Source organism: Lynx canadensis, chromosome D1 (assembly GCF_007474595.2).
Source record: "Lynx canadensis isolate LIC74 chromosome D1, mLynCan4.pri.v2, whole genome shotgun sequence".
Lineage (NCBI taxonomy): Eukaryota > Metazoa > Chordata > Mammalia > Carnivora > Felidae > Lynx > Lynx canadensis.
Window position 1 is genome coordinate 114,545,448 of NC_044312.2, and position 275,160 is coordinate 114,820,607.

The following is a 275,160-nucleotide window of genomic DNA, read 5'->3' on the forward strand; positions in this document are numbered from 1 at the left end:
CAGGACGGCCCCAGAGCCCGGGCCGGGGGTTGGGGGGGGGGCGGCTGAAATCACTGGAGGGGCCCGGTCTCCAGCTCTGCTGCACCTGACATCTATAGGGGGCTTGTAGGGGTCACTACCAGAGGCTTGGCTCCGGTTTGGTGGCGGGGGTGGGGGGTGGGGGGTGAGTCCTGTGGGGTTTACTTGAGGAATCGCAGTCAAGTCTGGTAAGTCTGCACCTGTCCAGAGATCCCCCTTTGTGCAGGACGTTCCTGGTGGAAACGCAGCCCCCCTCCCCTCAGCTTAGGCCATGTCACCCAGAGAGCGAGAGCAAGGGAGGCTAGAGATGATAGAGATGAGCCTTTGGAGAGATGCTGCAGACCTTGCCCTCCTGGGGTGGGGGCACCTCATCCAGCAGGAACATCCAGGGGCCCCTGGCTCTGAAGGGTGAACAGGAGCCCTCCCCCAGAACCCGGGCCAGCTTTCACCTGTGAGCTGTGTTGTCACTGGTGCTGACGGTCACCCACTTCTCACTGTCCGGCCAGCAGGCTCGCGGGGACGGGACAGCTCCTCCAAGGCTCGTGCCTGCACCCCCCCCCAGCCTGGGGGCCCCCCATCACCATGCCCCCCCCCCCCAGTCAATCCTTCGCTGGGGTCACAGGGAACACACATGGCAGGCACTCTGGTCCGAGGTTTGTACAAACTGGCCACTGATCTGGGCTACGGGTGAAGGCCAAGGGCACCAGGCATCTCTGTCCTGGGAAATCAGCCAGAGCTCCCTCACCGGCTGTTGCTGCAGACCCGGAAAGAGCACGGGGGTCTCTTGGCCTGCGAACTCCCCTCACTCCGCGGCCTCCTCCAGAGCAGTGAGGTAGAGCGCGGTCCAGTTGAATTCTGAAATGGACCAGTCCACGGAGAGCAGAGAACGTCCACAGGGCTTGTGTCCCCGTAAGTGTGGTTAGCCCCAGGGTGCAGTCTCACGCCGTCCCGCCAAGTGCTGGCGATCACACCGGGTGTGGGCAGGTGTGTTCTCAGTGTTTCTTCGCAGTCATTGTCTCCTCTGAGCTTCACAGCTACGCCATGTGGCAGGCAGGGTGCGGAAGCAGGCCAGAGGCGGAGAGAGCTCTGCCCGCGGTCACTCACGGACTCAGAGACATACTCGGGAGGCCCCCTCGGGTCTTTCAGGCCAGCGGAGGGGCTCGTTCCACTGACCTGCGGCCTGGGGCTTAGATGTGCAGGGAAGGAGGCAGGGCACATGCCAGCCACGTGCAGAACGTGGGCCCGCTTGCGTGCCCTGCTTGCGCACAGCCCCTGGGCTTCCCAGCTCTCAGCCCGGCCTCTGGTGCTGCCTTCTGGGCAGAACGGAGCCCTAACTAGAGCACAGATGCCCCACGGGCTGTGCCGATTCCAGTAGGTGATGTCATGCCCAGGGGGAGGAGGGCCCCTCAGAAGCCCTTGCCTCCTGGTCCTGGCACCCAAGCTTGGTCTGGGGCTCCCGGCCAACTAGAGCCAGGGAGGGATTGCATCAGCCCAGGGGGAGAGGCGGGAAGGCCGGGGCTGGCCCCAGGCCACGGGTACGAAGGAACCACACCCTCAGCAGGAGCCTTCCGTGGCATCTGAACGCACCCCTGCCTGGGTCCTGCACGTGCTAGACTGGCTCACCACCCAGACCCCACATTTACGGGCATCACAGCGGCGTCCTCAGTGCGCCAGCTGCTAATTAGCCTGAGGAGGAATGTGGGCGTAGGGGCGGGCTGTATATGTGCGGAGCACACACCTCGACCTGGTGAGAGCGGCCCTCCAGCACCCAGCACGGAGGCCGGGTGCTCAGGCCAGAGGCCCACCCAGGGGCCTCCCTCTGGGCGGGGGAGTCCAGGCTGGGGGAGGCTGAGAGGTAGTGGTGCTCCGGTGCCCCGGCCAGCCGACCGCCTGACCCACGTCTCCTCCGCTCCTCCTCCTGCAGGGGGCTTTGCCACCTTCTCCTCCTGCTTCCCCGGCCTCTGTGAGGGCAAGCCTGCTGCCCTGCTGCCCATGAGCCTCTCCCAGCCCTGCCTGCCGGTGCCCAGTGTGGGCCTGACCCGCATCCTGCCTCACCTCTACCTGGGCTCTCAGAAAGATGTCCTGAACAAGGTGTGTGCACAGCTGGGGCTTTGGCCGTTGGCCGGGGGACGAGGCAGGAGCTCAGAAGCGGCTCCGGGGCTGGTCTGGGGGAGGAAGGGAGCCGCCAGGCCACGCGGGGATGGATGCCCAGGTGCGGGAGAAGCACGGGTTGGGGGCGCGAAGACCCAAGGGGGCTGTGGCAGGACCAGAGCAGAGAGGTGGAGAAGCAGCTCCCAGCCCCTCGGGCGGGCGGCGGAGCCCACATGCCAAACTGCTGATGTCACTGGGCCCCCGGCCAGCACTGAAAGAGTCTCGTGTTTTAAAACTGTGACGAGGGAAGAGGGTAAAGCCACCGCCCGGGCAACCCACCTCAGGCCGTGGGCGGGGCTTGCAGAGGCTCCCCTCTCGGGGACGTGCCAGGACCCGGAAGTCCGGTCCAGCGGCACCCCCGTGGTCTGACCTGCCCTCCTGTCCCTCCAGGATCTGATGACCCAGAACGGAATAAGCTATGTCCTCAACGCCAGCAACTCCTGCCCCAAGCCGGACTTCATCTGTGAGAGCCGCTTCATGCGCATTCCCATCAATGACAACTACTGCGAAAAGCTGCTGCCCTGGCTGGACAAGTGCATCGAGTTCATCGGTGAGGGGCGGCCGGTCCGCTGCCTGTGCTCGTTGGGGGGGGCGGGGGAGCAGGGGGCGGGGCCATCGAGTGCACTGTGAGGGGCGGGCGCACTCCTGCCTGTGCTTGTAGGGGGGGGCCGGGGCGGGGCCGGGGGGGGGGCCATCGAGTGCACTGTGAGGGGCGGGCACTCCGCTGCCTGCGCTAGTGGAGGGGTGACAGGGGGCGGGGCCATCGAGTGCACCGTGAGGGGCGGGCGCACTCCTGCCTGTGCTTGTAGGGGGGACAGGGGGCGGGGCCGGGGGCGGGGCCATCGAGTGCATCGGTGAGGGGCGGGCACTCCGCTACCTGCGCTAGTGGAGGGGGGACAGGGGGCGGGGCCATCGAGTGCACCGTGAGGGGCGGGCACTCCGCTACCTGCGCTAGTGGAGGGGGGACAGGGGGCGGGGCCATCGAGTGCACCGTGAGGGGCGGGCGCGCCGCTACCTGCGCTAGTGGAGGGGGGACAGGGGGCGGGGCCATCGAGTGCACCGTGAGGGGCGGGCACTCCGCTACCTGCGCTAGTGGAGGGGGGACAGGGGGCGGGGCCACCGAGTGCATCGTGAGGGGCGGGCACTCCGCTACCTGCGCTAGTGGAGCGGGGACAGGGGGCGGGGCCATCGAGTGCATCGGTGAGGGGCGGGCGCACTCCTGCCTGTGCTTGTAGGGGGGCAGGGGCGGGGACAGGGGGCGGGGCCATCGAGTGCATCGGTGAGGGGCGGGCGCACTCCTGCCTGTGCTCGTGGTGGGGGGGGGCCAGGGGGGTAGGAGTCTCCAAGAGGAGGGAGGAGCGGGCGCTCTCCTGCCTATTCTCGTGGTGGGGGCGCGGCGGGTGGGCAGTGGGGGCAGGAGTCCCGCAGAGAACAGCATGCAGGAGGCGGGAGGGAAGAGCTGCGGTCACCGGTCACCGGCCTGAGGTGGGGCTGGGGCTGTTGGCGGCGGGAGGGGGGGTGGATAGGGCCGGTGAGGCCCACCCCCCCCCAACCTGGGTTGGGGACCCCAGGCCTGACCCCGCCCCCACGGCTCCGCCTCCAGATAGAGCTAAGCTGTCCAGCTGCCAAGTAATCGTCCACTGTCTGGCCGGCATCTCCCGCTCTGCCACCATCGCCATCGCTTACATCATGAAGACCATGGGCATGTCCTCCGATGACGCCTACAGGTAGCCCCGTCTTTCTTCCCTCCCGTCTCCCCCCGCCAGCAACGGAAAGGCCCTGGCCCGGAGGGAGGGAGAGGCCCGAGCGAGGGGGGGAGGGGGCGGGGGGCTCCAGCACTCTCGGCCGGGCGCCTCGGCCGCGCCGCGCGCCCCAGCGTGGGGGAGGGGGAGCGGAGGGAAACAGGGAGGCCGTCCGGGTTGGCAGGGAGCCCCGAGCCAACACAGCCGCCCTCCTTCCCGCAGGTTCGTGAAGGACCGGCGCCCGTCCATTTCGCCCAACTTCAACTTCCTGGGCCAGCTGCTGGAGTATGAGCGCAGCCTGAAGCTGCTGGCCGCCCTGCAGGGTGACGGGGCGTCCCACCCAGGGACCCCCGAGCCCCTCCCGGGCCCTGCGGCCCCACTGCCGCCGCTGCCACCACCTACCTCAGAGAGCGCTGCCACCGGGAGCGCGGCGGCCAGCACAGTCCGGGAGGGCGCGCCCGGCGCGGGCGGGGAGCTCCCCGCGCCTTCCTCCAACCCCGCCACCAGCGCGCTGCAACAGGGCCTTCGTGGCCTGCACCTGTCCTCCGACCGCCTCCAGGACACCAACCGCCTGAAGCGCTCCTTCTCGCTGGACATCAAGTCGGCGTATGCCCCGAGCCGGCGGCCCGACGACCCCGGGCCCCCCGACCCTGGGGAGGCCCCCAAGCTCTGCAAGCTGGACAGCCCGTCGGGGGGCGCGCTGGGCCTGCCCTCGCCGGGCCCCGACAGCCCGGACGCGGCGCCGGAGTCGCGCCCGCGCCTCCGCCGGCGACCGCGGCCTCCAGCCGGCTCCCCAGCGCGCTCCCCCCGCGCACTGTCCTCGTCCTGAACTTCGGCGATGCCATCCCGCCAGACTCCGCGGCTCGGCCTCTCGGCCCTGTCGGCACCCGGGCTGCCCGGCCCCGGCCAGCCGGTGGGCCCCGGGAGCTGGGCGCCGCCGCTCGACTCTCCGGGCACGCCGTCGCCCGACGGGCCCTGGTGCTTCAGCCCGGAGGGGGCGCAGGGCGCCGGCGGCGCGCGGTTCGCACCGTTTGGCCGGGCGGGGCGCGCAGGGCGCGGGGGGCGGCGACCTGCGGCGGCGAGAGGCGGGCGCGGGCCGAGGTCCGGGACGCGCGGACCGGCTGGCCAGAGGAGCCGGCCCCGTAGACGCAATTCAAGCGCCGAAGCTGCCAGATGGAGTTCGAGGAGGGCATGGTGGAGGGGCGCGCGCGCGGCGAGAGCTGCCGCCCTGGGGCAAGCAGGCCAGCTTCTCGGGCAGCGTGGAGGTCATCGAGGTGTCCTGACGGCGGCCGGGGACCCGGCGCCCGGCGCTCCCCGCTGCCCTCCGCCCCCTGGTCTGGGCCGCCAGCATCCGGGCCCACTATAAATATATATTATATATAATGCAAAGAAAGGTAAATGGTTTTACTGCGATTTTTATCGAGAAGTAAATATTTCGATTTTTTTATTTATTTAAGCTGTTCATTCTGGCAATGATTTGGCAACAGTGCGGGCGGTCCTCGGAGCTCTATTTTTACTGTCTGGTATTTAAACTGAAACACCCGTTTCTAAGCAATATGAGGCCACCTTCAGTCCCGAGCTGGGGTGCCAGGCCTGGGGTCCCCTCCCTGCCCCCTCCCTCCCCCAGGAAACACTGCTGACCGTTGCAAAGAGGCTGCCGAGCTTTTGTGCACTTTTTACATAAGAAAAAGGGGGAAAAAGGAGAAAAAAAACTTTGCCACAAACTGAGCCTCAGAACCTCCCTGTCCCTCCCCGCCCCCTCCTCTCCACTCCTTCTCTTCTGCTCCTGTCTCAGGCTCTGCACCAAAGCCTAGGTGGGGGAAGTGTGCCAGGAGCTGGGGTGTGGCGGAGGAGGCTCTGCCGGCTGGAGGCTCCCCCTCACCTGCCCTCCTATTGCCCCCTCTCCCCCGCCCCGTTGCCTGGTTGGTGTTACAGGCATTGGGCCTGCAGAGGCTAGGGTGTTCAGAGGGGCTGGGGATAGAACAGGGTAGGGGCGCAGTGAAGGGGGCTCTTGAGTGTCAGATGCTGTGGGTCCCCAGGGCAGGGATGGAGGTAGAGTGCCCCCCCCCTTGCCTGAGCCCAGGTCCAGTTTCATGGGTTCAGCAAGGCTGTTGGGTAGACGCTGCTCCCCTCTCCTCCACTTTGCAGGTTGGGTAGACGCTGCTCCCCTCTCCTCCACTTTGCAGGTGCCCTCAGCGCCACCTGCCAGGTTGGGGAAACAGCTGGAGTACAGGAGCTTGGCCCCTGGGGCAATCAGGCGGGAGGAGCTGGGCTAGCCAGTGCTGGCTCCATCGGTCAGAGGACAGATGGATTTACAGTCTTGTTCTGGGCTCCTCCTGCACCCAGCCCCAGGCCCCAGGTCAGACTTGGAATTCAGGTATGTTCTTGCAGGTGGGGCGGTGGGGGGGGTTCTCCACGAGGAGCTGGCTGCCTCGCAGCGGGAGGAGGCAGTTAAGCACCAGTCAGACCCTTGTGCTTCTGGGGGCGGGGGTCCTCAGCTTTGATAAGGACCCCTGACTCAGGCAGGTGCAAGAGGTCGCCCCCAGTCCTGCCCCTGCCCCTTGGGGTCCTTGGAGAAGAGCAGCTCCCATACTCCCCTTCCTGGGGAGCACTCACCTCTGTAGCCTCCCTGGGGTCTTCCAGGTGGTGTGCCGGGGGCTTTTTGGCCCGAGTGGCCAGCCTGGTGGGAAAGGCAGGGAAAAAACTCCAGCCACCCCCTGCCCACACCCTCTCAGGTCACAGGGACCCACGGCTTTTGGAGGGCAGGAGTAGATGACCCCCAATCTTCAGATGTCCTAGAGTCTAGGGGTGGGGGCTGGTCACCTTGGGAAGAGGCCAGGGGCTTGGTAGGAGGGGGTGGCCGGGGGGGGATGGAGCCCTCAGGCAGCGGGCCTCTGTGGCTGTTTCTTCTTTTGTTCTTCTGTTGACCTGCAGCTCTGTGCACCTGCCATTCCCCCTTTAAGCAAAAGTCCTTTCCGGTTCCCTCCGTCCCCACCCCATTCCCCAAGAAAATAAGCTATCATTGTTGTGTTTGCAATCTATGGCTTAGAGGTTAAGTATTTATTATTATTGGTTTATTATTATTATTATTGATTATGTAATTTGCCTTCTGTCTGTCTATCGCGTTGGGTTTCTGAGGTGACCCTGGTGTGGAGGATGCACTGGTCCCCGCCTCCGCGCCCCCACCCCCGTGCTGTCCAGGAGACAGTGGTCTGGGGCCACTGGTTGGGCCCAAAACTCTGGAGGCAGGTCCCGCAGTCCCGGTCCTTTCCTCCCTCTGCCCTTTCTCAGGGCGGCCAGCATCTCTTGTGACTTCTGTCCTGAGGTGTGGGGGGCTCTTGCCCTTGAGGCACGGGTCACCCCAAAGCAAGCAGCTGCACTGGGGGGAGGTCTTGTCTCGGCCACCCCCTCTCCTGTCCTGGGGGGACCGGGCCCTGGCACAAGCCCCTCCCTGGCCACTTCCACGCACTGCCCAAGGCGGGGCGGGGGCCGGGCCCCAGCCCTCTCCCAAGTCTCTCGGCCCTCCTCCCCTCCCCCATACCTCCCCACCCCCCCCCACTCCCCCGGCCCTGGCATTGGGGGTTGCCCCACATTGGATCCGCCCCCTCCTAATATTGCTGGAAAGTCCAGCGGAGGAGAGGTGGCAGGTCCCCCGCATGGCTCCTGGTCTCTCTGGACTGGGCGGCCCGCCCCTGCCTCAGAGCCCGTCCCCCAGCGCGGCCACACTCTGCTCCCCGACCTGTCCCCTTCTTTTGTATTTGGAAACGACGTGTTGTAATAAATCCTGAGATGGATGTTTTCTCCATGCCTCTGGTTGCCTCTTTCTTCGCGCTGGTGGAGGGTGGAGTAGAGTTGGGGCAGCGGCCCCTGGAGGCGTCCGACACCACGGTGCTGGGGATGGGCCCACAAAACCCACTTCCCGGGACCCAGAGGGCAGCCTGGGCCCGGTGGGGGAGCCGTGCCGGAGGAGCGCCCCCTTGTTTGCGGTCACATCCCAGGGAAAATCTAAATACCTCAGAACTACGTCCAGTAAAAACTCAACCCCTTCCCATCCCACTCCCCAGGCATAACCCCTGGAGTAGCTCACCGCTTCCCTGCAGCCCTCGTGTGCATGCCAGCGGGCGCACCATGGACACACCACACGATGGCTTTCCTTCCCAACAGAAATGGGGGTCTAGCTCTAGAGCGTGACGCAGCTGGCTTTTTAATTATTATTCAAATAATTTGTTGAAGGAATACACACGCGTGCTACAAGGACCAAAGGCCCCCAAGGGTATCTGGTGGAAGGCACCGGTGCGACTCACCCACGTTTGTCCCCAACCACTGGGTTCCCACCAGGGCGGCCGGGCTGCTGCGGCTTACTTGTGTCTGCACTGACTGCAGCGGGAGGAGTGCCGGCTGTGGGCTCCGTCAGCCGCTGCAGCCCGGGCTGAGGTTACCCCACCACGTGTGGTCACAGCCACAGCTCCGACCGTTCAGACAGGGCTCTCCTGGGACAGATTTTTAGACAGGACTCCTCTGGGTCACTCCAATGCTCGCTTGGCCATTACTATAACAGCGGCCCCTGGGTACTGAGCTCACTCTGCCAAGCGTCGCTCCAGGTTATTTCCCGGGAACGTATCTCCCCATGTCCAGGTGAGCGGTCGGACCGATCGGTGACCTCACAGGGCATCGGACCCTTCTCGCAGGCCTGGCCTGCTTATTCCTAGGGACGCTTCCCAATTTCCAAGCAGCAGAGAGCCCAAGCCGGGGACACAGGCCCGACCCGCGTGGGTGCGTGTGAGCACGTGTGCGCGTGAGTGCATGCAGGATGCGTGTGTTTCAGGAGCCGGAGAGAAGAGGAAGCAGGAGGTGGGGGGTGCTGAGCCGGCCCCTCTCTGGGGGCTGCCAGAGGAGGCAGGGTCCTTGAGTCCAGCATCCTAGGAGCCCTCAAGAGGCTGAAAGCTAGAAGCCTTGGGCTGCCGCTAAAGCAAGGCTATTTTTAGCTCAAGAACATCTATTTATAAGTCTGGCAGCCCCTTGGAGTCAATAAAACCAGGACTGGAAGAAAGCTGTCTCAAGCACCGCGTGGTCTCTCCCACTCTCCTTAAGGCAGGAGAGCACCTGCAGGTACAGGAGGCAGGGTGATGGGGCCTCTCCCAGGCTGGCCGGCTGGGGCACAGAAGGCCAGAGGACACTGGGGGGGGGGGGGGGGTGCATAAGAATTCAAGCGGGGTGGGGGACGCCTTTTGCCAAGTTGACCAGGCAAGGGGAGGTCAACTTGCCCAAGAGCTGAGCCAAGCAGGTAGTGAGGCCAGACTGGAACACCGGTGGGCTGGCCTCCACCTGCTCTTGGCCACACGGCCCAGTGCCCATCACAAGGGGTCTTTTGTAAACACTGGGCGTCCTGCCGGCTTCTGCCTCTTGCTCCCCTGCCTCCCTAGGTCAAGAGCTTCAGGCTCTTGATGGGTCTTGGGTGGGTAAGTAGACTGGTCAGTAAAGGGTTGCTTTGTGTGGGTCTGGGACCGTGGGTTGTGATGCTTTCGGCCAGGGGTACCCGGGGCCGTCACCTGGCCCACACTGCTTGGTGGCCCCCACACACCTTTCCCCCACGGGGCCAGGGCTGTGGCCACACCGGCCCTGCCAGTCCTTACGATGACCACAGGACACACCTCAGCAGCAGCCATAGGGGCCCTTGGAGGAACACTTACTGCCCACAGGTCCTGGCAGGTGCACACACACACCTGGGGCCACACGGCAAGGTCACGGGGAGAGAGGGAGGCAGCGTCTCTAACTTTTTGGGGTTGAGGGTGGCGGCTGGGGTTTCTGGAGTGGTCAGTTATCAAGGTCACCCAGGGCTTTCTAGAGGGAACTTCACGGGTGGGGCGGCCTGGCTCTGGCTCTTTATCGAGTTGTGTAGCTGGCAATGTGCTTATGTGAGATGGGTGTCTCTGAAGTGAATGCCTCGGCAGTGAAAGGCTTAATGCCAGGCACTTAGATTAACAATCAGAAAAGCTACTCATCGGGCACTTATGCTACAGGGGTGGATGGGTGGGTGGGTTAAATGGTTGGGCAGATGGGTGAATAGGGGTATACGGGTGGATGGATAGATGGATAGATGAGTGGATGGATAGATGGATAGATGGATAGATGTACGGATGTACGGATGGATGGGTAAAAGGGAAGACGGATGGGTGGACGGGTGGACAGCAGGTTGACGGATGGGTAAACGGGAGGCAGCAAGAAGGAGGGAAAGAAGGTAGGTGAGTAGTAACATGACATGGTGCACTTCTGCTGGTCTACCTGATATTAGAGCTGGGTGCTAACCTTCATTCTACCTCCAGATTGTATGCAGGCTTCTAGTCCTTGCTTATAGAAGATGGGCAGTAAGTGTCCAATGTAAAACCCACAGCTCAGAGCCGGAGACTACTGTATAGACCCAGTTCAACCCTCCCCGAGGCCCAAGGAGGCGTTAGAAGAGAGACAACCGGCCCAAAATGGAGTCACCTGTGCTAAGCTCCCAACCAGCAAACAAGACTTAACATCTAACCCGACTGCACTTTCAGCCCCTCCCAGGAGTGAACTCAGTCTGGAATTTCCTGGTCAGCGCCAGTGAGGTCATCTGCCGGATCAGACCCCTCCCTTCCTGAAACAATCCACTCGTTCAACCTCCTTGTCCCCTCCAGCCCTTCTGCCCAGAAAAACCTTCCATTCTATACAACTCCTCAGAGCTTCTTTCTACCTGCTAGGTGGGGTGTTGCCCAATTCATGAATCTTTGTATGAAGCTGATTCCACCTTCAAATTTATCCAGTCGAATTTTGTGTTTTAGCAAAGGGAACTGACATTCCGACGTCCCCAGAGTTGGGCCAGAGTTGGGGTAGGCTGTTTCCTGATCTCTGGGTGCCACTCATCCCAGCTAGCAGTCCCTGGAGGTGTCCTGAATGGGGCCAGCCTCAGTGGCCCCTCAGGCCCCTTCCAGCTCAGACCCTGCTTCTGAGGCTCAGACCTGAGGGTCTTAGAGGAGGGGAAGCTTGAAGCTGGTTCTCAGGAAGGTGGGGGGCTGGCCTCTGAAAGCCAGGTTGGATTTGGAGCTGTGTGTAGAGGGGACAATGCAGCCAGACCACAGAGAAAGGGTGGGGTGGGGCTGCATGCTTCAGCGGGGCGGAAGCTGACTGCCTCTGGCCAATGGGTCCAATGGGAGGTGCAGTGCGAGGCTCAGAATACCGGTGGGAGGGGGTGTTGGGAGGTTGACCTGTTCTCCAGAAAAGTGGTCCTTCCTGAGAAGCCATGGGGCCTCCAAGGGTCAGAAAAAATGGAAACTGTCAGGGGCGCCTGGATGACTCAGTCGGTTAAGCGTCCGACTTCAGCTCGGGTCGTGATCTCACGGTTTGTGGGTTCAAGCCCCATCCAGCTCTGCGGTTCAGAGCCTGCTTGGGATTCTCTCTCTCTCTCTCTCTCTCTCTCTCTCTCTCTCTCTCTCTCCCCCCCTCCGTCTCTCTGCCCCCCCAATCGAGCTTTCTGTCTCTCTCAAAATAAATAAACTCTTAAAAAAATGGAAACTGGCAGTTGGGTCCCATTCTCCAGAAAGGGTGCTGGACAGACAGGCCGACTGCCAGTGGAACTTCACAGGGTGTGTCTTGTGCACCTAGCATGAGCACTCGGGAAACAGTTCTCCCTCTGTGGAGGGGCTCCTTCAGCCAACCCCCCAGAGTAATCTCAGCCTTCGGTGGTGGGGGGGGGGGCGGTGGCTAGGCTGACAAGACAGTCCCAGGGCCTCCTCCCGGCCCTGGGGTTGGGGTGTCTCCAGATAGAAGGTCATCCCTGAAGGAGTGGCCAGGCTTTGACAAGGGTGCTGATAGCTTGATGAAGGCAAGGGGACGGGAGTGGTTCCCCAGAGGACAGACCCGAGGCAGGCAGGCAGGAGGGCACCAGGCTGAGATGCAGGGGCCAGTGCCCAGAACCTGAGGAAGCCTTGGTGGGCTGGGGAAGGACAGTGCCCCATGCCAGAAAACCACACAGGCCACAGGGCAGGGTGATGCCAGGGGCAGGCCTTTGCCAACCGGGCAGGTGCCTGGAGAGCCCCTCTAGCCTTCCAAACCGAGCAAATCTTCCAAGGACCATGTTCCTGGGGAGCACCAGGGGAAGGAAGGGCTGGGGCGGGGCCTCAGGAAGAAGAGCGGTGGGCGGCGCGGGACCCCGGGACCCCGTACATCGGACGGGACTAGAACACACTGGCCTTCGGAGGAGGGGCCTTCATTCCGGAGGGAAGAGGCAGAGGCCATGGCGGGCTGCCCTGTGCAGCCCGGTGGGAGGCTGCACCCCTTTTCTTTGCAAACACCAAAGGTGAAACCAGAGAGGCAAAGGCCTTTCCTCAGGGCAGCCCAGCGGGGTAGTTCTGGGACCGAAGTTAAAGTTGCCCCCTTGCCGCGCCACCCCTGCCCCCATCTCGAATGAGGGGGCTGTCTCCCCCAAGCCTCTGCCTCGGGTGCTGCCGCGCCCAAGGTGGGATCCGCCACACCCGGGGCACTCACGCACACCTGGGACAGCCCGGGGCCCAGCAGGCCAGGTAGCTGCCCAGGCGGGGGTGGTGGCACCCTTGGCTTGGGGCCGGCGGAGCCACTCAGCCTGACGCAATTGGCGGACGTAGCTATAAATAGCCAAGGAGAGCTTGAAATAGAAGTGGGGAAGAGAAGGGGGAGGGGGCCGGACTCCTGGAGCCGGTGGAGGGGAGAAAAGGCCACAGCGCCGGAAGCCCGGAGGAGGAAGACAAAGCCGGGTCCTAGAGCGCCCCCCCCCACCCAGCCCGTCTCAGGGGGTTTTGCGCACAGAAGCAGCTGGGGAAGAAGGGTGGAGTCAAGAACCCCGCCGGCCCAGGGCAGGGGGTGGCGACCGAGGGCCACAGCCCCCGCTGCCTGTCCCAGGTGGAGATTGGACCCTCTTGATGCCTAACGGGACGGGATCCGTGCCCCTCCTTCCTCTCCCCCTCCCCAGTTTAGCCCCTGACCCAGGAGCCCCTTCCAGCACCCCTCACACAGCTCCAGGGACTGAACTAGTCTGCCCAGGAGGGGGCTCCACTAGGCGTCCCGTGCTTGCAACGTGGACCCCCAACGTGCTCTGGGCTCAGAGGCAGGAGGACCTGTCCAAGGTCACGCTGGGCTGATGCCGAGCGGGGATCTTTTCTCTCTTCCACCTGTTTATTTGGGGGGTCGGGGGACTTAGTCCAAGACGGGGAACCACAGGCCTGCAGGGCTGAACCCCCACATGAGGCCCAGAGGTGGAAGGGAGAAACCCAGGGCCTGCTCTCTGCACTCCCGCCCCTCCCCGTGCTCTCTGCCCAGGTTCCTGCCCCAGGACACCCCCCGCCACGCGCCCGCCCCTCTCTCTCCGATCTGTTGGTCAGCCTTGGGGAGGAGCGTGGGCAGGCTGGCGGCCGGGTGGCAGGCGTTAGGGCTGATAAAGAACGAGGGGACGTCGCAGGCGCAGCAGATCAGGCCTCTCCGCGAGTGGGCCCTAACGGGAAACTGCAGGAGGGGCAGGCTGGGGTGGGCGAGGCGGCGCTCGGCCCTCACCTCTCCGGCAGGTGGTTGGCTGCCCACCCCTCCCCGAAGCCGAGGACCCAGTTGGAGAAGGGGGCAGCCGCTCCGCCAGGGGGAGGACGGGAGCGGTCCCGGCGGCGCGGGCGGGGCCGCTGGGATGAACGGTGACGTCAGCCCAGGTGAAGGGCCGCTCGGGGCCTGGCAGCTGGCGCGGAAGCAGCCGGCCTCTGGTCCTGGGCTCCCAGGGAGCGCCCCCACCGCACTCCGGCCCCCGGTCCTCTTCCCTAGAGGCCCGATCCCACCCCCCCCTCCCCGCGCCCGCACTGCCCCCCCGCAGCCCGGGCTCCGAGGGTCGAGAGGTTGGGCGCGGTGGGGGCCCGCACCGCCCGCGATGAGCTCACACGGGAAGGGCCGCGCCCACTCCTGGACGCCCGCCCGCCAGGCCGGCCGCGGCGCCCTTCATCCTCAAAGAGTCGCGCGGGTGCTCCCAGGGCTCCCCCCCCCCCCGCCCCCGCCTCCGCCTCCGCCTCCGCCTCCGCCTCCGCGCGCCCTCGTCGGCCCCGCTAAGAGCGCAGGGCGGGCGCGCAGAGCACCTGCTCGGCGTGGGAGCCCGAGGCCCGCGCGCCCCCACCCCGCGCTCCAGTCCTGGCCCCGGGGGGCCGAGCACCTGCTGGGCAGGGCGGCGAGCGTCCCCCCAGAGGGTGCCTTTCAGACCCGGGGTCGCAGCGTGCGTTCCTCGGATCTGGCCCCGCGGGCCACCCTCCTCGCGCTCCCGGAGCCGGGAGGGCCGACGGCAGCCCGGCAGCGCCATCTGCTGCCTGCGCCCGCCAAGAGGGGGCGGCCGGGCTGCCAGCCGAGTAGCCCCCAGCCTGTGCACATCCCACCTGTGTGGGGGGCGGGGGGTTGGGTCTCCAGCGGCCTTGAGCCCCGAGGCTCCCACCCGCCCTCTTCTGAGGGCCTCGCCTCGTCCCAGCCTCAACTGCCCTTGAGCGGCTCTGGGGCTCCGGGCCCCACAGGAAGGTCAGCCACACCCGTGGCTCCCGGGACACTCGTGCAGTCGACTGCCCCAGCTGTATCACCAGTCAGATTTCATCCTCGACCTTCAGACCAGGAAATGCCAACACCGGCTGGATCTCAACACCTCCAACTCTCTTCCCTGCCCCAGCCCTCACCCCTGCAGCTCTAGTAAGCAGTACTGGCTATTGTTCTTGACTCTTACCTGCCTCACCACCACCCCCCCAGCCTCTGCACCTCTCACTGTGGTTCCACCTGCCGCCACCCCCACCCACCCATCCTCCAGGGCTGTCTACAAAGCACCCTCCTTTTCTCTTCCTAGAAGGTGCCCCTGCCCTGGTCTGCCAGCATATTCCATGCCCTCAGCGGCCTCACCCGGTCCTAGATGCGTGGCCTTGCTAGGGTCCCCTCCTTGGTGAGGGGACACACAGTGCCCCCCTCCGTTGGGGGCTTGCCTCTGTCCCCCACTGTCCAGCAGAGTCGCCAACTCTGCCCCCACTCTCCATGGGATTCTCCCTATGTCTATGTCCAAATGTCCCCTTTCTGTAAGGACACCAGTCATGAGATTAGGATGCACTGTAATCTTATCTTAACTAATTTCATCTGTAAAGGCCCTAGTTCCCAGTCAGTTCACATTCTGGGGTCCTGGGGGTCAGGCTCACGCATATCTTTTGTGGGAGGGACACAAACCAGCTTATAACAAGGGTCAGTGGAGGGAGGGAGTTACCCACGTGCACTTCAGGACCACCAGGGTGAGGCCACTCAGCCCTCTCTCGCGGCCCTGCCCAGCAGCCTGCCCTGGGCACAAGGCTCTGTAGCAGCGGGTCTGCAGAGCGGCCTCCAGGGCTGACTGGTGACTTTGCAGACCAGAGCAGGAGAGACGTTGATCAGGAAAGCCATCAGGGGCCATCTGGCTCAGGGCTTCTCACCCGGACCCTTTCAGGGTCACCTGGCAGCATCTTTGCATGTCGATCCCTGGGCCCCACCCTGACCCCTAAAGTCAGACTCTAGGTGGGGGGGCAGGCATCTGTGTTCCCAAAGTTCCTCCAGGGAGTTTGCTGTGCTAATTGACGGGGGGACCTAGCATTGGGACCCCTAATCTAGTGGTTCTCACCCATCTGATGGAGGGGATGAGGGGTGAACCCGAGCTGGTTAATGGCAGGCCCAGGAGGAAGGCCATCTCTTGCTCCCTCCCAGGCCTGATCCTTCCACTACCACTTGCCCAGGGCCATCATCTAGGGACCCTCAGCCTGCCCTGCCCCAACCAACCCTTGGACTGGAGCTCGGGAGGGCGTGGAATAGATGATGAGGGGGAGGAGCCTTGGGAATGGAGCGGCCCCTACCTCTGGCCTCAGGCACCTGCACATTCTGCTTGCTGGTCGGAGCCCAAAGCCACCCAGTAAGGGAGGGTTAGGGAGCGGTCGCGTGGGAACCCCTGAAAGGGGTGGGTGAGAGGCAGTGAGACCCTCTGTGGTCCCTGTCAGCTTGTTCACCCTCTTCCTCCCCCTCGGGAGGAAGCCCCAACCGGAGAGGGGCTGAGGGGCGGCTTTTAAGGCCCCGCTGAGGTCTTTGAGCAGGAGGCCCAGCCATCCCCGCAGTGGCCAAAGCTGCAGCCCCAAACTGGGGACAGAGCTAGCACCCTGCTGTTCCAGCTCCCTCCAAGGCACCCCCCCCCCCCAGGCCTCCCGGGGCACAAGGCTCCCACCAGGACGGCCTCTGCCACACCGGGCCCGGCTCCTAGCTCTTGGCTGCTGCCAGTGGGGTCCGCATCGGCCCCAGGCCTCCTGAAGAACTCAGCTGGCCCGGCCAGCGCCCAGCCCTGTCCATGGGCCTCAGGGGCCCAGTGGGAAAGGCAGTGGAGCAGAGCTGGTGGCCTCCTCTACGACTGTGAGTGAGAATCCATGTCCGGCCTGGCTCCACCAACTCCTCACCGAGCCACCCGGGCAAGTGCCCCCTCGCCGGGCCTCTTGTGTCAGCCCACGAGATGGGAGTGGGGGCAGGGAGAGATTTCGCTGCCTTACTTTTCTGCTCCCACCTTGTGTGCATTTTTTGGGTTTACTAACAAGTACTGGGCCCACTGCATAAAAGAGACCCTTCAGCCCCCCAAGTTCCCCCGCCCCCCCCAAGTCCCCCACCCCTGCCCTCATACAAATGGCAGATGAGTGGCAGGGGCCATGTGGCATGCCACCGCAGTGAATCCACGGTTCCTGTGACAGGGAACGTGCAAAGATGCCGCCACTTGAAGGAAATAGTGCCTGGAGAAGGGGCATCTGACAGAGGCCTTGAGGGATGAGCAGGAGTTCTCTAGAAGGAAGGCATTGCAGAGAGATGGAACAGCATGTGCAAACTTCTATAATGTGACAGAGCATACTGGTTCGGCCACACAGGTCTTTATTGACCTGGCATCTGCCCTGGGTCAGGTGCTCTTTGGGCTACAAAGCGGGGTTAGTGTGGGGAGAAGAATGGGGCTGGGTCAGCCCCTGAGGGTGAAGAGAGCCGACCAGGCCGACACCTCAGAAGGGTTGCTGGTGAGGCTGGCACCGCAGATCCAGGAAGGAGTGGCGGTTCTCCCACTGGGTAGAGGTGGCAGGCTGGGTGGCGGGCACAGACCAAAGGGCAGTTCCTAACCCAGCAGGCCAGAGGCCGCCCTGCTCCCAGGTATGGCCTGCAGGTGACCCTGTGGGGTTGGGTCCTCAAGGGGCAAACCTGAGTGGTCTCCACCTGCTGCCTGCCAGGTACTCTGTCCACGTGAGGTGGGGCGGGAGCTGGCAGAAGGGCCTCACCTGTATCTGGAAAGACAGTTCTGAGGATGGCTGGGGATGCTGAGAGAGAATGGGCATGATGGTGTGCGTGGGGGGTGACACTTCCTACCAGGCATTGGGGACAGCGGGTCACGGCTTGGCCTGGGGAAATCCTGCCACCCTTCCACTCTTGCCGCCTGCTCTTGCGGGGGCTCCCCTGGGCCCTGTCTTCCAACCCCGGCCCCTCTTGAGCCTGCTCTGGTGGCTGGAGAAGATCCTGCTGGGGTCAGGGCACCCCCAGCCCCTGGACTGCCTCCTCCCCTTTCCTGGAAATAGAGGAAGATGGGGTTCCTCCCAGCACTTCGCCCCACCCTGGCCTCTGGCAGGGGCGGGAGGGGGGGGGACCCCAGGAGGCGGGGCCGGATGGGGACCTCTCCAAAGGCCAAAGCGGGGCAGGGGCAGGACCCGCCAGGAGGAGAGGCGGAGGCCGGCCAGGGCCAGGACCTGCTGGGACCTCCGGGCCAGCGCTGGGGGAAGGCTGAAGATCAGCGCTGGGGCAAGTCGGACAGGCAAAAACACTGCAGATTCGTCTTCTTTTGAAAAACTGGGAGACCTGGCGAGGCTCGGCCTGGGGTCCTTGGCAGCAATAGCCAGTGGGAGATCATCTGGATCTTGGGGGCCTTTGCTGATGGGACAGGGGAGCCAGGAGAAACTCACCTTCTTGAGGTCATTTCTTGCCGTCCTGAGCTGGACGGCAGAACAAACAATAAAATGGAAAACGTCCCCGTCTGCGGGAGAAAGTCTACCCGATATTCAGGCCTGTGAAGGCAGGACACGTTCTCCGTGCTTAGTCTTCTGCCGCGGAGGGTCCAGGAAGAGGGAGGTCTTCTAGGAGTGAAGGTCCAGGGAGAGCCGAGGTTAGCAGCACCTTTGAAAATCCCAACAGGTGGGGCACCTGGGTGGCTCAGTCGGTTAAGTGGTTAAGCGGTTAAGCGGCCGACTCCAGCTCAGGTCACGATCTCACAGCTCGTGATTTCGAGCCCCGCGTCGGGCTCTGTGCTGACAGCTCGGAGCCTGGGGCTGCTTCGGATTCTGTGTCTCCCTCTCTCTCTGTCCCTCCTCCGCTCATGCTCTGTCTCTCTCTGTCTCAAAAATAAATAAACATTAAAAAAAATTAAAGAAAATCCCGACGGGAGATTCAAGCGAGTGGAATTCAAGTGATTCACCATTTGGGTGGGGAAAGTTCCAAGTCCCGCCTTAACGATTCATTCCTTAAAAAAAGAAGCTTGCCTGTCACCTCAGAAGTTGGTGGTTAGTTAATGACAAGTCACATCTAGATTAATGACACTCGGCAAATCTATAAGTCTTTGGGGACTTCCAGAGTCCCATCTAAATCCCAGGGCAAGCATGTCATATGTGACGAAGGAACCACCCTTGTTACGGGCTGAACTGTGTACCCCAGAAGAGGCATGTGGGTGTCCCAACCCCCGGACCCTGTGAATATGACTTTATTTGGAAATAGGGTCTTTGCAAGATAAGACACGGTCATTAGGGTGGCCCTGACCCGATGGCCGGTGTCCATATGCAAAGAGGGAAGTTTGGACTCAGACACAGAACCCACGCAGGAGGAAGGCGGTGTGGAGAGGGCGGCAGAGAGAGGAGCGGGTGGTCCGCAAGCCAGGGGGTGCTGGCAGTCACCAGACATGCAAGGAAGATCCTGCTGGCACCTCGATTCCGACTCCCGGGCCCCAGGACTGTGGAGCCATGCACTCCCATGGTTTTAAGCCACCCAGTCTGTGGCCGTTTATTACAGCAGCCATAGGAAACTGACACAGCCTCCCACCAAAATCCGAATTTGTTTTTTTCCTAAAGGTTGGATCTCCAGCCAGAAGTCCCAAAGTGACAGCCAGTATCCTGGGGGGAGGGGGTGGCTGGCACATCATCTGAACTCAAGCATAACGATGAGACTTCGGACGGTGAAGAAAACACGAGAAGTCCTTCATTCGAAAGGTCCCACCCTTCTTTAGGTGCCGGATGCCCTCAGGTGAATAAGCAAGGTGGATTCCGGGAGGGAGCGGAGGCACCGGCTGGCGCTGGTTCTCCGTGGGTGCCCGCTGGCCGAAGCTGTGAGCAGGGACGTTGCAGTCACCTGCACGTTCCAGGATGGAGGAGGAGGAAGGAGACCTGGGAATGCCAGGGGGGAGGGGGGAGGGGGACAGACCCGCCTGGGACCTCAGGCGTCCCAGGGTGTCACCTGGGCCAGCGTGCTGAGCCACACCTGTAAGAGAGGTCCCTGAGGGCCCCCGCCTGGGGGGGTAGCGACGGGGTACACGGAGCACGAGCCTGGTGCCTGGCTGGTGGCGAGCACCCCGGAAGCGATCCCAGGTGATATCGGTTATTGGCGTCCCTGTCGCTACCTTGGCCCTGAGCCCTGGCCGCCCCACGGGCCCCAAGTCCTCTCCCTTGGCACCTAAGCCAAGTGCACCACCAAGGGGCTTCCTGCTTTCTGCAGGGGGAGGGCGCTGAAGCCACTGTCGCCCAACACCCAGGGAGGAGAGCCCCGCTGGGAAGCAGGGCACAGTGGGAAGATGGGGGGCTTGGGAGCAGAAGGTTCTGGGATCCCATCCCCCTTGGGCCGTCCCCGCCCCTCGAGGAGCCTCAGTCTCCTGCCTGACGACCACCGCCCAGACGCCGTGGGGTTTAAGCGAAGGAGCGCGTACAGGGCAAGCTGGCCCGCTGTGGGTCTGCAGGAGGGCGTCTCGGTGTTTGCTGAGGGCTTAGGAGGGTTGATGCCGCAGGAAAGACACAGCGGCCACCCACCACGGAAGCGCTCATGGGACTGGCTTCCTGAGTACCCTTCCCAAAGTGTCCCCCCCCCCCCCAGGCCAGCTCTCAGACAAGCAAACGCTGACCCTCTGGGATGGTGGGAACGGAAGGGGCTGCCGCAACCAGCCTGCCACCCACCGCCCCGGCCCCCGCTGCCCCTGCACTGCCGTCGCGCACCCTCAGCCTTACTTGGGACTGTACCCGGCACAGGAACCCGCTCAGGAGGCAAGAGGGAGCCATTGTTCTCCGGCCTCCAGAGTGGAGGAGAATGTGTGTCACGAGGCGCGCCCCGTGCCAAGGCCTCCTGGCGGGGCGGCCAAGCACAGGGAGGGGGTGCCTGGACCGACCCAGGCTGTGGGCAGGGGCCCGGTGGAGGGCAGTGAGTGAGCCCGAGGGACAGACAGGGTCAGTCCAGACAGAGGCAGTGAAAGAGGAGGGAGGGACCACGGGTCAGCCGTTGAGCAGAGACCCCGCTTTCCTCTGAGACTAGGCCGCGCGTTCACGCTTCTGCTACAGGTGTCAGCCTCCACCCGCAACAGGACCATTTCCCTGGGGGGGGGGGGAGGAGTTCCTGCCGGTCCTCATCTAGAGCAAAGCAGAATTGGGCAAATTCTGTCTCCCAGCCCAGGAGCTCCCGGCTGGCACGGCCCCTTGGAATCTGGGCAGAAGGTGGGTGCCTGGTGGAAAAGGTGAGGTTGTGGACTGGAGCCTGTATGAGTAAGAAAGGAACACAAACTGGGCAGCTTAACATGACAGAAATTCATTGTCCCACAGTTCTGGAAATCGGAGCCCCCGAGTCTTTCGGGCGGGCAGGGCTGGTTCCTCCCAAGGCTGTGAACGAGGGTCCGGCCCGGGCTTCCCCCGCCTCGTCCTCCCCTGTGTCCTCACGCTGCCTTCCTAACCCTCTGCTCCCGCTTCCTCCCTTTTTATAAGGACACCTGTCATACTGGATTAGGTGCCCACCCTCGTCTCTGTGTCCTCATCTGAACTAATTTAATCTGCAATTACTCTCTCTACAGGGAAGGTCCCATCCTGTGGTCGTGGGGGCAGGGGACACCCAGCATTCTTTGTCCCTATCATCGGTGTTATTGTGTCTGACGTATTATATGTCTCATTTGTTCCCATTGACTGTCGGCTCTCAATAGCCTGTAAGCTCCATGGGGGTAGATTCTTGTCTGCTTTGTCTGCCCACCGTATTCTGAGCACCTTACGAGCGCCCGGCATATACTTGGCACTCAGTACTTATTTGCCAAATGAATGAAGGAATGAATGGAAAGAAGGAAGAACAGATTGAAAATCCTACAAGTCCGGGGTGCCTGGGTGGCTCAGTCGGTTAAGCGTCCGACTTCAGCTCAGGTCACGATCTCGCAGTTCATGGCTTCGAGCCCCGCGTCGGGCTCTGTGCTGACAACTGGGAGCCTGGAGCCTGCTTCGGATTCTGTGTCTCCCTCTCTCTCTGCCCCTCCTCTGTTCACAGCTGTCTCTCTCTCTCTCTCTCTCTCAAAAATAAATACACATTAAAAAAAAAAAGAAAGAAAATCCTACAGGTCCACCTCCTGCTTAAATAGACCGCAAGCAGGGCTTTGTGGCCAGAGAAGTCACAGAGGGGCATGCCACCGCCCAAGACCTGAAGGACACAGACAGCGAGGTTCCTGTCATTCTCATCCTCTCCCCGCCCGCGCAGGAGGTGGAGGGGTGTCGGTGATGGACAGTGTGCTTGCAAGTTTAAAAGACACGACTCCAACCGCGGCTGTCCTTCGAGGTGTGGTGTCCTTCCCGGAGCAGGTCGGCACATTTGTTACGCAGCTACGGGTCTCACGGACGCGACGCGCCCCGCCTCAGAGCAGCGCGCTGTCCTGTGGCCAGACCAGCAGTGTGCCCCTGCCTTCATGCCGCGGGGTCAGATCGTCTCCTGTTTTCCATCCCAGTTTGGTCCGCGCAGATTCTGACCGTCTCGGCACGCCTCAGGGTCTCACACCATTCCACCGGATGATGGCTTCATGCCAATAGGCCGTGGAGCCCAGGACTTGGTGACATTTCGGGGGTTCAGTGGTCTGGGAATGTCAAGATATCCCCTGCAAAGTGGAGGACAAATCTTTACGCCTTGATCACCGTAACGACAGGAAGAAGACGGACATCCGGACGAGGGTATCAATTAGGTAATTGCCTTTTACTTCAAGTAACGGCAACAGGGAAGAACAGTGACGTAATCAAGAGTTTTTCCATTAAAAGGAGTCCAGAGGCAAGAAGTTCGGGACTGCTGTGGGGGTCCCAGAGCGGAAGTGGGAACCCCATTCCGTCCCGCTCCTCTGCCGCCTGGTCCTGGCAAGCGCTAATGGAAGAGAGAGATGGGGGGGTCCGGGTTTTGGAGCAAAGCCATGTCACCTGAAAAAATAAATGGCGATTCTTTGAGATGCAAGTTTTGGCTTGCCACCGGGCACAATTCAAAGTGTACATCAGACGGTGGGGGGGGGGGGTGTCACACGACCATGCGATCTGAGCTGCCCATTAGGGACTGGGTGACACGGGCCGTAAAGTGGGGTGTGCCTAGCCATGCGCCATCATCAAGGGAAAGGGGATTGACCTTGAGCCCAGGTAAATTGCCAGGAGCAGGTAGGCCACACTCCCCATAGGCCTGGTCACACCTGCCCGCTTCCGCACCTCCAGCCTGCACCGGTGAGCTCGCGAAGTTTCCTATGACACATGTGGCAAGGGTTACTCCCATTTCTCCAGCAAAGACGCTGAGTCCCGGGGACATTAAGCAACGTGTCCAAGTCACCCGGCGGGTTCGAGGAAGAGCCGGGGTCTGACTTCCGGACTACCGAGGGGACGAGGGGAGGTAGACGGCCGGTACACGGCGGGGGCGGGAAGGAAGACGATGTGACCGCAGCCCCTCCCAGGACTCCCATGCCCGGGAGGGGGGGAGCCGGTGGGCGGAAGACGGCGGTGGCGCGAGGCCGGCGGGGTCAGCGGGAGCGCGGAGTCCTCGGGGATGGCGGTCTAGGTCGTCGCACCAGGCGGAGGTGCAGCCTGACGAGGGGCTGGCGGAGGGCAGGGTCGTGAGAGTGGGCCACGGCCACCCGTCGGGTCGCAGAGATGAGGTCCCCGCGCGGGGCTGCGTGTCCTTCCTTTCCGAGATATGACGGGCTCGGCGACTCTCCTCTTCTGCCATCTGTCTCCTCCCTACTTCAGTGGTTGTCGGTGGCCAGGGTTGCACACGACGCAGGGGCGTTACGGCCGCAGAGCGCGCCTTTCTCCCCCTGTCAGCAGCCTGGGCGCGGGGACAACGCGGTTAGGGCGAAGCCTCGGGCCTCCCCTCCGGGGTCCTCCCTCGGCAGGCGGGGCGCGCCCCCCATCCAGAAGCGTCCGGCCCTTGGCTCAGCCGAGGCGCGGGAGCGGGAGCGGGAGCGGGGCGACCCCGGCCGGCCGCCCCTGGGCCCCGTGCGGCCACCCCGCCGTCCCCGCCGGCCCTTCCTTCGCAGGGGGGGGGGGAGGCAGCCGTGCCAGGCGGGGGTCCCGCGGGCCGTCGGCCACTGTCACCCCCACAACGGCGGAGGACGGCGGCTCGCCCGAGTCGCCCGCGACCCGACCCCGTCTTCTGGCTCCGCGTTCTTAGCGGCAGCCGCCCCCGCCCCCCGACGTGGCCCCGGCTGGCTCCGGTGCCTCGGGCATCGCGCCCCTGCACAAGCCCCGGGCGCCCCGGCACCTCTCTTCGGAGCCTTCTGGAAGGGAAGCCCGCGGCCTCCCGGGTTTCCCCGTCACGGTGACCTCAACACGACCCTGGCCTCCCGCTGCCGCAAGGGACGCTGGGAGGACACGGGGTCGCCGGCGGCCCGCGGCTCTGGGGACGGCGGGACAGCGGGGGCTCACCAGGCCGGTCGCCTGGTCCCAGAAGCCGCCCCCCACCCCGCCCCCGCGCCCGCCCCCGCCCCCGGCCGCGCCGCGAGCTGCCCCTGTCCCCCCACCCCCACCCCCCGGGGCTCCCCTTTCCCTCAGACCCCCCTGCGGGCGACGGCGGGGGGGGGGGTGGGGACCCGTCTGACGCGTGAACCGTCGCGTCCGCAGGGACCGCAAGGTGGCATCAGGGGACCTGAGGGGAAGGGACTTGGGGGGGCGGGTCCTCTGACAGTGGGAGGGGCTGCTTCCCTCGGGCCTGGAGGAGGTCGGTCCCAGTGCAGGGGGACATCCGGGGTTGTGAGGGGACATCCGGGTGTGAGGGGACATCCATGGTGTGAGGGGACATCCAGGTGTGAGGGGACACCCGGGTGTGAGGGGACATCCGGGGGTGTGAGGGGACACCCGGGTGTGAGGGGACATCCGGGTGTGAGGGGACATCCGGGGTTGTGAGGGGACAGCCGGGGTTGTGAGAGGACAGCCGGGGTTGTGAGGGGACATCTGTGGTGTGAGGGGACATCCGGGGGTGTGAGGGGACATCCGGGGGTGAGGGGACATCCGGGGTTGTGAGGGGACATCCGGGGGTGAGGGGACATCTGTGGTGTGAGGGGACATCCGGGGGTGTGAGGGGACATCCGGGGGTGAGGGGACATCCATGGTGTGAGGGGACATCCGGGTGTGAGGGGACATCCGGGTGTGAGGGGACATCCGGGGTTGTGAGGGGACAGCCGGGGTTGTGAGAGGACAGCCGGGGTGTGAGGGGACATCTGGGGTTGTGAGGGGACATCCGGGGTTGTGAGGGGACATCCGGGGTTGTGAGGGGATATCTGGGTGTGTGAGGGGACATCCGGGGGTTAGGGGACATCCCGGGTTGTGAGGGGACATCCGGGTGCGAGGGGACATCCGGGTGCGAGGGGACATCCGGGGTGTGAGGGGACAGCCGGGGTTGTGAGGGGACATCTGGGAGTATGAGGGGACATCCGGTGTGAGGACATCTGGGGGTGTGAGGGGACATCCGGGGGTGAGGGGACATCCGGGGGTGCGGGGACACCCCGGGTTGTGAGGGGACATCTGTGGTGTGAGGGGACATCTGTGATGTGGGGGAACATCCAGGCCTGTGAGGTGATATCCGGGGTGTGAGGGGACAGCCGGGGTGTGAGGGGACAGCCGGGTGTGAGGGGACATCCGGGTGTGGGGGACATCCGGGGTTGTGAGGGGACAGCCGGGGTTGTGAGGGGACATCCGGGTGTGGGGGACATCCGGGGTTGTGAGGGGACAGCCGGGGTTGTGAGGGGACATCTGGGAGTATGAGGGGACATCCGGTGTGAGGGGACATCTGGGTGTGTGAGGGGACATCCGGGGGTGAGGGACACCTGAGATGTGAGGGGACATCTGGGGTGTGAACGGACCGTCCGTGGCGTGAGGGGACGGTCTGTGATGTGGGGGAACATCCGGGCCTGTGAGGTGATATCCGAGGTGTGAGGGGACATCCGGGGTGTGACAGGACATCCTGGGGCGTGTGATTAACTGTCCCGCAGTAGGGAGCGGGGCGTCGAGGCCGCCCTCCGCCCCCATCCCCCGCCACGCCCCGCGCCGGCTCCCTGGCTGGGCGGGCCTGGCCTAGAAGCCGCCGGGACTACGCGTCCCAGCAGGCGGCGCGCGGCGCGTCACTTCCGGCGGCGCCCGCGGCGCGCGTGTGGGAGTGTGCGAGCGAGTGTTTACTTCCGGCCGCCGCCGCCGCCGCGGGCTGAGGGCCGAGCGTGTCGGGCGGCGGGCCCCGAGCAGCCATGGACTGGCTCATGGGGTGAGTGGGGCGGCGGGGCAGGCGGGCCGGGGCGGCGGGGCGCGCTGCGGGCGGCACGGGGTCGGGGCGGCGGGCCCGGGCGCGGCGGGCCGGCCGGGCGAGGGGCGTCTCCTCGGGGACGGGGCGGCGGACGGGAGCTGCCGGCCGCGGGGCTGCGGCGGCGGCGGCGGCCGGCCCGGGCGGGACGGACAGGCGCCCGCCCCCGGTGACCAGCGCAGGTCCGGCGGCCGCGGCTCGCCGCTGGGCGGGGGAGGGGGGGTTGGGGGAGCGGCCGGGGCTGCTCTCGCCGGCCGCCGCGGGGAGCCGGCCGTGGAAGAAAGAAGTGTGTCGCCGGTCGGGGACGCTCCGCGGGGGAGGGGGCGGCGGGCACAGCGGGCCCACCCCCCCCCCCGTGCTGGCGCGTCCGCCGGCGGCGGGGCCCGGGCGGCGGGGGCCGGAGGGCGGGGTGCGGAGCAGGGCGGTCCGGGCGGTGGCGGCGGCGGCACGCTGGCCTTCCGTCCCGCCGGCCCTGCGCGCGGCTGGAAACCCGGGAAGCACAGCGTGGCGTCGTGTCCAGAAGTTGCTCTCCCCGAAGCGAGCTCGGGTGAAAACTTTTTTGTTTTTGAGGAACGAGAGGGGCGGGTACTTCTCACCCGGTGGCGCGGCCCTCGTGCGTCCCCGCCCGACGCTCCTAGCGCCCCCGCCCCCGCCCCGCCGCCCCCGGGGGCTGGGCTGGCAGCGCGCAGGTGGAGGTGCCCGGCCGACCCCGCAGACCCGGCAGGGGGGCGAATGGTCTTCGTGTCCGAGTCCGCGCAGGGCCGGGGGTGGCGGGGTGGGGCGGGGGCCGGCGTGCCCCTGCCCGGCCCGCAGGTTGGCCGCGCGGGCCAGTGACGGGGAGACCGGCGGAGGTGGGCACGGGAGGGATGGATCCAGAGGCCAAAGAGAAGTTCGAGCTCGGCAGGGGAAGGCCTGGGCCCAGAGGGCAGGGCTCGGGCCGCGTGGGGGCGGCGCAGGGGGGGGGGCGCTCCACTGGCCGCCTGGACAGGCCGGCCTCCGTCCTGCGCCTGCTGCTTGGCGGCGGTGTGCCTTCACGCCGTCAGGTCACGTCTCCAGACCTGCTTTTCTAACGCCGCCCGGGACCTGGAAACGGCAGCGCTCGCGGGCCAGGTCCGGGGAGGTAGACCGAGGCGGCGGAGAAGAGCGCTTGGCGCGGGGCTGGGCACTGGCGACCGTGGGCTGCCGGCAGGACGGGGATGCGTTTTGTGGGGGGCCTTTGTACCCCACAGGCGCGGAGGGTCGAGGGCAGGCGGCCGCGTTTGCTTATTTGGACCCTCGGACGCTCTCTGCGTGGATAGGCCGCCCCGCGGCGCTTCAGGGAGTGGACGGTTGATGGGCCGAGTTGACTTCCCGGCGCCGCGGCCGCAGGGCCGGTCCGAGCGTGGGGTTGTTGAGGGAGCGGCCGACTGTCTCGTCGTCTGCGTGGGATCGCTCGGCGCGCCGGCCCACACGGAGCGGGTCCTCCGTGCTGAACACCTGCCGGCAGGCGGTCTTTTAAACCGAGTTCCGTGCTTTGTGCCCCTTCAGTCGTCGCGGCCAACGTCCAGAAGCTGACCACAGTGAGGCTAACCGGGCACTGTTCTCGAGGCCCTGGGCGAGACTGCAGCCGGGGCGGGGGCGCAGCGAGGTCAGCGGAGCCCTCGCCTGCTGGGTCCACGTGCTGCAGGAAGAGCGCGCTGAAAGGGACGGGGCCTTAGGAAGGGCAGGAGCGTTTCCTGCCGCCTGGCTGTGAGACCGGCGGTTCCGAGAGGACCCTAGAGGTCTCGGCAGAGGGACTCGGACGGGGTCTGGTTATCTGTGCGTGTGCGTTTTCAGTTTAGTGGACTGTGTATCGGAGGTGGTGAATCAGAAGTTCTTCAGCAGTTCCTTAACCGCGGACCTCCCGCCCCTTTAAAGAAAAGTGGCGCGGTTTCAGTTGTCACGCAGTGACGTCCCTCCAGAGCTGGTCATCCTAGGACGTGAGAGCTGGGAGGGCCCGGTGCCCTCTGCCCCTCCCGCACGTTTACTGAGCACCTGCTGTGGAAAAGGAGGATGCCGAGGCCTTGGCTTTCCAGCTGCAGAGGGAGTGAGCAGCCCGGACCCCAGGTGGCCCTCCCGCTGGTCTCTCCTGGAGGTGAGCCCGCCCACGGCAGGTGAAGAAGCTTGTCCTGCCAGGCACCTTCTGCGTGCTCAGTGCCGCGGCTTTAGTTGCCCATTAGGCCTTTCTCTGGTTTTCAACCTGGAAGAATTGAGGAACTGTGTTATTTTTTACCGTTCCTTGATATTTTTCTTAATTCACACCATTATCAACCAGCTAGTCTGAACTGCAGTTCTCTTCTTATGTTTTAAACAGTTTTTCTTCCTTTTTAAGAAAGTTTCTTTGCGATGGTTCATCTCGGGTGACAAAGCGTGGACTCAACTGTAGTGGCAAGCACCGCTCCCGCCCTCTGTGCTGGCAGCTGTCACGGGCGGAGCAGCCAACGGACGTACTTGTCTGTCACAGAAAGCGCGCTGCTGAGTAACACCGGCGGCCTTATCTGAGGAAAGGGAGGTCTTGCCGGAAACCTGCCGCGGGAAGTTGAGAACAACGCCAGCGTGTCACGACTTGCCGTCGGAGTTCGCTGGGACTCAACTTGGAGAAGAGTTTTGCGACGCGTAGCTTGCCTCCGTGTGTTTTACTGCACGTTTCCTCTGCTCGGCGTGGAGCTGGCTCGTGAGCTAGGCGTAGAGTAACTTTTCTTTCTTTTTTTAAAGAGTAATTTCTGACTTGAGAAGGGTCACCGCTTCTCGTGTGGCTGCCTCTTAAGTCCTTGGCGATCTCCGTCCTGGACAGTTGATGACGGGGAAGGAAGCGAGCTCCAGAAGAGACGCTGCGTGAGCTATGTCAGATTCCGCATGGTCCCAGACAGTGAGGAGCCCTACACATAGTGGGGAGTGGTTTGGGGGAAAACTTTTGTCTTAACTGGCAGTGACGGGCATTTGTGAGTGGACAGTAAGAGTGCAGTTTAGTTTTTACCCGACAGAAAGCACAGTCCAGAAGCTTCTGAGTATCTGGGAATGTAGAAGAGGAAATGCACTTCCTCCCACTTCTGAGTGGGGGGAGCACCTCAGCCCTCCCGCTGGTCGTGGGCGAGGCCGACGGGGTGAAGTTTGCAGGGACATGCCCGCCCTCCACCCTGCAGACTGGGCCCGGAGCCAGGGCAGGGGCAGGCGCACACCAGCCCCCTTCCTGGGGCTGTGGCCGCCCTGTTGTTCTTCGAGCGGCGGATGAGGTGGGTGACGTCCGTAGCTCAGAGCTCTCCGGCTCTGGCAGGAGATCCGCCTCTGGTGTTGGCAGTTTAACGCAGACCACGATGGAAGTTGGCGCTCCTGGTCAGCCAGCAGGCATTTCTAGATGGCCACGGGGCTTTCTGGCCTGTCTGGCTTGGCCTTCGGAATCTTGTGCTCAGTTGGAGGAGATAATTCCTGTGTACGTGTACCTATGCAGGATTTGAATGGGGTGTTGATGACTTTTTCTTTGCACTTTGGCTCATGGGACGACTGGCCTGGGACTGACCACCAGATCTGATCGTGTGGACACCCAGACTGGACTTGCCTGAGTCGCCAGGCTTTTTTTTTGTTTTAACAGCCTCATCGAGGTATAATTTACACGGCGTAGAGTTTCCTTGTTTTAAGTGCACAATTGGGTGACTTTCAGTGAAAGCACAGAGCAGTGTAGCCATCAGCACAGCTCGGTATGCCAGTGTTGCCATCGCCCCGAAGGAGCCTCGTGACCATCGGCGGTCACTCCCCTTTCCCAGCCCTGGGTAGTCACTGACTGACTTCCTCTAGATCCGCCTGTTCTGAGCGTCTCCCGTAAGTGGAATCACAACACGTGGTCTTTTGTGGCTCTTCACTTAAGCGTAACGTTTAAAAGTTTGCTCACGCTGTGCGTGGATCAACCATCAGTCCTTTTCACGGCCAGGTGACATTCTGGGGTACGGAGATACGCACACTTTGCTTCTCTGTCGGTGGTCTGGGTTGTTCCCACTGTTGGTCGATCGTGAGTGATGCTGCGGTGACCCAGCCTTTTCTGACAGTGAGTTGGGCCACTTCCTCAGCTGAGGTTACCTTCGGGTCCTGACGGCATCCACTGTCCGCTGTGGGCCGGGCCCTGTGCTTCCGAGATCAAGGAGACAGTCTTTGCTTTGTCAGGCTGGGAGAGGAGGGCCGCGGACACTGGTGACCCAGCGTGGAGGGGTGAAAGAAGTAGAGCTGGGGTGGGGGGCCAGGCCGGGAGGGTGGCTCAGAGCAGGGGAGCTCATATGGGGAGATGCGTAGGAATTTTCCAAGCAGAAAGGAAGGACTGTGGCCCGGGCGTGTGCAAAGGCACGGAGGCATCGACGGAAAAGCTGTCTTCCAGCTGGTGACCCCCTCGGAAGCTGTGGTCGTGGAGCTTCCAGGAACGGCCGCGGTACAGACGGCTCCACCTGGGCGGCTGTTTGGGCCCGGGCTTGCCGAACTTCTTGGCTGCGGCCGCTGGTGCGTTCAGATTCCCGTTAACACGAACCCCTTTGTGGGGTGAGCCCGTGCACCTGGGTGCTCTCAGCGGCGCCTCGTTTCTCATTTGTCCTCCCGCTTGGGGTATCCCCTGGGAGCTTTGCAGGGAGCGTCCCAGCAGCTGTGCCTCTGCGGGGAGACGGGACGCGCACTCACCAGTGGCGCTGCAGACAGGCTCTGCCGGCGACGGGGGTTGTGGCCTGGGAGGGCCCCGGGCCACCCTGGTGGACGCTGCTCTTCCCACTAGGTGCCACCGCCTGGTGCTTGCTCACCAAGGCCTCTTCCCCAGAACCCAGAAAAGCCAGACAGCACTGGGGGCGGGGGAAGGGGGGGCTGGCTGCCAGGCCTTGTCAGGAGCTGGCGGTGGCTTGGGAGGGGCTCACTTGGTACAACGGGGCTGTTGTTCGCTCTAAGGCCTGCCGTGGGAGGGAGCTGTGTGGTTCGGGAAGGTGGGTGCCGGGGGCCTCGGCGGGGGTGCCTGTGCCGGTGTTCCTGTGGTCGCGGTGTCTCCTGCTTCGTCCTGGGAACCGACAGGCTCTTGGCTTTGTCGTGAATGTGCTCGTGTGCCCTGTGAGGTGCTCGGTGAGGCGCTCTCTGCACTTTTTGGGCACATGGATGCTGGGAGCTAGTCAGGGAGCTGGTCTCGGGCCCCGCCCGTGACTTGTGTGTGTGCCTTTCCTCCCGTCAGTGTCAGCCTGTCCGGAAAAGGAGGTGGCGCATGCTGTTCCTGTCCGACTTGGCAGGAGTGCCGCCCTTCTTTGTCTCCCGTGTTTGTTTTTCTTCCAGGACAGGACTGCTCCTGGCTGGGCACGCCCACCGGCGCCGGGAGCTGCTCTGTAGAACAGTGCGTGGAGACGTGGACGTAGGAAGAGGTGAAACCAAGGAGTGAACTGTGGAGGCCTAAAGAGGAGAGAGGGAGGTGCTGGGTGGGGTGTCCAGGCCACGTATGAGCTGTGGCACTGTTCCTGTGTAGAGCCATGTGGCTTTGGGCGGTGACCGCATTCACGTTGTCACCTTCTGGTTCCTTTCTCTTTGAAGACGGTTTCCTTTGCTAGCTCGAGAGAGCTGACAGTGCATGGCTGCTGGGGTGGGACATACTCTCCTCCTTCCTGCAGCTGTTCCTGGGCACATCCCTGGGAGAGCGGGGTGCGTAGTTACAACCTGTCGCACCTTTTTGTTTGTTTGTTTGCTTGTTGGGGATGTCGTTGCTGAGTTGGGTCATGGTGGTGACTTTTGGTGTTAGTTGAGCATTTCTGTGTAGGGTGAGGGCAGGGAGCTCCCGCAGGGGCACGCACCTTCTCCCCCAAAAGGCAGGCTGACCGTTGGCAAGCAGGGAGGTGTGCCCTCGTTCCCCTTAGGGTCAGGGGACCTCTCCCCTCCAGCCTTTGCACCAGGCTGGCCCTGGGCTGGCAGACTGTTCTCTCCCAGAGAGTGGCGCCTCTGGAGTCCCGTGGTCTCGGGGCTCGGCCTGCACTGCCCGTGCTCACCAAAGTGGCCAGCCCCCCCACTTCACTGGCTGTGTCCTTCAAGGCCAGCAGGGAGACCCTCCCCAACCCCAAATGGCTTACTGGTCTGACCCCCAGCAGTAATGTGGGTGGCTTAGCCAGGTTGTGGATGTGTGGCCCACATCCAGTCCTGGGGTCCAGTGGACTTGGCCCCATCGTGCCAGGTAAATGTGTCTCTTTTCTTGGGCTTTGGGTGGTGTCTGTTGCTGTGAAATCAACCCCAGAACTTAGTGGCTCCGAACAAGGACCACCATTTCTCTCAACTCTGGGTTGATGGGTGGGGCCTCAGTTTCCCCATGTGGCCTCTCTGCACGTGGACTCTGGAGCAGCATTCTCAAACTTTTTGGTCTCAGGCTCCCCTTACATTCTTAAAAATTATTGGGTTTAGGGGTGCCTCAGCCGGTTAAGTGTCTGACTTTGGCTCAGGTCACGATCTCACGGTTTGTGAGTTCAAGCCCCGTGTCGGGCTCAGTGCTGACAGCTCGGAGCCTGGAGCCTGCTTCGGATTTGGTGCCTCCCTCTGTCTCTGTCCCTCCCCTGCTCGTGCTCTGTCTCTCAAAAATAAATAAACCTTGGAAAAAAATGATTGGAGTTATATGGGCTGTAGCTAACAATATTTACGTATTAGCAAATAAAATAAATTTACGATATTCTTTAATTCACTTAAAGAGACTAGTAAACCCAGTGTATGTCAACGTAACTTGTTTTCAATTAAAAAGTAACTACAGGGGCGCCTGGGTGGCGCAGTCGGTTAAGCGTCCGACTTCAGCCAGGTCACGATCTCGCGGTCCGTGAGTTCGAGCCCCGCGTCGGGCTCTGGGCTGATGGCTCGGAGCCTGGAGCCTGTTTCCGATTCTGTGTCTCCCTCTCTCTCTGCCCCTTGCCCGTTCATGCTCTGTCTCTCTCTGTCCCAAAAATAAATAAACGTTGAAAAAAAAAAAAAAAAGTAACTACATTTTGCAGAATACAAAGCACGAGAAGAATGATCCAACTTTTTGCAAATCTCATGAGCTGGATCCCTATATCTCCTTTTGGGTTCGTTCCGTTATAATCTTACAAGTCACGTAGCTTCTGGAAAGCTCCGCTGTACACGGGTGAGAGAATGGGACTGAGAGGCAAGTACCGTCTTCAGGTTGTCATGAGAAGAGCTTTAACCGTGGCCCCCCAGGTCACACTTCAAGCGCCGTGACAGGGGCTCTCTACGTGGCCTTGCTGCAGCAGGAGAGCCACGGTGGGAGCCGTCAGAAGACGAGTGTCGGCTCTGCTGTGTCGGTCAGACAAGTCACAGGGCCACCCAGATAGGGTGGGAGGGGACAGACTCTCCCTCCCGAAGGGGGAGGGGGGCCACGTGTGGGGAAGGGGAGGGCTGCCGGCAGCCCCATCTGCAGACCAGGGGGCATGGGAACGTTGGGCCGGTTATTGCTGGAAGTCCGGGTGTCCGGGTGCACGGGCCGCTGTCCTGCAGAGGTGCTGAGCCCGTGTGGCCCCGGGGCAGCTGCTTCAGGTGTGAGTCCTGGCGCCACAGCTTGTTTAGGGCCCCGGAGCCTCTGTTTCTTCATCTGCGACACGGCCCGAGTCGTCACCTTCCTGGCAGCGCTCGGGGGGTTTTGTGAGGCGTCCGCGTGTGGTGTGGGTGCACCTCAGGCAGCTGTTGTAGGGAACCCCCCTCCCCCAGCTGAGACGGGGCTTAGCACCGGCCGGGTCTGAGAACTCATTTCCGGGCCTGCACTTTCTTCCTGGAGACCTGGGGGTGGGCTGGTGTGCGAGCGGTCCCTGCCCTGCCCGCCCCCGGCCTTGGTGCCAGCTATGGTGGCCAGTGTGGGAGCGGTCCTGTCCTGCCCCCCCACCCCCCCACCCCCAACCCCGGGTGCTGGCTGCGGTGGCCGGCATACGTGCTCAGCGCCCCAGGGGGGCCGGGTACACGTGAGGTGCACACGGCTCGGCTCGCCTTCCTGGCTGCTTCCCTCCCAGCTTGTCTGCCCCGAGAACCTCACCGCACCGCAGCCTCTAGAGCTCCGCTGTCACCTTGCACGTCACCTTGTCCCTATCACCTCTGTCCTGTTCTCGGAGAGCTGCTGTTATGTGTGGTTAGGCCCCGTGTCCCGGTCCCTAGGGAGAGCCCGGTCGGATGAGCACACCATCCTGCGGGTACGGCTGCTCTTGGGACTGCAAGGTCGGCACCTGGAGCGTGACCCCGGGGTCCTGTGGCGGGTCTGGCTCTCAGGGCGACCGTGGGCAGAGGGCGAGGGTTCGGGGGCTCGGTGCTCTCTGGAGACTGCCTGACCCCATCCCCGAGCAGAGAGTGCCTTCCGCCTGTGACCTGCCGGTTCCCGGTCCCACAGGGCCTGAGCGGGGGGATGTCATCCCGCCACGCTTGCCTTCCCTGCCAGATGCCAGCGCCTCTGCTGACACAACCCCAGCGTCGTCAGAAGGGCGCCGGCATACCCCGTTTGCCGTCTCCTGCCTCCACCTTTGTGCCGTGGGGGTTGCCGGCTCATCCCTCTCATTCCGTGCCCCATGCCTGTCCTGACACCGTCACACGCTGGCCCGCACAGGATGCCGTGGCACCGGGTGGCGACGGCGGACCGTGGCCTTTGTGATCGATGACGCGGGTGCTGTGGCCGCTTCTTCCCTGTGCTCTGCCGCTTTCTTGGTTGTGAGCATGTTCCTGCTGCCAAAGAGGGGAGGCTGAGAGGGCGCTGGCCTCACCGAGAGCGGCCCTTCATCACCCTGCCGTTTGAGAGGAGCACGCCTGCCCCCCGCTTGTTCACGTTTCCCTCCGTCCGGGCTCCCCACAGCCATTGTGCCCACTATTTTTCCCATAGCGGACTCCTCATTTCCTTCTCCTGCTGCCCCCCTCTGGGGGCAGCCGCCCTCCGCCCTCCGGGCCCTCCACAGGTGGACTCTTGTCACACTTCCCTCCTGGGCTGGGGGGGCCGTGCCAGGTCCTCCCCACCTCCTGTGCCGCCCCAGCGCCGAGACCCTGCCTCTTGCCCTCACTCAGCTCTCCCCCTGTGCCTTTCGTTCGCCACCCTCTGTCCCCACCCCCCCCGCCTTCCTCCCCATCCCCCACCACCACTTCCCTTCTTTCCCTTCATGTCTGGGCCTGGTGGGGGGCAGTCCCAGGGCAAGGCAGTAAGGTTCAGCAGCAGAGGCCGTGGCCCGTGGCCCTGCCTATCCACGGGCAGCCCCTAAAAGGAGACGCCTGCTTTAGCATGAGCGACCTGCCTGCGTGACGTGTCTGGTCCTGAGTGAGCAGCCCGTGGTCCGTGGCTGGGCTCCATCAGCTGGGCTCCATCTGGGGGAGCACTTGAACTGAGCCTGCTTCGGGATGCACGAGGGGTATACATGACCTGAGGTTAGGCTTATCTCTAAACCCGGGTGGCCACTTCTCCAGCCGTGGAACAAAGGAGCAGGCCCAGCCCCGCGAGGCTAGCAGCACAGAAGTAGCCGCCGTATTCCTGGCAGTTTGTGAAAAGGTGGTGGCTTTCACAGTGCTTGTTCCTTCTTCCTGTCTGCCCCTCCCTGGGCAGGCCTTTGAGGGGGCCATGGGGACACTGGCCTCAGCTTGGTGCTTTAGTTGCTGTCAGTCAGGTGATTTGGCGAGACCTGGGGCCACCCCAGCTACACTCCACGGGACGGAGGCCGTCTCCCTCGTAGAACACACGTGGCCCGTCAGCATAGGACGCAGAGCCAACGGCAAGTTCCACGGCTGTAGGGCCCCGGATCCCATGCTCAGAGCCTGTCGGCTTGGTCCAGCCTACCAGGTGGGCTCTGGCTTCTATACATGAATGTGGCCCCTTTGGCCCGTCCTGTGCATCCCTCGGGAACGGCGCTGTCGTGGAGGATAGAGGATAACCAGGCATTATCACCAGCCCCAGCTACTCATTAAGTAGACGCTTCCAAAACAAATACGCCTCCGGGCTGCGGCTGTTTTTAAGGCTGTTCTCTACCTGTTCTCTACCTGTCTCCCCCTTACTGTGAGCCTGAGGTGCTAGGACAGCTGGGGGGAGAAGGGGGCTGACTGGGAGTCGCTTCCTGTGGTGTAGGTGGGCTGCTCGTGGCCCGTGTCCTTGAGGGCACGCAGCCTGGTGTCTCTCTGGAGGCAGAGCTAGATTCTCGAATGTGAGCAGCACCTGCCTGGCACAGCATTGGCCCAGTGTGTTGCCACTGCTAGGGTGCTCTGGCCCAGGGATGCCTTTGGGGAGGGGCTGCTCTCTGAACGTCTCATTTAGGAAAAGCGCCTGGGAGGCTTGGGGGTTCCCAGCCTGCCCCCAGCCTGTTCCATTCAGCAGGATGTGAGTGCCCTGGCCTCAACCCCAGGCCACCAGCCAGCCTCAACGGAGGCCTCAGAGTGAAAGGGAAGGGAGACCCTGAACTGCAGAGGACACACAGTTGGTCACCAGAGGGGAGGGACGGGATGGGGATCAGGGAGGGCACTTGTGATGAGCGCAGGGCCACGTGTGGAAGTGCGGAATCACTCGATTGTACACCTGAAACTAACATTACACGGTGTGTTAACTGGGATTTAAATAAAAACTTTAAAAAAGGGAAAGGGGGAAACGCCAGGCAGCAGGCTTCAGAGGGCGCAGCCTTCCCTTCCGACCTTCAGACTGCCCAGCCTTCCCTTCTGACCTTCAGAGCGTGCAGCCTTCCCCCCGACCTTCAGTACGCCCAGCCTTCCCCCCGACCTCCAGAGTGCATAGCCTTCCCCTCTGACCTCCAGAGTGCATAGCCTTCCCCTCTGACCTTCAGAGGGCGCAGCCTTCCCCCCTGACCTTCAGAGGGCGCAGCCTTCCCCCCGACCTTCAGAGGGCGCAGCCTTCCCCTCTGACCTTCAGAGGGAGCAGCCTTACCCCCTGACCTTCAGTATGTCCAGCCTTCCCCTCTGACCTTCAGAGAGCGTAGCCTTCCCCCCTGACCTTCAGAGTGCGCAGCCTTCCCCCCCTGACCTTCAGAGCGCATAGCCTTCCCCTCTGACCTTCAGTACGTGCAGCCTTCCCCCCCCGACCTCCAGAGCACCTAGCCTTCCCCCCTGACAGTTGTACAGCGGCTTTAGAAGCCTCAACCAGCCCCTGTGGCAGGCCTCCCCTTGGGGTGGTTCACCCATTGAGTCACACTGTCTGCTTAGCCCTGGCTCATCAAAGCAGACCCCTTTGATAGGTTCACAAGGACTGTCTCTAGTTCAGAGAACGGGGGCCCCAGCATAATGTTCCTCAGTAGGGGAGGAGGGATGGGGTGCATGGGAGGTGATGTTTACTGAATGGGCCCCCTGGGTCTAGCCACATGGAGGGCACTGCAGGCTGATGGGAGACAGTTGGGTACCCCTGTCACTGCAGCTTTATCTTGGTGGTGCCTTCCTAACAGCTGCTGGGGGCTGGGTGTGCAGGTGTGGGGAGTAGGGGTGGTCCTTACTAAGGTCCCTTATCCTCCTGGGCCTGTTACATTCTTTAGAAGTGGGAGTGATCAGGGCACCTGGGTGGCTCAGTCAGTTAAGCGTCTGACTCTCGGTTTCAGCTCAGGTCATGATCTCACAGTTTCATGGGTTTGAGCCCGACATTGGGCCATGTGCTGATGGTATGGAGCCTGCTTGGGATCCTCTCTCCCTCCCTCTCTCCCCCCCTCTCTCCCCCCTCTCTCCCTCTCTCTCTCTCTCCCTCCCTCTCTCTCTCCCTCTCTCTCTCCCTCCCTCTCTTTCCCTCTCTCTCCCTCTCTCCCTACCCGTCTCCTACTCACGCTGTCCCTGTCTCTCTCAAAATAAATAAACTTGAAAAAAAATGAAAAAAAAATAGTGGGAGTGAGCCATTTTCCTGTCCTTTCTGAGTGGCGGCTGTGGTTATAAATGATGGAGAGTGCCCATGTGGAGTGCCTGGCACTGGGGTGGCCAGCGAGGGCGGGTGAGGGTGGCATTTTTACAAATGTCATTAGTTGTACTGGGAGGAGGGGTGGGACGCTCTGTGTTGGAAGCTCCTGAGACATCCTCAGTCCCTCTGGCTGCCCAGAAGGATGGGCGTGTGCTGTTGGTCCTTTCTCAGACTAATTGCATGTGGTGGCCCAGCGTGGACACTGCAGACACGAGCTGACCGCACCAACTTGGTTTCTGAGCCCGCCAGAAACCTCTGAAGCGTGGGGACTGACTCGCACTCACTTTTGGCCCTCAGAGCCTGGTACACTGGCACATTGAGCACCTGGTCCCTGCGGGAAGCGAGGGCCCATCCTGTCACCCCATCAGCATCCCACAGAGCCGGCCGCCGGTGGTCTCACCTGCTGGGGATGTTTTGGTTGGAGACATTGCAAGGCTTGGGTGGGGGCTTCTGGCCCCTACATCCTGTGGTGCAGGACAGCCTCACAGTAGGAAGGACTCCTCTCCAGGGGCCTTGTATGGTGGAACCAGCCTGGGCCAGGCCAACACCGCATGGCTGTAGGGCATGAATCACAGGAGGTGCCCTGAGCAGTTGCGGCCCTGGTCCAGGGCTGCCCCTGTCCTTGACTGCTGTCTCCAGGTGCTGGTGATTGTCAGCCCTGCACGTGGGTCGGCAGAAAGGCCTCAGAGCCAGGCCCGAGGGGGCCTGTCATCCCAGAGTGGCTGTGCTTCCTGGGCGGTTGGGTTGGGATGCACTGGGGAAATGTGGGATGCATAAAAAGGATTTTGGGTGCCGTGGGGGCCGTCTTGGGGAGCCACCAGAGTAGACACGCGTGCGTTTGTGGTTTCTGGTGGTTGCGCCCTTTTGAGCTAATATCGTGTCACCTGCGGAGAGTGCTCTTGAGGCCCAAGGAGGAGAAGGAGTAGTGGGTTCCAGGTGCAGAGGGGCACTGGGGTGCCGGGCCACTGTGTGGAAGCACGCAGGAAGGTGGAGGTCCACTTGGATCTAGGGGTCTAAGGAATTCCAAAATCTCAGTTAAGAACACTCCTGAAGGGTTTCCCGGGGAGAGAGGCAACAGCACCCACTTGCTCACTCACTGCCTTGCGAGCACCACTGTGTGTTCCTTTGTGTTTCCTGCTGGTGTGCGAGGGAGCAGAGTGCCTGCTCCCGCGGAACTTGATTTCACAAGTCTGTTGTAGAAATATGAAAACACGGGAAACGTAGAAAACAAAAAGTGAGTGATCCTGCCGCCCAGAGACCGCAGTTAATGCTGGCGTCCTGCTGGGCCGGACTCTCCTGCAGCAGTCAGCAGTCGCCGGCAGGAGATCCTGGTGGCTGCCTGGGGACACTCCATAACTCACGTGGTTCTCTGTGGTTGCGTCTTGAGGATGTCTCCTCCGGGTTGAGTGGTGTTCTGCACACCCTTGCACATCACTCACTGTGCCCGATGTTGGCATTTCCTTGGGTAGAATTCCGGAAGGGGACTGGCGGGCTCCAAGAGCAGGGCCCACGAGGGTCTCCCTGGAGAGGTTCTGCCCACCCACGTTCCCGACAGCATTAGCAGGCACTCGCCTCTGCTTTGTGGCCAGCTGCCTGTGTTATTCTTTTGTGAGAAATACCTTTGCCGCGTTGACAAGTAGGAAAGGGTGTTTCGTTGGAGCCCAGTTCCTTGAGGGGAGCTGGGGCTGACATTCTCGTGCGCTGGGCCCATGTGTTCTTGGTGAATCCTCGGTGTGCTCTTTGTGTGCTGAGTGGTCTAGCTTTCTTGTGACCGGCCTGGGTTCTGTACCTTCTGAGGGTATTAATCCCAAGTATAAAGATTTTAGAATTCTTAAAGAAACAAGAGCAAAGACAGAGCGGGGGAGGTGCTGCAGCCGGCGGGAGTGGGACCACCCCCCGGCCCCCAGTGCCCCATTTCTTGCCATTTCCCAGGGACATTCATTCTCCAGCAGAGCAGAGAGTGTGTGTGGCCGTGCTGCCCAGACCAGAGAACCCACAGGGGGTCAGGGTGTGCCAGGAGACCAGAATGGTAGCCGTGGGACAGCGGACACAGCAGTGTGTGAGCGAGTTTGGGCTGTGAGACTGAGCCCCACACCCTCTGCTAGGCAGTTCTGGGGTATAGCCTGGGGAGGGCCATAGGCACAGACCAGAGCTTGGCCCTGTGCCCTGCCCTTTTCCTTCCTGGCTGATGCGTGGGGGGTGATCTCAGCATTCCGTTTTCTTGTGCAGCCTTTATCACCACCACCCCTCCTCATATGCACACGTGCATGCGTTACTGGAACTGTGTGTACCATTTGGTTTGTTCTCCTGGGAAGACGTTCAGTTCATGTTGGTATCGGGAGCTGTTCAGGAGCCCCTTGCTTGCCGACTGCCTCCTTGGGGCTGAGCTACAGGGGTTATTGAGAAAGCATTGGGGCCAGAGGACAACGTGGAGAGTCCGGAACAGGGCTTTTCAAGATGCCCCTCGAGGAGCACTCATCGTCTGAGATGCTGGATGAGTTTGGGACGCCCTGGCTGAAGTCTGGGGTCCTCTGGGAAGCTCAGTGGTCAGCAGTAGTTTGGGCTGTGAGCAGTCCTAAGGAAGATCACCATATGAGCTGTCTGTACAGCTTGTGGGTCACACTCCCCCCGCCATAGCCCTCTCCCAGTCCCTCTGCCCTCTTGGCTGTTGGGGTGAATGAACAAAGAAGGGCTGAGAAGGAATCCAGGCCGCTGCTGTCCTCACCACCCCCTGCCCTCCCACCAGCTGATGATGGGCCGCAGAGAGGAGTCCTCCTGGGAGGCCTGGTGTCCTCGGGGCGATGCTCCCAAAGTGTGTTTACTTCTTGCTGTGGACTGTGTCATATTCCCTCCTGTGCTGGGTGAACTGTGTGGTGGCCCACAGGGCAGAAGGTGGGCAGGGCCTAAGGCCGCATGAGCTTGTCTGAGAGTCACCGACACGGGCTGTGCAGCTGAGCACCGTGGCTTCAGCAGGAGAACAGAGTGGGCACCTTTGTTGGTCCGGGACAGGGTTCCCTCCCTTCCCTGAGAGGGGCGTTTTGTGCTGCACTGGCTTTCCGCACCTGTGATAAAATACATTACAAGAGCTCCCCTTTCGGGTGGGCTTCATCTTCTCTCCCCAGGCCCCTGGGGAGCCTCTGCCGTACATGGTGTGGTCAGGGAGGAGGCAGCACCGAGGTGTTCTGAGCCTGCCAGTGTGCAGCTGGCAAGGTGAGTGCTGGCGGCAGGCGTGTGTCCCGTAGGCCCTGGCCTCGGTTGGGGGGAGGTGCTGGCACGGAGGCCTGGGTGCTCCTTCGGCGTAACGCCTGCAGCTTGGGATCTCGGGCACCGTGACTGCTCCCTGAGCCTCAGCACCCAGGTCACAGCCCCTGCCCTGCAGGACGGTTTGGGCTGGGATGTAGTTTGTAGCAGGTGCCTGGTGGTGGTAGGCATCCGCCTCGTCGTAATCAAGTTTACTGGTTTCAGAGAGATGGATGTGCGAAGCCCCAGAGGGTGCAGGGGCACCAGGGGCACACGGGAGTGCATCTTATGGGTCACTTTGTAATCACACAGGCTGTCCCTGCTGCCTGCCTCCTGGAAGCAGGGCATCCAGGCTGAGCTCTCTGCTCTGATGTACAGAGGGGACTTGTTTCTGGCTTGCACTGTGGTCTGGGGATGCACGTTTGCTCCTATGCTGTCAGAATGGAGACCCAGGCCTCAGCCAGCTGGGGTTTCAAAATGCTTTGTAATTAAAATCCTTGTTTTCAAGTACATTCTATTGTTCCTGCTGGGAAGGCCTCCTACCTTTTTGGCTGAAGAAGTGCTGGGCTCAGCTGAGTTCTGTTGAGAGTTCCTGGCATTTGTAATTCGTGTAAAAATAAACGTGTTGTCTTGCTGTGACCTTGTGGGCTTTAGTGTACTTCCTCCAAGGCCGGCCGAGTGCACCTGTTGTTCAGTGAGGTGGACTGTCGGCCCTGAGGCGTCGCACTCTGACCCTCTTTACAGGGCTCTGTGAGGAGCAAGGCTGTGGCCCGTGGGCAGTGCTTTCTCCTGGGGGGCCTCTGCACCCTGGACCATTTTCTCTCATCTGCTGCCTCCTCACTAGGCTCGTGTCTTTGGGGAGTAGCCTTAGTGGTTTGCAGGCCCCTGAGGTCCGAGCTGTCACCAGGATGGTGACAGGGCCCTTGGTTTGCCCGAAGAGCTTCCTGTCTCCTGACGTCTGAGCGAGAGTGAGGGCACAGCCCACTGCCCTCTGGTGGAGCTGGGGCCCAAGGTGGCCTCTGTGGGACTCACATTCCGCTCACCCGGGTTCTAGGGCCCCACCGAGCCCCTCACCCAGAGTTCCGGCCTGGACCTCTGAGGCCCGGGATGGAGGAGGGGGGATGGGAGGCCTCAGAAGAGGGTCTGTGCCAGGCGGTGCTGTGGCCCAGACCACTCCCTGCCCCGCTGACCCTTTCCTGCGGTGTGCCGGGGCCCTGGGCAGTCCCAGGGCGGCCCCCAGGTAGAGACCTCAGGGGTGCTGCAGTGCTTTTTTGGGATGGAGCGGCTCAGCTTTGTGCTTGCTGTCCTTGCACCTGGCATCTGGCTGTGCCCGGGAGAATTGTTGGCAGCAGCATACCGGCTGAGGGGCCTGAGGGGTCCCGCTGTCCTGTCCCCTGAAGCCTCCCGTTGTGTGCGGCAGGCTCCCTGCTTGTGTGAGCACGGCAGGGACTAATGGGTCAGGGCTGACCAAGAGCTAGTGCCGGTGGCCAGAGGTGCCACCTTCGCTGTCCCGTAGACTCGCTGCGGCCCCTTCCCACCGCCAGCGTGTGCCTGGGGGCTGGTGTTCAGGTCCTAAGCTGTAGGCGCCCTGCCTGCCCGTGAGGGCTGTGCTGCCTTGCCGGCCAGGGCGCTGTCCTGGCATCTGGCTCCCGGTGGCACGCGGTCCCGCTGCACCTGCGGTGGTGGCCGCATTGTAGGAGCAGGTGCTGCTGTGCGGGACTCGGTGGCTGGGGTTTTCAGTGTCCTGGCCCTGTGCTGACCTGGCAGGGCGGGGACGTCGGCTGTACTTTCTTGGCCTCTGGTAGTCGGCACCTGTAGTGCTAGAGGTGACGAAGGTGCTGGGCTTGGGCTGGCTACCCCCTGGGGGAGCAGGGATGGGACTAGGCAGTGGGAGTGGGGTGTGGTGTAGGGGCCGGAGCCAGGGCCCACAGAGCTGTGGCCTCTGAGTCTCTTCTGATGGCTTGTTTTTAGCCAGATGGTTCAGATGCAGGATCAACATGCAGTACCTGTACGTGTCGCCAGTTGTCCCATTGGTTTTTTTAAGCTAATTCTGCTGTAACTGGAGTCACAAAGTGCTCCTGGTAACACAGCAGCTGGGAGAACAGTAATCATGGGGCCGTTCTTGCTCTCCGGAGCCAGGTACCCCTGCCAGGAGCCGCCCACAGGGACCCACGGTTTTCCATTTCTTTCACAGAAGTCCGGGTCCTTTGATCTCTAATACAAACAATATAATGTCCCCTCAAATGACATTTGCAGGAGTCTAGGGTGAAGATTGCACCCTTTGGCCTGTATGCCTGGGCCTAGGGCCTGTGCCGGGGAGGCCGTGTCCTGGCTGCTCACACACCCTGTGGTTCTGGCTCTAGGCTCGGTCCGGGGGCCAATCTAGACGCCAGGACCTCATCAGGGCCATGGCTTTGCTGGGCTCCCTCCAGGCAGGCCCCAGGGCCCTGGGCTCTCTCAGATACAGGCACCCAGGTGTGGGGTTGGGGGCCGTATGTCCTTACCTTTGACTCCAATCTTCCAAGACCACCAGAGAGCAGATCGTGTCCTACTCCTGCTTAAAAGATCCTTTGTCAAATTTCCCATCTCCCTCCAGCTCCCACCCCATGCCCACCCCACAGGTACCTGTTGTATTGCAGCCTGGTCAGCCCCCCATGTGCCCTCTTCCACTGAGACCCCTGGCCCACGCTCACGCTGTCTCCGTGGCCTGGCGAGTCTCTCGCTGCCTGTTTTCTGAAGAACACGTACACATGGCCAACAGATACAGAAAAAGAAGCACCACGTCACTCATCGTCAGGGAGGTGCACATCAAAACTGCCCTGAGCTGTGACCTCACACCTGCCAGAATGATGATCATATCATAAAAGAGGAGATGACAAGCGTGGGTGAGGAGGCAGGGAGAGGAGCACTGTTGGTGGGGGTGCACGCTGGTGCAGTCGCTGCGGAAAACAGTATGGAGGGTCCTCAAGACGTTAAAAATGGAGCTACCATTTGACCCAGCAGTTTCTCTTCTGGGTATTTAGCCAAACAAAACCATGACCTTGAAGCCACGCGTGTATCCCCGTCGTCGCTGCAGAGTTATTCCCAGCAGTCCAGGTGTGGAAGCAGCCTGTGCAGCTGGCGACAGAGAAATGGGTAAAGAGCGTGTGGTAAACAGACACAATGGAATGCCACTCGGCCTTAAAAAAGGAGGAAATCCTGTCATTTGCAACAACATGGATGACCCTGGGGGGTATTACGCTAAGTGAAATAAAAGCCTGATGAAGAAAGACAAATACCGCATGGTTTCACTCATCCGGGGAATCTAAAAAAAGAAAGGAAAAATCAAACTCAGGAGCAGAGTGGTAGAGTAGTGCCAGGGGCTGGGGGAAATAGGGAGAAGTCAGTAGAAGGACACAGTCTCAGGGAAGAAGGATGCTTGTCCTGGCTCCGCCCCTCCTCTTGTTTCTACCTCCCCGGGGTCCTTGGACAGCGCCCCGGGAGTCTCTGGAGCTACCCTGCTGGCCCAGGGCCTTAGGAAGGTGTTGGGAGGCCGAGTCCACCCGCTGGCCCTGCTCTAGGGATGCCGGGGAAGGGGATCCTGTCACAGCAGCTCAGCTTGGCAGTACTCTAACCAGACATGCCAGCTAGCGTGAATATTTGAAAACCACGACTCACACATTTGAGCCAATAGAGAGAATAGTGAACCCAACAACGGGGGGCCACACACCCTCTTTAAGCCCTCATCGAACATTCGCAAACTGACTGAAACCTCGACGGATTTCCGCCAACTGCGGCCATCCGGTGTATCCTTGGCCTAAGTGGAATCCAATCAGACGTCAGCAACAAAGGGAAGCTAACTCCCTCTATTTAAAAATTAGGAGACACACTTCTAAGTAACCAGTGGGACAAATAATGATTCAGAATGGAAATTAGGAAATATTATTAGCTGGAAGATAACAGAACCCCACCTGTCAACACCTGTGCACTGCAGTGAGACGGGAGAGTAGTTCAGAGCCTTGGATGCACGGATCACACATGAAGGAATCACCCAAGGAGTGGCATCCAAGCCCAGAGGAGGCAGTGGAGGGAAGGAAGGCCGCGGCACAGACTGGATCTCCAGCAGAGTCATCAGGGCCAGAGTTTGATGCATCGAACGTATGGATAAAGTGAAAATCTCTGGCAAGACTAATCAAGACAGAAGAAAGAGAAGGTCCAGAGAGTCTTTTAGTAATGCACGCCGGGTCAACTGGGTGTCCGTGTGTTAAAAAAAAAAAAAAAAAGGGAAATCTTGGTCCATACTTCACAGCATACAAAGGAGTTGAGCCCGGAAGAATGTCGGTCTAAAACTCGGAGAGCCTCACATGCTCACCGAGAGCTTCAGCTGTGCTGAAGTGCACAACACCTAGATTTTGAAAAAAATAACGTGAAGTGTGGTTTTTGTGTCTCTTGCATGTTGAAATGATGATCCTCTGGGCTAAACAAAATATATTAAAATTAATTTCACCTGTTTCCCTTTACCCTTTGTGGTGGCTCCTAGAAAATCTGAAATTTCAGACGTGGCTGGCATTTGTGGCTTGTGGTATGTTTCTCTTGGACAGTGTTGTTCTAGAAGATAACACAGAAGATGCTATTCTTGGCCTTTGGGTGCATAACGGTTTTCCAGAACAGGACCAGGAAGTGCAGATCATGAGGGGGAAGAGAATTTGGTTTACGCTGAACCTAAGGCACTCTGTTCACCAAAGGATACCCCTCGAAGAGTGAAAAGGCCGGTACCCTGGGGAAGTGCGGCACACGTCCCTGACGGAAGGGGCACAGCCAGACCTCGTGGAGTAGCAAGAAACAGGCCGGAGACTCGTGGAGGAGGGGGGCACGCCTGGCCCCCGGACAGAGGCAGAAGTGGGCCGCCCCGGGGCTCTGGGCTGCACGCTGCAGTCCCCGCGGCTCTGGCGACTGTCACATAACCGGGCTGCACGTGAACCATCTTTCTTCTTAGCCCGTTTGCCCTCGATGCTTGCGGTGGTGGCCGGGTCGTGTAGGTCAGACCTGCCAACACTGCCTGTCCGCCTTTCTTTGAATGTGTTTGTTACTGCTCTTTCAAACCCTCCTTCCTCCTAGCCCCCCCTGCTTTGGGAGCTGTGCACTCACGTCCCTTTCTTTCAGAGGTGAATTGTGGCACAGAACCAGAGCTTACCAGCGTCTGATGCTGCGAGTCGCCCTCTCCGCCTCCCTGCAGCGCCCGGACCTCAGGCCCGCATGCAGTTGCCCTCCCCGGGGGCTTCTGCATGCTGCTGACGTGGCTCTTCACGCAGCACGTGTTAACCCCCGGTGTCAGCAGTATTTTATACGCTTGGCGTTTGTTTAGGTGCACACTTTCTTTCCATCCCATGTCGGGATTTGCTGTTCTCTTTGTGCCTTAGTCCTCCTGGCGTTTGACTTCCTTCCACGGCTGGTTCTTTTCTGCCTGAAAGACGTCCTTTTCATCTGCTTTCTTCAGTGTCGGTACATGGGTGGGTGGCTCCCCATCTTTGTCGGCCTGAAAATGCCTCCAATTTGCCTTGTGTTCTCACTGCACAGAGCAGTTTTGCTCGGCTTTCTTTCAGCCCGTTTAGGTGTCTGGCCACTGGCTTCTGGCTTCTAGAAGCCACCTGTCAGGTAAACTCTTCTCCTTTGGAAGTGATCTGCTCCCCCTACCACCCTCCCCCCCCCCCACCCCCAATACTGTTTACTTTTTATTTGCAGTAATTTCAAAGTTAGAGGAGTTGCAGAAAATAGTTTCAGTAATTCCTGTATACTCCACCCACATTCCCTAGTGTTAAACTTCTCATGTTTGCTCTGTCATTCTCTCCTCCCCCCACGTATATATTTTTTTCTTAACGGTTTGCGAGTGACCTGCCCCTTTAACCCAAAATAGGACAGAACATATTTTTGTGGGAAGGTGCTCGGCTGCACTGCGCTAGAAGACGCAGCGAAGGAGTCCGCTGCCTCTGCCCTGCTCTGTATAGCTTAGAAATAGGATCCGAAGTCACTGGACGAGAGCCACAGGGAAGGGAGAAGGCAGAGGTGAGGACGATGTGGTATCAGGGTAGGAAACAGAACATCGGGCTTGCCAGCTTCTGAGGCCCATGCAGCAGAGGCAGGGCAGGGGTGAAGCCTGGAGGGCCAGGTCTCCAGGGGTCGCCGGGCTGGTGTGCCCTCCGGAAGCCCCACTTCCGCGGAGGCGCATGTCTGCCCTCCAGCTCCCAAGGCCACGGAGAGCAGCCCTTCCCTGGCGGCAGGGAAAACAGAATGGATGGGACATGTAGGGGAAGTCTGGCGACTGACAGGTTAGAGGCAGAGTAAGACACAAAGCAGTCAGTGTTCCCCAAATACATACATTTGTTGTATTTTGTAAGATTTTGTGTCCAGCTTCTCGGAAAGAACGTCAGGTCTTCTCTGCTCCTCATCTGCAGCCATCATTCTTGCTTTTGCGTTGGTGACACCCCTCCCCTAATTGTGAGGTTGGAGATGCCCCATCTGCGGAGAGCAAAGTCTGTGGAAGGAGTTGGTTGGTATTTTCTAGAGCCTGTCTGTGCTCCAGTGAGCTAGCTTCCTTTTCCAGCACGACCTCAGGTGAACCTGGGCTCTGGCATACCTTGGTAAAACAGATCTGCTCTTTTGTCACGAGGCCCATGCTAATCCCTGCGGTGTCCCCCGGCAGGTTCCGGAACTCTAGCTGGGCCCTACCAGTAGCCTCTCCCCTCTCCTGGTGCAGCCTCTCAGTCAGTGCCACAGCCTGACTTTTCACTTCTCCACCGAGGTGGCAGATGCTGCCCGGGACAGAAATGTGCCAGCTCCCAGCCCCAGTCTCTTGCTCCGGTCCCTCGGTGTGCGGAGTTCTCTCCAGCCTCTGTTCCCTTCTGTTGGCTCTACTCGCTGACCATCCCCTTGGAGGCAGGGCAGTGAATCCTTGGGTGCTGTGTCCCGGGGTCTCCGGGGGCTGGCCTGGGCAGGTGCCCGGTGATGTGTGTTTGGTGGGTGCAGAGAGCCCCTGTGGCAGGGCCATCTCAGCCTCCTCCACTGCCTTTGCCCAGCCTCTTGCCAGCACCCCAGAGAGGACAGGCCTGGCCATCTCGGTCTCAGAGGGACTCCCGCAAGGACGCAGGGCTCCTGGGGCTGGCATCAGCGAGAGAGTCCTGAGGCTGCTTTCTTTGTGCCTCCTGTGTGGGTGGGCGTAAGCCATCCAGTCCACTGCAGTGGTGTTTGAGAGGGTGGAATCGGGGACATCAAAGCAGCCACTTGGTGTAGGGAGCTGTGGTTTGTAGTGAGGCACTTTGGCCTTGCCGCCTCCAGCTCGCTCATCCACCCCAGGTGACTGGAGGCGCGGCCCCAAGGTCACGATGCCGGGGGAGGGAAAAAGACCTGAGCCCCGTTGGAGTGGCTGGACCAGGCCCTGTCTGGCTGCTGACCACCTCCTCCTCCCTGGTGCTGGCCCGACAGAGGGGATGTCTTCCCGGGCCATCCTGGCACGGCGCCTGGTCTCCGTCCACAAAGGCTGATAGGTTCTGGCGGTGGCCATGGGCAGGGAAGGAGTGTGATTCGGAACACATCTGGCATCACAAGTCTGTCTTTGTGCTGGCCAGAAACCCCTCACCCACCCCTTTCAGAGCTCACGGCTTTCGTGTGGTCCCCACTGGCCACGGAAGTTGGAGTTGAGCACATAGTGTCATTTACTTGGTGCCTCATTTCTCCTTGTTGGGTGAGAGGGAGAGAGCAGGTGCAAGCCTCACCTTCCTGGGTGTGTGGACACGTTGCTGAAGGCCACATGCCAGTGTCAGGGCAGCCTGGAGTGCAGCACTCTGACCAAAGACCTGTCAACTGCTTGGTTCCCCCAAGATACCCTGAGTCGATGTAGGAAATTCAGGATAAATGCTTGATTTTTTCCCTCTTTTTACCAGCTCTCACAATTAAGGAGTTGATACCCTGACATCTTCCCAAAGTGACCAGGAGGGTTTAAAATATACATGTTTCAAGAAGAACTCATAGATTAAAACAGTCTTGGTCTTTGAGTCTCTTGTGGTTGTCCTCCTCAGCAGTGGTCATACCGTCCTGTCTCTCGCCCCCAGGAGCTCATTCAGGCTGGGTCTGAGTTCTGATGACCCGGGCTCTAGTGACCTTGGATAGTGTCGCTCCTCTGCTGTGATAGCAAGGTCCAGACCTGGAATCTGCCTGTTCTCTAAGAGCCCCTGGTTTCTTGTGGTGGGAAATGCTTTTCCAAGACCACGTTCCGGGTGCCAGGGTTGACCCTGTTGCCTTGAGTTGACCACGGTCTCAAGGCCTTTTTGGTGAACAGACCACGCATGGATGGACAAAGGTGCTGTGGAGTCATGCTCACCCTTCCCGTTCCGTGTGGGCCTGGGGCTTTTAATTAATTGAATCCGTTTGATAGCCATCTCCCACTGTGCTGGAAATCAAGATTCTCAACCTTAACCCGCATAGTTTCCCTTTTGATTCATCCCCTATCTGTACGCAAGACTCTCGGAATATAACGGCAGGATGAGCCTCGCCCCCGGACAGAGTTTGGGCTGGGCGCAGCCCCGAGCTCCTTGGGTCTGCCCCCCCCCCCCCAAGCTGCTCAGTCCTCCCATCCGGGCGCACCAGGCACTCGTGCGCCGTTCTCTCTGGAGGGAACGCTACGGACTGGTTCTGTGAGGTCAGGTTCTTTTGTCACGTGCTCTGAGTGTTTCTGATTCTGATGTGGCATCACGGTCCTCTCATGGCTTCTTGTATTTTCCTCATTGTTAAAACAGTTTTGAAATTGTGGGTTATGGTTTTTATCTTGAGGGGTGGGCCCCTTTGGAGGGTGTTCATTGCATGGAGGGTACTTGTAGTCCTGGGCTTTTCGGTCGGTCCTTCAGCGACCAAGTCAGATTCACCCATCACCCTTTTCTGTCAGTCTCTTTCTAATTAAGTAAAACGAGTTTTATTTTTTGGTTGGGTTTTATTTTATTCTGTTTTCGGTGGGGAGAGCGGGGGAGCATCTAAAACGTCTTTTTAGTTTTGTGCGCTAGGTGGCCCTCTCCTGTTGTCTTCAGAGGGTTGCATCAGCCTCCTCCCTGCCTGTGTCCGAGCTGTGTCTCCTGTCCTCTGCCCAGGCTCCAACTTGGGAAGGAGCCGTCGTTAGTGTTTGCTAGATGGCTCTGCACCATCAGACCGTGCCGCGTCGGGTTCTGTGTGCCCCAGGCCTGCCTCGCTTCCCAGGGGCACCTGTGGTCGCCGGTAGACCGACTCGCTGCTGTTCAGGGAGGCCAGTTTGCCTCCCCTTGCTTCCTCCTGTGGCACAGTGTCGCCCCATCGTGTGATGATAGTCCAGACGGCTGGCCTGCTGGCTGTGCCCACTAGCAGCCTGCTCACGGCCGATCGCTGGTTCGCCCCCCTCCTCGGTAAGGTTGAGTGGGCTGCCCTGCCTTAACCCCAGTCCAGGGGGCTGCGTGGTGGTGCGCCGTGCCCGAGGCCTCGTCACTACCCCCTGGGCCCGGGCCTGCCTCTGGGGAGGAGGATCCGGTGCCGTTGCTCCCAGGAGCGAGGAGTGGACTCCGAGTGCCTGTCTCCTGGGTGTGGCAGGGTAACCATCGGTCATAGTATGCTCAGCCAGTCACTTGTTAAATTATACAATGAAATGTGCAGAACGAGCCATCGTATGTCTGCCCTGTGGTATTCCTCCTTTGTTTCTGCATGAGCTGAGGACAGCAGGAAGGCAGGGTCCTTCTCTGTCCCATAGAGGCATTGTGGGAGGGCCCCTTGCCCCTATGGAGCCCTGGCTGGGTGTCCCCTTGCTGCCCTACTTTTGGGTTTTGGCTCGCCCCTCGCTTCTCAGCTTCTTCCTTTCTCTGCACGAACAGTGGTCTAGTTACCCCCCCTCTTGCTCTGCTTGGTACAGCCATTGGTGACAAAGCTTTCTAACTTGATGGAGGGGCCCTAGGTTTGGGCCACCAGGATTTGCAATCAGTCTATGTTGGGGAAAGACTCCAGCAGGCTCACCTGGGTCAGGGGCCAGATTTGGTTATCGGAAGGGATTCAGATCCAAGAGGCCAGGAGCTGGGTGCTGGGCTCAGGGCAGAAAGGGCAGCGAGTGCTCAAGTACAGAGTGGCGGACCCCAGACTCTTGCTGAGCTGAGGCCACCGGAACGAAAGAGTGCTGTGCTTCTTAGTAACCACTTAGGGAGTGGGGACACGGGAGGAAGGTGTCTGGGCCTTGGGTGGTGTCCAGTCCCTGAGCACATGATGCTGGAGCTTCAAGGCTCCCCATCAGTGTGGCTTCCCTTAACCACCACAGCCCCCTGGATTGGGAGCGTCCCAGGGGGTGGGGAACGCTGCCCTTTCGTGATGTTGGCGGGCCGTGGCGGAAGCAGGAAGGAAACTCGCAGGTACTTTGCAGAGCTGGCTAGGAGTTAGGGGGTGTTGGGGTGTCCGTTCTGTAAGAGATATTTTGGAAGAACTTCTATTAAGTGACATTTTGAATAACTGTCTGGAACAGAATCTGAAAAGCAGCTCCAAAAATAGCAGACCTCACTTAAAGTTTATGGCTAGCTCGTAAAAACACTGACGCAGTGAACACACTTAACTACATTGCATTTGGAAAGCATTCTCCGTTGATTCTGTTTGCGAGCATGGTTTTGTTTTTGTCAACCCAGCAATCCTTCTCCTTAGGACTGTTGCAGACCCACGTGTGTTTGTAGCTCTTTCTCCCTGGAACAGACTCTTCAGCAGAGAGGATGTTTCAGTTGTTTCCAGAATGTGTAATGTGTGAATTTGTGCCCCTGTTGGTAGGTAGGACCTTCCAGTAGACACATCTCAATGGGTGCACTTTCCAAGGCCCTGTGTCCACACAGGTCGTCCCAGATAATAGGCCAGATATGGCCACCATTTGTTCCAGAACAGTCTTCTGAAACTTTGTGGTCATGAAATTAATTCATTTTGTGATGTGACTTAGAATAATATAGTGTGCAAGTCTGTGTATATGTGGTGTGTGTGCGCACGTGTGTGTGGTCTTTATGTATAACTGAAACGCACTGGTCTGGGGCACGTGCCCTACACCGATCGTTTCTGTTCTGGGCTACTTCTTTTTTTATTTTGTTAAAACCGGCCAGGTGGGGCAGACCTTTTTTATAAGCCATATTAGTGGGTCCGGCCTGTAGTTTGAGAAACTGTAGGTCCAGGATAGTTTCCATTTTGAAATAAGAAAAATCACACATATAAGGAGATCTGTTTAAAATGGGCCAAAATCCAGGCTTACAGTCAGAGTTGTTTGAGAGGCTGTTGTACTTTAAAGGAGGAGACGGATGACGGGGACGATCCTGCGAGTGGAGTGTGAGCGCTGGCCAGAGCTCCTGCACAGGCCCTCATGTTTCGCCACGCAGGGCGTGCGTTGTTTGCAGGCACGTGCTGGGGGGCTGTGCACCTGCCATACGCGGTGGGCGCCTCCTCTTGGGAGAGGTGCCGAGTTAGTGATCTGTGCCATGCAGCTGGTTGGGGTGGGCCGAGGTTCCCCACCCCTCTGGGGCAGGGGAGTGGTCCTAAAGCTAGTGCTGTAGGGAGGGGCGCACAGCAAGCACGGCCCCACCCCTGGGCTGGGGCCCCTGGCTCTTGAAACACCAGGACCTGGGCTTTTCACCGAAGTGCCTGGTGGCAGAGGGCAGATGTGGGTCCCCGTGTCCCCTGCTCTCTCTGTCCCTTGCCCTCTGCACCCCTTCCCGGGGCTTGGCTGCAGCTCACCAGCCAGGAACCTCAGTAGGCCCAGCACGTACTGCCTTTCCTTTCCTCTGCTCAAGGCAACAGAGTGACGAGTCAGAATTAAGACTCCTTTGAGAAGATGAGGCCCCCAGGTTGTCTGGCAGGTGTGATTCTGTACCACGAACACCAAGTTTAAATGAACGAGCGAAGGCTTTTCCCAAGTGGGACAGTCTTGCCCGGCACCCTTCCTCGGGCCAAGCCTTTCTGCTGACCGCGTGCGGTGCCTGCCTGGAAGCTGAGGGCCACTCGCTGCCTGTGTGTCTGGCCCTCGGGGCAGAGAAGTCCCTGCAGGCAGCAGCAGGGGCTGCGGCGCCAGGGCCACATCTTTTTGTGCAGTGGTGGGAGCTCTCCTTCTTCTCGGGTGTGCTGAGGCTGCAGACGCCTTGCTGGGAAGGCCTCTGGGCAGCGGGGCACAGCCCCAGGCCTCCGCTCCGGCGCTGTGTGCAGGGGCCAGGCGGCAGGAAGGGTTGGATGGGAGCTATTCTCATTTCCGCTCTGGTGGACGACCTTCCAGTGAGGCGTAGGTGTTACTCTCAGAGCTGTCTGAGAACAGAAGCGTCGGGCTCCTCCCTGTCTCTGCTAAGCATTCGGCGGCGAATTGCTGGGGGATTATTTCTAGAAGTGTCGCTGTGGGCTCTTGGGAGTCCTTTGGAGGACTTTTGCAGGCCGCCTCTCTTCCCATGACTGTGAGTCTTGGACTCTAATCTGGCTGTGCCCGTGCCCCTGCTGGACCCAGCTTACCGCCACCTCCCACACATCCTGAGTTCCCGTCCTGTGCCTGCTGCCCACCTGTGTCTCCACCCCGTCTCTACCCACGTGGCATGTCTTCAGTTCAGACTCCCTGTGTCTCAGAGTTTCCCTGGTTGCTCCTTCTTTCCCCTCTGGCCCTTCTCTTAGTGGGTCTGGCTCATTGGCCGGCTCTGCCACAGCCACGCGTCTCTGGTTCCTTTGTCTCCTTCAGGCCCTGGGAGGTCAGCTCCGCCGTCAAGCACACCCCAAACCTGCTGGGTTCTGGCCATGCACATGAGCCTTGTGGGCACCCCGGCTTCTTACTCCCGGGCCGCCTCCGTGGCATCCCAGCGGGTGCCCTGCTGCTTCTCTGCCTCTAGCGGCAGCACGTCGGCCTTGTCACTCCGCCCCTAGGGCCCCGGTGGGTTTCCACTGCACTGGACTCCCACGTCAGCTTGTGCCCCACGGGGCCCAGCTGCAGCCTGCCGGCCTCCTGCCTGTCTGCATGGCAGGCTCCTTTGTGTCCCACGATCTTTGCACTTGCTGTTTCCTCAATACCTTTGCTTGGCTGTCCCTTTGCATCACTCAGGTCTCGATGAAAGTACCTGAGTTCTCTGTGGCTTGTCTCCATCCTTGGAAACAAACGACAGTGTCCCGGAGGCAGGGGTTTGGGCTGCACAGTGTAGCGTAATGTCACGTAACTGACTTTGCCACGTTCCTGACGCCAGAGCAGGCCAGGCGCGGCGTCTGTGTGCCTGCTACAGTGTGGGCTGAGCGAACCACGACCCTGCCCAGGCTCACTGCTGCAGCACATCAGCCTGTGGGTGGCCGGCCTGGCAGAGTCCTCTCCTCACTGCCAGGGCCACTGGTCTGTATGCCAGGGCTGGGACTCGGCGTCGAGTCTTGCCGGCTGACCCGCCCTTGGCACTCCCACGGGGGGGAGGCAGACGTCGCTCACGTGCATTGTGAGTGGAAGGTGAGAGGCCATCTCATCAGGGCCCCCGGGGCCAGGGCTCTGTCCCGGCTGTAGCTGGTACCAGGTGAGACCCCACTGTGGACAGGGCCTCCCCATGGTGGGCGGGGTCTCTCTAGCGCACTGGCTGCCACAGGGTCCTGAGGAGGCATGCTGAAGCCAGGGAAGCTTAGGCACCGGGGGAGACAAGTTCTGTAGGATGCACGAGGCCTGGGGCGAGGCGGGCAAGAAGGGCACGAGTGAGCACATCCCGTGAGGCCAGAGGGACAGGCTTCACGCGGCCTCACAGACTTGAGGTGTGTTTCAAGCACATCAGGAAGCCTTTAGAGGGGCTTAGCGTGGCCTGGTTGTGTTTTGCCACGACCCCTCTGGGTGTTGCATGGAGAGGGGGATGTTGCCAGGACCCCGTGAAGGAGGCCAGTTAGGACACCTGTCAGGGTCCCAGCAGGTGGCAGTGCCTGGTGGAGGTGGAGATGACAGGGTGGTAGGCGCACTTGTTCCCTCCTTCCTCAGCTCATGCCTTCGGGGGTTCTCATACTCCTGGTGACCCCATTTTAGAGGCGATAAAGACAGGCACAGAGGGGGTAGGACAGTGCCTGAGTTACTAGGAAGTCCCGGTGCTGGAGTTCAGCCTGACCCCGCCATGCCAGGGTCTGTTCCAGGGTCCTCTGGTGGGTTTGAGAACTAGGTGAGGGAATTGGTGGTGGACTTTGGGTTGCAGAGGGAGATGGTGGCCCGGCCCTGTGTGGACATGAGTGGGCAGGGGGCAGCTCTGTTACTGAGACGCAGGCGTCCGTGTCCTGTTTGTACTTCAGGGCATGGTGAGTTTGATGAGCAATGGTGCCCTCTGCCTGGTGGAGCAGAGGTGCCGGGGGGCCGTGAGTATGCAGACGGGCCTGGCCGAGCCTGGGCAGAGGGAGAGGAAGGGAGGGCCAAGAGAGAAGGGCGGGTGCGAGGCTGGGCCCCGAGGAGCTGGGCCCCAGGTTGGGAGGAGCTGTGGGGAGCACGGAGTCTGCAGGGAGGCCAGCGTGGGCAGCTGCGGCAGGTGGACAGGTGCCCTGCGCTCACTGGCCTGGACCGAAGGGTATGGGACTGAGGGCGACCTTAGCCAGGGCGGTTTTGGTGTACGGATGGGGGGCAGGGGGCAGGCGCGGGCCAGTGTCAACCTCGGGGAGGGTAAGGAGGTGGAGCCAGGGAGCGACTTTCAGGAGCTTGGCTGTGAAGGGCACAAGACAGTGGGGCTTGTCGGGTCGGCCTCCGTGCCGGCCACTTTTCTCCTTGCACTTCTTGGCGTTTTTTTCTCGTGACACGGAGGACCGCACAAGAGAATAAGCCTCGAGAGGTGTTCGCGCCCTGCCCGCCTCGTAGAAGGTCGTCTGGATGCTCTGCTGCGAGCTTTGTCTCGCGCAGTTCTTTCTTCCGTAAGGAGACTCAAGGTAAAGCCACACAGGCTCCACCTTCCGGCAGAAGGGAGGGAAGATCACACCCCCCCACCCCGCCCCTCCCCCACCCACTTCCCTCTTAGGGGCATACGAACCCCTAGATCTGGAGATACAGAGTATTCTCTCCCGTTCTCGTCTGTTTGAAACAAAAGTGGGGCGACCGTATTCTGGACTTTGCTTAAACCCGCTGTGGACCTCTTCCCCCCGGCTCGTGTGACTGCGACGTGTTTATCTCGGGTCGGCTGTTGTTGCCATCGTGGGTGGTGGTGAGAGTGGTTATAGTGGTAATTGTAAACAGCGTCACAGGGACAGTCTCACAGGGACCGTCTTGGCCCATCTGTCCTTGCTACTTATTTTTTTTTTTTTTTTACCAAGGGAATCACTGCTGTCCCTTCCCTTGATGATACACTGTCACATTCTTCCTGTGCCCTCCTGCCTGCTGGGTGGCCAGAGGCCTGCTCTGGTCAGGGGTTGCCAGTCTGGTGGAACACAGTCGCACTGTCCTCTGTGTTTCTTTGTTAGTGGGGCCAAGCCTATTTTTATGTCTTTATTACCTAAGTTTTCCTCTGGATTGCTCATTCTAGTCTCAGAATGCTGTGTTGATTGGTGTGGTCACTACCAAAAAAGAGATTTATCCTATTTATTCCTTTACCTATGTTCACCACGCAGAGGTGCTTCCCTCCAGGTGACTGGAGGGGAGCATCAAGTCAGAGGAAGCAAGACCGTGGAAGCAGCTAGTGCTTGGTGCCTTCTGTTTGCATAGCTCTGCACACTGCATGACAGGAAGATTCAAGTTTCAAGATTCCACACCTGCCAGAGGTGGCCCTTTCCCTTATCACCTCAGTTCTGTTAGTTTTAAAGACCACTCCTCACGTTGTAAGTTCAGAGGCCCAGGCACCCTCCTCTCTGGCGGCCAGCTTTCTTATACCCAGGGACATCTGGGAGCTGGGGTCAGACGCCACACGAGGCTGCGTCTGCTTGCTCAGGATACACTGGACTGGACTGGACTGGACTGGAGGCCAGCATTCCCACTTTATAGACTGGAAAAGAAGGCCCAGAGAGGTCGAGCGGCTGCCGGGGTCCTGAGTCTGGGTACCGTGCTGCCGGGGATCGATGTGCCCGCTTTCTAGTCTGGAGCCCACCGAGCCTGCTCACTAAAGCCTCTGGGGTACGCTCAGGTGCTCCCCAAGAAGCAGGCTGACCCCACCTCGACCACTGCCTTCAGACCTCCCGACACAGGCTTGAGCTGCACACCTGCCACGGTTCTGAGCTGAGGAGGCAGGTGAAGTGGAGACAGCCAGTGCAGACCATGCGGCCTGCGGTGGGACTTAACGTGGAGGGGGACTTACCTGGTCTCCTGGCAGGAGGAGGGTTCGAAGGAGCTGCTATGAGCAGAAGGAGCCTGTGTCCACCAGAGGGCGCAGGTGACCACGCAAGTAGGCTGGACAGCGGAATGGAGATTCTGGGGCTGGATGATCACCCGGAAAATGAGTGCGTGCCGGCGAGGGCCGCTGTGGAGCCTGCGTGTGTGTTTGTGTCTGCTACTGGTCCTTGCCCTGCTGCCCCACATGCTGTGGCTGCCAGGACCCTGAGGGGTCCTGCTGGGTGTGCGCCGGCTCAGCGTCCTGCCGACCAGACGCCTGGTGGAGGTGGCCCTGTGGAACAGCCGGCCTGCCTACGAAGTGCACGCCGTGTCCCCAGGACGGGAGGCCTCAGGGCGTGCCATCACCAGCAGGACGCCCTGCCAGGCTGGCTTGCCTGCTCCTCCCCCACAGCCACGGAAATGCCACGCACTCTCACATCTGCCAGTGCCGGGTGGCCTTAGCGTCTCAGTCTTTGACCGTCTGCTAGGTTATTGTCATCACTGGTCCACTTTTGGTCTCATTTGTTTTAGTGCTGCCCCCCACCCCCCGTCCCTCACCTGCCCCTGAATTTTGTTTGGAAGACTCTAGGCAGCCCGCGGCCATCCCCTGCCTTGTAGCACCTGTCAGGGTGGTGGTCTTGGGGGGAACATGTCCATTTGGCGCCTGTATTGGGTTCCCTGCTAAGCTCTGAGCTCTGGAGAGCAGGTGTGTGTTTGTCCCCGGTGAACACGAGTGGCCGTGTCTGGCTCATAATAAATAGGTGCCAGTGTTTGAGCAGCTTCCTAAGGGGTCACCAAGAGGAGGTGTCTGCATTTTGCCGCTTGGTTGACCTTGCCCTAAGTATTTGCTTTTCAGGGTTCCTCACAAAGATAGTAACCCTAGTGAAAGCCTGCTGTCCACTTGTGCCCACTCCCCACCACGAGGGCCGAGGACCAGGGGCCAGGTGACTGCCAGGATCAGGGACTCTGCCTGAGGCTGCAACAGGGAGATGGCGTGGGGACCTCTCCAAGTCACGCGAGCCTTCTCCAAGTGGTTTCAGGGTTCCAGTAGGGTTGGGACGTGGGTAGTGGCAGCTGAAGCTAGTTGGAGGGGAGGGGACCCCCTTTTCTGAGCAGACATGCATGCGCCTTCCCTTGCCTGCCACACCCCTGCCGTGCAGACATGAGCCTGAGTTAGCAGCCTCAGCCAGGCTCTGGGATGAGAGTCCAACACGTTTGACAGATTTGTGCTTTGTCTTTGGTCTCTGAGCACACCTCCATGGAGACAGTGGTGTGTGTTTGGAAGCCTTGGGCCACGGCTGGGGCTGGGGTCTATCGCCTATGGCCTTCGGGTACAACCCACTGACCCTCAAGGTTGGATCAAGTCCATGGCTTTCTGACTCTTTGGGGATAGGGGACAAAGGGACAGGTGATCCTGAAATGCTGGCTAGGAAGTAGGGCCGGGGCTGGGCTGCACAGGAAGGGGCAGGGGCTGTCAGGATGCATTTCCTCTAAGGCTGGCCAGCCCTGCAGTCGAGCTCCATCCTGGTGGGGCAGGATCCTCCTCTGTGAGTGGGCTTGACTGGGTGGGAAGTGCGCCAGCAGATGAGTAGAACTGACATCTCCAGCGGCTCCTTGGTGAGCCAGAGACCCTGGGCCCCGCCTGGGACCGAGTGATGGGCGTGGGGCCCGCACCTCACCACTCACCTCTCATACACAGAGACAAGTGGGCGTGGGCCTCAGTTGGTAGGTGGGATGCGGAGCCCGGGGCCGCCTGCCTGCATCCGTGCACTTGGCCCCGATGCCTGAAGGAGGTGGAGTGGGCTTCTGTGTGGAAGTTAGAAATGTAAGAGCAAATTAAAAGCCCAAAGGATAGGAGATAAGATTGGGTGTACTTCCCATCAGGTAGAACAGAAAGTCAGGTTTCGACCCCAGGAGCACAAGAGCAAGGGTGTCCGAGCATCTGTGCAGGGAGCGCACAGACTCCACGAAGGAGTTCCAGAAAGAGCAGGAAACAGAAGGAGGGAATTATTAAGCCAAGTCACCATTCTCCCAGAACCACAGGCAGTGGGTTCACATTGAATGGGCTCAGCGCCTCACACAGGGAGTGTCCTCTGTTCCCACAACATTTCAGGATGCCAGGGATAAAGAAAGGATTCTAAAAACTTCCAGAGAGAGGAACAAAGCAAAACAAAAAACAAAGGAATCCAAACACAAATTCTAGCCCAGAAAAGAAAAAAATAGTCTTCAAGGAACTGTCAGAAAAGGATTTCCAACACGGACTTCATATCAGCCGAACCATCAGTCACATGTGAGGTTAGAATAAAAAATCTCTTCTCAAAAAAAAAAAAAAATCTCTTCTCACTCATAAGTTCTACAAGAAAGGATTACTTTCATGCACCTCCTTTCAGGGAGTTTCTGAGGAGACCTGGTGCTGAAGGGGGAGGAGGGCAGCCCTGTGGAGTGCTGGGGAGCAGGCCTGGTCAGAACTGAGGGACAGGGTCACTGGCAGGAAACCCAGGGAAGACCCTGGGGGGCGCTTTACCAAAGCGCTTTCTCAGGGGTCCATCCAGTCACATGTCTTGGTTGGGCCCTGTCCTACTCTGAATTTTCCTAATTAATAATTCCTGGCTTCGGGTTCTAGAAAGCCACATTAACCTAAATCTAGGTGAGTGGTGTCAACATGCTATTGCTCCGTGAGTGCCTGTCCCCTCTTCCTCACCGTACGCATCACCTAGTTTCTGGGAGGGAGGCGGGAACAGTGGAGGCCCCGCTGTCACCGGGAAGTAAGCGGTAATGGAAGTCCCCTGGATGCTTGCTGGTGGCCACCCTGTCTTCTTGGCCGTGGGCCCCACCCTCGGCTCGTCGGTCCCAGGTCGACCTGGGGCAGTGCTGCTGTGTGTGTGTGTGTGTGTGTGTGTGTGTGTGGTCAGCGTTGTGGGGTGGGGGGGACGGCATCCACCCCAACCCAGTTCTCAGGTCAGCAGTGCTGTTGGAGGAGTTTTGACAAAGGTGTGGGTTCGTGTGTTTCTCCCTGCAGATGGATGGCTCCCTCCTCTAGCCCTCCCACAGTCATGCCTGCCTGCCACCTGTCTCAGGCTTTTCCTGGGCCTCGAGGTCACCCACCGTGTGTGTGGCAGCGGTCGGCTCCTCTCCCACTGTGGCCAGAGCTCCTTCCAGCGCTTTTGAGGTCCTCGTGTGGCCGTGTGGCCTGTGCCCTAGGGGTTAGGAGGGGCATCGTCATGGGGTGCCCACTGTGTATTTCACGTTTTGGGAAATGCCAAATATTTAGCTGCACCTAATTTTTAAAAATCTTTGTTAGGATGTATGTAGTAACTTTTTTTTTTTTTTTTCCAATTATAAAACTTGGAGACCTGGGGACAAAGCCTCCCTTTATTAGCATTTGTTTCTTGGTGTTTTCATGTTTGACTTTCTCCAAAATTACAATAGCTTTCTTCCCCTTTCTGATTGTATGGGAAATTCCAATAATTCATAGAATTATAAAGAAAATGAAGGGGCGCCTGGGTGGCTCAGTCAGTTGAGCGTCCGACTTCAGCTCAGGTCATGATCTCGTGGTCCGTGAGTTCAAGCCCCGTGTTGGGCTCTGTGCTGACAGCTCGGAGCCTGGAGCCTATTTCAGATTCTGTGTCTCTTTCTCTCTCTGACCGTCCCCCCCATTCATGCTCTGTCTCTCTCTGTCCCAAAAATAAATAAACTTCAAAAAAAAAAAGAAATCCACATCAAATCTCACCCCCAAGCAGCCGTTCAGGGTGGCCCCTTCCAGCTTCCCAGTGCTGTGGCCCATCCGTGCCAGCGTGCGCTCCAGCAGGGACAGAGACTGCCCCTCTGATGGGGACACACCACGGCTTGTTGACCAGGCCCCTGTGCATACAGGCTTAGACGGTTTCCAATATCTTCATTTCAAGCAATTAAGTCCTTATTCGTAAGTCATTCTGAGTTTGAGTATTTGTGATAAATTCCTAAAAGTAGACTTTCTGGCCCAAAGGGTCTTCACGTTGTGCATTATGGAACATTTTGTGGGGCAGTCTTTGGGCAGGGAGTGTGGGCGAGTCTCCCCAGCACTGGCTGTCCTTGTGCTACATCAGAAGCAGGAAAAAATTGTCTTGTCTTCAGTGGGGTTGCTTCTGAGTTAGGGAAATTGGCCTCCTCTTCTTATGTTTATTGACCATTGACCATTTGTCTTTTTTTTTCCCCTCTCTCTTATGGATGTTTTTTTTTTCTTGCCCTTTATTGCATATTTCTGAGGGGAGGGGGGTCGTGTTTTCCTTACTGATTTGCACATGTTCTGATTTGTACATCAGTAGTTAATTCATTCAGAAGCACAAGCATTTCAGTGCTGCTGCTGCTGTTGCTGGACCGTGTCCTCAACGCCGAGGTGGCAGCAGAAAATGACAGGCCTGGTTCCCGCTCCCGTTTAACTCCTAGACACAGTGGAGTGGGGGGGGGGTGGGGGGTGCTGCAGGGTGCTGTTTTTTGGAGGGCGAGGGTCTCAGGTGACATTTGTGCCAAGACTTGTAGGAGCAAGGGAGGATCTGAGGCTTACTGGGGCTGAGAACACAGCAAGACAAGGTTCTGTCCCTGGGGCCAGGCTGGCCTGCTGGGCGTTGGGCAGGGGCACACATCTCATGGGGCCTCCAAGACCCTTGAGAGCCCATGAGCCTTCACAGCCAATGGGGGCCCTGGGCAGATTTGAGCTAAGAAGTGAGATGAACAGGTCTGGCTTTTAGAAGGAGCCCTCTGAGGACTGTGGCCATGGGGGCCTCGAGCAGTTTCCGTGCCCTGGAGGCACCAGGGTGGGAGGCCAGGTTCCTGTCTGGACCCTCTGTCCCCAGGCCAGAGTGCTGTGCTGAGTGTCTGCTCCCCGCGGCTTCTCTGGGCCTCCCCCCCGAGGAATCTGAAGTATGGGCCTCGGCATGTCAGATTCTGGCTTCTTCACACTGTGCTGAACTCCCATACCTGCTGCCCTCCTCCTCATGTCAGAGAAGAAAACAGCACTTCCAATTAGAGGGGAATGTGCTGTGGGGGAGCAGCGTGTGGGGGAGGGGACCCGGGACCCTTCTGCCAGCACGGCCTCAGCCTTCCCTTAATGCTGCCACCAGGGACCGGCTCCCCAGGGCCCCACAGCCGCGGCACGAAGTGGACGGTGCCCAGCCACAGGCCTGCTGCTGGCAGAGCTCTCATGTGGATGGAGTTCTGGGGGTTTCTGACCCTCATGCCCTTTTTAACAGGGTAACTCGGGTGCTCCTGGCTTTGGTGCACGGAGCTGCTGGGCCAGCGTGGTGCTTCCTGGCACCCCACACCCTCCCCAGACCTGCGATGCTCCTGGGCTGTATTGCGCGGGGCTGCGAGGGACAGCCTGGTCCCGTGGCTGAGCGGACTAACAGGGGCAACCGGGGAGGTGCTATGGGGGACAGGTTGTCTCCACCCCCCTTGGGCTCCCTGATCTATGCCTCTCTCAGGAGTACAGCCTTCTCTGGAAGCTTCCCTCCACCCTTCCATGACATAGAGACATTCATCTATTTCCCTTTGGCATTTTTCTAATGAAAGGCTGTTTCTTGCTTCGAGTTCAGTGTTTTGGGGGGAAAAAGAAAGCTCGCCAGTGTTTGTGCTGAAGTATCTGCCCGTGGTGGGGTCATACAGGAAGTAAGGGCACTGGGAGGGGCTGGGCACAGGCGGCGTCTCACTGGGCTGTGCTCCCCTCCTTCCTGGTCTGAGTCTGGGCTAAATTTTGCAGCCTAGGCTTTTATACCAGCGGGGAGGGCGGGGCAGCTTGGCGGGACCCACATCGCCCTATTAGGCGTTGTGGGCTCCTTGCCTGCTGGGCTTCTGAAGCCTGGCGGGGCTGGGGGGGGGGGTGAAGAGAGGCGGTCACCCGTCCCCTGCCTTGAGCAGACTGGCCTTCCTGACCACGACCTCGCCCGGAGGAGTTAGCGCCGGTGCACCCGCCCCTTGTTTGTAACTGCCACGGCTGGCACTCACCTGGGCCCCGAGATGGGCAAGGGAGGGCTGGGGCACATGGGCTTTGCTGCACTAAACAAAGGGGTGCTGTGGAGTCAGTGAGTCTCAGCCAGCCTGCCACAAGCAGGCCACCTTGCTTCTGCCCAGGCCAGTGGGCGCTTGTCTTGGCCGATGCCAGCGTGGGGGTCAGGAGGGAAGACTGGCCAGAGGGGGCTGCCGTGTGGCCTGGACGCCCCTGCCCTCTGTGGTCAGCGGTGGCCGGGGGCCAGGCGGGATGACTAGGCAGGCTTCAACAGCCACTTCCATTGTTTGGAGTTTGGCTTGACTTGAAGTTGGAACGGAACGATTTTGGTGGCGTGGTGGTGCATTTCTCTGCTTTCTGCATGTGTGCTAATATCCTGGCGCCCGGCCCTGTGTGGCATACAGCCTGCCTCCTCTCCCATTGAGGCGGCTCTTTCGGCCTGACCTCAGACCTGCTCCCTGGGACCCATGGCTTCTCTGGTGCTAAGGCTCCAGGAAGGCACTTGACCGCCTGCCTCATCCCTGCAGGCCTTCCTCGCCCGCCACCTAGGGGTTCTCCCCTGACCGCCTGGTTCACAGAGGTGCTGGGCAAGTGTCACGGACCCGGGCCCAGCCCTAGCTCTCCTCCAACCCCCGTGTCTACATTCTTGCCTTGTCATAGCAGACTTGGCCCCCACTCGGATGCTAGTACCAGGGTGAGCCTCGGAAGGGGGCCGGGCTGTCACTGCTCCTGCTTTCCCTGGGCCAGGGTGCAAAGGAAACGGTATGGTGTGTTTGGCGTGACGTGCTGGTGCAGTGGTGGGCTTGGGGCTCTCTTTCTCTCTCTCTGGTTCCTGCCTCTGCTGCCAGGGCGGAGAGAGAAGCAGAGATGCTCGCCCTGGGAAGTTGGAGCCGACTTGCCTCCTGAGTCAGCTGCATGGCTGCTTGTGACCAGGCTGCCCGGGGCCTGCTTTCTGCTCAGGACAGCTGAGCTCTGGACCAGCATGGAAACAAGCTGCTTTCCTTTCTAGAGGTGCCCGTCCCCTCTTGGCGGGTGGGGTGTTTAAGAACAAAGGCTCTGGAGCAGACTTCCAGTATCGTATCTGGGCTTCTCTCCCTGTCTGCCTCGGTGTCGACCTCTGTAGAATGATGTCCAGACACCTGGAGGGCAATCGCAGTGTTCTGAGGGGTCTGCCAGCACTGGGCTTGCACGCAGGTGTCACCCCTGGTGGCACAGGCAAGGGGAATGGGGTGGGGGCGCCGAGCCCCAGAACTCAGAGGTTCTAGTGACTTGTTCTTTTGTGTCCTTCCCCTCTTGTGTGTACAAGGCTGTTGGCCCCGCAAGGTCTCAGGGAAGCATATGAAGGCTCCTTCCACCCAGTTCAGGGTGCACCAACTTTGGGCCTCTTGGGCTGGTGCGTGCAGAGCCACGTCACAGGTCCTGGCCGCTTGTGTGCAGGGGCACCTGCGCACTGGACGGGATTGTGCCTCTCTCCTCTGTGCCCTAGACAGAGTGGAGTGGGGACCTCTGGCCATAGGGGACTGTGTCAGCCCCACTCCAGTGGCTGTCACCACAGAAAACCTGCACCGAAGTCAGCTGCCACCTCCCCGCCCAAACCTCACCTCCTCTCTCGTCTCTGTCCTCTGACTCCTGCTGCTGCTGAGGGTTCCCTGCGTGCTCTCTGCTCGGCTCCAGCCTGGTTTTAGTTGTGGGATGACTCTAGCATTCTCTCTCTCTCTCTGACCCCATGTGGGTGGTGACCGCTGCGGCATTGGCTGTCCCAAATAACAGAAGTGGCATCCCTCAGGTCCCTCCCAGGATGTTTCCACTAATGTGGCAACCTCACTGCAATGGAAGGTTTCTTTACATTCCAGGGGACAGGCCTGGTGCATTGGCTCTAGCTGGCCACGCGTGCTCTTTTGGGGTGCTGGGCCCCTGGATGTGGCCTGGAAGGGGGTGGGGGTCGCTGGGGGATGGGGCTGAGGAGCCATAGGGGACGGAGCAGATGCTGTGGGCTGGTGGCTTCTCCCCATATGTCCCGGGTAGCTGGGTGGGTGGGACCTTCCCTTCCTTCCTTTCATCTTTGACAGCGTGGGCGATGCCACTCGTCCTGTGTGGTCGTCTTGCAGAAAGGGACGGAGAAGGCTGGTGAACATGCTGTAGCCACCGCCCGGTGTACAGACAAGGTGTCCCAAACACGTGTCATCTTTGTGTTTCTGCATCTTAAGTAAACAGTTCATCACGACATCCCGTATGGGGAGAGCACGGATGCACGGGCTTCCGTGCGTGAGACCGTTTGCTTAACCTCCCGCCGTGGTTGGGCATTCGGGCTGCTTCCGAGGGTTGGCGGTTGTGAGCAGTGCTGCCGTGCACCGCCCCGGCCCCGTCTTGGTCTCTCCTGCAGACGCGGTACACTCTGGGTCGCACGGGAGGTGCACGTGTGACCTCAGAGGACGGCTTTCTCGTGAAGCGCCAGCCCCTTCCTTTTCCGCCAGCAGCTCTCGGTTTCTCCGTGTCCTCTTCAGCCCTTGTTGTCACCATGGACCCCACCAGCCTGGGGGGGTGGGGTGCTGACTTGTGGTTTCCCTGCCGACTGACGCTGAGCGGCTGCTCACAGCTTCGTAGCCCTCCTTTCCTCCTTTGGGGACATGTCTTTTCAAAGCTCTTGCCCACTTTTTATTGTCTTATTATTGTTGAGTTTTGAGAGTGCTTCATCTGTTGTGGATGGAAGCCCTGTGTCACTAAGTGACTTGCAAATATCTCTTCCAGTCTGTGGCTTGTCTTTTCTGAGACGCACCCCTCTTTCCTTTTGATGATGTGCCGCTCATCCGTCGTCGTGTTCTACGGGCCATGCCCTCGGCAGATGGCGTGTTTATGTACCACACTGAGGTCTTGCTCGTGCTGTTTCCTGGAAGAATTTCCAGTCCGGTGCAGGCCCCTTTCTGTGTATCATGCGAGCTCCTGGGGGGCCAGGGTCAGGCGGGCAGGGTGCCAGGTTGGGCGTGAGCACCTGTCTCTGTGTGCTTTCCTGGGGCCAGCAGGTGTGCAAGCCGCAAAGCTGGGAAGCGAGGAGAGAGGAGTTCTGACACCAGCTGTGCGCCCACATCCCTGGAAACTCGGAATGTCCGGCTCTCGCTGGCCGTGCCTTTGGGCTTTATGGATCTGTGGTCCGAAAGTGTTCTTTGCACCCTCTTGGGACCTGGATAATCACTGGTGGAAACACTTTAGCTGTTGCGTGGCGGTGCTGCCTTCCAGCCAGGAGCCTGTTCACCAGGTCCCTTGTCTTTGCCCGGACATTGGAGCTCATCCAGCGTCCTGAAAATTTGATTGCTTCTTGTGCCAGTTTGACAGAAGTGCCAGGAAAGCAGACGAGGGTTGGATGAAGTTAGCGCCGTAGTGACCCTTCACCTCAGCTGGAAGGCTGTCAGGAGCATGTCCTAGCGCCAGTGGCATGTCATTGAACTCTGAAAGTTGCGTTAAGAGCTCCCCGGGAAGGTGCCGAGGTGAGGGCACAGTCGATGAAACGGTTCGTGTGAGAAGTCAGCAAGTGCGCGGGCCCTCAGCGCGTTCTGAGGGAGGGACACGGCCGTTAACAGGTCTGGCGATGCCCTGCACGCCTGATGCTAATCCCTGGCGTGGCAACGGGGGACATAACAAGCCGTGTGCCGGGCGCTGTGCGCTAGCAGAGAGTGAGGGAACGGGGGGGGGGGGTCGACCATGGATGGGGGGGCATCTCTGGGAACTGGTGAGGGAGCGGCACGTGAACAGTTGGGAGAGAGAATTGAGGGAGAGCAGGAGCACAGCAGCCCCCAGGCGGGCCTGAGCTCCCGTACTCGGCGTGGTCAGGGGCCAGCACGGCCCAGCAGCGTCGGGGGTCACGGGCTGGGGTGGGTGGGGGGAGAGCCTCAGGAAGAAAGGAGCACGGTTGCCTGGAGGTCATGTGCGTGCACACACATGTACTCATATACGTGTACACACACAACTCATACGTGCATACATACAGCTCACACACACGCAACCCACGTCCACATAAACACACAAATACACATACACACCCCACATATAATCACACACACACACATACACATGGTCGCAAACACACACACCCATGCACACAATACGCAGATAGATACACACTCTCTGCTTTGCAGTGTGTGGCTCCTGGAAGAGTCCGTGTGCGGCCTGGCCAGTCCAGACGCTTGTCTTATGTAGAGAAAAGCAATAGATGAGGGTGGATCAGCTGCTGGAAAGCTTTCTTTGCCCGCTCGATTGGAAGTTTGCACGTGGCACGCGGAATCCGCCGTGTGTGATGTAACGGAAGGGTTTGTGCGGATCTTCTTTATTGCTGGTTTTCCTGGGTGTAAAATGGATATGGAAGTATCTGGTCGCCTCGCTGGGCTAGGAGGACGTGTTGAGGTCATGCCCATGGGGCACTGCCCGTAGGGCTTTGGCATGCAGATGCTCCTTCTGGGAGCCGGCATCGCGCCAGCTGTCATAGATTAAAAAGTACTGATTCTGTCTCCTGCCTGCCAGGCCTCTGTGGGTGTTTGGGGCTCTCCAGCTTCTCTTCAGTGCTCTAAAGGTTCTGTGTTTTCTTCTGAAAGAGGGTGCCAGTGTGCCCTGAACAGACCATCGTGTCATGCCTTCTTTACCAATAAGGCAGGCAGGGTCACAGGTCTGGAGCACCAGAAGAGGATGTCAGAGAGGACGTGAGAGGGGCTGCTCTCGGGGGCCAATTCTTCTCAGAACTCTGCTCCCTCCTTCCAGCAGGCCTAGGCCAGTTGGTGCTCCAGGAGACGCTGGGGATGAGCCCCCACTGTTTACCTTCTCACAAGCCCCTTTCTGTGTCCTGGTCTATATGCCTCCAGCCCTTGACGTTGGGATCTGCCTGCTCAGAGGCTCTTGGGGGGCATAGAACCAAGGTCCAAGGCAGAAACGTTTTCTGAAATACCCAGCCCCTGTCTCTGCCTGGGAGGCGCCTCCTTTCCTGCAAGGTTCTTAGATAACCAGGAAGGAGGCAGAACCTCCTGTCCAAAAGGTCTGGTAAGCAGGTGCTTCCTTCTTGTGGAGCTGAAGTCGGCAGCAGCTATTCTGGGTTCTTCCAGAAAATGCTCCCTCCAGGCACGAGGCTTATGAGGAACGGCTCCTCCATGCTGGCCAGGTCCTCACCGGCCAGGCCCGTCAGACGCTGCCTCCTCCCCCTGGGTGCAGAGAGCGGCGGGACGGTGGGGAGGCGGCTCTGGTGTGCTCCGTGCCCCACAGGCTGGCTGGGAGTTCGAGCCAGCCGTGCGATCATCTGTGTATGAGGAGGTACGAGGGGCACCTGTGGTCTGGAGACAGGTCCTGCACTGTGGTGTGAGGCTCGCCCGCCTTTGGGCCGTGTCCAGGCCCTGCTGGCTGCAAGCACCCTCATGCTTGGGGACCTTGCCCAGCTGGCCGGCGTCCGGGGGAGCTTTGGGACGGGGCTCCTGTCAGGGTCGTTGGGCCGAGGCGAGGGTTTGATGCCTCTGCTCAGTGATGAGCAGATGTCACCTGCGGTGGCGGTGCCAGCACAGGTGCTCATCCAGGACATCTGGGCGACTCTGTGGCAGCCGGGTGCAGCCCTGTTAGCCTCTGCCTCTCTCGTCCTGGCGCCATGACCCCGGCCCAGTCGTGCCACTCCAGCCCAGACTGGCCCTCCCGCCTTCTCCACACAAGTTAGGCCTTCTGATCACCACTCTCCCACTCACATCCTTCAGGGGTTCCCACACGCCTCAGGCACAGTCCAGATCTCAGCCCCGCTGCCCTGTGTCTTTAGCCACCCTGCACGGCTCTCCTGGTGGCTGGAGCTCTCCTTCCCAGGGGTCTGCGTGTGCCGTTCCCTGCACAGACCCTTCTTTTCCTCATCCCTCGGGCCTCACTCGTCTGGACCCTCCCTCACAGCCTGTCGGGGTCGGACGCTCGTGTGTGCTCAGGGCTGGCTGAGCTCGCTCCCTGTCCCACCCAGAGTGTCGAGTGAAGGGCAGGGATGTGCAGAGCCTGTGAGTGTGGGCAGAGCGCCTCTCTCTTTCACAACACACACACGCCACCTGTAAGCCACGCACGCTCCTTGCGCAGGCTCCCTGCAGAGGCGATCCCGTTCTCCGGAGCAACACTCTGCCTGAGGCTGCATAGCGGGTGTGGGGGAGTCGGGGGGACCCCAGCAAGCCCAAGGCCACCATGCCGTCACGCTCTGCTCGGCACTCAGGGCACCCTCGGCCTGGCCACGTGTCCGCTGCCCGTGATAGGTGTTGGCTTCTGGAGAGAGTGCCAGGAGGGCAGGATTACCGGTGTTCACTTTTCAAAGTCAGATGCGCCCAGGAGCCAGCGGGTCAGTTGGGGGTGAAGGGTGAAGCCATCTTCCCCACATTGGCAAGGAGCGCACATGCTTTCCTGTCCAGGTCACTCTGCAGTTGAAGGGATCCACGGAGCCCCCGGTGGCCGCCGCTTACCCCTGGACTCTCCCAGGGCTGGATGTCAGACCTTCTCCCTGTGGCAGTCCAGTGGAGGACCGGTGTCCGTGGTGGCCTGCGGGGCCTCAGCTTGGTGGCAGGCAGAACGTGTGTGCACGTGTCTGTGTGCCAGGGGGGCGGGGATTGGGGTTTTCCGCGGCCAGACGGCAGAGCCCTGAGGGCGTGCGGGGCTTCTCCAGAACGACCGCACCAGAAAGACATTTTTCCGTCCTCTCTTCCTCGTTTAACTCCTGGCTGGCCTACGCACCTGTCAACGCTCTTTTTGTGCCCTCAGTTTGCCAGGTGCGCTCCAAGTACAGAGTGTACCGCCGAGGAAGTGGCACACAGCCTGGCCCCCTGAGCTGGCGGTTCCCGGGGGTGGGGGTGGGGTAGAGTCACAACGCAGTTCTGTGCAGCCCGGCCGGATGGGTGCTCCGTCCACAGCTGTGTGTTGTCGGGGGAGTGGCACCCGCCCAGCACCCTCACTCCCTCCTGGCGTCTGCCATGCTAGTAGACAGAGTCACTGTTCTGTCCCGGCCCTGGGCCTCCCACGGAGGAGAGAGCGGTAAGCGTGCGCAGGTGCCTGGCTGGGGTCCGACTGCTGTGGCGGGAGACACTGGGATGACGTTGGCTCAGTGTGGTGGGTACTTGGGGTGCCAGGGCCCTGTCGCTCCAGTCCTGTAAGGCACTGGGGTCAGAAGCAACATGCAGGAGGTGGGAGAGGAGGAGGCAGGCTCCTGGCAGAGCACCTGGAGGAGGCGGGAGCAGCTGTGTGCCGGCTGGATGCAGGGGTGGGGGGGCCGGGTCCGCGTCACGGTGCTTGACCCACAGCAGGAGACGCGGGCACTTACACTGCCCGGCCCTGGGCCTGCTGCTGCCTTCAGCTGGAGTCCGCTTACTTTAGATGGACAGTGCATTTTTCTCCTGAGAAACCCGGCCCCGGGCAGGCGCCGTGGCCCGCGGACGCCCTTCTGCCGCAGCAGCCCTTCCCTGGGGCGACACGGTTGCTTCGGGACGTGCCGGTGAGCGAGCACGCAGGCAGCATCCCGGGACAGGGGAACGGACTGAGGGCGGGCACAGGCGGGAGGAGGGAGACTTGTCAACCACCACGGTCCCGCAGTGAGAGGGACGGGGGGCTTCGGCCAGGGTGGACCCGCCGACCGTAGATAGAGCCTCGAGGACACGCTGGTGGACGGGTGTGGGTAGGGGCTGGGAGGATGCCAGAGGGGCCGTGCCGGAAGGGGGAACTTAAGGCGACCTCAGGACGGGTGGAGCAAGGACGCGTGACGGGAGCCGTTCTCGACACACGCCGCGCCTGTTGAGAGGGTCCAGCCCTGTGGGTGTTAGCGTGCGCGTGCGCGAGCCTCGGAGCCCTCTCCCCAGTCGGGGAAGTGAGCCCACCCGTCACCTCCAAAAGGTACCACGTGACTTCTTTCCCACTCCCTTCCAGGTGACCGCTGGCACGCCTCTGTCGTCACGGGTTAGTGAAATTGTCCGGCCATTTACGGGAGGGAGTCTGACAGCAGAGTGTGAGGCCCCCGCACGCTGCGTGCGTCCGGTGTCTTCCGTCTGCAGTCGGGCAGGGCCCCGTGGTGCCGACCGGCCCCAGCTTAGTGGTCCGCTTTCCTGCTGGCGGCCACGGGGGCTGTTTTCACATGTCGGCCGACACGGATGAAGCCGCTCTGGACGCACGTGCAGGTCTTCGTACAGACACGCGCGTTCCCTTCGGTGGGTCGCCTGGGTCGTACGACACACGTGCGTTCAACATCTTCAGAAACCGTCAGACCGTGTTCTGCAGCCACCACGCCACTTGTCTTTGTGCCAGCCGCGCGTGACAGCCCCAGAGCGTGCCCGTCACCGGCACTGGGTGCCGGCAGTGTCGGTCAGAGAGCCCTTGTGAGGGAGGGAGGCGGGGTCTCGCGGTTGCGGTCCGCGCTTCCTCATGACCTCATGACCTCATGACCTCCAGGTCTTCTCAGTGCCGACTGTTCAGACCTTTTGCCCGTTTTCTACGGAGTCTGTGTTCGTGTTGAGTCATAGCGGGCGATTAAGCATTCTGGATGCAAGCCCTTAGTCAGACACGTGTTTTAAGAGGGGTCCGTAAGCAGCTGCCTGGGGGGTGGGGGGGGGTTGCGTGGGCTCACAGGAGGCCCGCTGCTCGGGTCATCGTCTGTTTCCCATGTTTCATTTCGGATAGCCTCCGTGGTCGCAGCTTCAAGTTCATGCATCTTTGCTTCTTTGCTCTGGCCGTGTTCGGTTGGCCGTTAATCCTACCCAGAGTACTTGTCATCGCCCGTGTTATCCTTTCTGTGTCCAGAAATTCAATTGGGATCTTAAAAGAAACCTTCCCTGTCTCTCCGTGACGTGCTCAGTGTTTCCTCCAGCTTCTGCAGCAGGCGGGACTCCGTTGTGACAACCTTCTAACGTTTTCTCATTCTGTCATCTGGCCATTTCGGGGTCCTTTTCCATCAGTTATTTGACTCTTAACAATGACTTGCATTTTCCTCCTTCCTCGAAGGCTTCCAACTAGACACAAGACGACATGTGCCTTTTTTGGTGCTGGATGTCTTTGTATGTTTCTAGCTATTCTTGAGCTGTGTTTCTTGGACTCTGTTGGGAAGTGATTGAACCTTTTTAGTTCTTGTGTATGTTCTTTGTTTGCTGGGATTCTGGCAGGGTCTCACGTGGAGCTGGTTCTCCTCCCGCTGATGCTGAAGTCCTCGAGTATCGCATCTGATGCCATGAGTCGTTTCTCCACTCTGGCCAGGGTGCCCCTTTTCCCTGCATGAGCCCCAAGGATGGTCCCTGTAACCTTCCCAGGTGGCTCGCCCCACCCTCGGTAGTTAGTTCCCTCGCACCACCCATCCCGGCCGGTGGGGCCCTCGGCAGATCTGTGCAGTGCTGTCCTTGTGGGTCCCCTGCCCCCAGCCCCCCGGCGGAGACTCCTCAACCCAGGGTCTGCTGGGCCCCTCCCTGCATGCAGACTTACCTTGTCTGCTCCCATCCCGGGGTCACTGTGCCGTGTTGTCTGGTGTCCAGGATCTTGAAAGCTGTCACATATTTTATCCAGTGTCCTGTTGTTTGAAGCAGCAGGTAAAATCCGGTCCCCGTTACCCCACCTTGACCAGAGTGGACGCCCCAACTGGAAGTTTTGTTTTGAGGACGTTCCGGGTTAGAGGTCGTGCTCAGACCGGCCGCCGATGGTTGCTCTGTAACGCCGTCTCCCTCCTTACGTGCCTGTGAAGTTCAGTCTGCGCACACGTAGCAAAACTGAGTGAGGTTTGAAATCACTTTTATCTCCCCAGACTTGCTTTCTTCAGCGTATGAAAGCGACGGGCCGTTTGATGGCAGAGAAAGGCAGCCCTTGGCCTTACGTTTTCGTCTGCTCCTTCCGTGGCAAGCCCGGTGCAGTGTGTTTAGGGGTGCATGCCAGCTGCTCCTGACTGGTCCTGCTGAGTTTGCAGCCACATCCCGGCCAGCCACCCCGTGACCACTGGGCCAGGCAGGGCAGCCGGGGTCCCACCCTGCCCCCCGGCACAGGATCACCCACAGAGCCCCTGAGCAAGTCGGGAACGGTGGGTTTCCAGAAGCTCCTGGCTGCACACGAGAAGAGCAAGACTTGAGCTGCCACCCATGCAGGTTAGAGGGGCAGCTTGGGAGGAGTGCACATCCCCACCCAGGCCGAGCGGAGGTGGGCCTGGGTGTGAGGAAATGCGCCGTGGTCTCGGCGGCAGAGCGCCGGCTCCCTCCTTGCCTGGCGGTTCCGGAGGAGGCACACCAGTCACCACTAGCTGCGCTAACTCAGACTTTGCTTTCCAAGTACGCACGGGCCCCGCACAGTTCTCACTTCCGTTTGTTGTGAAAGCTGATGGTGCCCCTGGCTGAGTGTGGACCATGCCCGAAGAGCCCGGTGAACGCCCTCACCCCTGCCACGCGCCTGTGTGCCCCCGGTCCGCCCTGCTCCCCACCTGACGAAGTGGGCTGCTGCCGTTGGTTTTTCCGGGGACGTCGCCGTGGACCTGACTTCTCAGAGTGCCAGTTTACACGCACGTGGGCCATGCATAACGTCAGTGTGTGTCGTGTTATAACGCCCTGCTGCCCGGGGCTTGACCAGGCATGACCACGCCTGGGCCATGCTGGCCGTTCCGAGGGAGCCTCAGCGCACTGAAAGAGGGGAGCTGCCACCAGGTGTTCACGGGGAGGCCCGTCTCTTGGCTGGGGGCCAGATTCATGGCCGGATTTTATAGGAGTGTGTTGTTAAGGGTGAGGTTTCAGCAGGCACGTGAGTCTGAAGCTCCGTTTCTCAACTTACATCCAGTGTGACCCTAATCTTGCCATTCTCTTTTCTTCACCCCATTGCCCAAGCTGTTCTGAAACAAATTCTGGACGTCGTGACATTTGATCTGTAAATGTCTTCGTGTGCGCACGAAGGGTAGGGCCGCTTTTCCTTGCACAGAGGACATTTCGTTACCATGTCAGAGCAGCAATCCGTAGTAACGTCAAACATCCGATCTGTGTTCATGTTTTCTCCAGTTTCTTACAACTGTTTTTTTAGTGTTTGGATTCAAAGAAAGTCCATGCATCGTGGTTGGTTGACAGGTTTTATAACTTTCTCTTTTTTTAACTTTATATCTCGAAATAAAAACTCACAAAAAATTGCAAAAACATCACAGAGAATCCAGTGTCCACTTCAGCCAGCCCCGAGTGGTGACACTGCACACCACTGGGGTGTAAGGGGGTGACGTTGGCACGGTGCTGTTCACCAGGCCACAGACTTTATTCAGCGAGTCCTCAGTCCACAGGCGCTGCTCCTTCTTCTTCCCCCTGCGGTCACACTGATGAAACCAGGCAGCTTCTCCTGTGGTGTCACCCAGCCGTCCTTGTGGTCCAGCCTAGCGTGTTCCTCTGTGTGTCCCGTGAGCTGTCGGCTCTCCTGAGACACTAGTTGGGTCGTGTTCTTCTTATGTGGGGGCAAGACTCGCTGTCGGTGGTGGTGGGCTTCCAGTAGGAGGCTTGCACTGCGGCTGTTGCGACTGGTGTGTGGCGCTCGTGACCACCGGCCGCCCAGAATCGCTGCTTTGTTAGGCGTTGCGCAAAGGCTGTATCTCTGCATCCTTCCTGGTCGGTTAGACGGAATACTTCCGTAAAGAAAACCTTCTCCTCTTCGAACTAACTGGGCAGCTTGAGAAGCAGGATAAATACTCAATCCTTCCTTTTATTGACTGTCTTTCAACATGCAGATTTGTGTTTTTGCCATTTCCGAAGGTAAACAACCAGGTGTTTTGGTAAAAAGTATCGTTAGATGAAGGTTTAAACACTTTTGCGTTTCAGACCATTGGGTTTTCGTCCTGTACGCTTAAATTGCCCCATCCTCGGCCAGGGAATCTCTTCAGGCTTGTCCACAGTCACAGTGACAGTGACCCTACCAACCTCAGCTGCAGCCCCTTGCCATGACAGAAAGGTGCAGCCCTGGAGTCCGTGTGCAGGAGCCCACCTGGCCACCGCAGGGGCACGCACGTGCAGAGGCCACGGTCTGGACATCAGGCGTGCTTTCCGCTTCTGAGCCGGTTACGTTCTCTTGGCCTTTTCAGTGGACAGAGGCAGAAAAGGTGGGAGTGTGGAGCACACGAGTTCTTACGGCTACTTCAGGTCCAGGTTCGGGGCCTCACCTCCGCCTGTGTCCCCACACCACGAGGCCCTTTCTCTGCCATACCACACCCTTGTGCCCGTCCCATGCCAACCACACCAACAAGAGGAACACAGAAAACAGGGACCGCACGTGTGCCGAGGAAGCGGAGGACGGACCCTCGGGCCCTGTCGGCATGAGCCGGTGCAGCTGCCGCGGAGGACAGCGTGGCGGTTCCTCCAAATACTGCAGCTAGAACGAGCGTGTGACCCCTAGCTCCTCTTCCAGGTATTTACCCAAAGAACTGAGAGCAGGGACTCGAGTGGGTATTTGCACACCCACGTTCACAACAGCTGAAACACGGAAGTGACCCCGTGTCCACCGACGGACGAGTGGGCGGACGTAGTCCGTCCGCTCCCTGGACTGTCGCTCGGCCCTGATGAGGACGGATGTTCTGCCACCTGCCACCACGTGGATGGACCCGGGGAACGTGATGCTCACGTGTGATCTTCTCACACGAGGTCCCTGGAGTCTCCAGATTCCCGGAGACAGAGAGTGGACGGTAGGCGTGGGGGCTGGGGGAGAGGCTGGGGGTCCGTGTTTCACAGGGACAGAGCTTCCGTTTGGGAAGATGGAAAGTTCTGGAGATGGGGGGGTGGGGACGGCCACACAACTGTATGAACGTGCTTAGTGCCCCTGAGCTGCACGCTTAAGAGTCGGTGGAGATGGTACTTTTTAATGTGTATTTTGTCACAGTAAAAAAGAAGATTGTTTAGAAATATTGATGTTTTTCTAGCAGTTACTTTATAAAGCCTCCAGTCCTATCCTATCATCTTTTGGCTGTTGCCCTTTGGTCCCCTCACGTGAGAAGTGAGAAACGTCATATTAGCTAGAAGCTTCTGCCCACTCCGCTTCCTCCTATACCCCGTGATTTGGAGCGATGTCTGCTGTTCAGTTGTTGGCTCAGTGTTGGTTCTCAAGATAGAATACCCTTGGTGCTCACAGGGCCGCCCCACGGACGTCCTTGTTAGCACTTCGCTTGCGTCCCAGTCTCCCGGAGAGCATGTTCACACCCACGTGCTGGCTTCACAGCAGAGCGTCCAGGCTGGTTGGGCTGCGTGGGCCTGAGAACTGGCATTTCGGGCAGGCTCCCAGGTGATGCTGCTGATGCCGGTCTGGGAGCCGCTTGAGAAGCAGTGACATTAAGTGCAGAGAGGCCTCGTGGGTGCCGTGGGGCGTGAGCTCGTTTGCAGCTTGTCTGGAGCCTTCACCCAGGTTCGTCCACCTCCACACTGTTGACGTGTGTGGCCGGGTGATTCTCGGGGGACAGAGGGGCGGCCCTGTTGGCTGTGGGGTGTGGAGCCGCAGCCCTGTCCTCTACCCACATCTTCAGATATTGCCAGATGCTCCGCAGGGCAGTATTGCCCCTAGTTGAGAACTCACACTTGAAAGACTGGATGGATGGATATAAAGTCTCTGGCTCACGTTTTCTCACCTTGTGCATCTTTGAGCACACCGTAGCTGTCTTCACTCCGGCAGCCAGAACAGAACACCACAGGCGGGCGGCTCAGACAGCAGACCTTTAGTCTCACGCTTCTGGAGTCTGACATCAAGGTCCCGGGTGATTTGGGTGTTGGGAGGCTGGGGGAGGAGATGTCTTTCTCTCCTTCTAAGGGCACTAGTCCCATCGTGGAGCCCACCCTCACCATCTCATCTACCCCTGATCACCTCCCAGAGGCCGCATGTCCAGACATCATCCCATCAGCAGGTAGGGCCTCAGTGTAGGGATTTGGGGGCGACACCAACATTCCGTCTGTAACAGTGGCCTTCTGATGTAAAGCGTTGTTGTTGGAGTCTGAAGCAAATACAGTTTCCCCTGCACGTAAGCTGGTCTTTCTGTGGAAGGAGCCTTTCCACGTTGTAAGTCTGGTGATGGGGCCATGACACCTTGGTGCAGGTGGCTCTGGTTTGACATGTGCCTCTTCACTGTGTGGATCCAGGTCTTTGTTCTTTTAAGTTTACCCACTGCTTTCACTAAAATGCTTTTTCTGTCTTCCTTTGTAACAGTTTTTAGTTTTTTAAAAAATTGGTGTCTAAATTATAGACAGTATCATGCACAGGTCTTAAGCGTGCAGTTAAGTGAGTCTTGACAGATGTGAATACCCCTGTAGCTTACCCCCTCAAACCCAGAAGGTTCCGTCCTGTACTTCCCAGCCACTTCTCACCATTTCCCTGCTACGTCCCCTCCCAAGACGCGACTGCTATCCTGATTTATTTGCATCAAAGATTAACTTCACCGTTTCCAGAACTTCATATAAATGGAACTGTAGGGTACCTATGTTTTCTTCCTGGCATTTTTTTCCCAGTGTGATGCCTGTGAGGTTTAGCATGTGGATGTGTTTGGTTGCTGAGTGGTATTCATTATGTGCATTTACCATAATCAATCTGTTCTCCTGTTGATGGACTTTGGGGTTGTTCCCGGTGTTTGGCTATTGCGAGCAATGCCGCTGTGAACATTCTGTGTGCCTTTATGTAGATAGATGTGTGTTTTGTTTCTCCTGGAGAAATACTTGGGCACGGACTTACCGGTTCATAGCATAGATGACACATTTCACTTTATGATGAACTGCCGACTGTTTTCTCGAGGAGCTGTGCTGTGTCCCGTTCTCACCGGCAGGGAATCAGAGTTGTGGTCGCTCTGCCTTCATATCGACCCTTGGTGTTGTTCGTGTGTTTAATTTTAGCCAGCCTGGTGGGGGTCTCGTTGGGAATGGACCTAACGTGCCTTTCCCTACTGACCAGTGATGCTGAGCACTTTCTTCTGCGTTTGCTACTCAGACAGCTTCCTTTGTTAAGTGTGCTGGTCTTTTGCCCTTTTTAAGCCCTGGGTTGTCTTGTTATTGAGTTGTAGCACTGCTGTGTATGGTCCGGATGGCAGTGTTTTGCCAGATCCACGTTTGCGAATGTTTTCTCCCAATCTGTGGCTTGCCTGTTCTTAACGGTGTTGTGAGTGGAAGGAGTGTGTTTGGCGGTGGGAGGTGGGGGGGTAATTAAATTTTGATGAAATGTGATCAACTTTTTCTTTTATCATTAATGCTTCATGTGTCCTGACTCATTTTTGCCTGCTCTGAGTGTGGTACAGAACCCCTCCTGAGCTCTCTGTTAGAAGTGCGGTCACTCTGCTTTCGTACTTGAGTCTTCAGCTCGTGCTGAGTTGCCTGTTGTTCGTGGTGTGAGGTAGGGGTTGAGGATTTTTGTTTTTGTTTTTTAATAGGTGTTTACTTTTTGCAGCAATGTTTATTGAAAAGACTTTCCTTTTCCGTAGAATTGCCTTGACATCTTTGTTAAAGTCCAATTGACCACGTTTATTCTTTTTTTTAATATCTGTTTGTGTTGTTAGTAACACAGTTTCTTGAATACTATAGCTTTAAAGTAAGTCTTGAAATTAGTGAGTCCCCCAACTTGATTCCTTTTCTTGCAAGAATGATTTCATTATTGTAAGCCATTTTACATTTCCATATACGTTTCAGAATCACCCTGTCAATTTCTACAAACACATTCTGCTGGGATGGTAATAGGCTTGTGCTGAATCTGTGTTCAGGTGGGAAAATTGACATCCTAACAGCATCGAGGCTTCTAATCTAGGTTGAGGATAGATGTTCTCGTTTGTTTATGTGTTTAATTTTTCTCAGCAACGCTTTGTGCTTGGTAGCAAGAGGCTCTGTACACTTTAGTTAAATCTGTTTCTAAACTTTACAGATTCTGTTGTAAATAACAGTTTTCTAACTTGCATTTTCCATTTGTGTGGTCTTAGTATATCGGAATAAAGTGAATTTTTTTTTTTCAACGTTTATTTATTTTTGGGACAGAGAGAGACAGAGCATGAACGGGGGAGGGGCAGAGAGAGAGGGAGACACAGAATCGGAAACAGGCTCCAGGCTCTGAGCCGTCAGCCCAGAGCCCGACGCGGGGCTCGAACTCGCGGACCGCGAGATCGTGACCTGGCTGAAGTCGGATGCTTAACCGACTGTGCCACCCAGGTGCCCCTAAAGTGAATTTTTATATGTTGACCTTGTATCGTGTGATGTTGCTAAATTTATTTTTCAGCTGTGGCAGACTTTTTTTGCAGGTTCCTAGAACTTTGTGTATATACAACCGTCTTATTTCCCAAGCAAGATGTTCTTTTCCATTCTAATATTTATACCTTTCATTTCTCGTTTGGCCTCATTGCACCAGCTGAGACCATCCACGCAGTGCTGAGTAGCAGTGCTGAGTGAACTTCACTGCCTGGGTCTCAATCTTACCCGCAAGATGTTTAGACTTTTTCAGCTGAATATTTGATCTTCGTATTTAGGTATTTCTGTAGGCGCCCTTTTCCAGTTGAAAACATCCCCTTCTAGTCCTGGTTTGCTGAGGGTTTATGTGAACATTTTGCCGTGTACGGTTTCTGCCTGTACGTGAGAATGATCATGTAATTGAGATGATCGCTTTTTCCCCTTTAATCTGTTAATGTGGTGAATCACATTGATTTTCAGATGTCGGCTAAGCTTGGATGATGAACCTCTCTTGGTTATGCTCTGTTACTCCTGTTACGTATCGCTGGGTTCATTTTGCTACTATTTTCTTCGGGAGTTTTGCATCTGTGTTCAAAGAGGATACTGCTCTGTAATTTTTCTGGTGATGTTTGCATTTTGGCCTCGCTGAATTAGCTGGGAGGCGTTTCCTCAGCTATCTTCTGAGAAAGTGTGTGTAAGAATGGTGTTATTTCTTCTGTGGATTTAGTTGAATTCACTCGTAGCCGTCTGCTTTTGGCATTTCCTTGTAGAAAGGTTTTTTGAATTTTTTAATCGAATTTTTAATCATCAAGTCGAATCTTATATTTGTTCTTCTGTCAGTTTGGGCAACTTGTGTTTGTAAAGAACTTGCCTGTTTCATTTCTGTTGGCACACAATTGTTCCCTGCGGTCCCTGGTCCTCGCAGTGTCTGGGATCTTTAACAACACCTATTTCACCTCTAACATTGGCAGTTTGCACCCTCACGCCCTCCCTCACGCTCTCTCCCCTTTTTGGATCAGTCTGGCCGAGGAATTGATCCATTTTCTTAAGCTTCTGAAAGTTACCTTTGTGGGTTTTTTTTTCCTTGTTTTCTGTTTCATAGACTTCTATTATTGTTATGTCCTTCTTTCTACTTGCTTTGGGTTTAATATGTACCTCTTTACATATTATAACTTATTAAAACTTACAAGTTTTCCCTAAGCCTGGCTTTTTACCTGTATTCTACAAACGTTAATAAGTTATATTTTTATTGTAATCTTTTCTTTTTCACTGTTTAATTTGTTGTTAAGTCTATCCCATAAAAAAGCTTTTTTAAGATTTTTTATTTTATTTTATTTTTGAGAGAGAGGGAGCATCAACATGAGTGGGGGAGGAGTGGAGAGAGCAGGAGAGAGAGAGAATCCCAGAATTCCATTCTGCCAGCGCAGAGCCCAACGCAGGGCTTGATCTCACAACTGACCCTGAGATCACAACTTGAGCCGAAATCAAGAGGATGCTTAACTGAGCCACCCAGGCACCCCCCCCCCCATAAAATTTCATTCTGGATGTTCTATTTTTCAGTTCTAGAAATTTCTGTTTGTTCTTTTTTTAAATTTATAATATTAGAGTCCTAATATTTGTGCTCATTATGTCCATCCTTTTCTGTAAATCCTCGAATCATCGAATGTATGCTGCATCTTTGTTGTGTCTGGGTCTGTTTCTGTTGACTGTTATTTTTCCTGGTTATGGGTTACATTTTTTACTTCCTCACCTGTCTCTGCGTGTGTGTGTGTGTGTGTGTGTTAGACATTGTGGTGGCTAGTGTTATTAGAGCTGGGTTTTGTTGTTCTTCCTTAAAGAATGCCGTGCGTATTCCAGTATGCGGTTCATGTGCTGTTGGTTCAACAGGAGCCTTTTGAGGCTTGGTGAAGCTTTATTAGGGCAGGTCTAGAGAAACCTCCTTCTGAGGCTACTCTAACCTTGCTCCTGGCATGGTTTTGGGTGGAGGCCCCATGGAGCCTCACTGGAGCATCCTCCGTCTCCACTTGGGAGCAGGATGCCTGTTTTCTGCCCTTGCAGCCTTCCAGAACACCCCTTTGGCTTGCGGCTCCCCGTAGCTGCTCTTTGCCAGGCCCCGCGTGCCCTCAGCCGAGTGCTTGGCCAAAGGCTTGCCTGGCTCTGTCCTTCTGTCTGGAGTCCCTTCTCTGGGCAGCCCAGCCCCTCTGGTACCCTACCCTGCACGTTCCAGCAGCCCAACAGCCCCACCTTCAAGCCTTGCCTCCGTCCAAGACTGTGGGGCCTGCGTGGGCTTAGCCTTTCCGCACCCCAGCCTCCAGCAGGTAACTGATGTCTGCTCACCCGTGGGTCCCCTGCTCTCAGGGGCACCGTCCTGAGCTGCCGGCTGCCAGCATGGCATGTTGTCCAGCATCCGAACAGTTGCTTCGTGTATTTCACCCAGTTTGTGGCTGGTGGCCGTCGAGGAGGCCAGCCCAGCACCTGGCCAGCCCTGCTGCCATGGAAGTGAGAGTGTCTTCACTCGTCTTTTGTTTAAAAAACTTTCCGCCCTGCACTTCCAGCCTTGTCGGCTTTGTGCTCCTTCTGGTTTACACTGCATGTCAGAAGCTCTGATTTCTGGTTCTTATTCTGAGTTCTTTTGCCTCTCTCATCTTCCCTTTTTTTGAGTCACTTTGTTTCTGAGATTGTCTAATTTGTTGGGTTACAGTTTTCAGCTGTTTTGTGCGTGTGTGTTTCTGGGGTGTTCTGGTTGTCATCGGGGGGCTTCTTATTCTCTCTTATTTTCTTGTTCTCATTGGACTCAACCATGAAGCTTTTCCCATTTGCATTTATTTATTTATTTATTTATTTATTTATTTATTTATTTATTTATTTATTTAATTTTGAGAGAGAGACCATGCGAGTCAGGCAGGGGCAGAGACAGGGAGAGAGAATCCCAAGCAGTCTCCATGCTGCCAGCGTAGAGCTGATGTGGGACTCGAACCTACGAACCGTGAGATCATGACCTGAGCCGAAACCAAGAGCCAGATGCTCAACCAGCTGAGCCTCCCCCGCGCCCCGGAGCTTTCTTGCACCTTCAGCAGGGGTGCTGGGCTGTTCCCTTTGCTGCCTTCACAGCACGGAGCTCCTTCTGCTGTGGTTTTGACAGAGTGATTCATGACCTGTGGCTGCTCAGAGTTGTCTCACTGTTGCAGGGGGAGCTTATAGACAAGCCAGGGAGGAGGCTGGAGTAATGCACGGGTGACAGACGAGAGTTGGAGGCATCGGGATGAACGCGTGTGTAGCATAATACGCACGCAGACGTGTGTAGGTGAGCACACGCACTTTGCTCTGTCAGCAGAGAGGACCTAGGATAGGAAAGGGCCACCCAAGAGCCAGATCTCGGGTTTTTGTTTTCTCCATTGGAAGGGACCAAGGCTTCTTGGAGAAATGACCAGTTCTAACACAGGGCAGGGAATAGAGAAAGATGAGCTGGTTTCAGCTGCCCAGCCTGCTGGGGCCCCGACCGAGCAGGTGGTGTCATCCCTTCGCGGGGGCTCCACACCTCACCTGCCCGGGGCTGCGTGGCCATCCTGTCGGCATCCCTACCCTGGACAGACAGCAAACGAGTGTGGTGCCTGAGGTCATGCTGACTCCCAGGGTGGCAGTGGGGACGCCATCCTGCCAGGGCAGGAGAGGCTTTTTTTGCCCTGCCTCACTGGTGACTGGAGCTCTGCTGGAGGTGTCCTCAGCTGTGCCCGGGCAGAGGTTGCCTTTCGCTGTCACTGAGCTGTCCTCTTGGTGGTTTTGGAGTTGCCGCTGGGTTGAACTTGGACAGATGAGAAGGTCGGCAGGGCCCTTTGTGGGATGTGGCCTTGGTGGGCGGAGGGCAGAGCTGAGCCTGGGCATACAGGTGCAGGGGCCTGGCAGACCTGTGGCTGTGCTCCATGCTGGCTGGGGCTTGTCCGCGGGCACGGGGAAGGGCTGTCACTGTCACTGTGGTTGGAACTGAAACCAGGGTTGAGCAGATGTTTGATTTGTCAGTACTTTGTGGCCTCCTGCGTATACAACAGCTACAGAGAAGTTCTTGGGCACACAGCTTCTCTCACCCTCCTAGGAAGGTGTTCTGGATGTTTCCATCCAGGTCTGCCCTCCAGGAGCAGCCTCTGCCCAGTGCGAGCTCGGTGCCTGCCCCGGATGCCCTGGAAGCCAGCCAGCTTTATCTTTCCAAGGCTGTATGAGTGTCGGTGCGCCACAGGCTTGTGCCCATGCTCTGCAGGTGTGCGGTCAGCCTGTCCCCCCACCCCCACCCCCACCCCTGCCCCAAGCCATGCCTCCACCGGTTTCTTGTCTCAGCTGGGCTGGGGTCAGGCAGGGGCTGTGTGTTGGCCCCAGGAGCACATGGGGCAGACCTTCTGCCTGCTCTCTGTCTGAAGGGCCATGTGGTGCCACCCTGGGGCCTCGCTGATGGGTCCTCCCAAGGGCTGTGCCCCTCCCCGCAGCAGTGGCCTTGCCCCACACAGCGCCCGCAAGGCGCCACTTTGAAAAGGCCATCGAGACACTCCCTCACTTAACCAGACTTGGCCAGCCTTCGCCTGTAAAAGGAGCAGCTGTTCCTTTCTACCAGGCCAGAGTCCTCCTTTCTCTCCCTGCGTGTCCTCATTGGCTGGTCTCCGGGAGGGAGGGAGGGAGGGAGGGAGGGAGGGAGGGAGGGAGGGAGGAGAGAGCAAGGAGGGCGCGGCTGTCCCGTGCCAGTGCCGCGGCTCCTGCTTTCCCTCCCCGTGTCTGCACTGCCCCATCATGCTTGGAGACCACAGCAGTCTCCCCGCAGACCGAGCTCTGCTCAGCCAGCCCCCCAAAACTGGACTCAGCTGCAAAATGGTGCTTCAGGCAGTCGGCAAAGTGCTCAGGTGAACGGGACGGGCCAGTGGGGGTGGTCTGACCGTCCCCAGTCCATATCCCAGGGTTCAGCCTGCGGAGCAGTGGCGGTAATCGTCCACTAAAGTGCCGGTGGCAGGCAGCCGCTGGCAGGGCGTGGGGCGGCCAGCTGGATCTGGTCGGGAACTTTGTTTGGAGTCCAGTCTTCCCTAAATGCCTGCACTTCCTGCTGCTTGTGGGAGGCAGCTCGCTCACTTGACAGAGTGGCCCCGGAGGATGTGGATGAGGACAGGGGGCCCACCAGTGACCCACCTCCCTCTCGGTGGTTAACCACATTTGTGACCATGGAAGTCCTGCCTTGCCCCCTCCCGAGCCTGCCGGACGGGTGCTTCACCCCCGGTAGGGTGTCCTGCCTGTTGGCCGTAGGCAGGATGACCGGATCCTGTCCATGAGTGGCCTTGTCCAGAGACCTGACGTGGGCCACGGCTCTCCGCTGTGTGTGTGTTGGGGGGGGGGGGTGTTGCCAGAAAAGCCATTTTTGCGAGCTGTTTAAATTTATTTTTCTGACCTGCAGAAGGGTTTAGAGAAAGCCAGTGCAGTGCATGTCTGCGTCAGAGTAGGTCTGTTTCGGGCGTTGGGTAGAGCAGGTGCGGCCTGCCGTGTGAGAGAGCCTGGGGCCGGGAGCGGGCGGAGCGGCCAGGAGGGCCAGTGAGCAGCAGTGGCCTTCCTGACCCCCAGAGATGGGCTGTTCTGCGCTCTCAGGGGTTAGGAGCACAGCCAGAGTCCGTGCCCAGAACGTGTCACAGTCGAGACTCAAATCCAGTTTTCTTCAGTGTAATCATCTTGCCTTTGCCTGAGACTTCAGTGGGTCATAACTTTTAAAACTCAAAGCGAGTGCCTCTTGCTTTTCTGTTCTGTCTTTAGCTGTAACTAAACTAAGCAGGCCTCTTGGGTGAGGGTGTGACTGCTGGTGGTCATCGCGGAGTGACCGATCCGACCTTCCGTGGGCACCTCTGCTTTCCACCCCCCTCTTCCACAGCGGGTCACGAGTGTGCCGCACAGGGAGGACCCCGGCGAGTTACAAGTAGAAACCAGAGATCCAGCCCGTTAGCTGCCCGAAGCTGTCCTTCTGTCACATTAAGGTGTGAGATCTGGAAACGTGGCCAGGTTGTGGGTGCTCTCCTCCAGAAGTTTGGCTCCGATCCGGAGCAGCGCCCGTCCCTGGCCTTGTGCAGGGACCACGCGGGTGCCCACGTGCGTGCCATGGTGAGGGCCGAATGCTGAGGTGGGCTCCACAGAAGACAAGAGGCAAGACCGACCCTGCTGAGTCTCTGCGTGCACTTGCGGCAGACTGGAGGCCGACCCATTCTCACGGCGGGGGGAGGTGGGTCTGGGAAGACCTCACAGTAGAGGTGACGACTCAGCCAGATTAGAGGAAGAGCACTTACTTCACAGAGTAGCAAGAGTTAACGTTGAACTCTGAGCAGCGGCCACACCGTGGCTCAGACAGCACTCGGGCACCTGGCGCACGTGGACGCTGGGTCCGGGGTGTCTGCGTGCTTTTCTCAGTCTGCCGTGGCTTTTCCCCTCTCAGTGGGTCTCTTGTTCTATAGGGGATACGAAGGCTCGTGAAAGCTTGCTCTGTTCGGGGGTGCGGACCGCCGGGCAGTTAAACCGAGGAGGGAGACACCCTGCGGGTCCCTCTCGGCAGCCTCAGGCTGGCCGTGGCCTGTGGGGACTCGGGGGTCCCATCCCAAGCTGGGTCTTCCCAGCTTTTGGTTTCCAAGGCTCGGTGACAGGAAGGGGGTTACAGGGGCCCCAGGGCCAGTGAAGATCAGCAAGGACACGATTCAGGAGGGGCGTCTCCACACGTCACGGTGGTTTTCGGGCCCCACGCCAGGCCCGCCACGTCACAGTCTTGAGGGTAGGCAGTGCTGCTGAGCCCCAGTGCTTTCACTGTCCCGGGGTTGAGGGGCTTGTGGGAGGAAGGTCCCCTGTGTGTCTGGCCCTGGTCGCAGGCCCGTGTGTGCCCTGGCCGTGTGGGGTGACAGGGCTGTCAGTGACGTCCCTGCCGAGCCTGCGCCCTTACCGCCGTCCCAGGAAGGAGGTCGGTGCGTTCCTGTGCCCTCGGCCCGGAGGCCGCCCTTGCTTCCCCCAGCATGCCACCCCAGGTGGCGGCGTCTGTCAAGCCTGCGCCCGGGAGCTGAGCCTCTGAGCCCGTGTGCCTCCCTCCTGCACGAGGCTGCCGTGGGGGGCGGCGGGCTGGGCCCAGGGCGGTCAGCACCCACTTGTGCTGCTCTCTCCATGCGCCCCTGCTTTCCCAGACCGCCGTCAGCACCGTCTGTGTCCGTGCAGCACTTCCTGGGGGCCTCTACATGCCGCAGGTCCACCGTTCACACACCCGCAGGTTCCTCGTGATCCTGCTCCCCCACCCCCAGACCTTTGGCCTGCATCCCGGGAGGCTGCCTCTAGACGGGGCTGCCTCGGTCATCGTGTCCCCTCCTCCGGGGTCTCCATGCTTCCCTTGACTTCCCACGGGGGTCCCTTCCTACACCTGCCCTGCCTCCTCCCAGCCACATCCTTAGCCGTCTCCGGGTACCAGCGTCCAGTGAGCACTTCGGGGGCCAGACTGGGGCACAGTAGGCTGAGCAGGACTCTGAGGAAAGAAGGGGTCTCCCTCTGTCCTGCCCTTCTTCCCCTGGCTCTCTCCCCTCGCCAGGCGCTGCTCTGTGCCCGGGGACCACCAGCCCCTTGCCCCAGCATGGCTGAGGGCTTGAGGACGCCTCCCGTGTTCAAACCTCACAGCTGCTTGTGGCTCCTTTCGGGTGTGGCCGGGCAGCCAGGGCATTACCGCGTCTGCCCGTGGGGTCCAGCCCTGTGCGTTGTTGAGCTGACTGCTGGTCGCATTGGCATGGGACACCCAGTGTCCCCTCAAATCCAGCCCCAGGTGTTCTTGGGCAGCTGGGGCTTCCTCACGATGTGTCTGTGTCCCTAGGGCAGACTCCTCTCCTGTGGCTGACAGATGCCTCCCAGCCTGTTGGGCAGGCATCACCACATGGATGGATTACATGTCATTGCCAGGCTACACACAACAACCTCGGGAGCCTTCCTGGTGGCACCAGTGGTGTGACATTGGAAAGGAAGTGTGTTAGGCCAAGCATGTGGGCAGAGGGACATGTGTGGAGTATGGGGACTCCTGCAGAGGTGGGACAGGTCATCCCAGGACACTCCACAGGTGCCAGGAGTAGTGGAGGGTGCACGGTGAGGCTGGCGGGCAGGCACCCACTGGGGTGAGGAGACACCGGGAAGACGTGCTCCATAGGGCCTGGGCCCCTCCCAAATGGATGACCAGCCTCGGAGCGCAGCCGCTGGACCCGGAGCAACGTGCAGGGTTCCGTCGGGGGCTCTCTGCCTGTGCCTGTGGCCATACTCTTCCCGAGGTCCCGGCAGGCCCTGTGGCGAGCCGAAGCCTGTGTCCGCCTTCTGGTCCCTTCAGTGCAGCTCCGTGCCAGGGCCTCAGACTTTCACTGTAGTTGTGGGCGTCCCAGCGAGCAGTAGGGGGGAGAGCCAGAGAGGAGGAACCCAGCCGTGTGGTCCCTGGGCAGACCCCTGGGCCTTGGCCAGACAGAGCCGGCTCCAGAGCCCAGTGCCCGTGGGGTGGGGAGCACAGGGTCTCGTTTTCTCCACCGATGTGGCCATAGGGACAGAGGACAGGTACCAGCACGGTGTCCCATGTAGCAGCCTGTTCTACCTCGAAGGCCACGAGGTGTTTTCTGAAATCTTGCGCCTGCTGCTGTTGGCGGCAGAGGAGTGGGGCTGGGTCAGGGCCACTTGTTGGCCAGAGGGGCCAAGTGTCTTGGCAGTGGGCGGGACACAACTTGGGGCGGGAGGGACCTGTCGTGGCTGGGCTTGTGGGCCCCTCCTGCACAGGCCCTGCCGGCACAGAGGCCCTGCGGGTCCCCAGACGAGCCCCAGACACGCTTGTGCCTTCGTGCTGCGCCCTTTGGGTCACAGCCCATTGTCTGCTGTCTGCTCGTGGGACTGAGGGGAAGAGGACTCGGTCCAGGGGTCCCAGGCCAGCCCTGGGTGGCGATGACAGTGAAACCAGGGGGAACCGGCTTGGAGAGGTGGAGCTTGGCGGGCCTGCTCTGCGTCTGCCTGTTTGTTGCAGGGGAACAGGTTCAGACAGCAGCAGGTGAGAAGGGCGAGGAGGCCGAGGCCTTCTGACCACGCGGGTCACAGCCCACATCCTCCCGGGGCTGCCTGCCTGGCCCTCCGCGACTCGGCCCACAGGGGCTCCCAGGCTCCCCTAGAAATGGACTCGCCAGCATGAGGGCGCCACGCCCTTCCTAAGGCAGTGTCCGCGAGCGGGCCTGTGTGTGACCCCAACGACTTCCTGCACCACACCGGTTCCTGCTGCTCCTCCCATGTCTGCTTCTGATGCGTGGTCCTCGAGTCACTTGGTGACATGGCTCCTAAATGGCAGGGCAGGGAGGTGCTCAGACAACTGGCTCTTGCCCCATCCCTACACGTGTGATCATAGGACCCTCTAGACCCGGGGATCGAGGCCCGGCATCTGTGGTCGTAGCCGGGTGAGTCCGCGTGAGGCGCGGGCAGGTGTGCGCGTAGAGCACAGGTGAGGGGTTGGGGTCAGGTGGGGCCTAGACGCAGGGTGGAGAACGTGCCCAGCAGGTGGATGTTCGGTGGTGGGGGTGGGGGTGGCCGGAGCAGAGCTGCACGGGTTGAAGTGCCTCCCGTGGGCCGGGCCCTCGTGCCTGGCGCTCTGGGCACAGGAGATCTTCCAGGTGACGCAAGGCTTCCTGACAGGGTGGCATGTGACTCAGTAGCAGAGACTAGGGTCAGGAGAAGGGCAGGGGGCAGGGAGTGAAACGGCCCTTCCCACGCCCTGCTGGGGCATCTGAGGGCAGCAGCAGAGCTCCTGGGCTCCCTGAACCCTCCAGGACCCGGTCTCCCTCGACACATTCTGGGGAAGGGTGGGAGCCTCGCTCTCCCAGGCCAGGGGACCACAGGGCCCTGTGAAGCGCATGTCCACACTTGTCCCCAGTGAACAGCCCCACCCCACAGTCCCCTGGGCAGGGACCCCTGAAGTGCTCACTGCAAGTGTGTGTGTGGGAGAGAGACAGAGACCTTCACGCCTCTGCTCCAGCCTTGGCCTGCTCAGGCAGGGCTCGGAGCTCCGGTCGGGGGGGGTCTGTCCCGCCCTGTCCCCAGGACGCTGTGGCCCTGCGTGGCATTGGCCACTCCCAGTGGTGCACCAGGAGGCTGAACACACGTCGCCTTTTAAGGAGAAGATTTGCTGAGAAGCTGAGGGAAAACATCTCCCTGGCATTCGGGGAACATATTTCCTTCCTGTTTCTCTTAAATAAACCACCAGCGACTTTTCAAAACAAGAAGAAAAGGACAAGGTCAGGGAGCTGCAGAGACCTTTCACCCCTGCTCCTAGCAGGGCTGGCAGGGGGAGGGATGCACAGGGAGCTGAGTGCCCCGAGCCGTCGGGACGGCAGTGTTCAGCTCCGCCACCACGAGGCCATGCCCCCGCCGAGGCCCACGGCGCAGTGAGCCGGTCTGCCGCTCCTTCCGCAGGCACCACAGCCCTTGAGGGTGTGAGCGGGTGCGGCCTGGGCGCGCGTATGCTGGGCCCCAAGTCCAGGTCCTGCCCGCCTGCCCCCCCACCTCTGCGGCCCAGCCAGCACGGCGACCACAGCCCCCCAGAGTTTGCAGGGGGCCAGGTGGAGGAGGGTGGCCCTTGGTGCAGTGGGCTCATGGCCATCCTGACGGGAGTGCCTGCTGGTTTGCCAGGGCGGGCACGTGCCCACTCCGGCCCCTCACCCCCACAGAGCAGGAGGTGGATGGGCTTGCGTCCCCTGGGGTTCTGGCCCTCAGGCCCGTGGCCGCTCCGGGGACGGGGATGATCCCTCCTTGAGAGTTGATGGCCACGGTGGCCTTTTCTGGTCAATAAGACTTCATGACGAGCAGTCTGTCTTCCGTGGGTCACAGTGTTTGCCGTTAAAGAATTCAGTTCAATTAAGAGTCAAGCGACTCATTCGTGCTTTTAAGCATTTCCCTTCAGTTTCTCAAACTTTCCCCCAGGAGCCCAATTCAAAAATTGGGGATTTCCTACAGGTGCAGGAGGATTGCAGCGTCGCTCTGAGCTGACCGCTAGATGGCGGGAGGCCCCCCTGCCCCCTCCACATTGGGTGGTTGCTGCCCGGAAGGGGGAAGGGCCGTGTCTGCACGTGGCCCTCCCCGGGGTCCCCTGCCCTGAGGCGTGTTTGCCCAGTGTGGGCTCCGGTGTGACAGATTCAGTGACTTCTGACAAACCCACCCTGGGCCACTGTGTTGGTCACGTGTCTCTCGTGAGGACGTCCTGTCTTATTTGTGTACCCAGTTCGCACACACCATGACCCTGGCTCCGGCCTCTGGGGCAGCTGGTGGGAGGCTGGTTCTGAGGCTAAGGACTCCCCCACCAAGGAGGGGCCCCCTCAGCACCAAGAACTTTTGGTTCATGGGGCTTAGCTACTGATGCTCATTGGATTTGAATAAAAACAAAGACATTTCAAAAAAATGTATTTAGTCCTATAAAAATAGCTATAATAAACCTATTCTGTTTTGTATGACAGCATATTGTTTTGGAAAAGAACTATTTTCAAAAGAAAAAAAACCTTTTGGTGCAAAGCGGTAGTTTGAGCAGATTTCCCTCTGCCCCTGCCTGGAACCTGCACCGTGTGCTTGGGACGGAGCCCAGGGTTGTGCAGGGGGGAGCCTCATTTGTGTCAGTCAGCGCTCTGTAACGGTGGGCCGCTGGACCATCTGCACAAAAGGACCGGGGCCCAGGCCAGGGACGCTCTTCCCTGGGTCCCACCCGGTGGCCCTGGGGGCCAAGATGGCTGCAGTGTCACCCATGGCAGGTGGAGCCTGACTAGCCTGGCCGGCGCACCTCCTTCAGTGGGCCCAGAGCGGCCTGTGTCCCCTCTCGTGTCTCTGGGCCAGCTCGTGGCTTCCATGCCAGCATTTGTCTGCAGTGACCCTCTGCTCCCTTGTCTCTGGCAGGAAGTGACCCTCTGCTCTCTCTTCTCTGGCAGGAAGTCTAAAGCAAAGCCCAATGGAAAGAAACCTGCCGCGGAGGAGAAGAAGATGTACCTGGAGCCGGAGTACGCCAAGTCCAGAATCACTGACGTTGGGTTCAAGGAGCTGGTGGTGCTGCCCCGGGAGATCGACCTCAACGAGTGGCTGGCCAGCAACAGTGCGTGTGGGCACAGGGTGGGGAAGGGCGCCATGGCGGCTGCAGGTGGTCGCCTCCTCCAGGCCTCCCCACAGCTGGTGGCCGGCCCTGCAGTGCGCTTGGGGTCTCCTCCACCCAGCGCAGGTCCTGGCCGTGCCGGGGAGTGTCCGTGGGGTGGGAGTGCGGCCGCGAGGCCAGCAGTGCCCAGGTCATGGGAAGGCCGTGGCCCACGGGACAGGGGGGTGGCTTTCACCTCCACCTGCTGGGCAGGCCTGGGGCTCAGGGCTCAGGGCTCACAAATTGTGTGCCTGCCCCACCCCTTGCGGAGGGGACTCAGCTCGATGGCCCCTGCCTGTCTGCCCAGCTTGGCACCGTCCAAGCAGACGCCCAAGCCCGCACAGCAGTGGCTGGTGGCCGGCTTCCAGGGCTGGTGCTGTGCGCTGGGACATGTGTCTCTGGTCTGCGGTAGGTGCTGGCTGCCCCAGGGTCCAAGGAAAGGAGGCTGTTCCTCGTGGACGCAGTGGTGGGTTTCACGCCTGCCCCTTCTCTTCTCTTCTCTTACAGCCACCACGTTTTTCCACCACGTCAACCTGCAGTACAGCACCATCTCTGAGTTTTGCACAGGAGAGGCATGCCAGACGATGGCCGTGTGCAACACGTGAGTCGCTGCCTGGCTGCAGCTCAGACCCTGGACCCTCTCACTGCACCCGTGCAGGGTCTCCTGATGGCGTGGGGTCCTCCTCAACGGCATCCTGGCCGGGGCCGCGCCTCCTGTCGCTGTGGGGCAGGGACACCAGAAGCAGAGCCCAGCCAGGGCAGGGCACTCGGCAGTGTGTGGTAGGGGGGTGTCCGCAGTACATGCCTGGCTTGGTTTCCTGAAATGTCAGAGCGTCATGAAGCTGCAGGCACTTCTCTGCTTTACTTAGTGGTCCAGTTGAAGGATGGCTCTTTTCTTTTTTGAGAGAGAGAAAGAGAGAGATCGTGCGCGCAAGTGAGATGGGGATGAGAGAAGCTTAAGCAGGCTGCGTGCTCGGTGCAGAGCCTGATGGGGGGCTCGCCCCGTGAGATCATGACCTGAGCTGAAATCAAGAGCCAGCCGCCCAACCAGTGGCCGCCCAGGCCCCCGAAGGACAGCTTCTCCTGAGAGCCCCTGCTCTGTGTGGAGGGGGTGACGGGGGATGGCGAGGGACTGGGCGCCTTCCTCACTGGCAGGTTTTGTGGGGCTGGGACGGCTTCTCCGTGAGTTTTCGGTGGGCCTGGGTGCTGGTCACTCTCTTCCGGAAGTGCGTGCACATTCGCGCCCTCAGCAGGGAGGCACCCCGCTGGACTTGCAGCAGCTCTGGCTGGGGTGTGGGCGGGAGGGTCCCTGCACAGTGCGGGCTGGCCCCCTGACGGCAGAAGGGATGGAAGGGGCTTTGAACAAGAGGCGGGGTGTGCTGGGGCTCAGCCTAGGGCCGTTGGGACTGAGGACGAGCGCGGAAGCTCCTTTCTAACGCCTCCTTTTTGTTACCGGGGCTGCAGGTCGGGGGCTGATGGCAAGCGTACGTGAGCCGCTAGCCCCTGCTGGCGAACACACATTTGCTGTGCTGTCCTGAGCCCATCCTGCCGGCAGAGCTGCTGGCCAGGCTGCTGGGCACAGACCCAGCTCAGTCGTAGGCAGGCTGAGCTGGCTCCTAGCCCTGCCAGGCCCTGCTCTCGTGGCCCCAGCAGGTCACAGCTCAGGGCTGGGTCACATGGGAGCAAACGTACACAATGTACACTCTCCACTCTGTCACCCAGAAAGAGCCACCGACGGGAGCCCAGGCATTACATGTGTCCCGCCTGGCCACAGGCAAGGGTATCTCGGGGCAGGTGGGGCAGGAGGACATCGATGTGGGAGGGAAGCGCCCTCGCTAGAGTGACGCCAGCGGCAGGTGCTGGAGGCGGGCGAGGACACTGCTTGAGAGCCGTGTGTGTGGTGTGCTCAGTAGGATGCTTGCTGGCTCGGCCTGACCAGGCAGCGTCAGAGGTGACCGGTAGGGTGGGCGGGTGGGGAAGCCGTTCCCCCCTGCCCCCGTGCGCCCTTTGGCATCACCGTGTTTGAGAAGAGACTCCTTGAGACGGCGTAGGGCTTGGTGTCGGGCAGACCTGCGCCCGGATGTTGGCGCTGCTGTGTGAGACTGGGGATCTGGGGAATGTTGAGCCCACTTCTCTTCATTCTTCTCGACCTTCTGTGGCTCCTTCACAGGGTTTTTACAGACTCACAGGACCTGGTGTGCTCTAGTGCCTTCCTAGCGGTTGTTTGATACCAAATTAGTTTCAGAGAAAAAGGCAGGTTTGCCAAAGGTCACCCCACAGAGCTGCTTGCTCCCTCGGGACCGATCAGCACATCCACCTGGGTCCCGAGTGGGGCCGCGGCCTGTCTGCACCCTGCTGCTGCCCTAGGGATGGAGACCAGAGGGTAGCGTTGGAGTCCCAGAAGGCGAAGAGAAAGGGCCGGGCGGAGGGTGTATTTGAGGAGATAACGGCTGGGAGCTTTCCAAGCGTGGCCGACACAAACCTACAAGTTCCGGAAGCTGAATGAAGTCCAAGTAGGACAAAAGAACCCACAGGCAGATGCATCATAACAAAATGGCCGAGAAGAGAAGGCCTTCACAGAGCAGAGCCCGCGGCACAGCGCCTGCGGGGACATTGGCGGGTGCCTGTGCCTCTTGTCAGAAGCCTTGGGCCACAAGGAGGCTCCGCCACGTTTTTAAAGTGAGGAAAGGAGGTGAGAAAAAGAAAAGTGAGAAAAAGCAGGTGTCCCAGAGTCCTTCGGGCAACCCGTCCTTCGGGAGTTCGGGTGAGGTACAGACCTTCCCCACACGGAGGAAGACCAACCCGCACACAGCCGGCGCACCTGCTCCACGGGAGTTTCTGCGGGGGGTCCCAGGGCAAGGGGGCTGCGGCTGGGGACCAGCCCTCCGAGCCCCTGAAGCCACACCTGCCTGATGGGCCAGATGGAGGGGCCCGCGGGGGGCTGTGCTCTCAGCACAGCGCAGAAAGCATAACTGAGTATGTAGTTTATACTCCTGTGAGCAGCCTCTATAAAAGTTGTGTAGATGACCTAGCCAGATTCGTAACAGATGAATTGAAAGGAAATACTAAAACATAACCCAAAAGAAGGCAGGAAAGAGGAAACAAGGGCGATGAGAAGCAAAGGGAGTAAGTAGTAGACAAAAGACAGCAGACTTAAATTCAGACTCAGCAGAAATTATGGTGAGTGTCCGTGGTGCAGACATGCTGATCACTAGGCAGAGATTGTGCCCAAGGGCCGTGCCCCTGGGCCCCCATCGGGGGCCTCAAATTACAGACCAGCCTGACCCCTGCGTGTGCACACATGCCTGTGACAAAATGTAATTTATGCGTGAGGCACAGAGCGTAACGACAGTACCTGATAATAAAATAGGACCGTCATGACAGTATCTTACAATAAAAGCTACGTGAACGTGCTCGCTCTGTCTCTCAGCTTGTACCCACATTCTTCTTGTGACGGTGCGAGACGAAAAAGTGGCTGCGTAGGGAGAGGAAGTGAGGGGCCGGCGCGGGCATCGTGACGTGGCCTTGGATCGCTTCTCTGCCTTCTGCCGCTGCGTGGGGAGCAGCAGTGTCTGCCTCTGGATGGTGGGTCCCTGCGAGGGACTGACCCCACGGAAGGCGAAACCGCACACCCCACTGTGTGAGAATGAGCCAACTGAGCAGCGTTCACAGGAAGCTCACTTTACTTCCAGTGACATCAGCAGATCACAACTAAAAGCACAGGGAAGATGTATCAGCAAAACACTAATGAGAGGAAAGCCGGAGTGTCTGTTAATCCCAGACACAGTAGGCCTCAGAGCAGAGTCAATGATGAGGTGTGAAGAAGTCTGCATATTTACAAAAGAGTCAATTCATCAAGGAGTATCGATCTTGAATGTGTATGCACCAGACAGCAGCGTTTCCCTAGAGGACGTGGACAGAACTGAGAGAAACGGACAAAAATCAGAGTAGGGGACTTCAGTGCTCCTGTCTTGGAGGCAGAGGGCTGGTAGACAGTAAGCCAACGAGGTCACAGACTCACTGGCATTGCCAGCCAGCTGGACTGGATGGACTGGAGAGCATTTCACCCTCGGCAGCGCATTCTTCCCAAGCGCACACAGAATAGTCCCCAAAATAGATCACATCCTGGCTCACAAAACAACCCTTCGCAAACTTGAAAGAATCAGAATCGTGCTGAGTCGGTCATGTGATGTCATGGGGTTAAACTAGAATGAGTCACACTTGGAAATTAGCATGTTTCTAAATAATCCGTGATCGGAGAGGAAGTCTCAGAATTAGAAATGTATTAAACGGAACACAAATGAAAGCGCACCGGACTTGAGGGGACACAGCTACAGCCGTGCCTAGAGGGACAGTTGTGGGTACGCGCTTACTTTAGAAGGATCTCAAGTCAGTACCCTAAGCTTCCATATTAAGAAACTAGAAAAAGAAGAGCAAAATAAACCCCAATTGAGCAGAAGAAAGGAAGTAACAGAAACGATCAAAAGTGATTTCTGAAAACAGGAAAATCGATGAAACCAGAAGCCAGTTTCTTAAAAAGATCAATAAAATTGATAAACCTTTAGCAAGATTGACAAAGAGAAAGGTGCAGATTATCACTATAAGCAGTGAAGGGGGTGTCAGCATAAACTCAGCAGATATTAAACATCACAAATTCTTATGGACATAAATATGATAGTTTTCCGGACGGCTCCGGAAACAGCCAAGTGCTTCGGGGTACACTCGGCTGTGCACGCTGCAAAGTGCCAGGTGCTGGTGAGCGCGGTCAGAGGCCTGTGCCAGTGGCAGGCGTGCCGCGCTTGTGGGCTGGGAGGCTTGACAAGCTCCAACGGGGAGCTCTCTCAGCCCACCCTGTTCGTTCGTCATCGGAGCCCCAGCAGAGCCGTCGTGGGTGCCAATGAGCTGGCTGAGACACATGGAGGGGCGCAGTGACAACGGTTTTGGGGAAAGAGCAGGAAGGCTGGAAGGATCCCACCACCCAGTTGTAATCGCTGTAAGGCCACGGCACCGAAGACACACGGTGTGGCAGAGGAGCAGACGCACAGGTCAAGGGGACAGCCGAGTCCAGACATAGACCCACACAGATGTGGGCCTTTGATTTTTGACAAAGATGCAAAAGAAATTTGGTGCAGAAGGATTAGTCTTTTCAACCAAAGCTGTTGGAAAAAACAGTCATCTGTGGGGGGTGGGGGAGTGAATCTTGACCCAAACCCGGCACTCCATGCCAAAAGCAACTCCAAATGATTCTAAATTGTAAAACTGTGAAACTTTTGAAAGAGAGTGAGGAAATCTTCATGACGTACCATCAGGTGAAGAGCTCTTGGCTGTGACACAAGGCATGATTGTTAACGAAACAGAATCAGTAAATTGAGCATAATCAACATGTAGAGCTTTTGCTCAGAGAAGGACACTATCACAAGGAAGAAAAGACAAACCACAGACTACGTACCCAAGAAGGGACTCGGCCCAGAACGTGTGAAGAAGCCTCACAACTCGTCTGTGGGAAAACAGCCTGGGCACCGGTGGGCCCGGGCCTGGACACACAAGCCAGCAGAGAAGACACAGGAGAGCAGATGAGCCCCTCAAGCAGCAGGTGGATGGGGATTCAGAAGTCACAGCCCGCGTTGGCGGGCCCAGCGCCGGCGACGCTGTGTGCGGCAGGGCCGCGGAGGGACACGGAAGCCAGTCCGGGAGTGGTTTCGCGGCTTCTTCGGAAGGGGCGCTCTCCCCTTGCCTGGGCCCGGCAGTTCCGGTCCCGAGTGTCCGCCTTAGACAAGTGAGAGCTTGTGCTCCCATAGGAACCTGTCCTGGAGTGCGTGTCGCAGCCTGAACCGTCATCGCCCCGAGCCGGGGACAAGCCGGTGCCTGAGCGGGTGAGTGGCTGGACACACCAGCACTTCCACACAGGAGCACGTCTCAGCGTAAGAAGGAAGGGGCTGCAGATGTGCGCACGGACATGGCCGGGTCACCCCCCAGCTCAGGATGCCACGTGGCGTCCCCGGGGGACATCGCTGGTGTGCGGGGGGGACTGACCAGGGGCCGTGGCAGGAGGGCAGCATGAGCTGTGTCCGGCTGTGGGAGGCACCCAGCCGTCCGCATGGGTGAGGAGCACGGGACCACATGCCACCAGGTCATCTTTCCTGCGTGGTGATTTAAAATGAAAACAAACAAGAGGAACGTCAGAAACGGAGCATCTCATCTTCCTTGGTTCCAGACGGGGCGGTCCTCGTCATCCCTCAGGAGCCAGTGTCTTGGGGCTGCATGTTGTGGGGACCTGTTTCCCAGTTTCTGGGGTCAGCTGTGTTCTCCGATGCCGGCACCTGTGGCCAGGTGCATCTGCCATCACGTGGGGGACGGGGGGGGGGGGTGGGGGCGTGGGGAATGGGTGGAGCAGGTGTCTGTGCTGCTGCCCACGCACTTGGGCCTTGTCGTCCGGATCTCACTGCAGACCTGGGCCTCAGCCTGGCCGCTAGAGGCCGTGCTCCTCTTCCTGGCACAGGGACCCCACAGGCTGTCCAGAGTGACACAGAAAAGGGCTTTGTGTGGGTGTCCTCAGGTGCTCCGATGCACCCGCACTGACGCCTGGGCAGGCAGGATAGGGGTGAGGCAGAGCCACCTTGTGGTGAGGAGGGCGCCAGGGCGGGCGTTCTAACCGACGGCAGGGCCTTGCAGGAGTTTCCCTTCCTGGGGGAAAACAGGGAGCTTTTCCAGCTTCCGAGGGCTTCGTCTTGACCAGCTCCCCTGCCTGTTCACGTTCTTGGGCCTTGTGGGGCACACGGCACCAGGCGCTCATGCAGCCTGGCCTCCCTGCAGGTACCGGGGAGTGCCACCTTACACCCCGGTCACAGCCCAGACCTTCCACCTCCGAGTGGGTGGCTCTCGTGCCAAGTGGCAGCCGGGGCCGAGTCCCCTTCCCCATCGAGGGCTGGCCTCCTCCCAGGGCCTGTCCATTAGCAAGGAGGCTGTGGCCGGGGGTGGGGCCTGCGTGTCTGTGGTGATGCCGTGACTGGCTTTCTCTGTCCCCACAGACAGTACTACTGGTACGATGAGCGGGGGAAGAAGGTCAAGTGCACTGCTCCCCAGTACGTCGACTTTGTCATGAGCTCTGTGCAGAAGCTGGTGACTGATGAGGACGTGTTCCCCACGAAATACGGTACGTCCCTCCCCTGGTGCTGGGTGCCCCTCCCTGCTAGGCAGGCGTGGCTGCGGAGGACACAGAGCCAGACCTGTCGGGAGGGGGCAGCCGTGTGGCTGGGGCTGTAAAGCCAGGCAGGTGCCCTCTGGCAGGGTCAGCTCGGCCTGGGTCGAGACCCCCATCCCCACCCCAGGCTCTGGGACCCGTGGCTTCTGCCACCCCCTCCACCCGCCGTGTGCTGGGGCCATGGCAGTCCCCCTTACCTGCGGCCTGCCAGCCGAGGAGCGGTGGTGGTGGCGGGGGCTCCAGGCCAGTACAGAGCTGCCAGAGGGTCCCGTGCATCTTGGTTCCCGTCATCCTCCGTGGCCCCGGCCCCATCGAGGGCCCCGAGAGCATCCATCACGGAAGCACACGTAATCCCAGGGCCAGGGCCAGGCTGAGGGTGGCCTGAGGCAGGCCCCTCGATGCAGAGGCAGCCAGTACGGAGCAGTAGGCACCTGCCGGGTCAGTAGGCACGCAGCTCCGGGAGCCAGGCCCGGGGCGACAGGTCACTGGAGCGCCTGCCGATGGGGGGAAGGTGGGGAGGTAGAGGGGGCCCGGCCCTCCAGAAGGCTCCTGCACAGCCGGCCCCCCCCCCCCCGCTCCCCCCCCCAGCCAGCTCCTTCCAGACTGGTGGGAGCTCGGCGGGACGTGGCCCACCGAGCGGAGTGCCGGTGACCCGACGTGGTGGGCTCTCTCCCCAGGCAGGGAATTCCCCAGCTCCTTCGAGTCTCTGGTGAAGAAGATCTGCAAGTACCTGTTCCACGTGCTGGCGCACATCTACTGGTCCCACTTCAAGGAGACCCTGGCCCTTGAGCTGCACGGACACTTGAACACACTCTACGTCCACTTCATCCTCTTTGCCAGGGAGTTCAACCTGCTCGACCCCAAAGACACCGCCGTCATGGACGACCTCACGGAGGTGCTGTGCAGCGGGGGCGGCGGGGGCCGCGGCGGGGGCGGGGCCGGCGGCGGGGGCGGGGCCAGCGGCGGGGGCGCGGGGGCACAGAACCACGTGAAGGAGAGGTGAGCCCCCGGCCGGACAGGCGTGCACGTGTGCAGAGAGACGGTGGTCCGTGTGCCTGCGTGTGCGCGCACACGTCCCGGGCGCGCTCGGCGGGAGGTCTGAGAGGCTGACGCCGCCCCCCCTGCCCGGCCCCGGGCGCGCCGAGCGCGGGCTCCCCGGACGCCGGCAGGCCGCGCGTCGGACTGGCCCCCCGCCGGGGCTGTCCTGTTGGATGGATGAGTGCCGCTTGTCAAGAAGGACCCTCGGATTTCATTCGTTCGCTCGACAGCGTTTATGGGACTGCCGGTCTGAGTTTCCTTCTCCTGTGGGGCTTTCCTTTCCTTGGTCTTCCGTGTGGCGCCTGCCCCCGCCTCCCCTGAGGGCTCTGCTGTTTTGAGAGACACACACCAGTGAGAGCCGGGGCTCCTTCCCAGGAGGGACTCTGGCTCGCTTTGGTTTGGCATCAGGGTGGGGTTATTCTAGAGATTCCGCCCCATCCCCCCCTCAGACCTCCCTCTTCTGGCCTTGCTTGGATCTTGGCTGTTGGCGGCTCAGAGCAGGTGGGGTAGGGTGGGCGTGGCCGGGGGTGCCCCACAGGGGCCCTGACCCTGTGGCCATGTCCCCCTCTCTCCTGCCCCTGCTGCCCACGAGGGCCCCTGGACTAGCTGGGCCTAGGACCGAGGTGCCTGGGCGGACGGACGGCCTGTGTGGAGAAGCGGCTGTTGGCGGAAGGCTGGGTGTCCCTGCTCCGCTCACCTGTTCGGTCGGTCGTAATAAAAAGAATTCTCTCAGGTCAGCGCCTGTGTGTATCCTCGGCGTCTCGATGACCCTTGCTGAGAGTGCCAGGGCTGGTGCCAGACTGAAGGTGGCCTGCCTCCCGCCCCCTCGTGTGGTCTCTGCCCACCCCAGGCTGGGCTCTTCCTGCCAGGGCCAACCACAGGCTCCCCTGCTGACCCGTGTCCACAGCCTGGGCCTGCAGGACCTCGGGAAGCTGGGGGTGTGGGGGTCATGCCTTGTCTCCTGAGTGTCCGGGGCGGGGGGGCGTGATCTCTCGTGCTATGCCTTCCTGTGCAGGTGGCAGGGACCCCAGAGTGTGCTCTGGAGTCGGGGGGGGGGGGGGGGCTTCCTGGCCAGCCTGGCCCCGGGGGCTCTGCTGCAAGCGCTAGCGCTGGCCTGGCAGTGTGGTCCGAGGGGTGAGCTTAGGGGAGAGCTCTGGAGAGCAAGGCCGGGCTTGGGGAGCAGAAGGGGAGGGGGTACCTGAACCCTGGAGTCGGTCTAGGTACTGTGTGGGCAGAGGAGAGAGAAGAGGGCGCCGTGCCCTGACATCTGGCCTGGGGACTGCCTTCTCTGGCTGTTGACGGCTGTCCTGTTCCTTCCGCCAACACCCCGTACACGGTGGGAGTCGTGGTCTCTGCGTGTGAGTGTACGTGTGTGACACCTGCATCTGCAGAAAGCTGTCCAGGACACACATGGTCCGTGTAGCTCTGACTCGGGAAAGAGCTGTGGGATCCGTGGGCACAGCACTGGCACAGGGCCTCAGAAAGTCTGCCCAGGAAGGGACAGGCAGCCAGGATGAGGAGCAGTCTGCACACCTCCTGAGGGCGAGGGCAGTGCCCTGTGCTCTCCTCCAGCTGGCTGGCTCTTTGCTGCAAGAGCCAGAACATCCTGGCCCGCTTAAGCCTCGGGAAGCTTCTCGCCTCTGCATTGGTTCCTTGGCCCGCACGGCAAGTGGCTGCATGCGGCGCTCCCGGGGCAGCTGGGCTCCGTGCTGAGGACTCAGCTTTCGGTGGGCGCACCCGGAGTGGAGTCCCCGCTCTGCCCCGACAAGCCGTTCGCTTACCCGCCCACACCCCGTCGTTAGCTCTTCCCGGAAAGCGAGAAAGCACACAGGACTCCGTATCAGTGGAGGGAGAGGCTCGATGAAGGGGAGAGAAAGGGCCCTGAGTCAGAGTGCAGCACCTCGAGAAGCTGGAAGAGGAAGAAAATGTTTTCTCCCCCCTGAGCCTCAGGAAGAAGCAGCTGTGCTGACATCGGATTGTCGCCTGGTAGGGACCATCTTGGACTTCTGTCTTCCAGAGCTGCGACGTAAGCCACTAGGTTTGTGGTAAGCAGCCACAGCGGGGACAGGAAATAAATGCAGATTTCGGTCCCGGGGTGGGGTGCTACTGCAGCAAACACATAAAATTTAGAAGCGGCCTTGGGGTGCGGCAGTGGCAGAGGCTGGAAGGATTTTGAGGGGCACAGTAGAAAAAGCCTCGGTTTTCTGAAGCAAGACGATTGGTAGGAGGGGGCCCGGACATTGATGTGTCCCCTGCCAAAGACCCAGGAGTAAATGAGGGGCGCCATGGAGGAACCCTGGTGAGTTACCTTGAGGACTGCCCGGAGCCAGCGCGAGCGTCTGTCGGCAGAAGCAGGGATGTGGGGCGCTGCCGGTGAGGGCCCAGAACAGCGGGGCCCATGTCAGCGGGAACGGAGGCTCGATGTGCAGCATTACCTCGTGGAAAGCTCCGCCGAGTTCTGCCCCTCGGTTGTAGGAAAGCAGGACTTGGGAGCAGTCCGTGTGGATGTTTAGCCGAGAAGGTTTCCAAGCAAAGTGTAGCTGCGCAGCGTCGTTTCCTGCTGCTCTGCTGCTCGTGGCGACACGGGGGAGGAGAGTCAGACGGAAGGCCGAGCTCTTGAACCAAAAGGACCTGGCACTTGACGGTTTGGGAACTTAGCCAAGCCAAAGGACGGCAGGTTCATGGTCAGAGACAATGTGCTCTAGAGAACAAGTGGAGGGCGCAGCTGGACAGCCTTTGGTTAATACCTGGGCAAGATGAGTAAGGTCAGAGCGTTCAGTCCTGCGGAGGGCACTCGGAGGAGATTGTACGCATGACTGACAGACGCCTCCTTCCTCTCGGCAAAAGCCAAAACAGAAGAAAAGATTTTTTTGGAAGGATCTGGAGGCGCCTCTCGTCTTGTGGAGCAAATCCCCATGGCGTACACAGGAGACCCATGCCGTGCTTGAGAATCTCACGCACCAGAAACCCTGCCAGATGGGATGAGGGCGCATAGGGAGGAGGGAATCAGGCCCCGTGGGCAGGAGACCCGGGGGAACGGGGAACCGGCAGCTGCTGGGCTGCCTTTCTTGAAAGAAAGCGTGGCCTGCAGGGGGAGCTGCGAGCCCAGAGGGGAGAGCCTTGAGCCACAAAGTTATTCCCAGGCCTTGCCAGCACCTCGTGGGGTTTGCCTGGCTGGGCCCAGTGACGCCCACTTCCTTCCGCTGTCTCCCCTTCCACTTGTCTTCCCCCTTGGGGATGGAAACGTCCTGTGCCTGCCCCACCTTTGTATTCTGGAAGCAGGTAGCATTTCCTGTGTCAAAGATGGCACGTGGAAAGGGGTTTTGCACTGGGATGGATCATGCAAGTGTCACCCATACCTGACGGAGTGACTTAGGTGACGTTTGGGGCTTGACTTGATGCTGTTGAGAGTTTGGGGGACCTCAAAGTTTGGGGTAATTTTCCATGTGAGGTGGTTGTGCTAGAGGGTCGTCTGCAGGGGGCAGAAGGAGGTCTCCTCCAAACGTCCACACCCTAGTCCCTGGGATCTGTGAGCATGTTACCTGCGCAGCAAAAGGTTTAAAGTTGCAGACGGAGTGAAGTTGCTAATAAGCTTGAGATGTGGAGATTGTCTGGGCCCAGTGTAATCACAGGATTCCTTAAAACTGGGGGAGGGGGCAGAAGAAGGGGAACCAGAGCCGGAGGGCGGGACGAGGGCTTGGCCTGGTGCCCCTGCCTTGAGGGTGGAGGAGGGCGCTACGCAAGGGATGCAGGTGCCTCCGGAAGCCGCGAAGGACCAGGAAACAGATTCTCCTGCAGAACCTCCAGAAGGAGCCAGCCCTGGCAAGGCCGTGATTGTAGCCCAGTGAGACCCACTTCTTGACCTGCAGAACTTGGTAACGATCGGCGTTGTAAGTTTGTGCTCACTTGTTCCGGCAGGTGGGAAACTAGTACATCTTGAAGGTGGGCCATGGAGCTCTTGGAGGGTCATTTTGAGGGCGCACAGAGATGGCCTCTGAAGGCACTTAGTCCAGGGCCCGACACCCAGGATGAGCTGGACAGACAGCAGCATAGACTGCCATCCCACCTGAGCCCCAGGCGGGCTCACTGCCCGGGTCAGAGGTGCTGCCTCCCTCGCTTCCGTCCGTCCCAGCTGCCTTTCTCCTCCGGCCGGCATCACTGCCCTGATGCTCCCCACCGGTTCTTTCTCTTCCTGTCACTGGTCATCTCCTCCGCTCCCTGCTAACCTCCAGCCCTTGATGAATCACACCGGCAGAAATTCGACTCGATGGTGGGGAGTGGGGTGGATCCAGGAAGGGGAAGCATGGGGGTGGGGGGAGGGGAGAAGCCACAGGGTGGGGCTGGTAGCCTGGGGTGAGGGCAGAGGGGAGTGGGCACTGAGCTGCAGGGCGAGGGAGAGGCGGAGCCACTGGCGAGGGCTGGGCCGCTGCTGGTAGTGAGCTCCCTGGCGTGGGAGAAGTGTGAGCTGGGATGCTGTAGCACCCTTCCCTGAAGCTGGGTTGCGGGACTTTGAGGGTGCGCCCCCCTCTCCAAGCTCTGAGGCCTCAGGGCACCAGCAGTCGCTTGGTCTCACAGCTTAGGAGCCTGTGGGGCCCTCTGCCTCCACTGTCAGCTGACAGCACGCACGGTCTAGGGCAGGCTCTGAGCAGAGCAGAGCACATCCTCCTCGCGGGCCTCCACCCTGCCTCTGCCACCTGCTGGCACTCAGAGCTCCTGGGGGGGGGGGGGGGGCGGGGCATGTGTCTGTTCACTGGGGCCGCAGGCCAGCAATGGCTGGCCCCCAACGTGTGTCGGTGCCTGAGAACTGACAGTCCTGAGAGACCGTCCTCTTACCGGGTGCCAGGTCCACCACCGTCTCCCTTCCGGTGTAAGTCCCCGTTTCAGATTGTACCTTACAGAAATAGCATGGGGACCGTCTGGCTTACTGCTCAGTGTAAGTGCTCAGGGCAGTGTCTGTTGCATAGCAAGTTCCTTATATACACTTTATATTAGTAAATATTAATACTAACAGTCTTTGGCTTCGCTTGCCTTGGTTTCTGTTTCTTACAACCAAGAGGGAGCTTGGCGTCAGAAGGGGGGTGGCACGACGAAGGGGTGCGGTGGGCAGGCGGCAGGCGTGCTGTGATACTCGGGATTCCCGTCACGTGGCCCGCTACGGCTGACACTTTGCAGTGTTCAGAGGGCCAAGTAGAGGAGGATGAGGTCTGTGCGTCGCCGCTCATTGGGTAAAGCGGATGCAGAGCCACCGGTCAGGGAAACTGCTGCCGCGGCCGGCAGCCCAGGCCCCCGGGAGCTCTGTGGTCATGCCCAGCTGACCTGGAGCAACTGAGGCCCCTCCTTCAGCCTGTTTCTGAGCTGCGGCTAACGGGACACCGTGCAGCTCAGTGACTGCAGTGGAGCCTGTCCCTCAGCCCTTCGGAAGTACCTTCTGGGCGCCCACCCCCCTCAGAGGCACGGTGCTGTTCCAGGGCCAGCACGGGAGGAGCCCACCCAGCTCCGCAACCCCAGGTTCTTTCTCACGTCCAGGGCCTTGAGCCGAGCTGGAGGCCGTCGTTCTGGCAGAGGCGCCCGGGGCCTCGGCAGCACTCTGCTCCAGCAACATGGCACAGGGCATAGGAGCGTGGGCTCCGGGGCTGGCCCCGCTCACCAGGGGCCACGTGGCCACCTCGGGGAGTGGTTTTGTCACACGGAGGTAGGGGGCGGCTACAGGCATCTAGCAGGGGGAGAGCAGAGACGGTGTTGATGTTCTGTAGAATGCAGGTCAGCCCCCGCCGCCACAGAGGACCACCCGGCCCCAAATGTCAGTGCCGTGGCGGCCGGATCCTGCTGTGGAGACAGCTGGGTGTAGTCAGGCCCTGCCACGAAGCCACGTGCCCACGCGGTCACGCTGTGCCTGATCTTCACATACAGGGAGAGGGTGCCTGTGTGGGAGGCCTGGGAGGGCTCCGTGGGCGTCGTGGTCTCTGTTCGGACCGCTCGTCGGGGACCACTCCTCGCCCATCCTCAGGGCTCTGTGGTAGACTCCCAAGTGCTCCTGCACGACCTGGGGCTGGGCAGCCCTGGAGCTGGTGGGGGATGGATGGCCGGTGCGTGGTCATGGTGCCCGTGTGGCTGACAGGCGTGGTGGGCACGGCTCGGGCCACTCCCCTCCGCGGAAGAGGCCAGCCCAGGTTTTCCTGGGGCTGCCAGCCAGCAGCCTTCGCCCATCACTTCCAGGGCCGTGGGGCATGGCACTCCATCTGCCCCTTACCAAGAGAGGAGCGAAAAGAAGGTCCATCCTCCAGGTGCCAGGGTGACCCCATGGGGTCAGGGGTTGGCACTAGAGCGGCAGCGGCAGGGCAGGGCGGCGCTCCACGTCAGCCGCAGGCGTGCTCCCCTGTGCCCCTGGGCCTCCCCTGCCCCCAGCCCAGCACGTGATCCCTGCTCGGTCTGGGGCAGCCTGGGGGGGGCAGTCCCCAACTCCGCCCAGGAGGCTGGCCTCTTTGTCTGGAGCGTCCACACCCGGCAGAGCCCAGAGGAATGCACGTGGGGGACAAGAGCTGGACCCGGTTGTCCCACATCCCTGCCCCACCCCCGCCTGGACGGAGACTGGCGTCGGGTATTTTTACTGAAGGAATTTATTGTTCCAGAACTAAGGTTGCTCACAGTTATTTGACAGGGGATACACGGGGTGGGGCTTGTTCGTTTCCGTGACGTCTGCGTGTGTCCCGAGTACAAAAGAGGAAGGCTAACAAGAGGTATTGCTTTCGGTGTCTTCTGTCTCTGGAGAAGCCCCTCCCGCTTGTACCGCGTGGCTTATGCTGTTATAGGTGTTTAATTGTTTCTTATGTATTGAAATCCCAGCCTGTGGTGGGGGGGGGGGGGTCAATGTAACAGAAGCATTAAAAGCTGTCCACGATGGGAGGGGGGCAGGGCGGGCGGGGAGGCGGAAGACACACCAAAAGCAAAGTGGACTCGTTACAGCGAAGGCATGCAATCACAACCTGCCATCCTGGCCCGCCGCTGGCCTGGTGCCTCCCAACAGCGGCCAGGCCCCCCGCGCACTCTCAACACCACGGGGGCCTGTGCCAGCCTGGAGGGACCGGGCCCACCAACAGAAACAAGCAGAAGCTGGGGACAGGGACGGAGTGAGGCGGCCACACCCCGTGACCTTGCTGTGTACAGAGAACACACACTGCGGAGGATGCCGCCAACTTTTTTCTTTTCTTTTTTTTTTTTTTACTTTTTGTCATTTTAGTAAAAAACCCTGCGGTGCCTCTGCTGTCCCGTGTGTGGGAGCCAGCCCAGGGCCTTCCTCCGATCCCCACTCTCAGACAAAACCAAGATGGTCCCCAGCCTGGGCCTGACAGAGGGGCCCTGGGCAGGGCCATCCTGCTAGGAGACAGCGCCCTGCCCCGTCCCTACCCCCCCACCCCGTGGGACTGGAGTTGCGTCTACACAGTAACCGGACAGAACATGGGACAGAGCGAACCGCGCTGTTCTTTAAATATATATATGTGTATGTATATAGAAAGAACCAAGAGCAAAGACCTGAACACAAAACCTAGCCCTGCCCCAGCGGCTCCCCCCACCCCCACACCCTTTTCCAAAAACAACCAAGAAAAAAAAGTTTATAAAAATATCTTGCAGGAATTCTTTAAAGTTTACAGTAGCTTGCCGGCGCTGCATCCACCGGCCTGCCCCCCGCCGCCCCCCAGCGCTCCGACGGCTCCCTCCTCAGGGCGCCTCCTCGGTCCCAGACCCCGCCCTGCCCAAGACACACAGATGGCAGGAGGACGCTGCTGCTGCCCCTTCCCTGAACAGAGAAGTGAAAGAAACTCAATAAGTTAAAACAGCAAATAAATAATACTGATCTCGGCCAGCCGTGGAGCAGGCAGGCGGCTCCGGTGCCTGCAGGGTCAGGGTCCACCCGGGCCAGGCAGGGTCGCCAAGCGCGAGAGCACGCTGCAGCCCCAGGCGAGCGGGGAAGGGGGGGGGGGGGGGGAGGGGGCGGGTGGACGCGAGCGAGCGGCGGGGCGGGCGGGCGGCTGCAGGCAGGGGCCGTGCCGGGGGAGGCCGCGTGCAGGCTGGCCGGCGGGCCGGCTGACTTCGTCTGTCCCGCCCGCCGCGGCCCGGCCGGGGAGGTCGCCGCGAGTCCGGAGCCCGGCCGGCCGGCCGGCCGGCGCGGAGCCGCCGCGCGGGTGGGCGGGGCCTCGCCGCGGGCGGGGCGGGCGGGGCGGGCGGGGCGGAGCCGCCGCGCGGGTGGGCGGGGCCTCGCCGCGGGCGGGGCGGGCGGGGCGGGGCGGCGCGGCGCGCGGGTGGGCGGGGCCTCGCCGCGGGCGGCAGCAGCAGGAGACGAGAGAGGGCGGGTCCGCGGCAGCTGCCTTCGGTCAGCCGGTGTCCGGCGCGGAGCACAGAGGACGGCCTCGTGGAGGTGACATGTTAACTTTTCGGGATAATTCCTGGTATCAGAGCGGAAACAGTGGCGTTGTCAGAGGCAGGCAGAGAGAGAGACAGTGAGAGAAAGAGCGAGCACGGGCGGGCCCCGCCGCAGGCGCTGGCCCCCGGTGCCCCCTTTCCTTTCCTCCCCGGCTCCGCAACAGTCTAGCCGGGCGGACGGGCGCGGCCCCGGGTCCACGCGGGCGGGCGGGCGGCGGCGGGCGGGCGGGCGGCGGGGCGGCCTTGGGGGCCACTGTCAGGGCCGTGCTGGGGGAGGGGGCTATGTGTCTAAGGCTGCTCGCGGCGGGCGGCGGGCGGCCCCGTCTTGGCCGTGTCCTTGCCCGTTGGGTACTCGGCGTCCCCTCCAGGGCCGGGGCCAGCGGCCGCGGAGTCACCGAGTGGGCCGTGGGCACTCCGCTTGGCGGGCGTGCTGGGGGCCTGGGCCGCCTGCCCGTTCTTCTCGTCTGAAAAAAGTTGTTTAATTACGTCAAAGAAGTTACTCAATGGGCTGCCTGGGTACACAGAACAGAAGACAAAAGAGAAAAAAGAAAAAAGAAAAAAAAAGAGAAAGAGGAAGGGGGGTAAGGAGAGAGAAAGAGAACAAACAAACAAATGAACGAAGGGGTCTCCACGAGAGAAAGAAAACCCAACGAGATGAGGTCTGAGCCGGGCGTGGCAGGCGGGGGGGGGGGGGGGGGCAGGTGGGCAGCAAGCGAGGGTGGGGGCAGCAGGTGGAGAGACCCCTCCTCCCTCACCGCGCCTGGCCCTGAGGCCCTGGCCCCCCTGCACCTCAGCCGCCCCATGGCCTGGCCACCCGGCCAGCCCCACTCTGGAGACCGAGGCAGAAAAGCCACCACTGCCACAAGCCCCAGGGCTGAGCAGGACCCTGGGGCCCCCGGCTGCCCCCTCGCACGGGACCAGGGAGCCTTCTCTGGGCTGGGGAGGCTGGAGCCAGTGTGCCCGCCACGCTCCTCCCGGGAGGCTTGGAGCCCGGCCCCCGGCCAGCCCAGGCAGCACCGCATGGACACAGAGGTCAGCAGCAGACACACAGATGGACGGATGGGTGAACAGGCATGGAGAGCTTGGGTATGGGAGGGCTGGGGGCAGGCAGCCAGAGTGGGGGCCCTGATCCCAGAGGAAGAAGGCAGAGATGGTTTGACCACCCCCACCGGGGGGCCTTGTCCTACTGTCCAGGTGCCTCCGCTCTACCTCTTAAACCTGACTCCCCCAGCCCGGAGCAGTGGGCAGGGGAGTGCGTGCACGGCACCCTCCCCCACCCCACCCTCCAGTGGACAGAAAGCTTTTACAGCAGCCTCCTGCCCAAGGTCTGGAGTCCACCCAGACCCCAGACCAGAGCCCACACAGACCCTTGCTGGCCCTGGGGCGTGGAGACCCTTGACTGATCTGAGTCTCGGGTTCCCTTCCTGGCCTGCCTGGATCCTAGGGCTGGGCCAGTGGCTGCCCTAGGGGGTGGGTGACCGAGGCTGCTCCTGGCAGAGGTGGGGGGGCTGGGGGGGCCCGAGTGTGCGTGTCTGGGCCCCACGTGTATACAGGGACCCCAGGGTGGCCCTAAGGGTGGCAGGGGTAGCACCCAGCCAGGAGCGGGCTGCAGGTGGGGGTGACAGGCTGGGGGATCCCAGGTGAGCGTGAGGGGTTCTTACCACATTTGGAAAGCCTCCCCGTCATCATTTCCATACAGTTAGTGGTGTCTGGAGCACAGAATGGAGAAAGGAGGGAGGGAGACGTGTGAAAAAGTCTTCCCACTCGGAGCCCAGGCCAGGCACTGCCCTCAGCCTCTGGCCGGGCCCTCGGGGAGGGGCAGAGCCCGGGTTGGGGGCGGGGCCACGGGGGGGAGGGGCCGGTGCTGCGGGGGCTTGGCACGCTGGAGAAGGAGGCTAGGAGGCTGGGAGGGGAGGAGCCCAGAGCAGGGGGGTTGGGGCAGGTAGGGTGGGTTCCAGCTGGAGTTGGGTGGGACTTGGGGGGGGGGGTGGTGTGGAGCCTGGGGTGTGGCCGGCTCAGACTGTGGGCAGTGAGGGGGGGTGGGGCAGTATCCCGGTCAGAGGAGGGTCCTGCTGCAACCAGCGCCTGAGGGCAGGACGGGGCCCTGCCCATCGGGTGCCCCGCACCCACCTGGCCCTCCGTCTCCTCTGTCCTGCCCTGGGCCCGAGACATGTGCTCTGGAACCGAGAAGCTCAGGGCTCTGGTTGTGGCCTACTCTGGACAGGTGAGTGTCCTCATCCTGCCACTCTGCAGCTCAGGCAGCTGTATCTGCCCCTCAGCCCGCGCTCGCACCCCGTTCCCTTCTGCCGGGCCTGGGAGTGTTGGTGCTCCAGAGGCCTAGAGTGTAGGGCTCCTCAAGGCTCTCACAGGGGCCTCTGCTGGGTGGGATGTGAGCTCTTGGCCTCCTTTCCCTAATTGGAGTGACCACCGGGTCTCTTGCCCTATAGCTAAGGGGCCCCCACTTCTGCCTCCTGCTCACAGTGGCTCTAGAACTGAGCTCGACAGACAAGAGCGTCCAGACCGGGAGGGAGGGTGCTGGGAAAGGCCAGAGCGTACAGGAGGCCTAGGGATGGGGCCAGGGCATGGGCTAGGATCCTGGATTAGGCTCCCCAGGTCCCAGACCCCCTGAAGGAGGTCAGGGGAGACGGGCCTGGAGCCCAGAGGGGGTACCCGAGAGTTTGCAGGGACACAGCTTTGGACGCAAGGCTGAGTGGGGTCAGGACTAACAGCGGCCCCCGCTTTGGGGCGGGGGCAGGACTGCGGTGGGGTGTGGAGCCCAGGGGAAGAGTAGCGCCCACCTTGCTCACTGCTGTGCCTGGTACTTGGCAAGAGGGACGCCGGCTGATGGGCAGAATGACCCAGCCAGGAGCAGGCCTGGGTACCCTCTGGGCAACACACCGGGCCCTGGCCTTCGCTCACCTCCCTCAACAAGCTCTGTCCTTCCCTGGCCTCAGTTTCCCTCTGTCAGCCCTGCTCTGCTCTGATGTGGAGGCCTTGCAGGCTCCCAGGGAGCCAGAGGCACCTGACGCCTGTCCCCCCCGCTCCCTGCCTCCAGTGCCAGCCTGGCTCCCAGAGCCCACTCCGTGGGCTTAGGGCTAGCATGCTGGGGGCACCCCAGCCCTGACCTGCCAGTGGGGTGAGGAGGCACACGTTGGGGGTGAAAAGGGTGAAACACATACAATGGAATGAGGATGGCAGGGGCAGGGTGGATGAGCGGGGCTGGTCTGGCCTCTGGGACCCCACCAGGCTGGAAAAGGGGCCCCCTGAGGGGTTGCTCAGAGAGGCAGGGCTCTTGCTGGTCGCCGTGCTCCCCAGACCCTAAACCCAGACTGGGCCGTCACGGCAACAAGTGCCTCACCACCATCCTGACAGGACCCGCACACCCTCGCTAACGGACAGCTGCGTGTGCACATGCCCGCCCGGCCCTACACAGGCTCACCCACCCCTGCAGCGGGCACGTAGCCCACTCCCCACCAGGTGCTGAGCAGCGAGGACCCTCGGGCTCTCGGACCCCCAGCACCTCCAGGCCTGGGCAGCCCCTTCTCCCTGTGTGACCACCGCCCCCCCGCCCCCCCCCCCCCCCCCCCCCGCCGTAGGCCCAGCTGGGGAGTTCTTCCTTTGGGCACTCAGCCCACCCCCTGTCTTGCTCAAGGCCAGACGATCACGGGCCTGTCACGGGGAAGTCAGGTGGCAGGTAGCCCCACCGTGTGTCAGCCAGCGTGGGCGCTAGGCCCACAGCCTCGCAGGGTACGGCTGGGGGAGCCCGGAGGGTGGCACGCTCCCCGCAGGACCTTGGCCACTGCTCTTCTGGAGCCTGCTCTCACCGGCCTGGGGCCAGGCTGCCCGTGTCCGGCTGCTCAGCCTGGGTGCTGGGCCTAGACGGTCTGTCCAGGGCCGGGAGCTGGCCGCTGGATGTGTGAGCGGGCACGGGGTGCCCTTCTTGGGGCCAGTCTGGCTCTCGCCAGAGGCTCTGCCCGCAGCCCCCTCCCTGCCCCTGCGGCGGGGCCGGACACCTTACCTGCCAGCGTCAGAGGCTACTCTCGTAGCTGGTGGCCACCTTCTGGCCCTTAAGCCCAGCACCCCAGCTTAGTCCTGGCGCTGGCGGGGGGGGTTCTACAGTGGACAAGAGGCGCCTTTCAGTGTGGTGTGCTGGGCCCTACCTCCCTGGGTGTGCAGAGACGGGCCGGCCCACTGCGCCGGGGAGGGCCCTGCCCCCTGGGGGGCAGCGAGGTGGGCACGTCGGAGGGGGCCACACCCCTGCTCACCAGCCCGCAGGGCAGCCCAAGCTGAGCCCCCGCCTCACCTGACAAATGCTGGGCGGAGGGCTGGTCGTGTGTGCTCAGTAGCTGGGTCTGAATGGTCTCCACGACCCTCTTGAAGCGGCGGCTCGGGCCTGGGGGAGATAGGGGGTCATGCCCAGGCCCAGGGTTAGCCCGGAGCCCGTACCCTGGGCCAGCGGCTCACCTGACAGGAGCGTGAATGTGACAGAATAGATGCCATTCTCCTTCTGCGCTGCCCCGCCCTCGGTGTAGGTGATGTCCACCTGGAACTTGACCGGCTTCTGGAACACCGCCGGGCCCCCTGTCGCCTTATACTCAGCCCGGAAGCTGGTCTGGGAGATGACGCTGTGGCTGAGGCTGGGGATCTGCAGGGCGGCAGGGTGGTGTGAGCGTGCAGTGCCCGAAGCCGGTCCTCCACACCACCCTGTGGACCAGGCCGGAGCCCCTAACCCTGAACTTCCGTGCAGGCTGGGACACGAGAGCCGAGTGGAAGAGCAGAGGGTGGGGGGGAACAGGGAGGCAGGAACAAGGAGGGCGGCGCAGGCCCCTGAGAGGAGCGGCGGTGGCGGCCAGGATCAGGGCTAAAGCCTGTGCTGTGCTTTGCGAAGGTGCCTCCGGAGGCTGAGGCCACTTGGCCATCGCTGAGCTCGGGCAGAGGGGCCCCTGTGCACCTGAGTCACGGGCAGCAAGGGGGCATGCCCCTGAAGACGGACTCAGGAGGTGGTTTTGCCTTGGGGGGGGGGGGGTTACCCCTAGGACGGCGCTCTGCTGCTCAGGAGAGCAGCCGTGCCAGGAGGCTGAACGGGGTGTCGGCCGAATCCCCATCACACTTGGGAGGAGCACTTGGGAGGGCTTGAGGGAGAGGGAGACCCAGACTGGGGGCACTGAGGAGGCGAGCAGGCAGGCTGCCCCCCACCCCCCACCCCGGGCCTGCTGCTGGCTCCTCCTGGCCCCCGGAGACTTCTCGTCAGAGCTCTAAGCTGTCCCCTCGCCCAAAGGGAACTTTGGCCGCAGCCGGGACGGCAGGGCCGAGGCCGCACTGAGCCCAGGGAACCACACTGGCGGGTCCTGCCCACCCTGGTTGGGGTGGCCCAGCTTGAGCTGCAGGAGTGCCGTGGTCCTGGGGCACCCAGCCCCAGGCGAGGCCCCCTGACAGGACCCGGAAGAAAACATTCAGGGCTTTCTGCTTCACACACTCAAAGGTCTCGCAAAGACAAAAGGAGCACGCCCAGGGCCCGAGGGCAGCCCACCCTATGAGCCACCAGGCCTCCCTCAGAGACACGTGGGGGTGGGCGGAGAGCACACAGGGGACAGGCCTCTGGGACGGTTCCCGAGGCCACGGTATGTCCACCAGACCCAGCAGAGGGCCTTCTGTGTCCAGACCCCACGTCCCCTCCCTGGGGAGCTGCTACCATGGTTGCTGGTCTCAGTGAGGTGTCACCCCCCGGGGCTCAACCCCAGCCCCCAGCACTCCCGGCCCTCGGCCCTGGAGGCCCAGCCCCACTCTGAGCCCCAGCTCAGCACGACTTGTTTCGTGCACACCTGTCTCCCGCCCCCGACACACCAGTGCCTCCTCAGGAGCCCGCGGCCTGCCCCAGGCCAGGGGCCCACGTGGTGACCCTCAGGCGCCAGCCAGGGCAGTGGGAGCCAGTGGCTGTGTGGCATGCGCATCGCAGGTGGGTGGGGTCGTGGGGGCTCACCGACAGGAAGGCGTGAACAATGTCGGCTTTGATGGAGCTCAAGGGCTTGTCCTTGATAACCACGAAGATCTGTTCCTCCTTCTCCAGGTTGATGAAGTTCCCAAACCACGACTTCTTGGCGAGCCTGGGCAGGGGGGCGGGGGCGGGGGCAGGGTCTGCTCACTGTCGGCAGAGATTCTGGGGACAGGCCCGCGCTCCCCTCCAGGCCGAGGCCGGCTCACTGCCCTGCTGCCCCCTCCCCATCCCCCACTCTTGCTCTGCCTCCCGACTCCTCCCCCCCCCCTGCCCCGCTCCCGTGCCCGCCTGGGTCTGGGCAGTGCCCAGCAGAACCCACCACAAAGGAAGGTAGAGCCCAGCCTCACTCCTGCTTCAGCCACCGAGTTTTGGGGAAATTGGCTCTACGCCATCCCTGAGGGAGGTGCCCCTGCCCTGGGGCTGCACGGGGAGCGGGCGCAGCGCGGGAGGCCAGGGTAGGGGGTCGCGGCTGGCCGGGGAACTCTGCACCCACACGTGCACCCACGTGGACACATGGATGGGGGGGGGGACGCTGCGTGGAGAATGGGGGCTGGGGGCCCAGGAGGCTGTGTGCCCCTCCCACCTGACGGGGCAGCCTTGGCTCCCCGGGGGCCACCCTCTGTCCTGGAGGACCAGGGGCCGCCTGGCCGTCCACATTCCTGCTGCCCAGCCCGCTCACCCCGTGGAACACGGAGGCTGCTTCCAACCCAGCTGCTCTACTGGGCAGGGCAGGGGCCGCATCCTCCCGCACACGCTGAGCCCCTCACCTCACTGGCGCCCAGGGCTTCCCTTACTGTCCTCTGTCTTCCGTCCGGCCTTGTTATTCTGCCCTGCGTCTGGGGCCACCACGTGCTCAGAGCACACCAGCGCGGAGACCCTCGGTTGGCCCCACCGTCCTGCCTCCCGCATTCACACGCCCGTGCCGGCCCCTCCCTTGGGAGCCCCGAGAGTGACAGATGTCGCCTCCAAGAACACGTTGCACAGGCCGCGACTCCTGCTTGCCAGCAGGTCCCCACGGCACTGTGACAGAGCCAGCTAACACGACGGAGAGGCCCGTAGCCGAGGAACCCGCGTCCTGCCCACAACCACACGAGCTTGGCGCAGGCCCTGCTCCTGCTGAGCCTTGAGAGGACCACAGCTCGCCGACCGCCTGCAGCAGGGGGCCCACGGGGCCGCCCAGGGTCCTGACCCACAGAGCCCGAGAGGAGGAACGCGTGTCGTTGAAGCCGCTAAGCTTTGGAGCGGTCTTCCAGGCCGCCGTCTCGCCGTCTCTCACCGCATCAGTGACACCGGACCCGAGTTCCGCCCGTCAAGCCATCAAACACGCCCATTCAGACCTCGAGGCAGCCAGCGAGGCACAGGCAGGGCCCCGCCGGGCACGTTGCTGCAGGCCCAAGCGGCCTCTGCTCAGCTCGGGGACCCTGACCCCACAGTGCACATCCCCCCACCCCCATTCCTGCGTCCCCGCCAGCCCTCTGCTCTGCTTCCTGGCCCTGGAGCGCAGGCTTCTGCCCCAGCACCCGTCCCCAGGGCCTGCAGCCCGAGAGGTACTCAGGAGTCCGTCTGGAACCCGCCGCGGGTTCTCTTTCCCCTGCTTTGACAGAGATGACAGAAGAGTCACTGAAAACGTCATTTGTTTGTACCCTGGGAGCCCAGCTGCTGGGCAGCTGGCACAAACAGTCCCGTGCCTGAGGGAGCCAGAGAGGCTCTTGCCGGTCGACTCCACAAGTCAGCTCGGCCACCCGGGCGGCTGCCAGGTGCTGCTGCTTAGACGTGCGGTAGCCAGGCGTCTCTGAGTAAAGCAGACCACTCTCCAGGATGTGGTGGGCCTCATCCAACCAGGTGAAGGCTTTGAGAGGGAAGGCTGCAGTTTCCCTAAGGAGTTCCGCTCGACAGAGCACCACGGGGTTCCCCACCTGCACATTTCACACTCGGGGCTGCAACATCACCCAGACCTGCTTATTTCCACCTGCCGAACCCACGGCCTGAGGCCTGCCGGCCCCCACGAGCACGTGAGCCAGTTCCGAGAAACAGCCCCACGTGTACACACTGGTGCGCTCGCACCCCACCGGGCGGGGGGACCCTGACCGACACGCTGCCGGCGAGGATGTCCCCTGTAGGAGGCGGGGCTGGGGATTAGCTGCACCGAGCTCCCTGGGCGGCTGCGCACCGGCCGGGTCCCATCGGGACCCCCAGGAGGGGCGAGGCCCCCAAAGGGACTCAAGAACGGGAAGGCCTCAGGGCATCAGGTGCTGTGGGACCTAACTTGTCCGCCAGCACAGCAGTCCTGTTACAGGGCTGTCTGTGAGTGGTGACAGCAGCAGGAAGGGTCGACCGACGAGGCCCTAACCCAGCACGTGGGGCCCGCCCGCCGCACCTGCCGCGGCCCGGGTGTCCGCCCTGCCTGCAGGCGCCGCGTCCCCAGGCCCCGCATGAAGCCTGCCCCATGGCGGCACCTTCTGCTCAGTCAGCAAGACCGTGGCCTTCGAATAGGCTGCCCGTGTGAGGCCATGGCGGCTTCCTGCTCCCCTCGCTGGCCCTGTTCCACACCCACGCCTCGCTTCCTGTTTGCGCCATGCTGCCAGAGCCGCAGGCCAAGGCCACCACGAGGGCCAGGAGGGTGGGGGCGGGGGGCCTCTCCAGGGTCTCTGCCACAGTTGAGGCCAGCTGCGGGGTGGCCGTGGCTCCGCTCGCCCATCGCCTCCCTCGGGACCTGCTCCTCCTCAATGGCGATGGTTAGCTGAGGGCACCCTCCCGCAGTGCCACCCTCCGCAGCCCGCTTCCTCCTCCGCCTCCTCGGCCAGCGCCATGTTTTCGCCTTGAGACCCTCCATCCTGACGAGCCCCCAAATTCCTGGACGCGTCCTGGGCTCCACTCCGCCCTTGGGAAGCCCGTGTCAGCACGGCCCAGCGCTCCTCTCCCCGGAGGCTGCCTGCCGCAAGCACCACAGTCCAGCCCTTCGCCTGCCCCCTGTGCCCCGCGCGTCCAGGGCTGAGCCTGCGCCCAGAGAGTCGTGAGCACGCCTGGCCACCAGGGCTCGGGCTCAGGGTCCACACGCTTCCCCCAGTGTGGAGCCCGGGCTTTCAGGCTGGTGTGCGGCAGTCCGTCTCCAAGGCACGGCCGTGCCCTCCCTGGTCTCCAGCCAGGCTCCCTACCCCAGACCCAGTTCCCTGACCTGGCGTTCACAGCACAGGACACAGAGCTGTGAGTGCCGGAGAGGAGGTGTCCCAGAGGCAGGAGGTGGAGGGGGCACCTGGGGCAAGCACAGGGTCACAGGGAGAAGGAATAAGCACCCGGAGGGGCTGGGGTGCTTTACCCCAAAGCCCTCGCGGGTCCCCAGCCCGCCATTGTGGGAGGACCCAGCACCAGCCTCCCCACGCACTCGGTGTCTGGGCACCAGGAGGGAGGCCAGTGGCTCACAGTGGACGTTGGGCAGTGGCCACTTACTCTGGGGACGACTCCGGGGTCAGGTTGGACATCTCCTCGGGTGTTGGAACTGTGCACACGGGAAGGACAGGAAGGGAAGGCGTGGTGACCCTCTGCCCTTCCCTCACCAGGGATCCCCCTGCACTGCGGGCAGGGTCTTAGGGAGCCACCCCCCAGGCTCTTGGGGGCTCACCACCAGAGCCTAGGGCCGCGGGGCAGTCCCACGGTGCTATAATCGGGCTGTGCTTTCTCTAGCCTCCAGCCAGCCCTGCTGTCACCAACAGCCAGCCATGGTCCCCCCACACCCGCCCATCCGCTGTGCTGTAGGCTCCAACAGCCAGTGGAGCTGCCAACCGACCCTCGGCACTCAGCGTGCAGGAGGAGGCTGGCCACCGCTGCCCCGGTCCCACGGGCTTCTGACTGTCCTCGCCCACACCCGCCCCTCGGCTGGCTCCCCTCCCTGGGCTCAGGTAGCCCGGCCGGGCCACACCCACCAGGCCCGCAGGCTGGGGAGTAAGCAGGCATCGGAGCTGCTGCCTGGGCCCTTGCTGGCCTAGACGACTCAGGCCACTGCCGGGTGCTTGTGATGGGGGGAACCAGGAAAGTGGGGAGGGGGCGGCCCCTGCCACCCCGCCTGCCCCACCGGCCCCCCTCCCCTCCGCTTACCCTGCAATTTCCGGCGGTGGAAGCGAGGTGACCCCAGGAAACTGTTCTTGATGGAGTTAAGCCGTGTCCTCCAGGGCACCCCTCCGACGCTGGGGCTGGACGGTGGCGTGGGGTTGGGTGTGCCTGCCGGGCTCTCCTTGGGCGTGTGCACGGGCGTCCCCTTAGGGGTGGGGAGGGGACTACCCCTTGGAGAGGGGTGAGGGGTCACCTGTATGGTGGGGACAGATTTGGTGTTCGGTTCAGTCCCAACGGGTGGGAGCCGGGTGGGGGCCGGCACGGTCGGCGGGCCCGGGGGCAGGGCCAGCTGGGGGCCTAGGCCCCCCGGGACAGGGGGTCGGGCCTGGGTGCCGGCCGGGAGTGGGTTGGACTTGGTGCCCTGCAGCGGCTTGTCGGTCAGCTTGGCCTTGCTCGGCAAGGTCTGGGTCTTGGGGTTGGGCCGCGAGGTGGCCTGTGGAGGGAGGGTGTGTCCGGGCCGAGAGGCGCTCCGACAAGCTTCAGGCTCCACGGAGGTGGCCAGGGGGCAGGCCACAAAGGGGCTCTCGGGGGGCGGGGGGGGCAGGGCAAACTTTCTAACAGGCTACAGGGCAGGCGCGGAGGGCAGGGATCAGAGCGCGAGGGGTCCCCGAGAGCCACCGTGCATGCGCCCACCCCCGCCCCGCATGCACACACGGCACCAGGAGAACCAGAAAAGCAACGTTCAAGCAGGACCCCAAGGCAGGACCAGCGGGGGCAGGCAGGCGTGGGGGTGGGAGCGGGTGCCATAAAAGTACACAAATAACACAGGAGAAAAACAAACAAAACGAAACAAAACAAAGACGTGCAGTTAGCGAGGGCAGCGGCAACCGCGGGCGGCCCCAGCAGCTGGCGAAGGGGGCCTGCTTCCCCGGCTCTGGGAGCCTCCCCTGCCCCCCGTGCACGCCGGGCCCGTCGGGGCGGGGGGCTCACCCGGGGGCTGCTCAGCGGGCTGGTGGAGAGGCCCGAGGAGGCGCCGCTGATAGACCTGGACCTGCAGACACAGGGGCGGGCAGGTCAGCTGGGAGGGGCCGTGCTCTCCACTTCTGTCCCCCAGGCGGACCCTCCACGAGGACGGGAGCCCTGGCCGAGAGCCTCGAGGCGGCCCAGGGCTGTCCAGCGGTGCCCCCCCACCCCCGTCTCTCCCCAGGCCCGGGAGGGCCCCGCAGCCCCATCGGGGTCCCCGTCAGAGCCCCAGTGGGGTGGCTGGCTGCCTGCCCCCCCCCAGGGGCTCTGCCTCTTCTCTACGTGGGAGCTGCCCCGGGTCCAAGGCCCAGGCCCAGGCCCAGGACGGCACAGGGGAGCCCTCGGCAAGGGTCTGTCGGGGGCTCAGGTGGCTAGAGGGACGGAGGGAGACGGGTGCCTCCGGTGAGCTGAATCCAGCCCGTGCCTGGTCCATTCTCCAGGCCCCGGGGGCCCTGAGCCCGGCCAGAACCCCCAAGGCTGAACTGTCACAGGCCCCGAGTCCTGCGCTTTGCTGAGCACCTCCCATCCTGCCACGTGGGCCACCAGCTGGGCACCAGCCCAACCCTTCCATGCCCATGGCCCACCTGCCCAGCCCAGAGCCACCCACAGCACACCAGCCTGCGGCCCTCTCCTCCTGGCACAGGAGGGCCTGGGCAAGGCAAGGCCGGGGTAAGTGTTGGCTGAAGCCACGAGCCTAGTCCACCACTGGCCCCGCTCGGCCCACAGACCTGGCCGGGCAGGCACCCGGCACCCCAAGAGGCCTCGCTCCACCACACCACACGGCCTCAAGGGAGGGCACACCACGCCCGCTCAGCCCTGGGTACTGGCACCTGCCCCCTTTCGAAGAAGGAAATGGGGGGGGGGGGTGTGGTGCCGAGGCAGCCACGGGAGAGAAAAGGAAATGAGTGAAGGCCCACCCCCACCAGCCAGCCTGGCCCTGAGAGGGCTCCCGCCCACCCGCCGGCCTGCCTGCCCGCACCTTGGCCCAGCCCTTGGGCCTCAGGGAGGAGCTGAGCCCACTCTGACCAGGGCCCCGGCACCTGTGGGCTGGGACCCCATGGCAGCGACCCTCCGACTCCCCCACCTAACACAGCCACGGAGCCAGGGGGTGGCGCTGACCTTGCTTCCGGCCCCCCGGCCCAGCATGCCCGTGGCCAGGACAGGGCCCAGAGCCAGGCCTGGGTCCAAAGCTTCCGGATGCTGGGAAAGGAGTGGGGGCCGTCGGTCCCAGCTGGCGCCCACCCCAGCAGCTGCAGGCCAGCAGGGCAGCAGCCGAGAGCGAGGGCCAGCGCCCAGGGCCTGCCTGCCACTGGGCCAGCCATGCGCTTATCACTTGGCACAAGGGAACCAGAAAAGCAGCAGTGGGAGGAACAGGGGTGGGGGCTGCCTCCATACCCTCCTGTCTAAGCAGGCGGCCCCGGAAACCAGGCTGCACCTGCCCGAGACAGAAAGGATGGGGCCGGCACAGAGAACAGCCAGGGCCGGGCGACAGGTAGGCGGCAAGAGGCCAGCGGTGAGCAGGCGGGGACACGGGCAGGTGTGGAGGCAGGGGGAGGGCAACAGGGGTGAGGCCCAGCCACCGTTGCCCACAGGCAGCAGGCCCTGCAAGGTTGGGGGGGGGGGGGCTGCTCAGGAACACCAGGCCCCATGCAGAGACCCCTAAGACTGTCATGCCTCCTGCCCCCTCCTGGGGAGCCTGCGGCCGCCTTGGGCTGTCACCTCCACTCTGGCCCCTGTGGGCAGCAGGGTGACCCCAGGACCCAAGGCCAGCACAGAACAGAGGAGGGGAGGTTTACCAGGGCTACACAGAGGGGGGCCTCACAGCCTGCAAACACTCGGGGGGGGTCCCAGGGCAGGGAGAGCGCAGTGGGTCTCCCAGCCCTTCTCAGGCCGGCCATCGGCCTTGCCCCAGCAGCCCACACCTCCTCGGGGCCTCAGCCCCGTCTGGCCCAGGCCCGTCCCCAGCTCGCTGGAGGGTTCCCTCGCCAGAGCCGAGAGGGCCGGATGCGCCTCGGGCCCAGCCCTGCCACCAGGCCCACCGTCGTCTTCGGGGCTGGGGGGCGGGGGATGGGTGGGCAGGGTGTATACCTGTCTTCTTTGCTGAATTGGGGGTGGGCTTCAGCGATATCCAGGCTTTTACTGAACATTGCTTTACTACAGCAGGAACAAAGCGAGAAAACAGAGTTACTGACGCAGCCCCAGCAGGCGGCCTGGGAGGCCGGACCTCCACACAGCTCCACACGGGCCGGGCACGTGGGCGCGAGGGGAGGCCAGGCAGGAGGGTGCCAGGGCCACAGCGCACCCCAGCCTGATGACCTGCCGGGCAGGGTGGCCTGGCCGGGCCTTGGAGGATACGCCCAGCACCCACCAGCAGCCCTAGGGCCCCTCCAGCCCCGGTGCGGAGCGGCCAAGCCAGAAGAAGCAAAGTCTGGAGCACCAGCGGCAAGTTGGGAGGTGCCGGGAGGAAGGGGCTTTTCCAGTGACCACTGGGATGGCCCACGGCTGACCCGGTCCCAGCACCTCCCACCCCAAGGTGGCCAGGCCTGGAAGGCAGAACGGGAGACTCGGCCCGGTGGCCTCCCACGCCTGGCCCCTGTTCTAAACGGGTGAGGAGGGAGGGACGTGGGGTGGCTGGGATGAGGTGGGCCCCACGTCAGCAGTCGGCCTGCCCCGGGCAGGCCGAACGGGAGGCCAGGAGCAAGGCTCAGGAAAGGTGGGCTGGGGAGAGGTGGCCTCTCACCCTGGGGGCCTCCTGGGGAGAGGGGTGCCCACAACCAGCAGGACGCGAGGCAGTCAGGGCAGGAGCTCAGCCAGCAGACACCTTTCTCCCCACCACCCTAGCCAGCCTCCCAGTGCCAGAGCCCACGGGCAGCGGGCCGTGGTTGTCCGGAGCCAGCCTGTTGCCCCGGGGAAGGCCTGGGACCACCGAGGGAGCCGTGCCCACTTTAATCCTGACAGTGATCCTGTTTCCTGGCAAATTCCTTGGGAGGCCCGGCTGGCCCCAGCACCTAGCCCCCAGCTGACCGGAGAGCTGGGACCTCCCATGGTGGTCTCCATGCCCCAGAGCTCTGGCTAAAGCCCCTGCCTGGGCAGGAACGTTGGGCCTCACCCCAAAAAGACCCCGCCCAGTGCCAGGGTGAGGATTTGATTTGCCAAGGGCCTCTCCCAGCCAGCCAGAGTCCGCGGAGGCTCTGCAGGACCAGGACGCCCTTCCTTCCTCCAGGGGGCGCTGCTGGTTCAGCCCACACCTGCTCGCCGCCCCCCCTGCCCCCCCCCCGCCCCGCGTCCCCTCCCCCTGCCCACCCCATCCCCACCACAGAATTCCATGCCCTTGATCCCAACACTACCACAGGTGACCCAAACACGGGGCCAGCATCAAGTGGGGACAGGCCTCCTAGGTAGCTCTGAACGTGGCTTGACCACCCCCAGTGTAGCCAAGTCCAGGCCACTCCAGTCCAGCCCAACCCCTGACTAGCCTGGTTCAACACAGGCCAACAGAGCAGAGCTCTGCTCAGCTCAGCCCAGCCCAGCTCAATCCAGTCCAACCTAATCCATCCCGATCCAGTCTAACCCAGCTCAGTCCACCCCAGTCCACCCCAATCCCACTCGGTTCAGCCCAGCCCAGCTCAGTCCGGTCCAGCCCAGTCTAGCCAAGCCCAGTGTAGCTCAGCCCAGCCCAGCCCAGCCTAACCCAGTCCAGCTCAGTCCAGCCCAGCACAGCCAAGTCCGGCACAGCCAAATCCAACTCAGTCCAGTCCAGTCTAGCCCGGTTCAGTCCAGTCCAGTTCAGTCTGGCCAAGCCCAGCCCAGTCTAGCCCAGCCCAGCCCAGTCTAGCCCAGTCTAGCCCAGCCCAGCTCAGCCAAGCCCAGCTCAGTCCAGTCCAGCCCAAGCAGCCCAAGCAGCCCCACCGAGCCCCCCCCCCGCCCCCCCCCGGCACAGCGCGTGGTCCAGCCCCACCCGGTGGCCTTGGCCCAGCCCCAGGACTAGGGGGCAGAGGCGAGCCACGCCAGGCCCAGCACAGCCCGTGAGGAAGGAGCGCCAATGCCGACCAGGCCGGGCCACCAGGAGGCAGAGTGCTGGGTCCTCCTGGAAGGCACGCACCTCTGGCCATGCTGGGCCATCTCGATGGCCCGCCGCGCGGGCACCGGGGAGCCGCCGTCTGTCACGCTGAGCACCTCCATGGACTTGCGTTCCGGCCGCCGCTTGCCATGCCGGTTCAGCATTGGGGAGTCCACACGCTTCCGAGGAGGGTCTGTGTGCAGACAGGGGTCAGGGCCAGGCAGCCCGCTGGGCCTGGAGGGGGCAGCATGGGACCAGGCCACCCTGGGACCTTATACCTATTTCGTTTCTGGGGGGCAGGTCCTCGTCCTCATGGCTCGGGTACCTTTCTTTCCGGTCCAGGAGAAGGAAATAGATCATTTTCTCCTGGTTTTCCCTGCAGTGGGTGAGAGGCAGGGAGAAGGGTCGGCAAGTCCATTCCCCCGAGGGTCCCGCCCCCCGGCCACAGCGCAGCCCCCGCCAACGTACTCCTCGGACAGCAGGTCCTGCAACAGCTTGTTGCGGTCCCGGAAGCAGCCCAGCGAGTGCATGCTGTCCAGCACGTCGGGGTCGATGTCCTCCAGGCTGGGCAGCGAGCGGATCTGCACCTTGCGGGGGATGGGCTGCTCCGGCTCCGGCTCGTTCTTGCCCCCTCTGTGGATGACAGGCACCGTGGGGTCACTCACCCCCACCTCTGCAGCCTGGGGCTTGTCCGCCCCCACCCTGAGGTGCTGGGAGGGCGGGGCCCACCCCTTCCTGGGGCCCTGCAACTTGCTGCTCTCCCTGCACCCGGCCCCTGCACACCTCCTGCGTCCGGCCTGTGCCCAGCGCAGGCCGGCCCGGGGGCCTTGAGAGCCAGGAGCGGCTGAGGCTGGGAGCCGGCCTGCGCTGGGCTGGGTCGCCCCCCGCCTTCCCTAGCAGGCCCTCCAGGCCACGGTGACGGGTGACAGGCAAAGCAGGTGATGTGGGAGGAAAAGCTACTTACATATACCATATGTGTTTCTGAATGTGCTCTAGCTACAAGGAAAGAGAAACAGGGAGTTAGTACGAGCAGGGAGGGAGGAGCCCACGTTAGGAGGCCAGAGGGGGGCGGGAGCACGGGGAGGGAGGACCACAGGAGTGTGCAGAGAGCAGCACAGGAGGGGTGGGGAGGGGAGGAGAGAAGGGACGGGGTGGGGCAATGTGGGGGGAGCATGGAGAGGGGCCGCACCCCTGACCTAGTACCCCTGACCCTGCGTATCCCAAGTGGAAGAGGAAATGCTGGCCTAGAGAAAGAAGGAAGGTGGGCAGGGCTGGGGGCTGCAGGCAGGGCTGGGGGCAGAGGGAGTGAGCAGGGAAGCAGAGTGGCCTCCTGGGTCTGGCGGCTCCAGGCCGAGGCCAGGGGAGGAGAGCAGGGGAAGCGGCCAGGGCGGCCCTCCTTGTGCACAGGGAGGGGCTGGGTGCAGGTGTGAGCGGGAGGCTTGGGGGCCAGCCCTGCTCTCCCCCCAGCTCCACCCAGGACAGCTTGGCTGGGAGGAGGGGAGAGGGTGGCCCCTTGGGCACCGGGCCGCCCCTGTCCTGCAGAGGACAGTCAGGGGAGTCCTGCTGCCCTCGCTCTGGGGACCTGCCATCCCGGCACTAGCTGAGCCCCAGGGAGGCTGGAGACGGCCAGCTGGGGGCCTCTTGCAGAAGTGGGAGCTTACCCCCCGCCACCCTCTCTGGTCCCCAGCTGTCCTGGGGGGCGGTGGTGAGGAACTATTCACACCGACCTAGCCCTGGACAGCCCGGGAGGCAGGGGCCTGCCAGGCACACCAGCACTCCCAAACCACGTGTGCATCCCTGTGTACCCGCCTGTGCTTGTGCACACACGCCCGCGCAGCTGTGCACACGTGTACGTGCACACGGTTCCAACCCTTGTGCTCCCTCTCACACACGCCGTACGCACCCAGAGCCCCCCATACCACACTCAGGCACGGGCCGGCCCTTCCCTCTGGGAGGAGGCTCCGGAGACGGGAGCCCGGCCCTAACAGGGTGGCCCCTGGCAGGGATCTCGCAGGCTCCGGGGGGGGGGGGGGGGGGGGGGGCCCTCCACGACGCCTGGGACCCACCGTGAGGCGCCGGGCCGCGTCCACCTCGATCATGCCGCGCAGCAGGCTCTGGCAGTCGGGCGGGATGAAGTGCGGCATGTGGAAAACACCCCGCTTCACCTTCTCCAGCAGCTGCCTCAGGTTGTCGTCGTCAAAGGGCAGAGCCCCCTGCCGGCAGGGACCGGGGTCACTTCAGGCGGGGCGGAGGGGGGGACGGGCAGCACCACGGGAGGGAGGGAGGACGGGCAGGGGGCTCACCACCAACAGGGCGAACAGGATCACGCCGCAGCTCCACACGTCCGCCTTGCGGCCGTCATACTTCTCCCCCTGCAGGCGGCAGTGGGGTGGGCGGGGTGAGCGCCCGGGGTGGGGGGCTTCGCCCAGACCCAGGGTCGGGGAGGGAGCCAGCCGGGGCCTGGGGGTCCGCACAGCTGACGTGGGGAAGGCCCTTGGTCAGGCAGGGACTAGGGTGGGGGTGTGGGGGCAACGGCCACTTACCCGGATCACCTCGGGGCAGGCGTAGTGGGGGGACCTGCAGGCAAAAGCGGCGGTCAGGTCCGAGGCCCCGGGCCCTGCTGCCTGCCCTGGCTGTCCCACCCCACCCGGACCTCCGGGCTGCCCCCAGGACCACAGCAGCGCAGACACCCTGAGGCACGCTCTGCCCGCAGCAGATGCCCCGCTGTGGGGCCCTCAGGCCCAGCAGGAAGCTCAGGGGACTTTGATGGCAACCCCCTTACAACCTAATCCCCGCTGGGTACACTGTGTGCTTCTGGGGGAGACAGGGGCTGTGGAGCCTCTGGGCTCTGCCACGCTCGAGGCCATCTGCCTGCCGTCCGGGTCCCAGGAGAGCACAGTCAGAAGAAGGACCTTGGGGCGCTGCCGAATGGGCTCCGCAGAGAGATGGCCCGCCCGGGATGCCCCTGAGCGAGCAGGTGGCCGCTGGGACTGGACCAGCCTTCCAGGACGCGGCCAGAGAGCGGAAGGAGGGCCTGGGCCTGGCGGGTCACTCACTGCACGGCACTTGGGAGCAGAATCAGGGAGCGGAGCCAGAGGTCCTGGGGCTGTGGCCGCCCCACCCCCACCCTGCCCCCCCCCCCCCCCCCCGCCCCTGGCCGCAGCAGAGACCACTGGCGGCCTGTATGGGGGGGCGGGGCTGGGGGCTGTGCCCGAGCGCAGGGCCTTCAGGGGCAGCGGCCCGGCCCCCTCCTGGCCCTGCGGCTCCGCTCACCCGCAGCTGGTCTCCAGCAGGCTGTCGCCAACCTGCAGCGACGCCATGCCGAAATCCGCGATTCGGATGTTGTTCTTCTCATCCAGTAGAAGGTTTTCTGGCTTCAGATCCCTGTGGCTGGGAAGGAAGGCGGGAATGAGGCTGACCGGTCCCCTAGCTGCCTCCCCCTCCCCCAAAGCCCACCCACACAGCACGGGGCCAATGGCAGCCCAGCCTGGTGATGTCACAGGCAGCCAATCAGAAGTCGCCTGCCTGGCTGCTGGGATGGAGCAACGGGGACCCTCTGGGGTCACACCACGTGCTCCCACCCATCCTGGGCAGGCTCTGCCTTACTCTATGGGGTCTCCCCACCATAAGAGCTCTGGGCTGAGGCCATCCCGAGCCCCTCCAGTCCAGGGTGACCTGGCCCCAGGAGCCCTAAAAAGGCTGAGGAAGGGGCTCCCAGAGCCTTGGGTGGACACCTGGCAGAAGCTTCCTGATGTTCATGAAAGGGGTCAAAAGAGAATGTGCTGTCTGCCCCAGGGGCAAGGGGCGGGGTGGGGGGAGTGCAAGGGTGGGGAGGGGGTACCTGGTGGGGGATGGGCACCTGGTGGGAGACGGGGGGGTGGAGTGGGGGGGGTACCTGGTGGGGTGGGGGGCACCTGGTGGGATGGGGGGCACCTGGTGGGAGATGGGGAGGGGCACCTGGTGGGATGGGGGGCACCTGGTGGGATGGGAGGGCACCTGGTGGGGTGGGGGGCACCTGGTAGGGGATGGCACCTGATGGGATAGGGGGTACCTGGTAGGGGATGGGGGCACCTGATGGGATGGGGGGCACCTGGTGGGATTAGGGGGCACCTGGGGGGATGGGAGGGCACCTGGTGGGGGATGGGCACCAGGTGGGAGACAGGGGGGATATGTGGTAGGAGACGGGGGGGTACCTGGTGGGGTGGGGGGCACCTGGTGGGGTGGGGGGTACCTGGTGGGATTAGGGGGCACCTGGGGGAATGGGGGGCACCTGGTGGGGTGGGGGCACCTGGTGGGGAATGGGCACCTGGTGGGAGATGGGGGGGCACCTGGGGGGATGGGAGGGTACCTGGTGGGGGATGGGCACCTGGTGGGAGACGGGGGGTACCTGGTGGGAGATGGGGGGGGGTACCTGGTGGGGTGGGGGGCACCTGATGGGATGGGGGGCACCTGGTGGGATGGGAGGGCACCTGGTGGGATTAGGGGGCACCTGGGGGAATGGGGGGGCACCTGGTGGGGTGGGGGAACCTGGTGGGAGACGGAGGGGGTACCTGGTGGGAGATGGGGGGGTACCTGGTGGGATGGGGGGCACCTGATGGGATGGGAGGCACCGGTGGGATGGGGGGCACCTGGTGGGGTGGGGGGTACCTGGTGGGATTAGGGGGCACCTGGGGGAATGGGGGGCACCTGGTGGGGTGGGGGCACCTGGTGGGGAATGGGCACCTGGTGGGAGATGGGGGGCACCTGGGGGGATGGGAGGGTACCTGGTGGGGGATGGGCACCTGGTGGGAGACGGGGGGTACCTGGTGGGAGAGGGGGGGGGGGGACCTGGTGGGGTGGGGGGCACCTGATGGGATGGGGGGCACCTGGTGGGATGGGAGGGCACCTGGTGGGATTAGGGGGCACCTGGGGGAATGGGGGGGCACCTGGTGGGGTGGGGGAACCTGGTGGGAGACGGAGGGGGTACCTGGTGGGAGATGGGGGGGTACCTGGTGGGATGGGGGGCACCTGATGGGATGGGAGGCACCGGTGGGATGGGGGGCACCTGGTGGGATGGGGGGGCACCTGGTGGGGTGGGGAGCACCTGGGGGGATGGGGGGGCACCCGGTGGGGTGAGGGAACCTGGTGGGGGATGGGCACCTGGTAGGAGACAGGGGGGTACCTGGTGGGGTGGGGGGCACCTGATGGGATGGGGGGCACCTGGTGGGGTGGGGGGAACCTGGTGGGATTAGGGGGCACCTGGGGGAATGGGGGGGTACCTGGTGGGGTGGGGGGCACCTGATGGGATGGGGGGCACCTGGTGGGGTGGGGGGCACCTGGGGGGATGGGGGGCACCCGGTGGGGTGAGGGAACCCGGTGGGGGATGGGCACCTGATAGGAGACAGGGGGGTACCTGGTGGGGTGGGGGGCACCTGGGGGGATGGGAGGGCACCTGGTGGGGTGGGGGGCACCTGGGGGGATGGGAGGGCACCTGGGGGGATGGGAGGGCACCCGGTGGGGGATGGGCACCAGGTGGGAGACAGGGGGGGTACGTGGTAGGAGACAGGGGGGTACCTGGTGGGGTGGGGGGCACCTGATGGGATGGGGGGCACCTGGTGGGGTGGGGGGCACCTGGGGGGATGGGGGGGCACCGGGTGGGGTGAGGGAACCCGGTGGGGGATGGGCACCTGGTAGGAGACAGGGGGGTACCTGGTGGGGTGGGGGGCACCTGGTGGGATGGGGGGCACCTGGTGGGGTGGGGGGCACCTGGGGGGATGGGGGGCACCTGGTGGGGTGAGGGAACCTGGTGGGGGATGGGCACCTGGTAGGAGACAGGGGGGTACCTGGTGGGGTGGGGGGCACCTGGGGGGATGGGGGGCACCTGGTGGGGTGGGGGGCACCTGGGGGGGGGGGGGATGGGCACCTGGTAGGAGACAGGGGGGTACCTGGTGGGGTGGGGGGCACCTGGTGGGATGGGGGGCACCTGATGGGATGGGGGGCACCTGGTGGGGTGGGGGGCACCTGGGGGGATGGGGGGCACCTGATGGGATGGGGGGCACCTGGTGGGGTGGGGGGCACCGGGGGGGAGGGGGGGCACCTGATGGGATGGGGGGCACCTGGTGGGGTGGGGGGCACCTGGGGGGATGGGGGGCACCTGATGGGATGGGGGGCACCTGGTGGGGTGGGGGGCACCTGGGGGGATGGGGGGCACCTGGGGGGATGGGAGGGCACCAGGTGGGAGACAGGGGGGGACCTGGTAGGGTGGGGGGCACCTGACGGTATAGGGGGTACCCAGTGGGGGATGGGGCCACCTGATGGGATGGGGGCATCTGACAGGGTCGGGGCACACACCATATGGAGTGGCTGTGGCAAAAGTCTAGCGCAGAGATGATCTGTCGGAAGAACTTCCGAGCCTCTTTGGGGGTCAGCCTGCCCTTCTTGACAAGGTAGTCGAAGAGCTCTCCACCAGACACGTGTTCTAGCACCAGGTATCTGCAGGGGACAGGTGGGCGTCAGCTGGCTGTGCACCATGTGGTCAGCCTGCCCCGGTGCCAACCTCTGCCTCGTCCCAGCCTCCGGCACCCTCAGCACGGTGGGCCTCCTGGCAGGCCTGCCTCCAGCGCAGCCTCGGGAGGCCTCTGAGGCAGGGAAGCTGGGAGCAGGCCCCGCCCGACCCCCTGGCTGAGGGGCCGCTGGGCCTCAAGGCAAGAGGGGCGCTGTGGCCGCTGACCCCCATGCAAGCCGGGCTGTGACCCTTCTAGGCCCTCCCCTGCCAGTCCAGGTTGGGCTCCCAGAGCAGGGGAATGAATCAGACGCTTAGGCCTGCGGGGCGCCCAGGCCAACAGGGGAGACCCCAAAACAGGGTGGGCCAAGGGGCTGGGGCAGGGTATGGCCGGGGGGTCCCCCGGGGCTGGCCCTCAAACGGGGTCTTGGAAGACAGCGTAAACAGGGTGGCCCCCCAGCAGGATAGTAACTGCCCCCACGGGCTCAGGGGGCCCTGGGGGCCTGGCTGGGGCTGGGGCCAGGGGCTGGGCCACTAGGGGGTTCTGACAGGGGCCTGGGCTCCCTGGTTCTGCGGGCCAGAGCAGAGCACCTGCCCCAAGGCCAGTGGTCCCCAGCCCAGCACTCCCCTAGGCTAGCCTGCTTCCTGGTCTGCAGAGCAGGTGGCTGGCAGGGGTCCAGGGACGAAGGGCCCTCTGGGCTCCTGTGCAGGGCAGGATGGGGACAGCTGGAGGGGGCAAGTACAGCCTCTGGCCTGGTGACAGTGGCTGCAGGCCCCCCTCTGTGTCCAAGCTCGGCCTCACTGATGCCCACGGGAACCCCCGAGGACTTGCTGGAGGAGGCCAAGGGCACGGGCAGAGGGCCAGGAGGTAGGGAACCAGCCGTCTCAAAAGCGTGTCTTGCAGGAACGGAGGGCTCAGCAGGGGTGGGGGCATAGGGGGCCCGAGGAGAGAAGGGGCAGGGAGGGGGCACAGGTGGGATTCTGGCAGGAGGGGCCATCCCAGGGGTCCTGCCCTGCTCCTGAGTGGGAGGCCCAAACACGGCACCTCGGTGAAGGGGTCCCCTGCCTGCTCCTCCACCTGCATGCTCCCAGGGCTGCCTTGGGGAGGGTGCTGGGCCCAGCGGGACCCAGCCTGGCCGCCTGGTCGCTCTCCTGCTGGCCGTGGTGTCCCTGTCATTGGGCCTGCGCCCGGCCGTGCCTCCGCCGGGCCTTGCCGTCCCAGGCCCCTCCCTGGCTTCCTGACCCCCACCCCAGGTCCATCCCTGCAAGTATCTCAACATAAATGAGACACGATGGGTCCCCTGCATGTTGTGTGTGAAGGTGGCCAACAATGCCGGCCCCCCACTCACGGGATGTCGCTGGACACTGACCGCAAGGTGGGCCCCAGTCAGGCCGATGGTGGCGGGTCGTGCAGGTGTCTCAGGGAGACAGAGTTCCTCGTACTCACTGGTGTCAGGGGCCCCAGGACCACAACCCGCCTCCTGGTGCCCCTACAGCTATACTGACCCATCTCCGGCCCCCACGTGGGCGACTCTGGTCACCCTACCCTCAAACACTTGGAGTTGGCCACTCATGCCACTGGGCCTCCAGCTGCCACGGCAAGGGGGGTGGGCGGGGGTGCCACAGCTATGAGGAAACTGAGGCCCAAAGAGGGACAAACTTGTCAGGGGTCGGATTAGGACCATCCTCAATCCATGTGCCCAAGCCTTCCTGCTCTCCCAGAGCAGCCCTCGCTGTCTGGCTTCGTGCCCCAACCCCCATGGCCCGGGACAGTATGGGCGGGCTGTGGATGGCCACCTGGCACCAGCCGGCCTGGCCCACGAGGTGCCCACGTCTTTTCCGGGGACCCCAAGTCGGGCCTGGGGCTTGGGGCTTGGAGTTGAGACCTCGAGGTCCCCTGGGCCAGACCCCTGCATGCATTTCCTCACTCAATCTGAATGCCCCCAAGAAAAGTGCCACTGGAGCCCCTCCCTGAGGGACAGGGCATCACAGGATGGGGCCCTCCTACAGCCACACAGGCAGTAGTGACAGGGCTGAGCGCCCCCTTGCAGTGACCCAGTGACCACCGCCCACACCCCGGGTGAGCTCACTGAGGCCACACGGCGGGCGACCTGGGGCCAGGGGGGGCGGGGGGGCAGTCTCCAATTTGCAACCCAGGTGCACCCAAGATAGTGAGATTTCCGCTGGCCTCTGACTCGGCAGCACGGGGGTGGGTGACCAGGGAGGGTGAGGGGCCTGGTGTGGCCATCGAGCCGTCGGCCAACCTGGGGTCCCAGTCCCGTGAGGGAGCAGATGGGGGCCTCAGTGGGAATGGGGAGGGTCCCTGGGGGCCCTGGCAGAGTGACTGGGCCAAGTGGTTCCTGTGGCTTGACCCCGGCCCCCAGCCCCTGCCTCCAGAGAAGCCCTACGCCCTCGGCGGTTCAAGCTGGTGGCTCTGCCGTGGTCTGGGCCAGGAGCACTGACCGTGGACACCCTCTTGAGTTGGCTCCCTCCCCGGGGCCCCACGGCCTCGCCTCTGCCCCCTCCCCAGCTCTCCAGACCCGGCAATACCTACAAATATTTTTTGTTTTCATAAACATCGTGCAGCTTTAGAACGTGAGGGTGTTCGATGAGCTTCAGGATGGCAATCTCCCGCTCCACCTGCACGGGGAGAGAGGTCCAGCTGGGGGCGGGAGCGTCCCCTGCCACCTGCATCCACCCACCCCGTCCCCTCCTACACGCAGCCCTGGGGCCAGGTAGACGCCACGCTGCCCTGACCTCGAGGGGGTCTCTGGCTGGTGGGGAGACAGTAGGATCTGAGTGGGCTGTGCCCCCCGCCCGACACCTCGGTCAGGCTCACGGGGGCGGTGGAGGCTTTGGAGCAGGGCCAGCCTAGATGGGGTCTCCGCCCCTGTGGGCTGGCCCATCCCGTCCCAGGGGCATCACACAAGGGGGGCCGCCCCTCCGCGCCTCCACCCTGGCCCTGCCAGGCCTTGTGGGCTCCTGCCACTGAGCTCGTCTCTGTTCAGATAGCTTATGTGCATCTTGAACTCAGGGTCCCCAACTGAACACGGTCCCAGGAGCTGTCCAAGGCAAAGTCGGGATCTGCCCCCACCCGTCCAAGCCACGGTTGCCTTCTCTTAAAACTGCCCCACCTTTGGTCCCTGGGGTTCCTCAGTGGGGCCCACCCCAGTCCCTCCCTGCCCTCCTGGCATACTGGCCACACATGCCCGCCTCGGGAGATGTCTGGGGAAATGAGGGAGGCACAGTCCCCAGGGCAGGGGGCAGCCACGGTGATGCGGAGCCCCCAGCATGCCACCCACGCGCAGAGGTGTAAGTGCCACACCCCCCAGTGAGCAGGCAGGTGGGGGAACCTGAGGCCTGGGCAACCCCTTCCCACCAAGCACCAGTCCATGCGGGGCCCGGTCCGGTCCCAAAGGGGGTCCAGATTCCACCCCAGGACGGGCTCCCGGGATGGGGGGAGGGAGGGGGGTGGGAAGCGGGAGGAGCTGTTGTGGTCCCTGGGGAACTGTCACTTCCTCAGAGGAAGGGGCCTCCTCCTGGGTCTAACTGGGGAAACTGAGGCCCAGCCAGCTATCCCGGCAGGTTGGTACGGCACCCCGACTGTGCCCCAGGATGCGGCCTGTCCCTCCTGGGCCCCCGGCTGAGGCGAGGAGAAAGGGCGGGCAGGGCTGAGGAGGGAAGCCAGGTGCGAGGTGGTCACTGGACGCCAGCACAGGGAGGCTGCTCCGTAGCCAGGAGCTGCCCGCCCTGGGCTCCAGCAGGAGCGAGTGGGACCCACCTGGGCTGGCTTCTCTGTAACCCCACCCATGGGACTCTCACCACGGGGACCCGCCGCCAGGCTGTCCCCCCCAGACCCCCCCAAAGGGCCCCCTCAGGCCCCTCCGCCTGAGCTCACCTTCATCAACACAGACTCGCTGAGCTTCTCCCGGTTGACAATTTTGATGGCCACCTTCTGGCATGTGACACAGTGAATCCCCAGCTTCACGAGGCCTGTGGGGTACAGAAGCCCCCTCAGACCCCATCCAGGGCCCCAATCGGCAGGGACCCCACCCACTCCCCACACAGGCCCCTCACTCAGGGTCTGGTTCCTGTCCCCCACCTCTCTCTGCTAAGTACGCCTCAGGATACCCACAGCCACCGCCCGCCCTCCCATGTCCCTTGGTCACTGCCCAGAACAGCTCTGTCTTGGAGCAGCAGCCCTGCCCCACACCATGTCCCCCTCCCGGGGACCAGCCCTCTGACCCCCTGCACCCCTCCCCCAGGCCTGGAGGCCATAACACCGAGAGCCCCCGCCCCAGGCCTTCAGCCACTGCCCAGGCACCTCCAGCAGGGGAGCCAGGGTGCCCTCGGGTTCAGGGCCGCCCCTCCCCACACAACAGGGTCCAGCTCACTGGTGTCTCAGGGACAGCAGGACGGGCCTAAGGCCACTCCCTGGGCAGCACCACCCCAGCCTGCCATGCCCATGGCCCCCCGTCCTGGGTTCCCCACAGGACAGAATCCACCTCTGCTCTCATGACCATGACTCTAGGGCTCACAGTCCTGGTTGCTGCCCCCTTGTCATGTGGCCACAGCCAGGCATCCCCTTCCCCTCCCTGGCTGGGACAGGCCACCGGGGCCGCCAGCAGCCTCACCCCTGCTGCAGCCCAGCCACGGCCAGCCGCCCTCCTAACCTCTGGCTGGACCCTGCTGTGGCCTTGGGACCAGGACATCCCCACCTGTCCGTTCCTGAGCCCGGACCCCCAACTGTGACATCCTCCGAGGTGACTGTCATTCTCAGACAGGCGTGTGAAGGCTATCGTGATGGCCCCTACCTCCAGCATTTGGGGACAAGGGGGCAGGACCCTTGACCTTAGCATCGCAGCCCGACCCTGACTTGCGCTCTGCCGGGGGTGCCCCTCCTACGGGGATTGAGGGATGCCCGCACTGCTTCACCCAGACCTGGTCAAAGTCAGGGCCCGGAGCACATGCCTGCCCCATGTCCGGGGTGACGCAGGCCCCGTTGCTGCTGCTTCGGCCGTGACCTTGAACTCCTCATGCTCACCAGCCGTTGGGGTGCCCTTCCCCCACTTTTACGCCGGGCCTAGGTAGGGGAGATTCTTACCAACTTGCAAGAGCCCTTCAACTTTATGGGAAATGGATCCCTCGCCACATGATGGAAAACACGGTCCCTTAATGGACCGCGCATCTGTAACTCTGCGTGGCCTCCGTGTCCTCCCGTGGAGCGTGGTCACCCCTGACCCTCCAGGCCCAGCCTCTCACTCTCCCCTTGAGTCAGGATGGGCGGGCCTGCCAGCCACAGCCTCTCGGGTGCACAGGGAGCTCTGGGAGGGCACCTTCGTGGGTGGGGCCCGTGGGCCAGAGCTGCGGTGCTCAGCGAAGACAGATGAGCTCCTGGGCTCGGCGTCGTGGCCGCTGAGGCCGCTGAGGCCGCTGAGGCCCCCGGCTCCCACCCCAGGAAGGGCTGCAGACCCCTGGGGCCTCTTGGGGCTGCCTTTGCTCTGGCCCTGGGCCCTGTGATTCCGGGTCCGCGGGAGGGGCAGGGAGTGCACAGCAGGAAGAGGAGACGGCAGGTGCGTTGCTGTCACCCATCTGTAACCCATGGCTGGAGGCCCGGGGGGCTCACGGCCTCCAGGACAGAACCGGCCCCACCGCCCGTCCTATCTCCAGACAGCAGGCACAAGCCAGAGTTCGAAGCAGGACTCTGCCTGGCAAGTCCCCAGAACAAGGCTGAAGGGCCAAGGGGACCTGGGGAAACAGGCAGCAAAGGCCACCACCCCAAAGGGGACAGGCTCCCGCGACCCCCACAGGCTCAGGACAGACGCCTCCCGTGAAGAGACACCCGTGGTCCAGACACGCGACCCCCACAGGGCAGACAGCCATCGCCGCATCTGGGAGAGCACTCCCGAAACCGGACGGCGTGACCTGGGGCCAGCTGTGCCAGACTGTTCGCGCAGCAAAGACCAGGCAGGGACAGGTGTCCTCAAGCGGGAAGGAGCGAAGTGCTTCTGGCTCAGCCACCAGGGTACCCAGCAGACTTGAAAACGCAACACAGCTGGACGGCACGGCGGGGACGACGCGCTTGGGCCGATGGGCGGGGCCCACACGAGGACACACGCACACACGCCGCACACACCAGTGCACGCGCGTCCTTAGAAGGCGGGAACCACAGACGTGCGGGGGGAAAAACATCCTCCTGCTTCGAGAAAAGGAAAACAAACGGGTGTCAAAGTGACAGGGCGCTTGACAAACACGCCAGCCGACGGCAGGAGCAGGACACGACCCAGCCGGTGCCACCGCCGTGACCGGAACAGCCATCCTGGCGAGTGCCCCGTGCCGGGCGCTGTGTGAGAAGAGGGACTCCCACTTCGTACACAAGGAAACTCGGTGGTCCCACCGCCAGCCGCTGCACGGCTGCACAGGAAGGCCAAGGGACGAAGGGCCCAGAGGACAGCGGATGCCAGACAAGCCCCACGCCATGGGCCCGGCCCCCCAGCAGCAGCTCATGGGCCTGTGGGGCGAGGCCAGCCAGGAGGCACGGCCAGGTGCGGGGGGGTTGCGCTGGGCAGTGACCTGAACTCTGGCAGCTCCCTCCCTGCCTTCGTCGTCTTCCACTTGCTGCCCCTGCCGAGAAAGTCTTCAGGCCCGCAGACTCCTACACACCCCTCAAAACCCAGCGTGGAGGTGCCCCTCCTTAGTGAAGCTTCCCTGCCACCCTGGGAGGTGACCTAGCCCTGGGGGCCTCTGGGGTGGGGTGTCTGGGTTCCTAGCAGGCCTGCCATTTCCCCAGAGACAGAGAGTGGAGAGTGTGCACCGGGGAGCCCTCCTAAGCAGGCTCGGGATGGTGGGAGGACAGCGTCTGCAGGGAAGCCTGCGATCAGACTAATTCCCCAACCCTGCGGCTGCGCAGGCAGAGCTCCCCATTGTGATGTACGATTGTGTTTGCAGCAAACACGGGCGCACGCCAACGCAGGGAAAGTCTGCCGCGTCACAAATGATCGCCGGAGCAGCGGACGTGGTCCCGCCCAGGCGGCGGGCGCTTGAGGGTGCTGGACCGCCTGTGTCCGCGCTGCGGGAAGACTCCAGGCATCGAGGAGCCCCAGGGGCATCCCGGGGAGGGCTCAGGCGAAAGGCCAAGGAAGAGCCCCGAGCCCCCCAGGGCTGTCGCGCCCACTGGCTCCCCACTGCACCCCAGACTTGGGCACAAACACGCCTGTGCCTTAATGGGGGTGCCCACCCCCTGGGGCCCCAAGCCTGGCCAGGAGAGTCCAGAGGCCTGTAGGCCGCCATCTGAGAGCAGAGCCTGCACCCAGGGCCCAGGGCCCCAGACAGTGCGGGGCCCTCCCCGCGCCAGGCTGGGGACAGGGCTCCAGGGGTGCACTCCTGCGCTCCCACTCAGCTATTGGGGCCCCTGGGGCCCAGAGGGGGCCAGAGAGCGGGTGGGCGGGGAGCTGCTGGACTGGCTGTGCTCTCCAGGGTGGCCCAGCAGCTCTCTGCGGGCAGTGCCCGGCCCTCCTGCCCTGGTGGCTCTGACCGGCCCTCACACCGGCTGCGGTGGTCTGGAGGGGGAAGGAGGTTGGCCCTGCGTGTGCTGGGCCCCGAGTGGCTGTGAGGGGGCCAGGGCAGCCCCAGAGCCGTGGGGAGCAGACAGGCGGGGCTGGCAAGGGCCAGACCCTCCGGGGCCCCAGCACGGAGGTGGCCTACGGGGCCTTGGAGGGCCGGGGGCAGTCCTGAGCAGATGCCTCACCCTCTGGCTCCTGGGGCTTGACCTTGCCCTCCCTTCTCTTCGTGGTCATGGTCCTTTGGAATAAAACCACGCTGGGGTGCCCCGAGCCCCGGGAGCCCCCAGAGGAGGACCCGGACATCACTGCCCAGACACCGCCCTTCGGTTTGGGCGGAGGTCGGGGAGCAAGTGACGGTGCTGCATCTGGGAGGGAGGGGAACCCTCTGTGCCCCAAGCGCCAGCCCCGTCGCCAAGGAGGGTGGTCAGGGCTGATGGGCGGTGGGACAGCCTGGGGATGGCCCTCCCTACGTGGACAGGTGGGGCTTTCGATGAGCCCCCCACGCTTTCCAGCCTCCGGTGCCATTTCCACCACAAGGGCCAAAGGCGCCCACCTGGGGAAAGCCCTGGTCTGACGTGGCCCCAGGCCTGCCTCTCGGTCTCTCAGGGTGGCCTGGCCACAGCCTGCTGCCCTGAGCCTGACCCTCAGGAGTCCTGGTCACTCCATCCACTATCTGCTTCGAGCCCTGCAGACCCCACGGACGTGCAGCTCAGCACCCCTGGGGCCCATCCAGTCTGTCCTTCCTTAACGGGGCCAAGAACCGTCCCTGAAGCCCTCGGCCGTCCACTCTTCTCCCTCCAGGCACTGGGGCCCCACGGCATGGCCTCCTCCAAGTGCTTGGGAACACGTCACACAAGCACCCTGCCCCCATTTCTCCACCTGTGGCCGCCAGGTCCAGCGCTCCCCGGGCTGGCTCCACGGCGTCCTGAGCTGAGCACCCTTTTCCAGCCACCCTGCGTGGCTGCTGCAGGGAGGCGGGGACCAAACAGAGGCCTGACTCCTTCTGGTAACATTCCTGTGTGACGTCCATCTCTGATGTCCCCGTGTGCTGCCCCCCTGCCTGAGCCCCTGGACGGGCAGAAGAGCATGGTGGCCCAATCCCTCCAACCCCCTGCCTCTGTGCATCCCCCCCTCCCTGGCAGGCCCCTGTCCCGTCCCCCGTGGGGGAGCCTGAGAGGAGTCAGGTGACGACGGCAGACCGACCTCGAAGTCTCCCCGCGGAGCCACGTGAGGTCATTAACCGCCAGCGCCACGGCAGGCACCCACTGGCCGCCCTCTCTGCGTGTCCGCCACGTGCCGGGGTGGAGGGCCCCACGCAGAGAGGAACCCGGAGCACGGGAGGCGTGTGCACATGCAGCACAGGCCCCGTGGCGTGATCTGCCACGCCTGCACCCCCCGCACTGCCGACTGGCCGCGGGCCGGGGCCACGTGAGTCCCGAGGGCTCTGCAGGCACCTGGAAACGCCACCGGCCCTGCCTGCAGAGCCCCGTGAAGCGATGCGCACGGGTCCACAAGCAAAGGCAGAAATGACTGCCTCAGCCGCTTCTCATTCCAGTCACCACGTCCAGATCCTGCCATCACCACGGGCGCCCACCCCTGGGGAGTGGAGCCCCTTGGGGCTGGGGCTTCTCTGAACGTGGTGGAGACTTGGGCACCCCCCACCCCCACACCGTCTGCAGGGGCTCCGTGGGCGCCCACGGAGCCCCCGCGCCCCCCTCAGCCACAGGCCGTGGTCCTGCCTCAGGAGTTTGCCAGAAGGCCCTTCTTGGTGTCTGGCAGCCTGAAGACCGGGGAGGAAGGTGAGAGTTCAGGGAGAGGGTGGGGGCAGCTGAGCTCCGGAAAAGCCTGCGGAGGAGAGCACGTGGGCCGAGGGGCAGGACACAGCAGTCCCTCTGGGGAGGAGGGTGGCTCTCTGAAACCTGGCCCTGAAGAGGAAGGCCACTGTCCGCGGTGCTGACCAAGCCGCTGCCTGCCCACGGAACCCGCAGTGTGCTCACGCTGGGGGCCTGCGCTGTGTCGGCGGGTCCCTGGGCACGGGGGACAAGGGACAGCAGCTCCTGCCGTGGGTTCTGGGGAGGGAGGCTCATGGGGGCCGGGGCAGGAAGCTTCTGCTGACCCAGGCACAGCGCCTGCCCAACCTCGTAGGGTTCCCATCTGCGTCTCGGGAGAGACCAGTGTCCGGCCACCAGTGTTCACAGGGCCACCCGAGGGTCACTAACACCTGAGACCATCACTAGCCGCTGCACCTCTGGGACCATGCAGCCAGCTCCCCTGGGGCCGCAAAGCATAGCTAAGAGTGACCCATTTTCTGCCGCCTCAACATGCCTCACTCTGGGGCTCTGCTCGCGGGGGTGTGAGGGAGCCCGGCACAGCAGACACGCCTGCCTTCCTGGGGGTGGACAGCCCCGTCACCCCTCCTGCCTGGGCTCTCCTTGGAGGAGGCAGGGAGGTGGCACCACACTGGCTGTTGGAAAAATGAGTCAGCAGGGCTGGTGGCCCTGAGCCAGCCCCCTCCCCCAAGCCGCCCACGGCAGGCAGGGCAGAGGCACACCGCCTCGCTGGGGGAAGCTCTGGACATCATAGGTGGTCTCAGCTGCCCCCAGCAGCCTCGTGGTCCTGCCCTGGCCACTGTCCCCACACATACAACCACCCCACGCCAAGGCCAGGACCCACATGCCTGGATCTGGAGGCAGAACCAAAGGGGCAGAGGCCAGGCGTGGCGTTCCCCATAGGCCAAGGGTCCCAGATGGGAGCTCGGTGCAGTCAGACGTGCCTGGGGCATGCAGCCAGAGGCAGTGGGCCGCAGAACCAGCCGGCCGGGGGGCTTCCCAAAGAAGCGGAGCACCGAGCCGAGCCCAGAATAGAGCTGGTTTGGGGGCTGCAGAGGCCCCTCCCCCAGCTCCCGGGAGCAGCTCGTGCGCAGAGGCCATGAGGAAGGAGGCACAGGCCCCTCTTGCTGGAAGCCAGCCTCCCGGCCCTGCGGCCCCTCCCACACTGCACCGCGCTGGCCCGTGTGGCCAATGAACGGTGGCAGAAAAGAACCCTGCGTCCTTCGAGGAGAGGTGACAGCTACAGCTTCCTTCTGGCGTCCACTCCCCAGGGTCCCCGCGCTGAGGAGCCCACTGCCTTGTCTTGAGGCAAAGAACAGAGGCCTCCAGCCAACGCAGCCCGCTCCAGCCATGCCGCTGGTCAGGAAGGAGACTCCTAATTATTTTCCACTTGAACCCCCCCCCCCCACCGGTCCTCACAGCAGGGGGCCCATTCTCCTGCCACTGCCCAAGGGGTCAGGGTGAAGCCTGCCCATGCCTGGGCCTGGGGGCAGCGCTTCCCCAGCTGGGTCAGGCACAAGCCCCAGCACCCCTTTGAACAGGCTCAGGGAGTCAGCTGGGTGGGGCGGAAGTCCAGAGACGCTGAAGGGAATGAGTTCAGGTTCCCGCCACAGTGGGGAGGGGGGTCCTTTCAGCACCGTGGACAGGGACCAGTGCAGCCCCACCCCCCTCCCCGCAGCCCTCCGGCTTGGGGGACTTGCTCAGGGCTACACAGCTGGGTGACACCAGAGCCAGGGTGCCCTGGGAAGCCGGTGGTCAGCACTCCCTGGGCACCTCCTCTGACCACACCCCTGCTCCTTCCCGAGCCTGGCTGCCCACGTTCTGGGGCACCCAGGGGCCTGCCACAACAGGACATTGGGCGGGGCCTCCAGCTGCTTGCCGCCCACTCCCCCCTGCCTCCAGCTCCTTGGGGGTGAGGGGCTTGGGGTCAGGCCCCAGGCCTGGTGTCTATTCTGATGAATAAATGGGCACAGGCCCCACTGTCCAGCAGCCCACTGAGCTCTTACCCCGCACCCTGACCAGGCGCCCAGACACCAGATGGGCAACGAGGAAGCCGTTTGGGAGGCTGCCCGCCCCACCCACCCCCAGCCCTCAGCATCGCCCTCTCCTCTCTGCTCTCCCGGGCCGGGACCCAGGGCCGCCGGCGCGGCGCTCACGTCTGGCTTCCGAGGAGGGGGCTCTGCCGCTGCAGCAGCCGCCGCCGCCGCCGCAGGCGGAGGATCGATTGTGTGCCCTTGGGGGGGTGGGGCGCCCGGTGGGCGCGTTTGGCTCCCAGGTTCCAGGAGCACCCTTGCCCACGTGGGACGCACAGACCCAGCAGATTCGCTTCAGACGCACCGCACCTCTGCAGAAAGGCCGGCTGTGAGCCCGAGCCCCACCTCCCAGCCGCCCTGGGCTCGTAGACTCCGACTGACTACTGATATGGGGGTGGGGGCGGCCGCTTTGAAGTTGCCCAGACTTCAAAGCGCCTTCGTTGCCCAAAGCATCGCCTGGGCCTGCGTTCCTCCGGCGCCCATGCCCACCAGACCCGACCTCCTTTCCCCGCCTGCAGGCCCTTGCCCCAGCGCTGGGGGAGGGGGAGGAGGGGTGCTAGGTTGGCACCCTGGTTCTCCTGGCCTCCTCCTGGGGCTCCGTGCTCCCCAAACCCTTCTTCCTTCACTTTGGGGGCGGGGAGGTGCGGATCCCCACCCTCAGCTTGCGCGGTGGATCCATAAGCCCCGTGCACCCACGTTTCTGGGCTCCGTGGAGGCCCCGCAGGCCGGCGACACCCCCACGCCCCACCGTCACGCGGCCGGCTCCTGGTTCACACCCACGCATGCCCCTCCCAGGCTGGGAAGGAGGACCCGACGGGGGGGCCCAGAGAGGGGACAGGGAGGAAGGGGACACTGGCCCCAGCAGGCTCAGTCTCAATATAGATCCCGCCGTTTCCTTCGCCCACCAGGCGCCAGGGGGGAGGCGGTGGCGCGCGTCTCTTGGGAGACAACTGTTCACGCTCTGAAAAGGAACCTCTCAAATTAAATTAATTAAGCCCTGAAATATTTCACACCCGCTGCAGCCGCTGGGCCCCTCTGCCAAGCTCCCCGCCCTCCCCACCCACAGCACCCAAACACCACGTGGGGGCCTGCCACCCCCTCTGCAGGATGCAGGGGAGCCCCTCCTCCTGTCACCTTGACCCCGGGGGGGGGAAAGGGACATGGGGGAGGGGAGAGGCCGGCTCCATACCCACCCCGTCTGCCTCTTCCTGCCTCCCTGGTCATTCGAGAGCTCCTTGCATCACAGGGGGCTCTTCTGGGGCCCAAAGGCCCTTCCCAGGTACAGCGGGCCATCTCTGCCTCTGTGTGGCCCTACCATAGGCAAGGACCAGGCTTGGAAGCTTGGCTCCCCCTCCTCTCCTGGGGCGGGGGCTTCAGTGGCTCCATCAACCTTGGGGTATCCTAACACCGTCTCCACCTGTGTAAAGATGGAATGAGACCCGCCCCCATGCACACACGCCCGCCACCTGAAGCACCCTATACTTGACCCCTTCCCCTCCCAGAGGCAGCCTGGGATTGCGCCCATAAAGAGGCTCAGCTGTGTGTGTGGAGGGGGACTAACCCTGGGCAGAGCCAGGGGGTCTCCGCAGGGGGTCAGTCAGGGAGCAGGTAATGAGGGACAGGACAAGGACTGGGCCTGCCAGTCTCCAGGAGACCCAAGGGAAGCTCCAGGTGTCAGTGTCAGCCAGGGAGCACGCGGCAGGCCTGAGGGCAGGGCTGCAAAGACAGATGTGGCACTTACTGAGGGTGTAGAGACGGGAACAGCCCAGGTTGGCACGCCCCTCTCCATGCCAAGAAGGACAGACAGCCTGGGACAAAATCCAGCACTATAGGGGCCAGGAGGCTGCCCCGAGCAAGTCTTCTTGTTCCGACAGGCCTGATGGCCAGTCCCTGCCCGTGCGCACCTCCCCCGCCCCGACATCCCACACTCTGAGCAGGGGATCCCCCCACCCCCTCCAGAGAGACCCACTTCCCACACAGGAGGAGCCGTGCCACCGTGTGGGCCTCCTCAGTTCGGGAAACAGCCAACTACGCGTTACCAGAGGGAGTCCAGGACAGAGAGACAGAACCGAGCTGGCGGAAACAAGTGTTCAGAAGTTCTCTTCCTGATTAGCGCAATGACTCGCTCAGATTTAGTAAGCTGCTACATCTGTAAAACAAGAAGCCTGCAGAAAGGATGAGATGTGAGGAAGGAGCTCTGGGAAGTCAAGACTAGCCTTCGGGGGGAAGGGACAGCGGAACTCAGCACCACAGCGTGAGCAGTGCGGCGCGACTGAGCACAGAGACAAGACATGAACCAAGAGGAGCTGAGAGTGGACCGATGTTCCTAAGGTCCAAGGCCCGGTGGGGATGGACACGTCACAGCAAAAGGCCCCGCAGACTCAACATACTTAGCGCTGAACAGAAACTCACTGAAGTGGCCACTCGGTCCTGACCCGGCTGAAGTCCCACGTAGATCAAACTGACCGGCCCCACCCTAAATGCCTGACAGGGAGGGATGCGCCCATTCTGGAAAAACCTTACCTGGTGCAGTTGAACTGTTCTTTTTTTTTTTTTTTAAATAAACAATATCCAGCATACAATAAAAATGACGCCGGACACAAAGGAGTGGGAAAATGTGACCCTACTCTCAAGACAAAAAATAGCCAATAGAAGCAGGCCACAGCTAACCCACATATTAAAATTTTCAGAAAAGGACTTTAAGATAACATTATAAATATATACACCTTTTCTCTGTCCTCTCCCTCTTCTTCCCTCATAAATATGCTTTTTAATTACAGAAAAGGAAAGACAAAAAAAAAAAAAATCCATTGGATGGGCTTAACAGCAGAGCAGACACACACAAAAGGATTAGTGAACTCTATAACAGGTCAATAGAAACTGCCCAAACTGAAATACAGAAAGCAAAAGAATGAAAAACAAACAAACCAACGTAACAGCACATCAGAGACCCATGTGACAATTCCAAAAAGTCTAACATAACTGTAATAGGAGTCCCAGAAAAAGAGGAGAGAAAGAGAGAACAAAGCAAAAGACATATTTTAAGAGATAATGGGCAAGATTTTCTCCTAAATGTATTATATACATCAGCCCACAGATCCCTGAGGCTCACTGAACCAAAAGCAGGGCAGAAACGTAGAAAACCGCACCATGGCATATCACTGCTAACCTGACACAATTGAAAGAAAGTGAGAAAATCCTAAAACTAGCCAAAGAAAAAGATGCACTTCACTGGGGGAGTACCAGTAGTGCCTGACTTCTCTCCAGGAAGAGTATGACCAGGAGGCAGTGGCATACCACCTCCTCAGTGCAGGAAGAAATCCTAGAATTCTATACCCAGCAAAAATATCCTTCAATAAAAAAACAAAATAGACACTTGTAGGGATTTCCCCAAGGGGGCCCCTGGCCTAAGACTCTGGGAACAGCTGCTCTACAGGAACCCCTAAAGAGATAATAAGGGGAAAGCAGTGTAGCAGAAACATTAATACAGTAAAGAAAGTGAAATAAATTTTTTTAAAAAACACCTGGCTGATGCAAAATAAGACAGAAAAAGAGGAACGAGTGTACAAAGAACAAACGGAATAAATAGAAAGATGGCAGATTGAAATCAAACCATAAAAAATTTAAAAAGATTGTCAGAGGGAAAAGGAAGTCTAAGACCTAATTGTGTGTTGTTTACAAGAGACATGCTTTAGGGGCGCCTGGGTGGCGCAGTCGGTTAAGCGTCCGACTTCAGCCAGGTCACGATCTCGCGGTCCGTGAGTTCGAGCCCCGCGTCGGGCTCTGTGCTGACTGCTCAGAGCCTGGAGCCTGTTTCCGATTCTGTGTCTCCCTCTCTCTCTGCCCCTCCCCCGTTCATGCTCTGTCTCTCTCTGTCCCAAAAATAAATAAACGTTGAAAAAAAAAATTTAAAAAAAAAAAGAGACATGCTTTAAATACAAGGACACATACGTTGGAAGTATAAGGATGATAAAGATGGGACCATGCTGAAGGGTCTCAGCACATGGGAATGGATGGGATCACCCAGAGTGACCCTGGGGTACTCCCGGATGAGGAAGAGCCAGCAAAACAGACTGGGGGAAAATGGATGGTGTGTAGGAAAATAAGGACAAATGTGGAATTTCATAAGCAGAGTGAAAAGAAGAATAGAGGAGAATGTTCCACTGTGTCAAATGCTGCTGGCTAACTAAGGACTGAGAGAGGACCATTGGCTTGCCACCATTCAGGTCACTTCAGTAGGGTAGCAGGGTCAAGAGATAAAGAGAAAAGATGTGGGTTCAACAAGACTAACACTTTTCAGGAGCTTTGATATAAATGGAGGCAAGGAAAAAGGCAGGTGAATCAGACTGGCATCTTTGCTCTGTCCACTGAGGTCAGGAGCTAATGGAACCAAATCTCCCAAGTGCTTGGGGCAAAGGACTCCCTGTGGGGACATGTGTGCACAGAGAAGATAATTTCAGTTCTGGGACTTAGAAATGCTTCTCTTCCACGTAACTTTTCCTAGGAAGTGACTTGACAAAATGAGGTGGTAGTCCAGAAGGAAGCAGCAGATCCCATCCAGGGGGTGTCCTGGGAAACCCCCTGAAGGTGGCTTTTTTAGAAAAACACAGCAGTTTGAAGAAGGACAAAGGGCTCCCAGAATGAGGTTACCAGGAAAAAAAGAAAACTAGGTAGAATGGATGATCAATCTGTCTCCCTCCCCAGCCTCCACCCCTTTCCCTTTCCCTCTCTTTCTCTCCCTCTACACACACACACACACACACACACACACACACACACACACACACAAGTTTATGACAAATAGTGCAATGGGGAAAAAAAAAGGCAACTGGAAACTCCAGAAAAATCAAAGGACTCCCAAGAAAGTTGTGGCGATGCAAAAGGAATGCATCACAAATGTAAACATTCACGGGATGTCAGAAAAGACAATCCGTCAAAGGACTTTGAAGCCTCTGATTTTCCCAAATCCATAGCAACCAGGTCCCAGAGCAGAACCACCAGGCGCACACACACAGCTTCCTTCTAGTGGGTTACAGAACTCCAGCCTGGCAAGGGCAGATAATCTGGGCACACCACTGAGCCCAGCACCGAACAGAACTTCCACACTGACAATTATGGAAACCCTCTTTATGACTTCATTTTTGAAGGTCAACCAACAGTCAAACCCCAGAAAACATGGTGTGGCTGACACACACACAGCAATGCTATTTTGCCGGGCGGTGGGGTGGGGGAAGGTGAAAGTATCTTTTAGGAGGATGGGACGGAAGAGAAGAGATGCCACCCCATCTTGATGGAGCCAGATTAGTGTGGTATTTACAAACTGAGCGCAGGAGTACCCGAGAAGAGCTGTGCTGTCTAGCACCAGCGACAGGGAGGTGCAGGGGCCACTGGGCACTGCCTTAAATGTCAGTCGAGACTCAGGTGCAAGCTCCCCACCAGGGGGCTGCGCGTGCTGAGCCCCCCACACCCAGACCACTCAGAGTGCAGCCTGCGGACCAGGACAAGATGGGTGGACGTGTGGGCTCGTATCGCACGGACTCTGGGTGTCCTTCCTGCCACTTCACTGTCACATCACGCTAACATACTGGGCTGAGAATTACTCAAGGTCGGCCGTCCCGTCACATCTCAGGGAAAGGCTACAGAACCCCATTCCGGACCACGTGTGGTCTGCTATATGTGCGCCACCTTGGTACAAAATAAAGACAAAACCCGCCTCGCAGGGTCTACAGGGCTCGAGAGACCAGCAGCAACCCCTCGGGGCAGCTGGCTCGCCTCCCGGACATCCTGCCAGAAAGCCTTCCCGGCACTCTGCGCAGGCAGCCACCCCGTCCACACCGAGACACAGCTCTGGGCTGGCCAGCCCAGCCAGGAAGCAGCCGGCCAACCAGGTGCCCCACTCCCCCACTTGCAGCCTCGCTTCCCAGCTGCCCCCTCCCCCGGGGCCACACTGCCCCGGCCACTGGGAAGCACCCCATGTGCCAGAGGAGGCCCGGGGTTGCCACAGGAGCCAGTAATGAACTCTATCCATCTTGTTTTGGGTCCCCGCTGGACTTCAAAACTCTTGAGTTGCACAAACCTGTACAAACTAAGCACAGAAGTACTGAGAGTGCTGGGGGCCCCAGGCCAGCTGCTCCGGGGCTCCCGCGGCTGCCTTCTCAGGGTGGTGGCCTCGGTGCAGCAGGAGGACAGCCACAGAGTCCCCCTGGAAGCTGGCGGGCCCCACCCTCTCGTCGGAGCAAGCCCACTGCACGGGACAGAGCGTGAACCCGAGGGCCAGCAGGGTGAGGCCACTGCACCCGACCCCGGGAGCTTCTGTTCAAATCACACTGGGTGACCTCCGGGGGGCGACTTTTTTTGGCAAGTGCAAATCTTAGTTCCTACACAAAATATTTTACTTTGCTATCCTTGAAAATGAAAGAAAATTCTTTCTAAACGAAGTTATTTGATGATCGTTTTAGAACTAAAGCACAGATCAAGAAATAGCAGTCATCACTGATTAGCCCATGACAATTGCCAAAGATTCGTTGTATAAAGAAGGGCAGCCAAGAAACAGCCATCTGGGCCTCAGGGTGAGATGCAAGAACCTGTCCTGGGGGGGCCATCGTCCAAGGGGGTCCCACGGTTTGGGGCAGGTTCACCACGCGGACCCACAGGCATCCAGACACAGCTGCTGCGGGCAGCCCCACTCACGTGCCAGGGGCTGTGGATGAGCCTCGGCCCCAGGGGTGGCCCCAGTCCCGAGCCCTGCAGTGCTGGCCGTGGCTGCCCTTGGCCTTGGTCTTGGAGCCCACCCAGGGGCCACATCCATCTCGCTGCATGCAGCCAAGGTCAGGGTCAGCAGTCAGCACATCCGGCACAGCATTCCTGCACTGTCCCGGCGTGGGGGAGGGGGGTCACGGCCACTGCAAGTTCACCCGCCCCTCAACCACCAGTGTCCCTGAAGATGGCATGAGGGGCTGGCAGAGCGGGGGTGGGGGGTGGTAGCGGGTCCCGCTGACTGCAGGGCTGAGGTCAGGACCCCTTCTCCTGGCCCTCACAGCTCTTGGATTAGAGGGGTCAGGGGACAGCAATGGCAGGACAGTGTGGGAAGAGCCCCAGTTCCACAGGCCCAGATGCTTCATGTCTACTCCCCTCCTGAGTTAGGGGGCTCTGTCGGGGAGCAGGGGACCCCGAGGGCGGGGTGTGGCTGGCAGGAAGACAGCCTCAGCATCATGGCCCCACATACCCCTGGCCCCAGCCCGGCTGCCCCCCATGTCTCCCCACTCGGTGGCCTCACCCCAAACTTCTGCTGGCTCTGGCCTGCCCCTCCCCGCCTTCCAGAAATAGTTTTCTTAGATCGAAAACAGTCGATCGAAGTCCTACCAGAAAAAAAGCAAGCACTTTACCAAACCAGCCATGAAATTCATTTTTCTCCACCAGCAGGTGCGACAGCCAGCCCGCCCTTTGCCTACAACTTCTCCAAGGGTGGGAGCATGGCAGGTGCCGCCCCAACTCCGAAAAGGACCCCTAGGAAAAGGGACAGGAAGCGGCCCCCACCCCAGAGCCTGGCTGCTCCCCACCTCCTCCAGAGGCCCGTGGGGCGGGGTGGCAGGGGCACACTCCCATCCCAGTCCCCCAGCCTTGGGAGCAGGCAGAGACCTCCCCCAGTGGCACAGGGCAGAGGAGCGGGGAGTTCCCACCACAGCCACGGCTTCCCTGGTGAACTCCCCACCCGGGGGGATAGGTCAGCTGTCTGCTCTGAGGTCACGTGCCCAGACTTCGAGAAGCAGGTTGCAGAGACTAGAGACCGGAGGCGGAGGACCGGCCCTCGTCACCCCAAAGGGGAGGGCAGCTGCAGGGGCGGGGCGCCGTGGGGGGCGGTGCCAAGCCCACCCCTCCCCCTCTGGTTAGTGCCGGGCAGGGGCGGGGCCTGGAGGCCCCGCCCTCACAGCAAGACGTGTACACGCACGCACGCACACTAACGGTGCAAGTTTGACGTGCTTCCGTCACCACGCACCTTTCCTAACGAAAGATCAAGGCAGCCCGCAGCCCGGGCCCTCTGGGGACCTTCTGCCGCACAGGGACCTCACCAGGCCCCGCGCCTCCCACAGCGGTCAGTCTCCCTGAGCTCCAGCTCGAGGCCCCTGACGGGGAGATCCAGTCCCGGAAAAGCATCTTTGGGGGGGCCTCAGCACTGGGCCCGGGGCCAGGTCCTCCCCAGTAGCCGCTGACAGGGGCTGCAGGGAGATAGCAGGTGGGGCAGAGGAGGGGTCTCCCGGGCTGATGAGAGACGGTGGTGGGGCCGAGGCACAGACCCAGGTGAACGAATGGGTCAGCCCTCGGGGGTCTCGGGGAAGCCTTTGGGAGGCATCGGGCTGAAGGCTGCAGGGAGGGCATTGCCAGGGCCTTGGTGATGGGGCAGATGCCCCCAGAGTGCTGACAGCAGAGCAACTCGGGATAGGCCCTGGGCTGCCCCGCTCCCTCCGACCCTGGCTTATGTCTGAGCCCCGAGGTCCCCAAGATGCCACAGAGGCACCGGCCCCGTGGCACCGGCTCCTTCCCAACAGGCCTGCAGGGCAGACAGCGCACAAGGCCTAACACCAGCCCAAGAGCAGCAGTCGTGGGGCGGCAGGAGGAGAGGCCCCCGGGGTGAGCCTTGAGTGCCTGGAGCTGCCTCTGGGGCTGGGGCCAGGCAGCCCCTGCCCGGCCGTGTTGCTGGTCTGGGAGGGTAGCACATGGGAGACGGGCAACAGCGGGGCCTCAGGGGCCAGACCTGGTGGGAGAGCCCACCCGAGGTGGCCTGGTCAGAGGTCCCCCAGCCTTGGCCGGTGGCCCGCGGCCTCCTCTGCCAGGGCGTGGGTGGTGGCGGGCCAAGGACTCCTGTCAGGTGCACGCATTCCCACCTGGGAACCTCACAGCTGGGCCTCACCTGGGGCCGGTGAACGCGGAGAGCCCTTCCCCCGGGTGGCGCTCTCGCACACTCACATACACACGTGCACACACGGACTCACACCCACGCAGGGAGATAACCCGGCAGTCGGGGCTGAGCCTGCAGGGTGGAAATTATCTCTGCAGCGGGAGCCACACTGGCTTTGAGGAGGGGGCGCGGGCTCCGTGCGCCCAGGTGATCACCCTGGACAGCCTGGGCCCTCCCACCAGCTACAGAGGAGCAGAGAGGGGACAGGGTGTGTCCCCAGGCCTCACTGGGACACGACCATCCTGGGGTGGCAGGCGCCCCTGTGGTCGGAAGCCAGTGCAGGGCCATGCCTGCTGTTCAGCTGCAGTGCCCCCGACGCTGCCCGCTGACCCAGGCTCGTGGGGGTGTCCGGGTGGGGGCTCTGGCCCAGGAGAGGAGGAAAGAGGGAGGGGAGGGGGCGAGAGGGCGCCACTGTGAGCAGGTGTGAGGCTGGAGCTCCCGGGAAAGGAAGCCCTGAGTGGCTTTGCGCTTTGCCCCTGGGGGCCGGGGCCCGGGGAGCCTGCTCAGCCTGGTGGCCAGAGCTCCCACCCCACCCCTGAAGGACCCCAGCTGGTCTCCAAACCCTGAGCAGCCTCGTACAAAGCCCTCCCCCCTCCTCTCTGCTGCCAAACCGCCATCTGTTGCCATGGCAACGAGAGCAGAAAAGGCAGGCGCACTAAGCGCTCTCCCCCAACCCCCTGCTTTCCCTGCTCCTTGAGCTGGGCGGGCTCCAGGGGCCGCAGCCCACAGTGGCCTCGGGGCCTCCCTGCCCCCAGCAGTGGGCCTGGTCTCAGCTCCGGAAACATCTGCCTCCCGCACAAAAGGCCAGATCCCCAACCTAGCCCCCCCACCCCCGCCCACCGGGGTCGGACCCCTCCTGCGTCAGGGAATGGCTGGAGGCCTGTCTGGTCCCTGACCCACCACCCCCACAGTGCTCCCGGCCACCCACCCGGGCCCCGCCCTGAGGCATGGGTAGACAGCACGGTCCTGGCTACTGCGTGGCAGGGGACCAACCCGTGGAGACACAGCCGCAGCTCCGCCACCACATGCCGCCTCAAATCACCTGCAGGTGGGCCAAGGAGCCCTCGAGAATAAAGCAAGCGCCGGCCCTACTGTCCGCGTCTGGCTGAGGATGCCTGGAGGTCAGGGGTGGGTGCAGTGACAAGAACACACAGGGCAGCAGGCGCCACTGGGCGCCCGGTCCCAGCACGGCGCCACTACCCTGGTGCGCGGGTCCCACGCCCTGTGAGGCAGACGCTGCCAGGGCCCCTTCTGTGGCGAGGCCCAGGGGCTCAAGGCAGAGTTGGGGGGACCGCAGGAGCCGGAGGATGCCAGCCTCCCCAGTGTGGCCTGACTTTCCTGCCCAGAGGCCCCCATTCCCTGGCCACCTCCCTGGTGAGTCCAGGAGGCAAGGGCAGGGCAGGCCATCTCGAGTCCCCTTGAGCCTGGGGCTGTGGCGTGAAGGCCCCCGTGATGCCGCACCTGCCCCAGTTCCTTCCGAGGACACCACTGCCCTGGGACCCAGCCAGCATTTGTGTCTGGGACACCCTACTCCATCCCACCCCAAGCAGGGGCTCGCTCCGGGCTGTAGGAGGAGCCAGGTGGAGGTGGGCCGGGGAGAGCCCACCCCTCCTCCCAGGACTGTGGAGTCCTGCGTGGGGCGGGGAGGGAGCCAGGGGACTCCCTGGCAAGGCACCGTGAGCTCCATGGAGCGGGAGGCCAGAGGAGGCCGGGGCTGCCCACGTCCCCAGGAGGCTGCAGCCTCCTCCCTGAGCTGAAGGACCCAGCCCACAGGGGGCAGGGCTGGCTGGAGGAGGGAGCGGATTCCCCTCTCCTCCAGAGTCACAGGCTGGGCGCTGGGTGGTTGCCATGGCGACCAGAGGCGGCGGACTGACAGGGTGGGGGGTGGCGTGTGTGATGCAATGGGACACCCCTCCCTCTCCCCCCCCACCCCCGGGACAACTCCCCCAGGACCAGGAGCCCCCAGATGGCCACTCGCCCTGGAGCCAGACAGGAGGGCAGGTGCTCCTCCCCCCGCTGTGCTCCCCTGGCCGCCGTCCAGAGCGGGGCATCACCGTCCCTGCCTCCAGGCCGGGCTCCTCCAGGCTCAGCAGGGTCTCCCTCGGCCTGGGCAGCCCACGCACCCAGCCAGCATCCCCAAGGGGCGTCCACCTACTGTGTGCTCAGGTCTGCATCCTATGAGCACCAGGCCCAGGCGCTACGAGACCCGATGGCCTGACCTGAGAATGACAGGGGGTCCCTCTGCCTGGGGGAGAGGCAGGGGGGAAGGGGAAGGTGCCCACCACCTCCGACACAGCTGGGCCCCAACACCCCTCTGGCCACGGCCCCGTGGGCGGGGAAGGCCGGGCCAGCCGCACGCAGGCACGGGGCAGGACACCCAAGGGGACACCGCGGCCGTGTCTTGGGGGCAGAATGCTGTGAAACCATCAGTTCCGGGGGTACACTGGGTGCAGCGATGGCAAGCAGCTGGCCCGGCCCCCGCGTGCCCCTTTCCGCCCCAACCTCCGCCCACTCCGTACTGGGAAATCCGGAGGAACATGCCTTCAGAGGGGCAGGCGAGCGGGGACCAACCACGTCTCCAGTTCCAACGGTGGCAGACGACCACGTTAGATTTTTACCAACTGGTTTTCAATTCAATGCTGTAAAATCAGCCCAGTGAAATATTTTGATTAAACCCCATAACTATTCAGAAATTCAGTCTGGTAAATTGTGGTTTTTATAAGCTGGTGTTCTAGTTTCAGGAGCCTCAGGACTGAAGGCTAATGACAGGGTCACCTGCCAGTGCCCACAGGCTGGAGGCAGGAAGGTGGTGGGGCTGGGGGCCCGAGGAAGGGTCTGACGCTTGCGGGGAGCAGGCGGCAGAAGACGAGGGCTTGGGGGCTGCCGCGAAGGGAAGGGGGAGGGTCTAGCACACAAGGAACCCTGTGCGCAAGAAGGCGAGGCTGCAGGGGCTGGGGTCACACCTGCAGTGTGGACGCTGTGGCGTGGCCAGAGGTAGCACTGCTGATGGCCCACACTGCCCAGTCCCCCAGGGAGGTGTGGGGCTGTGGGGGTGGGGTGGGGCAGTGCAGGGGCAGCTGGCAGAGCACCCGAGTCAGTGACTGAGTTTCGTGCAGGGGTTAGAGGAGGGGCCGCCAGGAGAGGTGGGCAGCGAGCAGGTCCCAGCAGCAGACACATACCTCAGTCTACCTGCCCAGCAAAGCACAGGTGCGCCTCCCTCCCTTCTCCACACCTGCCACCCCCCTCCCGCCAGGCCCAGGGACAGCAGTGGGATCACCGGCCACTGCACACACACACCTGTCACCGCGCACACGCCTGCCCCTGAGCACACGCCTGCCCCTGCACACGCCTGTCACTGAGCACACACCTGCCCCCGTGTGCACACCTGTCACCATACACACACACCTGTCACTAGGCACACACACCTGCCCCCATGTGCATACCTGCCCCCACGCACACGTCACATCTGTCACCGCACACACCTGCCCCCGCGTGCACACCTGCGCACACCTGCCCCTGCACACGCATCTGTCACTGTGTATATACATCTGTCACTGGGCACACCTGTCACTATGCGCACACACCTGTCCTTGCACACACCTGCAAGGTGTGGGGGACCCTCGGGCACAGAGCCAGGCCCAGGGGCACTCACAAGCTAAGGCAGGGGTGGAAATACTTTCTAGAAGCTTCCTGGCCTCCCCACAGTCCCTGCCCTGTAAAGTGGGAGCTGCAGGTGACCAGACACCGGAGGTCGGCCACCCTCCACCCCTGACTGCTTCCCAGCTCCCACGAGCACCCTGGCTGTCCCCAGCCCCCTGACATAGGACACAGTGAAGCCACAGGCAGGTGAGGCCCCCTGCATCCGCTGGCCAGCCCGTGGTCAAGCAGATGAAGTCACAGCCCACCCACCTGTGGTCACCAGGCACCCCTGGTGGCCCCTTTGCCAGAAGCCCTGGGGCGGCTACCCGGGGTGGCCCTGGAGGCCCAGCAGGCTGGAAGAGGAACATGAGGGCGGGTGTACCCCTGTGGCACAGCGAGGCCTCCTGTCCCCCAAGTAGGGTTTCTGTGGGAATGTCACAAGAAACAGAGACTCTGCAGGGGAGCAGAGACCATGGGGGCCACTCTGCACTGTCAATTTTGGGTTTAGCATTGAAAAAAAGACCTGATCTACACTTAAAAAACTACCTGGGGGTGCCTGGGTGGCTCAGTCGGTTAAGCATTTAAGCATCCGACTTCAGCTCAGGTCATGATCTCATAGTTCACGGGTTCAAGCCCCGTGTCGGGCTCTGCGCTGACAGCTCAGAGCCTGGAGCCTGCTTCGGATTCTGTGTTTCCCTCTCTCTTTGCCCGGGAGAGCATCACGCTCTGTTTCTGTCTGTCTCTGAAAAATGAATAAACCTTAAAAAAAATAAAATAAAAAAACAACTATCTGACTTGGATTCCCCAGTCACTACAGCAGTCTCGAGTCCCACCCTCCCAGGGGCCAGTGAGCTTGTGTCCCCTCCCTGCTTATGGGGTGGGGGCACATTGAGTCATGCCCTCTTCCTAGAGCCCTGGGAGAGCAGCCCTGGCTCGGGGGTCCTGGGCAGGACAGGGTGGCACTACCTAGAAAAGGAGGCCAGGCCTGGAGCCCACTGCCCAGAACCTGCTGGGTGCTAGCTGTGGGCGGGCCCTGGGCCTCACTTTGCTCCTCCATACCAAGGCACAGAGACCCCGACTGTGGGGAGCACCTGACCCAGAGGGGCTGGGGGCGGAGGCAGATGCTGGGGCAGGGTGGCTGGGCCCAGGGACCCTGGCTGGTGCCTCACATGACACAGATGCCAAGGTGCCAAGGCTGGGGGGGGTGGCCATTCCCCGCCTGGCCAAGGTGGACCCTGGAGCCTGGGACCGGGCTTGGGTGAAGCACAGAGGTCTGGGGGTACTCCCAAGCCCCTCTGCCAGGAGTGCAACCTCCCTGGGGGCAAATCCAGACGTGCTTGGGTCCCTCAGGGGGATGTGCTCCCGAGACAGACAGACCGCTGGCCGCAAGGCCCACCTGCAACACCGGCAGGAAGTAGGAGAGCAGCCCTGCGGCCCTTTGCCGCCCCCGCGCAGCGGAGGTTGGGAGCCAGGACAACCCGCCCACCCCCGTCCCCGGAAGGACGCGGGAGGGTGTAATCTCCCGCTAGGGGTAATCATAGAATGTGCTTAGCAGGCAGCTTGCTCCAAAGGACAGAGAGAGAGGACACAGTCAAAGACCTGCCTGTCACACATGTCACCCTCATCCTGCCAAACACCCTCACGGGTCTGAGGACCACTTCCGGGAGGGCCCCCTGCCCACAGCTGTCCACGGTCTCGGAGCCCGGGGCGAGGGGGACGTGTACCCCTGCGACCTCTTCCCTGCTGGGGCTGGCACTCGGGTGGTGGCATCTGCCCCCCAGACGGCGAGAAGGGGCACAAGGTCCCTGCGGTCCTCGATGTGCCCACCACTCCCTGCCCCAAGGGCCCCTGCTCGGCGCCCCCAGACCACTGCCCTGTCCCACGAGCCTCCCCACCCCCACCAGCACCCACTGCCCAGGGACTGGGGCAGGCCAGGTGCTCGCTACACACACGTGTCCTCTGCCCTGGGAAACCTGCAGGTTAGTCTCAGCTCAGGCCCGCTGTACACAGGCCTGGTTTATGAAGGCCTTGGGGCGCCTGGGTGGCTCAGCGGGTTAAGCGTCTGACTTGGGCTCAGGTCATGATCTCACAGCTCATGGGTTTGAGCTGACAGCTCGGAGCCTGGAGCCTGCTTCCGATTCTGTGTCTCCCTCTCTCTCTGCTCCTCCCCCACTCGTGCGGTCTCTCTCAAAACTAAATAAACATTTTAAAAAATGTTAAAAAATAAATAAATAAACATCAAAAAAACGAAGGCCTGCACCCAAGTGCAGGCCACCCATCCAGAGGCCGTACACGCCAGAGAACCCGACGTGATCCTGCCAGCGTGGGGTTCCCAGCCTCTGTCTCTGCTGACCCGCTGACAGGCCCAGCCCCCTCCTGCCCAGGGCTCCAGAGCAGGCAGAGGAGGAGAGGCACAGGGCACCACCCAGGCAACACCTGTCCTGTGCCTGCTCAGAGCTGACAGCCTCCCTCTGCTTGCCCGTGCCATTTCTGGGAGTTGCCAGGCCCCAGGGTAGAGGCACCCAGCGTCCAGAGAAGGAGCACCTCCGTGGGGAGGGCGCCGGCCTGCAGCCCTCCCTGTACACGGGACTCACTGCACTGGTGAGCCCCCCAGCCAGGGCCTGGGGAGCGTGCCCGCAGCTGCCAGCCCCTCACAGGGGGCCTGGCTCCCCCAGGGGCCCTCACAGAGAGAGACCAGCCACACAGAGGCTAAGGAGAAGGCTGTCCCTCAGTAGAGAGACCAACTGTTACACCTTAAAGTCCTGCCGCAGAGACAGATGGGCAGGACAGGACCCTGCTCGAGTCACCTGGGGTGTGGTGGCACTGTCACCTAGAGGCCGCCCAGCTGGGGTGACTCAGGATGCTGCAGATCCCTGGACAGAAGGAGCAGTGAGTGAGAACCACAGGGCTGGCCAGCTAGCTCAGGTGGTGCCCCAGCCCTCGCCTGGATGTGCCCTTCGCTCCAACACCCCCCGCGGGTCATCTGGCCCCCCCCCACAGGGGCATCTGCAGCACCAACCTGACCAGGAAGTGATTCTTCCTCATACTGACCCACGGACCGAGGAGGACACGGCCTGGGGTAGGGAGTGGCCACCTTTCCGGGTCTCTGGATGTAGGGACAACCGTGACTGGCCCCCCACTGGCCCCGCTGAGTTCCAGGTCCCACGGCTGCAGACACCAGGGCGGTGCACTGTGGAGGGGGTGGTGTGGTATTTAGCCCGCGGCCAGCTGACCCCGAGCTGTGGACTGTGGGTCTGAGCCGCCCGCAGGCAGAGGGACCCGAGAGGTGGAGGCCTGGATGTGGGCCTGTCCCCACCTCACAGGGCAACAGCCCTCTGGGGACAACGGCATGCATGCCCCCCCACCCCTGCCCCTGGTCAGCAGCAAAGCTAGAAGGAATCTGATGGGACCCACTCTGAAACCCTGGGCCGCTGGGCGTCACCTGGGGGCTCCCCTGTAGCCCCTGCCGAGCCCTCCATATGTCTGTTCTGCCGCCTAGGACAACACAGCCCACGTGTACACATGCCCCCCCCTCCCCGTGGCTCCGTGGCGTCTGCTGGAGGATGTTCTATCTGTGCCACTTTATGATTAGTTATAAATCCCTTGGGATTTGGGGTTTAGAATCAGCAAACCTCCAATCTGTGACAAGCCCTCTGCCTCTTTAGAGATAAGCCAGCATCAACCCTTCACTATCCGCCAAGCCCACAGCCCTCCAACAACAGGACACACTCCCTCCTCTGCCTCGTTCTCAGACACACACCCCCTCCCTCCCCAGCAAGCCCAGGATGCGGGTTTGGGGCTGAGAGCCTGGCTTCCTGAATTCTACCCAGTTCCCAGTAATGCCCGGGCCCAAGGAGGGGGCTGCGGGAGGGTGACACCCAGTGCCTTCACACCCCCACATCTCTGTCCCCCCAGGTGAGGGGCTCGAGCAGCCACACCTGTGACCCAGAACCCAGCCCCCTCAGACACCCCAAGGCCGTCCACCCATGGCCCAGTGTTCTGTAGACACTTTCACACTTCATCCACCCCCAGGTCACGACCCCCAAAACAAGGGGAGCTGGCAGCAAGGCAGGGCAAAAACTGGACGGTGGGGACCAGACCTCCCCTTCAAGGAGCCCTGACGGTGCAGGGCACCCACAGCCTCTAGGGCATTGGGCCAGGGGACCGGCCGAGAACTCCCAGGTTGTCCTGCGCCCTCACAGCACCCACACACATCTCCAAGGGAACCAGACGGAAGGTTCCTGCCCCAGAGATACAAGGTAAATATCAGAGGGGGGTGGGGGGGCTGCTCTGGGAAGTCACCTCAAATCAACCCCAGAGCCAGAGAAGGTCCCCTCATGCCCACAGCCTCTGTGAGGCCTGGCTCTCTCCTTGCCCCCAGGAGACTGGGCCAGTGGCTCCTCCTGCAAGAGGAGGGAGAGCCTGGGGGCCGGGGTCTCCCCTGGGAGCACGACAGAAGGCTTGCCACCACTAAGTACATTTAGCACCCAGGCAGCTCCCACCTCCTGCCCCTTGTTAGCACAGAACCGGTCCCACAGCCAGGCGACAGGCACAGGAGCCTGCCAGACACCTGGACCTTCCCACGGCAGCAGAGATTTGAGGACACGCTGCCAGCTGCGGCCTCCCTCACAGGGAACGGAAGCTGCCGACTTCAGCACGGCCCTGCTGGACAGCTCCCCAGCCGCGGGCAGGCCTTTCCAGGGAGAGGGACTGGCCCCTCGCACCCCCACACCCAGGACTGGGCACAGGGCGGTCTTCTCCCAGTCTGAAGGCCCCAGAGTCAGAGCGTGGCCAGCAAGCTGCCCCAGCCTTGTCCCCACAGCCCCCTCCCCGCAAGGATGGCGCAGCAGAGATGGGGGCACGACCCAGAGCTTGTGACTGCTCCCCCTGGAGACCCAGGAAGAGGGGACCGGGTGGGGGCACCACAGGCTGCTGGCAAGGACCAATGAGGGGCGCTCCCAGGAGCACTGCCTGCCTGCCCCCACCCCACTCCCATTCCAGCCCTGATGGCCCTGCTCCAGGGACAAGGCTCACAGGGAGCTGGCCCCTGGCCACAGGGGCTCCTGGCAGCCCAGGCCATGCCCACAGTTGAGGGGCTTAAGGGAGACCCCTCCAGGCCACCACAGCCCTGGTCAGATGGCCCACCACAAAATGCACCCACACTCGAGGAATACATTTGCACATACAACATGAGCCCTGACTGCAGGGCAAGGAGTGGGCACGACTCCCTCAAGCAGCACCCTAACACTAGGCAGAAAACCCAAAAACACGGACACCACAAGGGCGGGGGGGCTCAGCTGCTCCAGTGAAGTCACATGTTGAAGCCACAGGCCAGGTGGGCTGGCAGGGCGGGAACACGGGCCCAGGGTGGGCAGGGCCGTGGCCAACCCCGGCTGAGCTCCGGTCGCTGCACACACTGCTGTCCGTCCGCCCTTCCAGGGAGCCCAAAGCACCCGAGGACAGGGTCCCCGCGCCCAGGAGGACCAGGCAGCCCGCACTGGGAGGGCGCCTCTCTCATCGACGCTCCTACAGCAGCAGGGGGCACGGGAGGGGGGACCCAGGGAGGAGCACGACCCTGCATGACACGTGCTCCCCACTGGGCCTGGACCTCCGTGTGCACAACGGGCAGTGATGCGTCCGGACCCGGCAGGTCTGGGGCCCCAGGAAGGGCTGAGCCCCTGCCCTGCCGTGCCCCGCAACCGGCACCAAGCATAGAGGACTGTGGACTAAAGAACAGAGGCCACACCGCTACCACACAGGGGGCGGGGGTTGCGAGTGAGGGGCCCCACCCGCATGTGCATCGCCAGGGTGTTAGGGACACGGACCCCCGAAGTCCCGGCCTCCAGGCAGCGAGGGCAGAGGCCTGGCTGGGGGTGGACACTGGGCCTCCGGGAAACAGCCACTTCAAGTGAAAAACCTAGCATCTGACTGAATTTCTGCCGGTTTGGGGAATCCAGCTACCTTCGCAGGGTGACCTGGTACTGTGCTCTTTCAGGGTCTGTCAGACACACACCGAAATACTGAAGCTGCTCTAGGACTCACCTCCCGTTAACGCCGGGTGTGGGGGAGGGAGTGAAACTGGCCTCATGCTGCCGAGGGTGGGCTGGGCTCTGCGGTCGACACCCCAGGAGCAGGGCCACGTCCCAGGGCACCGTGGCACCGTGCGGCAGAGGGAAGGGCAGGATAAGCCCCTTACCGGCTCGGAGCCTGCGGCTGGGGCAGCCACCACTCTGCGGCCCCGACTGTGCTCCCTGCCCCCCGCCCCCGACCCGGCCCTGCAGCCCAGCACGGCTGCTCAGCCGGGCCTTGCGACAGCCCCCACCCACTGTCCCCACAGTGCATCTGCCCTCCTTTCTCCCCACGGCCCCCCTCCCCAGCCAGGGCCCCCCTCAGGCAGCATGTCCAGCACACGGCCCGAGCAGGACACACCGGTCCCCTGCGGGTTCGGTCCCGCACGTCCCGCATCACACACGAGAGCAAAGACACAACCATGGAGGTGTGAGACCGTCCAAGCGGTCGCACAGGTATCAACAGTCTGGGCCGTTCACGGAACAGAGGGTGGGGGCCCTGCGCATGGGCATGACCCCGAGACCCCGGACGGTCACGGCATCCCACACCCGGCCGCTCCTTCCAGGCCCCGAGCGCCCCATGCCAGGGGTGGGCACAGGAGGGATGGGTGAGAGAGAGGCCTCGGGGTCGCGCCAACCCCACACACCTGAACGATCCCAAGGGACCCGAGCTCCTCACACACACCAAGCCGCACACCCTGAAGAACAAAGGGGCTGGAAAGTTCCAGGGTGCTCCTCCCCACAGGCATCGGGGACTCGCCCCCTCGTGCTCCCCGTGCCCAGGAGGAGGCCAGCTCCGTGAGTCCCCTGGGGCTACACCCAGGCTCTCGGACAGGCGGGCGGGGTTGGGGGAGGGTCTGAAAGGAGCGTCTAACAGAGCCTGCAGCTGCCCACCCAGGAAGGGGGCTCCGCCGGCCTCCGCAGACCTGGGCTCCCAACTGCCCCTGCCCAGCTGGGCCCTGGCCGAGAGCCTGAGGCCGGCGTCACCGCCCGGGAAGCTGGACACGTGAGCCCGGTCTGCCGTCGGACCCACGTCTCAGACAGAACCAGGTGAGTTAAGTACCCTGCCTTGGAGCTGCCTCCCACCACAGCCCCGCTTCACCCAGGGGCCACCTCCGTCCATCGCCTTTCTCATCTCGGCTTGGCCCCTGGGGGAGGCCCCCTACCCAGGGAAACAGCCAGCCAGGACTCAGGTGAGCTCCCAACCCGGCCGGGCCAGCCCAGGCAGTGGCTCCCCACATCACCTCCACTCTGGCCTCCCGGCCTGCAGTTCAGGCTGAAGTTGGCCACGGGAGTCAGTCACCCAGGGGCACTCGGGCCAAACCACGCCTCACAGATGCCACATTCCCGGCCAGGCGGCCTCCCGCCGCCCCCGCAAACTGCCCACGGCAGTGATGTGGAGCCGCAGCCTGACGTGTCCCCGGCTCCTGCTGCGTCACTCAGGCCACACAGGCCCTGTTTGGGCTGCCCTCCCACCTCTGCCCTGGGGCCAGGGAGGCCAGCCCTGCCCTCCAGGGCCCACCCTCGGGCCCCGCCTAAGCCCACAGTGGGTGGCTATGGTGTGGGTGCCCCGGGGTGCCTCCATTACCAGTGGCAGGCCATGAGCCCCCGCTCCCAGGGACCCCCAGTCCCTCCACTAGTGCCCAGTCCAGAACCACAAGGCCCGGGGAGCCTTCTGTCCCCCTCGGCCAGGCTCGCGGGGTGAGCCTGTAGGAGGCCTGTGTGTGAGGATGTGGCGACAACCTGGGGAAGTGGCTCTGTCCTCACAAAATGACCCCCCCCAGGATATCATGTGGTGCTCCTTATCTTTCTGACTCTCAGAGTCCACCTAGAGGCCCTGTCAGCCCAGGTTCCAGCAAGGAAACCACCCTGGAAGAAAAGCTCTGCTCCCTTAAGCCCTGGGGCCTCTGGGAGCACTGCTCTGGGGGCTGAGGGGGGGGCGCTGCTGCCCAGCTCCAGAACACTGGACCCTCAGAGACTGCAGAGCAAGGCCGGGGCCACCTCTCAGGGTGGGGCCCGACACAATCCCCGCTTTGTCCCTGCAGCCTCTGTCCCAGCCCAGCCTCCATCCTGTCCAGTGCCCGTGGCAGTCCCGCTCGGCCAGCCGGCACGGCTGGGACAAGGCCTCAGGCAGGGCGCGGGCAGCTCGGCCGTCCTCGGCCAGGACCCGGGGCTCCGGGCCAGGCTCGTGGAGGCCCATCTCAGGCCCGGGGCTGACCTGGCCAGGCACCCGGAATGGCTCCAACAGAGAGCGGCTGTAGGAGACACCAGCTCTCCCCACTTCCTGCAGAGTCCAGAGGAACCCGGGGGCGGGCGGGGGGGGGGGTTCCCCCATCCCCTGAGACCCTGGATGGGACCTGACAGATGTGGACCCACTGTCCTGCCACCAGACACTGCCCACAACAGATGTGCCCCCCCCCAACTGACATCATTCCCAGCATGAGCTTCACAAAAGCCGCAGGAAACCCTGCTCTGGGGGGTGGGGGCTGGGGCTCAAAAGCCACCAGCTACTAAGCGCCAGAGTCCATGCTGCCCCTGCTCTGTGCCTCCAGCACAGGACCACCCCGTTAAGTTCCAAGGTGTCCACGAAGGCCGGTGGGCCCCACCCTGCACGGCTGGAGGGACCAGCCAACGTGGGGAGCATGTGGGGCCACGGGCAGGCAGCAAGCTCCTCTCTGAGACGCGTGTGGCCCCCGCACTCACTGTGTGGCGACAGGCCTCCAGAAAGCGCGAGCGCTCCCCGGCCACAAGGACGCCGTCCACCGGAGGTGGGCACGGGCAGGAGGGAGCTCTGGGGTCCGGGGAGCCCCAGGCACACCCACACCCCAGTGGGCAAAGGCAGGGTGGCCACAGCGGTCAGATGGCTCCTCCCCCCACCCCTGGCACTGCCACCTGGCTGGGGCACTGATCTCAAAGCAGCCTTACCCTCCCAAGGTCCCCCCAGAAACCCGCTCTGAGTCCAGTGGCTTTGAAGGCACAGGTGTTCTCCAAGCCAGAGCACCAGGTAACCACGAAGGTGCCCTGCCTCCGTCGTGTCAACACCAGTCACAGACGCTCCGTGGTGTCCGCAGACAGGCAGCATGGCCAAGGCGCCACCCACAGCGTCCAGCCTCTGACGCCGGAAGGACCCGTCTGCTCCAGAGACACCGAAGGTGCCAAGCACGGAGCGGGGCTTATGCTCAGGCAGAGGATACGGACGGTGCACATTCAGGCCCTGAGGTCATCCCACAACACCTGGGTAAACCAGGACAGGAAACAGCCAGAGAAACGTGCCCCCGGGCGGGGCCCAGGCCAGTGCTGGCTTCCTGCAGCAACCCACTTGCTGGCCCCACACAGTCCTTGAGGAGGTGAGTCGGGGAGGGGCCGCGGGGTGGTGGGGGCGGGGGGGGGTGCATAGCCAGCCAGCCCTGGAGGCCCCGTCCAACACGCATGCTTCACCAAGCGTGGTCAAGCCTGTCGGCAACCAGAGAGGATCCGGATGGCCCTGGCCACCTTCAGGCGGGCTGGGAATGGGGCAGGACCCGGAGCCCCTCACCCCATGGCTTCTGTTGCCCAAGCCCAGTCCTGGGCAGCTGTCACCCCTACAGCCTTCTGTGAGGATCCGTTAGAAACAGAGCCCCTCCTTGGGGCTGTGGGCAATGCTGTCCAAGCATCTTAGAGGAAGTGAGAGCCAGCCTCTGCACGTGCAGCTGGGGGCACCCCATTCCCAGACGGTCCTAGAGACATCTCTGCACCCTGGGCACATGGCCTCTGCCCACCCCAGGACTCGTCCACCCCAGAAACCTCCATGCCGAGCTGCCCTCCCTCGACAGGGACAGCCCACCCAGGGACAGCCCTTCAGTCCAGGCGGGGGGCTTCCTGGCAGAGAGCCTGCACTGTGGAAGGGGGGCTGGAGCGCTATCTGTCCCACTCAGTCATGGGCGGGACACCGACCGACACTGCACAGGCCTCTCCGACAGCTCCCGAGGGGCCAGGGGAGACAGGCGTGGGGGGGGGGGGGCTCCCCACAAGCTCTGTCCGTGACCATCTGAGAACAGGGTCCTGCTACTCTGAACTTTTAAACCGAGCCTGTGCCTTGAGCAGACTGGAACTGCTCCCCTTGGCCAAAGCACCGAGTTCTGAGCCGGCTTCCTCACTTACAGACAGACGGACTGCACCGTGCCTGCTGCACAGAGGGCGGAGGCTCACGGGGGCAGGGGGAGACCTTCAGACACAACAGGTGGTCCACACGTGGCCAGCGGAGGCTGACCGCACTCCCTGCCCTGTCCACCTTTGTGGCCGTGGCCACGCCCCTTCTCCCGGCCTCAGCCCCCTAAAGCACCCCAGGGCCCACTCCAGCCAATGCCCCACCCCCAGCCCCGTGTGCAGGGCCCATGACCTGCAGCCTCTCTGGCTCTCAAGCCGCCTTCTTCTACACAGCTTTCCAAAATCAACTGTGTCCTTCAGGTCGAAGGCACCTTCCCTGACTCCTGCCTCTGGCTCTGCTCCCCCATCTGCTCTGCCCTGGGCCATGGTCACCCCCAGGTCTATCAGACTCTCTCCTTCACCTGTCTCTTCTCCCAGCTCACCTGTGTCTCTCCCTCCCTCCCTCAGTCTCATCTTCACTGGCTTCCCCCACCCCAGGACTTCTCCTCAGCCTGCCTGACAACACCCCACACGAATTCTCCTAAAGGTCCCCGGAGACCCTGAAGGGGACGCCCCAGTGCCCTCAGCGTGGCAGTCTAGATCCTTCCCCCGGCGCACGCTCCAGCCTTCAAGCCCAGCCAGGTGAGCTGCGGGCAGCCGCCTCACCCGCGTCTTCTCTCGTGAGCTGCCCTGGCCATCATCTGAAAGCCCCGCCCCTGCCACCTTGTCCTCAGCTCCCACCTACCAAAGGGTCCCTGAGGGCAGGCTCCACATCCTACCGTGGGCCCAGCTCTGAGAGCCCACCACCTTCCTCCTCCTCCCACAGGGTCCTCCTGGCTTATGGGAGCTGAACCCCATCGACACCTGCTGTGCTCTAGTTTGGGCAGCCCTGCCCTGCTCCATTTCCTGGTGGGGCTGGAAGGGTGAAGGCCAGGGGGCCACATGGCTTACACAATACACACCCCTCCCCGGACCTGCTCGGGCCCCACCTGGACCCTCTGGAGGTGCCCCCCGCTCCCCAGCTGAAGAAGCCTTTCCTGGATCAGGGCTGAGTCAGACAGAGCCTCGGCAGCGGACTCCGGCCCGCACAGGGACAGCCGCCCCCCACCGGAGGGTGGGTAGGTGCCGAAGACCCACCCGTCCACCGGAGAACACGACGCCTCCCCAGGGCGGCCTCCACAGGCGACCCCAGGACACCGAGGACAGCCATGTAGGGGAGATGCCCTGGCAGAAGGAAGACGACCTCTCAGTCACACCCGCGCTGCCCGGAGGCAGAGGCCTAACGCCCACACAAGTGACAGAACCCGCTTGCTGAGCCAAGAGCACACAAGCGAGACAGAACCACCGAAAAGATGCTACAGAAGGGACAAGCGGGATCCCACCAGCCACCAGAGGGGCGTCCAGCCAGGCAGAGGGGCAGTCTGCCCACACCTGCGCTCGGCAGCCGGCAGTGTCCACCCGACTCCCGCATCTGGAGGCAGAGCAGCAGGTCCCCTGGCTCGGGGCTGCCGGCCGGGGTACCCGCAGCGGGTGGGCAGCACGAAGCTCGCCGCCGCCTGGGTGACTCCCTCCCTTTCCAGGGCCCCAGGCAGAGCGCACGTGAGGACCGGGGAGGACCCGGGCACAGGCAGTCCGGGGACGGAGGCAGCGCTCGGAAGCTTCGGTCACACAGTCTTCCACTGAGGTCTCCTGGCAGCAAGCCTACCCCGGATAAGGTCAGACGTTTATCTCCCGGGCAAAAGGACAGGCCTGGGAAACTGCAACTCCCTTGGCACTTGATGCCCAAGACCAGCCAGCAAACCGAGTGGCCAGGCCCAGTGCACCCACACCCCCGGGGCCCCACGTCCACCGAAGTCCCGATAACCCTTCCGCAAAAGGGACAGGGAGACAGCCCTCCCGGGAAGCAGGCACTCCCAGGGCCCTGGACGAAGCCACAAGGAACGCAGGATCAACAGATCCCTGGGGAGGGGGCCTCAGCCACAGGGAGAGCCCACTCCCCTCAGAGGGGAGAGGGACCCGAGGAGAAGGCCCGCCGCTTTGTGTCCCTCTTGCAGCTGTTTCCTAAACATCACATGGCAACGCGGTGTTGACACACGCGCGCGGCTTATCCTTTTGTATTCGTTACTGTTAATTACGGTGGAAACGTCCCGTAATGAACTGTACGACACTGTAACTCGATGAGGAGTACGGAGACCGGCCCCCACCCGTGGCGACCGGCGAGCGCGGCACACGTAGAATTCACCGCTGTCACCACTCACACGATGATGTTTCCTTATAATCACATTTTACCGGTGCGATAATTAGATTATTTCACTGCTCCCACGTTGTGCTGCCCCAGGCCCCTCCCCCACTGAGGAGTTCACCAACTCCAGCGGTTCCTTGCAGGAAACATGCGTATTTTGAACTCAGAGGGACACCGGCTGTCTCCCACCTTGAACCCGGGCCACACCACCTCCACTCCCAACAGCGCTGCCCTACTGCCGGGGATCCCTTGGGGCCACAGCGGTTGGCACAGCGGCTGTCTACCCACAGTGGGGGGGGGCAGCTTCCCCCCCCCCCCCCCCGTCCCTTCATACACGCTCTGCCTTAGTTACATCACAACCACTGCCCTCCTGGGAGAGCCCAGGGCCTGGCCCACTTTCCTCCCTAACACCACCTCTTGGCTCCTCCTCCGTGCCGCCCAGAGGGGCTTGGGAAGGGCCTGCATGCAGCCTCCCTGGCGGGAGCAGCTCCCTCCTGCCCCCACCCCCACCCCCGCCGTGCACCAGCCGAGTGGGATCAGCACTGCTGCACCCTTGTCTTCCCTTCCTCCTCTCCCCTACCGGCCCTAGGTCCCAGGAACTTCCCAGAGACAGGGAGAAGCAGTCAGTGCCAATCGGACCTCTGGGCTGCCAGGAGAGGCCCATCCTGGGAGAAGAAAGAAAATGGCTGAGCCCAGCCTCCCACAAAGCGACTCTGTGAACGCCTGGCCAGCTGGATGAGACCATGGCCGCTGGGCTAGGACCTAGCCTGATCACCAGAAAGCCAGCCAGGACCGGCCAAGAAGCCCCCTCCTCCCACAGACTGGGGTTTGGGGATCCATGGCCTGGGATCTGGCAGAGGGTCCAGCACCAGCCTCCCTCTCCCTCCCATGGGAGAGCGCAGTGTCGCAGACATTCGAACAGAGGCTAGGAGGAGCGAGAAAGGCGCTGTCCAGCCCTCACGCCCGCCGCGGTACTCTCCCAGTCCCACCGTGGAGGAAGGTCCCAGCCTGGCTAAGGTGGCCCGGTGGGCCCGCAGGACGCCGTAGGGCCGCCTCCCTGCCTGCCGCCGGGAGTTGGGGGTCGCGGCCGGGGGCGCGCGGCTCGGGGCGCAGCTGCTCGGGCAGCACGCCTATTAGCGCGGCCGCGGCAGACGGCAGATGGGCGCCCGCTCGGCCCCCTCCTCCCGCGGCACAATGGGCCCGGTCGCTCCGGCGCACAATGCGGCCGGGGCCGCGCACCTGCAGCCGGAGCCGAGGGGCGCTGGCCCGGCCCGGCCCGGCCCGTGCGCCCCCGTCCGCGCCGCGTGTCCTTGGGCCGCGCCCGGCCGACCGCAGCGGCGCGGCCTACGGGCTCCGCGGCGGGACCCGGTGCCCGGGCGCCCATTGTTCGCGGCCGCCGGCCAGAGCCACGGGCCGGGCCTACGGCTCCCCGCTCGGGACGACCTCCTTCCGCCGCCACCCCCCGCCCCCCCCGCCCGCCCGCCCGCCCGATCGGCGCACAGTCAGCACGGCCTTCTCGGCGGCCGGCCTGTGCGCCCCGGCGCCCCAGCGCCCCTGGTCCTCCCCAGCGCCCGGCCCGCATCCATGTCCCCAGTCCCCTTCGGTGTCCCCGGTCCCCTGGTACCCCTCCAACCGTGTTCCTGGGCCCCTCGGTACTCCCGCTCCCCCCGGACGCCTGGTCTCCCCGAAACCCCTTGTCCCCTCGGCGCCCTGGTCCCTCAGGCCCCCGTTCTCCATCGGTGTCCCCCGTCCTCTGCCCCCCCCCACCGTGTCCGAGTCCCCAGACTCCCCACCCCCGTGTCCCCGGGCCCCCTCGGTGTTCCCGCCCCCCCCCCGCACCCCTGGTCTCCCCGCACCCCTTGTCCCGCGGGTCCCCGGGCCCGGCCCAGCACGCACCTGTCTGCCCCTTGCCCAGCGTCTTCTCCAGCCGGTAGGGCCCCACATACTGCGCGTGCTGCGCCCCGCCGCCGTCCTTCCCCGTCGATGTCATCGCTCCCGGGCCCGGCGCCGGCGAGGTGGGAGCCCCGGGCGGGCGGCGGCGGCAGGGAGGGGCCGCGTCCGTCCGCGTCCGTCCGACCGTCCGTCCGTCCGCGCGTCCGTGCGCTGGGCCGGGTCGGCGGCGCCCGGGCGGGCCGCGCTCGCTCCGCGCCCCCCGCGCCTCCCCGCGCCGCCGCCCCCCGCGCCCGCGGCGCTGCCTCTGCTCTCAGAGAGGACCAGGCGGGCGGGGGCACCAGGCTTCCGCCGCCGCCGCCGCCGCCGCCGAGGCCCGCGCCCCGCGCCCTGCGCCCCCCGCGCACGCCCGTCCGTCAGTCCGCGGCCGCGCAGCCCAGCCGAGCCGAGCCGCCGGGCCGAGCCGAGCCGAGCCGAGCCGAGCCGAGCCGAGCCGAGCCGAGCCGAGCTGAGCCGAACGGCCGGGTCGAGCCGAGCCGAGCCGAGCTTAGCGGCCGAGCCGAGCCGAGCCCGAACGAGCGCATAGGGCTGCAGCGGTGGCGGCGAGTGGCTGCTATGCCCGCCAATCATTAGCATTAGCCAATCATTGACGCCCTAGCCTGTAGCTCCGCCTTTCTGCCCGCCCGGCTACTGAGAGTTCTCCTTGGAGCCCTACTCTGTGAGGCGAGGCGAGGCGGGGCGGGGCGGGGCGGGGCGGGGCGGGGCGGAGCCGGGGCCGGGGCGGGGGCCGGGTCCCGGGGGCGGGGCCGCGCCGGCTGCCTGGGCGTCTCCAGCCCTCCGCCCCAGCCCTCGTCCGGCCCGGACCCCTCCCCGGCCCCCGCGCGCCAGCAGCCCCGCTAGCGGCGGTGGAGGCTCATCCCGGGACGCTGCTGCGGCGGGGCCGCCCGGGCAGGGGGCAGCGCACGGCCTGCGGCCACTCCCGGCCCACCCGCGCCGTCGCTGCTGGCCGCGACCACCGCGGTCGGAAGGACTTTCTCGCCCCCTCCCCTGCCCCGGGCGGGGCGGGGCGGCGCCGCGGAGGCGAGTGGCCGGCCGGGCGGAGACCTTGCGAGGTCTCCGGGACGCCGTGCTCCGCTCGGTTTTCCCGGGTGTCCACGATGACCAGCACAGCGGGGTCAAGGAACTCACCCAAGGTCACACAGCAGCGGCCTCCCTCCGGAGGCGGCTCTCGGGCCTTTGAGCGGACGGGCTTCCGTCGGGTCGGCGGCTGGGGCCGGGCGCGCAGGCCCCGACGGCTCTGGAGAGGCGGCTGCAGAGGTCGCCACACGTGCGGGGCCCCTGTTGCTCCGCAGGAAGACGCCAGCGCTGCAGACGGTGGGGGCGGGGAGGCGAGGGCCGGGGGCAGGGAGCCCAGAACCCCGCGTGTGCCGGGTCCCGCGGCCTCATAGCCGCCGGTGCCCAGGCGCCGCACACCTGCAGGGGTTTGTGCTGCGCGCTCCCCGCTGTTCACCGCCGGCTGCCCTCACTCCCATCAGGACCACCCTTGGGGGGGAGGGCTGTGTGAACTGCAAACTCCCAGATCCTTCCAGCCCCCCTCCCGGGGTGGGAGGCGGCCCTAGACTGGGCCCTGCCCGTGTAGGGGTCCCCGCGATGAACACACGGCCAGAGGCTCCGCTCCAGGCCTGGGATTGGGGGCTGGCTGGATGTAAGGAGCATCTGGGACCTTGCACTGAAGTTACCCAGTGGCCAGCTAGAGGCAGAGCAATCAAGGGAGCGTGATGGGTGAGGCCCCCGTAGGCACAGGTGCCCGAACAAGGGCCAGCGGCTGCCTGCACAACCCCCTGCGCCGGAGTGCTGCCACCACAGTCACCTGGGCCCCCAGCCTGCAGGACTTGTCAGGACCCATCTTCCGTGTAACCCCAGTAGCACCCGGCCCTGTTGAAAGCTCTCATCTGGGCGCTCCTGGCTTTCCAGACTCCCACTTTGCATTGCCACCCCATCCCTTGGCTCCTGGGGTCTCCCCTCTGTGGCCATTTCTCAGTCTTCTCTGTGGGGCCCCCTCACATCGACATCTCTCAGGGCTCCGTGGGGGACCCCTTTCCTTGCCCCTCCATGTCCTCCAGGTGACTGCCTCAGCCTGTTCCTGAGTTGCCAGCCTCACCCCAGCTCCAGGCCGTGGGGCCAGGTCCCTCCTGAACCTCTCCTTGCGTCTGTTGTACAAGTTCTCACACTCAACACTTCCATGGCAGAACACCTCATCTCCCCGTCATGGTGGGGGTCAAGAGCACGACCGCCCACGGTCAGGCTTCTGTTAGCCCAGTCCAGTGCTGGCCTCAGTGCCGGTGGGAGGCCTGGCTGGAGCAGTACGCCAGACACTCAAGAGAGAAATAACACGGATACTGCATAAGCACTTCCAGGGCCCTTCCAGCCGCTTCCAGGAGACCACCGTAACCCTACCAGGTCCAGACAAGAATAAAGCAAGGAAAGAAGATCCAAGCCCAATATCCCTCAGGAGCCCAGACACAAAACTCCTTAACAGAATATTAGCAAACCAATTTCAACAACGTTGATAAAGAAGAAAGCCTATGACCAAGCGGGGCAGATTCCAGGAATGTAAAGTGACTTTAACATTTCAGAATTGACTGATGTTCTCACCATGCTAGCAGTCAAATAGGAAAACCATACAATCATTTCAATAGGTGTATATTAAAAAAAAAAAAAGCATTTGACAAAATTGAATACCGATCTATGATTTCAAAAACAAAAATCTTGGAAAACTAGGACCAGAAGAGATTCTTTCAATCTGATAAAGAAAGGGAATCTGCAAAGCCCCCCAGTGGCTTCTCCCTGGATGGTGGAAGACAGTTGGGATGAGGCAGGAGCGGGTCCCTGCACTATATCTTGAACTGGAGGGGCTTGGCCAACGGAGTAGGATAAAGAAAACAAACCAAAAAACAAACACCTGTGTTTCTGCTCTTACATGATCGGAAAGGAAAAATTAAAGCTATCTCAATTCACAGATGACATTATTGTCTGTAGAAAACCCTAAGCTACAAAATGCTACCAGAACTAACAAGTGAGTTTGGTGAAATCACAAGATACAAGACCTATATATAAAAATTCTATTTCTGTATCCTAACAATGGACAATTAGACATTGAAGTTATAAAAACAATACCACCCACAAACAGAATCAAAACCTTGGGATACTTAGAGGTAAATTTAACAAAATGTGTGTGAAATATGCACGCAGGAAACTATAAAATACCACTGAGAGACTAAAAAAGACCTGAATAAATGGAGTCATGCCATGCTCATTGGCATGGCTCATTCTAAGACTTGTTAAGATATCAAATCTCAGGGGCGCCTGGGTGGCGCAGTCGGTTAAGCGTCCGACTTCAGTCAGGTCACGATCTCGCGGTCCGTGAGTTCGAGCCCCGCGTCGGGCTCTGGGCTGATGGCTCAGAGCCTGGAGCCTGTTTCCGATGCTGTGTCTCCCTCTCTCTCTGCCCCTCCCCCGTTCATGCTCTGTATCTCTCTGTCCCAAAAATAAATAAACGTTGAAAAAAAAAATTTTAATAAAAAAAAAAAAAAAAAAGATATCAAATCTCAGGGCCCCTGGATGGCTCAGTCGGTTAAGCATCCAACTTTAGCTCAGGTCACCATCTCTCGTTCTGTGGATTCAAGCCCCACGTCAGGCTCTGTGCTGACAGCTTGGAACCTGGAGCCTGCTTCGGATTCTGTGTCTCCCTCTCTCTCAGCCCCTCCCCCACTCACGCTCTGTCTCTCAAAAATGAATAGACATTAAAACTTTTTTTAAAAAAAGATATCAATTCTTGGGGCACCTGGGTGGCTCAGTCAGTTGAGCGTCCCACTTCAGCTCAGGTCATGATCTCACAGTTTGTGAGCTCGAGCCCCACGGTCGGGTTCTATGCTGACAGCTCAGAGCCTGGAGCCCGCTTCTGGTTCTGTGTCTCCCTCTCTCTCTGTTCTTCCCCCACTCGTGCTGTCTCTCTCTCTTTCAAAAATAAATAAATATTTAAAAAGATATCAATTCTCCCCAAATTGAACTATATTTTCAATGCAATTTCAAGCAAAACCATAGTGACTTACTTTATTTATTTATTTATTTATTTATTTATTTATTTAATTTTAGAAATTAATAAGCTGACCCTAAAATGCAAAAAGTAATATAAAAGACCAAGGAAATCCCAAACAGTGTTGAAGAACAATAAAGTTGGGAGATTCACTCTACCTGATTTCAAGTCTCACTGTAAAGCTGCATCAGTCAAAACACAATGTTGTTGGCTTAAAGATAGACCTATAAATCAAAATACAACACTAGAGTCCAGAAATCAATAATGATGTTCGTGCCAGTGGGCTTTCAACAAAGGAGCAAAGGTAGTCCAATGAAGAAATGATAATCTTTTCAAAAAAAGGTGCTTAAATAAACATCCATATGCAGATAAGGAGCCTCAACCCTTACCTCACACCATCTACAAATACTGACTAGATTAACTGGCTGATATTAACAAGCACTGAGTAGAAACAGTCCACAGACCTAAACAGAAGAGCTTTAACTATAAAAATTCAAGAAGAAAACACAGGAGAAAATCTTTGTGTCCTCGGGTTAAGCAAAGATTTCTTAGATAAGATGCAAAAAGCACCAAGCCGAACAATTTTTACATAAAAGTTGGACCTCACCAAATTAAAAACCTTTGTGCTGCTTCTGTAAAGAAAATGAAAAGCCACAGATTGGGAGGAAATATTTTCGAAACTTCTCTCTAGTAGAAGATTTGTGTCTAGTATACATAGCTTACTAGTCGCTAAGATACAAACGGGATTGAAAGATTGGACAAAACACTTCACCCAGGAAGACGCACGGATGGCACATAAGCACATGAGAAAGGGATTAGTCATCCGATACAGGAATGGTAAAACTACATTGGGGCCCACTGTACGCCTGTTAAGTAAGGACTGACATTCAGAACACAGACAACACCACCCGTGGCGGGAACTCAGAGCACCTGGAACCCTTGGATGTGGCTGATGGGGGATGAGAAATGGTCTGGCCGCTTTGGAAACCAGCTTGGCAATGTCTCAAAATCCAACACACACTTGGCACACAATCCAACAGTTCTATTCATGGGTATTTTCCCGAGAAAACGAAAACTTCCGTCCACACAAGGGTTGGACACTGGTGTTTACAGCAGCTTTATCTGTAATCGCCAGAAGTCAGAAGTGCCCCAAATGTCCTTCAGTGGGCCACCGCTGGATGAGCAGTGCATTGCTACGATAAAGAGGGACGCACTGTATGGGCGGATCTCAGGGACATCCTGCCTTGGGAAAGACTCTGGTAACCTATCCTCTGATTTCATTCGTACGACGTTACAGAAAAGGCAAGACTGTGGTTATAAGGCTAAAGTCTGAAGCAGGAAGCAGGGCCCTGAAGCCAGGGGTTGGGGGACAGGGCACCTCGGGCATCCTCATGGGGAGAAGTTACAGTTATTCAGATGGGCAGCTGACCTGACAGGTGGGCAGCTACCTGGCTGTTATTGGCATTCCCAGGGCACAAAGGTGCCTCCTAGCCCCTCTCCTCACCCCTTCACCCACAGGGAAATGGGCTTCCCATGCCCATTTGCCAGGGGCGGTGTGTCCAGAAGGGAAGGACAGCGGCCTTCTTTTCCTAGCATTGTTTAAGGACATGAGGATCCTCTCTGACCCCAACTGCCTTAGGAACTGTCTGTCTTGCCTCTCAGTCTTCCTCTCCTGCTCACGGACCACCCTAGCTATCCCTCCATCCTGTTCATAAACCCCTAGTTCCCTCAGGGCTATACTAGGCCACCTGGCCCACATCTGGCCAGACTCCACCTATCCCTCAACTTCTGCTCTGCCTCTGGGTCTTGGGGGAGCGAGAAGGAGCCCCTGGCCTCCCACCTTCCTCTGCCCCTCTTGTTCTTAGTGTCTCCGAGGAGGATGGCTCTGGGTCCTCCTGCTAGCCACCCAGCCTCTCTGCTGTCCTCCCTTCCACTTCCTGCCCCCAGTGGCTTATCTTGGATGAGGGCCACGTCTGACCCACACATGCCACTCTGGAATGGAATGGTGCAGTCCTGGACATGAGAGGCCTCTGCCCGGTTTATAATCTCCCCTTTGTTGAGAGTAGTCAGGACAGAGAAACAAAAGAGGAGTATCTCTGTACAGCAGTATCAAGCCTCCTGTTCATGAACATGGTCTGTCTCCTCATTACTTACGTCTGCGATGCTTTGTAGCTTCCAGAATACAGATTGAACAGACCTGTTAAATTTATTCCTTCCTATTATACTTTCTTTTTTTTAAATTATTTTTAACGTTTATTCATATTTTGAGAGACAGAGTGTGAGTGGGGGAGGGGCAGAGAGAGAGGGAGGGATACTGATCCGAAGAAGGCTCCAGGCTCTGACCTGAGAGCACAGAGCCACACGTGGGGCTCTAACTCACAGACTGTGAGATCATGACCTGAGCTGAAGTAGGACGCTTAACCAACTGAGCCACCCAGGCACACCTATAATTACTTTCTTAATTTCATTTTCAGGTCACTCTTGCTAGTGTATAGAAACACAAATGTTTGCACTGCATCCTACACGTTTGCCAACCTCACTCATTCCGATAGTTTTTAGCAGAGTCCTCAGGTTTTCTGTATTCAAACTCATGCCACCTGCAAATGTAGTTTCGCTTCTCCCCCCGCCGCCATCTGGATGTCTTTATTTCTTTTTCTTGCCTTATTATCCTGTCCAGAATCTCCAATACAACGTTGGATAAAATCAGCAAGGCCACACGTCCTTTTCTTGTTCCTGATGTCATAAGGAGCATATCCAGTCTTTCACTATTAAGCGTGATGTTAGCTGCAGTGTTTTTTGTAAATGCCCTTTATTAGGTGGAAGAAGTTCACTTCTATCCCCAGTTTGTCAAATGTTTTGTTTTGTCTTTTTCCGATCATGATAGGGGGTTGGATTTTGTCAAATGCTCGTTCCACATCTATTGAGATGACGATGTGGTGCTTTTTTTGTAAGCTATTGATATGCTGTATTATATTAACTGATTTTCAAACACCAAACCAGTCTTGCATTGGTGGGTTACACACCACTCGGTCATGGTCTATATTTCTTCTTTTATATGCTGCTAGATTCAGTCTGATAATATTTTGTTGGGGATTTTTGTGTCTATATTCATAGGGTATACTGGTGTGTAGTTCACTTGTAATGTCTTTGTCTCGTTTGGTATCAGGGTTGTTCTAGCCACACAGAACGAGTGGGGAAGTGCTCCCTCCTCTTCTTGGAGCAGTCCATAAAGGACTGGTGTGAATTCTTCATTAGCATTGGGTACAATTTACCAGAGAAGCCATCAGGCCAAGGGTTTGTCCTCATGGGAAGTTTTTAAATTACGGATTCAATCTCTTTACTTGTTATAGGTCTATCCAGGCTTTCTGCTTCTTCTAGAGTCAGCTTTGACGGTTTGTGTCTCTCTAGGACTTCGCCCATCTCCCCGAGTTATCTGATGTGCTGGTGAACATGTATATTCATGTTTCAGAGTCCTTGGGGGGTCTTTGACTTTACCCTTGCCCCTTATGGGGTAAATACAGCACACAAGGGACCCTCTGAGAGTGTAAGTGAGATCTCATTCCTCCTCTGCTCACACCTTCCATGGGTCCTATGTCACCAGGGTGCCCTCTCTCATGCATGACTGTGTCCACATCTCTTCTTGTAAGGACACCTATAGTATTGGTCTAGTACCCACACTAATGACCAGGCAGTGCTGCCCACTTGACCTGAGGACACAGAAGCCTGGGAGTGTGAGGGTGAGGCAGCCCCCAGGGGCCCTGAGATGATGGCAAAGTCAGATTACAACAGAGAGGGAGAGGCGTCTGGCTGGCTCGGTTGGTGGGGAGTGCAACTCTTGATCTCAGGGATGTGAGTTCAAGCACCATGTTGGGTGTGGAGCCTACATTAAAAAATAAATAAATAAAAATAGGGGTGCCTGGGAGGGCTCAGTCAGTTGATGGTCTAACTTCAGCTCAGGTCGTGATCTCACAGTTCATGGGTTCAAGCCCTGCATCAGGCTCTGCATGGGTCCAGAGCCTGCTTTGGACCCTCTGTCTCCCTCTCTCTTGGACCCTCCCCCTCTAGCATGCATGCACTCGCTCTCTCGCTCTCTCTCTCTCTCTCTCTCTCAAAAACAAACATTAAAAAAGAGAACAAAAATAAATTTAAATAAAATTAAAAAAAAAGAACAGGGAGGAGGAGAGGGCTGGGCTGGGAGACGTATGAGCAGATAGGGATAAAGACAGTACCCCAGGCCTGACCTCTGGCCCAGGAGACCTCTTGTCCTGTGTCCTTGAGGTCATTCTCCACTTTCGCTGGGCTTAGCTAGGTGGGTCACTTGCCACAAGAGATCCTTGACCAAGCCCATCCAGGGCACAAGGGCTGGTGGCGGGGCGGGGGGAGGGACGGTGTCTGGCATCCTCACTAGTTGTTGAAATAAAACCTTTGAGAGCCACCAAGCGCTGCCACTCGTGTCACCCCCACCCCCAACTCGCCTTGGAGGAAAACCCGAGAGCGAGTTCTACTTTCTTCCTGGCTGCAACGGTCACCACTCCTTGGGGGTCACGACTCCATCCACTCAGCTCAGGGTGGGGGAGGGAGTGTAGGGCTTGGAGCAGGTGCTGGGACACAGGTCATCCCTTGGGCCCCAGGCGCCTCCCGGCTGTGCCGTGCCAGGACATGCCGGTGCCCAGTGGCTCTGTGGAATGGACTCCCGGCTCTCGGAGCTAACTGGCCCGAGGGTCCCAGTAACAATGTCCCTGCTACTGCTGCCTGCTGGGGGAGAGACCAAGCCCCTGCAGCCCAAGGATGATGGCTCCTCCGCAGACCCCTTTCCAGCCTCCCGCCGCAGACACTGAGGCTGTGGCTCCTTCGCCCTCTTCAGGCACAAGAGAAAGAGCTTAAGAGGGAGACGATGAAGCAAGGAAAGTTCGGGAGTCTGTGCCTGCCTCTGACCAGTGAAGGCTGGCCTGGGGAAAGATGGGTGAGCCCAAGACCAAGAGACCAAGAGGCGGGGATCCGGCCTCAGGTCACAGAAAGACTTCCAGTCACTCAGAGGTGGGGTGGGCTGGCCTGGGGCCCCAGGAGGCTCTGAGGTCCTGCCAGCTCGGGGAGGGGGGGTAGTGTGCACATCAGTGGGTGGGTGTAGAGCCTCCTACCTGCCAGGTCAAGATAGAGGGCCTGGGCGTGGCCTTGCTCCCAGGCCCCTTAGGCGTCATGGGAGGGCAAAGGCACCTGTGTATTTCAACTGGCATTTGAATAAGAAATGGGGAGTTAGGAGCCCCCAGGGTGCTGGAGATTGGCTACGGGACAACGTGAATGTACTTAACACTACCAAACAGCACCCTTAAAAACGCTTAAGATGGTAAATCTTGTGTATATTTTTAGCTGCAATTAAAAATTTAAAAACAGGCTGGGAAAGAAGACGAGGGTCATATTCTTAAAAGCGGGGTTTTTTGTTCTTTCCCCGCTCCGTGACTTCCGAGGGAGGTGCTGGGAACGGCACAGGCAGCCGGCTGGCGCTGGGGACAGGGGTGGAAGGAAGGCGTTGTTTCCCAGTCGGCTCTCCGGGCACTGGCCGGATATTTTTGGAGCATTAATCTGGTTCCTCCTGGGCAGCGCAGTCCCACACCTCTCCCTCCCGCCAAGGAGGAGGAGGAAGGACGAGGCAGGCCAGGCTTTCGATTACACTTCGGGGGTGAACGCAGCGGAGCAGGGCTGCACCTGCGGGGGATGGGGGTGCGTGTTTTCTTCCCCGCAGGAGCTCGAGCTGCAAAGAGCCAGTGCAGAAAGAAACCGCGCCAGGAGCGCTCGAGCACAGAGCTCACCAAGGGGGTCTCCCTGGCTGATTGATAGCGGCCGTAGCAAGAGATAAGGACCCTTACACCCCGATGAATTGTGGCCTCATAGTCCGCGTGTCTCGGGATGGCTGTCTGTGCACTTACTCGATGGATGACGATGGCTGGAGAGGCCCTGGAGAGGCCCTGGAGAGGCCCCGGCGCGGCCAGGGGAGGACGCCCCGCGCCCCAGCCCCACCTCCAGGTGCCGGGGCTCGGCGCCTGGTAACCAGACCGTGTATTTATGTTTTCAATTTGTTTTTATTATTATTGTCATCACTGTTATTTGTTTTTTCAGAATTAGAAGTCCATCAGGCATTCGCTCACCCCCAGAAGCGGGTCACGTGTCTCCAAAGGGCAGGCAGAGAGCTTTCCTCAGATGTGAGCAGAAGAAAAATATCGCGTAATTACGTGGAATGTGAATAATTAAACTTACCATAACTCAGTGGATTGAGTCTATGCTTCTCGGAATCTGCCTGCTTCATCACAGGGTAAGCCCGCAAATCACTTCTCCACACGTGACCAGCCCGCGGGTCTGCACTGACGCAACGGAAGTGATTCCCGTGACACTGGGGTTTAATAAGGGATTTTTCCCTTGTTTTTTTCCGGGACCCCTTCAACACGAGGATGGGTCACTCGGTCTTGACCTGACCCATTTCCTGAGTCATGGGTGAGGGGATGAGGGAGTGAGGCTGTCCATGGTTGGTGTCTGGGCTATCTGGTGTCATGTTGGCTCCGCCCCATCACACGCCCACACGTGCTCACACACTCACACGTGCCCACATGCACTCACACACACTCACACGCGTCCACATTCACAGGGGCTCACACAGGCCCACAAACTCCCACTCACGCCCATTCACACACACTCCTATGTGCTCACCAGAGAAACTTTAGTCTCATCCCACCGCCCCGGACAGCCCTAATCCGGGGGCCCCAGGCCCCTCCCCAAGGCCCAGGAGGAGGGCTTGAGCTCGGGGCTGGAGCTGCAGGAACAGCGAAGGCCGGTGCTCCCTGGAGGAGTCCTGTGGGGGTGTCTCAGGGGTTCGAATTTGGAATTCTTTCTGGTCACCCGAAGGTGACCTTTTATAGCTGGGTCCGCTGGTGAAGACCCACGGAAAGTCGCAGAGACCGCGTTCTTGGGCATGTGTCACGCCCGGTGGCCGCAGTTCAGCGGCCCGGACGCGACTGGTCAAGGCTACCGAGGGCTGCCGGCAGCCGGTCCTGGGAGGGACCCATCCCGAAAGGGAGAGGGCGCCACGGGTGCACCGGCACAGAGAAGACACCCCCGCCGGCCCTGCTCTCTTCCCGAGGATTCCCCGTCCCTCAGGTCTGGTCACGCAGGCCACGTGTGGCAGCCCCAGGAGGGCGGCGGAAGACCTGCTCCCTCCCTGGAACGTTCAGCCCCAGCCCAACCTCAGGGCCAGGCCGAGGGCACCAGCTCCTTCTGCACTTGGCGCACCTCGGGGCAGCCTTGATCCCACTCGGCATTCTCCGAGCTTGGAGCTTCCCTGCTTCTGTGGCCTCGTGGCTCCTGTGGTCCCCTTACCCCCACGAGCCCTGTGGCTCCCGCGGCTCTGTGCCCCCAGCTCTGGGGCTCACCCTTTCTCCTCCTCTGCACCCCTTCTCAGTCTTCATGGCCCCCTTTCTGCTGCTGGCCTGCTCACGCGGGCTTCGTGGGATCTCTGTCTCCCGGTCTCCTGGCCTCTCCTGTACTGGGCCCCGGTCCACAGCACCTCTCCGGAAGATTCCAGCAGGACCCAGTTCCAGGCTCCCCCCAGACTGGCTGTGTCTCTGTCGGTTCCTGTTCTACTGATTTATCTCCCCTCCAACCACTGGCTCCTAAGGAAGGCACTGGCCTTTCTCTTTACCGCCTGGCCCTCTGGGAAGGAACAAATGGCTGGGGTAGGAAGGAACAGAGGGACGTACTCACAGTCCAGGTGAGCAGTGCGGTCTGGGGGGCTGGCCTGGGGGGGGGGGGGTCGAGGCAGGACTTCTGCCCCAGCCCCAGGGCCGGCCAGAGCAAGGCCTCTGCTGAGGCACCTGACTTCAAGGGTACTCCGGGCGGTTCCCTTGGCCTTGTCAGGCCAGGTCATGTGATGATCATGCCTGGGGGATGGGAACCGGGCCCTGTGTGTCACTTCCTCACCATGGCCTGGATTGTGTGCCCCAAATGTATATGTTGAAGGTGAACCCCAGTACCTCAGAATGTGACCATAATTGGTAATGGGGCCTTTCCAGAGGTGACTGAGATAATACAAAGTCACCGGGATGTGTCCCGATCCCTTGTGAGCGGGGTCCTCACAAGAAGCCGAAATCAGGACACAGACACGGGCAGAGGGACGACCCCGCGAGGACACTGGGAGAGGACAGCCGTCCACCCACAAGGAGAGAGGCCTCGGGGGGACCCGGCCCCGCCCACGCCTGGACCTCGGGCTCCGGCCTTCAGGACAGGGGACAGTGAATGTCCATTGCACGAGCCCCTGGGCTGTGGGGTCTTGTTATGCCTGCCCCCACCCACGCTCTCCCCGCTGCCCTCCCTCACACGGCCCCTGGTCTGGATATGCTGATGTTAGATGGGTTCCGAGAGCACCCAGGCTCCTGGGACAGGCCGTGGCCCGTCCACGATGCAGGCCTGGGCCCAGGGCGTGGGGGACCAGTTCCTGACCCCAGGCCTGCCCTCCACCCTGGCACAGAGCGGGTCCCTTTCGCTGGCGCGGGCGCCAAGGCCACTTGGCCGTGTGACTTGGGCATGTGGGTGTGGCCACAAGGGGTGGCATATAGGTCCCAGCCCCATCTCTGAAGGGCTCCCCAGGGGAGACACAGGGAGCACACTGACCCCAGAGAGCCCGTGGTGGTTCCACTGGTCCGCACGCCCTCGTTGTGCAGACACGGCCGGTTTGGGGTGTTTGTCATGCAGCAACGGCCGACCAACGCGGGGCTGAAGGCTCCACGGCCTCTCCTACTCCTCTGTACGCCCCGAGAGAGTGCCAGGGGAAACCCACGCCCCGCCGCATGCGCCCCTCGCCCCAACCCCAACCCCAGGCTTCGGGCCCTTGTTGCCTCTGACCGTTCACAGCCCCAGGTGCGCCTCCAGGACCCAAGGCCGGGATGTCCACACACAAGGACACGAGAGCATCTCCTTCACGATGCTCAGAGGCCGTGGCACCAAGCGCGTTCCGCTGACAGAGTGCCCTGGGTAAAGCTGAGGTGGTTCCCCAGATGACCGAGTTGCCGGAGGGAGGGAGGTAGGCCAGTGACCCCTGCCGAAAACGTGGCTCACGCTGAGGCTGATGGCACGGGGGAGGGGCGGGATGGCCGTCCTTGTGTTCACGGGTGGCCACTGTGCGAGCCCAGGGGGCAGGGCACAGGGCTTGAGGAGAAAGCACTTTTCCTCAGCTCCCCAGAGGTGGGGTGTGGGGGGCCCTAAAAGCTGTCAGCAGTCAGACACCAAGAGCCGGAGTCAGAGCAGTCACCACCAGGGTTAACCGTCCCGTGCACCCTGCACCCGGCCCTGCTGGGCCTCTGTGGCCCGGGGGCAGCGGCCAGCCCACTGGAGCCGGTGTCGTGAGCCTGTGCATGGGGACAGGAGTGCAGAGGCGTGGACCAGCCTGGGGCCCCGTGTCACCCCCACTCTCGCCACCACCATGGCCCTCTCCTGCGGCACCCGGGGGAGCCTGCCCCTTCTGTGAAGCCGGGAGCTTTCTGGGCCCCAGTAGGACCTCTCTACGTGGGCCCCAGGAGGACCTAAGACGGACCTGCCTGGCGGGTGGAGGCCGCTGCCTGAGGGCTGAGGTCAGGCGGGAGGATCTGTCCAGACCGGGACGGCCCCCCAGGGCCCTGAGGCAGGGGGAAGGTGGAGGCTGGCAGGGGCTGCCGCCCTAGGAGAGGGACTCAGGACACGGTTTGGGCTCAGCCTGTGTCCGAGGATGCTGAGGGCGGACAGCGTAGCACATGGGGCAAGTCTGTGGCTGGATTTAGTGAATAGAAACACGGAATGCGCAGTTGAATTTGAATTTCAGATAAGCAATGAACATCTTTTTTAGTATAAGTGTGTCCTATGCAATATTTAGGGCATATTTATGCTGGAAAAAATAGTCATTGTTTATCTGAAATTCAAATGTGTCCTACAATCTGCCCAGCAACGCGGTGAGCAGGTTGGGGAGCCCCCCCTCCCCCCCGCGTAAGAGGTGTGTGCAGGTGGGCCAAGTAGGCGGGGATCGTGGGGGGACCAGGCGGGACGCCAGATCGCTGGGCTGGGCCGCAACCTTGTGGGCTTTCAGCGTGTGTCCTGGGGCCCTGGGGCCTGGAGGGACATTGAGGCAGCAGGGGGGCGGGTGGAGACAGAGCTGCAGAGGTGCTCCCCCTCCACGCTTCAGGTCCAGTGGGGGGACAGAGGGACGAGGCCCAGCCAGAGGACCAACCCCCCCTTGGAGCCCAGCGTCCACAGACAGAAACTGCATCTGGCTGTGCTGCCTCCGGCCTCCGGGCTCCCGGGCTCCAGGCAGCCAGTCTGGAGGCCAGTCTCGGGAATCGGGACCCAGCAGCACCCGTGTTAGAGTCGCGGCTGCGCGACCAGGGTCGGTGACTGAACCTGGCCCGACCTAGACACCCGGCGGCCGGGCCCCATGGACTGCGATGACGCTGCACGTGCCCTGCTTGGTTTTACACGAGGAGCAAACAAGCTGGGGGTAAGAAGGAAACGGGAGGGCTGGTGGTGAACAGACCCGAGCTTTCAAGTCCCTCTGAGTGGATTAGAAACAAGGAGAGACCGGGCAGGACTGCCCGCTGGTGGAATGAAATCCGGCTGCCGGCGTCGGCTGCCCGCGTGGCGGGGGTCTCCTCTTTGGCCGAGGCTCTGAGCTCCCCTGGCTCCTGACACCCTGGGGCAGACCCCCCAGCTCCCTGGCTCTACTGAGGACAGGAGGCTCCCTGTGATGGTCCAGACGGGACGGTCCAGCGGTTAGCCTCCCCAGGTCAGGGTTCGGCCCGGCTAGGTTCAGATCCTGCTTCCCCTCCGGGAGGGCAGGGCCCCTTCCCTCTCCTGGCCTCTGCTGTCCGTGAGTGAGGGTGGTGGCCGTAGCCCCCGGTGCAGGGTCACAGGGACTGTTGGACGCGGAGGGCGTGTTCAGTAAGCGGCCAGGCGGGATCGCATCAGGGGCCTGGCGGAGCGCCCTTCCTGGGCCTGTCCCGTGGACGGGGCCCGGTGGTCTGGCTCAGAGGTCCGCTGAAGACGAAGCTCTGGGGCCTTCTCGGGACGCTCGCCTCTCCGGGCGCGGTTCTGCGGGGGTCAGCGTGAGGGGCCTTGGAAGGCCACCGCCCGCTGAGCAGCCAAGCCCACCCGGGTCCCGCCTTCTCCAGGACCACCGTCACACCCACCTCACTGCTGTGAGAGGGCCAGCCCCCATGCCCCTCTGCGCCACCCCCACCGTGGTCCCGCAGGCCTTTCCCAGGGCCTTCAGGGGAAGGCCGACCCCCAGGAGGACTTCTACGCCTTTTACCCCTTGGCTTCATGGGCCACTTAGAAGTCCCTGCAGACCCAGGGGGCGGGGAGAGCCTCCATCTCAATGCAGCCTGCTGGGCTCGGGGCAGAACGGGGACCGGAGTACAGGACGCGCTAGCCAGCATCAACCTCCAGCCAGCCTTGATCTGCCGTCCCCTTCCCTGTGGCTGCCTCCAGCCGCCAGGCCCGAACATGACCCTTTTCCCTGCCGGATCATTCAGAGGCCCCCAGGCACGCAGCACCCCGAAGCCTCGGCCCCGCCAGGCCTGCCTCCTTCCCTCTAGGCCCAGAGGGAGCAGCACCGGAAGGGCCTCCAAGCCTCCTGCCCCAGGAGCCCCTTGGCTGTGGCTGCTGTTGACTGTGGCCCTGGGGCCTCTCGCTCTGCTGACCAGGAAGTCGCTCAGGGAGACTTCCACTGGGCTGCTAACAGGGTGTCGGCCTCTCTCCTCCCGGAAGCCCTCCCAGACACTCCCGCTGGGCGCGTGCCCCTTGTGCTTCCCGGAGCCTTGCATCTATCCAGTGGGGCCCCGGGATCAGCGGCTAGCCTGACAGGGGACCGGGTCATTGGTTGTGGCCAGGGGCCCCTAGCTGCCAGATGCCACCTCCCCACAAAGGACCAGCCCTGGGGCCCGGGCACAGCTGAGCCCGAGCGGGTGTTGGGGTCCCAACCGACGAATGGAATCAGAGGACGTGGTTGCAGGAAGGTGAGTGGGTCGTGCAAAGCCTTCCTCGGTGACCCTGCCTCTCCTCTGCCTGCCAGCACACTCTTGCTCACCGAACGCTCCCCCTGCGTGCACCTGTGTGGTTTACTTTGCAATCATGTCATGCCATCGGATTGACTTTAGGTGTCCCTGCCGCCCTCCTGACGCGGGTGCAGATCCTGAGACTTTGGGGCACATCACCTGCTTGCATCGCACTCTGCAGGGCCTCAGAATGAGGCCTTGTACACGAACAGAGCTCCCGGTTTCATAAAACACGCTTGCTGACGTTATTTCACTCTTGAAGCCGCCCTGTGAGGCGGGCAGAGTCGTCCCCAGTTCACAGGGGATGGGGGTGGGAGGGGGGGGGACCTGAGGAGCGCGACGAAGGGGCCTGGGGGGCGCCGAGACCCACCTGCCGGCGGTAGGGAGGTCACTGGGTGGGCAGTCGGTCCCCAGTTAGACTGGAAGGCACACCCTGGAAGGACACGGGCGGAATCCGGAGTCCCGCAGGCAGGCGAGCAAGAACCAAGCAGACCCGATGGCAAGGCGGTCGGTGGGGACGAGCGGGCCCCACGCCAGGCGACGGGGCAGGCACGCTTCCCGATTTCCAGACGTGCAGGTGTTCCCTGGTGACGTCCTCGAGAGCACACCCTTCGCAGCGCCAACCGTTTTCAGCGGTTCACGTTTGCTTCGTGGACCAGAACACGATTGTGTCTCTCCAGATGTTTACACGTGGGAAGGCGGGAGTTCCAGCAGCGTCGCTCCTGGGAACCAGTCTGTTTTATCACGGGATTCGCCTCTCCTATAGAGGTATTGATTTTTTTCCCTTGTTTTATCGTCTCCCCGGGAAGTGGGTTAAGATTTCCAATAACAAATGTGGATTTGTCTACTTCTCCACTTAGATCACGCGTTTTTCTTAAACCAAGAGAAAACACATCTGCACCTGAAACCTGAAGATTCGGCAGCACGATCTCATGACTCCTGCTGAACGCGCGCTCGTGTGTGACCCGATGGCGGCACGGCGTGCTCCCGGGGCGCCTCCCAGAGACCCTCACGTGCCCCCGGCGAGCACCGTTCGCACGTCTGGCACCCCACACTCATTTTGCCTGTTCTTGAATTTCGCAGAAATGAAACCAAACTGTACCTAGTCTTTTGTGTCTGGCTTCTTTCACACATAATAATGCTTTAATTTTTTTTATTTTTAAAGGTATCTCGCAGCCTGGTGGAGGTAAAACCGAAATACGAGTGACAAGAGCCAATGGTCACAGCACGAATGCATTCCAGATAAATTAATTTTTTAACTGTGGTAAAATATACAGAGTATGAAAAGTACAGTTTTCACCGTCTCTAAGCGCGAGCTCAGGGGCATTAAGCACGTTCACCCTGTTGTGCAGCTGTCCCCACCCTCTGTCTCCAGAAATTTCCATCTTCCCAAACGGAACCTTCGTCCCCATGAAATTTGGACGCCCAGCCCCAGCGCCCACCATCCACTCTCTGTCCCTGTGAATCACGGACCCCCAGCCCCTCCCCAGCCCCAGCACCCACTGTCCGCTCTCTGTCTCCGGGAGTCTGGAGACTCCAGGGGCCTCGTGTGAGTGGATCACACGTGAGCATCACGTTCCCCGGGTCCATCCACGTGGTGGCAGGTGTCAGAACGTCCCTCCTTGTCAGGGCTGAGTGACAGTCCCGGGAGCGGACGGACCACGTCTATCCATTCGTCCATAGATGGATACTGGGTTGCTTCCGTGTTTCAGCTGCTGTGAACACAGGTGTGCAAACGTCCACTCGAGTCCCTGTTCTCAGTTCTTTAAGGTAAATACCCAGTGGTGGGATTGCTGGATCAAACAGTAGTTCTGGAACTACCACACTGTTTTCCACAGCAACTGCACCGATTTGCATTCTCACCAACAGGGCATGGTGCTCTGATTTCTCCACATCCTCGCTGTCGCTTGTTATTTTTTGGGTTTTTGTTTTTGTTTTTGTTTTTGTTAGCAGCCATCTGATAGGCGTCATAATTGGTGTGAGGTGATCTCTTATTGTAGTTTTGATTTGCATTTCCCTGGTGATTAATGATGTTGGGCATCTTTCCACGTGCTTATTGGCCATTCACATATCTTCTTTGGAGAAATGTCTATTCAAGTCCTTTGCCCATTTAAAAATAGCATAGTTTGTTTGTTGTTGGACTGTAATAGTTATTTGTATGTTCTGGATATTAATTATTTATCGGTTATACAATCATATAAAATTAACTTTGTAGAATAGTCTGACAAAGGGCACTTAGAATGCTCAAAAGTATAAATGAAAGACCGAAGTCTGTGTTGATCAGGGTCCTTAATCACAGACAACAGAATCCACTGCTGGTAATTTAAGCAGCAAAGGATTTGTTTAAAAAGTCACAAAAACTTATCAGGAATCATTGTCCTGGAAACAATACCCAATCCTGGTAGAGTCCTGCCACCACTGGGGCTTCTGCCTCTGCTCCAGTTAGGAAGCTGCCACCACTAGGAACAGCACCATCTATCAATGCTGAGCAGGTGGAATTCTGAGAGAGTGCCCAGCTTTGCAAAGTCTTTCCCTCCAGCCGAGTACCATTATTGAATCTTTGATCAGTCATTCCAACATTCTATATACATTACAGACTAACAGAAGGAAAACCATAACAGGAAAGGCCCAATCCATTCAACAGAAAGCAACATTGGGTAGAAAAAGAAATGCAGAACAGTCAGGATAAATAGAACTCATGTAATAACATGACGGCTTAGCCCCCAGTATATCTGTAACTATATTAGATATAAATGGGCTAAATGTTCCACTTAAAAGACAAAGATTGTCAGGCTGGATAAAAGGAAATAAAACTCAACTCTGTGATATGTACAGGAGACATATCTAAATCATAAAGATGTAGAAGACTGAAAATAAATGCTGGGAAAGCGAATACCATGTAAGTATTAACCCAAAGAAAGATGAGATAGTTACAACCATATCAGAAACAAATAAACTTTAAGGTAAAAGCTTTACTAGGATAAGGAGGTCACTTCATAATGATAACAGGCCTGTTTCCCCAGGAAGATATGAATTCTACATCTTTATGCACCTAATAACATGGTCTCAAAACACGTAAAGCAGAAATTCACGGTACTTTGAAGAGAGATGGATAATCCTCAGTCATAGTGGGACTTTTTAAATAAAGCTCTCAGTAACTGATACAACAAGTAGAGAAGATGTCAGTAAGCACATAGATTATATGAACAAACCAACAGCTGCATAATACCTTTTTTTTTAAGCACATGGATCATTTACATAAATGAATCCTATCCTGGCCCATAAAGCAAGTGTTTTAAAAATCAGAAAGGATTGAAAGTGTACGGGGTCTGTTCTCTGACCGCAGTGGAATGACGCTAGAATCCAATAGAGAAAAGATAAGCAGAAAATACTCATATATTTGGAAATGAAGACAAGCACTTAGTGCCAGATTGTCGTTCATTCAGCATAATCCCTAGTTGCCTCTGCATTCTTTTCTGTGTCCCGGCAGAGAGAGCTAGCACCAGGATTTCCAGCACCCTGTATAGTATACATTCTGATGGTGAGAGCCCCTTGGGCAAGATGCAGAAGGCAGAGGGAGGGGACAGCCCTTATTTTCCACAGCAGCTGCAGGGAGACCGTTGCTGTCAGTGGAGGTAGCTTCCTGGCTTCCAGGGTTCGCCTGAGACTCACCCTTGGCACCACAGGTGGCTGAGATCGCTGGGGCAGCTTCTAGCTACTTTAGTGCTGCAGTCGTCTGGGGTCCCTGATCTGACCTCCCCACTCCCTCTATTCTGGAACTTCCAGATCTCCAGAGAGCGACCTTCCTCCCCTTCAATTTCCAGATTTCTCAGGGTTTGTGTAAGCCTGTAATTTCCTGCAATAAATCTCTTTCTACCCCCAAATACCTAAAGTAACTTCAATTTTTCTGGCCACCTACCCCCTTCTGACCTTCCCTGGCATCAGCAGTATTTCCAGGAATCGTAGAACCTTAAAAATAGGAATCTGGGTTTAGCTATCAGATCAGGTTAAGTCTGAGGTAAGTAATGACTTTGTGACCATATGAGGCAGGCTGCAGAGAGTCCATGAAAATAGTCACTAATGAAATATCACCTCCACTGGTTTGTGACGAGGGGCGCATTGAAATGGCTTCCAGTGAGGCCGTTCTAGTGTCATTCCAATGAACGACAGCTTCCAGGGACCAAGGGCTCTCGCAACAGAGGGTTATGATGGCTTGTGAGCTGGAGACCAGTGAGGTCCTGCTGAGCACACTGGTGGGTCGGCAGCAAGGAAGTGACAAGCCGTGGCCCAAGTTCTCCGCTCAGGGCACGGCCCAAGAACCAGAGTGCTTCTGTGGCTCTTCTGAAAAAAAACTTATTTTATTTCTTGTAGTTTTCAGGGCAATTTTTTTTAAAGAGGACCTCAAATTTCGTCTAGCAGGCTAGGGACGCCTGGGTGGCTCAGTCAGTTGAATGTCCGACTTCGGCTCAAGTCATGATCTCGCGGTCTGTGAGTTCAAGTCCCGCGTCGGGCTCTGTGCTGACAGTTCAAAGCCTGGAGCCTGCTTCCGATTAAGTGTCTCCCTCTCTCTCTGCCCCTCTCCTGCTCATGTTCTGTCTCTCTGTCAAAAATAAATAAACATTAAAAAAAATTTTTAGTCTAGCAGGCTAATGCATTGCAGCTGAAGTACAGTCTGTATTTTACCAAGTCTCTTCAGTAAAAGTTAGGGCATTTATTTGGAAAGAGTGCGATCATGAGAACTGGAGTGGATTTTACTGGATCTGAGTCCCCTGAGCACCAAATCCCCTGGACCACCCCCACCAGCAGAAGCAGCCCTTTCTCACCATGTGAGGTTGGTGTGTTCATACCCAGGGACCCTGTGAGGACCTCGCCCAGGGGAACAACCAGGGGACAAGGTGGCAAGTGTCAAGCCTCACCTCCACCAACTCTCATGATTTCCAGATCGATGACTAGAGGCAGGGGTGAAAATGAGCACACAGTCACGCGGACACAAGGAAAAGACCACATACACCAAATGCAAGTTTTTGCCAACTTGTAACAGGGGGAGCCCGGGGCATGTGTGGTAATAGGCTCTGAGAGATGAGGCCACGGAGGGGGCAACATGGCCCCGGGTCGGGTTGGACCGATCACCATGGGCTCACTTGCCAGAGACTCTGGGTTCGGCGAGTTTGTTCAAGAGCAGCTGGTGGTAGCTTTAGACGCTCGTTTGGTTGGTTGACTGAAGCTCAGACACAAAAGAAGGGAGATGTCAGACGGTCTTGGTATAATGGGAGGGAAAGAATGCAAAAGCACAGAGACAGCAATGCTAGAGGGCTTACTGCGTGCACCTGTTCACGCCCGAGTGTCTCTTTGGAGGAAACAGGCATTGGGAATGCGTTGGGGGGCGGGGAGACCAGCATCCTTGAAAAGTTCTGTGGAATAAGGATGCCGGGGGGAGATGCTCCCGCCGAGGCAGACTCCCTGGATTCAATGGCACAATGTGACCCTGGGTGTCAGAAGCCAGGTGGCACCGCCAGCCACAAGGCGGGTGTCATCGTCTCCACAAGTAACTGCCAGAGCAGTTTTCCCGGCAGGACCTCTGGCGGTGGCTAATTGCCCAAGCGTCCCTAGGACTGAAAAAGACAAGTGGCCTCCCAGAGTTTTCGCTGACCCCAATGAGCGACAGGGAACACCTGTAGTCTGGGGGTCCGAGAAATGACTCAGGTCAACACGGTGGAGACTCATGACCCTTCCCAGTCCCAGAACTGAGAGACGCACAGACACAGAGCTCCTGAGCGAGAGGAGTCCAGATCGGGGCGCCTGGCGGGCCTAGTTGGAAGAGCATGCGACGCTTGATCTCAGGGTCATGGGTTCGAGCCCCCCATGGGGTGTAGAGATTACTTAAATAAATAAAACCTAGAAATAAAAAGAGAGAGAGGGAGGGAGGAAGGAAGGGAGGAAGGGAGGAAGGGAGGAAGGGAGGAAGGGAGGAAGGAAGGAAGGAAGGAAGGAAGGAAGAAGGAAGGAAGGAAAGGAGGGAGTCCGGATCTCCTGTTGAAGGGCCGTGAGAACAGCACGGGTGGTGTAGCAGCTTGGGGGCGTCACACGTTCTGTCTAGCCCACCCCCCGCTGTCCTGACCCCAGGACCGGAGCCACAGGCCTCCCTGGGGAAGTCTGAGAGGAACATTTCAGTACGTACTGGCAGTAGTATCTCAGATTTCTATCATGTTTCCTTTCTCCTCATCTGCTTGTCGTGCATTTTGGACACGACAGTGGGTTACGTAAACACGGTCATTCTGTCCTCCAGATGTGGTCCGTGTAGTGGAACACAGGAAGCTCTTGTCGGACCAACGCTGCTCTCCTCCACACGTGGGAGCTGACTGTGGAGGATGGCCGCCTTCACCTGGCAGGGACAGCAGTATACCTTGGCCCACTGGCCTGGGACTTGTGTCACGTCTCTGTTCTTGTCAAAGTACAGACCTCGGGACCCCCGATCACCCCACAGAACAGAAGGCCAGTTAAGTCTGCCGATGGCACAGCGGTGATCAGACCTGGAAGGAAGTAACAAATGTCCTGATGCCCTCAGGAAGACGCTTGAGGCTGGACGGTGGGAGATAAACCCACGAAAACCAAGGACCCTGCCCTCTCAGTGCAGTTTAAGACGCCCTGAGGCCTGGGGTTGGTTAAGGTGTTCAGAGCTGCTAAGTGCTCCCCCTGCCACGAGGACGGAGGCCTCGTTGGATTCTGGAGGGGTAATATACTATGTTTAGGGTGCTGTTCTGAACGGGCTCATAGGGACAGGTCCCCGGCAGGTTTAGGCCGCCTTCTGGGCCTCTGCACCGCGGCTCCACAGACCGAAGGTGTTTAAAGGGTCTGTGTCAGACGGGGATGCCATACCGAGTCTGGCAGACCAGGCCTGGCATTTGGGAGGAAGGTCATGCCCTCGTCTGAAAATACCCACTCTGTTTGGAGACTCGGCCCCTGGTTCGCCACTGGGCCTTGGGGGGGGGAGTGACAGCTAGGCCGGGGCCTCGAGGGACACCAGATCCAGCCATTACGCAGAGGGGGGACGCCAAAGGCTGGTGGGTCCTGTGTTGACACACGGCCCTCGCAGAAGCCACCTGCTGGGATCTAAAACTGGGCCCCGTGTGCAAAGGGGACGGGCAGGGAGAGACCCAAGGGGCGGCCGCTCCAGGTTCACAGGTGGCCGCTTAGTAAGCAAGAGAACTTATGTGCGAGGCTCCTCCTGGGCAGCAGCAAGACGACGGGATCCCCGCACCCGCCTCCACATCTGACGGGTTTATAACGAGGCCTTAACTGGGCTCGGTCACGTCTACTGTGCACATCACCACCTCCAGGCTGTGACCTTGAGCAGCCTCCGGGACAGGACGGGAAAGGCAAGTGGAACCCGCGTTCCAAGGACGGGGCGGGTGGCGGGGGTGGGAGGAGCTCCCAGATCCCGGGTCCAGGCTTCTCGATGACCTTCCCCAACATCCGGGGACACACACTTGTTGCCAGCTTGGGTGGCTCACACTCCAGCCACAGCGCCATCTGCCGTGGACCGAATGTTTGTGTCCCCTCCCCCCAGTTCTTATGTCGAAGCCCTGACCCCAGAGTGGCGGCATCAGGGGGCCGGGCCTTTGGGGGGGGGGGGAGACGAGGGTGAGGAATCAGTGCCCTTGTGAGAAGGGACAGGACAGAGCTTGCTTCGCTGTCTCCCTGCCCCCGGTGGCACGAAGACGCAAGAGAAGACGGTCGTCCGCAAAGCGGGACGCGGGCCCTGACCAGACGCCACATCCGCGGGCACTTTGGTCTCACACCCGCGGCCGCCAGAGCTGCGGGAGACAAACATTTGTAGTGGAGGCCACCGTCTGTGACATATTCGTAGCGTCACATCCCCACCGTATTTATACCACCCAGCCAAGACACCGTCTCCCCCACAACGTGCACCTACGGCCTTCCGGGGCGCCCCACGTGCAGGGGACCGAGGACAGGAAATCCGTCCGGTGGGCGGAGCCCGGAGTGGAAGCGGCTGAGCCTTCGCCTGTTCGTGGGAAGGGGCCGGTGGTTTGTTCGGATGTCCAGGACTTGGAAGCAGTCAGTCGGGAGGGTTGGTGACAAGGACGTCAGGGGCAGACTGTGTGGGTGGACCTTTGCAAAAGGGCACGAGGGGGTGGACGACGGGACCGGCCGGGGGATGTCGTGAGTCACGCCTGCCGCTCGCTCCCCGGGCTCACGGGCTGAGCGGTCACGGCGGCTGGGAGCTCCCCATGGCCTCAGATGGGGACTGTCCTCACCACGGCTGAATGGCCCCCACCACTGCTGGGGCCCGACTCGCCCGCACCAGAGGCCAGGCAGAGCCCCCAAAACAGACCCTTCCCCAGAGGGAGAAGCCAGGCACCAGTGTGGACGGTTGACCTCCTCTGACCCAGACCTGGGCCTGGAGCCTTTGGGATTATCCGGGCTCAAAGGCCTGGAGGAGGAGGGAGGAGCCGGCGAGGGGGTGGGCGCGGGCCCTCCTCTATTCTGTTTGTCTCTGCGCCCCGCCCCCAGGAGCCCAGAGGGGACACAGAAGGATCCCACCCTCTTTTAAAGTCTCGTCAGGGCTATCTAAGCAGCGCGAGTGCAGGACCCCTGCCCCTCCCCCGGCCTCCCACCCGGGTGCAGGGGTGCAGCCGCGAAGCTCCATCCACAGCCCCCCAGCTCTCTGCACCCCTCCTCTCCCCCAGGACCCCCTCCAGGCTGTTGCCTCCTGTTGCCAAACCCAAGGTCACACGTCCTGCGTCTTCCTGCTCCCCCTGCCTGGCGCTCCCCTGGCTTCCTCCTCGCCTCCCTCCCCTCCCTCTCCATCTGCTCTGGGCCCTGGTCTTCTGCCCTTTCTCGCTTTCCTGTCTCACCCATGTCTCTCGCCCATAGTCACCTCTGCCACCCAGACTGTTCCCTGAAGCCCAGGCCGTCCACCAGCTGGCACCTTGACGCGTCTCCTCTGCATCCAGGGGCACCTTTGACGTGTCGCCTCTGCACCCAGGGGGCACATCGAAGCCGCGGTGTCCGGACTGCACTCCTGATGCCTCCCCCAGGCGGCTCCCTGCACGACCTCCCGCGCTTAGCTCCACAAATGGCAACCCCCCACCCCAGGGCTCAGACCCAAGTTGGGGGCACCCTCGACCCCACACCCATGCCTGGTTCGGTAGCCAGTGGTGCTGCCAGCTCCGCCCCCAACGCACATCCTGACACCACGCGCTCCTCACCTGGCGGCCAGGAGCTTCCTCGCTCACTCACCGTCTCCTCCGCCTCTCCTTTGCCCCAGCCCGGGGGAGGTGTTCCAGCAGCCAGAGCGGTTGCACCCCAATACCATCAGCTTCTGTTCGGACCCTCCAGTGAGTAAACGACCCCCCGTCACCCGAGCCCCTGCCACCTCCCTGACTTGACCTCTACCTACTCTCCTGGCCACCCCCTAACTCTGGCCCTGTCTACTTGCAGGCTGCACACTCTGGGCCTGCTGCACCCCAGGACCATTGCACCTACCATCCTCACTCTCTGCAATCCTCCTCTCTGTAATTTGCACATGGCTGTCCCCATCCGAGGTCTCAGTGCATCCTAACAGAGAGATCTCACTTTCCTCTCTGTTTACACACCACTCTCCCTACACGCACCAGAACTACGAGCGCCTCCCTCCTTTATTCTCCCCTGCCCCATCCAGCCCCAGCAGGATAATATGCAATTTGACATTTCCTTCTGCATCTCCAGGAAGTCTCAAAGCTGGGGTCTCATCTGCCTTGTGCACAGAGGCCTCAGTAATACTTTCTGGATGCACATAACTTTGCTATTTGTTTCCGCAAAAATTTTAAATTGTGCTAAAATATACATAACATTAAATGTACCATTTTTAAGTGTGCACCTCAGTGGCATTAAGTGCATTCACAAATGCTGTGCAACTATCTGCTCTCCTCTAGTACCTTTTAACTGGTCACTTTGAGACATTATTCACTAACTTCCATTACGCTAGATGAGGATTAGCTCTGTTATAACTCTTCGCTTGTCCTTTCCCATAGACTCAATATAGAGAAAACTCTAATTTGAACCAATAGGCAATATTTATGCCATTTGGCTAAATATTGTTCATCCTAGTGAACAGATAGTGTATATTTCCTTCCTTGTACAGCTTATTGTTTTTCCTGGAGTTTGTTATTGCTGCATATTCTACTTGCATCAATTGCTATCCTTTTATCTTCAATTCTTTCCAATTGTTCTACCCTATTGTAGTAGTTTTCTATTGCTGCTATACCAAATTGTCACAAACTGAGTGGTGAACAACTTGAGAGACATGGGGACCGATGGAAAGTCCTAGAAGCATCTCTGTGTGTCCAGTTGGAGCAGATCATGGAAGCCCTCCCATGAACACAGTGCCAGGCCAGGGACTGAGCACAAGTGAGGAAGAGCGTTACAGGGTTTCCGCCCTAGAACTGGAAGATGGTGCGCACCAGGGAGGAGGTATGACAGCAGCAGGTGTCACCCGATGGATATATGACATTAAGGGCAAAGACACAGAATCAGTACCTGCTCCACCAGAGATGTGCCTCCTTGGCTCCCTCCGTCCCTGGAGTGCAGGGCCACCCAGCTTCGTTTGGCACTCTGCCCCAGCATACAGGCCCTCAGACAAGCAACCGCTCTGAGACCGATTAAGTTCTGCAGTAAGCGTTTGCCTGCATGGCACCAGACAGCCAGAGGTGTTTCCAGAGAAGGCCAGCCTCCAGCTGAACCTGGAAAGAGAGGGGGATATGCGTTCCTAGGGGGAAGAAGGGGGACCTGAAAAGTGGAGGAATATAAGGAAGGGCCAGCTGGCCGGCAGGGACAGCCAGCGCAGTGAGGTGTGGCTGAGGGGCACACCTGGGAACAGTGTTGGAGCAAGGCTTGCATCAGCAGACCAGGGCAGCACCATGGAGCCCGCAAGTCAGGCTCAGCCCCAGGGTAGGAAGCAAATCTGATGGGATGGGCACCCCAGATGGCTTGTGGGTAGGAAGGGGCTGGGTGTCGTGACAGTCAGGGGAGTCAGCCGAGACAACCCAGGATGAAACACGGAGAGGGCAGGAGGAGAGGCCACCAGAAGGTTCTAGAAGGACAGCAGGGACACCAGCCTGTGTGTGTGTCTGAGCCTGGGCCGCCTGCAGCCCCAAAGCCCACACCCAAAGGGCTCTGAAGGGCCTCAACAGCAGGCCGTGGGCATTCTGGGCATGTGTTCTGTACCTGAAAGGCCAGTCCCCGTGGTCACTGCCGGGCCCGGGGGGCGGGAGCCCACAGCCAGCATCTCGGGGGAGGGACAAAGGCAACAAAGACGGCAGCTGGGGCACCGAGCCTGTCCCCGTGCAGCCAGCCAGCCTCTCCTCCCCCGGAGTCAGGCCAGATGGAGCAGCTGGGGCCTTGGGGACTCAGGGCCTTTGTGCCCTTGGTCCGGTGACAGCCACAAACCATCCATCAAACTGAAGGACCCTCATTTAAATTCTAATAGGAAAGGGGCCAGGAGGCAGGGGCTTCCCTGGGACTGCCCTCCCTGCCTCCCCCGCTGACCACCCTGCAAGCCAAGAGCCGTCCACACCAGCATCGCAAGGCCCCACAAAGCGGGGCGCACGTAAGTGGAGGGGGGGCTCTCCTCTGGGAAACTCGGGACACGTGTTTTTGGTGGCTTTCCCAGGGACCCACGTGAATCGTGCCACCTGCCACAGGAAGAGCAGCAAACTGCCCGGGTCAGCTGGCGGAGCTGCTCCCCGCCCCCCTCCGCACCCCACCCCCGCCCCCGACACTGGGGGTGGGGCTCTGAGGCTGAGGCGGTAGACGTGCGTCCCACGAGGGGCTGGATTTTCGGGGGAGCTGTCAGTCCAGCTGGCATCTTGTTTGTTGAGTTACAAATGCCCGTTCCCCTGGTGGTGGCGCCCCACGCTGGGGTGCAACTGTGTGCACCGGTGACCGGGGCAGCCGCTCTGCCCCCGGGGCTCCCCACCACCACCACCCCCCCACCCGCCCCGCCCGGGGCCTCCAGCTTAGCCTCAGGCCTTTGTTTTCATTCGGTCCAGAACGTGGGTGGTGGAGAGGGGTGCCAGCGGCCCGATGGGCAGGGAGGGGCCCCGAGGCAGCAGCGCAGTGGGTAAGGGTAGCCTGAACACAGGTGAGGGGTTTGCAAAGCGGGTTCCGGCGGGCATGGCCAGGACTTGGAATTTTATTGCAAAGAAATACGCAACCCAGGCCACATCCCGCTCCTGCGGACCCTCACCACCAACCAGAAGTGGGGGTGAGGGTGACGGGAAAGCCACAGACAACTCTCAGCTTTCTTTCTGCCTAAACAGCCGGGTGGTGGCTCTTCATTTACAGAGACAGCGTGGCTGGTGGAGCCGAGCCCACAGGGACACACGGGGAACCGTCTTTCTCCAGTGGCAGGTGACACACGGCTAGGACGCAGCTCACGAAGCCACGCGTCCACCCCGCGGCACCCTGGGCGGATCGGGGCCTCTCCTGAAATCAGAAAGTGCGCTGCGGCCTGACCGACTTCAGTACCCCCCCCCCCCCCCGGGTCAAAGCCTTTCCTCCCCGCCCGACAGAACCTGGGCTGGCGCCTCCGGTGGAGAAGGGGGTGGGCTCCTCGCCCCTCTCCTTCTTTCCCCGCTGCTTCTCTTGATTGGCTCCCCCGAGGGGATGAAGGAGGAGGGCGGGCTCCCCTCCTGCCACCCACAACCGTGGCTGCCCCCACGATGCTGTCTCCAGCAGGGCCCCTCCCCGGCAGCGCACCCACGGCCTCCTGCTGCTGCTTCCCCGAGCCACCCCTGTTGGACCCCAGGAGGGGCTCCCCAGCTGCCTGGACCGGAAGCAGGGAGCCCTGTCCAAGGCCGGGCGGGCTGTGCAGGGCGGGCACCTCCCACCCGTGCGCGACGGCCGAGGGCCTCTCGGGGGGAGCGGACTCTTCCCCACAGGCTTCTGGGCCGTGTTCTTGAAACACTGGCCGGCTGTCCTCTCCAGGGGCCTTATTCTAAGGCTGACGCTGAGGCGCCCGGGGGGCTCAGTCGGTGGAGCGTCCAACTTCGGCTCACGTCATGATCTCGCAGCTTATGAGTTCGAGCCCCGCGTCGGGCTCTGTGCTGCCGGCTCGGAGCCCGGAGCCTGCTTCGGATTCTGCGCCTCCCTCTCTCTCTGCCCCTCCCCTGCTCACGCTCTGTCTCTGTCTCTCTCTGTTTCAAAAGTAAATAAACATTGGGGGCGCTTGGATGGTTCAGTGGGCTAAGAGTCTGGCTCTTGATTTCAGCTCAGGTCTTGATCTCAGGGTCATGAGTTCAAGCCCCACGTTGGGCTCCACGTTGGACACGGAGCCTACTAACAAAACAAAACAAAACAAACAAAAGTAAATAAACATAAAAAAAAAAAAGTTCTGGAGGTGGGTGGTGGGGACCGCAGCACAAGATGAGAATGCCACTCACTAGAACGGTTAAAATGGTAACTTTTATGTTATGTCTATTTCTCCGCAGTGAAAAATCAGCAAACAGACATCAGTTGTTGACGCGCTGGCAGCAAACCATGGGAAATGGGGTTTGGAAACGAGATTTACAAAAGCGTCAAAAATACCCAATACCTGGGAAGCTAACAGAAAACGTGTAAGAACACCGTTACGGCACTTTCAGGGCGTTTGACGACCGTCACTGAGAATGGGGAAACCCACCGTCTTCACGGACCGGAAGACTCAGTCTCGTTGGGGTGTCCGTCCCCCCAAGCGTTCCACCCACGTCTCATCATAGAGTTTGAGGGGATGCGTGTGATGTCTACTGAGAGAGTAGGGCCGTGGTGGCGGGTCTCTGACGTCGTGAGACGGAGAAAGTGCCTCTGCGTTCCTGGTTCCCTGGGCTGTCACCATGAAAGTCTCAGTGCACTGGCGTGTGTAACAGACCGCCCAGCGCGGGGCCCCTCGCCTGCACACACCAGCCTCCTCTCCGGCCAGGCTCGCTCGCTGACTCCAGTGGCCCTTGTTTCATTTAGGCAGCACAGAAACGACCCTGCCCTCGCCACGCGTGCGAAGCCTCCATCACTCTAGACGAGGAAACAGTGCTTCGCCCCGGGCGGGGGTGCAGGGGCGGGAGACAGCAGTGTGTGCGCGGCTCCTACGGGCTGTTTGTGTCTCCGCTCCCCCGTGACACGGTCCCTGGCTTTGTCTTTCACATCCTTATTTCCCTGGTGTGTGTCTGGGTGTACGGCCGTGTGATTGTGTGTGTGTACCTCTGTGGGTATGACGATGCGTGTCTGTGCACATGTGTCTGCGTGTATCTCTGGTGGTGTGTCTGTGACTGCATGCGTACCTCTGTGTGTGCCGTCATGCGGATCTGGGTCTGCATACAAATTTCTGGGTGTGCATCTGTCTGTGATTGTGTGTGTGCTTGTGTGTACGGCTGTGTGTGTCTGTCTGTGTGTACAGATTTCTGGGTGTGTGTCTGGTTGTGTGCATGTGTGCGTGTCTACGATTGTGCATGTCTGTGTACTTGTGTGTGCTTATGTGTCTGTAAGTCTTTCTGGGTGTGTGTGTGTGACTGTGTGTGTATCTCTGTGTATTACCGCGCACGTCTGGGTCTGTGTCTGTACAGATTTATGGGTGTGTGTCTGATTGTGTGCGCGTGTGTGTGTGCATGGCTGCGTGTGTCTGTGTACATGTGTCTGTACGTATTTCTGGGTGTGTGTCTGTGATTCTGTGTGTGTGTATGTGTGTATGTGTACAGATGTGTATGTGTATATGGCTGTGTGTCTGTGTATGTGTGTCTGCCTGATAGTGTGTGTGTTGAATGGCTGCGTGTGTGTGTATATGTATCTCTGTGTGTGTCTGTGTGTGTCTGTCTGCGATTGTGTATGTGTGTGGGTGTGTGCGTCTGTGTGTGTCAGATGGCTGTGTGTGTATGTGTGTGTGTCTGTCTGGGTGTGTGTGTGATGGGTGTGTGTGTCTGTGTGTATGTGTCTGTGTGTGTGTGTGTGTGTGTACAGCTGTGTGTGTCTAGGTGTGTGTGTGTCTGTGTGTGTGTCTGTCTGTGATTGTGTATGTGTGTGGGTGTGGGTGTCTGTGTGTCTGTCTGATTGTGTGTGTGTGTGTGTGCCAGATGGCTGTGTGTGTATGTGTGTGTGTCTGGGTGTGTGTGTGTGTGTGTGAGAGAGAGAGAGATGGCTGTGTGTATGTCTGCCTGAGTGTGTGTGTGATGGTTGCATGTGTGTGTATATGTATCTCTGTGTGTGTCTGTGTGTGTGTCTGTCTGCGATTGTGTATGTGTGTGGGTGTGGGTGTCAGATGGCTGTGTGTGTATTTGTGTGTGTCTGGGTGTGTGTGTGTGTGTGTGTGTGAGAGAGAGAGATGGCTGTGTGTATGTCTGTCTGACTGTGTGTGTGTGTGGCTGTGTGTTTGTGTCTGTGTGTGTGCCTGTGTGTGTGTCTGTGTGTGTGTTATGGCTGTGTGTGTCTGGGTGTGTGTGTGTGTGTGTACGGCTGTGTGTGTGTGTCTGTCTGTCTGGGTGTGTGCTGAAGTGGGAGGCTCGCACACGCCCGGCTCCGCCACCATCTTTCACCGGACGTCGGGCACCTGCCCGTGGAAGGGAGGCTCGGCGTGTTCCTCGGAGCCACGCGGGATGCCCTACCACGTGGCCTCCCCAGTGTGGTCAGAGGGCTGTGGCCACCGTTTCACATCTTCCTGGTCCTTGTTCCTTCCCGTGTCCTGCCTCTGGGGGGTCCGGTCAGGGCAGCGCCTGAGAGGCAGGGGTCCCTGTCTGGCTGCCCGTCCCCGCCGGTGACACCGGCCCCTCGCTAGAGCCTGGCCAGAGGACGCGCCCCGACGTCCCCGGGAGTGACTGAGGCAATGAACGCGTCCATTTTACCCCCTGTTGGCTTCGAAGGCGATCCCCTCCACCACGGTTTTCACATTTACAGGTAAAACTTTTGTGCAAAGCTCTCTAAACTCTTTCAGTCTCTTTGGGAACTGTCATTATTTTCCTTTTTGTCTTTTTCTTACTTCGATCAAACTAATTTTTTTCTAAGTCCGGCTTCGGGTTTTACGGAGCAAGTCTACCGCTTAACTTCCTATTTTACTAATTTGCATCTTGCCTTCAGCGACTCCTTCCCGAGGGTGCATCTTGCTGTCCCTCGTTCCAGGCTCAGTGTTTTCTTTTCATCCTCACTGTTTCCCAAAAAGCCTGGAGGTTTCGCTGTGGACTCACGGTGTTTCATTTCTACGCAGCTTGTAACTCGTTTTCTTCCTCTTTAACCAGAAAGTTACCCAGAGAGGTGTTTTCAAGTGTCCAGGGAACCGATTCCGGTGTCAGGGGAGGGAGCGCCTAGCAAGCAAGTGCGGGACCCGGGGCACCCCCCTACCCCCCTCACTGTGCGTGCTCCCGAGAAGATGGGGTTTTCTGTTTGTTTCTCCCCTTCTCTCGGTCGTGCACACACTGGCCCCGAGGGAACCCAGTCCCGGGCACCAGCTTATCTGCTTCCCTCCTGCTCGGTCACTGGTCACTCTGTGGGGCCTCAGAGGGTTTCACTGTGATGGCGGGGCCGTTCGAGACCTAAGCTTTGCTTTCTGCACTTTGGGGGCGAGCCAGGGGCTGCGGGTCGGTAAGTGTTGTCTTTTTGGAGGATTACACCGTCATTCAGTGCAAAACGTCCCTCCTTTTCCCTCTCAAGCCTACTAAGCGAGCATTTGTGGTACACAACGTCTGGTTCGTCTGCCTGGGGCCTTAACCCGCCCTTGTTGAGAGCTTCCTCTCCGTGTGGGTCCCGATGGTGCCTGTGGCCCTCTGAGCCGGAGGCCTCCGTGGAAGCGACGCCCTCCACACTTGTCCATGATCGCTGGTGCCTTTGTGCTTTCCCGTGTCCCGTTTTGCATTTCCTGTTTACGGAGGGTCTGGCCGCCGCCCCTCCAGTCTGTCACCCTATTGATTGGGTTTTCCTTGTCCGAGGCTACGGTCGGGGGTTTGCGCCCTACCTGAGTTCTGCTGGTGCTCCCCTGGAGGACCTGGACGCCGCCTCCCGCCGGGGCATCCAGAGAAGCCGTGGCTGGGGAGCGCCGTTGTACCGTTGGGGAGCACGGACGCAGGGAGCTGGGTCAGAGAGCGATAAGGGACGTGTGGACATCTGCCCAGCCAGTGTTCGCGGTGCTTGGAGCCCGTGCACCTGGGCGGCAGCCGCCCGCACCCTCGTCGGCGAGCTCGTCCTCTCCGCTCCCCTGGAGAAGCCCTTGTGTGCTGGGTTTGAAGGCCTCACGTAAAACCCCCTACACATGTGTGCACACGCACACGTCCCTGCGCACACTCACATGTGTGTGCACACACATGCACTCACATGCAGACACACCGCACCCACACCCACACACTCACGTGTCTGCAAATGTAAAACACACCAAAGTCCCTACGCACACTTACATGCAGGCACACTCGTGTGTGTGCAGATGGAGCACACCCATGTGTCCCTGTGCACACTCATGTGCGCACGCACTCACGTGTCCCTGTGCACGTTTCTGTCTGTGCGCACTGTGTGTAAATGCCACATGCCTACGTGTCCTGTGCACATTTCCACGTGTGCACGCTCACGTGTGCAAATGCCACACGCCTACGTGTCCCTGTGCATATTTCCGTGTGTGCACACTCGTGTGCAGAGGCAGCACACATCCACGTGTCCCCTGTGCACTTGCGCGTATGCTCACTCACGTGTGCAAGTGCCACACGCCCGCGTGTCCCTGTGCACGTTTACATGTACGTGCACGCTCACATGTGTGCACTGTCATGCCGGCCCCACAGCTGTAGTGACCGGATGCCAGGGGCAGGGTCCGCCGACACACCCAGATGAGAGGCACGAAACCGCGCTGGCCAGCGTGGAGCACACAGGGGCTGGTGTGGCCTTTGCAGGGACTGCTGAGCCCCCAGAGGCTCGGCCACGCAGGCAGGACACGCTTCCTATTGGTGGCTAAGCAGCTGGCGGTTACCGAGGAGCCTCAGTGGAGGGATGGCTCCCAGCTGCCAGCCCGGGGCCCAGGGGCAGACAGAGGACCAGGACGGGACAGGTGCGGGGAAGGTGGGAACCTCGGCTGTGGAAGGGCCCTGGAGAACAGAGACCCTGGCCCAAAGGAAGATCAGAGGAAGGTCAATCACAGCAAATGGGGAGCCAGCGTGTAGACATGAAAGAGAACCCTGCGAGGGGAGAGTCGCAGAGACAGAGAGACAGAGACAGACAGAGACAGACAGAGGCCGCCCCAGGGGACCCTCTAGACCTGGACGGTGGAGTCCAGAGGGGACAGTGGGCTCTGGTGAGGAAGGTGCCCAGAACCTACAGACACCCTGTTTGCCCAGTGAACTGGGCCCACGTGGTGAGGGCTGGGGGGGGGGGGCGCCTGGGGGCAGCAGAGCCTGAGTCCTGCACATGGTGCCTCCCCGCATGGCTGCCCGTGTCCCCTGTGGGTCATCTCTGCACACAGACACTGCCTGTCCGCACTGGTCATCACCTCCCTGCATGGGTACCCCCGTGTCCCCCACAGAGCGCCTCCCCGCATGGACGCTGCCTGTCCGCACTGGTGACCTCCCCACGTGTCACCACCGCCACCACTACCATCCCCCCACCCCGCGGCCGCATCCCCACACATCACCTCCCTGCAGGACGCCCTGTGTCCCCGTGGGTTGCCATCAGAGGGCGCCGCCGAGCGAGGGGGGGTTGTGACAAGGGCCCAGCGCGGAAGTGGAGGGACTGAGGGTTTCTCCAGGACACCTGCGCCAAGAAGGCGAGAAGGTGCGAAGGCCGCATGGGGCAGGCGCTGGGCCCTGGGGGGGAGCGGGCGGGCGGGAGGTGTGCAGGGCCCTGTGGGGGGGTCGAAGCCAGCTTGGGAAAGGAGGTGCCCGACCGTGCGCGGGAGCCCCCGAGAGAGAGGTCCCAGTGGGCCCTGTGTCGCTGGGCGTCGCGCTTGCAGCAGACCACAGGGGTGGCTGGCGGGTCCCTTGTTCCCTGCCTTGCCTGCTTCTGTGGGCGCTCCTCCACGTGAGGACAGACAGGGCTCCACCTTCCTTGAGCCCTGTTATCAACATTGTCCCTAGCTCTTTCCGCATTCTTAAACACTCAGCAAAGCCGCGAATGGAGGTTTCCGCAGTGTGACCCCTCCCACGGGCGGTGGGCACGCGGACCTGGAGAGCACGCTCACCCCTACATCTCGGGGTGGGTCCGCTGGGCGCCACGGCCCCGGGCAGCCCCCTCTGGGCACACGGAAGGATGCCAGCCCATTTCTAGGAAGTGATGACTGGTGAGTCTGAACTGCGTTTGTCCTTCGTCTTTGCTGTAATTTATTTAACTGCAAGTTTACGGACATTACCTGTTAACGGTGACTCAGCCCGTCAGAGGCTTGCTAGTCCCTGGAAATTTAGAGGTCAGATCTGCAAGCCTGTGGGGTCCACTTCAGCAGCCGCGGGGCAGAACTTAAAAACAAAGCAACGGGCCCAAAATGGAACTGCCTTTGCTACGTTCCACGTCACCAAACTGAGACTTCGAGTTTGGCTCTCCGAGAAATGGAATCTGTCAACCAGGAATCGCCACCGGCCCCCTGCCCACCTGTTCCTGTGGCTTCCGCGGGTGGGTCTCACTGTGCGCAGCGCCCGGAGCTCCTGTCTGTCTGCTAGATGGGACACTACCCACTCGGGAAGTGTCGGATACAGCCGGTAAGATCTGTAACAATTACTCCATTGAACGAAACTCTGGCATTAGCTGGTTGCATGGTCCCCACCAGGAGAAAACTCGGAGTTACCATCGGGAAGAGCCTGTTTTCCTGAAGTCTGTCCTGAGAGTGAAAATAAGGAAAAGGAGAGAGGGCTGGAAGAGGCCACCATAGAGAGGCGGGCCTTCAGGTGCAGAGGAGGGGCTGGAGTCAGATGCAAGGGGGCTGGGGTGGTGAGGGGTGAAGGTGGGGACGGGTTGGGAGTGAGGGGCTGGGGTGTGTGTGCTGGGGGTGGGTGGGGAAGGAGCCGGAAGGGAGGCCGGCACTCACAAGACCATCCTCCCTCCAGCCGGGTGGGGACACACAGCAGATCCACGGGACAGAGCCGGCCGGAAGGTTCAGCTCCGTCTGGATGATACGTTAGAAATAAATTAAAAACGATGGGGCGCCTGGCTGGCTCAGTAGGGAGAGCATACGGCTCTTGATCTCAGGGTCACGAGTTCGAGCCCCATGCTGGGTATGGAGATTACTTAAATAAGTAAATGAAAACTTTAAAAACAAACATAAACACATACAAACCCAGCCTCCGTGACAACCCAGTGCTGTTCCCAGAGATTCTGTTATTTGAAACTTGCCCCTTGAAACATCTCTGAATGTGTTAACACTTTGAAAATTAACACCCAATGTTTTGCAAAGAGCTGCTATTTACAGGAATTTGGGATTTAGCAGATTCTCTAGAAAGGCCATTCTCACGCAGCTATTTACCTGCTGACTCTGCCTCCTGTCCTGGACGGGTTTTGTGTGTGTCCGCCCCGGGCACACCCATCCTATGCTATCAGGGAAGCCAGAGCCGGGCCCCTGTGTAGCCTCGTCATGCGGGACATCTCTCTTGTACAAACTCACCCACTCAACCCCCTCCCCCACTCTTCGTGTGATCTTGGGTAAGGTGCTCAGATTCCCTGACCTCCGTTTCCCTGTTGGCCTGAGCCCAGGTCCCAGGGAGCGGGTGAAGCTGCCCGGGAGTGTGAACAGAGTCTCAACACAGGAGGTGACATAGAGCGGGTCTCGATGGACGAATAGATGTATTCTAGGCAGCAGGTGGTGGATAGGGACTTGCAGGCGGAGGGATCAGGGGGATGAACACAGAGATTTGGGTGTGTGGCTCGGCCCGCATGAAAGCCCCGGCCCCTCCCCGCAGACTTCACCCGTGCATCTCTCCATCTGGCTTTTATCTGCTCCCTTTAATATCCTTTGTGATCAGCCAGTAATCTAGTGAGTAAACTGGTTTCCAGAGTCCCGTGAGCCGCACCAGCAAACTAATCAAACCAAGGACAGTCGTGGGAACCTCCAATTTCCGGCCGGTGGGGCAGAAGCAGAGTGACAACATGAAGCGGGGGCCGCCTTGTGGGGCTGGGCCGTTGCCTGTGGGGCTGACGCTGTCTCCAGACAGACTGGGCCAGAATTGAGTGGGATTTGTAGGACACCCAGCTGGTGCCAGAGGATTGCTTGGGGAGAGGGTGGGAACGAGGTGTTGTAATAACCAAGAAAAATGAAAACACGTCCACATAAAACCTCACAATGTCCACAGTGGCATTATTCACAAAGGCAGCTAGTGGAAGAAATGGGTAAGCAAAACGCTGTCTCTGTGCAGGGAGTGGCTGGCCAGCAAAAAGTATGAAGCGGGAGTGAACGCGGGAGCTCAGAGGCCCCTGCACGTCTCTGTTCACCGCCCATGACACACAACAGGGAAAAGGCGGAGGCAGCCGGAGGGTCCGTGGACAGATGAACGGATAAGTAAGACGCGGTCCATCGGCACACGGGCCTGTCGCTCAGCCTTAAAAAGGACGGACGCTGACTCCCGCCACAACGGGAGGTTGTGCCAGGGGCCGGGCGGGGGGTGACTAGGAAGGGGGCGCAGGGCGTCTGTATGGGGTGGGGGTGTTCTGGACGCCCTGACAGCCATCAGGTTGTGCTGTTGCAGTGGGTGGGCCCTAGGGTGTGTGAACCGGGGGAGGGGCGGGGAAGCGGGTGACCCAGAGCAGGACAAGGCAGGTGGGGGCGGTGGACGTGGAGGACGCTGAACACGGAACAAGGGACTGCTAAGAATCTGCCCTTGCCTTCTTCCAACACCGGGGCCACGGCCCAAATCCAGGGCCACGTTCCCCGGCCACTGGTTTCGCATCTTCTTGCCGGGTCACGTCCCGCATCCTCAGAAGGGAGCCCAGCCTCTTCTTCCGGGGCAGAAGCAGGAACAGGCGGTGGAGGGGTGCGGCCTGCCCACCGGTGCAGCTCTGCCTTCGAGTGGTAAGCCTGGGTCAAGTCTGACCCGCTGCCCTCGGACCCCGCCGGGGAGCCACGCCTGTGTCCTGGTCTGCACACGCGCAGAGGCCGGGGGACGAGCGAGCAGGTTCTGGACGCTCTGAGAGTAAGGAGTGTGCCGCCTTCCTTCCTCCTCCGGCTCCCGGCGGACCTGGACCCAGCCCGGGGCGGGCCACCTGCTACCGCGCTGGGACAGCGGAGCGGAGGAAGGCGGGGCTGAGGGGCGGGACCGGGGAGGGAGGGACCGAGGAGGGAGGGACTGAGGGGCGGGTCCGAGGAGGGATGGACCCAGGGCCCGGTCCGAGGAGGGAGGGCGATGGGGCGGGGCCTGGAAGGGCGGGGCCGGAGGGGGCGGGGCCGATGGGGCTGGGGCTATGGGACGGGGCCGGGGAGGGCGGGGCTGTAGGCGGGGCCTATGGGGGCGGGGCGGGAAGGGCGGGTCTGTGGGGCGGGGCCGGGTGGGCGGGGGCCGGGGCGGAATCTGTGGGCGGGGCCGGGGGCGGGGCCGGGGCCGGGGCCGGGGCGGGGCCGGGGAGGCGTACCAGACGCGCTCCACCTGAGCAGTGCTTTCTCTGGGCCTGGCAGTTTTCACCGCAGAAAAGCTTTATTGTGCGTGTCTTAAAAGTCCTGTTTGTAGTTTCTCACCTTGCTGGTCTTTTCCTGTCTTTAATCTGGCCCGAAACGCCTCTGCCTTCCCGGGACCGGTGCCTGGAAACACTGTGCTTCCTTCGGGTCGCGCTGGAACGCACCTGCCTCCTGTGTGCTCGCTGGGGGATTCGCCTGTGTGCTCGCTGGGGGATTCGCCTGAGCGTGGCCAGGCCTTCCGTCCCTTTCTGGAACGATGTGGGTCACTTCTTCCCATAGAAAAGAGACGCGTTCTGGTGCCCTGGGAGGTGCGGGACCCTATCTGTGGCTAGTGATTCCGGGGGAGGCCCCTGCTCTGGGAGCAGTGGAATGATAGCCATCTGCCAACCTGAGTGCAGACCCTGGGGGGCAGCGTGTCAGTGCTTTGAGGACTGAGTATCAGGCACCATAGCGCTGCTTCCCTGGTGGGGAGACAGCATGCGCTCCCCGCAGGCTTTCCCGCCGATACGCAGTCAGAGAAGAAGCAGCCAGAACAAGTATGCAGCAGGGCTAGAGTCTGGGTAGAAGGCAGAGGTGCGTTATTTCACTGAGCCACGCAGGGGCCGGAATAACCAGGGCATGGAAATATCAGGAATGATAGGAGGTGGGCGAGTGTCCTGGGGCGACGGTGACAAAGTCCCGAAGATGGGGAGGCTCATACAACATTCATCCTCCCCCAGTCCTGGAGGCCGGAGCCCGAGGTACAGGCGTGGGCGGGACCGGGGCCTCCCAAAGCCTCTCACCTTGTATGTAGACAGCCATCCTCTCCCTGTGTCCTCACGGGGTCGTCCCTCTGTGTGTGTCTGTGTCCCGATTCCCTCTTCTTACAAGGACCCCAGTCACATGGGACCAGGACACACCCTGGTGACCACATTTCCTCAATCACCCCTGTGAAGCCCCATCTCCAGATACAGGCATGTCCTGGGTGGGGGGGTCAGAACCCCGACATAGGAGCCTGGGGGGATGGGTGCACCACTGTCTATCTACTCACAGGTTGATGGACATTTGGGTTGAGTCCCGTTGTGGATGCCATGTAAGCATTCTTTGTACAGACATTTGCCTTGGTTCCTCTCAGGGAAGGACCTGGGGGTGGGATCTGACGGTAGGAATTCGCTTAGCCTTTCAAGAAACTGCTGAACCGCCTTCCGAGAGCCACACCGTATTGCCCCTGCCAGGCAAGCTCGGGGGTCTTGGCCAGCCCTCTGCACCCTCGCTGGAACTGGTAGGGTCAATCTTTTCCTAATAGGTGCGCAGTGGCATCGCTCTGCAGATTTTAATTTGCATCTCTCCAGTGTCTAACATGCTGACAGGCTTTTCACATGCTTACTTGCCACCCATATAGCTTCTTGGATGAAGTGTCTGTTCAAATGTTTTGCCCATTTTTTTTTTTTTTTTTGAGAGAGAGAGGGAGCGTGTGCACAAGTCGGGGAAGGACAGAGAGGGAGAATCTTTTTTTTTTTTAATGTTTATTTGTTTTTGAGAGACAGAGTGCAAGCAGAGGAAGAGCAGAGAGAGAGGGAGACACAGAATCTGAAGCAGGCTCCAGGCTCCAAACTGTCAGCACAGAGCCCGACACAGGGCTTGAACCCACAAACTGTGAGATCATGACCTGAGCTGAAATCCAGAGTTGGATTCTCAACCGAATGAGCCACCTAGGTGCCCCTGTTTTGCCCATATTTAATTGGGTCATTTTCTTTTTATTGTGTTAAAAAGCTCTTGATATATGCCACATACGAATCTGTTATCAGATATATGATTCGCAAGTGTTTTCTCTTGGCCTGTGGCTTGTCTTTTTATTTTCTCAACTTTGGAGAGCAAAGCTATTAAATTTAATGACATCCAGTTCATCAGCGTTTTCTCTTATGCACTGGGCTTTGCTATTGTATCTAGAAAATCTTTACTTAGTCAAGATCACAAAGGTTTTCTCCTGTTTTCTTGAGGAAGATTTGTATTTTCACATTTACACATAGATCTATGATTCATTTTTCATTAACTTTTGCTAAATGGTGCCAGATATGGATCAAGGTTCATTGTTTTGCATAGGGATATCGGAGTTGTTGAGGATATCCAGCACCGTTTGAGAAAACACCATCCTTTTTCCAATGAATTGCCTTAGTGTTTTTGCGAAAAATTCATGAACCAACCACTAGTTGTTGGTCTGGCATGTAAGGAGCTTAGGAGTCCCCGCTGCTTCCGCATCGTGGAAGAGCTAAACACACAGACACAAGCAGCTCTCCCGTGGTCCCTAAGAGGAGTGAGGTCAAAGGGCGCAGCGTGGCCGCAGCACAGGCCAGTTGTCCAGGTGACCCACAGCAGGAGGTCTGTGTGCACCAGCCTGGGAGACGAGGCTCCGGGGCCCAGCGGGCAGGGAGGAGGCCACCCCACTGTGGGGTCCCCACCTGGAGCTCCCGGGCTCCCACAGTGGACGCTGGGGAGAATGATCGGTGTCGGGAGGGCCCCGGGCCAGAGGTGGGGATCCTCCAGGGCCTGCTGGGCCTGCTCACAAGGCCACCGTCAGGGACACTAGTGAACCAGAGCCTAACCGACCGCAGGAAAGGGTGTGCCCGACTCCGGCCGCTGCAGGGGTGGGGAAGGCTGAGAAGCACCCATGAAGGTCAAAGCCCAGGGGGCCTACTCACTTGAGACTGACCCCCACTCGCTGCACCTAGGACACGGCCACCCTGGGCTGCCACCCCACCGCCACCTCACTGCCACCTCACCCCCAGCCCAGTCGCAGCAGCTTCTCGAAGACACAGGGCAGCAGCAGATGTGGCCAGTTCATCAGGGCTACCGGGGCTGGCAGACCCGGGGGTAAAACTACTGGGATGAATACGCTCAGGGCTCCGACGGATGAGGCCGACCACGCGCAGGAACAGAGGGCCAAGGTGAGCAGAGAGAAGGAAGTCCTGAGAGAACGGGCAGGAGACGTCGGGGATCCACCACAGCCTGATAGAAACAAAGACCGTCCTTGTGGGGTCATCGGGAGACTGGACGCGGCTGGCGGAAGAATCTCGGGGCTTGAGGACAACAGAACAGAAACCCCCAAAACTGAACATGAGAAAGGCTTCATTCTCACAGAGTGAACAAAACCGAACAGGGCAGCCGAGGCCCCGGGCCCACCACAGACGTGCCACACGTGCGTCACGGGGACACCCGTTCTGTCTATAAGTAGACATCTCACCTGGATGCCCCTTGTTTCGTTTTGTTGCCTGACTGGCCTGGCTGCAGCCTCCACACAAGGTTGAACAGAAGTGGCGAGAGTGGGCGCCCTCGCCTGGTTCTGCGGCTTGCAGGAGAGCCCCCGGTCCCTGTCTGCAGCACCCACTTTACTGATGCCCCGTCACCATTGGAGGTGCCCCCCTACTCCTGTCTTGCAGAAAGTTAGCATCTAGGATGGATTTGGGGTTTTGTCAGACACTTTTTCTGACTACTCGGATGCTCATCTGGCGTTTCTTTTTCAGTCTATGAATACAGGAAGGTACTTCACAGGACGGTTTCCCGATGTTAAACCGCCCTTGTGTTCCTGGGATAAACGCCATGTTGTCACGATGTATCATCCTTTCTACAAGTGGGCCGGTTCAATTTACTAAACATTTTGTTAAGAATTTTGCGTCTTCGGGGCGCCTGGGTGGCGCAGTCGGTTAAGTGTCCGACTTCAGCCAGGTCACGATCTCGCGGTCCGTGAGTTCGAGCCCCACGTCGGGCTCTGGGCTGATGGCTCAGAGCCTGGACCCTGTTTCCGATTCTGTGTCTCCCTCTCTCTGCCCCTCCCCCGTTCATGCTCTGTCTCTCTCTGTCCCAAAAATAAATAAATGTTGAAAAAAAAAATTTAAAAAAAAAAAAAAAAAAAAGAATTTTGCGTCTTGGTCGCAAGGGATGCTGGTTTGAGTTTTCCTGGGATGTCTCCTTCCGGTTTCAGTGCCACCACGATGCTGGCCTCACAGAATCAGCCGAGCAGCGCTTCTTCTGTTTTCTGGAGGAGTTTGTGTGGCATTGAGATTATTCCTTTCTCAGATATTTGTAGAATTCGCCAGCAAAGCCATTTCAGTCTGGAGTTTTCTTCGTGGAAAGGCTTTTAACTTCTTTAATAAAGAACTGCTTGCGTTATGTTTTTTTCTCCAGCGAGCTCTGATGATGCTTGTCTCTTAAGGATTTTTTCCATTACGTTCTCTTTCATGCAACTCAAGTGAAGTCGTTCACAACATTCCCTCATTGTTCTTTTTTTAAATTGAAGCATAGTTAAGTGCCTGGGTGGCTCAGTTGGTTAAGCGTCCGACTTTGGCTCAGGTCAGGATCTCCCAGTTCGTGTGTTCGAGCCCCACATAGGGCTCTGTGCTGACAGCTCAGAGCCTAGATCTTGCTTCGGATTCTGTGTCTCCCTCTCTCTCTGTCCCTCCCCGACTTGTGCTCTCTCTCTCTCTCTCTCTCTCTCTCAAATATAAATAAACATTTAAAAGTAAATAAATAAATAAACCAATAAATGGAAGCATCGTTGACAGATAATATTGTACTAGTTTCGGATGCACAACATAGTGATCTGACAGTTGTATACGATGCTGTCACCACAGTAAAGTGCAGCTACCACGTGTTGTCACACAGAGTTATGACTGTCTTTCCTATGCCATGCATTATGTCCCCACCCGTGGAAGCCACCAGACTGTGCTCTGTATCTATGAATCTGTTCCTGTTTTGTTTTGTTTGTTCATTTGTTTTGTTTTTAGGTTCCATGTGTAAGTGAAATCATATAGTATTTGTCTTTCTCTGATTTCTTTCACTTAGCATAATACTCTCTGGGGCCATTGATGCAAAGGGCCAGATCTCATCCTTTTGTTAACTTTTTTTAATGTTTTATTATTTATTTTGGAGGACTCCCCCTTCACATCCTCGCCAACACCTATTTCTTGTCTTTTTGACACGAGTCATTCTGACAGGTGTCAGGTGACGTCTCACAGTGGTTTTGCTTTGTATTTCCCTGATGACGAGTGATGTTGAGCATCTTTTCATGTGTCTGCTGGGCATCTGGAAGCGTTCTTTGGAAAAGTGTCTACTCGGGTCCTCTACTCATTTTCCAGTTGGATCGTCTGTTTTGATGTTGAGGTGTATGAATTCTTTATATATTTTAAATAGTAACCCCTCGTGGGACATATAATTTGCAAATATCGTCCCCCATTCAGTAGATTGCCTTTTCATTGTGTTGATGGTTTTCCTTTGCTGTGCAGAGGCCTTTGGTTTGACGTAGCCCTGCTATTTCGTTTGTGTTGTCCTTGCCTGAGGAGACGTGTCCAAAAATTTTGCTGGAACTGATGTCCAAGAGTTTACTACCTCTATTTTCCAAAAAAAATTTTTTTAATGTTTTTATTAATTTTTGAGACAGAGAGAGACAGAGCACGAGTAGGGGAGGGGTAGAGAGACAGGGAGACACAGAATATGAAGCAGGTTCCAGGCTCTGAGCTGTCAGCACAGAGCCCAACGTGGGGCTCGAACACATCATGACCTGAGCTGAAGTCGGACGCTTAACTGACTGAGCCAACCAGGCGCCCCGTACTGCCTCTATTTTCTTTTAGGAATTCTATGGCTTTAGGTCTTATGCTTAAATCTTTAATCCATTTTGGACTTTTTTCGTGTAAGGTGTGAGAAGGTGGTCCAGTTTCATTCTTTTTCATGTGGCTGTCCAGTTTTCCCAGCTCCATTTACTGAAGAGACTGTCCTCTCCCCACTGTGTATGATTGCCTCCTTGTCATAGATGAATAGACCCTGTAAGTGTGGGTTTTTACTTCTGGGCTCTCTGTTCTGTTCCACTGGCCCCTGTGTCTGGTTTTGTGCCAGCACCATACTGTGTGGATGACTATAGATTTGTAGGATCGTTTGAGATCTGGGAGTGTGGTGCCTCCTGCTTTGTTCTTTCTCAGGATTGCTTCGGCCCTTTATTATTCTTCTGGTATGTGTAGAATTTGTAGTGATGCCAACTTTCTCATTCCTGGAATTGGCAATTTGTGTCTTCTCTCTGTTTTTCCTTATCAGTCTGCCCAGAGGTTGATCAATTTTATTGGTGTTCTAAAAAAATTAGGTTTTGTTCCTACTGCTTTTCTCTGTGGTCTTTCTGTTTTCTATGCCATTGATTTATTTAATGACTTTATTTTTTCCTTGTTCCCTGCTTACTTAGCATTTAATTCACTCTTCTTTTTCTCGTGTCTAAAGGTGAAAGCTGATGGGGCGCCTGGGTGGCTCAGTCTGTTGGACATCCGACTTTGGCTCAGGTCATGATCTCACTGTTCGTGGGTTCGAGCCCCGTGTTGGGCTCTGTGCTGACAGCTCGGAGCCTGGAGCCTGCTTCGGATTCTGTGTCTCCCTCTCTCTCTGCCCCTCCCCTGCTGGCACTCTGTCTCTCTGTGTCTCAAAATTAAATAAACGTTAAAAAATTAAAAAAAAAATACAGCTGATGTCAGTGATTTCAGCCTTCCTTCTTCTCTAACATAGGCATGGATTTTCCCCACGTACTATGTTAGCTGTATCTCACAAAACATAGTGTGTTGTTTTTAATCTTCACTCAGTTCAAAACACTACCCTTCCTTTTAATATCTTTTGGGGTGCCTGGGTGGCGCAGTCGGTTAAGCGTCCGACTTCAGCCAGGTCACGATCTCGTGGTCCGTGAGTTCGAGCCCCACTTCAGGCTCTGGGCTGATGGCTCGGAGCCTGGAGCCTGTTTCTGATTCTGTGTCTCCCTCTCTCTCTGCCCCTCCCCTGTTCATGCTCTGTCTCTCTCTGTCCCAAAAATAAATAAACGTTGAAAAAAAAATTAAAAAAAAATAATAATATCTTCTTTGATACATGGGCTATTTAGTTTCCAGGTATTGGGGGGGATTTTCTAGATATATTTTTAATATCGATTTCCAATTTAATTCTCTTTTGGCCAAAGAATATAATTTGTATGATTTGAATCTTTTAGACTGTTTCCCGGCTTCAAATATGGTCTATGTTGGTAAGTGTTCAGTGAGCACTTAAAACTGTGTTTTGCTGTTGTTGGAGTTTTCTGAAGATGTCCACCATCTGTTTGACCGTGCCGTTTGGGTCTTTTGCACTCTTACTAAGTTCCCCTCCATCCTGCTGAACGTTGAGGGAGGGCGTGGGACCCCCAGCTCTCCTTGCGGTCATGTTTTGTTCTAAGTGTTCTGACGCCCTGTAACTGGATGTATAAACTCTTAGGATCTTTATGTCCTCTTGATATGTCTGTCTCTTTGTCATTTAAAAACGATTGACTTTATCCCTGGAGGTGTTAAGGCAGACCATGCTGAGTGGTCCACTCAGTGTCCTGTCCATCATGTGAGTTTTGCTCCGACTGGTGGGAATAGCAGTGGTCCAGGCTCCAGGGGGGCTGGTGGGGGGGGGGGGGGCTCGTGGTATTACTCCGTAGTTCTTACAAGTGGTTCTTTCCGCAGCCTTGGGCAGCTTTACCCCATGTGTTTGCTGATCTGTCGGGCGGTTCTCTACAGACACCATCGCTCTTTCTCTGTGTGGGGCCCCCGCCCCCTGCACCCCACAGCACTGGTGCCCGGTCTCCTGGCTGCCTCTGGTCTCTGCCCGGCTGCCCCTCCCTGCCGGGCAGACCGGAAGCTCTCTCCGCGGTGAGCTGAGGCAGTCACGGGGATCACCTTGTTTCCTGTGTCACCAGGACCGCTGCCCTGGCTAGTGTCTTAAAAGTGCTGCTTACAACATTTGAGTGGATTTACGAAGCGCACACAAGCTGTTCTGTGGACGCCGACTTTATCGTCTGTCCCTATCGCGTGGTATCCTATGTGTATTTCCTTCATATTTTGTTTATTTGTTCCTCCAAAGGTGCACGATGAGGTTGCCAACTTCTGCCACACAGCCGTGCAACAGACAGCCCTGGCGGGTTCGCTTGTGGGTCAGCGTGAGGGTTTCCAGAACGCGTCCTCCGGGGACGGCTCACGGGCAGCGTTCCCTAAGCTCGGCTGCTCTGTCCCTTCAGGGAGCCTCCACCAGTGTGCGCTGCCGCTCCCGGCAGCCAGGCAGGAGCTTCCCGACCCAATCCTCAGCTGGACCTGTGGCCCCTCCTCGCTAATCGCTAACCGCGGCTCTTCTGGCCAAGGTCACGTTGTTTCTCTTGCCGGCAGTGAGCTGAGCGCTCCACGGGGCCTGTCCAAGCTTGGGGCTTCCAGTTCATTCAGGGCTCATCTCTCTGGTCTCCCTTTTCGTTTCATGGGATTCGGTGACTTACGGGAGGTATTTATATGTTGCAGGCACTAGTTAGTTGCTGGTGGAAGACATTATAAACGTTTTCGTCGTCCACTTGTTATCCTGACCTTCCACACAGATAAGAAAAACATGTCCTCCAAAAGATTGTTTTGGAAATTAACGAGACAATAGATGGGAAATGTACAGAACAATAGGGTAGAGACTGAGCACTCAACATGTTATTCTGACATTATTATGTCTCAAGAACCCCACCCAAGACATACAGAAAGCCTGTGTGGGGCTCGCAGGTACATTAGGGCACCCCATGAACACCATGGATACTGGGACCTGTGTGTGCCATTGGAACCTGGACGGAGAGGTCAGGAGAGTGGAATCCCGTGACAATGTGGAAATGGACTGGCAGCACTGATGTCACTGTAATGCCCCCGATTTCGAATCCGAGAGACCACCAAGGAGCCAATACCGATGCAAACGCACGAGGGTTTATGTGCAAGCTCGAGCTTGGGCCCAAGTATACCCGACACAGCGGAGCACGGACTTGGACCCCTAGGTTAAGGGGCGTAGCAGTTTTTTGGGGGCCAGTGGCCAATGAGATTGTAACACACACAGAAAGTTGCACATTCATGTCAGTCCACACGCAGGTGGCCAATTGAATTACAATTTACCCTACACTAACTGTTTGAACTAGCCTATCACTCTGGTCAGAATTGGCGCGCGAGTTTGGCGGGCAAAAGGCGGGGGTTTACATCCTTTGGCGGTTAGGGGTTCCGCATTCCTTTATGAGTCGGTTTCCAGTAAGGGGGTGCTCAGCGGCTCGACTAGGGTGGGGGAGTGTCTTAAGCAATAAGCAGGTCATGTGGGGGTTACACATGAGATGGTGGGTGTAGCACAAAATGGAGTTAGTCCTGCTCTGCTTGTCCAGGTGTAGGGGATTTTTGTCAAATTTCTTGGGTCCCACAGTCACAGGCAGTGACACTACTCAGGGGACACAGCGGCAGGGCTCAGAATGTCAGCACTGGATCTCTGAGACACCGCAAGCAATCAAAGGAACCAGTGTTTAAATTAGAGTTCCGTTTACCGCCTACACTTAGCCCAGGAATAGTCTGCCTTTGCTTCTCCTGCACCAGGCACGTTCTCTGCCCATTTCTGTGGCCCCTGCTCCACTCACTAAAGCCCCGTGACGGCGGCTCATTAATTCCACCTAAAGCTCCACTCCAGGTTCGAAAACCCCCTCTCCCACCTCACTCTCATTATTTCCACCCACCAGCGCCCTGTGCCCTTCTCAAGGACATCTAGTCCATATCCTGATTGTCAGCCTGCTTGGCCTGCTGACCACCTTGGTCTCATGTTTGATTTCCTAAGTAGCCCCCCTCTCACTGTCCACACCACCTCCCAACTCCTCCACTCTTGCTCAAATTTCCCTGGACGGATCAGAGCCGAGGTGATGGCTTGTCCTGACTTTATCCTTGCAAACATGACACAGATGTTGGATTCCTCTGGTGTCTATTGGATCAATTCCATCAAAGCCAGGAATTGCTTTTTTGTTTGGCATGAGATAGGGGTCCAATTTAAATGTTTCCCAAGTACAGCCAATTGTTTTAATAAATTTATTGAAAAAAGTTTCCTTTCCCAACTGTTCAGCCAGGACAGCACGCTTGTAAATCATTTCCATATTCTGTTCCATCAATGAATCTGTCTATCCCCGTATCAACATCAAAACCTCAATTGCTAGTTTTACAATACATTTTGACATCTCATGGGACAGTTCCTTTCCATCTCTTCCTCCTTTTCTTCCTTCTTCTAGAATGTTCTGGCTATTATTCAGCTTTTGTTCTTTCATACACATTTTAGAATCAGCTTGTTAAATTTCTTTTGAAAACGCTGTTTTGGGATTTTAATGAGAATTTCTTTTGTAGGGCAATTTGAGGGAGAATTGACAGATTTCTGGTATTGAGCACTCCTATCCATGAATGTGGTATATAGTTCTTAATCTATTAAGGTATTCTTTAATATCTTTCAATAAAGTTTTATAATTTTTGTTTAACAATCTTTAAAAGGTTTTATTTCTAAGTCTTTCCTACTTGACAAAACTCCCATCCTCTGGTTAGTGCTGATATTTAGATGCACGTGTAGGACAGTCTCCACCTTTCTCTGATTTTTTTTGTGCTCCAGGAAGTTGACCTCCACAGGTTGGGTTGATGGGGGCACCAGGAGATGAGTGTGGGGGGAAGTGAAGAGGTCAGAGTATTTATTTCCCCAGACCCCTCCCCCAGGCCTGGGGTTCAGAGGACTTCATTCCTGTGCAAAAGCCACACCTTCTGCCAAGGAAGCCTCTTTCCCTGCTTAGGGCTCCCTCACCATGACTCACTCCTTCACTTAACTCTGCCTCTCTTTTGTAACTAGTTCATTTATTAAAATCCCTCCAATTATCTTTCTGAGCATGCCATCTGTTTCTTGCTGGGACACTGACTGATACAGTAATTGCTACCAGAAGTGGCCCCGGAAAACACTCTCAAAATGGGATTCTAGGATTGAGTTGCTCATCTATTTGATGAGCACATGGATAAAATCCCTGCCAAGGGGAACTTGAGCGCTGTGGATGTGTGTCATGCACTGGCATCCCAATTCCTCAAATTGTCACCAGTGGTGCCATGGGATGTAGTCTAAGTGGAGGGCACATATATGGGTAGTCCGGCGGCGGAAGACTCCCAGTTGGTGTGGCATATATGGTGACTGCACAGACTATGTAGTGAGTGGGTCAGCCACTTGTGACAGCCCTGGTGAGTGTGCACAGCGGGAAAGGACGGTCCAGGTCAAGTGTACCAAGCTGGAGTGATTACCGGTTGCAACTAAAGAGAACATCACGAAGGACTGGGTTTCTGCAGGTAATGATGCAGAAGGTGTGAGGAAGCGGGTTGCTGCTCTGGTTCTGACGGTGTCAGGGGGCAGAGGTAATTCTGTGTTCCGACTTCGGGTCTGGACGGAGAGAAGGCCAGGGGAGGCTAGAGCGCAGCAGGTGATCGCAGAAGCGGACGCGGGGAAGGCACGGGAGGGGGCTGGGAAGCCGTCCTGGCCCTGAGGGCGTGCGTGCGGTCGCACACGACTACGGCGGCCGCAGCCTCGCCGCGCCCGGTGGTAGCGAGTGGCCGGTGCACCGGCCCTCGCGCGACAGCGGGCACCGCGACTGGATCTCCGAGACCGGCCGCGCCCCAGCAGCTCCCTCGCCCCCGTCGCGCCAACACATCTGCGTGTAAGGGCTCCCCCGCCCCGAGAATTTGGGGCAGCTGCAGGGCTACCCGGTCGCTTTGCCTCCGCTCCGCTCGGAGGCTCCGAGGTGGAGAATCCTGAAGTCACCGCCCCAGCCCCGGGCTGCCCCTCCGCTCCACTGCAGCAGAGCCGCGCGCCCTGCGAGGCCTCCGCCAGCCACGTGATCGGCGCGACCGGCCGGCGCGCATGCGCACACGGCCAGCTCGGGAGCCATTTCGCGGGGCTGCGGCCCGGAGAGATCAGCTACGCAGGCGCCTGCCGGGAGCGCGCGTGCGTGCGTGCGTGCGTGCGGCGCCGGAAGGGGTGGGGCGGACTCGGCGCCTGCGCAGTGGGCGGTGCGGGGGCGGGGCCGGCCGTCAGCTGACCGAGGCGGCGGCGGCGGCGGCGGCCTCGCGGGGATAGCAGTCGGCGTCGCAGACTCCGGCGCCGAGGGTTGCGGGCGCGTCCGCTCCCGGTGGGCGAGGCGGAGGCCGCGTAGCACCATGGCGACCACCGTCAGCACGCAGCGCGGGCCGGTGAGGGTCCGGGCGGGGGACGGGGAGCGGGGAGCGGCAGTCTCCGGAGCCTCCGGGAGGGCCCGACGACGGGCTCCGGGCGGGGCGGCAGCGCGGCGGGACCGGCCCGGAACGGGGGAGGCCCCGCACCCCGGGCGGAGCAGGCCCCCCGCCCCGCACTCTCGGTGGGTTCCCTGGACGGGAGAGGCCGCCTGCACCCGGCTGGGTCCCCCTGACGGAAAAGGCCCCCCGCACCCCGGTGGGTGCCACCCCGCACCCCGGGTAGAGGAGGTCCCTCGCACCCCGGATGGTCCTCACATGAAGGAGGCTCCTCCAGACTGCCTCTCTATAGAGGAGGACCCTGAACCCCAGATGGTCCCTGCGCTTCTCCCAGGCAGTGTAAGGTTCACAAGCCGCTTCCCGGGTCAGAGGCCACTTCTCGAACCCTGTGGTTGTTTATTTTTTCTTTGTTTTGCAAATGAGAGGGTGGGAACCGAGGACCTGGGAGGGACCTTCCCAGTTCTCCTTCTGAGGGCTCCTGTCTGGTCCCTAAAGCTCATTGGGCTGTTGCAGGAGAGCAAGTGTAGACTGGCTCAGGATGGCTCCAGGGTGAGGCGGCTTCCCAGCAGCTCATTCAGACTGCATCAGGGACAGGTTGTCACAAACGGGGAGGTTTTTATCAACAGCAGCTCCACACGGACAGTAGAGGACTGTTTTGGCCCTTTTGAGTAGGAAAGGGTTCCTCTGATGGGATACCTTCATGTACTTTCAGTTAAGTCAGCTCCTGCGTGTAGGCTCCCAGGTAGCAGGGCTTCTCGTGGTTCAGAGGGGACGTGGATGAATCCTGTTTGTGCACACTAGAGGAGAATCTTCTCAGAACGTTGTTCCTGAGCTTGAAAGGAAAACCAGGTTTTGTTAGAAGCCCACTTGAGGTCGAGACGCTTATCAGACCTGAGTGTGGAAGCGTCCAGAGCCTGTGAGGGAGTTCTGGGCCCCTCCTCGCAGTGTGCCCATCTTTCCATCTTCAGTGACTTACCGCGGGCCGGCTCACTGCCAGCAGGTTCCCATTTTATGCAACTGGGTGATCCGAGAAGCAAGGGACCAAATCAGCAGCTTGTCTTTCTTCCCACATCCTCCTCCCAGGAGCAGTGGGCTCCTGGCCTGTCACGTGTCCCCAGCCTCCTGGGAGCTCCTTTCCCTCCTGGGAACTTGTGCGGAACTTCACTGGTGGCACGAGACTGAGTGTAAACACATACAAAGCTGGGCTCGGTGTCCTGTGTGAAGGGAGCAGTCAGGGAAGGTGAGCGCGTCCCGGTACCGAGGGGACATTCAGCGCAGTGACAGCACACAGCGGAAGCCCCGTCACCCCATAGCGAGCGAGTAGGAGTGTCAGTGCTCACGCGTATGGGGTCTGTGCCCTCCCAGGGTTCCTGGTCTGACTTCCTCGGTGTGCGGTGTCTCCTGGCATGTGTGACACTTGTGTGGCCTGCATCCGCGTGTGGGTGCGCAGCACACGGCTTGTCCACGTGCAGTAACGTTACGTGTGGGCCAGAGCTGCTGGGGGGCTCCAGGGAGGTGTCAGCAGGGGCTGGGGTCTTGAGTGCAGTGACGTACTCAGCCGTGACGTTGCTCGTGATGTTTGGGGCGGCCAGGTATGCCCGCCGTCAGGTTCTTCCAGCGCAGCACGGGAAACAAACGGGTCGTAAGCACGCAGACGAGCCACACACTCAGAGCTGTGCGTCTTAACTCCAGGTGGCCTGTCGCTATCGGGGTTGGGGTGGGTAGGGTTCTTGTGGGAGGTGCCACAAGCCCTGACACCTGAGGGAGGAGCTGGCGTTGTGGGGCTGGGGCTGGGAGGCAGGCAGGCCCGGAGGGAGAGAGGGTGGGCGCCTGCGCACTGAGGGCAGCGGGCACGGCCAGGGTGCTTTTCCAGACAAACGGCCACGGGCAGCGAATGGGTTTGGTGCTTGGACTTCATCCGGTCGCTACAGGGTAGACCTGCTCTCACAGCTGGTGCCTGGCACGCAGCCCGCCCCTCCCCTCCGGGCTCACCGGCGGGCGGTGGCAGTTGTTAAGGGTCTGGTGGCTCTCCTCTAGCCAGGGCGCACTGACTTGATGGAGCCCCACTCCCTGTGGAGGAACAGGACTAACACGGGTGCCGGGCCGTGAACAGAAGGCAGCTGCCGTCCCAGCTGGTGGTGGCGAAGCGAGCATTTGTCAGTGCTGGGGTGCCGGGTCCCAAACGTTAGCCCTATGCCGGCGGGCCCCATCCCAGCGTGCTGCACCAGCCCTCCAGGGGACCCAGAGCCTGGACTCACTGGGGGTACTCTGAAGTCCGACCACCGGGACCACCGCCTCCCGCAGAGTCCCCCCTCTAGGGTAGCCTGCCTGGGGCGTGGGGTTCCTGTGTCCTTGCTCAGGGAAGCCTGAGGGGCGGGGCCAGGACAGGGCAGGGCAGGGTTAGCTCCTCCGGGTTGCCCCTGCTCTGCCTTGTCCCTTCAGCGGGGCTGAGAGGGGTCTTTGGCATTTGTCTGTCCAGGCTGGTTTCTTCCCGGAGCCTCAGCTGAGCGACGCCCCTGACCCGTGCTGTTTGCCCCACTGGTAACAGTGCTGGTATTCCTGTAACGACAACCTTTTTCTTTCCAGGGTTTCTGTCCAGTGCACAGACTCTTGAGAGGCACCTGATGGGCCCCCTGCCTTGTTAGAACTCAGGGGAGTTCACTCGGTGGTGCCATCAGCTCATGGGGATGGGGCAGCATCAGCTTTTTTGGGCTCCCTCACAGATGTGTGGGTGGCCCCCACGGAGTTCAGGCTGATGGGGCCCTGGCTGAGCACGACCCCTGGTCATCCTTCTAGAGGGGCTGATCAGTCAGCAGGTTTGGGCTGAGCCCACCGCCCTCCCCTTGAATACCCCCGTCCCTCCTGAGCCAAGGTGGTCTGCTAGGTGGTGTTCCAGTGACCTGAGGCCCTGCAGGTCCTCATCAGCCTCATTGACAACGATTGTTTTTGAAAGATAACGTGGTAAGAACGTTCTCACTTGCACATAAGTGTGAACAAACGAACATGTAATTAAGTAAATGCAAAGAAGTCGCAAATGTAGATAGCAGTGTGCAGATACTGATGATTGTTGCTGAACCAGTGACTTCATCAGGGATGGCAGAGGGTGGTGTTTGTATTTTGTCCCGTGTTCTGTGGTGATTAACTGCGACTGTGTGTCCTGAAACACAGTTGTACAGCAAAGGCTGGGTCAGGCTCTGTTCTTGCTCGGGAACTTCCGGGATTCGCAGGGAAGAGTGGTTTTCTCTTCAGGCTCGTGTTTGGCGTTTCTTTTCTGGGCACCATGGCGAGCCCACGGGCCTCCTGCTCACACTGTCTGCCGTGGCACGCCTTCTTCTGCTCCAGGGGACCCACCTGCCCTGCCAGCCCCTCCCCGCTGGCCCGGGTCCTGCGGCTGGTGGGCAGCCCGTTTCTCTCTGCTCTGGCCCGAGGCTGCTGCATCCAGGGTCGGAATTCTGGACCTTTCCGTAGGTCACACCTTGTTGGCGTGCGGTGACCTTACTGGCTGCACAGAACCTTTCTTATTTTGTCTGATGTTAGCGTGGGAATGTTTGCCTTAGGGTTTTTTGTTTTTTTTCCCATTCTTTGACTTGACATCTTTCTGCACATTTATATTTAAGATTGGTTTATCGTCAACAGTATGTAGATTTTTTTTTTTTAATTTTTTTTTTTTTCAACGTTTATTTATTTTTGGGACAGAGAGAGACAGAGCATGAACGGGGGAGGGGCAGAGAGAGAGGGAGACACAGAATCGGAAACAGGCTCCAGGCTCCGAGCCATCAGCCCAGAGCCCGACGCGGGGCTCGAACTCACGGACCGCGAGATCGTGACCTGGCTGAAGTCGGACGCTCAACCGACTGCGCCACCCAGGCGCCCCAACAGTATGTAGATTTTTAAAGTCAAATCTAAGAAGTGTCTTTGTTTTTTAAGTGAAACACGTTAAGTAATTTTATATAGTTATACACATGTTCTTTTCAGATGTTTTCCTTTGCGCGTATGTTTGTCCATTTTTTCTTTTTTTCTCCTTCTTTTGGGTTGATTAAATACAGTTTTTGAAATTCAGTTTTTTTTCTTTTCTGCCCTCTTCGTGGTTATCGTAGAAGCTTTAACATGCACACATACCGGGGTCTGAAGTCAGTTATATTTACCCGCCTCCTGATCAAGACGTAACCCTGAGGGACGTCTTCCCAACGGGGGTGCAATTTTGTTACATATGCTGTCGCTGTTTCCTCTTCCCGTTCCTCAGACCTCCAGGCCACTTTGTTTTGCTTTGAGAATTTCCGCTGGAGGCTGGCTGTCCCGGGTTTGGTTTTGAAATGCCACCCGCCGCCCCTCTTCTTGCCTGTGCAGGGCTCTGGCCTGACTGTCGTCCAGGTCCGCACGTGCCGTCCTTCCCCTGGCATCGGCCGTCCCCCCCTCCCCCCATCCCCCAACCCTGTCCTGGGTCAGCACTGTGGGCCCAGAGGTCTCAGTCCGGTTTGCTGAGCAACACTGAGCTCTGACTGTGGGCCAGTTGTCTGGCGTCTCTGCGCCTGGTCACCCGACTCGCGCGAGGACGGACTGTGGCATGAATGCAGCCTGGCCCGGGCCCAACCCACAGGAAGTATCTGAACGAGTGAGCTGCTAGGTTCCTGCAACTTCATTTCCGCTTCTCGAGGAACCCTGCACTTCCCACGGCCGTCTGTGCCCTTTTGTGGGCACCATTTACCGTCCCCCACACCTCCCACCACTCTGCCCCCACGCTGTGGGGGTCGAGGGGCTGCTGGTACAGGGCTATGGACCCTGGGAGGGCCGCTGCGTGAGCTGAGGGCAGGAGGCCCCTGGAGGCCGCCTGAGCTTTGGGGGACCGTGGGCGGAGGGCGTTCTGAACAGGGGCACGGCAGCGGTGCACTCAGGGTTCAGAGGCTCCCCCGGCTGAGTTCTCAGGCACTCTGGGCACGGTCGTCACCCATGAGCCAGCGGACAGCAGCCTCTCCCTGCTCTGAGGCCACTGTCTCTACCTGGACTGTCCTTGCACCAGCTCCTTCTCTTTTCTTTTTTTAAATTGTTTTTAAAGGTTTATTTGTTTATTTTGAGAGAGGGGGAAGGGAAGGGGCAGAGAGAGAGAATTCCAAGCAGGTTCCGCGCTGTCTACCCAGAGCCCGACGCGGGGCTCGAACCTGTGAACCACGAGATCGTGACCTGAGCTGAAATCAAGAGTTGGATGCCCAACCGGCTGAGCCCCCCAGGCGCTCCTCCCCCTTTTCTGCGTGTCCTCGCTCACTTGGGGACCCTGGCTTCGGGTCCCCAACACCATAGTGGCTGCCTGCCTCCTCCCTCCTCCTAGGTCTCCTTCCTGAACTCCACATCTGTGTGTCCTGCCGCTCCTTGCCTTCTCCCCAGAAGGTTCCAGACAGCGCCAGGCAGCCCCTGCTTCCCTCACACCTTCCCCTACACCCCGCCCCCCACCTGTCCCGTGTGGAAGTGGTTCCACCCTGCACAGCACTCAGGCTGGAACATTTGGATGACCTCGCCGCCCCTCTGTCCCCTTAGGAAGCCCTGCCTCTCTGCCTTCAGAGCAGACAGACTGTGCTTCTCTGCCTCTGTGCCACCCACACACCGCCATCCTCGTCCAACCGGCCCACCCGCGTCACACTCTGCCGTTGGATGCCAGGCGGGGCTCAGTGAGAGACACGGCAGGCCTGGCTCCTCGCTGCCCGGGCTCCCTCCCTTGGGACGTTGGGGCCAGCGCCTCGGCCCCCTGCAGTGGGGACTCAGTCAGCGGCCAGGCTGGGGGTCAGAGCCACCCCCCATGCGGTCACTTGAGGGGACAGGCCACAGGGTGTGATAGGCCGCAGCAGGCCAGGCCCCCGGGACCGCGGGGAGGCTCCAGGGCCCCTGGCCCACCAGACACGGTCCCAAGGTCGGGGGTCCTTGTCCCGCGAGCACCTGACTTCGCCGCCAGGCCCTTGGCACCCCGCGGTTCTTGGCCACAGGGGCTTCTGTTTCTGTGTGGTCACGTTCCTCCATCCCCTTCGGCCTCAGTTCCAGTCGTGAGTGATGTGGAACGAGAGCCGTGGGATGAGCCAGGGACCACGGAGGCCTTTGTGTGGGGTCCCCTCTGGGTCACGGTGTGGGGTCCGGAGGCCTGAGTGCGCCCTCACGGCGGATGCCGGCCCCCGGAGGGTGCGGAAGGAACCCAAGGCCTCAGCGTGGCCGACGGCCCGCACGTCGCCACGGTCTTGTCGGGCGTCGTGTTGCCCTGGACTCGGTGGGGGACGCGGGTGCTGTGCCTCGCGGCAGCTGCTCTCGTGTTAGTTTTCGTGCCACAGGATCTCTCTGTCCTGCCACCGAGCCGAGGCGCCGAAAAGAACATCCAGCAGTGGATCAGGAAGTACTTTTTCACGTCACGCGAAAGTTAAAAGTTCATTAAAAATTTTCCAGATGTTTTGGAGCGCCCGGGTGGCTCCGTCGGTTGGGCGGCCGACTTCGGCTCAGGTCACGATCTCGCGGTCCGTGAGTTCGAGCCCCGCCTCGGGCTCTGTGCTGACGGCTCGGAGCCTGGAGCCTCTTTCGGATTCTGTGTCTCCCTCTCTCTCTGCTCCTCCCCTGTTCATGCTCTTGTCTCTCCCTGTCTCAGAAATAAATAAACGTTAAAAAAAAAAAAAAAATTTTCCAGATGTTTTACCTTCACTGGAAAAGTGACAGTTGAATGAATTTTTAAATTCTTGGGTATGTCGGTACTACATTTGCATGAATAGCTAACGGGTATGCGTAATTTGACGTGAGTAAATAAGTTACGTTAAAGGTTGCTCAGCAAAAACGGATACCAAGTGAAGTGTCCATGGCTTTTCAGTTTTTAACCTAACTTTTAGCGTAAAAACTTGAGTCGTTCTTAGCCCCACGTTAACCGAAGAGTCCTGTTTGTACGTAGAGCACGAGTGGGCGCACGGGACAGGAGCCCTAGACGGTGTGTCTGCGGCCCTAGACTTGACGAGGGGCAGCAGGCAGAAGTGGTTTTGCAGCGCTCCTTGAGAGACCGCCTGCCCCAGGCCTGGGTCGGGACTCCATGTGTTCAGCCTGTAAATGTGAGCCAGGTTACGTTTTCAGATGTGATCCGTTATTGACGTTGTAGCAGGAGTGATCGTTCTCTTTTCCCTCCAGGCTGGGAGCCAGGATAAAGCATGTGTTTTTACGTGACCCTTCCTCCATCACGATGTGGCAAAAATCGGTCCTGAAAATTTAATACGTGTCAGTAATACAGGTGTTACCGTGGCCTTTGCAGACTGTCACTGGGGCGGGAGGGTTCATGTCGGCGCCTGGACGTGCGTGGGACACCTGACGCGTCACCATTTTGTCACGAGCAGGGACTGGTTAAGGTGGTGGAACCTGCTCGCTCGGACGAACTTGGGCTGCGACAGCGGGCGGGCCTGTCTGGTAGCTCCTGGGCAGCAGGTGCATGACCAAGATTTTGTAAGATTTTTACTTTGGAGGAAGTGAAGCACGGTGTCCTTCCTCTTTCTTCCTTGTTAAGTTAAATTGGAATTCTTTCTAATAAACCCGAAATTTTAGAGTTATGGATCAGTTGCAGACGGTGCGGAGAGCTGTAGTGAGCTCTCTCTCATAGACGGTATATCTGCACCTCGTGTCACCAAGGTCCACTGGTCACAGCCAGAGACCTGGCTTTGGCTTTGGTTCGTGACTGCCACTGCAGGTTTGATTTGGACACCCCACGTTTCTCCCCCCGTCCCTCCTGGGCTCAGGTTCCGGCTAGGGCCGCGCGTGGCATCCAGCTGCCATAGGTCCTCCGTGGCCTGCGCTCCAGGGCCATCTCAGACTTTGCTTGTTCTGGGGACTGTGACAGCCTAAGGCCTGCCGCTCGGGGATTCTGTAATGCGTCCCTCGGGTGGGAGAAGACCACGGGACACGATGTCCTCCGGGCTTCTCAGGAACCTGGTGTCCCCCAGCCTGTCAGTGCTCATGGGGTCCACTTCTCTCCCTCCCCGTGTTTTGTTTGTGCTATTAATTCATGTGATAAAAACCCTTGTCTCACATTTAGTTTTATCGTCAAAACCTTGTTGGAAAAGAATACCATGTCTTTGGCCTTTGATACAATTTTATCCTCCCCCACCCCCAATTAAAAAGCAGAGTGTTCTCCTTAAGCCCAGATGAGTTCTGGAAGTCCTGTACCGATGGTGGGACGAAGGAGATAGACATACGATCCCCATGCCTGAGCAGCACGCTGTCACCACCATCCCTGCGTATGCGCGTGTGGTCCACAGCCCACCCTGCTGGGTCCTCCGAGCTGCGGTATGCGGCATGGGGTGAGCAGTTACTCTCAGACCAAACGAGAATGTGGTCTGCGTGCGTGAGTCTGTCTGCCAGCCGTGGGTGCAGGCACCGGCCACAGACCCCGCGGGCGGAGGCTGCGAGGCCCGTGGACGGTCGGCAAGGCAGCATCCGGCCCGGTGTCGGCTGGGTAGAGCTCCGGCTGGGGACGTGGCTCCCGTCTGCCCGCAGCAACTGGCAACTGACGTCGGTCTCACAGCCGTGAAGCCGGCCACAGCATCTCGGCCCTCCGGGAGGGCGTGCGCCCTTCTTTGCGAGGCGAGCCCTGGGCCCTCCTGGAGAGCCGGGAGGTCCCCCGGGAGGCAGCGCTCTCCTCACCTGGCAACGCTGGGCCTCCCGGGCGCTGCTGCCTTCCCTTCAGTCTGTGATGAGTACTCAGGGCCCCTCCAGGCTGCCCGGTCCAGACGCAGAGAATGAGAACGAATGAGATGCTGCCCCCGCCAGGCGCCGAGATCACTCCTGCACGTCCCAGCGTGGGAGGGCCTGGCGTGGGGTGCAGCCAGGAGAGGTGTGCTCTTGCTTGGCAGAGAAAAGCTGCCGGGGCACCCAGCTGACTGCTGCCAAGGGGGAAGTGGCCGGGGGGAGTCCCTGGGCCCGGGGTCCTGAGTTGGTTTCCATTGGTTTCCGGGCCTGGTTTGGGTGGTCTCCAGGCCTGAGATGGGGACACCGACAGGAACCTAGACCTTTCTGGGGACTTTTGAAATGAAACAGCAAAAGGCACTTGGGGAGAAATGCTTCCCCAGTGGTGCTTGTGAGCTCAGCGAGTGTGGAGCTTTCTGGAATTCTGCTGGATGCCTGGTCCATCCGGAAGTCCAGAACTCCAGCAATTGAGGCCTTGGGGTATCCAGCACCCGGACGGCTGCAGTGGTCCCTAGTGGCTGGCGTCAGTAAATGCCGTCTGCCATAACTCACTGACACGCGGGGGTTTCCCTTGGCATTTCTTGAAAATAATGCTGCTTGGAGGCTCTTGTCCAGAGTCCCGTGTGGTGTCCCCGTGGGGCGGCTAAGGAGGACCCCGGACCACCACAGGCAGCACCGGCCCTGTGCCGCAGCTCGTGTCCCATTTCGAGGACAGGCCCTGCTCCCTTCTGAGGGGGTCTGTGGCCCCAGGGGCTGTGCCAGTAGTTCATCTGGGCATTCCAGACCCTGAACCCAGGGAGACGGCGGTGTGAGGCTGCTCGGGGTGGTGAACGCCCAGTGGGTCCTTGCTCTGCTGGCCCCGGGACACAGCCGCCCCCTCTGCTCGTGTGTGCCGGGAGAGCCTCGTCCAGGGCCAGCACCGCCATATGTCGCGACCGACTCCCGCTTCAGCCGCTGCCCCTTCACGGACAACTGGCTTCTGGGAACCTTCGGGCCACCGCGCAGCCCCCCTCCCGGCGCGTCCCCGCCCCATCTGGGAGCCGGGCCCTTCTCGGGAGGCCAGGCCACCCCTTGGACATAGGGTTCAGCAAGAGGCAGAGGGGTGAGGTCTCTGGGGCTCTTGTTTGTCTCTTCCTTCTGTCTTCTGGGGCGGTGCTGAGCTTGAACTGTTGCAGGCGAGGGTTTTCCTTGTGACTAGAAACCCAGCTTCCAATTTCGTCTCGCTCCGTGTTTGAACGAGCACGTTGCGGCCCACGGGCCCAGCTCGCCCTGGTGGCAGCAGGCAAAGCAGGTCACAGACACGCAGGCAGAGGGTGTGTGACACCTGGACGTGGCCTGAGACTGTCCAGGGGGCCGGTGTGAGCAGGAGAGTCCGTGGTTAGTGGCCAGAGCAGGTGGCGAGCCCCCAGGGAGGCCGGCGTGCGACCCCTTTGTCCCGAGTGACAGGGCTCCTGGCCAGAGAGCAGCCGCCGTGGGCGCGGGCAGCGCGGTGGTTCGGGGCGCTTGGGCTGCAGACCCTCCACCCACGGGCCCCTCACTGCGTAGACGAAGAGGCTGAGCTCCCACCCCGCTAACGCGCGTGCGCTCTCTCCGAAGGTGTACGTCGGCGAGCTCCCGCAGGACTTCCTCCGCATCACGCCCACGGCCGCGCAGCAGCAGGTGCAGCTGGACGCGCAGGCAGCCCGGCAGCTGCAGTACGGAGGCGCGGTGGGTGCCGTGGGCCGCCTCAGCGTCACCGTGGTGCAGGTGGGTGTCCCGCGTGGGGAGCGCCGGCCCCGGCCGCCGTGCCACACTCTCTGCGTGGACGCGTGCTTTGCTGAGGCGTGCTCCCGAAACATAGCTGGTGAAGCGACAGACGTGAAAAGTAGCGACAGTTGCCAGGTTCTACCAGAAGGAGCAGGAATAGTCAGTAACAGCTTCACGGGCTCGTGCTCCGGGCCGGCCACGGGCACGGGCTCCTGTGTGTGGACGGCCTCGCGGCTGCCGGGAAGGTGAGGGCGTGAGGGTGGGCTGGCAGCCCCTCCAGGCCGGCCCTGGCTGCTGAACGGATCCCAAGGAAAGCCAGATGCGCTGTCAGGATCTAAAGTGGTTTTGGTCAGCACGACCTCCTGTAAAACCGCGAAGCAAGGGAAGTCACTGCACGCAGTTTTGAGGAGACGCACACATACAGCAGACAGAGCCACGGTCGGGCCTCGCGAGTTCCGTGGGTTTTATGGTGACCACGCGTCCCAGATACTAACTCTGGCCACGCCCCCAGGGCCGATGGGGTCACCTCAGGTACACACGAGCCGCCAGTCCGCACCCTCCACACGGTCCTCCCAGGCCCTCGTGGCTTGGGCTCCCACTTTGCCCGCTGGGCCTCGCGGCGTGGCCCGTGGCTTCCCGCTACCTGTGTGGTCACCCTTCCTCCCCTGGTGTTCGCCCAGCCCCCGCCAGGGCTGTTCCCTCATGTTCCCTTGTGGGGTTCTGTGTGGAGGCATTACGGTCCAGTCGGAGCCACTTGGAATGAGCGTTTGCCGACCGACCGCCTGGGCCCCCGGAGCCTTCCGCCTTCATCCGCGTCCACGCTTTCTCCTCCCTGCAAACGCAGCCTGTCTGGCCGAAGGCTGGGCTCCTCGGGGTTCATGACCCGCAGCAGTGGACGGAGGACAGAAAGTGAAGCCGGGCCGTGGCTCCAGGGTGGCTCTCGGCTCTGATCAGCCTCTTCAGAGGGGACGTCGGAGGAGCTGCCCTGCGTGGCCCAGCGGCTCCCTTCACTTGACCAGTGGCCTGCTGCACCCGTTGCCCACGGGCACGATTGCAGCCACGTCCTGCTCCCGGGAAAATGCCGGAAGTGAGGAGTTGGGGGGTGGAAGGCTGAGGTGGATGTGCAGCTCTCGCTCGGGTGGCGGCTGCTTATTTAGTAACGTTGGTCGTGTTTCAGGCCAAGCTGGCGAAGAATTACGGCATGACCCGCATGGACCCGTACTGCCGACTGCGCCTGGGCTATGCAGTGTACGAGACGCCCACCGCCCACAATGGCGCCAAGAACCCTCGCTGGAATAAAGTCATCCAGTGCACGGTGCCCCCCGGCGTGGACTCCTTCTACCTGGAGATCTTTGACGAGGTGAGAGGTTCTGCCGCCTTCACGGGCCCGGCAGGTGCAGGCCGCGCACGGCGATGCCAGAGCCACGGGTGCCCTGCCTTCCCGCCACTGAGGCTGCCCAGGAGCTGCAGGTGTGCCCCGACACAGGGCACGTCGTGGCTTTGTGACGGGTGTCCCGGGTGTCCTCGGAGGCGGGGGAGAGCATACGTCCCATGCAGCTACATTCAGAAGCAGCATCGCCAGGGACAGGGACACCAGGCACTCTGTGGAGACGGTGTTGACGCGTCTCCCCTTCCCCAAGTGCCAAACTCGTCCCCAAACCCGAGGCTCGTGGAGGCCGGCCTTCATGACCAGGTGGGATGTAAAGTGTGTCAGACCCCATGCTGGGTGGGAGTGGGGTTCTTGGGCAAGTTGCCAGCCCCCCGGGTGTTCCTGAGGGGGATCAGATGCAGTGGGGCTCTTCCTGAGCCCGGTCCTCTGGGCCCCTGTGTGGGACAGCCCAGCCTTCCACGGCCCGGCCCGGGAGCTCCGGGGGCTCTGGTCGGCAGGACGAGAGGTCACAGGGAGTTGGGCAGCAGCAGGGCTGAGAGGTGGACCCCTCCCCCCGCCAGTGTGGTGCCCTCGGCTCTTTTTCCTTCCAGGTTCCTTCCTCCTACCCCATCTCTCCCTTTGCTTAGCAACAGGAGGGGAAGAACAGAGGGCATGGTTAGCAGGGAGAGTGCCTCCTTTCCCCCGTCCATGCCCGCTGGGCTTTGGACTTGCAAGGGATCCAGGGAGGGCGGGCAGAGACGAGACCACGCATCTCCAGACACTGACCACGGCTCTCCTGACCTTACAGGAATGAGGGCGGGGCCCCGTGGGGTCCTCTCTTCCCCTGGTGGGGACCTGTACAAGGCAGAGAGAGGGGCAGCCCCCCCACCCCCCCCAGGCTGTGCCCTCACTGCCTGGACGAGGGCTGAAGTATGTACAGTGCCAGGGGCCAGATACTGGGGTGGTAGGGAGAGGAACAACTCTTTGGAGGAGGCAGGCCCAGGGATGGGGCTTCAGGGTGAGGCTGTGGGTGGGGCCTCGGGTAGGAGGTGGCACTATGGGGCGGGACCGCTGGGTGAGGGTGGGGCCTCAGGGCAGTGGTGGCCCCTGTGTCTCCCCGTGTCTCCCTCAGCGAGCCTTCTCCATGGACGACCGCATCGCCTGGACACACGTCACCATTCCCGAGTCCCTGAAGCAGGGCAAGGTGGAGGACGAGTGGTACAGCCTGAGTGGCCGGCAGGGTGACGACAAGGAGGGCATGATCAACCTGGTCATGTCCTACACGGTGAGGGCGTGGGCCGTGTGGGCAGGCTGAGTGGCAGCTAAGCTCAGTGGAGCTGTTTGTCCCCGAGGGACGGGACCTTGGCCAGCAGGTATCGGGTGTTTTGGCGGGAGGAGCGGCGTTGTGCGGTGGCCTGTGGCCGGGGGGCAGGCTCGCCCCGTGGCAGAGAGGGGTCTCAGGGCCACACGGCGTTTAAGGGAGAAGCTGCCGGCCCTCGGGTCCCCTGGCTTGTGTGGCTCCATCGTCAACCCGCTGCTCTTGGGGTGGGAAGCAGGGGCGGAGGGGTCTGGGAGCCTGGGCTCTTGCCACTGCCTTTGTTCCCCCCAAGGGAGTGGTGGTGTCCTTGTTTTCACTTTGCCTCAAGGAAGTCCGCTGCAGGTGTGGCGGCACGAGGGTGGTCTCCCAGCCCGGCAGAGTTTCGTCCCCGCTGCTCATCCCTGGGCTGTTTGAAAGCGAATCCCAACACCGATGTGATTTTACTCAAACGTCTCGTTACGCGACTTTAACAGAGTTTTCACGTAAACACAGAATCGTGACCGCGATAGCTGAGCGGTTAAGATTTTAGAGGCAGTCAGGAAATGTTACAGGTGCTGACGCAGAGAGTACTGACTTGCTTCCCGGAACCGTGTTCCCTTCCGATCGCATCTCCATCGGAGGCTCTAAACAACCCCTGTAGCCGAACCACTCGCCCCGACCTTCCGCCAGGGCAGTGTTGGGACATCCACGTGGGCAGGGCCACACGGGAGGTTTCAGTGTGTGCTGTGTTCTTCTGTGACCCCGTGATCGTCCTTGGTGTGTTCTAGGCGCTGCCGGCTGCCGTGATGATGCCGCCTCAGCCTGTGGTCCTGATGCCCACCGTGTACCAGCAAGGTGTCGGCTACGTGCCCATCACAGGTGCGTGCCACTTCTCCTGCCCTGGGCTCTCGTAGTGCAGCGTGGAGGCTGAGCCCTGTCTGCATGTGACTCGTGGGGCCCTTCCAAACACGAGGGTCTGGTCTTACATTTGAATCTTTTATGCGTCTGTGGAATATAGGATTTTTTTTCCCTTGATCATTGGCAGGTTGAAGTTGACGAGGTATGGAAACGTAATTTCTAAACACGTTAGCGTATGCGTTATCGGCACGAAAGATCACGCTCTGTGGGGCAGAGTGAACCGTATGCCCTGATGTTCCCGTTGTGTCGTGTTCATTCACTTTTATAAAGGTAGCAATTTGTGGCTGTACGGCAAAATCCAATTGGATTGTAGCTTTCACGCCTTTGAATTTTCAAACTTTAATGTCAGCTGTTGGCTGACTCCCGCTCCTGGCTGCAACGGTGACTGGACTTCACCAGCCCCTGCGGTAGATGGCCGTAAAAGTAGCAGAACGGAAGAGGCGGCAGCAGGTGGGCCTGCAGGACGGCGATCCCTCCCTGAGAGAAGGGAGGCGGGGCAGCCCCGGGTCACGGTGGCCTCTACCTGAGATGGCATGGTGCAGGGAGTCGGGTCAGAGCACAGTGCCGTGGGGAGCCCTGCTTTGCGTTGAGGTCAGTGTGAGGACCTCTGTCCTTGGGTCTAGTGGCGCCCTTCCCTGTGGCGGTTAAAGGGTCTGTGTGAGCTTATGGTTTAACTGCCCCTCGTTGGAGGTTGGAGGACGAACAGGCACCTTGTGGGGCTCACCAAAGGTATGAGCGCCCGGGGCGGCCGTAACAGAGTCCCACAGACAGCGATAGCCTAAGGCAGCAGGAATCTCTTTTCACCCTTCTGGAGGCCGAAGCACAAAATCGAGGCATGGGCGGGCCGTGCTCCCGGGAGTCGGCAGCAGAGGTGCTGGGGTGGGACCCTTGTGGTCCCCTCTAGCTTCTGGGGCTCAGGCGGCCTGGGCTGTGGCTGCCTCGCTGCCTCTGCCTCCATGGTCACGGGGCCCCTCCTGGGGTCTGTGCCTGTACCTCTTTTCTCCGGGCGCTGCTCCCGACGGCCATCTTGTTCACGTGTGCCCGGGTGGGGACCTCACACGTGTTTCTGGGGGACGTGCGGGGACCCACACGGCCAGCAGCACCAGGACACATTCGGTTAACGGAAAGTCTGCCTTCTCAGGAGACCAGATGTGTCGCTGGCCTTTTTCTGGTTTCTTAGTTCATTGTATAAATGAGAACTTTGTGCTCAAGTTTGCCCTAAAATGTTTATTTTGGGAAAGGCCAGACTTCTGTGTAATTGGAGACTTTGAACTTCTCTTTTGACGTGCATCGATAAGCTTTGGGACATGGAGTTGCGGGAAGTTACCAAGGAGAGGAAGTCGTTTCTGCCTGGACGTCTCGGACCGAGGCGCCACCGGCCCCAGTCGCATTTCCCGCAAACAAGGACTTGCACCCGCTGCCCCTGTTTGCGTGAAGCTTGTGCTGCAGCGTCTCCTTTGCTGCGAACACAGACTTCCCTGACCTCATCAGGAGGGAGTGCATGTGCGTGACGAGTGAAGTGTGGTGTGCGAGTGTGTGCGTGCGCACGTGTGACCTGCGGTGTTCGTGTGCATGGGTGTGCGCGTACGTGATGCGTGTGTCTGCGGACCCTGCTTCCGGAGGGCAGGCAGAACCTTTGAGCTGTGGCCCCCACGGGAGGGGGCTAACTATAGGTGCTACCCCCCACCCCCACCCCCCCCCGGCAGGCAGAGACCCGTGAGCTGCAGGGGTGGGGTGGGGGTCCCATGGGGGAGCTGATCCTGGGAGCACTAAGAAAGAGCCTTTCAGAAGTTCTCTCTGCTTCCGGGTTTTTCTGAGCCAAAGTAGTACCGGGGAGGCACGGTGGCCGTGGAGCCAGGGCGTGAAGGACGCCAGTTCCTAAGAGATGGCGAAAGGTGCCCCCTGGTCTGGAAAATCCTCCGCCGCTGTTCTGCCCGTGTTTCCATCCATCCTGTAGACAGTGGACTGGAGAGCTGGGTCCGCGGTTCCTCCCGGCTTGGCGTGCGATGAGAAATGCTCGCGGGTGCGTGCCTGGCTCTCGGGTTTCGCTAGCGTGCTCGTGGGCGGCAGAGGGACCCGCCTGGTGCACGGCCCGCGCCATGGTCACCAGCGGGCCGTACACCCCCTGTGCCGGCCGTTCCCTGGCAGAATTGCTTTGTGGCCTTCAGGTCCCGCAGGCGGGCCCCTGTGGTATGATCCGGGACTTTAAGAGACCACAGCCCGAGCGGCGCATCCCGGCTCTGGGATAGCGAGCACCTGCTGGGGAGGAAGGCCGCGGGCGGTGGAGTCGTGCGTGGGGCCGTGGGCCGGAGCTCGGTGTGGGCGTCGGTACCATCGTGGGTGCCCCTCAACCGCATCTCACTTGCAGGTGTGCCCGCCGTGTGCGGCCCTGGCGTGGTGCCCGTGGCCCTGCCCCCGGCGGCCGTGAGCACCCAGCCCCGCTGCAGCGAGGAGGATCTGAAGGCCATCCAGGACATGTTCCCCAACATGGACCGGGAGGTGATCCGCTCCGTGCTGGAAGCCCAGAGAGGGGACAGGGACGCGGCCATCAACTCCCTGCTCCAGATGGGCGAAGAGTCCTAGGGCCCCGGCCGCCACGCTGCCTCTGCCCCTCTCGACCTGCCGGCCCCGCTCCCCTCCCCGTTCCTGTGAAGGAGCCCCGTGTAGCCTTTTCTCAGCCATCTGTAGCCCCAGTCCTCACCCTCGTTTGGGATGCATGCGGGTCGTTGGTCCCCAGCCACTGAGTGCCACCACCGCTTGGGTGCGGGTGTGGGCGGGCCTGTCCCTCGCTTTGTCGGGAGAAGAGTGGGCACGTGGGCCGTGTCCTGTCCACACGCTCTCCCCCCTGCCGCTTAGGGACGTGTGTCTTCAAGTGCCGTGTGCTTCTGCTCCGCACGCTGTCCCGAGAGCGCTCCGTGCAAGCAGCCTGACTCTGCCGGCGCTTTAGAAAGCGTCCCGTGCCCTCCTGGTTTGACGATGGCATGCGGTTACTTTACTCAGTCGGGGTAGACCTCGTATTTCAGGCACACAGAACATTGACAGCCGATTGGGATGGTTTTTACGAGTCAGGCTTCAGATTCACGTCCGTCCCTTGTTCCTTGTCTGTGGTCCGCGGCCGCTCACCAGCGCCCTGGGCAGGCTGACCTCTGTGTTGCCGGCCAGCAGCAGGTTCAGCGCTGATGTCCGTCCACCCGCCTGTCCCCACCCGTGGGCTCTGGAGCAGGGCTGCCCTGGGGACCCCGTTAAGCGTTTTCCTGCTGTGTCTCAGGCCGACTTTGTGGGCTGTTTTTCCGAGGGACTGCCCCTCCGCTCCCTGACCAGCTCTTGGAACAGAACGTAAAACCGAGGGTGAAAAGTAGAAGGGGCAGTACTTTGTATTTGTTTATTAAAGGGTATCAGGAACCGTTGGCTTACAACTGACGTTGATTTAAGTAAACGTGTACCAGTCCGGCGGGTTCAGTTTGGACAAAATAGCAAACCGATGAATGTTTAAGGCTTCCTAGCGGCAAGGGGTGCAAGTGCGGCGCTGTGGACCGCGTGGCGGCCAAGGCTCCCGTTGTGACCACAAGATGGGACAGGGTGGGGGACACCTTGTGGAAATCTGCAACGTGGGAGGGGTCTCGGGCACTGCTTAGCCCAGGCGCATGCGCGCACACTTGCCTCCAGACGGTCCTGTTGCCGTGGGCCCCGCGGCCCCCAACAGCGTGGCCCTGCGAAGGCTCAGCCGGAGGACCGGACTCCGTCCAGCCTTCGCCGCACGCGGGGCCTCCTGTCAGTTGGAGGATGCTGCCGCCAGCGGCGAGTGCGCGGTGGCCCGGGGTCGGCGCACAGAAGCCTGAAGGAGCGTGTCCGGCTGGCGTGGCGGCCTCACCAGGCGAGGGTTCTCCATGAAGATTTGCCTCCACCGAGTCCCGACCACCGGCTAGGACGTGGGAGCCCTGCCTTCTCGCGAAGCAGGAGTTCCCACACCGGACGGTTTGGGCCCGCGTCCTCGCGCAGATTCCTCCCCAAACGGGCGAAAGCGTTGGGCAGGCCCGCGGCTCTCACTTGGGGGCGACCTTCACGGACACGCATCCGGGACCCCAGGTCCCCCCGGGCCCCAGTGCCGCCTTCTGCCTTAAAGCTGTGGGGGTGTTTGTGCGTGTCAGGGACGTGCTCCCCTCGGGGACAGGCACCAGGCTAGCTCACAGGGCCTGGGCTGGCAGGAGAGGGACCCTGAACCTGTCGCTTCTGCTCCCCTTTTCTTGCCAACACCGTGTTTGTGGCGTCCCAGAGAGCCTGCACCCGGCCGGCCACGGCTGCCTGTGCTAGGCTGTCCTTTCCTCCTGCGCGCCCCGCTGTCCTGCGTGTGGGCTCGTGCCTGTGGTGGCCCGCTCCTCCTGGGGGACGGCACGGTTCCTCCGGAGCGGCCGCGGCGTGGCCGCCACGGACTCCCACGAGCCAGGGCGGCTACCGGGGCCCGGGGCCCCGGGGCCTCCGCCCTCCGCGAGCTGGTCGGTGGCGTTTCCTCTGGTGGCAGCCCCGGCGCTGTCAGGGCGGTGGGGACGCGGTGTGCGCGGTGTCTGTGCACTTGGGTTCTTCCCGCGGCTCCTTCGGCGAACAGACCCCCTCCAGCGGCACGTGTGCGGCGTGCTGGCGGGAACGATCCTCAGAGCTTTCTCGAGTGTCTGTTGGGGTGCAGAGTCCAGATCTATCTTTGTAAAATATATTTTTGCTTATCAGCCTTCTAATTTAATAAACGATATCTATAAAAATAGAGAATTAAACTCCTCCGATGAAACTTGACCGTCTTGGTTCCCGAGTGGTTTTTCACTTTGCTTGGAGCACGCTGGCTAATAAGTCACTTGCAGGATGTACGACTAGAGGGAAAAGCCGCCGGCTCGGTTCAGAACGTTACCCTGAAAGGTGTACGTTGCCCTGAAAGGGCAGGAGGTTTGCGGTTTGGATTCCAGGGACGGGGAGGAGGCCCCGGTGCCGCGGGTGGGACTTGTCCTGCGTTTGCGCCTGGAGTCACGACCTCACCTCCGGGGACTCGGGCTCCGAGTGGGTCTCCGGAGGGCGCCCGCGTGCCCCAGGGGCTGCGGCAGCAGGCCGGCCTTCACGGCCCGGCCCGCAAGGGAGGTGGCCCCGTGCCCCCAGCCCGTCCCCAAGGTGGGGTCCCGCAGGGTGTGCTGCTCCACGGGGCTCGCTGCCGCTGGCTCTGTGTCCCCACAAATGCCTTCTGCCCGCAGCGGCTGAGGACGGCGTGTGCTCATGCCGACGGCACGTGAGGAAGCCAGGAGCACGCCTCGTTCGGGCCCTGGACGCAGCACCCAGAGCGCCCGCGAGGCCGAGCTCACTGCAGGGCTGAGCTAGAAGACGACGTCCCCGAGCGTCTGTGGGGGCTGCGTGGAGCGTTGGGGGGGGCGGGGGGGCCCGTCTGTCTGCTCCCCAACGTTGCCCAGACGCGCACCACGAGGCAGGCGCTCCGTCGTGCTGGCAGGTGCTGTGGTCCTAGGCACCCAGGGCGAGCCTTCTCAAGGCCACGGGCCTGGCCCCCGATGGAGGGGCCGCTGTGCAGCTGGTGCGAGAGGGAGCTGGGAGGGAAGGCAGCCCAAGGAGGCAAGCCGGAGATTGCTGGAAGCCCGCAGCCCTGGGAGCCCCCGAGGAGAGATCGTGCTGCGTGCCGGGAGCAGAAGCACGTTCTTCCTGGAAGGACACCGTGTGGGCCCGGCCTCCAGGGACCGAGCGGGCACACAGCCCCAGGACGTCTGTGTGCCCGGGAGCGGCCGTGAAGCACGGCTGGGGAGCATGAGACCTTCAGACCTGCCCCGAACACCAGCGGGGACTTAAAATGGGGAAACAGGACAAAGCGCAGAGTGGGAGCAGAGGACGAGAGGCTGAGAGACGGGAAAGAAGCCCGCAACCGCCGGAAGTGAGGACACAGCCACCGGACGTGGCAGCTGAACGGGCAGACTGGTGGCGGGTTGGACGCTGCCCAGGAGACCGTGGAGCGGTTCAAGAGCCACATGCGCCCCACGGAGCGTGGCACCCAGTGCCCATGACTGTGTGACACAGATCTGGGGCTCGGGGCTCCCCCTTAACCGCAGGAGCTGTTACTCAACATGGGGTCTGCTGGGGTCGCAGCCGTGCACTCAGCCGAGACATGACGGCGGGTGGGTCTGTGGCCCCGTAGACGCGGATGGTAACGGGGCCCTGGTGGCCCATCTGATCCCGGGGTGCCCCTGGGAAGGGCTGGGGTCACTGTCCTGTCTGCTTGGCACAGTGTTGTAGGGCCGTCCGTGGGGAGCACAGCCTCTCCTCCAGCCGACGGCGCTGGACGCGGGGAGGGTCCCGGCCACCCGTCGAGAAGGCGGGCGGCCCTCTGCTCTTCCGTGTGAGCACACGTCCTCCCCAGCGGCCCCTCCAGCTTGCCCCCGGAGCCCCGATGTCTGAAGCCTGTCCTTGCAGACGGCCGCCCCCCAGGGCCCCGCGCCCTTCCCCCTGCCGTCTGGGCGTCTGCTATTCCGACGTGCTTGGGGCCGGTGTCTGAGGCTGTGCCGCCCCGGGGGCACAGGCTGAGCCCTGGGGTCCCCTCCTCGGCACCCACAAGGGCGGTTCTGGGCTGGGTCCAACTGCCAGGAGCCAGCCTGGCAGCACATGGTCCCGAGCTGTCCCAGAGGCAGCCTGGGCTCTGGCCCCCGAGCCCGTGATCCCCTGAGCCGTGCTGCCCCTGAGAGCACCACCTCGTAACCTTCACGCCCCGGTTGTCGTTGGCTGTCGTGGCTGCTCATCGTCAGGGTGGGGGAGGCTGCTGGCCCGTGTGGCGCCGTCTGCCACCGCTCCTTCTGTGCACTGGCTCCGTGGTTTTCCGAATGCACGATCGTCTCGTCTGCAAGCGGAGGTGGTGTCTCCGTCTGCGCGTCCGGCCGGCTGCTGTTAACGGGACACCGCAGATGGGACGTAGACGGTGGACACTGCTTTCTCGCCGCTCTGGAGGCTGGACGCCCACGATTTGGTGTCTGGAGGGGGCCGTCCTCTCCCTGTGTCCTCACGTCACAGAAGGAGGGGAGTGGCCCACCGGGACCCCTTTACCAGGCGCCAATCCTGTCTTGGGGGCTGCGCATCATGACCTCGTGACCTGCCAAAGGCCGCACGTCCGGACGCCATCACACCGGGGGTCAGGCTTCCACATAGGACCTTGGGGGGCTCATTCAGTCTGCAGCAGATGGCTTGTCTGCCCTCCCCAGTGCCCACGGCCCTCGCACCTCCACACAAGTGAGAGAGATGTCTGAGAGCAGACCCTGGCCGCTCCTGGCAGGTGCTCGCCCTGGGCCGGGGCAGAGAGGCGGGAGGAGAGGGTGAGGCAGGGCCTGTGGGGAGGGCTCTTCCGCCTGTGTTGCGGGGCCCCAGGTGGTGAGCTGGGGCGTGGACACGGCGCGTGTCACTGCGGGGCCCCCAGGAACATTTCCACGTCGGGTCCAGCTCAGAGTGCTCAGGGTTCCGGTGGGAGAAGGCCCAGCTGAGGGCGTGGCCAGGAGAGGGGCTTTGGGACGGGAGTGGGGACGTGTGTGCAGAGGCAGGACCGAGGATGCAGGAGGTGGGGGCTCGGGGAATCCTCCTGTCACCTCTGGACGTCCTCCTGCCTCTGCCCTCGCACCTGCTCAGGCTGGGTCACGTCCTTCGTGTGCCCAGAACGCCCGGCAGGCCAGAGCCCCTGCAAGGGTCTCCGGATCCTCTCCTACACCCACTCCCCAACCCTGCTCCAGCCACCGCCGGCAAGCCCCGCCCCAGGGCCTTTGCACAGACACTGGCCTCCCTTAGCCTCTCCTCAGCGTCCCCTTGTTGACCACCTGGCAACTCCCTGCTCCTTCCCACGCCTCCCAGGCCCTCTGGACTGACGCGCATCATCCTTCACCTTCCCACCGTCCTCACGGCAGATGCTGGCTTGCGGGGGAGGGGAGCCCTGGAGAGCCGGTCTGCCGCTCCTGGCTGTGGTTTCCCCTGCGCCCAGACAGGCGTGGAGGGCTCCAGTCCTGGCCTCACGTCCGCTGCGGCCCTGGAGTAAACGAGAATTCCCTCCGGTCGCCCGCTGCGCGCGAGTGCGGGTGGCGCCCGGCGTTTGGGTGCGCGCAGACCCCGGCCCTTCTGGGCGTCTTCCCTGGTGCCGAGAGCTTATTGTTAGCATGAGCTCTTCGATTTTTGCTTTTGAAAATAATCCCCAGACACCTGTTGAACGTTTCGTTTCTGAAGAGGAGTCTCTGCGGGAGGAAAGCCGCAGCTGGTTTTAGGGGAGGCTTGGAGCTCTCGGCGGGGGGCGGGGGGGGGGGGGCCCTGGGAGCACCACACGGCAGAGCCCCCAGGAGAAGGCACTGGCCCCACGTTTCCGCTGGCGGCCGTGGAGCAGACCCGACCCGGGACGCGAGCACACAGCGTGGCCGGGAGCGCGCGCGTGTGTGTGGTGGCACGAGGCGGTCGGCTCCTGGAAGACGCTCACCCTGGCGGAGCCCAAACCGTCTTGCTACTAAGCTGTAACGTCCGATGCCTGTTAACCGTGGGCATCAGCAGAGTTAAAGCAGAAGACCTCACGTGTGAAGGGAAAGTGAAAACGTACAGACCTTGCGACGAGTCGCTAACTCCACCGGGTTCACGTGGGTGGGATGAACACGGCGAGTGGCATTCACGCCCGTGCAGGCAGGGCGGGGTGCGTGCGGCGTGGACTGAGGGGCGTAGGGGAGGAGGGTGAGGCCTGGGCCCTGGGCTGGGTGGGGCTCTGCCCTCAAAGCTGACCCACCTCGAAAGTCCACGCCCCATGCTTCCGCGGTTCCCAGACGAGCTGCGTCCCCAGACCGCAGGCCCCAGACGAGCTGGACGGTCGGGGAGAACGAGGACGTGACCCCCAGGTTACCCAGACTCTGAAGAAAGTTGCTGTGGCACAGGGGTCACTCAGCTCTTGTGGGCGCCTGCCAGAGCCCCTCACAGGATCGGGCTCGGGGAGAGTCGTCAGAGTGGAACACACACCGGCGGGGTTCTAGAAAAGGCTACAACCTGTCCTGCCCCCGTGCCCCTTGTGAGCCACACGGGGCGCCTTCGGGGGTAGAGCTGGGTTCCCTCGACGGTGACACGCAGGCCTCAGCCGGGTTGCAGGAGCCGGCCTGGGATCCAGGCGGGATCACGGTGCCGGGCAAGTGGTGAGGGTGCCAGGAGATGACTGAGGCATCGGGACCCCTCAGGCGGGGAGGGAGGCACAGTAGGCCCTGCATTGGGGCTGGACGGGGGACTTGGATCGAGATGAGGGCAGAGTGTCCAGGGGTTGAGGCAGCACCCAGCGGTCACGGGGCCTCCGTGGGCACAGTCTGGGAGGAGCGGGACCCAGCCCTCATCCCTCAGTGACCCAGACTATGGAGACATTCTTCCCCTTGACCTCGAAGGGAGAAACGGGGCAAGGCGGAGAGCGGCTTGCCCAGGCAGAGAGTGCAACCGATGCGCGGCCCCAGGGTGGCGGTGAGGGGGAGGTGTCCTTCCACCACCCGGCGGAGCCGTCACCCCTGTCCGTGGGGACGCGGTGCCGGTGCCGGCCTCTCGCGGGAGAGCCCTTCGAGGAGTCAGCTCTGAGCCGGGGATGGCCAGTGTGGCCCGGCCACCCTCAGTGAGCAGACGCAGACCTCCACGGGAGCGTCCCCGCCGGCTCACGGGCAGGCCCTGCAGTGAGGCCACAGCGGCCCCCGTGGGAAGGGGAAGGACTCCCTCTGAGGCCGATAGCCCTCGCTGAGAGGGAACACCTCCTTCCAGGAGCACAGCCAGTGAGGTTTGTTGGGACCATCCCACTGAAAACAGCCCCGAGATGCTAATAGCATATGTTTAAAAGTTCTTTCTGAAGTTTTTGAAAATAGGACAGTGGAAAAGGGGGACCCCAGAGAGATGCTTCCAGCAAGTGAGTACCGTGGGGTTGGAGGGTGGGAGCCACAATAAACGGAGGGGCGTGCTGTGTTCATGGATTGAAATAGTATGTGAAGGTGTTAGTTTCCCTCGAGGTAACTTACCTCAGCCTGATCCCCCCGGCCCACAAGTCCCGCCTCTTGGTGGTGGTGAAACTTGGGAGGTTGATTCTAAGCATGTGGGAGTCCCAACGGCTAAGGAGAGTCAAGGCGTTCTTGTAAAAGAAACAACAGGGTGTGAAGACAGTAAGGACAGTTGTCTGTACTTAGATGACAGACGGAGGGTCCAGTGGGACAGAACAGAGACCGGAGCGCAGGTGACAGCACAGCAAGGCACAGAGGGGCTTCTAGTACCTTGTGCTGGCACAGTTAGCCAGACGCGAAATGAGGGGAATTAGGCCCCTGCTCTGGGCCACGTTCAGTCAATTCTGGGGGGACTCGGAACGTAATTCAACACGTAAAGGCAGGAAGATGCTGGAAAGATGGCAGAGAGGTCCTGTGAAGGGAGAGCCCGCCTCCCCACCCGGACAACATCTGCACAGGCAGAACCCGTCCCATGGAGCCGTTTTGAACCCTGGAGTGTGTTGAAGGCCTGCAACATTCAGGGGAATTCCTAGAAAGCACGTCGCAGTCCATTTCAGCCAATGTTAGGACAACAGCAGCTACCCACCTGACCCCCGGCCCCAGGCAGGCGGTCACACACGCACGTGTTCTGGAAACAGCCTGCATAGGACCTGCGGGAGCCAGGGTGGCCAAGAAGGACCCTGCCCTCCAAATCCTGGGGATCTGTGCTCTGACGGCTGTTTGCTGCTTCTGACCACAGAGGTGCAGACGGCCAGGGAGCCGCTGCTGTTGCTCCCCCTCAGCCCCCCCACCCACCCACCGCCATTGTCACAGCCTCCTCCCCCGTCAGCTAAAGTGACTTCCCAAGGATTTAAAGGGCTAAGTGCCCTTCCCCTCTTCATTCTTCTCTTTTTCCCTTTCTGGGAACCAGACACTAAAGACTGAGACATTCAAAACAACTGCAAATAAGGGGAAAATTAGAACATGACCTGGGATGCCCAGGAAAAGGCTAGGAAAAGACCTGAGCAGACATTACATTTACAGGTTGGTCTGATCCTTGGCACAGGACAGTGTACAACAATAATTTTAAAAATAACATAACATAAAAGCAACACAAACCGCCAACCTGGGGAAGGGGGAGAATTTGATTTCCAGGGTTACCACATTCTTCAGTTCACATGTCCAGTGTTCAATAAAAAAATCATAATGCATACAAAGAAAGCAGAAAGTATGGTTTATAAAAAGGAAGAATAAATCAATGAAACTCTCTCTGAAAAGACCCAATAGCAGATGCACTAGATGAAGACTTTAAAACAACTGACAGAAGTTGTGGAGAAAGTCAAGAAAACTGTGCGTGAACATAATGGAAATACAAATACGAATACAAACCTAAAAAGAAACCAAACAAATTCTGGAGGTAAAACACAAAACTGAAATGAAAAATTCACTAGAGGGGGTCCAAGACAAAATTATGCAGGCAGAAGAAAAAAATAGTGAACTTGAAGATAGGACAAAGAAAATGGTCAAGTCCAAGGAAGAGAAAGAAAAAAGATCAAAGTGAACAGAGCCTAAGGGATCTGTGGGACACCAGCAAGCAGACCAACACACCCGCTGTGGGAGTCCCAGAAGGCGAAGAGAGAGAGAAAGGGGCAAAGAGAATATTCGGAGAAGTAACGCCTGGGAGCCTCCCAAATCTGACATGAATATAAGCTTCCAGGAAGCTCAACAAACACCAAGGACGTTGTGATCAAACTTCCAGACCCAAAGACAAGGAATTTGAAAGCAGGAGGAGATGGGGGCCTGGGTGGCTCAGTGGGTTGTGCGTCCGACTTCAGCTCAGGGCATGATCTCACGGTTCGTGGGTTCGAGCCCCACGTTGGGCCCTGTGCTGACAGCTCAGAACCTGGAGCCTGCTTCGGATTCTGTGTCTCCCTCTCTCTCTGACCCTCCCCGGTTCATGTTCTCTCTGTCTCAAAAATAAATAAACATTTAAAAAAAAAAATTTTTTTTTAAAGAAAGACAAATCAGCCATCCAACTTTACAGCATAAGGAACCAGAAAAGGGAGAAGTAAGTAGCCAGAGCTAGCAGAAGGGAAAAAAATCATGAAGATGAGAGCCGGGCTTAATAAAACAGAGAAACAGTAGGAAAAAAATCAAGACCAAAACTTGGTTCTTTGTAAAGATCGACAAATTCGGCAAACCTTTAGTTTTGTGGACTAAGAAAAAGAGGGAAGACACAAATACTAAAATCATATTGAAAGAGGGACGTTACTGCCGATTCTACAGAAATAACAATGGTTATAAGAGAGTACTAGGAACAATTACATGCCAAAAAAATGGATAACTAAGAGGAAATGGGCAAATTTCTAGAAACACAGAACCTACCGAGACCCCATCGCTATGTTTTTAGTTAACTGTATGCTAACTAACTGGAATTTAAGTTAAAACCTTAAAAAAAAAAAGCTACCAAGATTAATCAGGAGGAAATGGGAAATCCTAATAGATCTAGAAGTAGTGAGGAGATTGAACCAGTGATCAAAACTCTCCCAACAAAGAGAAGCCATGGCCCTGATGGCTTCACTGGTGAATTCTACCAAACATTTGGAGAACTAACCCCAGTCCTTCGTAAAGTTTTCCAAAAAACTGGGGTGCCTGGGTGGCTCCGTCAGTTGAGCGTCAGACTTCGGCTCAGGTCACGATCTCACGTTTCGTGAGTTCAAGCCCCACGATGGGGTTTGTGCTGACAGCTCGGAGCCCGGAGCCTGCTTCGGATTCTGTGCCTCCCTCTCTCTCTGCCCCTTCCCTGCTCATACTCTGTCTCTCTCCGTCTCTCAAAAGTGAATAAATGTTAAAAAAGAAAAAAAAGGTTTTTTTTTAACTTTTTCAAGAACCCTATGAAGAGGAGGAAATACTTCCTAGCTTGTTCTGTGACGCTGCATTGCCCTGACACCAAAGCCAGACAAAGACACTGTACGGAAAGAAAGCCCCAGACCAGTAGCCACATGAGCAATGGTGCAGAAACGCCCAACAAAACACTAGCAAACTGACTCAGAAGTTGTTAGAAAATCATACGCCATGACCACGTGAGGTTGATTCATGGGATGCAAGGATAGTTCCACACACACACATCAGTGTGATGCACCACATCGGCAGAATAAAGCGGGGGAAACACATCATCGTCTCAACTGATGCAGAAGAAACATTTGGCAGAATTCAATGCCCTTTCATGATAAAGACCTTCCACAAGCCAGAAACACGTGGAAACTACCCAACCTAATAAAAGTCCTAAAACATAAGACTGCCAGGGGCACCTGGTGGCTCAGTCGGTTAAGCGTCAGACTCTTGATCTCGGCTCAGGTCATGATCTCAGTTTGTGAGATCAAGCCCCGTGTGGGCCTCTGTGCTGACAGTGTGGAGCCTGCTTGGGATTCTCCCTCTCTCCCTCCCTTTCTGACCTCCCTGCCTCACGTTCTGTCTCTATCTCAAGTAAACTACATATACATATGTATGTATATACGTATGTATATATATGTATATATGTGTGTGTACATATATGTATGTGTGTGTGTGTGTGTGTGTATATAAACTGCCAGTTAGTTTACCAGCAAAAATGGATTTATTTGGGACTAGCAGAGACCTGTAATCCTGGAAAAAAAAAAGCTACAGCACAACCAACCATAGGCAAGTCCCCAGAACAGGGGAAAAGGAGGCTTTTCACGGGGGCTTCTCCTTGGCTGGGCAGTGACAGTCTCTCATTGGCTGGGCTGTGATTGTCTCATTGGTTGAGCTCTGATTCTCAATGGCTGGGCTGTGATTGTCTCATTGGCTGGGCTGTGACCGTCTCTCATTGGCTGGGCTGTGATTGTCTCATTGGTTGAGCTCTGACTCTCATTGGCTGGGCTGTGATTGTCTCATTGGTTGAGCTCTGACTCTCATTGGCTGGGCTGTGATTGTCTCATTGGTTGAGCTCTGATTCTCATTGGCTGGGCTGTGATTGTCTCATTGGCTGGGCTGTGACCGTCTCTCATTGGCTGGGCTGTGGTTGTCTCATTGGTTGAGCTCTGACTCTCATTGGCTGAGCTCTGACTCTCATTGGCTGGGCTGTGACCATCTCTCATTGGCTGAGCTGTGACCATCTCTCATTGGCTGGGCTGTGACCGTCTCTCATTGGCTGGGCTGTGATTGTCTCATTGGTAGAGCTCTGACTCTCATTGGCTGGGCTGTTGTCAGTGGAGGAGGAAAATATCCTTCCCCCCGATGGGCTAGCACCTCTCTTCCTGCTGGATTTGCAATTTATTCTTGGATATGACACCAAAACCATAGGTAACAAAAGAAAAAAATAACCAAATAGTACTTCATAAAAATTTAAAAATTTTGTGCATCCATGGGGCGCCTGGGTGGCTCAGTCGGTTGAGCGTCCGACTTCAGCTCAGGTCATGATCTCGCAGCCTGTGAGTTCGAGCCCCGCGTCGGGCTCTGTGCTGACAGCTCAGAGCCTGGAGCTTGCTTCGGATTCTGTGTCCCCGTCTCTCTCTGCCCCTCCCCCACTCATGCTCTGTCTCTCTCTGTCTCAGAAATAAACATTTAAAAAAAAATTTTTTTTTTAATGTTGTGCACCCAAAGACACTATCCACAGAGTAAAAGTCAGTGCACATAATGGGTGAACATATATGCAAACGATACATCTGACAAAGGATTAAAATCCAGAAAATATAGAGAACTTCTTAAAGTCAACAACAAAAAAGTCCTAGCGATCCAATTAAAAACAAGGGGGCAAAGGAATAAACATTTCTCCAAAGATGACATACAGGTAGCCAACAAACACATGAAAAGATGCTCCACATCACCAGTTGTCAGGAAAACGCAAATTAAAACCACCGTGAGATACTGGTTCATATCTACCAGGACGGCTAGGATTTAGTGACAAGAGCAAGCAAGGTGATGTAGAAAAATCGGCACCCCCACACCTCGTACGTTACTGGGAACGTAAATTCGTTCAGTCGCCGTGGAAAACAGTATGGCAGTCCCTGAGAAAATTGAAATTAGAGCTGCCACACGATGCAGCAATTTGACCTCTGAGTGTAGCCCAAAGGAGGAGAAAGCAGGGTCCTGAGGAGACACCCATGTCCCAGCCGCATTCTCCACAGTAGCTAAAATGTGGAAGCCACCCACGCGGCCACGGATAAACAAAATCTGATACGTACACACAGCTTAATGGTGCTCAGTCATAGAAGAAGGGAGACGCTGACACCTGCGACATCATGGATGAAACTGCAGGACGGATACTCGGTGAATAAGCCAGTCGCGAGAAGGCAAGTACTGTGGGATTCTACCCGTGTGAGTTACCTGGTGTCGCCGAAGCCGTAGAGACAGAGGGTAGCCGGCGGTTGCCTGGGGCGGGGGGCAGGGCCAGTGGAGAGCTACTGCCTCCTGGGTATAGGGTCTCTCGGTTCCTACAAGGTTAAAAGGATCATGGGGATGGATGGTGGGGATGAGGGACAGGCGAGTGTATTTAATACCACCCAACTGTGTACTCAAAAATGGTTAAGATGGTAAATTTCATGTTATGTATATTTCATCCCAGCTTAAAAAATTTTTTAGGTGGGAGGCAAAATTGTCACGCTTCTAGAAAATAATCCAGGAGACCATATTTCTGATCCCAAGGCGGGGAAAGTTGCGTGAAATAGGGCCAAGAAGCACCAGCCTGAAAAAAGATACTGGCGACTTTGACGCATTAAAATTGTGAACTCGTGCATCCCGTGTGTGGGTTTCTGAGAGGCGACGGTGTGGTGTGGTTTCTCTGCCTGTTGGTTAGGTCCCACATGGGGCCTGGTGAGATGCCAGCCTTCTGGGTCCCGGCTTGTCGAAAACGCCGTGTTTTCATTATCGCTTTTAAATGAGAGTTTACTCGCGTGTGGAGTCCAGCGTTCAAAGGCAGTTTCCGTCGTGCTGGTCCCGGTGCTGGTCCCGGTCTCCCTGGGGGGCGAGCACGCGGTCTTGTCTTTCCGGCAGCTCTGAGCTTTTCTCTTTGCCTCGGGACCCTCAGACCTCACCACCTGGCCTCTTCTTTCCCGTTCCCGGCACTCCCTGAGTGCCTTCAGTTCGGGAAGGTCATCGTCATCACATGTCTGTCCAAGTACTGCCCTGTGGCCACGGCCCCCTCTCACCACGGTGCGTCCCCCAAAACCTTTTGTCCAGGACGTCTGTCGGTTTCACTTTCTTGTTTTCAGCTCTTCTATTTTAAAATGTCTTTCTATCTCTGTCGTGGTTTTTCTGTCTGTGGGGGAAGACGTGCCCACTTTTCCATCTGGAAACCAGAAATCCCTTTTCAAAAATATTTAAAGTTTAAGCAACAGTGTTTTGTCTTTATGCGCCGTGTTGGTTTTTATAGCTACCTCCTCCAGGGCCACGGTGGAGCCCTGTGGCTGACGGTGTGGACTCTGGAGTCAGATCTCCTGGACGGAGCCTGGCTTTCACCCTCACTGAAGCGAGTGTTTCCATTGCTGCGTGCCTCAGTGTCCCCACCCGTAAAGCGGGAGAAAAAATGGCTCACGCTGCATCGGGTGCCACCCCGCAGGAGCTGCACTTCATGGACACGAGCTCTTGTCCACGGAAAGAGATGCTCATGTTCCCGGTCCCTTAGGAACATGTTTAAATTAGGTAAGAAGTACGTCTGTTTAAGGAAGAGAGTGTACCGTGGGAATGACAGGCGTTTAAGGAATGCTGTTGTTCTGCACGGGGGTTAACAAAGACTCAGGAAATCAGACCAGAAGTTCAGGGTAAGCTTTCAGAAGTGGGTCCCAGGAGTGGGCAGCAGGCCTCATTTGCTGCACGAGCGGTCTCCGGCCGGCCAGGGCCCAGGGTGACCTGCCCTGGATGGACTTCTTGAGATCGTAGGAAAGGCCAGCAGTGGCCTTAAGAGAGCCCAGGCCCTTCTCCCTGGGCCCCCAGCCCCACCTTCCCCTGGCGTGGGGGGTGGGGGCGGGGGCATGGGAGCCACACTGAGTGCAGAGGCAGGTCATGTGACTCAGGGAGGGGGAGAGACCCTCCCACTCAGCCCCCACCAGCAGCGTCCTTTGCCTCCCCAGGTGGCAGTACCCCCTGAAACCAGCTCTGCCCACTTGGGGGTCTTTCTCGTCCTTCTGGCCCAGGTAGGTGGGACGCCTTCTGTGTCTGGTTAGCACGTCTCCTGTCTGCGCCCCCACCTGCTCCCCCATCCTTCCCACGCCCACCATGTGCACGTGGAGCTCTCTGGGTAGAGCGGCAGAAAAGAAGGCAGAGATCCCCGCCCCCTGCCCCCGCCTCCCTGGTGAGATGAGAAAAGAAGGGCCCTCGTAGAGCAAGTCGAGGTGGGGCAGGTGCCTTGAAGAAAACACACCGAGTGAGACCCGGGCCGGGGCCAGGCCCCGCAGCAACCAGCAGCTGCCTTGGGGTCTGGGCAGCATGGAGCACCCCTCTTCCGTGTGCACGCAGCCCACGAGGCAGCTACTGCCTGCGCCGACACGGCCCTGGGCTGCGTCCACACTGCCAGCGGGTTTTCCAGTCTTCCGACACCAGTGAAACAGTCTCCTTATAAATCCCGTGTGTTTGAAATGATGACTCACGCCTGGCCCCAGCCAATTCCCCACAGCCCAAGACTGACCCCGAGGGGCCTCCTTGCCCCTCACTCACCTGTCCCTCCCAGCGGGTCCGGCATGAGCCCTGGGGGTGCTATACAGCCTGAGGGGCCCTGCCTGGCCCACAGACACACGGAGGGGGGGCACTCAGTTGGCGGAAAAGACTCCAGGGCCAAGACACGTACACAATGCTCAGCGTTTATTTGCAAGGTCGGGGCGGAGTGAGCAGAGGGCTCCGACGCCCCCCACCCCTGCCCGGGGCCCTCCTGTCGGCCATGGTAACCCCACGCCTGGGTCCAGACATGGGCCTGCCTGGCACCGCTCCCTGGAGGCTACCGGCCTGGCCTTGCCTGGACGGGCCTCAGCCTGAATTCTGCTGCAGGAGGTGGCCAGCAGGAATCTGTTCCCCGGGGCTTTGAGGAGCAGCGGGGGGCAGGAGGGGGGCACGCAGGCCCACAGTGCAGGGAGCAGCATGGCAGCTGATGCGCACTTGGCTATGGGGCACACCTCTGACACCAAGAAGGGGGCGAGTCCGGACGGAGCAGGCGCTTGTGTCTCAAATGAGGGGTCGGCCCTGATGGCCAGGCAGGTGGCCAAGACGTGCTGAAGGGGCTCCGAGGGCAAGGCCCCCTCCCGGAGCCCCCCTCAGGCAGGCCGTCATGGCACCATCACCTCCAGGGCGCAGGTGTCGCGAGGGCACGGGTGGAGGGTGTGCTCGGACTCCTGCAGCAGGCTGGCCCGGCTATCCGCGGTTGGGTAGTGAGTGTTCTGGCTCCGGAGGGGGAGGGAGGGAGCTTGCGGGATGGGGTCAGAATGGCAACAGCCAGTGGTGGACCCCTAGATCGAGAAGATGGGGGTGCTGTCCTCGGGGGCCTCGGGAGCAGGGACGCAGGACGCAGCACAGCTGCACTCGTCCACGTGGGTGTAGGTGTGCCGGACCGCTGTCCCATCGGGACACTGCATGGTCACCACCTCCTCGTGAAGCCTTGTCTCCTGGCAGCAGGTGCACCGACGCTGCATGGCCTGGGCCTCCATGGAGAACCTGCAGATTTGAGTGGCCACCCTCAGGACCCGCCTCGTCCAGCCCCAGCCACCCAGCTCTTGCTTTCTCTGGGGCCTGGAGACGATGGCTCCCGCCCACTCACGGGCAGCCCTGAGCTTGTCCTCGGAGCACTGGGGGCTTCTCTGACCTGACCTGGGACAGCGCTCAGGGTCACCGAGCTCTGACCTTCTCTGGTCAGGCCCCCTCCCTTCTTGGAACCAGCTCATCAAACTAGCTGATCGGGACAAGACCCTCCTCCCTCCAGGAACCACCCCGCCCCCCCCCCCACCCCAGGGTCTTGAGCCAACGTCACATCCTTCCTTCTGCTCTCCCGGCCTACTTGCTCCACCTGGCAGAAGCCAGGGCGGTCTGGGACGGGGAGGGGGCCCTTGGGAGGGGCGCCGGCCTCGCTCACTTGGACACTCCTGGGCACGAGCCCTCGCAGAAGGTGACGTTGACCGGGGCCTGGGTGGCGCAGCCCCGGTGTCTCAGGACCGTCCTGTTGACCCGGACTTGGCAGGAGTCTGGGCGGAGGGAGGAAGGGCGGTGGAGGTGCGGGAAGGGCTCTCCCCTGACCTGGGCCGCTCCTCCCACTCTCGGGAGCCCCGCGCTCGGGGTGGGGTCCTGGGGCTAGAGGCAGCTTGGGGCAGAAATCAGTGCATAGAGACTGGGAGGGGCTGGAGGGTGGGGGCAGGTAGGCGGGCCTCAGCTTACCCACTTCCTCACAGGAGTAGCAGCAGCCAGTTTTCCTGAGGATGCCCTGCAGGGGTGGGGGAGACAGAGCGGGGTGGGGAGGGGGCTGGGGGCTGGGCAGGAACTCCCAGGAGTAGGAGCGCGGGCGGGGCCTCTGGGGCCGAGCGTGGGCGGGCTTCCCAGGGGTGGGGCGTGGCCTCCTAGGTGGGGAGTGGGGAATCGGGTGGGCGTGGCCCTGGTGGGGCGTGGCCTCCGGGGACGGGCGTGGGCGGGGCCCTTGGGAGGGATCTCCAGGACGCGGGCGGCCCCGGGACACACACCTTGCAGCTGGACGGGTCCGGGCAGGGCAGCGGCCTCGGGGTGAGCACGTGGAGCCCGTTCTTGGCGTCGCAGCGGTACTCCGTGCAGTTGTCCACGAGGCTGCTGACCCAGGTCTCGTTGGGCTGCAGAAATGCGATGGGGAGGGTGGAGGCCCACAGGGGAATGAATTATCTGGTGGGCTGAGAAGGGCTGAAGGGAAGTCTCCCCTGGCGGGGCGGGGGGGGGGGGGGCGGAGACCGAACCCCTCTTACCCGGACCAGCCGGCCGTCCGGCGTGAGACACGCTGTCTGCACGCACTCCCCACAGCACTGTCCCTCCACCTTCTGGTACTGGAAGCCCTGAGGGACAGGGACGGTTACATCCTCACCCCCAGCCCCCCTCCCCAGCCCTCCTGAACCCCATCCATACCCTAAGGGCCCAGCGACCTCCTTAGCAACCAGCCCAGGGCTGCCACCAGGCAGGCACTACCGGCGTCTGCCCAGGAGGGTGTACCTGGGGGCAGGTGGTGCTGCAGTTGTCCTCCTCACACTGCACCGTTGGGTGCTGGGTGTCCACGGACAGGCAGGTGCATGTGTGGCAGGGAGTGACCGCTGGGAAGGTTGCACCGATCTGCAGTGGTTGGGGTGAGGGGAGGCAACATTGAGGGCACTGGTAGGGGCACAGGACCGGGGCCAAGACCCTTCCTTGCTGCTGGCTGGGTGGCAGGAAGGGAGGGCCTACAGAAAGTGGTTTCTTTGTTCTTCAAATAGAATTCTGCACGTACCCCCTGGCTGAGCATAGACCGGGGCAGAGGCAGGGAAGGCAGGCAGGCTGGAGGGGGCTGGGAGGGCATGGTCCTACCCCAGCCCTCTTGCTGTGAGGAGGCTCCTGGGAGACCCTGAACCTAAGCTCTCAGAAGCAGGCATTCAGCCCATGGCCCTCCCAGGCCCTCGGCAGACAGTGCCGCCCCTGTGTCCCCCTCCTTCATGTCTCCACTGGGCTCTACAGGACCCAGAGCCCCATGCTTATCTGCTCTCAAGCAGGAGGCTGCAGGCAGGGCTGGGCCTGTCCAGACGAGGGGTGGAGGTCCCCTAGCCGAGGTGCGGAGCCCAGGGCCCCACCCACTGCCCCCTGGCTCAGCAGAGCCCTTACCCCATAGGCGGTGCCATTGTAGGTGCACAGCTTAGGTCCTGGAAGGAAAGGGAGGGCTGAGCACCTGCCCAGGTGTTAGGGGGAAAGTGCTCACCCTCCGCCGCCCGAGCCCCACCCCAGAGAATCCCCAGCACAGCTCACGGCAGCTGAAGGTGGGGCAGCAGTCGCCCTCCTCCTGGGTGGCCACCAGCTCCTCTCCCGGCACACATTTGGGTGGGCTCTGGGGGCAGGTGGTCGTGTTGCAGACTGTGGGAGAGTCGGGGCGCTGTCAGGGGCACCCCTGCAGCTCCCCTTTTCTGGCTGTGCCGGCTCACAGTCTAGGGGAGTTTCTTGCAACAGTCATATTTTTTTCCTGGGGGTTGAATCTTCTGGGTTCCTGCTGGATCCCCTCGCTGTACCCAGCCACACCAGAAGCCACCAGCCTCATTTTAGGTAGAAAAATGAAGCACCAAGAGGCCCACCAACTGGCCCACCAACTGGCCCCCTCCTCGGCCCTCCTCACCCTGTGGCCAATGGGGGCACGGGGCTCACCGCACAGCGTCTCCAGGCAGCACGGCTTGTCAGCCACAGGCCTGGTCACAGTCACCAGGCCCGCCCGGCTGCACTGCAGGGGCCGGTCCTGGGCTTCGCACAGCACGGGCGTGCACCGCACCGACAGGGAGCCCTCGTGACACACGCAGTCCTGGCAGTTGCTGACCCACCGCTCCCCGGGCTGGAAGAGACCAGTCAGGGTCCCTGGAGACTCCCAGACAGTGCCCTGGCTCTTGGGCTGCAGCCCTCAGTGTGGTCATGCCAGCCTTTGGCCTCCCGCTCAAGCTGCTGTCTCTGCAGCAGCCCTGGTGACAGGGATGTGTCGCACCCCGGGGCACCCCACGCCAGCCCCCCACAGGGCTGCCTGGGCACAGCAGGGTGCCCTGAGATGGGGCTTTCCCTCCCATTGCTCAGGCGAGGGGGCAGGTAGCTGGGGGGCAGAATACTCACAGATTTGGGAAACCCGTCTGGTCCCACACAGCCTGCAAGGGGAGAAGGAAGGGGAAGATCACTGGGGGTGCTGGGTTCCAGACCCAGTGGGCAGAGACCACAGGCCCTGGGACATGTCTTTGCGGGCCTGGCTGCCCCCACCCCCAGCAGAGGCCTCTTCTTCCCGCTGGGGACACAATTCCCTGGGGAACTCGGTGTCACGGCCATACTGCGCCCTCTGTGGAGTGAGCACCCAGGAGGGACGGTCCTGGACTGGCGTCTTCCCACCCCAGAGCTCCCCCTGCAGCCCTGTAGCTCAGGTCAGGGCAGCCGCGGCGGGTCCTTACCGCACTCGCGCACGCAGACGTTTGTGTGCGTGTTGAAGAGGGTGTGTCCATCCGGGCAGAAGCAGCCTTCCGCCAGCCCCTTGCCCACCTCGCTCTGGCGCCTGCAAGGACAGGAGGGCATTCCTAGGACCCTCGATCCACATGAGTGCAGTCCCAGGGGCGAGGGCCGAGGGCAGGGCGGGCTGCTGGGGTTGGCCAGCTGCCCGGGGCCACTCGGGAGCCAAGGCTCAGAGATCGGGGTGGGGGAAGGGAGCCCCAGGCCCTTTGGTGCCCCCGGACCTCGCAGGCAGGCTTTACCTGGAGTCGCAGGACGCGGGCTGTGCGGGGCCACACGGCTGGTACACCTTGCCGGACGGACAGGTGAAGTCTGGGGACAGAGACAGGTGTCAGCTGGGCCAAGGAGGCCAGAGCCCCCAGGGGCCGCCCCGACTCACTGCACAGCCCGCCGGTGGCGTCGCGCCAGCTGCTGCACACGCCCTGGGCACGGCAGAGTGCTGCGTAGGCCTCCAGGCTCTTGCAGGGCGCCTGGCGGTCGGCTTGGCAGCCATCACTGACGCAGGAGCTGAAGAACGGGCCCGGCGGGATGAGGCCGTGGCACTCTGCGAAGACCCTGTGGGCAGGGGCGGTCAGGGGCCAGGGCAGAGAGCAGGTCGCTGTCCCAGGACCACCAAACCCAGAGGAGAGACTCACGGGCTCAGCAACAGCTCGCAGAGAGGTGCTGGGGGGCATGGGGAGGAGGTGGGCGTGGCGGGTGGTACCGGGGGCTGGGGGGTGGGTGCCCCGCAGTCCTCCCTGCTGCTCTCCCTGACCAGCCAGGTATGGGCCATGTCTTGGCAGGTGGGGGCGGTGGTGCCGTCTGGCTGGCGGCAGTCGTCTGTCTGGCTGTTGGTGCAGGTGCCTGGGGAGGTGGGGCAGCAGGGTCACGGTCTTGCCCTTGCCCCTCCCCCCACCTGCGCTGAGGCGGCTGTGGCCCCCACTCACCGCACTGGCCCTCCGTGTTGTGGCTGAAGTGGGTGTAGGGCAGCCGGACCTGGAAGACGTGCCCGTCGAAGCTGATGCTGACATCAAGGGCAGGAATGTCGATGCCCATCGTGCTGGTGCCTGTCACGGACACACTCACGCCGTTCTTCGCAAAGCCCGGGCTCACTTGCTTTCGGTCAAACAATATCTGAGGACATATCGGGGGGTGGGGGTGGGGGATCCATGATCGGGCGGTGGGGCGGCAGGGCCTGCCTTGGAGGCTCTCCCTCCCGGGTGCTGGGGCCCCGTCTCCTTGGGGGAGTCCCAGCTGGCCGCGTTCGGGCCCCCGGGGCGTCATGGCACGCCCTTTGCCCTTCCAGAGGCCCCTCCGGGGGCTGACCTCCAGGCCTGCAGGCCTTCCCCGGTGATGCAGGGCAGGGCCACTCACCAGGGGCTCCTCCTGCCCGTTGGCGCCGGTGCCGGTGGTGAGGATGACCTCCGTGGACTTATAGCGGGTGCTGAGGGCGCGGGGACACTGGGCAGTGGCTGAGGTGGCCCCACAGTAGTAGTTGTGCATGTAGATGCTGAGGTTCCCGTGGCGCGGGCGGATCTCCCGCATGAGCACGTGGGTGCAGTTGTCCACGAAGGAGTAGGAGGTGCCGTCAAAGGTGTTGTAGTGAGAGTTACCCCAGCCGCTGCACAAGCCTGCGGGACATGGGCAGTCCCCTCACCCCAAAAGTGCCACCTGGGGGAGCCACTCAACTGCCCTGGGCCTTGGCGGCCTCTTTTTTAAATTTTTGTTTTTTAATGTTTATTTATTATTGACAGACAGAGAGAGACAGAACCTGAGCAGGGGAGGGGCAGAGAGAGGGAGAGACATAGAATCCGAAGCAGGCTCCAGGCTCTGAGATGTTCAGCACAGAGCCCGGCGCGGGGCTCGAACTCACAAACCGCGAGATCGTGACCTGAGCCGAGGTCGGACGCTCAACCGACTGAGCCCCGCAGGCGCCCCTCGGCTGCCTTTTTTATAAAATGGGCGAGTAGGCTGGATGGTGGCCCTGCAGGATAAGGACATGTCCCCAGAGCCTGAGAACGGACCCTTATTTGGGGAAAGGGTCTTCATGTCAGTAATTACGTTAAGTATCTAGAGGATACCATCCCGGATTACCAGGGTCGCTCTAGCCCAGTGATACGTGTCCTTGTAAAGAAAGGAGTGGCCACAGGAAGGCCGAGCCACGGCTGGAGGCCCGTGGCCACAAGCCTAGGGATGCCTGGAGCCCCCAAAGCTGACAAGGCAGGGAGGGCCCTCCCTGCAGCCTCAGGCATTCCTGGTGTTGTGACCCAGTGTGCGGTCCTCGCTTCTCCCGGAACCTGCCGTCCAGGCGTCCAGGCGTCCAGGCGTCCGGGGCCCGGGCCGGAAGTGCTCCACGAAAGACGCCCAGAAACCCCGGGGACACCGGCGCGGCTGCTGCTCCCGTGTGCACGCCCACCCCCCGTTCAGGAGCCCCTTCCATGTGGGGGGCTCCCTGCACACCCCCCGGCCCCACCCAGCTTACACTCGCACTCAAAACGGAAGTCACACGGCTCGCTCCCCTGCCACACTCTGACTGGCCGATGCCCATTCACGCAGCTCACGCTGGCCGCTGACTTCCGCTCCAGAAGCACCATGCGGTTGTTGCCTTCACACCGGGCCACCGTGCAGCCCGGCAGGGTCCAGGACTCGTTCACCTGGGAGACAGAGGGTACGGTGCTCACCGGCTGGGGGCCACGAGACCTGCCACGTGGCCCTGCCACAGCCTCAGGTCCCTCCTTGCCCAGGGCGGGCCCTGTGTCCTGGGCCAGCCCCAACCCTTGGCGCCTTCCTCCGGCACTACCCGTGGAGGGGTGAGCGGGGGCCACCCTCAGCCCCACGCAGGGCAGGCCTCAGCCCCCAGTTGGTTGCCCAACCCCGGGCACACAGCAAAAAAAGGAAGCACAGGCAGGAAGTGCACCTGTCGGGGAGGGACAAGGAGGTCGCAGGGAGGAGCTGCGGAGGAGGGGGACAGGGGGGCCGAGGATGCTGGGGGTGAGGAGGTGGGGCAGGTGCTCTGGAAGCGGTCAATGTCACAGCGCTGGTTGCAGATGGCAGAGAAGTGGCAGCCCGCACTGTCCGTCTTGTTGTAGACCACATCCCCTGTAGAGGAGAAAATCACCAAGGGGGTCACGCCAAGGTTAGCTCAGGAGAAGCTGGGGCTTGGGCGGCACCACCTGAGTCGCAGGACGCACACGGAGGGGCCCCAGAGACCCAGGGTCTGAGTGCCCTGGGCGGACAGTTGGAAGGAACCAGGGGCTTCCTCACTCACCGGGAGAGAAGAGCTGCCCGTATGCCCGGCAGAAGCAGCCGGTGGTGAAGTGTGTGCTGCTGGGTGCTGGGGGCCTCGGGGTGGTGACCACGGAGGTGGACGAGGTCCACACCATGACAGGCAGGGACGTGGAGGCAGCCGGGGAGGGGCCCGGGGCGGTGCTCGGCGGGGAGCTGGTGGCCTCGGTCGTGGGGGGCGGTAGGGAGGTCCTGGTGCTGGAGGTGGCCCCGGCGGTGCTGGGCACGGTGCCGGGGAGGCCGGACGAGGTCTCGGTGCGCCACGTCGGGGACGCACTGACCCGGGTGCCGGGCGGGGAGCGGGAGACAGTGGTGGGCGTGGTGGTGGGCATCGCCGAGGTACGGGAGGTCTCCGGGGACAGGGAGGTCTCCAGGGACAGGGCCGCAGTGGTGGCGGGGGTGGTGGTGCAGTGGCTGTAGTCCTCACAGCAGAGCAGTCGCGCGTGGAAGTTGTGGCAGTAGGGCAGGGGCCCCGGCTGCTCGCGGTTGCGGCACACCAGCCCAAAGCTCACGTTGCACTGGACCACCTGCCCCACCTCCTCCAGGGGCGCATCGGGCACCTTCTCTGATCGGCACTCGATGTCCCGGGGCCGGTCACAGAAGACGTGCCCGGCCAAGCGCCAGACCGCGAAGGTCTCGAAGTCCCCGCCGTCGGGGCCCGGTATGGGGTAGTCCTCGTCGAACCAGTCTGTCCACGCGCACCGTGGCCTGCAGCCCGGGGAGGATGAGGGGGCCAGCGTGTGCCTGGTGGAGCCGGGCCGCGAGGCTGTGGAGAGCGGCGTGGTCCTGGAGGTGGGCCTGCTGGGCCGGGACCAGGGGGTGGCCCGCCCACTGGAGGTCACCACAGGGACCGTGGTGGGTGCGTGGACTGAGGTGGGCTTGCTGGTCGTCGTGGGGATGCCCGGAGAGGAGGAGGGGCTGGGGCTGGAGACCCTCTCTGTGATCCTGGCAGAGGGAGGAAGCGTCTGGCTGGTGGCCACAGAGAGTCTCTGGGTGGTCCGGGGGGAGGAGGGACCTGGCTGGGAGGTGGGGACAGTGACCCTCCAGGTGATCCCAGAGGACGGGGGAAGGGTCTGGGTGGTCCTGGGGGAGGAAGGACCTGTCTGAGAGGTGGGGAGAGTGACCCTCCAGGTGGTCCCAGAAGAAGGAGGGGCCTGGGTGGTCCTGGGGGAAGAAGGAAGGATCTGGGTGGTCCCAGAAGAAGGAGAAAGGGTCTGGGTGGTCCGAGGGGAGGAGGGACCTGGCTGGGAGGTGGGGACAGAGACCCTCTGGGTGGTCCTCTGGGAGGAAGGAAGGATCTGGGTGGTCCCAGAGGAAACAGAAAGGCTCTGGGTGGTCCCAGGAGAAGTAAAAAGGGTCTGGGTGGTCCCAGAGGAAGGAGGAAGGGTTTTGGTGGTCCCAGGGGAAGAAGGAAGGGTCTGGGTGGTCCCAGAGAAAGGAGCAGGGGTCTGGGAGGTCCCAGAGGAAGGAAGAAGGGTCTGGGTGGTCCCAAGGGAGGTAAAAAGGGTCTGGGTGGTCCCAGAGGAAGAAGGAAGGGTCTGGGTGGTCCCAGAGGAAGAAGGAAGGCTCTGGGTGGTCCCAGAGGAAGAAGGAAGGGTCTGGGTGGTCCCAGAGGAAACAGAAAGGCTCTGGGTGGTCCCAGGGGAAGTGAAAAGGGTCTGGGTGGTCCCAGGGGAAGAAGGAAGGGTCTGGGTGGTCCCAGAGGAAACAGAAAGGCTCTGGGTGGTCCCAGGGGAAGTGAAAAGGGTCTGGGTGGTCCCAGGGGAAGAAGGAAGGGTCTGGGTGGTCCCAGAGGAAGGAGGAACGGTCTGGGTGGTGGGGACAGTGACCCTCCGGGTGGTGGCAGGGGAGGAGGGGTGCGTGGCCGTCGTTCGCGGCCCAGTAACCTGCGATGACCTTTGTCCTGTGCTGCTGCTGCTGCTGCTGGTGGGCTCAGGGACCGCAGAGCTGGCACAGTGGCTGTAGTCGTCACAGCAGAGCACGCGGATGTGGTAGTTGAGGCAAGTCTGGCCTCCTCTCTGCCGGTTGTTCCTGCAGATGAGTCCGTAGTTGACGTCACATCGTAGCACCTGGCCCAGCTGCTCCAAGGGCACGTCCGGGAAGAGGACGGCCTGGCACTCGATGGCCTCGGGATCCGCGCAGAGCTGGCCGCCCGTGTCCTGGATGTGGTAGTAGGTCTCAATGTCGCCCCCGAAGCGGCCGGGCAGGGGCTGGTCACTGTCCAGCCAGCCCGTCCAGCGGCAGGCGGGCTGGCACGGGGAGGTGGCCGCGGTGTGGCCCGTGCTGGGCGCTGTAGGACTGGGGGTCGTTGGGGACCAGACGGTGGTACTGGCAGCCAGTGTGGGGGTCGGACCCGGGCTGGTGGCCCGGGGGGTCATCGTAGTGGTGGCCAGGGTGCTGGGACAGTGGCTGTAGTCGTCACAGCAGAGCACGCGGATGTGGTAGTTGAGGCACATCTTGAACCGGCCAACCTGGTCACGATTGTGGCACACCAGACCCTCGCCCAGCCTGCACTGCACCACCTGGCCCAGTTCCTGCAGGGGCACGTCGGGCAGCAGCTCGGCCCGACACTCCAGGCCCAGGGGCCGCTTGCAGATGGCTTTGCCGGCCGCCCGGATGTTGGCATACGTCTCAAAGTCCCCACCGGAGGCCCCTGGCACCGGATAGCTCTCGTCTAGCCAATCCGTCCAGGCACAGCGAGGCTCGCAGGCCGTGGACCCGACTGCTGGTGACGTGGCCGTGGAGGCAACTGTGGAGGAGCCCAGGGCGGTGCTCGGCGGGGAGCTGGTGGCCTCGGTCGTGGGGGGCGGTAGGGAGGTCCTGGTGCTGGAGGTGGCCCCGGCGGTGCTGGGCACGGTGCCGGGGAGGCCGGACGAGGTCTCGGTGCGCCACGTCGGGGACGCACTGACCCGGGTGCCGGGCGGGGAGCGGGAGACAGTGGTGGGCGTGGTGGTGGGCATCGCCGAGGTACGGGAGGTCTCCGGGGACAGGGAGGTCTCCAGGGACAGGGCCGCAGTGGTGGCGGGGGTGGTGGTGCAGTGGCTGTAGTCCTCACAGCAGAGCAGTCGCGCGTGGAAGTTGTGGCAGTAGGGCAGGGGCCCCGGCTGCTCGCGGTTGCGGCACACCAGCCCAAGCTCACGTTGCACTGGACCACCTGCCCCACCTCCTCCAGGGGCGCATCGGGCACCTTCTCTGATCGGCACTCGATGTCCCGGGGCCGGTCACAGAAGACGTGCCCGGCCAAGCGCCAGACCGCGAAGGTCTCGAAGTCCCCGCCGTCGGGGCCCGGTATGGGGTAGTCCTCGTCGAACCAGTCTGTCCACGCGCACCGTGGCCTGCAGCCCGGGGAGGATGAGGGGGCCGGCCTGGTGGAGCCGGGCCGCGAGGCTGTGGAGAGCGGCGTGGTCCTGGAGGTGGGCCTGCTGGGCCGGGACCAGGGGGTGGCCCGCCCACTGGAGGTCACCACAGGGACCGTGGTGGGTGCGTGGACTGAGGTGGGCTTGCTGGTCGTCGTGGGGATGCCCGGAGAGGAGGAGGGGCTGGGGCTGGAGACCCTCTCTGTGATCCTGGCAGAGGGAGGAAGCGTCTGGCTGGTGGCCACAGAGAGTCTCTGGGTGGTCCGAGGGGAGGAGGGACCTGGCTGGGAGGTGGGGACAGTGACCCTCCAGGTGATCCCAGAGGACGGGGGAAGGGTCTGGGTGGTCCTGGGGGAGGAAGGACCTGTCTGAGAGGTGGGGAGAGTGACCCTCCAGGTGGTCCCAGAAGAAGGAGGGGCCTGGGTGGTCCTGGGGGAAGAAGGAAGGATCTGGGTGGTCCCAGAAGAAGGAGAAAGGGTCTGGGTGGTCCGAGGGGAGGAGGGACCTGGCTGGGAGGTGGGGACAGAGACCCTCTGGGTGGTCCTCGGGGAGGAAGGAAGGATCTGGGTGGTCCCAGAGGAAACAGAAAGGCTCTGGGTGGTCCCAGGAGAAGTAAAAAGGGTCTGGGTGGTCCCAGAGGAAGGAGGAAGGGTTTTGGTGGTCCCAGGGGAAGAAGGAAGGGTCTGGGTGGTCCCAGAGAAAGGAGCAGGGGTCTGGGAGGTCCCAGAGGAAGGAAGAAGGGTCTGGGTGTTCCCAGAGGAAGAAGGAAGGGTCTGGGTGGTCCCAGAGGAAGAAGGAAGGGTCTGGGTGGTCCCAGGGGAAGAAGGAAGGGTCTGGGTGGTCCCAGAGGAAGAAGGAAGGCTCTGGGTGGTCCCAGGGGAAGTGAAAAGGGTCTGGGTGGTCCCAGAGGAAGAAGGAAGGGTCTGGGTGGTCCCAGAGGAAGAAGGAAGGGTCTGGGTGGTCCCAGAAGAAGAAGGAAGGGTCTGGGTGGTCCCAGGGGAAGTGAAAAGGGTCTGGGTGGTCCCAGGGGAAGGAAGGGTCTGGGTGGTCCCAGAGGAAACAGAAAGGCTCTGGGTGGTCCCAGGGGAAGTGAAAAGGGTCTGGGTGGTCCCAGGGGAAGAAGGAAGGGTCTGGGTGGTCCCAGAGGAAGGAGGAACGGTCTGGGTGGTGGGGACAGTGACCCTCCGGGTGGTGGCAGGGGAGGAGGGGTGCGTGGCCGTCGTTCGCGGCCCAGTAACCTGCGATGACCTTTGTCCTGTGCTGCTGCTGCTGCTGCTGGTGGGCTCAGGGACCGCAGAGCTGGCACAGTGGCTGTAGTCGTCACAGCAGAGCACGCGGATGTGGTAGTTGAGGCAAGTCTGGCCTCCTCTCTGCCGGTTGTTCCTGCAGATGAGTCCGTAGTTGACGTCACATCGTAGCACCTGGCCCAGCTGCTCCAAGGGCACGTCCGGGAAGAGGACGGCCTGGCACTCGATGGCCTCGGGATCCGCGCAGAGCTGGCCGCCCGTGTCCTGGATGTGGTAGTAGGTCTCAATGTCGCCCCCGAAGCGGCCGGGCAGGGGCTGGTCACTGTCCAGCCAGCCCGTCCAGCGGCAGGCGGGCTGGCACGGGGAGGTGGCCGCGGTGTGGCCCGTGCTGGGCGCTGTAGGACTGGGGGTCGTTGGGGACCAGACGGTGGTACTGGCAGCCAGTGTGGGGGTCGGACCCGGGCTGGTGGCCCGGGGGGTCATCGTAGTGGTGGCCAGGGTGCTGGGACAGTGGCTGTAGTCGTCACAGCAGAGCACACGGATGTGGTAGTTGAGGCACATCTTGAACCGGCCAACCTGGTCACGATTGTGGCACACCAGACCCTCGCCCAGCCTGCACTGCACCACCTGGCCCAGCTCCTGCAGGGGCACGTCGGGCAGCAGCTCGGCCCGACACTCCAGGCCCAGGGGCCGCTTGCAGATGGCTTTGCCGGCCGCCCGGATGTTGGCATACGTCTCAAAGTCCCCACCGGAGGCCCCTGGCACCGGATAGCTCTCGTCTAGCCAATCCGTCCAGGCACAGCGAGGCTCGCAGGCCGTGGACCCGACTGCTGGTGACGTGGCCGTGGAGGCGACTGTGGAGGAGCCCAGGGCGGTGCTCGGCGGGGAGCTGGTGGCCTCGGTCGTGGGGGGCGGTAGGGAGGTCCTGGTGCTGGAGGTGGCCCCGGCGGTGCTGGGCACGGTGCCGGGGAGGCCGGACGAGGTCTCGGTGCGCCACGTCGGGGACGCACTGACCCGGGTGCCGGGCGGGGAGCGGGAGACAGTGGTGGGCGTGGTGGTGGGCATCGCCGAGGTACGGGAGGTCTCCGGGGACAGGGAGGTCTCCAGGGACAGGGCCGCAGTGGTGGCGGGGGTGGTGGTGCAGTGGCTGTAGTCCTCACAGCAGAGCAGTCGCGCGTGGAAGTTGTGGCAGTAGGGCAGGGGCCCCGGCTGCTCGCGGTTGCGGCACACCAGCCCAAAGCTCACGTTGCACTGGACCACCTGCCCCACCTCCTCCAGGGGCGCATCGGGCACCTTCTCTGATCGGCACTCGATGTCCCGGGGCCGGTCACAGAAGACGTGCCCGGCCAAGCGCCAGACCGCGAAGGTCTCGAAGTCCCCGCCGTCGGGGCCCGGTATGGGGTAGTCCTCGTCGAACCAGTCTGTCCACGCGCACCGTGGCCTGCAGCCCGGGGAGGATGAGGGGGCCAGCGTGTGCCTGGTGGAGCCGGGCCGCGAGGCTGTGGAGAGCGGCGTGGTCCTGGAGGTGGGCCTGCTGGGCCGGGACCAGGGGGTGGCCCGCCCACTGGAGGTCACCACAGGGACCGTGGTGGGTGCGTGGACTGAGGTGGGCTTGCTGGTCGTCGTGGGGATGCCCGGAGAGGAGGAGGGGCTGGGGCTGGAGACCCTCTCTGTGATCCTGGCAGAGGGAGGAAGCGTCTGGCTGGTGGCCACAGAGAGTCTCTGGGTGGTCCGGGGGGAGGAGGGACCTGGCTGGGAGGTGGGGACAGTGACCCTCCAGGTGATCCCAGAGGACGGGGGAAGGGTCTGGGTGGTCCTGGGGGAGGAAGGACCTGTCTGAGAGGTGGGGAGAGTGACCCTCCAGGTGGTCCCAGAAGAAGGAGGGGCCTGGGTGGTCCTGGGGGAAGAAGGAAGGATCTGGGTGGTCCCAGAAGAAGGAGAAAGGGTCTGGGTGGTCCGAGGGGAGGAGGGACCTGGCTGGGAGGTGGGGACAGAGACCCTCTGGGTGGTCCTCTGGGAGGAAGGAAGGATCTGGGTGGTCCCAGAGGAAACAGAAAGGCTCTGGGTGGTCCCAGGAGAAGTAAAAAGGGTCTGGGTGGTCCCAGAGGAAGGAGGAAGGGTTTTGGTGGTCCCAGGGGAAGAAGGAAGGGTCTGGGTGGTCCCAGAGAAAGGAGCAGGGGTCTGGGAGGTCCCAGAGGAAGGAAGAAGGGTCTGGGTGTTCCCAGAGGAAGAAGGAAGGGTCTGGGTGGTCCCAGAGGAAGAAGGAAGGGTCTGGGTGGTCCCAGGGGAAGAAGGAAGGGTCTGGGTGGTCCCAGAGGAAGAAGGAAGGCTCTGGGTGGTCCCAGGGGAAGTGAAAAGGGTCTGGGTGGTCCCAGAGGAAGAAGGAAGGGTCTGGGTGGTCCCAGAGGAAGAAGGAAGGGTCTGGGTGGTCCCAGAAGAAGAAGGAAGGGTCTGGGTGGTCCCAGGGGAAGTGAAAAGGGTCTGGGTGGTCCCAGGGGAAGGAAGGGTCTGGGTGGTCCCAGAGGAAACAGAAAGGCTCTGGGTGGTCCCAGGGGAAGTGAAAAGGGTCTGGGTGGTCCCAGGGGAAGAAGGAAGGGTCTGGGTGGTCCCAGAGGAAGGAGGAACGGTCTGGGTGGTGGGGACAGTGACCCTCCGGGTGGTGGCAGGGGAGGAGGGGTGCGTGGCCGTCGTTCGCGGCCCAGTAACCTGCGATGACCTTTGTCCTGTGCTGCTGCTGCTGCTGGTGGGCTCAGGGACCGCAGAGCTGGCACAGTGGCTGTAGTCGTCACAGCAGAGCACGCGGATGTGGTAGTTGAGGCAAGTCTGGCCTCCTCTCTGCCGGTTGTTCCTGCAGATGAGTCCGTAGTTGACGTCACATCGTAGCACCTGGCCCAGCTGCTCCAAGGGCACGTCCGGGAAGAGGACGGCCTGGCACTCGATGGCCTCGGGATCCGCGCAGAGCTGGCCGCCCGTGTCCTGGATGTGGTAGTAGGTCTCAATGTCGCCCCCGAAGCGGCCGGGCAGGGGCTGGTCACTGTCCAGCCAGCCCGTCCAGCGGCAGGCGGGCTGGCACGGGGAGGTGGCCGCGGTGTGGCCCGTGCTGGGCGCTGTAGGACTGGGGGTCGTTGGGGACCAGACGGTGGTACTGGCAGCCAGTGTGGGGGTCGGACCCGGGCTGGTGGCCCGGGGGGTCATCGTAGTGGTGGCCAGGGTGCTGGGACAGTGGCTGTAGTCGTCACAGCAGAGCACGCGGATGTGGTAGTTGAGGCACATCTTGAACCGGCCAACCTGGTCACGATTGTGGCACACCAGACCCTCGCCCAGCCTGCACTGCACCACCTGGCCCAGCTCCTGCAGGGGCACGTCGGGCAGCAGCTCGGCCCGACACTCCAGGCCCAGGGGCCGCTTGCAGATGGCTTTGCCGGCCGCCCGGATGTTGGCATACGTCTCAAAGTCCCCACCGGAGGCCCCTGGCACCGGATAGCTCTCGTCTAGCCAATCCGTCCAGGCACAGCGAGGCTCGCAGGCCGTGGACCCGACTGCTGGTGACGTGGCCGTGGAGGCGACTGTGGAGGAGCCCAGGGCGGTGCTCGGCGGGGAGCTGGTGGCCTCGGTCGTGGGGGGCGGTAGGGAGGTCCTGGTGCTGGAGGTGGCCCCGGCGGTGCTGGGCACGGTGCCGGGGAGGCCGGACGAGGTCTCGGTGCGCCACGTCGGGGACGCACTGACCCGGGTGCCGGGCGGGGAGCGGGAGACAGTGGTGGGCGTGGTGGTGGGCATCGCCGAGGTACGGGAGGTCTCCGGGGACAGGGAGGTCTCCAGGGACAGGGCCGCAGTGGTGGCGGGGGTGGTGGTGCAGTGGCTGTAGTCCTCACAGCAGAGCAGTCGCGCGTGGAAGTTGTGGCAGTAGGGCAGGGGCCCCGGCTGCTCGCGGTTGCGGCACACCAGCCCAAAGCTCACGTTGCACTGGACCACCTGCCCCACCTCCTCCAGGGGCGCATCGGGCACCTTCTCTGATCGGCACTCGATGTCCCGGGGCCGGTCACAGAAGACGTGCCCGGCCAAGCGCCAGACCGCGAAGGTCTCGAAGTCCCCGCCGTCGGGGCCCGGTATGGGGTAGTCCTCGTCGAACCAGTCTGTCCACGCGCACCGTGGCCTGCAGCCCGGGGAGGATGAGGGGGCCAGCGTGTGCCTGGTGGAGCCGGGCCGCGAGGCTGTGGAGAGCGGCGTGGTCCTGGAGGTGGGCCTGCTGGGCCGGGACCAGGGGGTGGCCCGCCCACTGGAGGTCACCACAGGGACCGTGGTGGGTGCGTGGACTGAGGTGGGCTTGCTGGTCGTCGTGGGGATGCCCGGAGAGGAGGAGGGGCTGGGGCTGGAGACCCTCTCTGTGATCCTGGCAGAGGGAGGAAGCGTCTGGCTGGTGGCCACAGAGAGTCTCTGGGTGGTCCGGGGGGAGGAGGGACCTGGCTGGGAGGTGGGGACAGTGACCCTCCAGGTGGTCCCAGAAGAAGAAGAATGGGTCTGGGTGGTCCGAGGGGAGGAGGGACCTGGCTGGGAGGTGGGGACAGAGACCCTCTGGGTGGTCCTCTGGGAGGAAGGAAGGATCTGGGTGGTCCCAGAGGAAACAGAAAGGCTCTGGGTGGTCCCAGGAGAAGTAAAAAGGGTCTGGGTGGTCCCAGAGGAAGGAGGAAGGGTTTTGGTGGTCCCAGGGGAGGAAGGAAGGGTCTGGGTGGTCCCAGAGGAGGAAGGAAGGGTCTGGGTGGTCCCAGGGGAGGAAGGACCTGTCTGGGAGGTGGGGACAGTGACCCTCCAGGTGGTTCCAGAAGAAGGAGGGGTCTGGGTGGTCCTGGGGGAAGAAGGAAGGATCTGGGTGGTCCCAGACCAAGGAGGAAGGGTCTGGGTGGTCCTGGGGGAGGAGGGACCTGTCTGGGAGGTGGGGACAGTGACCATCGGGGTGTTCCTGGGGGAAGAGGCCTGCGACCGGGTTACTGCTCTGGTGGAGGCCCCTGGTCCCGGTGACGTCACAGCCCCAGCGGCAGTGCTGCTGGTGCTGGGGGCCGCGGAGGTGGGGCAGTGGGGGGAGGGCTGGCAGCAGAGCGCCCGGACGTTATAGTTGAAGCACATGTTGAACTCGCCCTTCTGGTCCGCGTTCCTACAGACCAGCCCTGTCTGCAGGCTGCAGCTGATCACCTGCCCGATCTGGTCGATGCTGACCTCGGGGTAGCTCTCTGCCCGGCACTGTACGTCCTTGGGCTCCCGGCACAGCTTGCCCCCGGCGGCCCTGATGTTGTCGAAGGTCTCCATGTCCCCGCCCTCCACCCCTGAGGTCGGGAAGTCCACGTCAAACCAGTCTGTCCACTCGCACTGGGGCTGACAGCCGGTCGTGCCCTGGCCGGTGGTTGGCCCGGTTCCCGGGGTTCCCGGCGACGTCTTTGTCGTTGGCGTGGTCGTCTCTGTGGACGGTGGGCTGATGGTGCCGGTGCCGGTCGCGCCCGCTGCTCTTGTGACGGTGGGAGCCACGTGGGTGGGTGTCGTCCCTGACGCCAGGGTGGGTCCCGTCGAGGGGCGCCACGGGGTCTCCGGCGGGGTCGTCCGAGTCCACGGCCCGGCGGTGGTGGTGGCGGTGGCGGTGGGCCCTGTGCAGTGGTCGCGGCTGCAGCAGAGCACACGGATCCTGTAGTTGTAGCACATCTTGAAGAGGCCCGCCTGCTCCTCGTTCCTGCACACCAGGCCGAAGCTGGGGTCGCAGTGCACGTGCTGGCCCAGCTCCGCGGGGCTCCTGCCGGGGAAGATCTCGGCCTGGCACTCGATGTCCTCCGGCCGCTCGCACACAGCCCCTCCCGCCCTCCTGATCTTGTCATACGACTCAACGTCCCCCCCGGCCTCCTCGGACTTGGGGTAGTCCTCATCGAACCACTCTGTCCACAGACACCAGGGCTGACAGGTGGTGGTGGCCGAGGCCGAGGAGCTGCTTAGTGTCCGGGTCCCTGTCGTGGTTGTGGCCCCCGTGGACTGGAGGGTGGGGGCCCCCGTGGACTGGAGGGTGGGAGCCCCCGTGGACTGGACGGTGGGGGCCCCCGTGGACTGGACGGTGGGGGCCCCCGTGGACTGGACGGTGGGGGCCCCCGTGGACTGGAGGGTGGGAGCCCCCGTGGACTGGACGGTGGGGGCCAGCGTGGACTGGACGGTGGGGGCCCCCGTGGACTGGAGGGTGGGGGCCCCCGTGGACTGGAGGGTGGGGGCCCCCGTGGACTGGACGGTGGGGGCCCCCGTGGACTGGAGGGTGGGGGCCCCCGTGGACTGGAGGGTGGAGGCCACCGTGGACTGGAAGGTAGGGCCAGACAGGGAGCTGACGGGTGGCTGCTGGGTGGTGGCACCAGGGGAAGTGCCACAGGGCACGTGGTCACAGCAGAGGACTTGCAGCTCATAGTTATAGCATAGCTGGTGGCTCTGCTCACCGTTGAGGCAAGTCAGCCCCCGGGCCACGTCACACTCCACTTTCTGGCCCAGGAGCTGCAGCGGGATGTGGGGGAATTTCTGTGCCCGGCACTCAATGGCCACTGGGGCTGGGCAGACCTCATGGCCCCTCTGCCTCAGGTTCACAAACGTCTCAAAGTCTCCACCTGCCAGGCCAGGCTCTGGATGGCTGCTGTCATGCCAGCCGGACCAATAGCACACTTCTCGCACACACACGGTGGAGGAGGTGGGGACTGAGCCTGTGGGTGGGAGGCAGGAACGTCGTCAGCCTCCCCTGCACGCCCGCCAGCCGTGCCCAGGAGGAGAGGTGCCCCAGGCCATCCCTCACGCCCAGGACGCCTGCACCGACCTGCCACTTGGTGTTCCCTCACCGCCCAGACTGTTGCCCGGACTCCGGGGTTTGGGAGAGGGAGGCAGGACCAGCAGGGTGTCCTCCAGGCTTACCTGTTGTGGAGAGGGGTGTCACGGTGGTGGTGAAGGTGAAGGGTGTCGTGGACGGGGTTCCGGGACATTCCACAGCCTTCCGAACGACGGTCCCATTGTTTCCACAGATGGCGATCAAACAGGCACCGAGCCCGTCGGTCGTGTTGTAGATGACGTCCTCGAAGTGGTAGGTCCTGCCCTCGTAGGTGCAGGTGCAGGCTGGCAGACAGGGTAGGCGCAGGGCTGACTTGGAGACCCCAGCCCCCAGTCCCTAGCCCCGCGTGGCACCCCTCACCCTTACCTTCGAGGCTGTGCGTGCACCGGAGGCCGCCGGCCGTGCATTCACTAGGGAGGGGAGAGGAGAGAGCTGAGGGCCAGCCCCACCGGGCCGGCAGCCCCCCGCCCCGGCTCCCCCGCCCGCTCACCAGCTCTGGCAGTTCTCTGCCGTGGGGACCCTCGCGCCCACGTCGTGGTAGTTCCCGTCCTCGTCGTAGCAGCCGCACTGGGCCACGCACTTCATCTGGTCCTCGTTGAAGAACGGCTCGCTGGGCGGGCACTTTGGGTAGCAGCCTGGGCAGGGGCAGGGCGGGCAGGAGACTCACCCTCGTGGCCAGGTGGTGGCTGCTGCTCCGGGGCGGCCGGCCCGCCACCCACGCACGACCCTGCCCTCACCTTCCAGGCCCGGCAGGTCGGTCAGGCAGCGGCCGCTCGGGTTCCGGCAGGTCCTCATGCAGGGCGCGCCGCACGGCTGGTAGTGCCACTCACACTGGCCCTCGCGGTTGTAGTAGTCGCAGAACAAGGCTGCAGGTGAGGGGGCCGACTCAGCGGGCCGGCTCCGGCCAGAGCGAGCCACCAGCGGCCCCAGGCGGGGCGCCGCCCTGGCAACGACGGCCTCCAGGGCCACCCGGCGGCCGGCCGGGCTCCCCCTGCACCCCGACCTTCGACCAAGCCCCGTCCCTCCCCTGTGCCTCCCGCATGGGGCCTCGGGGGGTGTGGGCCCCAAATGCCCGTGACCGGACGCAGCCGCGGGTCCCCCGGCTCCTCGGGGGTGCCGCCTGCCAGGGTGGGGGACCCCGGCCGGAGCGGCTGCCCACTACGCTCCCCTCCGGCCAGGTTCTAAGCGGGCGGGGTCGGGGAGCAGGGCTCTACTGACCCCTCTGGGTTCCGGAACATTCTCCCGTCTGTCCATCGGTGACACCCCTCCCCATTTCACGTTCCTTTCCGACACCCGCCGTCCCCCTCCGCGGGCGACCAGCCTTAACCGCGCAGTGTGTCGCTCCCTGGGGTGGGGGCCCGCCCTGCCCCGACGACACATCCCATGAACTCACGGCAGATGTCCGGGGTCCGCCAGGACACGCACACGCCCACGTCGCGGCAGGCCTGGGCGTAGGCGGCCACGGCCGTGCAGAGACACTCACAGTCGCCCCCGGAGTCACAGGCACACGCGTCGCCCACGCAGGCCTCGTAATACTTGGTGGAGTCGACCTGGGGCAGAGGGTGGTTGGTCTGCTCGACAGCCAGTCAGGGGACCGCCAGCCCTACCCCAGCAGAGGGACCATCTGATCCTGGCTTCCCACATCTGCGGTCTGAGACCCGTGACTCCCACCCACCTGGGCACCTCCACCCGCGCCCCGGCCAGCCTGCCCCTCTGTGCCCCTCACCCCTCACCTCTGCTCACATCACACTCAACCACAGACGGCCCTCCCCGTAGCTGTGTCGTGACCCTGCCTGTCTCCTCGGGGTGAGGGGGCGGGCCCCCAACCACACTCCTCCCTTGAGCAGCAGAGCCCAGGGTGAACCCAAGACACGTTTGCCACCAGACCGTTTCCTCCTAAGCGGCCTGTGCGTCACGTCCTGGATCGTGAGACCGTGCTCGTGAGTGACGAGAACTCGAGTTCTCATTAAAGTCACAGGAAGGACTTTGGGGAAGAGTCTCCAAGGCCGACCCCAGTCCTCAGTACTGGTGAAACCCGGCAGGCCGGGGGATGTGGGTAGGACAGGGAGGTGACACCGGGGGTCTGTATGGCTCACAACCCTGCTTCTAGGGGAATGGGCCTGAGGGGTCAAGGAAAGCTGTGGGATGCTCTGGGTCGGGACCCCTGGGCAGGGCTTGGGGCACAGCGTTTGGACCTCCCACCTGGTGTGCACCCACATCAAGACCGAGCTCAGAGGCCCAGGCCAGACCCAGCCCTGACCAGGAGGGAAGGAGGCAGCCCGACCCTCCAGCCCCCGAGGCCAGAGCGCCCACTTCGCACAGCCCACCTGAGAATGGCAGGCGGCGAAGGTGGCGCTGTTGAGGACACTGCACTGCTTCTGGGCCCAGGACTTGCGGTGCGGGTTGGCGGCGCAGGCGTCCCTGGGGGCCGGGGCGTCGGCGCAGGACGGGGAGAATTTCCAGCTGTTGCCAAACTCCAGGGCGTTGCCCACCACGGACTGGCTCCGCGTGGTGAAGTCATTGACGGCGTTGTCGTCAAAGTTCCCGCACAGCCCACAGACCCGGCCCTGCACATGGAGGGGGGTGGGGGGCAGGCAGCATGGGTGTTGGGGCTGCAGGGGGCAGCCCGAGGGAGCGGCGCATAGCCCAGGGGTGACTGCCTGACGCCTGGTGTCCCCAGGGAGTGCCCGGGGAACCTGCAGGCGGATGGGGTGCACAGTGGGTCCTATGGCAAGCGGGCAGGTGGGCAGCCAGATGAACAGGTGGGCAGGTGGGCAAGCAGGCCCGGTGGGCGTGGGGGGACCAGAGAGCAGAGAATGGCTTTCTAACCAGGACTCTGTGAGTCGGTCCCTTGGGTCTCAACACCTGCCTTTTCAGAAGTTGGCATTGTGAGTGGACTGGCCTCAGCCCTCCGTGGATTGTCAGCGGCCAGACGGTCCCTTCTGGGCCAGATCTGTCCCTGCCAGAGGGGGTCCTCGGCCCGCCCACTCTCACCTTGTAGCCCTGCTGTAGTCGGATGAACACGCTGGTCTTTCGGTCCCAGGACACCACCATGCCGCTGCGGGTCTCGACAGTCAGGTAGACGCCCGTGTACCGGACCTTGTACGGCAGGTCTCCGCCCGGCCCCCTCTGCACCACCTTGTGGGTGCCCTCACGCAGGATCAGCTCATAGTTCTGCAGAGGGGCACACGGAGGTGGTGGCAGCCGGGACGGAGGGGCCAGCCCGGGGGCCACAGGTACTCAGGGGCCCTCGGCACAGGGCTGGTGGGCTCCTGGCTGTCAGCAAACACCAGGCGGGAGGCCAAGCCGACTGGGCTGGGAGGCCGCATAGAAAGCCAGGGCCCCGGTAAGCAGGGGTGCACGGGTCCCAGAGGGAGTCTGCAGGACTGGCCACCCCAACTCGCTGGCCTCTGAGTGAGGCGACCCTGCTCATGCTCTTACCACCCTGTGGGGGAGACGTCCCCCGCCAGCAGTGCGCCTCTCTGCCCGGTGAACTCTGACCTCCCTCTGCTGGAACTGGGCACCCTGATGTGGTGGGCTGAACGCAGGCCCCCAAAAAGGTGTGTCCACATCCTGACCCCTGAAACCCGTGAATGTGACCTTATTTGGAAGGAGGGTCTTTGCAGGTGTCAGCGACGGATGAGCTCATCTGGGACTTAGGGCGAGCCTCAGTCCAACCACAGGTGTCCGTGTGGGAGAAGAGAGGGGCAGACAGGTGGGGGAGGGGCGGTGGAGCCCAGGAGCTGGGGGGGGGGTGGTCTCGGCCCTGGGACACCTGCATGGCGGTGTCCTGGCGTCACAACCAAGAGAATGAATTTCTCTGGTTTCGGGTCCGGGCTGTGGTCATTTGTTCAGGTTGCCCCAGGACCGTCAGCTGGAGGGCAGAGGGAGGGAGAAGTTTCCTGGGGGCTCTCACCTCCAGGAAGAGCTTGATGGCCTTAGAGCAGGTGACACCCGTGGTCCCACAGGGGACGTTTTCGGTGACGACGCGGAAAGTCCCGTTTGTGGTGCCGGTGCCATTGCCCCCACAGTAGTCCTGGGACAGGGAGGGGTCAGGCTGCGGGAGCAGGCCGGGCGAGGGGGCGGGGCGAAGAGGGCGGGGGACGGGGACGAAGAGGACGGGGGGGGGGGGGGGGGGGGGGGGAGGGGGGGGAGGAGGAGGACGGGGCGATGGGCCGGGATGAGGAGGCGGGGGTGGGGCGAGGTTGACGGGGCGAGAGGCGGGGACGGGGACGAGGAGGGTGTGGGGGGCGTAGGAGGGCGGGAGCAGGGGTGGGGCGGGGATGAGGAGGGCGGGGCGGGGGGGCGGGCACGAAGAGGACGAGAGGGGGCGTGGCCGGGACGAGGAGGGCGGGGTGAGGGGCGAGGAGGGCGGGACGAGGACGAGGAGGGTGGGACGAGGTGGTGGGCGTGGCCGGGACGAAGAAGGCGGGGCGAGGGGCGAGGGGGGCGGGGCGAGGATGAGGAGGGTGAGGTGAGGGGCGAGGAGGGTGGGACGAGGAGGGCGGGGCGAGGGCGAGGAGGGCGGGGCGAGGACGAGAGGGGGCGTGGCCGGGATGAGGATGGGGGGCGAGGGGCGGGGACGAGAGGGGCGAGGGCGAGGAGGGTGGGACGAGGAGGACGAGTGGGGGCGTGGCCGGGGCAAGGGGCGGGGCTAGGAGGCCGGGTAGGCGGGGGCAGAGAGGGGGCCAGGCGTACCTGCGCCAGCGTGTACTCGCAACTTCCTTCAAAGCTGTAGCGCTCGCCATCGAAGGTGATGAAGTGGCCGTCCCCGTAGGCCACGCAGGTGCCCAGGCAGGCCTTGCTGCTGCATTCCCACCTGCGGCTCCTGCACGTGCTGCGAGGCGAGGACAGGCCACGGCCAGGTCACGGGGGCCGCCCCGCCCCACTCTCCGGAGGGGTTAAGTGACGCGGCGAGCTCAGACAGTCGCCGCCTGCCACCTGCCTGCCTGCGGCACTCCTGTCTCTCGGCTTCTGAAGCCCTTGGCGCCTGGAGTGCGGCGGGGCCGGAGCCCCTGGCGTCGGCTCTGACCGGCCGGCCACGGCTAGGCCTGGCCCCTGGGGCACCTTCCAAGGACGAAGGGCACACCCCAGGGCTTTCCCGGGGGCGGGGGCAATGTCAGGCCTCGGCCCTGCCCCGCCCCCTGCGGAGTAGCCCCGACCTACCAGGTGTTACAGTCGACCCTGATGGTCTCCCCGGGCTTGTAGGCGGCCTCGTTGTGCAGACAAGGACAGTCCTCCTCCGCCACGCAGCCTCCGCTCCCGTCGGACACCAGCCCCGGGGGGCAGACGCAGCCGGACACGCAGTGAGTGCTGAACTGTGGACCGGCACAGGTCAGTGCCGGTCACCCGCCGTGCCCGGGGACGCCCTCGGGCAGCGCCCTCGCCGTGCCCTCCCGGCCACTCACACAGTCCACGTCCAGCGTGTGGCAGCTCCTGAGACACTCGGCCCCGGGCGCGCCGGCGGAGACGTTGCGGCAGTCCAGGTACACCATGGG

The 275,160-nt window shown here is 61.0% G+C and overlaps 5 protein-coding genes across 23 annotated transcripts in view; 3 read left to right on the forward strand and 2 right to left on the reverse strand.

Moving 5' to 3' along the window:
• Positions 1-5,657, forward strand: part of DUSP8 (dual specificity phosphatase 8) — a 16,465-nt gene extending 10,808 nt beyond the window's left edge. The window contains 7 exon segments of the mRNA XM_032594955.1: positions 1,943-2,109; positions 2,560-2,719; positions 3,773-3,896; positions 4,134-4,964; positions 4,966-4,999; positions 5,001-5,124; positions 5,127-5,657. Coding sequence (XP_032450846.1) covers positions 1,943-2,109; positions 2,560-2,719; positions 3,773-3,896; positions 4,134-4,964; positions 4,966-4,999; positions 5,001-5,124; positions 5,127-5,194 — 1,508 coding nt within the window. The 3' untranslated portion in view covers positions 5,195-5,657.
• A 19,949-nt stretch (positions 5,658-25,606) lies between these two features.
• Positions 25,607-100,364, forward strand: MOB2 (MOB kinase activator 2). Of its 7 annotated transcripts, XM_030331367.1 has the most exons (6): positions 25,638-25,706; positions 72,862-73,195; positions 91,192-91,352; positions 91,896-91,989; positions 98,417-98,541; positions 99,267-100,364. In XM_030331367.1, exons 3-6 carry the CDS (start codon positions 91,244-91,246, stop codon positions 99,590-99,592), a joined length of 654 nt encoding a protein of 217 aa, XP_030187227.1. In that variant the 5' UTR covers positions 25,638-25,706; positions 72,862-73,195; positions 91,192-91,243; the 3' UTR covers positions 99,593-100,364. The 7 variants fall into 7 exon arrangements, with proteins under 7 accessions (XP_030187225.1, XP_030187227.1, XP_030187228.1 ...); XM_030331365.1 differs by lacking the exon at positions 72,862-73,195 and having other exon boundaries at positions 25,607-25,706; XM_030331368.1 differs by lacking the exons at positions 25,638-25,706; positions 72,862-73,195 and adding an exon at positions 27,167-28,445.
• Positions 100,365-107,949: 7,585 nt separating this feature from the next.
• Positions 107,950-168,095, reverse strand: BRSK2 (BR serine/threonine kinase 2). Of its 10 annotated transcripts, XR_003972201.1 has the most exons (22): positions 168,002-168,095; positions 133,550-133,644; positions 132,206-132,291; positions 129,501-129,641; positions 126,444-126,560; positions 125,714-125,747; positions 125,474-125,542; positions 125,237-125,383; positions 124,135-124,166; positions 123,639-123,803; positions 123,449-123,546; positions 123,213-123,363; positions 121,199-121,264; positions 119,078-119,138; positions 118,133-118,340; positions 117,488-117,536; positions 114,026-114,149; positions 112,510-112,690; positions 112,349-112,438; positions 112,064-112,158; positions 109,707-109,754; positions 108,050-108,068 (listed from the first exon to the last, which is right to left on the reverse strand). XR_003972201.1 is itself a non-coding variant. In XM_030331330.1 (21 exons), the coding sequence occupies exons 1-20, from the start codon at positions 168,093-168,095 to the stop codon at positions 112,073-112,075; spliced, it is 2,094 nt and encodes a 697-aa protein (XP_030187190.1). In that variant the 3' UTR covers positions 107,950-108,068; positions 112,064-112,072. The 10 variants fall into 10 exon arrangements, 8 of the variants coding, with proteins under 8 accessions (XP_030187190.1, XP_030187193.1, XP_030187192.1 ...); XM_030331330.1 differs by lacking the exon at positions 109,707-109,754 and having other exon boundaries at positions 107,950-108,068; XR_003972202.1 differs by lacking the exon at positions 121,199-121,264.
• A 50,524-nt stretch (positions 168,096-218,619) lies between these two features.
• LOC115524751 (toll interacting protein) lies at positions 218,620-237,603 on the forward strand. Of its 4 annotated transcripts, none has more exons than XM_030331371.1 (6): positions 218,620-218,764; positions 229,085-229,234; positions 230,412-230,594; positions 231,736-231,888; positions 232,689-232,779; positions 235,187-235,401. In XM_030331371.1, the coding sequence occupies exons 1-6, from the start codon at positions 218,732-218,734 to the stop codon at positions 235,399-235,401; spliced, it is 825 nt and encodes a 274-aa protein (XP_030187231.1). In that variant the 5' UTR covers positions 218,620-218,731. The 4 variants fall into 4 exon arrangements, with proteins under 4 accessions (XP_030187231.1, XP_030187232.1, XP_030187230.1 ...); XM_030331372.1 differs by lacking the exons at positions 218,620-218,764; positions 235,187-235,401 and adding exons at positions 226,065-227,089; positions 234,117-235,167; XM_030331370.1 differs by lacking the exon at positions 218,620-218,764 and adding an exon at positions 226,676-227,089 and having other exon boundaries at positions 235,187-237,603.
• A 13,007-nt stretch (positions 237,604-250,610) lies between these two features.
• The window catches only part of MUC5B (mucin 5B, oligomeric mucus/gel-forming), a 33,383-nt gene continuing 8,833 nt past the window's right edge, over positions 250,611-275,160 (reverse strand). Inside the window, exons 20-54 of the mRNA XM_032595098.1 lie at positions 275,071-275,160; positions 274,829-274,980; positions 274,361-274,499; positions 273,579-273,698; positions 272,657-272,836; positions 271,990-272,229; positions 271,056-271,212; positions 270,400-270,528; positions 270,153-270,297; positions 270,029-270,072; positions 269,749-269,946; positions 267,817-269,543; positions 265,547-267,264; positions 262,832-264,646; positions 261,367-261,793; positions 260,114-261,331; positions 258,211-259,441; positions 257,860-258,041; positions 257,425-257,596; positions 256,317-256,573; positions 255,890-256,076; positions 255,599-255,806; positions 255,343-255,518; positions 255,206-255,275; positions 254,909-255,009; positions 254,583-254,614; positions 254,133-254,313; positions 253,743-253,847; positions 253,602-253,639; positions 252,963-253,079; positions 252,722-252,808; positions 252,470-252,592; positions 252,171-252,216; positions 251,872-251,980; positions 250,611-251,456 (exon numbers count right to left, since the gene is read on the reverse strand). The exon at positions 275,071-275,160 is cut by the window's right edge and continues 11 nt beyond it. Coding sequence (XP_032450989.1) covers positions 251,252-251,456; positions 251,872-251,980; positions 252,171-252,216; positions 252,470-252,592; positions 252,722-252,808; positions 252,963-253,079; positions 253,602-253,639; positions 253,743-253,847; positions 254,133-254,313; positions 254,583-254,614; positions 254,909-255,009; positions 255,206-255,275; positions 255,343-255,518; positions 255,599-255,806; positions 255,890-256,076; positions 256,317-256,573; positions 257,425-257,596; positions 257,860-258,041; positions 258,211-259,441; positions 260,114-261,331; positions 261,367-261,793; positions 262,832-264,646; positions 265,547-267,264; positions 267,817-269,543; positions 269,749-269,946; positions 270,029-270,072; positions 270,153-270,297; positions 270,400-270,528; positions 271,056-271,212; positions 271,990-272,229; positions 272,657-272,836; positions 273,579-273,698; positions 274,361-274,499; positions 274,829-274,980; positions 275,071-275,160 — 12,126 coding nt within the window. The 3' untranslated portion in view covers positions 250,611-251,251. The remainder of the gene's footprint in view (positions 251,457-251,871; positions 251,981-252,170; positions 252,217-252,469; positions 252,593-252,721; positions 252,809-252,962; positions 253,080-253,601; positions 253,640-253,742; positions 253,848-254,132; positions 254,314-254,582; positions 254,615-254,908; positions 255,010-255,205; positions 255,276-255,342; positions 255,519-255,598; positions 255,807-255,889; positions 256,077-256,316; positions 256,574-257,424; positions 257,597-257,859; positions 258,042-258,210; positions 259,442-260,113; positions 261,332-261,366; positions 261,794-262,831; positions 264,647-265,546; positions 267,265-267,816; positions 269,544-269,748; positions 269,947-270,028; positions 270,073-270,152; positions 270,298-270,399; positions 270,529-271,055; positions 271,213-271,989; positions 272,230-272,656; positions 272,837-273,578; positions 273,699-274,360; positions 274,500-274,828; positions 274,981-275,070) is intronic.

Excerpts from the sequence above, each read along its gene's own strand:
- LOC115524751 (XM_030331370.1), top strand. The coding sequence starts at position 227,006 with ATGCCTGAGCAGCACGCTGTCACCACCATCCCTGCGTATGCGCGTGTG. Across the intron at positions 231,889-232,688 it reads ACCTGGTCATGTCCTACACG|GCGCTGCCGGCTGCCGTGAT; the intron begins GTGAGGGCGTGG and ends GGTGTGTTCTAG. Across the intron at positions 232,780-235,186 it reads CGGCTACGTGCCCATCACAG|GTGTGCCCGCCGTGTGCGGC; the intron begins GTGCGTGCCACT and ends TCTCACTTGCAG.
- BRSK2 (XM_030331327.1), bottom strand. The coding sequence starts at position 168,095 with ATGACATCGACGGGGAAGGACGGCGGCGGGGCGCAGCACGCGCAGTAT. Across the intron at positions 133,645-168,001 it reads GCTGGGCAAGGGGCAGACAG|GCCTCGTGAAGCTGGGGATT; the intron begins GTGCGTGCTGGG and ends TGTACCCCACAG. Across the intron at positions 123,364-123,448 it reads GCCCCCCAGAAACGAAATAG|ACCCTCCTCGGAAGCGTGTG; the intron begins GTATAAGGTCCC and ends GTCTGCACACAG.
- MOB2 (XM_030331361.1), top strand. The coding sequence starts at position 30,034 with ATGCGTAGGAATTTTCCAAGCAGAAAGGAAGGACTGTGGCCCGGGCGT. Across the intron at positions 30,243-91,191 it reads CTTCTTGGCTGCGGCCGCTG|GAAGTCTAAAGCAAAGCCCA; the intron begins GTGCGTTCAGAT and ends CTTCTCTGGCAG. Across the intron at positions 91,353-91,895 it reads CGAGTGGCTGGCCAGCAACA|CCACCACGTTTTTCCACCAC; the intron begins GTGCGTGTGGGC and ends CTTCTCTTACAG.